Source organism: Hemitrygon akajei, chromosome 20 (assembly GCF_048418815.1).
Source record: "Hemitrygon akajei chromosome 20, sHemAka1.3, whole genome shotgun sequence".
NCBI lineage: Eukaryota > Metazoa > Chordata > Chondrichthyes > Myliobatiformes > Dasyatidae > Hemitrygon > Hemitrygon akajei.
The window spans coordinates 16337468-16625825 of NC_133143.1; the positions used below are offsets into that span (position 1 = coordinate 16337468).

General features: G+C 42.0%; 2 protein-coding genes and 1 long non-coding RNA gene across 3 annotated transcripts; 1 reads left to right on the forward strand and 2 right to left on the reverse strand.

The window, feature by feature from the left end:
- The first annotated feature begins 17535 nt into the window (after positions 1–17535).
- Positions 17536–128210, forward strand: nedd9 (neural precursor cell expressed, developmentally down-regulated 9). Its single transcript, XM_073023915.1, has 7 exons — positions 17536–17727; positions 78849–79301; positions 108066–108158; positions 110834–110950; positions 122454–123704; positions 124449–124538; positions 126283–128210. Exons 1-7 carry the CDS (start codon positions 17716–17718, stop codon positions 126790–126792), a joined length of 2526 nt encoding a protein of 841 aa, XP_072880016.1. The 5' UTR covers positions 17536–17715; the 3' UTR covers positions 126793–128210.
- An 18632-nt stretch (positions 128211–146842) lies between these two features.
- Positions 146843–168291, reverse strand: LOC140713953 (uncharacterized). Its single transcript, XR_012095778.1, has 3 exons — positions 168207–168291; positions 151178–151467; positions 146843–146947 (listed from the first exon to the last, which is right to left on the reverse strand). It is a non-coding gene; the product is annotated as an uncharacterized lncRNA (long non-coding RNA).
- Positions 168292–240537: 72246 nt separating this feature from the next.
- smim13 (small integral membrane protein 13) lies at positions 240538–256041 on the reverse strand. The gene is made up of 2 exons (XM_073023916.1): positions 255746–256041; positions 240538–245800 (listed from the first exon to the last, which is right to left on the reverse strand). Exons 1-2 carry the CDS (start codon positions 255819–255821, stop codon positions 245607–245609), a joined length of 270 nt encoding a protein of 89 aa, XP_072880017.1. The 5' UTR covers positions 255822–256041; the 3' UTR covers positions 240538–245606.
- Positions 256042–288358: the final 32317 nt, after the last annotated feature.

The following is a 288358-nucleotide window of genomic DNA, read 5'->3' on the forward strand; positions in this document are numbered from 1 at the left end:
TGTCAAGGTGCAACACCTCACACTTATCTGTGGTAAATTCCAGATGCCATTTCTCAGCCCATATCTGCATTGGTCAATATTCTGCCATATTCTTTGCCAGCCTTCTACACTATTCACAACTCTACCACAAAGTTCAAAGTTCCACATGGAAGGTTAGTTAAGAAGGTTCAGTCGTTAGGTATTAGTGCTGGAGTAATAAAATGGATTCAACAGTGGCTAGATGGGAGATGCCAGAGAGTAGTGGTGGATAATTGTTTATCGGGATGGAGGCCGGTGACTAGCGGGGTGCCTCAGGGATCTGTTTTGGGCCCAATGTTGTTTGTAATATACATAAATGATCTGGATGATGGGGTGGTAAATTGGATTAGTAAGTATGCTGATGATACTAAGGTAGGAGGTGTTGTGGATAATGAGGTGGGTTTTCAAAGCTTGCAGGGAGATTTATGCCGGTTAGAAGAATGGGCTGAACGTTGGCAGATGGAGTTTAATGCTGAGAAGTGTGAGGTTCTACATTTTGGCAGGAATAATCCAAATAGAACATACAGGGTAAATGGTAGGGCATTGAGGAATGCAGTGGAACAGAGAGATCTAGGAATAACAGTGCATAGTTCCCTGAAGGTGGAGTCTCATGTAGATAGGGTGGTGAAGAAGGCTTTTGGAACGCTGGCCTTTATAAATCAGAGCATTGAGTACAGAAGTTGGGATGTAATGTTAAAATTGTACAAGGCATTGGTAAGGCCAAATTTGGAATATTGTGTACAGTTCTGGTCACCGAATTATAGGAAAGATATCAATAAATTAGAGAGAGTGCAGAGACGATTTACTAGGATGTTACCAGGGTTTCAGCACTTAAGTTACAGAGAAAGGTTGAACAAGTTAGGTCTCTATTCATTGGAGCGTAGAAGGTTGAGGGGGGATTTGATCGAGGTATTTAAAATGTTGAGAGGGATAGATAGAGTTGACGTGAATAGGCTGTTTCCATTGAGAGTAGGGGAGATTCAAACGAGAGGACATGATTTGAGAGTTAGGGGGCAAAAGTTTAAGGGAAACACGAGGGGGTATTTCTTTACTCAGAGAGTGATAGCTGTGTGGAATGAGCTTCCTGTAGAAGTAGTAGAGGCCAGATCAGTTGTGTCATTTAAGGTAAAATTGGATAGGTATATGGATAGGAAAGGAGTGGAGGGTTATGGGCTGAGTGCGGGTAGGTGGGACTAGGTGAGATTAAGAGTTCGGCACGGACTAGGAGGGCCGGAATGGCCTGTTTCCGTGCTGTGATTGTTATATGGTTATATGGTTACCAATCTTGGTATCATCTGCAAATTTACTTACCCACTCATCTATATTTTCATCCATGTCATTTATATACATTACAAAACAGTAGAGGTCCCAGCACAGATCCATGCGGAACTCCACTAATTACAGACCTCCAGCTCGAATAAGTCCCTTCAACCTCTACCCTCTGTCTTCTTCTGCGTAAGCCAGTTTTGAATCCAAACAACAATTCACCACAGATCCCATGCATCTTAATCTTCTGGATTAGCCTTCTGGATTAACTTTGTCAAACATCTTACTAAAACCATGCCTACAACATCCACTGCCCTACATTCATCAATCTCTCTCACCACCTTGTCAAAAAACTCAATCAAGTTGGTAAGGCATGACCTGCCACACACAAAGCATTGCAGGCCATGGGTTTCCAAATGTTCATATATCTTATCCCTAAGAATGTTGCCAGGGCATGTCTAGTCCAGTGGTATATAATCCTTCCTGATTAGCTAGTCCTCATCCAATCAGGTTCCTGCTCTCCCATCTTGTTTATAGTTGAAGTCCAGTTTTTACTTAGAGCAAGACCTTAATCTTTGTTTTAATTCTTTTTCTCTAGTTTCTTCTCTTCACCAGGAGATCTGAAAAGCCAGTGGGTGAGGACTAATCAATCAACAGGGACGGATGATGGGAGTAAAAATACCAGCGGGCTAGATGTGCCCAGGCATCATCCCTGATGAAGATGTCAGAGTTTGGCATCAAAACATTGGTTAAAATTGATACCTGTTCTCAGCTGGAAGCCTATTTAGAGTTTATTCATCACATACACCAGGAAAGCAAAAGATCTTTTTTTTTGTCCTAACATATTTATACACTGAACTCCTGGTCCTCCATATCCTTTTCCTTGGTAAATACTGAAGAAAAGTACTCACGAAGTACCTCACTCACATTCCCTGCATCCAAGCAAATGTTCCCCCCTTTATCCTTGTGTGGTCTCACCCTCTCCCTAGTTATCCTCTTGCTCTTGATGTATGTATAGAATGCCTTGGGATTCATCTTATTCCTACTTGTCAAGGACTTTTCATTACCCCTCCTGACTTTCCTAATTCCTTTCTTCATTTCTTTTCTGGCTTCTTTATACTCCTCATGTGCTTCATTTGATCCTGACTTCCGAAGTTTTGCATACTTTTCCTTTTTCTTCTTAAATAAATTCATCACCTCTTTGGACATCCAAGGTTCTTTTATCTTTCCCTTGCTATCCATCCTTTGAACAGGAACATACCTTTCCCGTACTCTGTACAACTGCTCTTTAAACACCCTCCACATGTCTGATGTGGGCTTCTCAGAGAAAAGGTGTTCCCTATTAGCTTCTTAGCTCCTGCCTAATGCCCTTGTAATTTGCCCTACTCCAAATTTAAAATTCTCCCACAAAGATCATACCTATCCTTATCAATAGCTATCCTGAAAGTTAAGGAGTTGTGGTCACTGTTCTCTACTGAAAGGTCAGTCACCTGGCCAGGCTTGTTACCCAACACCAGATCCTCTCATTGGACCGTCCACATATTGATTTAAGAGACCTTTGTGAATACTCTTTACAAATTCTAAACCCCTTGCACTAAGAAGGTTCCAGTTTATATTAGGGAAGTTTAAATCCCTCATGATAGCAACGGTTGTGGTCCTTTTGGTTCTCCATTATGTGGTCAGGTGACACCCAGGTGTTCCTGTGAATTCTTTTAGGGCAGAAGATCCTGCTTCCAATGACTATGTTATTCAATACACACATGTTGGCAAAGCACTTTTTATTCTCACTCATCATGCCCAGTCTGTGTGTTACCATCACGTCTTCATAGCTACTGTTATCTGATCATATTTTTGCATTAAAGTCTCCCTTCAGAAGGTTCAAACCTCTCTAAGGATATACTTCAAGGATGTTTTGGAGTCTGTTGTAGAAAGTGTCCTTGGTTCCTTCGTTGCTGCCATTAGCAAGCACATAACATTAACTACATGTTCACCTTGATCTTTTTCTTCTTTGTTCTAAAGGATACCAAGATGATGCAGGGCACATGGGCTTACTATCCTATCAATGACTTTTATCCTACTTTTTATAGCATGAATACCACTCCTTGGGTGTGTGGAACATTGTCTTCCTCATGTCCTGAATAAAGCAGTAGTTCTCTTGACATCAGCTGCCCCTGCCCAGAGTGTGTCCATCTTGTCTCACTGATGCTAAGCCGGCTCAGATTATTGTTCTTCATTTCAGCTGCCTCATGCACTGTCTTTCCATTTTCACACATGGTCTCTAAGTTATATGTTCCAATGGTGGTGGTCCTGAATGATAGAAGGATAATCGGCCCTGTGGCTTCCACAGACTTGCGACTTTCACCACACTACTTCATAGATCTTCTATGCAAAGATCCTTCCTCCCTAGTGATGAGATCTTTGGCACTTCTGTTTGTGTTTCTGTAGCTCTATGTTTTTATGGGCTGGGATTACTAGCCCCACGACCAACCCTCTTCATTTAGCAGCTGGGCTTGGAAAATCAGAAATATGATTTATGTGTAATTTTTCACTTCCTTATGTTACATGAACTTGTGTATATAACAATAAACTCAACTTTCAACTTTATAGAAATTCCACACACAGTAGGACCCAGCAGCACTCATTCCAATGTAAGCACAACAAAGCCCTGAGTTCCATTAGCATTAAGACTTCTGTTGATAATTGCTAGCATCAGCTGGGTTTGAGAAAGAAACAAAATACTGTCAGCATAAGGATTTATTGCTGCAATCAGTTGTTAATTAGCAAGAGGTTATTAAGGATAAATGAGACCATGATATCTTAGCCCATTTGGTCTTGGCTGAATGAGCCTTTGTCTCCTTTACAGGAAGATACTATGTGTGTGATAGAAAAAGGGAGCTCTCTGAGTAAATAAACACAATATGACATCACTGCTACACTTTTGACAGATTTGTGACAAGTGCCATTTAAATAATTTTCAAATACAAAATTTTGCTGAAAGATATACTTAAGACTTATTTTTGTTTATTAATTAATAAACATATGTCATCCATATGACGGTTTTGACTTCAAGAATTAGCTGCTTTCATATGTTGGAAAGACATCATAAATGTTTAAAGGCTAAGCATTTCACTATTATTAGGGGCCATTTGATCATTTTTCTTTACAACTTAGTTCATTTACCATCCTAATAATTTTTAAAAATTAGAGAAATGTTTTTCCTACGATACAGCCTGTACCAAATTGCCTGTTCTTTCCTGTAATAGTCTTCTTGTCTCCTACTCACTCATTCTGCTGATTTGTCTATCAGTGCCTCAAGATACAATCATAAAGCAGGCTGCTAAAATGGGTTTGGGAGATGAAATCTAACACAGGGATATTCGAGGTTATACAATTTGGAAGAAAGAAACCAGAGAAACAAGAACAGGCTAACTGATACAATTGAAAAGGAGATATGTGGATGAGGGTAGGCTAGGCCTGGCAGGCCAGGAATGTTTGAAAGCAACAGCACAAGGTTAAAGTAAAGCTCACAGGGATCATTGATCAATTATCATATTTCCTTTGTGCCAAGTAAAATTGGGCGTCTCCAGTCTCCAGTGGCACTTTTCTTTCCTTTTAGCCTTGGGGTTATATTGTATTTTTCTTCTGTTTTAAAATACATGTATCAAAGCATCAAGAAAAATTAAAATGTTGCCCTCCTTTTCCACAATGCACTCTTTACAGGGCCCACTGATCTCAAAACCCACCCTCTAGCCAGCAGGTGCCATCTAGAGTGATACCCAGGCATGAACATTACCTCAAATGAGGTGTGGACAGACACCCCAAAATCCTCCTAAACAGCGTAGGAACAGAATAAAGAGGAGCCTCTTGCATCTTATTGTTCAGTTGCATTTCATATCTCTGAAACTGTAGCACTTAGTTCTGCATTCTGTTATTATTTTACTTTACTGCATCGTTCTAATGATTTGATCTGTATGGATGGCATGCAAAGAAAAGTTTTTCACTGAACCATGGCACATACGAGCATAATAAACCAATTTACCAATTTAATTTGCCAGTTTACAGCTACTTCCAATCATATGATAACTTATGTAGTCAACTTCTTATAAACTGTCTCCAAATACATTAATGGTATGCAGTCACAGCATTTACAATCTCTATACATTCTCTGTCATATTCTGACATTGTAATGCTGTAGCATACACAATCATCTCAGTACTGTACTTGCTACTACACATTATTACAATCACAGATCTAAATTCAATGGTGCTTAAGTATGTACACCTGTACACCTGCTTGTTAGTTGAACCAGCTAACCATGCGGCAGCAACTCCATGCATAGAAGCATGCAGACATGATCAAGAGGTTCGGTTGTTCAGACCAAACACCAGAATGGGGAATGAATGTGATCTAAGGGATTTTGTCTGTGGAATGATTGTCCTTGCCAGACGGACCAGTTTAAGAATCAAGAAACTGCTGATTTCCTGGGATTTTCATGCACAACTGTCTCTATTGGTTACAGAGAATGATGTGATAAACAAAAAACATCCAGTGAGTGGCAGTCCTGTGGACGAAAACACCTTGTTAATGCAAAAGGTTAGAGAAGAATGGTCAGACTGGTTCAAGCTGACAGGAAGGGAACAGTAACTCAAATAACCACACATAACAACAGCGGTGTGCAGAAGAGTATCTCTAAACACACACTTTATACCTAATAATCATATCTTATTAGGAATTATTATAGCTAATAATGTACTTAATAATGTGGCCACTGAATGTACATAGATTACAGTACACAAGTTCCCCAACCCATCTGTCCCTCCCCACGTCTAAGTGTACTAACCTGAGCAGGAATATTGTTCTCCTGGAAGCTTTATGGTATAAATTCACTGAACTGACTGTGGCAGTCACAGCAGCTCCCCATAAGGAGCAGAGCACTATAATAGTGAAATTCTGACAGAATTTTCAAGTATTGACCCCAGTAGTCCAGCTAACCCTTGGAAATTCAATGGAATGGAATGTTTTCCTTTCATAGACATGATGCTGATTGTCAAAGATCAGGGCTGAGATCAGTAAAGCGATGACTCCATAGGGAGTCTGAGAGGAACAGTTGTCAGAAACATGATTACAATGGACAAAAGTGAAAGTGAGATGCAGTTTTACTGCTGTAAGGACCCAGAGTAATGCTAGAGAAGGAAATGCCATTCACCAGAACAGGAAAAGGTTCAGGTTCAAGTTCAAGTTTAATTATCATTAGACCATACATGAAAACTCGTGAATACAGCTAGCATTCCTCCAGGTCCAAGATGCAAAGCACTGTACCAACAGCCATACACAGCACAAGGCACATTTAAGACAGCAGCAAACATACAGTCACACACAAAAAAATATATATATATCCCAAGTCTTTGAGTGACATATCCTGTAAATTGATGCTGCATGGGTGATGAGAAAAAGATAACTCTTAGACTGGAAAATAAATGAAATAGAAGCAGACAGGTCTGAAGCACTTCAGAGATGCTGTTTATGCGATCAGTGGGAAATGGAAGGGGCACTGATCCCTAGAAAAGGGGCATACAATTCTCTTTAAGCAATGCATTGCATGGATGAAATTTACATTATACTATCAGTTTCATACATGCACAGAGGTACATTGTATGAATCACAGTTTGTGTGTGAAAGTCTGCATGTGGATTACCATAAATCTGAAGGTTTCTAATTATAAGAAGGTGATTAAGTAGGTCACAGTAAATATGGAGATGATGATGGAGATCTTTACCTAAATCTCATCAGTTCCAACAACTATTTGTTTATGGAGAGATAAGAATCAGAATCAGAAACAGGCTTATTATCACTGGCATGTATAGTGAAATTGTTAACTTAACAGCAGCAGTTCAATGCAAAACACAATATAGAAGAAGAATAAAAATAAATGAATGAATAAATAAATTTACAGTATACGTATATTGAATAGATTAAGACACCTTGGGTGCTTATGATGCAAGTTCCCAATATGCCTCTACAGATCCTGCCTAACCTACTGACTTCCTCCAGCAGTTTGTTTGTTTTTTGCTGTGAATATTTATGGAAATGGGTGTTTATAGATTGCAGCCTATACCCAGATATAGTATAAAGGGACATTTACAGAAGAAAGGACTGTTTGAAGGCAGGGCGGTTGTAACTATGGTAGGTAATGCTACATTCAAAGTTAAAGTCAAAGTCAATTTGTGCGTGGAGCTATATTTGTTCATTTTGTCCCTGCCTATGGATCAAGGCATGATAAATGTTACACTGGTGTGACATTACGAGAAGGCTCACTATCTACAAAAGTAAAATCCAAATTTTTAATCAAAATATTCTATAAAATATGCAACATCTAATGTGTCTTGAACATAGAAACAGGTGAAGAATAAAACACAGCGAAGATACTGGCAAAACTATGGCTTCTTGTCATGTTTGAAAGAAGGTCATCTGATGAAGACAATTTTGAAGGATTTTGTGTATATAACGACAAGCATTTGGGATTTATGGACTAGGTGAGTGCTGAATCTCCAGTGAAAAAAATCTTTTGAGAGCTGAACTAGATAAATGGCTGAAAATTGACAAGTTTGATCTTGTTTCATACTGATGAAGTCATAAGAAATTTGGCCAATAACCAATAACCATGAATAACAAGGAACTGGAGTAAACCTAAAGTTGAAGGAAAGCCAAGATAAAAGTTTCTTAGAAACTTGCTGCTGAAAAATTTAAACATGTCTTGAAACTTGATGAGCAACAAAACTGTTTATCGTCAAACTGTAATGCAGTTACACATTCTTCCTTTATGCATGAGAGAAGGAAAATGTGTAAGCAAATGAACATAAGGGATATATTCAAGAAGACTAGTAAGCCTAAATCTCCTTGGTTTATGACTTGAACTCTCAAAAGTCCTGTTGAAACTGATGAAAAACTATTAGAGTATCCAGCACACAGTGAATGTATTGCACTACAATTTTGATGTCAGGATCATGTGATTTTAGTTTAAGTGGTAGCCTAATCCATGCTAAGTTATGTGTAAATGGCTATGCATAGCCTACATAAGATTGTTTTGTCTAAATGGAAGTAAGCTCAAACAGTGAATTTTATTTCAAGTGTAATAAAAAATGAGTATCAAAAGAAATTTTAGTTTATTTTTGCTCACATAAACAGTAGCAGCATCATCCTCTTAGCAGTCCTCATTGAAGGATCAGTAGTGGAAAGGGTGAGCAGTTTCAAGTCCCTGAGTGTCAACATCTCTAAAGATCTATCTAGGGCTCAACATATTGATGCAATTACAAAGAAGGCAGGACAGCAACTATATTTCATCAGGAGTTTGAGGAAATTTGGTATGTCACCAGAGATTCCAGCAAATTTCTACAGATGTACTATGGAGAGCATTCTAACTGGTTGCATCATCGTCTGGTATGAAGGGGCCACTGCACAAGATTGGAAAGAGCTGCAGAGGGTTGCAAACTCAGCCAGCTCTATCATGGGCACTAACTTCCCCAGTATCAAGAAGGTCTTCAAAAGGCGATGTCTCAGAAAGGTGGCATCCATTATTAAGGATCCCCATCACTCAGGACATGACCTCTTGCCATCAAGAAGAAAGTACAGGATGTACAGGAGTCTGAAGACACACATGCAATGTCTTAGGAACAGTTTCTTCCCCTCCACCATCAGATTCCTGAACAAACAGGAAACTAACTCATGAATACTACCTCAGTATTTTGCTCTCTTTTTTCACCAGTTACTCAATTTATATATTTTTTCTTATTGTAATTTATAGCCTTTTTTCTCTGTTGCAAGATATTGCTGCCTCAAACAACAAATTTCATGACATATGCTATTAAACTTTATTCAGACTGGAAAATTTTCATGTGATGGGATGTACAGTCTGTCGTTTGATTTATTTTGCTGTTTAATACTGTTCAACCTTAAAATGTAGGATTGCAATGTAAAATTTGTTATTCAAAAGGACTAGCAGATGGCATATACAGTAGTTTAGTAATTTTTTTACAGATTTTTGCAAAGAATAATGACATACAGTTGATTTGAGATTCTGTCTGACTGAGTACATTTTATGTAGAAGTTTTCATGGATTTTAAATGGTCCCAAATGGGAGGCTAAGAAATAAAAGGCAAATCAGCAAAATGGATCCAAAATTGGCTTGGAAGTAGGAGACAGAGAGAGAGAGTAGAGGGTTACTTTTGAGATTGGAAATCTGCTTCTGCTATGCATTAATGACTTAGTTGTAAATGCAGGAGGTATCATTAGTAAGTTTTTCAAATGACATGAATATTGGTAGTGTTGATAGAGAGGGGAGATGGTAGTCTTAGGATGCTGAATGATAGTGACCAGCTGGTAAATTGAGTAGGACAGTGGCAGATGGCATTTAATCCTGTTAAGTGCAGGTGATGCACTTGAGGGGTCTAATCAGGGTTGGACATACACTATGAACAGAAGAGTGTAAAGTGATATTGAGGAACCAAGGGACCTTGTTGTATAATTCCATAGATGCCTGAAGATGGCAGCATAGATAAATAGGGTACTGAAAAAAGACAGGCAAAATACATGCCTTCATTAGCCTGGATTTAAAAATCATAATAGCAGAGAGGCCTAGGTACAACTTAAATAGTTTGGTTAAGTCACAGCTAGATTATTATGTGCAGATCTACAGATCCCACTATAGGAAGGACATGATTGCATCGAAGAGGAGATTTATCAGGATGCTAGCTTAGTTTAGTGCCATGCAGCTCAGAAACCAGCCCATCAGTCCACCATATCCATGCTGACAATCATGTACCTACCTATACTAATCCCATTCACCAGCATCTGGTCCACAGCTCACATTGCCTTGGTGACAAGTGCTTGTTCAGAAACTTCTTAAATGGTTTTGGGGTAGTTACTTCAAGCATCTTCACAAGGAATGCATTCTACAATTCAACCATCTTCTGCGTGAAATAATTCTTCCTCAGATCATTGAGTGCATCTACATGGAGCGCTGTAACAAGAAAGCAGCATACATCATCAAGGACTGCCTCACCATTCAGGCCATGCTCTCTTCTCACTGCTGCCATCAGGAAAGAGGTACAGGAGTTTTAGGATGCACACCACCAGGTTCAGGAACAATTATTACCCCTCAACTTTCAGGCTCTTGAACCAGAAAGGATAACTTACCTCAACTTCACTCACCTTAACACTGAACTATCCCCACAACCACTTCCAAGCACTCTCCTCCTCATGTTCTCAATCTTTATTGTGTATTTATTTATAATTATTATCATTTTTCTCTTTTATATTTGTACAGTTTGTTGTCTTTTGTGCATTGTTTGTTTGTCCAACTTGTTGTGTGGTCTAGAAATGGAACCACCAAGATTAATTTGATGAAAATGAGAACATCATCGAGATCTTGCAAGAAAAGCAGAAAGCATTTATTGCACGGCAGAATGACGTGTCCTGTATTTTGAAATGTGATCAGCTTAAGCACCTCCAGAAACAAGCACAGAGATTTATCAATTCTTGTGCATCCCATGACATCTACACTTTTTCCAACCCCGTTCCTATTACTTACTCACTTCTGGCTCTTCTTAATAGCCCCAAACACCCTCTAATGATTACTCAGCCCCCAATCCACCTGGCCCAGCCTTTGCCCTAGTTCCGCTTCCAATTCCTGGAAACTAATTCTCCGCCAGCATCCAAGAGATGCCAAAGATTGCAGATGTTGTAATATAGAGCAGAAAATAATCTGTGAGAGGAACTCAGCAGATCAAGCAGCATCCATTAGAGGCAAGGAATTGTCAATGTTTTATGTAAAAAGACAGCATCAGTACTTATTTGTTTGCTGACTGTTCCCCCAATATCCCCTTCTACCATTCCCAATCAACTAATTCTCATCTTCAATCGAGTATTGACCTTCCAGCCTGACTCTTTTACTGTCCCCTACCTGGTAGTCATTCCTTACTTACTTGCTTATCTCAAGCAACATAATGCATGTCCATCCATGTCCCAAACCACAACACCATTCCCCAGCTCACCTTCCATTCCTACAAACACTCTCCCCTCCCCCCGACCTGGCCCTAGACATTACCTGAATCCCATGGGTCCTACAGTGACTGCACACCAAGAGACGGCCTTTCACTGTGAAAGGTTTATGGTGCATTGCAAACATGTTGGGCCTCAGGAAGGTATTTAAATAAAATCTTCATTGGCCATTATTGTATCATCACAGGAACTATTTAAGTTGTAGGCCAAGCTCCAGTTTCAGAACCACATTCATAATAGAGCCTGACTCCAGCCTACTGGTTATATTTCCACATCAAATTCAGAGATACAGGATCTAAACTCTCCACACAGTTGCAGCACTGAATTCTGTATCAGCAATTGGTGGATTTTATATATTTGATGAGTGTGGGTAAAGGTAAACTTCCTAGCTTCTTAACCTGTGAAACTATCCCACCACAAAACAAGAAACAACCAGATATTGAGGTACTTCATGCCACAGAGGAGTGTTCATACCTGCCAGACCGAAAACCAAGCACTGGATTCTTCCAATAGCTCACAATATTCTCCAAAGGGAGTTTGCAAAGTTATGAAAACAACAGCTCTGGTATGCCTGTGTGGAGAATGTACACAGGTTCAAGATTCAAAACACTGAGTTTCTATCCCTGAAGAGTTACTACCGTTCATGAAAAGCTGTCAGGCATCAGGCTGTTGTGTGCATTCCTGTGCACTTGCTTCAGCATGCCACAGATTCCTGCTGCCATCTGCAATGAACCAGACTGTTGCTCTTAGCCAAGCCTTTTCTTGGCAGACGTATGCATGAGATCTAAGTAAACTTCATTCTGTTCATAATAGTACAGGCAGAGTTTCAAACAGGGGCATTCTTTTTCTTGCCTCCAAGTTTTCTGGATCATGTTGCCTCACATTCATGTGCAGTCCAGAAATCCAGAGGATCTTCTTATCTCTCTTTTTAAGGTCATTTAATATCTTTGCAAATCAGTCTTTCCTTCTATTGGAATTTTTTGAGGTGGGACCAGTCTCCCTAAAATTCCTGTGGTAATTAAAAATTAACAGGAGCACGTCATAGTCATTAAGAAGATGTGGCAATTTATAACATTAAAAAGGTTGACTGAGGCAGAGAGAGACATCAGAGGAAGTGATGAGGGGGAGTAGGAAATATTTAAAAATAACCAGTCTTCTCTGCCTTAATCACCCACCTTCTCCTCACTCTGACCTCTGTCCATCACGTATATAAAGTAATGTAACACCCTGGTATACAGAGAAATCCTTACTACCCTGATCCAAAAGCTTCTGCCTCTATATGCTGTTACATACTGTAAAAACACCTGGAAAATGACAGCAAAAGCCCTGAGGTTTCTTTCTTTCCCTTTAGTTAGACATGCACATTTCCTTTGATCTTGTTGTTGCATTTGTACAGGATAGTCAGTGGGAGTGTGGATCTAATGTCAACATACTATCTACCTTCCAAACTATGTCTTCTATTGTATACTTCTGTGTGCCTTGTACATCATTTGTACTATTTTGTATCAATTTATAAGTTATTCTACTTATTTACTGTTTTCTACAAAGCAAATAAGATTACAGGTTCCCAGCCTGTCTAGTCTTCATATACACCCTTTTCGTACCTCAGGATCCAAGCTATCAGGTCCAAATTATTTGCAAGAGAAAATCTGCAGATGCTGGAAATCCGAGCAACCCGTCCTGCCGAAGGGTCTCGGCCCAAAACGTCGACTGTACTCTTTTCCATAGATGCTGCCTGGTCTGCTGAGTTCCTCCTTCATTCTGTCTGTGTTGCTCCAAATTATTTTATTAGCTTTCAGAAGTCTTAATTTCTCCAACACATTCTCTTTAAGTTTTTAACTCTCATTAAACTTATGCTTAGTGCACTTTGTTTGTTATAGTGAAAATATGTTTAATAGTTCTCTCATATGGCCTCACCTATGTACCTAGAGGATCCACATTTCAGTTAGCTACTTTCTTCCTTTTTGTACAGGCATGGAAGCACTTAAAAATAGTTTAAATATTTCTTACTGGTTGACTCTTGAATTCTTCAGTTTCTTTTTTTGCAGTTCAATCCACTTTTAAAACTCTCCCATCCTCAGGGTATTGATATTGGGTTATTTTGTGAAAAAAATCTATAAGCTGCTTCTTTTAATCTAATTCTATTATTAACCCTTTCAGTTTCCCACATTCGGACCTCTTTTTTCAATAAATTTGCATAGTTTGAGAAGGGCAAAGATTTCCAGATAGATTTTTATAGGTGGACATACAATAGATAAGATATTAGAACATACCAATTGTTACTAGATTAACCATAAGAAAAGGTTTAAGTTTAATTTAATCTCACAAACATTCACAAGTGAATGAATATTGCCTTCTTTGTCATAAGCCATTTTAGCTCATTAATGTTTTAATCCATTAATATTTCAGAACAGAAATATTGGGTGGGACTACAACCAGGTCATAGGTTAAGGTTGAAAAGTGAGAAGTTTAACATGAGGGGAAACTTCTTCACTCAGAGAGTGAGAGTGTGGAACGAGCTGCCAGCACAAGTGGTGGATGTGAGCTCAATTTCAACATTTAAGAGATGTTTGGATAGGAACATGGAAAGTAGGGATATGGGAGTGCTGTGGGCCCAGTGCAAGTCGATGGAGTAGACAGGTTAAATGGTTTCGGCATGGTCTAGATGAGCCAAAGGGCTTGTATCTGTGCTGTACTTCTTTATGACTCTATGACTTTAAATCATGAATTACTCCCCAGTTAGGAGATAAGGTGTTTAGGAATGAGATGAAGACAAATTTCTTCAGAATGTTGTACCCATGGCATTATCCACTACAGGAAACTGTAGAGAGCATCACCCAATACATTTAAGGAGGAGGTACATAGATTTCCAGATCAAATGCATCAAGGTGCATGGGGAGAGAATGGGAATTTGAGCGTTGAGTTAGAGAAATGCTATTGTATTAAATGGCAGAGTGGGCTCAATCGGACAATGGTTACTCCTATTTTCTTGGTTTCTACGTATAACGAGCAATCATTCATCCCACTAGAGTTAATCTTGATAGCAGTGTGGGCCAGACAAAAAAGGCAACAATATTTCACATGCTCCTCCAAGCATGGCTCGAAATTCCAAATGTGGGAGAAATGAGTTTAATGTGTTAAGTTATAATGATAGTGAATATATTTGTGTTCCATCCCCTCACCTGAGGGGTGATCTAATTCAGGCATTTAAAATGATTAAAGCATTTGATTGCGTGGGTACAGAGGAACCATTTTTTTCAGAAGCAGGGACTAAGAATAAGAGAGCAAAACACTTAGATCACTTAGGAGAAAAATCAGAGGCACTTCTTCACACAAAGATTAGTATAAGACTGGAATTCACTCCTTAAAAGGCTGTGGATGTTAGAGTAACAGATATTTTTAAGATCAAATTTGATAATAAGTTAAGGGTATCCATCCACAGCCATTAGCCATGACTTAAAAAAATGACTGAAGAGATTCACGTGAATGAACTGTCTGCTCCTGTTCCCTTGTTGAAATGCTGTTTAAATGTTGTTGATGTAATTACTCATAATCACCAGTTTAATGGTGCAGGCTCTAAATATGTTGGAATGTCTTGATCAGATAATAAATGTACAGATATTCATCCATTCATCTGGCTTTGTGTCTTTAGTAAAACTTCGGTTCTGAATGCTATTTGCTTACTTTTACCGTTCTAGTGTCTGCACAGTTTTTCTCTCTCTGCATATTAGGTATTTGACGGTCTTTCGTTTAATGCATTTTTTTGGAGTTCCTTTGTTTTGTGGCTGCCTGTAAGGAGACAAATCTCAAAATTGTATAATATATACATGCTTTGATAATAAATGTACTTTGTACCATTAGTAGAGCTAATGTTTGTGCATTACAGTGCTATTTTCCAATAGGGGTTTCCTCCACCCCACATACATAAGCACCTCTTTTGGACTGGTCCATTCAGATAATTATAGCACAATAGAATGAATAACATAGTAATAAATGAACAACTCTTGTTGCTAACTCTGCCATCTTTGTTGCACAGTATTGTCACACAGTAATATGCTTTTTGATATTTGTGACAAATTGTTATTGAACTTTGCTTCATAGAAAAAGCATGAGCATTGGGCACTGGAAATCTCACACTGTAGATAAGGGTCTTAAACCCCTTCTACGCCTGAAGAAAATGCTCAGTCTGATTCAAGGAAAATAGGATATATATAGTTGGAATTTTCTTACCTTCCCATTTTGAGATGGTCAAGAAATTACGACTCTCTCCCTGTAAGTGGGTAAAATGGGATCTTATACACTTCACATGACTGAGGGTCAGAGAGTCATACAAGACAGTTGCATGAACTTTATCTGAAAGAAAATCTCCAGCACCCACTTCCACTAATCCTAAACATGAGAAAATCGACAGATGCTGGAAATCCAAAACAACACACACAAAATGATGGAGGAACTCAGCAAGCCAAACACTGTCTATGGAAAAGAGTAAACTGTTGATGTTTCAGGCCAAGACCCTTCTTCAGGACTTTCAGGCTAAGAACCCAATGAAGGGTCTTGGCCTGATACGTTGACTGTTTACTCTTTCCTATAGTTACTGCCTGGCCTGATGAGCTGCTCCAGCATTTTGCGTGTGTTACACTAATCCTACACTATTTCCAATTCATTCTCCCCACATTCCCATCAATTCGCCCCAGATTTGACCACCCTCCTAAATACTGTGAGCAGGGGACAATATACAAATAGTAATTAACCTACCCTTTGGGTTGTGGGAAGAAGCACAGGTGGTCACAGAGAAAATACACAAGTTTTGCTCGGACATCACTGAACCTGGGTCACTGGAGCTGTGAGATAGCAGTTTTCCAGCTGTGCCTCTGTATCACCTCTAGAAGATGCCTTACTCAGTGAGCAGTATCTCTAGTGAGGACCCTGTAGTCCACAATGAACTCAGCTCAGTAGGTCAGCACATGCAATACGGAGAGGGGTTTATACTCCTGATCTTAATACAGTGACCCTCTTCCCCATGCAGACAGAAATTAAGTGAAGCCAGTTACTACCTAATTGCCCTGACCTTGCTCGAAAGAGAGACACTGTAATTCAAATTTGTCATTTCAGAGAATAGCTAGAGAAGCACTGTTTTAAGCACTCATAACTTAGGGTGTGAGTATCTTCTGGATGATAGAGGGCATAGTAATGAAGAGGCCAAGAATAATTAAGGTGCATAAAATTATGAGGAACATTGATACGGTGAATGCACAGTGTTTTTTTTCCAGGGCTGAGGATTCAAGAATTAAAGGGCATAGGCTAAAGGTGAGAGAAGAGATTTTAAAGGAAGTTGAGGGGCAACTTTTTCACCCTGAGTGTGGTCAGTATGTAGAATGAGCTGCCAGAGGAAGTGGCTTAGTCAAGTACATTAACAACATTTAAAATGTACTTGGACAGGTACATTGACAATAAAAGTTTAGAGGGACATGGGCCTGCCACGATCAAATGGGATTGACTTAGAGGGGATTGTGGCCAGCACAGACCAGTTGGGCAAAGGACTGGTTTCCGTGCTTTCTGAATCTATAATCAATCTGAGCTGAAGTGTGACGGTCTGAGCATGTGTTTGCTATCTTAGAAAACTATAATGCAACTATAAATTATGATGATGTCGGTTTGTAGAACCTGGTGTGTGTGTGTATGTAAGGGACAGTTTGAGTTGATGTCTGCAAAAGCCCTGTCTTGTCAGAAAACTGTGCCGCTTATCCCCCTGGTGCCTGGAATCTGACTGTCATATTGCTTTGAATTCACACCGAACAAAAGAAAAACTGAATGAAAGAAGAAGATGTCAGCGGGAGATGTCAATAGAGGGGACTGTAAACAGAAAAGGTTTTGTTTCTTAGCCTATTTCATGTGGGGGGCATGAGGTAAAGGGCTTTGAAATGAATCCATTTTAGAGGAGGGTTTTGATGGTTGCTAGGTCACAGGAATAGGATTTCCAGGACTTGCTTTTGTGATCCTGTATTTTATATTATTATTGATGTCTGTCTAATCTGACAAAGAATTCCTTCACTCCAAGCTTGAAACAGGATGTTTCTTTCACAATGTTCTTGTTAAAAAGATCTTTTTTCAGTTTGAAGCACCACCTTTTTGCCTGTGCAATGAGGTTTACCCATGAGCCAATGAAAAGGCAGTGTGTAAATGGGTTGAGCTTTGTGTCAATGTAACAGGCGATGAGACGGGGTGAGAGGCGAGCGGTGTAGAAACCACGTCCACGGCAGTTTAGTTGTGCATTGAATAGACTGCCCTCTGATTTACCAATGACCCGGTTGTGACCACGAAGCCGAATGTGCCCTGCAATCCAAGTGCTGGTTTGACATCTGGGAAGATCCCAAAATGAAGAGAAAGGTAAGATGGATTTTGTTGTACTTTCTTTGCAGACTTGCTGTTTTTATCGATAGCTGCAGTGCTTGCAAGGAACTGGCTGATTGAAAGTTCCAACTGCAGGCGCTTGATGACAGTTCTCCGAGTTACTCCAGAAGGCTCCGTTCAGACTGCTTAAATGCTAACTTTACACACTTTGAGATGCGTCTGCCGTTGCCTAATCGTGCGAAGGGTCCGTCGGAGCCCGTCGTTGAATTTTATTTCAGACCCAATGCACAGGGATGCGTAATGTCGACTTTGTGTAACTTCCTCCATTGCATATGTATTTAAGGGAAGTCTTGTGTAGAAACTTAGACCAACTAAACCATGCGTGTTCTATTTAGGATAGAGAGTTGTGAGGGTTTAGATTTAGTGGATGCACTTCGGCGTATTTCTTCTCCAGTTGGCTAAATCATTACTTTTTTTGTTCTTGCCTTTCCCCGCAGACTGAGCGGGACCCACGCCGTAACTTCGATTTCACCTCGCCGTTGAGGTGCCCCAGAACAGTCTGGTTCTTACGGAACCTCGGATTCGGGGAACCAACCTCCACCCCTCCTCTGCATTTCTAAAGACCATCTCTTTGGACCTTTTCTGTGCTAAACTCTATCACCGCTTCTTCTTCGCTGGTGGCCCGTCACATATACTTCGCCATCTGAGTTTCCCTGGTCACTTTAACCATCATTTCAAATCCACTGGTGCTTATGTTTGGATATTCAGATGATACGTGCAGTGGCTGCCCCGTCAATATCCCGAACACAGGGCAGTTCTTAATGCCCTCAGAAGTCATCTACTTGTGTAGTTAACTATATTTTGGGAATTAACCTACCCCTTGCAATTCTATCTAAAATAAAATGTCCCCCTCAAAAATAATTTTCATTGCTGTCAAATCCCATTCTATAACAGCTCTCTCAACCAATAGGATGCAGTGGAGCCATAGACCTTTGAAATGGGTTCGAAGTGTTAAGTTAATTTGTGCCTAAATTTAAAATAAAATATGTAGAGAATGGATGTGAATTCCATAGGGATGGTACATTAGCACATTTTCTCTGAGCAACATCCATTTAAAATGTAAATAATTTACGGAAGTGTAGAACTGAGGTAGGGAGTGGAAAGAGTTGGTGGCAATTGATTGCTGTTTTACCATATGCTGAGTAATGATCTATATGGTGCTTATTCCACCTCATTCCACACTCCTCCTCCTTCACCCTACTCTGTATTTTGGCTGGAGGGCGGACCAGACATTACTTACTCAAGGTCAAGAGCAGATTTAAAAAGTTTAAAGGCTTCCCAGAAGTTGCAGTTCTGAGCCATACTGCCCACACAAGTTTGGGTTCTGTGCTAAACTGATGTCAGTCTGCATTGATGCTTGTCATAATATTCTCATGCCAAAGTCCTTACACTAGCTTACAGTGCCTTATGTCTTTCAATGGGGGTAAAACCAAATATTCATTGTCTCTTTAAATAAGTTACTAAGTACTGTTGAAGTTTGAGAAGCTGTATCTGAGCATGAGTTGGAATCAGGCTGGAGAGGGAAGTGATTGCAGTAAGGATGCAGAGATATGAGCAAGGATCAGTGAGTTGAGATAGATCCATTCAGCTGAGTTCCTGCCAATGGATGTGTGCCTATGCTGTAAAAATCTTGTTAATTCAGCACTTTATCCCACTCATCTTTGGCTTTGCCTGAAACCACACACGTGGCAAAAAGTAAAAACATTCTGCCTGTGTGTCTTGCATTAGGAATTTGTTCACAGTATAATGACAGCCATTTAACTCCTCATTTGGGCACTGGCCAGTTACGGAGGCTATCACACTTAATTTATATTACTCTATTTTTTCAGTTGGCATGTGGGCAGAGAATTTTTTTCTGTCGTTAAATTATGCATAGAAAAGCACCAGCAAACAATCGCAGTTTTATCCAAGTTATATTTATTAGAACTAGAAGATGGTCATGTTTAATAAACAACAATTTTATTGATTTTTGAGAGGTTTTTTAAAATAGCATTCCAGTCTGAAATTAAAAGTGACATACGCTCTTTCATTCCTGAAAGGTTTGGAGTAGATGGAATGCTTCTTACTTAAAGTGAGTCTGTCTCTTGCATGTGAGCTCATCCAGACTGAACCAAGTTAGTTGTAGAATTGCAGAAAAGTTTGTGCAGCACAGTTAGTGGATGATCTCAATTTCCATTTGGATGGAAATTTATTCCCCATTGTTTCACTTCTCTATTTTTTAAACATCTTGGGTTTTCCTTGTCCCTTCTGCAATCATTTTCAAAGGGGATGTTCTGACTGCCCTTCATAAACTTCAGATGCTTGTTGTATTCTTACCTAAACACCTGAGCTATCGGGAGAGAGGCTGGGACCTTTTACACCCCTGCACAGGAAGCTGAGAGTTGACCCGATAGAGGCTTATAAAATCATGAGGAGTATTGATGAAGTGAATGGTCAGGATATTTTTTTCCAGGGTAGGGGACTCTAAATCTGGAGGGCATAATATGAGAGGGGAAAGATTTAATGGGGGCCTCAGGGGAAACCTTTTCACAGACAGAGAGGTGGGTATATAGAAAGAATTGCTATAGGAAGCAGTAGAGGGATGGACAATTTCAATGTCTGAAGGACATGGATTGGAAAAGTTATAGGGATAGTGACCAAATGCAGCTGTGGGACTAGCTCAGGTAGACAACTTGGTCGGCATGGATGAGCCATTTGGGCTGAAGGATTTACTTTCATGCCATATGACTCTATGACTTTGTCCTATCCCATGTAAGATCACACCTACCTATACCTGAGCAAACTCAGCTATGCCTTAGTGCTCTGTGATCACACTGCACCTTGCTGCATTGCCCCCTAACAGCCACTTCCACGTGATACTGACTCTGTGCCTGGGTTGTGCTGCACCCCACTAATATAAGCTTGGCATTTTTGCCACTGCAACTGTCCCACCACCCAAATTCTAAGCAACGTTCATCTGTCTTTGGCCATGGCTTAGCAACCACCCCCTAAATTCTCTGCTTTTCTGTGTGTCCCAAATGCTTCTTCCTCTTTAACTCTATTTCAAAACCCTCCTGAGAGGTGGGACATAGAGATGTTGTAATAGAGTTAGACTAATCCATGTGGATCTTATTGCCCCTCAGCACTAATCCTATTTGCCCTATTTGAGTTGCTGTGGAGAGGATGCTTCCATTATGGTGTTCATCCCAAGGAGGTGGTCTTCTAGATGCCAAGATTTAACCCCAAACTCTGTGCATGCAGTAGCAAGTCATAAACAACTTCCAACAGTCTGAATGACCATGAAGTGGAGTTTTGCATTAATTATTAGTTTTGTCAGACCTCCTTGGCCTCAAGGACAAGTTACAACCTGTGCTAAACCAAACACTGCTAGTCCTAGTGCTATATATATTGAACACTATTTTACAGTAGACCCTGGTGAACAAACTCCTACCCCTCGGTCTAAATACACCACTGTGCAACTGGGCGTTAGACTTCCTAACCAATGAATCTCAGATAATCAGGATGTACAACTGCTTCTCCTTCCCCATCATCCCCAACACAAGTGCCCGCCAGGGCCGTGTGCTGAGCCCATTGCTATACACTCTGCTCACACATGACTGCATGGCCAAATATCAGATTAATCATAGAAACATAGAAAACCTACAGCACAATATAGGCCCTTCAGCCCACAAATTTGTGCCAAACATGTCCCTACCTTAGAAATTACTAGGCTTACCCATAGCCCTCTATTTTTCTAAGCTCCGTGGACCTATCCAAAAGTCTCTTAAAAGACCCTATCGTATTCACCACCACCACCATTGCTGGCAGCCCATTCCACACACTCACCACTCTTTGAGTAAAAAACTTACCCCTGACATCTCCTCTGTACCTACTCCCCAGCACCTTAAACCTGTGTCCTTTTGTGGCAACCATTTCAGCCCTGGGGGAAAAAGCCTTTGACTATCCACATGATCCATACCTCTCATCATCTTATATACCTCTATCGGGTGACCTCTCACTGTCCTTTGCTCCAAGGAGAAAAGGCCGAGTTCACTCAACTTCTCATAAGGCATGCTCCCCAATCCAGGCAACATCCTTGTAAATCTCCTCTGCACCCTTTCTATGGCTTCCACATCCTTCCTGTAGTGAGATGACCAGAACTGAGCACAGTACTCCATGTGGAGTCTGACCAGGGTTCTATATAGCGGCAAAATTACCTCTCGGCTCTTAAATTCAAGTCCACAATTGATGAAGGCCAATACACCATACGCCTTCTTAACCACAGAGTCAACCTGTGCAGCCGCTTTGAGCGTCCTATGGACTCGGTCCCCAAGATCCCTCTGATCCTCCACACTCCCAAGAGTCTTACCATTAATACTATATTCTCCCATCATATTTGACCTACCAGATGAACCACCTCACACTTATCTGGGCTGAACTCCATCTGCCACTTCTCAGCCTAGTTTTGCATCCTACCAATGTCCCGCTCTGACAGCCCTCCACACGATCCACAACACTTCCAACCTTTGTGTCATCAGCAAACTTACTAACCCATCCCTGCACTTCCTCATCCAGGTTATTTATAAAAATCAAGAAGAGTAAGGGTCCCAGAACAGATCCCTGACACGTTGTCAAATTTGCCGATGACACAATTGTGGTTTGACTGATCACCAACAATGATTAGACAGCTTACAGAGAGGAGGTGGAAAACTTGAGGCCTGGTGCCAGGTAAATCTCCTCTTTCAAGAGAACTCACACACCCCTTTATGTTGGCAGTGGAAACAGCAGGCAGTTTCAAACTGCTAAGGGTGCACAACTTTTCATGGTCTCAGAACACATCCTGGACAGTCTGGAAAACTCACCAATGTCTATTTTTTGAAGGGGGGCAGGACTATGCACATCCATACTCACATCATTCTACAGATGCACAGTAGAGAGCATCCTAATAACCTGCATCTCTGCAGGGTACAGAAACTGCTGCCCCAGACAGGAAGGCTCTACAACGGGTAGTTAAAACTGCCCAATGCATCACCCGCACCAGCCTACCTACCATCAAGACCACACAGTATATGCAGAAAGGTGCCAGAAAAGGGCCAGCAACATCATGAAAGATCCCACCCACCCTGCTCATGGACTGTTTGTCCCACTCCCATCAGGGAGGGGACTACATAGCCTCCATGGCAGGACCTTTCCCCAAGCAGAAAGGCTGATCAACACCACACCTCCAGCTACTAACCCACCCTTCCACAACCCCACCTGCCACTACTTTATCATTTCCTGTCAGTCACCTTATGCGCAGACTCTGCTGTGTCTATCTTCACTTTATGGATATACAGTCAAGTTATGTATAAAAGCCATCTTATGTGTTTCTATTTATTGTGTATGTTTTATTATCATTATTATATGTTTTTATTTTATTGTGTCTTGTTTGTTCTACATCAGATCCTAAGTAACAATTATTTTGTTCTCCTTTGCACTTGAGTACCAGAAATGACATCTTGAATCTTGGCAGTTTTCATTTGTATCTATTTCTGAGTTGGTCAAACATATTCTAAGGCTCAGCTTTTGATAATGTAGCTCATATCCTCATCAAAGCACAAATGACAAATTTGCAAGTTTTTGCACATTTTCCATACCAAACAGTCAAAGGTCAGCTGTTCCAAGGCCTTTATCTCTGTATTTGATAACTGAGCCTTGAAAATGTTCTGAACATTTCTTTCCTTGAAAATGTTGTTAATATTTCTTTTGCAGTCTGGGCCACTTGTCTGTGCTTGCATGTTCAGTCTTTGTTAGGTTGTCCTGGTTCGGTTTTATGATGCTTTGCTACATTGGCAGATCATCCCAAATCAGAATGTGATGATCTGTTGGTATCAGTAATGTGAGACATCCATAAATCTGCATCAATTCCACTCACCGTTTCATCTCTTCCACTTCCCTTCAATCCGTGCTGTCCACGCAGAGCTCTAGCCACAATATTAAATCAATACAAACAAGACTGAGAAGGCGTAGGGAGCTGCTCACAGGGCGAGTGCTCGTTGAGTGATACCAGCTTTGCTTTCCCTTGACGAAGCACCTGCCTCTGCTTCCAGCTTTCATCAATAAGCTCCTGGACTCCCACTATGGAGAAGCTTTTCATGTTCTTCTCAGTGGCCCCATGTGTCAGCATTCTAGCAGGCTACAAACCAATGCCCAACTGTGCATGAACAGTAACCAACGCTGTTGGCCGAGGAGTACTTTTGGCCTTACTAACATTAGATGTGACTGGCTCTAAAAAGTGTGATCACTGTTTTGTCCAAGTCCATAACAGATCCTGAATTTTATTACAGGAGCCTCTGTATTGTCAAATGCAATTTATAAAAAGCAATAGAGCAGAAAATATTGATGTGCAACTGTTATAATATGCTTAATTTTTGCATTTCCATGAGCTTGTGTTTAACCTTTGCCTTGCAACCTTCCATATTCTGTAATATTTCTAAAGCGATTAATGTGATTAAAGCACTCAGCTCTATCTTTACCACTGCTCACCTTGGTTGCTTCCTGATCCAATCTTCATCTGCATTCCTTCACACAAAATAATAAGGGCCTGAGTAGATGTGCTAAGCAGTCACCAAGCTAGGCCACTTAAACCTCTAATTAATGTTACCTGCCAAAGATGCTCACTGTCCCTGGATCATCCTGGAATGCAGAAATAATCTTTAATTTCTTTAATTTTTGTAAAACGTCTTCATAAATTTTTCTTTCCCCATCTCCTTCACACTTGTTTCCAGTTTGCATTACTACCATCAGGAAGGTGTTACAGGAGCCTGAAGACCTATACTCCACATCTTAAGAATTTCTTCTTCCTCTCCACCATCAGATTTCTGAACAGTCTATGAATGCTATCTCATCATTCATCTTTTGCACTTTTTTGTAAGTTTTATACAATTGAATGAAGATGCCTTTGTTTGAAGTGAAAATATAACCATATAACAATTACAGCACGGAAACAGGCCATCTCAGCCCTCCTAGTCCGTGCCAAGCACTTACTCTCACCTAGTCCCACTGGCCTGCACTCAGCCCATAACTCTCCATTCCTTTCCTGTCCATATACCTAGTCATTTATTGTTTCCTTACTTACTCTCTGTTCTCCCCAAATACATGCCTTGTTAATAAGCTCCATTTAATTTTGGAATAAATTTATTTGCAAGAGTGAGCAATTTTTGAAAAGTAGTCTTCATCCAAATACTGTAACTAAGCATGGTTTGAGATTGAAAGTATTGGTTGGTGTTAGTGATATGTTCGAGTTATTGTGTTAGTTCAGGGTGTTGTACCTCCATCTGAGGTGTGTGCGAGTGACATAAGTGGGTCAGGATACTGCAGTAATTACAAGCAACTATAATTACATTTGCCTCGGAGATTACATTTTTGATCTTGCTTTTATATGAATCCCTCTTAAAGTAACACAAATTTTAATTCAATTGTGCCAGCCTCCTATAAATCAAGGAGGGAGTATGCCAGACTCCCTAGTAGCAATGTCAGCAAATACAAGCAAACTAAAACAATGCAGTCATGCACCAGCAATTGACTTATTTCTACAACTAATATTATTTACTTTTCAGGTGAAAAGTGGTAACTATAGAAAAGCAATTGCTTGTCTGATGCCTTTTGCCATTTGACTTCTTTTTGCCAGCCTCTGAGATAAAATAAGGTAATTGAGGTGTGACCTGATTCCATTGAAGAAAATTAAAATGAAGAAATGAGATTGCACTCTATGGCTGTACCATAGTCAGCGGCTGCTTGCCCTCTGTTCAGTATCCTTGAAGATCTTGTATGAAGGGAATTAGAGCAGATAAACAGTTCCTGCACTATTGAATCAAGGTCACCCCAGCCATAGTTGTTCTGCTTCAGGCATTGCTTGTGTTTCAAGGTTCAAGTATATTTATTATCAATGATTGTATAAACTGTGCAACCTTGAGATTTGCTTGCTCACAGGTAGCCACAAAGCAAGAAACCTGAAAGAACCCAATTTAAAAAAAGAATAAAAATAAAAGTAAAAGACCAACACTAGATGCGCAAAAGAAAGGGAAAAAAATGCAAGCCATGCAAACAATTGAAGTGAACAACAGCATTCCTAACCAAAGTTAAGTCCTCAGATCCAAATGTCTGGAGTAGGCCCAAAGCCTCACTTATCAGTTCATCATATTAGCCTAGACCACTGCCCAGCAACTTGCTTTGGGCCCAGCTCTTAACCTCACTCACTGAAGCATACGGAATGGTGCACCTTGCACTCTGCTTCTGCAAGGCAAGGATCCTCTCCCAAACTGCCCCCACTCTATAATGCTGTCATCCAACAATAAAAGTTCACAGGGATGTCATGGAGAAAGTGAACTCCTTATGTATCTGAAGTGATGTCCCTCATTGAAAATACACACCGATGATGAACTTCACCATCACAGTTCATGGCCTACTGAGGAAAAGTGTTTGAAGATTCTTCATATGTGGTGTGTCGTCTGACATGGGCGTCAATGCTGCTTTCCATGTGGAAGAATAAGTGAACCATTGTTGGTCTTCTCTCCCAGTCCCCGTGCATTTAAAAGATACTTGGATAGGTACAAGGATAGGAAGACTTTAGAGGAATATAGGCCAAAAGCAGTCAAATGGGACTGTATGTATCCATACTGTATGACTCTATAATTCCCGGAAATCAGGTCCTACTTACAATCAGTCAACTACTTTTGGTAGATCATTGACAAACTCATCACCAAACACCTGCATTCCAAACTGTGCCACAGGACGTATTCATCACATCAGCAGAGGGAAAGATCTGAGGATGTTCTCAAAGCATTCCTGGGAGGGTGGGGGGAAGAAAATGTGACAACCCCAGTACCCCAGGAAATCCCAGCCCACAGCTGCTCAAATTAGAGAAGAAGCATTTGGGATGGCATTGAGAATCTCAAGCCCAATGCATTTGGAGCACACTGAAACACTGCTAAAATGGTAGAAGGAGCCCACATCCTGCCAAACTAATCAACCACTTGCCCAATCAATTACTACTTTGGCAGAGTCTGTATTTTCCCACCAGCTACATCAGTAACTTCACAACCATGGATTCAGAATGGGAACCCCTTGATCCCAAGGAGTGAAGAAGGGGCAGAGTAATGCCTGTAACACACATGGTCAAAAGGTGTACATTTTATTTGTCTTCCCTTTGTACTGCTTATGTTTGGAATTTACTTATGTATAAGGCAGCACAGTAGCATAGTGGTTAGCAGAACTTTACAGTACAGGTGTGGGTTTCTTGCAGATGCTCTGGTTTCCTCCCACTGTCCAAAGACAGTTTTGGAGTTGGACAAAGAAAGGTTTGGAGTTTGATTGGTCATTATAAATTGTTCTATGATTAGGCTAGGAATAAATTGGGGGATTGCTGGAGGGTCAGAAGGGCCTAATCCGTGCTGTATCTCAATAAATAAGTAACATAGAAAACAAAGTTTTTCAACTGTGTCTTGGTAGATGTGACAATAATAAGCCAATCAACAATGTAATAATCTCAGACATATGTAAGCATTAGCCAGCATATTCCAGGAAGGGTTCGCTCGACATCACATAATAGGGAACTGCATCTGAGCTTATGTTGATGTTAACTGAAATTTCTGTTTTATGTTTGATTATTCTCTCTTTCATTTTGCACAGGCTTTCAAAATTGATTTAAATTATCTATCAATCTGTATTTGAAGAAAAAAAGAATATTTCCACTGTTAGTCATTAAAACCTTGTGGCATTTAACACCACACAAAAACAAATTAACCACAGCTCACTTGAGCTGAGTTCAGCCAAGAATCTGCCTATCAGTGTGTGCAGAGGTGAGAGGTTGTGGTGGAGAAGCATAACACAACAAAACAAGAGCAAGAGTAGCCCATTCACTCCTCAAACCTGCCCAGTCATTCATTATGATCATGGCTGAAGTAAACTCCTCTTCTGCTTCAGTTTCCTGTAATCCTTGGTTCCTCAATCCTTTAAATACTTATCTACCTCTAACATAAATATATTTATTTATCTGACCTCCCCGTCCTCAGGAGCAGAGAATTTCAGCAATTCATTACCCACAACATCAGAGGTTCCCAACCTTTTTTATGTCATGGATCATTACCATTAAGCAAGGGGTCCATGGATCCCAGGTTGGGAACCCCTGCTGTAAGTGGAGAACACAGTGAATGGGAAGGCCATTCTGCATGGTAGATGCCTGGAACTCGCTGCCAGAGGAACTGGTACAAGGAAGTGCCTTTGAAAGCATGTTTCGAAGGCATTTCAACAGGCATGTGAACAAACAGGGAATGAAGGGGTATAGACCATTTGTGGGCAGGTGTAAATGTGGTTGGCACTGTCAACGTGTCCAAAGTGACTGTTCCTCTGCATACTGTTCTATGTTATGGGGTGTGCTATCAGACAGCTCGACTTTAAAATGCATAATTCCCTAAAAATAGGCAACATAAGTAGACAGGGTGTTGAAAAAGGCGTATTGGTATGCTTTGAGACATCGTGTTGCAATTGCAGAAGTCACTGGTTAAACTGCCCTTTGAGTATTGTGTGCAGTTTTTGTCACTATGAAAAGTGTCATCTTGTCAGCTATGGGAAGGATATGATTAAACTAGAGAAGGTGCAGAAAAGATGCTCCCAGGACTGGAAGACTTGAGCTGCAAGGAGAGATTGGACAGGCTAGGACTGTTTTTCTTGGAGCAATGGAGGCTGTGGGCTGGCCTTGCAGCAGACTATACAATTAATAGGAACATGCTATAGATAGAGTAGATAGTCACAGTCTTTTTTCAGGGAGAGGAAAACCCAAGGGCATAGGTTAAAGGTGAGAGGGGAACAAATTAAAGGAGATCTGAGGGGCATTTTTTTCCACTCAGAGGGTGGTGAATGTATGGATCAAACTGCCAGAAGAAGTAGGTGGGTGCAATTACAGTGTTTAAAAGAGATTTGGATAGGAAAGGTTTACAGTAATGTAGGCCATGTGCAGATAAGTGGATTTAGCATAAATGGACATAGTCAAGTTTGTTAAGGTGGCTGTTTACATACTGTACAACTATGAATCTCTTAAAGAAACTTCAGCACAACCTCAACTTTGAATGGCCATTCCCTTGTGTGCCGTTGCACTGTCTACTTTCATTTTGAAACATTATTTATAGGTAGTTTTTTCTTGCATTACAGAAAATCTTGATTGCTGTTCAGTATTTATTGGAGTGCCTGGGTACTTGTTTAGTAACATAGGCTGTTGACTTTTCATAAAGTAATTCATTCTAAATGACTATTTCAGTATGTTTATTAATTCACAATGAGTGAGGATAGAGTCCATCGAGGCAGTGAGCAGGATCAGGAAGATGCTTGCCACATGACTAGTAGTTTTTTAAATGTGTGCTCTTGTGTTTTATCAGCCGGGGAAAAATAAAACTGTGGTTATAAATATGCTCCTGCACAGATCATTCAACTCTTGGGTCTTTAGTGCTTCCAAAATAGAGCAATGCAGTCAAGTTCTAAACCGTAGTATTTCTTTACATCCCTCTTAGTACACCTCTAGTCTTGGTCATCAGACTCCTGTTCACAGGTTGCTTGAAATTATATTTGACCAAGGTTTGGTCTGTGAAACTAGTGGTGTATTGATAGGGAGGAGATTACTTAACAGGAAAACTATCCTTGTGTATAAACATAAATATAAAATACTGCATCAAGAATTTTTACTAATTAAAAAATAATTAGATGTCTGAATTCAGCAATGACCTATGTCTAATTTTATTCACTAAAGGGCTTTTTGGATTAAAGCTTCAACTGCCTTGTGGAACTAGATATGTTTCTGCAGTTTCCAGTTACAAGCACTATTTTTTCAACTAAAGCTTTTGATATAACTTGAGGGTTGGTAACAGCACAGGAAGTGGGTGCAGCAGCTGCAGATGTGCCTGAGTTGAACACACAATTTCCAACGAGCATAAATGTTTAAAAGGCCTCTCCCATCCTTGGGAGGAACCACTTATAAATGGTTAGTCTAAATCAGCTGATTGCCGAAATAAAAAATAATGCATAGGAAGTTTAAGCCCTTTGTAAATCTTGAAGGAGGAGTTTCATTATAATGTTTCTCAGGTTTCCATCATCTAGATATTTACTTTTTGTCCTCTGTAACCTCATTATCCCTCTAAGAATTTAGCCTTCTCCTCCTCTACCCTCTACTCTGCCTACAATGACTGTCCCTCCAGGGATGTAGGTTGTAATTCTTTCCCCAAGTCCCTCATGTCCCTCTTCCTTTATCTCCCTTCTGAAAATGCCCCTTTGACATTTAACAAAAATGTTAAATTTTGAACAATAACTTCATGTAGTTTCATACTATATGAAAAATGAGCATGAATTCTTGCATCACACACAAAATGCTGGAGGAACTCAGCAGGCCTGGCCCACTGAGTTCCTCCAGCATTTTGTGTGTGTTGCTCAGATTTCCAGCATCTGCAGATAGTCTCTTGTTTATGAATTCTTGCATGTGGTCTGGCAAACTTTTGTCAACACAGGGAGAAAGACAATGGTTTGGACAGTTGGGTGAGTTTTTAGCTTCAGTGGATAGAACTGGGTGCATTATAGAGATAATTGTACCCTACAGTGGCCAGAAGGACTCTATGCTTACAGGTGCACTTATGAATTATAAATCCATGTCCCATCAAGTTATTGATGCTAATAGATTTGATTAGGACTATCTCTCCTTTTTGTATCGGTATGTCCTATCCAATTCCCCAGGGTAAAGAATTGTTCTTGGAGCATGAACTGATTAATAAGAAATTTGAGATGAATTAGAAAGTCAGATAGCCAGAGTAGCGAAGGATTGTTGTGAGGGTACAAATTTTCCCAGGTTTCAAATGCTCAATGTATGTACTGCCCCTATATGCAAACAATCATTTGGGAGATGGATGGGATGGATTTGCCAACTGCTGCAGGGCTGCAGGCATCTTCTGCTGTATGGGAACTCAGTTCGTGGCCACAGGTTGGATTAGTAAACTGTCCTCGTTACGAATGGTTCACAGGATCAGAACCCTGCCATAACCTGGGAGCATCTGCACTTGTGATGATGATATTAGATAAAATTTACGATTGGATTCCCTTCTGAAATCGTACTGAAAGCGTACAGTACATAGAATACGTACTGAGGGCAGACCAACTAACCTGAATGGCAAGAATCAGAATCAGAATTCAGAATCAGGTTTACTGTCACTGGCATGTGACATGAAATGTGTTAACTTAGCAGCAGCAGTTCAATGCAATACATAATCTAGCAGAGAGAGAAAAAAATATATAATAATAAATAAAATTAAACATAACAATAAATAAACAAGTAAATCAATTATATATTGAATAGATTGTTTAAAAATGTACAAAAACAGAAATACTGTATATTAAAAAAAGTGAGGTAGTCCCAAAAATTCAAACTCCATTTAGGAGTCGGATGGCAGAGGGGAAGAAGCTGTTCCTGATTCACCGAGTGTGTACCTTCAGGCTTCTGTACCTCCTACCTGATGTTAACAGTGAGAAAAGGGCATGCCCTGGGTGCTGGAAGTCCTTAATAATGGATGCTGTCTTTCTGAGACACCGCTCCCTGAAGATGTCCTGGGTACTTTGTAGGCTAGTACCCAAGATGGAGCTGACTAGATTTACAACCCTCTGCAGCTTCTTTCTGTCCTGTGCAGTAGCCCCCCCCCCCCACCAGACAGTGAAACAGCCTGTCAGAATGCTCTCCATGCTACTACTATAGAAGTTTTTGAGTGTATTTATTGACATGCCAAATCTCTTCAAACCACTAATAAAGTACAGCCACTTGTTTTGCAGAGAATAGTGAGGCAAATATTTTAGCAGCATATGATGAGGATTGCTGCTCACCAGCTTACATTGACCTTTGTGCCAGGTTTCCAGCTTGATTATTAAACTCTGTGCCCTTTTCTGAGTGGCTACAGTCTGTGCTTCATCAATGTTTCGCTTGAGTATGGGTGGTCCAGATGAAGGCTCTCTGCCTGAAACATCAACAGTCCATTCTCTCCATAGACACTGCCTGACTCACTGAGCTCCTTCAGCTCTTTGTGCTTTTCTGCAGATTCTCGCATCTGCAGTCTCTCGTGTCTCTGCTCTAGAATCAGGAAGAATAAGCGGTGGTCTCGCTGAGATGTTGGGGTCGAAAAGGTATGCTCTCCCAGCTGAGAACTCTGCTATTCTAGAGCCTCAAAATAAGGAGATCACCATTTGGAATTCTCTACCCTGGATATCATTGGATTCTGAATTTCAAAGGATTTGAGGGATATGAGAATGGTCAAAACTAAAGGTGCTTTGACCAAACATGATTTTGTCAGATGGTACAGCATACTCAGCAGACCAAAGGAACACTCATAGTATTACCAACTGAAACAACTGTATAACACACCAAAATGTGTTTTTGTAATACAGATTTCTGAACTTCTAACTTTTAATGATCTGTTAATTAAAGTTCGATGTGGTGTGCTGGTCCATGTCTCTGCCATGGACTAATGCCATTAGTGCCATTTCCCCCTCTTCCTATTGTCCTGAACCGTGAACCCTCACACATGCCTGCTAATTTCCGCTTTGATTATTTTTGCCACTAACCTACAGTTGAATGGTGATTTACTGTAACTAATGAGCCAACCAGCACATTATTGGAATGTGAGAGAACACCGGAGGATCCTGGAGGAAACCCTCCTTGGTCACTGAGAAAGAGAGAACAACTCTGTAGAGATGGTGCCTGAGTTGTGTCCCTGGTAGCTTTCTCTGGTGAGCCGGACATGTGGTTGGCCTTATTTCAATGAGGGATAGGAACAGAAGCATGGAACAATACTGAATGATTTCAGCCAGGGTGCAGTAGAGGCTGAGTGGGAGTCCTAAGTCCTGCTTTGAACTTCCATCTTGGCTTCAGCTCTCAATGATAAAAACATTTGTGCTGATCACAAGTGAGTACAATTTTAAATTTGGCTCTTGTCTTCGTGGTCCATTAAGGTCTCATTAACTAGATGCCAATATTTAAATAAACTATAATACAAAGGAACAAACAAGTTGCTGAAGGAACTCAGCAGGTCAAACAGCATCTATGGAGGAAAATTAACAGTTGACATTTCGGATTAAACTTTCTCACTGCTCTACTCTGTCTACACTCCTGACTGTGGCTAAGCACAGCTTAGATATCACCTATAGACAATTTAGATGACACTGCTGTTGGTAAAATCTCAGACAGCAATGTGGAGGTGGACAGGAGTGAGATAGATTGGCTGATTGAGTGGTATCACAACAACCATCTCACACTCAACATCAGCAAGACCAAAAAAACGAATAGACTTCAGGAAGGGGTAAACAGGTGAACACACACCAGTCCTCATTGAGGGGTCAGTGGTAGAAAGGGTGAGCAGCTTCAGGATTCTGAGCATCAACATTTTGGCGGAACTATCCTGGGCCAACATCTTGATGTAATCACCATGAAAGTATGCCACCAACTCTACTTTGCTGGGAGTGATAATAAACCTGATTCTGATTCAGGTGCCGCCTGACTTGCAGAGTTTTTCCAGAATCTCACTTGTTGCTCCCGATTCCTTCCTCTGCAGTCTCTGAGGCCTCTAAAATAAATGAAACAGTTGCTATTCTATGAGTGCAGAATCTCAGTAACTCACACCTGGCAGTGCTCACTTTTGGGCAGTAAGGTTTTGCGTCAGTTGTGTGCGCTGTAATGTTTGTCTATGTTTTGTACTTAAAGGCAAATTAGTGCCCCAGCATAGACCTTTGTGCAGCCCACAGTCAAGTTCTGTCGATTCCTGACTCCTCTGATGTTCCACGTTAGTGGGAATAACCTGAAAATTCCAAGTGAAATTTGTGGTCCAAGACTCCCACTAATTCCACATTAGAGCTTTTGGATAACCATCTACTCCTGACAGGCAAACGTGAAAGTTACTAGCATCGTCAGAGTTGGCATTCCTACAAAGTAAGCCTTCATTTGCCACAGGCAACTCTTAAGTTGCATTTACTTAAAACTACAAACTTCTGCTACTTGTTGCATAGCTTGGGGTGGGGAGTGGGGGGCTCACAGTGTACTCCCCCCCCCCCCCAGGGAACTGCCTGGTTTGAATTTAATCACTAGACAATGATGTGCACAACTCCATTTCTGAAGTTAGTCAAAATGCTGTCTTTCGTGTCATTTCAAAGACATTACTGAATCAGCCCACGATGAAAATGTCTAAGTAAATATTGTACTAAATGCCAATCGTATTGATGCAATTTAATCCACTGGAAAATTAGTCATACACAATGAGGTATTTCTGGAAAGGGAAGTGATCCAAGGGGTATTCCAGTATTTGAATGGTCACAGATATTGTGTGGGTATAGTTGGCAAAATACACTCAAAGCCAAATGTTAAGCAATGAACCTAGGTTCCTGTATCTCAGCACCAGTAGCAACAAACAAAACAAGGATGTTAGCATGTTTATCTCCCCTCCCCCTACACCTCTTGCTTTTTGCTCTTTCCCTCCCACCCCCTCCGCCCCAGTTTGGGGGAGTGGCAATATCTCAGGTGTGTTTGAGGATGGAGAAAGGTACAGAGATAGATACATTGTTCAACCAAGTCAGGAAGCAGGTGGGTGATAGGGAATGAGCTGTGGTGCAAGTTGCAACAATGTAGTAAAGTCTGGGATGGTCTCAGTTTTACGAACCATAGACCAAAGGTTAAATATCCAAGAGGCACCACTACAAAACCTGTTATTTCACAGCTACAGTAACACAGCTTCAGTCCTGAGCTCCAGGGTGACTGGTGTGGAGTTTTCTGCAGTAGAACATTTGTGAATGCAGTTTTCCTACAGATAGAACCATAGAACATTACAGCACAGAAACAGTCCTTTTGGCCCCTCTTGGCTGTGCCGAACCATTTTTCTGCCTAGTCTCAGTGACCATATCCCTCGATACACCTCTCATACACCTGTTCAAGTTTAAGTGAGCCTGCATTTACCACTTCATCTGGCAGCTCATTCCACACTCCCACCACTCTCTGTGTGAAGAAGCCCCCCCTCAATGTTCCCTTTAAGCTTTTTCCCCCTTCACCCTTAACCCATGTCCTCTGGTTTTATTCTCCCCTAGCCTCAGTGGAAAAAGCCTGCTTGCATTTATCCTATCTATATCCATCATAATTTTATATACCTCTATCAAATCTCCCCTCATTCTTCTACGCTCCAGGGAATAAAGTCCTAACCTATTCAACCTTTCTCTGTAACTCAGTTTCCCAAATCCTGGCAACATCCTTGTAAACCTTCTCTGCACTCTTTCAACCTTATTAATATCCTTTTTGTAATTTGGTGACCAAAACTGCACACAATACTCCAAATTCAGCCTCACCAATGCCTTATACAACCTCACCATAACATTCCAACTCTTATACTCAATACTTTGATTTATAAAGGCCAATGTACTAAAAGCTCTCTTTACTACCCTATCTACCTGTGACGCCACTTTTAGGGAATTTTGTTTCTGTATTCCTAGATCCCTCTGTTCTACTGCACTCCTCAGTGCCCTACCATTTACCTTGTATGTTCTACCTTGGTTTGTCCTTCCAAAGTGCAATACCTCACACTTGTCTGTATTAAACTCCATCTGCCATTTTTCAGCCCATTCTTCTAGCTGGTCCAAATGCCTCTGCAAGCTTTGAAAACCTTCCTCACTGTCCACTACACCTCCAGTCTTTGTATCATCAGCAAATTTGCTGATCCAATTTACCACATTATCATCCAGATCATTGATATAGATGACAAATAACAATGCACCCAGCACTGATCCCTGTGGCACACCACTAGTCACAGGCCTCCACTCAGAGAAGCAATCCTCCACTACCTCTCTTTGGCTTCTCCCATTGAGCCAATGTCTAATCCAATTTACTACCTCACCGTGTATACCTAGCGACTGAATCTTCCTAACTAACCTCCCATGCGGGACCTTGTCAAAAGCCTTACTGAAGTCCATGTAGACAATATCCACTGCCTTCCCTTCATCTATTTTCCTGGTAACCTCCTCAAAAAAACTCTAATAGATCTGTTAAACATGACCTACCACGCACAAAGCCCTGTTGACTCACGTTAATAAGTCCCTGTCTATCCAAATACTTGTAGATCCTGTCTGTTAGTACTCCTTCCAATAATTTACCTACTACCAATGTCAAACTTACTGGCCTATAATTTCCTGGATTACATTTAGAGCCTTTTTTAAACAAACGGAACAACACGAGCTATCCTCCAATCCTCCGGCACCTCACCCGTAGATACTGACATTTTAAGTATATCTGCCAGGGCCCCTGCAATTTCAACACTAGTCTCCTTCGAGGTCCGAGGGAATACCCTGTCAGGTCCTGGGGATTTATCTACTCTGATTTGCCTCAAGATAGCAAGCACCTCCTCCTCTTCAACCTATACAGGTTCCATGACCTCACTACTTGTTTGCCTTATTTCCATTGACTCCATGCCAGTTTCCTTAGTAAATACAGATGCAAAAAAACCATTTAAGATCTCCCCCATTTCTTTTGGTTCCATACATAGCTGACCACTCTGATCTTCAAGAGGACCAATTTAATCCCTCACTATGCTTTTGTTCTTAATATACCTGTAGAAGTTCCTTGGATTATCTTTCAACTTGACTGCTAAAGCAACCTCATGTCTTCTTTTAGCCCTTCTGATTTCTTATTTTTTTGCACTTTTTATACTCCTCAAGCACCTTATTTGCTCCCTGTTTCCTACACATGTCATACATCTCTCTCTTCTTCTTTATCAGAGTTCCAATATCCCTAGAGAACCAAGGTTCCTTATTCTTCAAACATGAGGAAATCTGCAGATGCTGGAAATTCAAACAACACACACAAAATGCTGGTGGAACACAGCAGGCCAGGCAGCATCTATAGGGAGAAGCACTGTCGACATTTCGGGCTGAGACCCTTCGTCAGTCCTGCATCCTCTGTAGTTGGTACCTCTATATATTGATTTAGAAAACATTCCTGAACACATTTTACAAACTCTAACCCGCCTAGACCTTTAACAGTATGGGAGTCCCAATCAATATGTAGAAAATTAAAATCCCCCACTATCACAACTTTATGTTTCCTGCAGTTGTCTGCTATCTCTCTGCAGATTTGCTTCTCCAATTCTCACTGACTATTGGTTGGTCTATAATACAACCCCATTAATGTGGTCATACCTTTCCTGTTTCTCAGCTCCACCCATATGGCCTTGGTAGACAAGCCCTCTAATCTGTCCTGCCTGAGCACTGCTGAAACATTTTCCCTGACTAGCAATGCCACCCCGTCCCCCCCACCCTTCATCCTTCTGCCTCCATCACGTCTAATGTTGCAGTTTACTCCCACATTCCAGGTTGGTAGGCTGATTGGCCGTCCTGTACAGCTGAATGATTGAATCTGGGGCGGGGAGAAGAGATGCTGAGAACTTGGGAGAATTAAATGGGAATAGTTTTGATGGTCAGTACAGAGTCAATGGGCCAAAAGGTCTGTTTCTGTGCTGTATGGCCCTAAAGGTAAGATGTGAGGAGGCTGATTTGTTTCAGCAAAGAGCTGTTGCAAGGATAAAATGGGGCAATGTAACAGAAGAGAGAGCAGATAATTATAATCGTTATCCCTATCTACATGTAGCTAAAGCACCCGTTATTAGAATGACTTGATATTTCATTATCTGTCACCTCAAATATGTTGCTTCCCTCTATGGTAAAAACCAACATGCTGCACATTAATTATTGTGCAACTCGGCCTGAATGTAAACAGCCATGCAGAGAAGCTAAGTGACACACAGTTGTCTAGATCAGTATCTACTAAACTAAACCAATTTGATTTGCAGATTGCCTTTTCTCCTGAAACGTAGGAGTGATTGCAACACTGGCTAAAGAACAAAAAGCCCCTTTCTCTGCTGTAACTAGGGCAAGCTTAAACAGCACAGTTCTGCGTCAGTGTAGATTTGGAGCGCAGGTTGGGAGGGGTGACACTTGTAGTGGCACAGACTGAGAGGCACCAATTTAAAGCAGAAAGTGCCGGAGAAATTTAGCAGGTCAGGCAGCATCTGTGGAAGGAGAAGCAGTTGATGCTTCAGGTCCAGGACCCTTCGCAACTGGGAATGAGCGAGAGAGGGAGAGAAAGTAACCAAGTTAGAGTGAGGATTGGGTAGAATGATAGGGTGAGACCAGACTACCAATTGTGGTCGTAAGGAGTAGCGGAAATCAGCTTAGACTTCTGAATCTATGTAACGTGTCAGACATGGCATGGCTAGCAGAGCAGACCATATGAAAGTAAATCATCTTCTTAGGCCCTTAGCTCCCTGTGGAGCTGAGGTCATCAGTGACCTCCTGTCTCCATCATCCGAAGTTGATGGTATGGTTGGAGTTCATCAATGTTTCTGCATCCACACTGTAGGGGATTGGTCTATACAGCTTCACCAGAGCCTTGTTGGCAGGCTTTCCCTATTACCACCTTCCACCGTGGGGACATGGAGTTGGACTTTGAGAGGCTTATGAAAGTAAAACTGAACCAAAATAATGATGACAGAAGTTGCCATTTCTGGTGTAAATGGTCCAAAATTTCTTCAAACTTGTGTTGGGCTCATTGTAACAGTGTAGGAGGCCTCAGAGAGAAATGCCAGAGTGAGATGGTGAATTAAAGTGGCAGGCAACCAGAGCTCAGGGTCACTACTGTGGACTGTAAGTTAGTGCACTTGGAAATTGAATATGATCTTTGCTGCCATATTATGTCATCTAGTCTCATCCTAGCAGAGATATTCCCTTTGCTGTACCCAACCCACTCCCACACCCGCCTTCTCTGCTTCCTCTTTCCTTCTCATGCTGAAGGGCCCTAGCCCTGAATCAACAACTCTGTTTTACTCTCCGGAGATGCTGCCTGATCTGTTGTATGTTTTCAGCATCTGTATTTTATTTGTCTTAATTATCAATTTAAAGCATTCACTTGTGGGCAGAGAATCCAGAGGCAGATTTTCTGTGAGGAAGGCTTTTGTGTTTAAGTTCCCAGAGTGTTTCAGAGACCCACAGTCCTACAGCACAGAAATGAGTCATTCAGTCCAGTCCTATTTGTCTGTGTTTGGCCTATATACTGTACCTCTGAACCTTTCGTATCCACTTACCTGCTTGGGCATCCTTTAAACAATGTAATTGGGTCTGGTCCCACAGCTTGCTCTGGCAGATATGAGGAAGAAGTTGCCCCTCAAGACTCTTAACTCTTTTTCCCCTCATCTTAAATCTATATCTTGTTGTTTTAGACTCCCCTACCATGGGAAAAGGTATATGACCATCCACTTTATCTCTGTGCATTTTGATGGCTGCCTGGTAGACCATTTTATTTATGGAGATAACTGAGGAATGAATATTGGCCAGGGCAACAAGCCAAGGTTTACTACCAAGTATTGCATGATGTACAAAGGTCTACAAAATGAAAGTGGAAGATGGTAAATTGAAAAAGCCATAGTGGGATTTTAGCACAATAAATTCCTCTGAGAGCAAAGTGGCATGTAATTCATTACAGAATCAGAGTTTATTATCACTGGCAGATGTCATAAAATTTGTTGTTTTGTGGCTACAATAGAATGCATAACAATAAAAAATATGAATTAGTATATATAAAAAAGAAAATTAAATAAATAGTGCAAAAAGAGAGGAAAACATACTGAGGTTATGTACATGGGTTCACTGTGCATTCAGAAATCTGATGGCGGAGGGGAAGAAACTTCCCTTGAAACATTGAGTGTGTGTCTTTAGGCTCCTGTACCTCTCCTTTGATGGTAGCAATGAGAAGAGGGCATGTCTTGGGTGACAGAGGTCCTTAATCAGGGATACCGCCTTTTTAAGGCATCTCCTTTTGGGGAGCTTTGCTCAATATGGAGTTGGTTGAGTTTACAATATTTTGCAGTTTTTTCTGATCCTGTGCAATGCCACTCCATACCAGGCAGTGATGCAACTAGTTAAAATCCTCTCCATGGTACATCTGTAGAAATTTGCAAGTATCTTTGGTGACTAACCAATTCTTCTCAAATTCCTTATGAAAATAGCCGCTGCCATGCCTTCTTTGTAATTGCATCAATATGTTGGGCCCTGGATAAATTCTCAGAGATGTTGATACCAAGGAACATGAAACTACTAACCCTTTCCATTTCTGATCCATCAATGAGAACTCCTGTGTGCCCCTTTGACTTCCATTTCCTGAAGTCCACAATAAATTCCTTCGTCTTACTGATGTTGAGTGGAAGGTTGTTGCTGCAACACCACACAACCAGCTGTGATCTTCTACCTCGCTCCTGTACACCCCCTCATCATCTAAAGCTCTGCCAGCAATAGTTGTGTCATCACAAATCTATAGATGATACTTGAGCTGAGCCTAGCTACACAATCATCAGTGTAGCAAGAGAGGAGCAGTGGGCTAAGCATGCATCCGTGTGGTGTGCCAGTGTTGACTGTCAGCGAAGAGATGTTATTTATGATCCATATAGACTGTTGTCTGCTGGTGAGGAAGTCAAGGTGCAGAGGTCCAGATTTTGGAGCTTATTGATTAGAAATGGGGGTATGATTGTGTTGAACACTGAACTGTAGTCAATATGTAGTCAATAACGCAACCTGATGTAGGTATCGCTATTGTCCATGTGATCCAGTGCCAAATGGAGAGCCAGTGAGGTTGCATCTGCTGTAGACCTATTATGACAATAGGCAAATTGCAGTGGGTCCAGGTCCTTGCTTAGATAGGAGTTGACTCTAGCCATGACCAACCTCTCAAAGCACTTCATCACAGTGGATGTGAGTGCCATTGGGTGATAGTCATTGAGGCAGCTCTCCCTGCTCTTCTCAGACTCCGGTATGATTACTGTCTTTTTGAAGCAGGTGGGAACCTCCGACTACAGCAGTGAGAGATTGAAGATGTCCTTGAACACACCTGCCAGGTACACAAACAGGGCCTGACACCTTGTGAGGGTTCACCCTCATGAAAGATGTTCTGACATCAGCCTCTAAGATAAAGATGACAGGGTCACTAGCTGCTGCAAGGATTCACACAGGTGTAATTTTATTCTCCTTTTCATCGAGCTTATCTGAGAGTGAAGCATCACACCCATTCACGATGTTAAGATTTGCTTTGTAGGAAGTACTGGCCTGCAACCCTGCCAGAGCTGATGTGCATCTGATTCCATTTCTAAACTCAATTGAAGGTTTTCTCACCCTTAAAATTGCTTTCCATAGGTCTCACCTGGATCTCTAGATCACTGGTCTTGAATGCCACAGATCTAGCCCTCAGCAAACTATGAATCTCCTGGTTCATCTATTAGACACCTGACAGTTAATGGTAATATAGTAAAAATCTGTAAATTGAACATTCATGAATTAAGGAATGAAAGTAAATTGTAACTCTAAAATTAGTCCCAGTCATTTAAAGTAGTGTGGTCACAAAGCTTGGACATCAGGATAATTACCCATTCACTCTCCAATCTGAAATGCTGAGGAAGTGATATCATTGGTTTTCAGGTGGTTCTTTAGTAAACTACAGATAAAATAAGCAATTTTCCACCTGTCAGGTCAGAATAAATAAGTATAAGGAATTTTTGTTGAAGTTGTAGGGTTTTACTGAGTCTAAATCTCTGGAGTAGTGTATGCAGTTTTGATCTCTGCATGAAAAGAAAGATGCATTTGTCTTTTGAATCAGTGTGTTGTAGATTCAATCAATCAAGTGCTGGGATGAAGATGTCACTGGATTAGCCCATACTCAAGAGGGGATCCTGGTGTGCCATGCAAGATCTTGAGGGGATTCCACTATCTGAAAAGTCTACAATAGGGTGGAAGACGATAATATTTCAGGAAAAGGGTCAGCTATTTAGGGTCATGAAGAGAGGAGGTTTTTTTTTACAGCTGCATGTCTTTGGAACTCTTTCCTCATAAGGATAGTGGGCATTCACATGTTGAGTAAATTCAGCTGTTTCAGCTGGTATGGTGAAGCTGAGGCAGAAGACAGCGGATTTAAAGGCCATAATGGTTTACTGTTTCTCCTGGTTCTTTAGTTTAATTTTAATTTGCATTGAATTAAAAACTGAATAAACCAGTGAAAAGTTGTGAAAGTTATATGAGTAGATTTGTGAAGCACAGAGCAAATATTCTTACAGATGCTCTGTACTGGCCATCACACACTCAGTAGCTAATTCATTAAGTGCACCTATTAATGCAAATATCTAATCAGGCAATCATGTGGCAGCAATTCAATGCATAGAAGCATGTAGACATGGGAAAAAAGGTTCAGTTGTTGTCCAGACCAAACAGCAGAATATGATCCAAGTGACTTTGACAGTGGAATAATTGTTGGTGCCAGGCAGGGTGGTTGAGTTTCTCAGCAGCTGCTGATCTCCTGGGATTTTCATTCACACCAGTCTCCAGAGTTTACAGAGAATCATGCAAAAACAAAAAAAAATAAAACATCCAGTGAGCAAAAATGTCTTGTTAATGAGAGAGGTCAGAGGAGAATGGCCAGACTGGTTCAAGGTGACAGTAATTCAAATAACCATGCATTACAACGGTGGTGTGCAGAAGAGCATCCCTGAACACACAACATTTTGAACTTTGAAGTGAATGGGCTACAACAGAAGAAGATCACTAACAACACTTAGTGGATGCTTTACAGTAGGTTCTTAATGAAGTATTGAGTCTATAATCTTCACCAGAGTAAAACTGAAAGCTGCATCAGGAATATCACTCCATATTTGGGAATGGGAGCGGCTTTCTTGCAGTAGAAACTAACTGATAAAATAATGAGACTGTAAAGTACACTCTGTAAACACTGAGAATGTGCATTGGGTACGTGTCTTTGGACACAGATTTTGCAGTGCAAAGGTATGTGGTATCTGATTATTGCACTCTCTCCAACCAGCACGATGATCTAATCCACTTGCTTTAAGGATCTCTTGTGTTTGTCTTCAGAGTCTGCAGTAATTTCCAATTTCAATGAGTTGATGGTAAGCATTAGGAGCTTTTTGGTTGCTGGTTCTCCCAGAACATCACAATATGGATTAGGTGAGAGGCACAATCCACTGGTCCAGAAAGTTTTATAGTTGGTCTGGGTCAGTGGTTCCCAAAGTGGGCAATATCACCCCCCCCCCCCGAGGACTGTGGGAGTTTCTAAGGGGGCAGTGGGAAGGGAGGCAGCTGAGGGATTACAGGTTTAATTTAAGAAATTAATTACTTACTATAAACATTTGATCTTCAGTGTCTCATAATTGATTACAATGATCACGTAGTCATTTCATCTCTTGCTAGTCCTCTGTTCTCTTAGACTTTGCTTGAAGCATGTTAGTCATTGAAAAGCAATGTTACACTTCTGTATTCGGCAAATCATGTATCAGAATCAGGTTTATTATCACCGGCATGTGACGTGAAATTTGTTTACGAGAAATCTGGACTGGAGACACTGTTATTTCTGGGCCAGGCCCGTGCACTATGGCCATTCAGTACTGTAGTACAGTGTTAGCTAGTATGATTCACCTACTCTAAACATGCAGTGAGGTAATTCATGTAAATTGGGGTATGGCACTCATTGGGGTAACATTCAGAATTTCCCCTTTTGAATGGTATGTCTGCATTTCTCTAGACCATGGTCCAACCAAGGTATTGCCCCTCTTTATGTGCCTCCATCAGAGAGTACGATTTTACCTAAGCTATGGTGACATCATAAATTTCCCCTTTATTGATTGCAGTGCATGAGGTTGCACTTAAACAAAAGGTGATTGATAGATGTTAAATTATTGAAGATGGCTGAAGTAGACCAGGTGAAAAGGAAGTATAGACAGTTTAGCGTGGCATATCTGAACCAGCACCAAGCAACCAACAGCAGCCAATTTGTCTGTTGTGTGAAAAAGTGAGGCAATAGAACCGTCCAGGTTCCTTGAACATTTGAAGAGTATGCACTCTGATAAAGCAAATATGAACTTTGTTTATTTTCAGTTACTTTGCTAAAACTTTCAGAAATGGGAAAACACTTCAAAACATGTTTGCCAGCACTTCACAACAAACCGTGATGCTTTATGTGCTTCATACAACATTTCATTGCTCATTGCTAAATCTGGAAAGCCTCATACAATTGGAGAAGAACTGATTCTGCCAGCAGTAAGGGAGGTTCTGGTTTTGCATAAGTTGCCAGAGCAAATAGTTAAAGTGATTCCGTTCAGTGACAACTCTGGTCAAAAACGAACAGATGAAATGTCTGAGAATGCCAAAGACACATTGTGCAACATTCTTAGGACAACAGAATTTGCTCTGCAGTTGGAAGAGTTAACTTTGCCAGGAAACAAAATCTTTGCTTTTTTGGTTATTTTCACTTCATAGAAGTTAAAAACATGGTTTAAGAATTGTCGTTTGCAAGGAGACTAGAAACAGATATGAAGGGGGAGTCAATATTTCACCATAGTTTTTCAAAGAGAAGAACATTCTACACACCAACATTCTTCCTTGTGCAACAGACGGGGCACCATCAATGACAGGACACCACCGTAGGGTTATTACTTTCTTGAAAAAAGCCATATCTAACATATTTATCATTCACTGTGTAATTCACAGACAACATCTTGGCACAAAAACCTCAGTGATCAGCTGCACAAATTATTAAATACTGTTATCACAGCAGTAAATAAAATCAAAGTTGTAGGAAGAAATCTCTGAATGCTATCCTGCACTATGAATAAAGGTCAAGATGTTCCTTATTGCCTTTCCAATATAATATTTAGTGAAGTGCAGTTTCAGTAGTCACCCAACTTCTTCCAAAGCAGCAAAACAGGCTGCAAGTTACTGAACACGGGGATCTGAGACCCCTTCTGAGTGACATTCAGCCTGATGTTGAGAAGCTGATATCACTGCACCATCTCACTGAAAGGTGAAAAAGCAATGAAGCAGTGAATAGTTCAACTACTGATATAAGCTCTAAAATCTTGGATGTAAATAAAGAAATAATTTTATTCATAGCTTTGAATTGATTTGAATAATTTTTGCAATTATTTGTCACTGCTTGGAATTTGCAGTTCCTATTTTCTTTCACTGTGCATCATTAATCAAAATTGTTTTTGTTCTGTAATGGCTGGAAAGAGGGGGGTGGGTGCTAGGGATAAGATCTGTGATCTAATGGAGTAGTAACCCAAACAGTTTGGGAACACTGGTCTAGATAAATTTATACATTTTAACAGCTGGCCAGTAAAAGATCTGAATTTGAGAGGATTGGGGTCAGAAGTGGATAAATGGATAAAATATGGGTTGAATCTTGGCTCAGTAGTGTGAAGAGTAAATTTGGGTTCTTTTTTCAGTGTCTTAGCACACAACTAAACATATGATTGCTGGTCCTTGGATGAGATTTTTGTGTGTTCTGCCATATTCTTCTTGACAGGGAACTCAAATGCAATCATTCTAGTGCAACACACAGTATTTGTCTGCAGTGAGAGAATGTGGAGGTAGGATTACTCCTGCTGTGCTGAAAGCTGGCAACTGCAGGAACGATTAACCCTTTGATAGGAACTCTGTACTGACCAACAGCATCAATGTCAGTGCAGTGTTATGCAGGGAAACAAGGCAACATTATTCCTTGAAACTCACAGTTAGGACTTCTTGATCTTTATGCAACTTTCACAAGCAAATTTGCAGTGACTTACTAAATTATTAAAAATTACTTTTTCTAAGCAACATACACAAAATGCCAGGTAACTCTATGGATATGAATAAACAGTTGACGTTTTGGGCCCAGCCCCTTCTTCAGGACTGGAAAGGAAGGGGGAAGATGCCAGAATAAAAAGGTTGAGGGAGAAGAAGGACAGCTAGAAGGTGAGAGGTGAAGCCAGGTGGGTAGGGGGAGAGATAAAGGACTGGAGAGGAAGACATCTGATAGGAGAGGAAAGTGAACCATAGCTGAAAGGGAAGGAGGGGGACGTCCGGGGGAGGTGATAGGCAGGTGAGAAGAGGCCATTGTAGGGAATGAAAGAAGGGTTGGAAAAGGAAAAATATTTTTACTGGAAGGAGAAATCAATATTCATGACAGAATTCATGACAGGTTGAAGACAGAATATAAGATGTTGCTCCTCCACCCTGAGGGTGGCCTCATTTTGGCATCTTGTACCAACATGTTGGAACAGGAATTAGAATTAAAATGCTTGGCCACCAGGAAGTTCTGCTCGACTAAGACCAATTACTTTTTCTGAGTAATCAGACCTAAGGAAGAGCTTTATGACTCTAAAAGAGACCTCCAATCCATATAAATTTTGAGAATGCTTTAGTATCCAACTTGGACTAATGCCATTCTTGGTTTTGCACTGGAGAAAATCAAGGTAGGTGTGAGACAGACAGACAGACATACTTTATTGATCCCGAGGGAAATTGGCAAGAAGATCCCATATTGGGGAGTGTGGGAAGATGAAAGTGAATTAAGTGCCTTTTGTAAGGATTACTTCGTTAACAGGTCATCAAGTAATATTAACTCCTTGACTTTTACCTCATAATCAATCAATATCTGTAACTCCCAGTGCCTTATTGGATATCAGTGCTATGGTAATGTAGTAATAGTATAATTGTGAATATCAATTGGCTTTCCATGAGTCAGAGAGGTGTGAGGCTAGAGATAATTTTAGTGGTTTTGCAGATTTTGTAGTTAATGTCTCAGAGGCTTACAGCACAGAAGTAGTCCCTAGGCACATCAACCAAGATACCCACGCAAGCTAGTACCTTTTGCCTACATTTGGCCGATGTCCTTTGAAATCTTTTCTGTCCAAGTACATACCTGTCCATCTGCCAAAATCTGATTAGCCCAGATAAAGTGGCCAAACTGTCCCATAAAAAGCTCTGCATTTGAGGGAATCAAGGCCAAGAATGGAAGTGATATAGATATAGAGATTAAAAAATTTTTTTACTAAAGTGTTTTTCCCCAGAGCTTTCTGATGTTGTGTAAAATTAGGCTTTGCTTATAATGTGAAAGATACCAGGGACACAGTATGCAAATGAATGTTAAAATAGAAGACAGCAGCAGGTTGTAGAAGAACTTAAAAGCCATTTGTCTATCTCTTTTGCTGCTTATCACTACAACGAAGACACTTCATTGTATCAAACCGTAAACTGAAAGTCTACCAAAATTCATATTTCTTGCACAGTTTGAATTTAGTTTTGCTATGAATATAATGTAAGCTGCCCCTAGTTAGTAACAAAAATCAGCTTGGAATTAGAACAAGATACAAACCAAGTAATTTTTAAGATACTTAAAGCAGAAACAATGGTGATGTTTAAGTGGCTACTAGATGGACGTACAGAATGAATATGCAAGGATTGGAAGGATATAAATCATGTGGAGGTTGAAGAGATTTAATTTACTTAGCAATGTGGTTGGCATAGACGGTGTGGGCCAAAGGGCCTGTTCCTATCCTGTACTGTTCTATATGCTATATTTTGAGTTTCACACAGCTTTGGCTACAGGACCTGGTGGACACAACTCAGTCCAAACAGGCAAAGCCCTCCCCAGCATTGGATACATTTACATGGAGCACTGCAACAAGAAAGCAATATCATCATCAAAGACTCCCACCATTCACCCCTCCATTATAATCCGGCTGGAGGTACAGCAGCCTTAGGTTACACACCACCAGGTTCAGGAACAGTCATTACCTTACAACCATCAGACTCCTGATGAGTAACTTACAGACTTGCTCTCAATGGCTCTACAATTCATATTCTCAGTATTATTTTTATTTGCACAGTTTGTCTTCTTTTGCACATTTGTCGGTCTTTGTCTGTTATGTATGATTTTCCATAAATTATTTATTTTCCTGTTAATGCCTGCAAGAAGATTAATCTCAATGCAATAAATTATGTATACTTCAGTAATAAACTTATTTTCAATATTGATAGTGGTTCAGAGCATGTCACCCCAATGTTCTTGCTTTTGATGATAGTAGCTCCTTACTGACCATCCACATCTGAAATCCCATGTTGAGGTCTTATGCTCCAGTATTCGGGAGGTATTAAACAGCAAAGCTGAGAAAATGATTTAATAAGCAAACACGAGGAAATCTGCAGATGCTGGAAATTCAAGCAACACACACAAAATGCTGGTGGAACGCAGCAGACCAGGCAGCATCTATAGGGAGAAGCACTGTCGATGTTTCGGGCCGAAACGTTGACAGTGCTTCTCCCTATAGATGCTGCCTGGTCTGCTGCGTTCCACCAGCAAAATGATTTAATGTTTCACCAGTGCTGAGCTGTTAAGAAGTAGGAAGGTTTTTCAAGAATGACATCCAAGCAAACTGATAACAGCTTACACGAGGAAATCTGCAGATGCTGGAAATTCAAACAACAACACACACAAAATGCTGGTAGAACACAGCAGGCCAGGCAGCATCTATAGGGAGAAGCGCTGTCGACGTTTCGACCCTTCGTGTCCTGTCTGTCTTCGTCTCCTCTCCTCGCCAACAATCCTGGCCACGGACCCCCGCTCGGGGTCTGTTCCGTCACACAACTTGCAGCATTGTGTCCTCTCTCTCTCACCCCCTCGCGCCGACTCCCCAAATGCCCGCCAACAATAGTTTACAGACTCAGAAGAGAGAGAATAACATTAATCCCAATTGGTTAACAAATGAATACAATTCTCGTTATCAGTAAATTCTAAACCCAAACAAATTGCGAGAAAGCACTTAGCGTAACAAAGAAGCATTTTGATTAGCATATGCAGTAACAAAGAAAAAGAAGAAACCCCCTTACACTTTCCCCCCACCAAATTTAGTCATGTCCTCATGACTGCTAAATAACTCGCCACCCTTCCTGCCAACACACACCCTAACCCAGGCACAAACAGTGACATTGCACCCCACACAGTAAACCTCACGCCCTTACTGCAACTCTGAGCCCCCTGCTGCCCACAGCTAACCCGCCCCACTACACCTGACTCAGTGGTAGAAGGGCCAAAGGTCTCTTCCACAATCAAGGGGAAGTTAGCAAAAGGCAGCATGAGATGGCCGGGAAGCGTGAGTCAGAACCGTGTTCCCCCAGAGACCCCAAGCCGTTCCCCCACTGGGCCTCCTCTAAGTTTCCCGACACCTCTCGAATCAGTTGAACAACTGAAGGAGGAGCTGATCCCCTTGACAGATCCCCCTGGCACAGCAAGCAATTTATCTGCCCCCCTAGCCAAAGAAGATACCTTGAAAACTTACCACCAATCTCCTGCCACAGATATGGTAAGCCCCCCAGCTGCGGCATTTGACTTCCAGTCGAAACAAACACATTTTCCCACACTTTCCCGTAACTGGCAGCTGTCACTTTGGGGTAATTGGACCAGACAGTTGTAATAACGTCACCAGCCTGCCTACTCAAACTTCCAAACAATCCCTGTCGTCTTCCCTCAGCCAAGCACTGCCACTCACCTAACAACTGAGCGGTCCGCTCCGCCCACGCCTCCGCCCCTTTAAGGCTGAACATTATTCCAACAACCGGGCGGAGCCCACCATAGCTGAAACATACCCCCCAGTCCTTCCCCACTCTCTTAACAGTATGGACAACCCATGGTACCACCACCATTTCGTCAGCACTAGTCTGAACTCGAGCAACGACTTCCGAGGTATTCCCAGCAATGTACCAAGGAACTCCCAAAAGGAATAGACCCTATTCCTGAAGGCTTAGAGGGACCACGCACTCGAGTGTCGTTACAGATGGATGGAAGCCATGTTAAAGCCATCCTCGACACCGGGGCGCAGGTCAAGTTGCTGTACAGTTCGTTTTACAACCGGTATTGAAAGCATTTACCCTTAACGACATTGAGGGCACTGGAGATTTGGGGTACCAGTGCCGGTGATTATCTAGACGATGGTTATTGGTCAGTGAAAATGGAGTTCTTGGAGGCCAGAGTGGGGGGTGACTGAGGTTCGTGAATCGTTAATGCTGATGTGTCTGGACACTGTTGAGACGGGCAACGTTTCGGCTCTGGAGGGGACCAACACCCTGCTGGTGCACTTGGGGGCCTGCCAGGAGGAGGCGGGTGAGAGCTGTTTAGAGGCATTGTCAATGCACCCAGAGTTTCGAGCTGCTTGTGCGGACGTGTGTAGCAGCATTGGGCTGGTACCAAATTTAAGCGAGAGCTGGTGGTGGTATGGCCTAGGGAAATATCTGAGGGTGAGACCCTCTTAGTGGACGCTCCGAAATACCACGAGGGAGGGTAATTGACCGCTGAACACACCTCGATGAGAGAGAGGTCTCAGCGACTGGCCCCTACAGCCATGGGAGACACAGGTAGCGTGTGTGTGGATTATAGTGCGCTGAAGAGGCACATTGTCATTGACCAGAATTCGGCCCTGAGGGCCGAAGAGGCGATGGTCTGTCTGAGTGGTGCAAAGCGATTTAAGGTGCTGGATCTGAGCAGTGGATGTTGCCAGATATTGGACGAGCCCCCACAATGTAGCCCCCTGGCTCACCTCAGGCTCGCTCAGCTCGCCTCCGTCTAGGGGGAGCAGCTTTCAGCCCTGCCACACTGGGTAATCAGCTTGTGTCAATGCTGTGTGATGTTCCCACTGTGCCAAATAACAGACAGTACACCATATGCGATTAAATGATTACTGTTTATAGAGATTACTAGAACCAAGTGATTAATAACGATCCAGTATATATGAAGGAAAATAAAGACCCCAAATCTTATCAAAGTCCAAACCACTTCGTGTACAACCATTGGAGCTCAATTAACAAAGTCTTCTGGTCACCATTCGATCCCCTCAGACCTCCTCGACTCGCAGCTCAGGACCACCCGAAGTGATCAACCAAGCACCCCCGGCACGTCTGTCTTCGTCTCCTTTCCTCACCGACAATCCTGGCCACGGACCCCCACTCGGGGTCTATTCCATCACACAGTTTATAGCATCGTGTCCCCTCTCTCTCACCCCCTCGCGCCGTCTCCCCAAAAGACCGCCAACTATAGTTTACAGACTCAGAAGAGAGAGAATAACATTCATCCCAATTGGTTAACAAATGAATACAATTCTCGTTAACAGTAATTCTAAATCCAAACAAACTGCGAGAGAAAGCACTTATCATAATAAAGAAGCATTTTGATTAATATATGCAGTAACAAAGAAAAAGAAGAAACCGCTTTACACCAATAAGAAACTCCTTACATATGTATAATGCACTACATTGAGATTCATTTCTTGCAGGCCTTAACAGGGAAAAGAAACAATTAATTTATGGAAACCATACGTAACAGACAAAGACTGACAATATGCAAAAGAAAACAAACTGCAAATGCTGCATTGAGATTCATTTTGGAAGAGTAACTTCATTAAAAGGAATCATGACTCCATGCATTGACTATGAGTAATTCCCATTGCCTAAATTGGATATCAGTGCAAAGTACTTTAATTATAACATAATCCTGCAAACTGATGCCTTTTTGTTAATGGAAGGAGGGTGGGTGGTTCTCTCACTGTGGAACCTTTTTGAGTGACAAGCTTTAACCTGTATATCAGGTACCCTAAATGCTACCTAGTCACATCCCACCCAACTCCACTATCCCCAACATTTTCCACCCTCTCCTAATCAGCTCGGTCCTTCTAAATTTGTGGAGTTTACTCCACCTCCATGCCCTGTTTACAGCAGCTATGCACACTTGCCAGTCTGAAACATTGCAGCCTGGAATCTCTTTGGTTTTTTTTTGACTGACTGCCTGACTAACTTCAGATGTACTGTTCGTGAGTAAGGCTTCAGCTGAAGTTGTAACTTTCAATAAGAAAAGCCTATGAGAAATCCTTCCCCTCACAATTCCACTTTTCCATCTGCCCTACTGAGTTAGGCAGCTAGATGTTAAACATGAAGTGGGGAAAGCATTTAATGGTCTAAATAAAAGGCCTTACAGCCAGACAACAAGATCAGAATCAGGCTTAATATCACCAGCATCTCTCGTGAAATTTGTTGATATGTGGCAGCAGTACATTGCAATACATAACAATAAAACCTGAAGATTACAATTAGTATATATATACATTTTTTAAATTTAAATTAATACTGCAAAAAGGCAAAGGAAAGAGCCCAAGAGATCCTCAGAGATGTTGACACCAAGGAATTTGAAACTTCTCACCCTTTCCTCTGCTGATCCCTCAATGAGGACTGGTGTGTGCCTCTCGTCTTACCATTTCTGAAGACCTCAATTAATTCTTTGGTCTTACCTGCTCAGTGGTTGAGTGTGAGGTTGGTGCTGCAACACCACTCAGCCAGTTGATCTATCTCACTCCTGTATTCCTTCTCATTTTCTCCTTCTAAGTTTATTTATATTTATCTTCTTACCACCATGATCAGCATTAGTCGTGAATTGGCAATAATGAAAAAACACTGTTCTCCCTCAGAAACTCTTTAAAGATATGTTTTCTTTCCTATACCTCAATTTGTTAGCCCCAGAATCTTCCCTGCAAGCTCCTCCTATTGGCTTGCTGGCAATAGCTGAATCTGCTGTCCCCCATTGTGTGGCTATCCTGCTGTTAATTGAGTTCAATGTTCTTTGCAAAATAGTTGCAGCAAACAAGGACTCCACTTGATCCAATCCAACTAGTCCATTCTCTTTTCTTCCCCACTGTTCTACAAGTTCTTTGTTTACCCACGTTCTCTTCTTGAATGCTATGATCGTCCTTTACTACTACCTCTGGCAGTGCATTCCAGACAAGTTTCCCAATGTTAATTTTGGTCTGATGTATGTTTAGGGTGAAATTGATCAGTATTTTGAACATTTCCCTTCTTGGGAATTGGGATATAAACCCAATTTCTCTCACCTCTGCCCCTCTGACCCTCAACAGAGGTGCCCCTCAGGTCTGTATCCTAAGCCCCCTCCTTTACTCTCTGTATACCCATGACTATGTCACCACCCACAGCTCCAATCTACTAATTAAATTTGCTGATGATGCTACATTGATTGGCCTAATCTCAAATAATAAAGAAGCAGCCTACAGAGAAGGAGTCATCACCTTGACACAGTGGTGTCAAGACACCAACCTCTCCCTCAATGTTTGCAAAAATAAAGGAGCAGGTTGTGGACTACAGAAGGAATGGCTAACCCCTATTGACATCAGTGGATCTGGGGTTGAGAGGGTGAACAGCTTTATGTTCCTCGGTATACACATCACCAAGGGTCACGTAGTCTGTTTTACTAGCTGTGTGGTGAAAAAGGCACATCAGCGCCTCTTTCACCTCAGATGGGTGAAGAAGATTTATGGGCCACCAAATCCTAAGAACTTTCTACAGGGACACAATTGAGAGCATCCTGACTGTCTGCATCACTGCCTGGTATGGGAACTGTACTTCCCTCTGAGGACTCTGCAGAGAGTGGTGCGGACAGCCCAGCACATCTGTAGATGTGAACTTCCCACTATTCGGGACATTTACAAAGATGGATGTGTAAAAAGGGCCTGAAGGATCATTGGGGACCTGAGGTACCCCAACCACAAGCTGTTCCAGTTGCTACCATCTGGGAAACGGTACCACAGCATAAAAGCCAGGACCAAAAGGCTCCAGAACAGCTTCATCCACCAGACCATCAGAATGATAATTCACACTGATACAATTCAATTCAATATACAGGAGATCTCACTGTCCCTGTTCCCTTTTATAAGTATGTCCCCAGTTTATATGACCTTATTATTCTTCCTACCTGAATGTAATGCCTCCCATTTCCTCTGCCACTTTTCAGCCCACTTAACCAATCTGTCTGGATCTCATTGAAACCTGTTTCTATCCCCACACAGTTCACCATATCTCTAAATGTAAGTGTTCCTCATTCAAAGGTTCTCTGATATGACCTTGCAGAATCCAAGAGGACTTGCTAGATTAAGTTTTTAAAATGTAGAAAATTTGAGAAACACTATCTTATCTAAAGCTTACCTGTTATTTGATTATAGACAAGGATTCACAACCTATTTTTTCCAGATTTTAAGTTGACTCAAGCCAAACTGTAGTTCTGCATGACAGCATATCAACAGTATCATAACTCCCTGATGACAGGGTTGTCAGCTGATGGTCTTAGACACTAATCTCTTGCTTCGCTGACGGTGTTGCAAATTAATTTCCTACAATAAGATCCAATTACTTTGACTGATGCAAGGTCCTTTGTATAAACATTGTAAGTCATTGTCATTGTGATCATTTCTTCCAATATCTGTGTAAATGTTGTGGATGAATAGCAAAGTAAAAGGAATACAAAACACCCTGATAATTAGAAAGCCATTAAAGCAAATGCCTGTATATATATTTTGAGGCTCTTGTAACTGAATCTTGCAGAGGTTGGCAATGTCAGTAACTCACTTTTTCAGAGTATTTGAGACACATTTTCATAACAATTCTGACCTGCATCAATTGACCTTCTTAAGTATGAAATGCAGAAAGCAGAAATAAGATTTTATTTTTTATTTAAAAAAACCACAGCTTCCCTAAAGGGTCAAGGAATAGAATTGCTTTATTGCTCCATGATTTAAAAAACAGAATCAGCTCTGTAATTATCATAACAGAATAACTCAGAATGTGTAATTATCTATGTGGCAATTTCTCTCAACTTGTTCAGCCAGTAAGTAGTGTTGGGTCTCAGCGTAGGCTGTGAACACCAGCCATCACCTTGTTGCCCACCAAATTGTTAATGTACAATCCACCTTCAGAGCTTCCCATTTACTTCCTGATTTTACTCTCGAGTTCTCGCTTAAGTGGTTGGAAAATGCCACTCACTATCATAATTACTATCATAATGCTTTGGGCCATTAGTGAACCAATCACAAACATGCAGGGTCCCCTGAATCGTCACCTCCATTATTACATAATGCAGTGGAAAACCTTTCTCTTACATGGTTTTATTCAAGTGACTTTGGTATATTCTGTTTAGGTATCCATTTCTGCTAAGCCCTCTCTAATAGCATGAACTGAATCCAGTTAGCATGTGATTTTGATCTATTTCCCCAGGGAAGATGTGACCTGACCTTGCTTGGATACTGGGACGCAAACTATTGCCTTTAGGGATCTCCTTGGCAAACAAAAATTGTTTAAACATTCAAGTTAAAATGTATTAACATATTTTATTTATTTAATTTCATGTCAGATTAAAATAGCTTTGCCATTATTACCACATATTATTGCATCAGTCCCTTATAACCCTCAATTGCTTAGTTTTTCAAAAATGTATCTACCTTTTTTTTAAAAAAAAATCCTGAATAGTCTTTTCTGAGGATTTGAACTAATTTTGTAATTGCTTATTACTGAATTAATACCACTGGCATAGGCCTTGAAATTTGTTGTTTTGCTGCAGCAGCACAGTACAATACCTAATAAAAAAAGTTTATAAATTACAATAAGAAATATATATATTTATGTAAAGTAAATAAGAAGTGAAAAAAGAGAAGGGAAACTAATGAGGTAGTGTTCATGGGTCCATTCAGAAATCTGATGGCAGAGGGGGAGAAGCTGTTTCTAAAAAGATGAGTGTGTCTCTTCAAACTCCTGTACCTCCTCTTTGATGGTGCTGAGGGTCACTATTTATAATCCAAAATCATAACCACATTATTTCAATTTGACTCATTATCCTAGAACAAAATTCAGTTCCACACTGTCTGTTCTTTTTCCTGCAGTTGCAACATCTTTTCCTACTTTTTCCTCTTCCTCTCCCCTGCACCCTCATCTTCCTTCCTTCCCCTCAGGACAGAGGATGACTTGCTATGTGGTTTTGTGGGTTCTGAGCTGATGAAGATAATGTGAAGCCAGTAGACTCTTCTACAAATGGGGTAGGAGAAGAATGATGAGGTGGGTGAGTGACAAAATGGATCACTTTGTCTGCCACTTATACAGGACTTATATAAATTCACAATACATAGGTATGAGGTTCCCAATGCTAACCCAAGTACCCGAGCACATTCGTTCTGTCTGCTGCCAAAGGCAGAATCTCCTGGTGGCTACCCATTTCATTTGAATTCCCATTGTCATTCTGATAATGTCATTCCATGGTCTTTGCTACTGCCATGATGATGCCAAACTCAGCGTGCAAGAGCAGCACCTCATATCCTGTCTAGGTAGCCTCCAACTTGACATAAATATTGATTTCTCCAAATTCTAGTAGTAATTTCTCCCCCCTTTCCCCTCTTCTCATTTTCCATTCTCCATTCTGGTTACCCTCTCATATCTTCTGCTCCACTGCATTCCCTTTGACTTCCTTCCTCCTTTTTCTTCCATGATCCACTGTCCTCTCCTATTAGATTCTTTCTTTTTCACCTGCCATCTATCCCCACCCAGCTTCTCAGTTCATCACCACCCACCTTCTCCCTCACCTGGTCTCACTGATCATCTGCCAGCTTGTACTCCTTCTGCTCCGCCACCTTCTTATTCTGGTTTCTGCCCCCTTCCTTACCAGTCACGATGAAGGGTCTCAGCCTGAGACGTCGACTGTTTATTTGCCTCCATAGATGTAGCGTGACTTGACAAGCTCCAGCAGTGTTTTGTATCCCAAAATGCTTTCCCCTCAAAATGCAGCATTTTGTAGCCCAACTATGCTTTCTACTCTTCGAGTGGTCAAGGACTAGTGATTCCCTGGAGTCAGTGAAGATGTTGCATTGCATCATGGAGGTATTGAGCACATTCCTGAATCTGAACCTTTTTATCCACTAGCTAACCTCTTTATCTGGCAGAACATGGCATGGAGTGTCTTTTTTTCTGAGCCTTGAGTTTGTGTGTGTGACATGGCTTATCGAATGTAACCAGCTAAATTGCACTCATCCAGCATATAACAATTACAGCACGGAAACAGGCCATCTCGGCCCTTCTAGTCCGTGCCGAACGCTTACTCTCACCTAGTCCCACCGACCTGCACTCAGCCCATAACCTTCCATTCTTTTCCTGTCCATATACCTAGCCAATTTTACTTTAAATGACAATACCGAACCTGCCTCTACCACTTCTACTGGAAGCTCATTCCACACAGCTACCACTCTCTGAGTAAAGAAATTCCCCTTGTGTTACCCCTAAACTTTTGCATGTTCATATAAAACATAGAATGTTAACATCATACTGTAAACACGGGATTCTTCAGAAGCTGGAAATCCAGAGCAACATACACAAAATGCTGGAGGAACTCAGCAGGTCAGGCAGCATTTGTGGAAATTAATACAGTCGACATTTCAGGTCAAGACCCTTCTTCAGGACTGGAATGGAAGGGAGAAGATGCCAAACCAGTTTTCAAATAACAGTGTGGAAGAACTAGATAGAGGGTGATAAGTGAAGCCAGATTGGTGGAAGATGTCAAGGGCTGGAGAAGAATGAATCTGACAGGAGGAGAGTGGACTGTGGGAGAAAGTGAAGAAGAAGGGCCACATGGGGAGGTGATAAGCAGGTGAAGAGAAGAGGTAAGAGGCTCGAGTGGAAAACAGAGGAAGATAGAAGGTGGAGGGCAAAAAAAGTCATTGGAGTGGAAGGAGAAATGGATGTTCGTGCCATCATGTTGGAGGCTACCTAGATGGAATATGAAATGTTGCCCCACCACCTTGAGAGTGGCCTCATCGTGGAAAGTAAGGAGGCCATGAACTGACGTGTCAGAACAGGAATGAGGATAGGAATTAAAATGCTTAGCCACTGGGAAATACAGTCAACCCTCCTTATCTGCGGGTTCCGCATGTGCGGATTCAACCAACTGCGGATCGGGAAAAACCCGGAAGTTCTCTCTCCACCTTGCGTCTTGTGAGCGAGAGGAAGGAGTTTAAAGCTAATAAAGGATGGCTGGCTAGCTATGTAAAGCGCTACAGCCTCAAGAACTTAAAGATCACGGGAGAATCGGGATCGGCTGATGCCAAGGTGGCATCGGCGTCCCCAGAAGAGCTAGGGTTGCGTCTGTACTGAACATGTACAGACTTTTTTTTCTTGTCATTATTCCCTAAACAATATGGTATAACAACTATTTACATAGCATTTACATTGTATTAGGTATTATAAGTAATCTAGAGATGATTTAAAGTATACAGGAGGATGTGCGTAGGTTATATGCAAATACTACACCATTTTATATAAAAGGGACTTGAGAATCTGCGTTCTTTGGTATCCACGGGGGGTCCCGGAACCAATCCCCTGCGGGTAAGGAGGGCCAACTGTACTTCTTTTGGCAAATGGAGCCAAGGTGCTCAACAAAGCACCCCCCCCCCCCCCCCATTTACGTTGGGTCTCACCACTGGGAGCACTGGATACAATCGACAACCTCACAGATTCACAGATGAAGTGTTGCCTCACCTGGAAAGACTGTTTGCGACCCTGAATGGAGATGAGAGAGGAGGTGAATGGGCAGGTGTAGCATTTCTGCCACTTGCAGGGATATGTGCCAGGAGGGAAATTAGGACAAGGGAATTGTGGAGGAAGTGATCTCTGTGGAAAATGGAGAGTGAGGTGGGGGGGAGGTAAAGGCGTGTTTGGTGGTGGAATCCATTGAAGATGGTGGAAGTTGCGGACAATGATGTGTTGAATGCAGAGGCTCATGGGATGGTAAGTGTTGAAGACGGGTGCACTGATGTAACAGTGGGAAAACAATTATTAATAAATCCCAAAAAAAACTGGGAATAAGTCTAGTGGCATCACATGCCTTGTTGCCAGTTCTGGAGGTTTCAGTTCATACTGTTTTGTTAGGCATATCCTTGACAAATGTATATTGGTTCAATATGTTGCAAAATTACAGCTATGCTTGTATAAAGAAAGTGTAATCACGCTTACTATGACTTGAGGAACTTACTTGGTGATTTATCTCACATATTTGCCTCATTCAGTTGAATCAGACAGATAATGGGTTAATTTCACACGTAGACTTTGCCTAGTGTGCAATTATCTGAAGAGGTTTTATTCCCTGCTTCCAAACGATGCCCAGCAATCCAATATAACTGAGGAAAAATATGTTTCAATTCTGAGTTCCAGCTGCTTCTGTTGTTTTCCTGCTAACTCCTCCTCCTGTGCCAGAAATGGGTAGGCACATTTACCCACAGAATTAGCTAAAATTCAAAGGCATGCTGAAACCTCCAGATTAAACAACAAGACGTGATAGCCACTAGCTTTTTGATTCATTAATAACTCTTTTCCCCGCTATTACATCAACAAGCACTAAGGGGAGTCTGAGGGGGAGCTACATCACTCAGAGGATGACACAAATGTGGAATGAGCTGCTGGCAGAAGTGGTAGATGTGGGTTCAGCTGTGACACTTAAGATAAGTTCTATGACTCTATTGATCTGAGTACAGGTCAATGGGACTAGGCAAATTAATGGTTTGGCACAGAATAGATGGACTGAATGGCCTTTTTCTGTGCTGTAGTGTTCTGTGACTCTGACTCTTTTCTAAGTTTGGAGATAGGTGCATGGACGAGAGAGCTATGAGAAGCTAAGGTCTAGGTGGTGGCACTGGGCTGGCATAGCGTAGATATGCCTAAGGGCCTCTTTCTGTGCTGTCATGCTCCATGACTCTTTGACCTCACTTGGCTGGCAGTGAGAGAAGTTCTCTCAGTCAGATCCTTCCTGCATGGTTGGAGTCTCACTCCCAAAGCACAATTCCCTTGAGGCACCCATTTACATTTTCACTTAATTGGATTAGCACTCAGAAGTTTAGGGGCTAGTACGATCTTGGAAATACAAGGGACGAATTGCAGATGAAATGCCTTTGGGATAGTGACAAGATAATCTATTTAGTGATGTTGAATGAGGACTGGAAACTGAGTGAATGCCTCTGTTCTTTGATAGAGTCCAGTGGGTTATCTGTCTATATCCAGGAGAATTATTGTGGTTCTGGTCTTGGTTCAAAAGTTATTTGAAAAATGGCATCATGAGACTGCCAAAAGCTCTCGTCGGTATATTAGAGTGGCCGCCTAAACTCTGTGCTTAAAACTCTGGGTAGTACGTTGTGCCTACAAACTTCTGATTCTTTGATTAGCTACACTAGAGGGCAAATTTTTTTGCAAGTGTTGCTTCCTCAGAGAATTTTTTTTTATTTATGATAGACCACTTGAAGCTGAACACAAATATAATTTCAGACTACTTCTATCATGTAGGAATTTGGAAAGAAACAAGAAATTAATTGAATTGCATTGAATTGACTTTATTTCATACATCCTTCAAATACATGAGTAAAACTCTTTATGTTACGTCTCCATCTAAACGGGCAAGATGCAATTTATACTAATTTGTAATAAATAGTATGTACAACAGGACAGTCAACTTTTATTGAATATAATGCATTTAATGACAGTACTAATGCTTTACAATAATTCAACTAAGCTAAAAATGTTTTGTTGATGATTTTCATTTGTACACGGTGTCTGAGACTGCTTGCTTAAGTGTCCAACAATAATCAGCCAGCACTGATGAATTCCAGTTGTCCTGATACCATTTCTCCAAGGCCACAATGTTCTGGTGAAACCTTTCACCATGTTCGTCACTGACAGCACCAACATTTGCAGGAAAGAAGTCTGAATGGGAATGCAGAAAATTAATTTTTAGTGACATATTGCTGTAGCTATATCTCTACCAGAGCTAGATCTCTGCACCTGGGTTATTTTCTAAAAGGTTGGCAACATGTCTCTTGTCAGAACATCAATGTTCAAATCCCACTTCAGCCACTAAACCAACACCCCATTTCCATTCTGAGATTATTGGAATGTTTGAGTGGTGGATAAGGTGTTTAACTAAGAGTCCATCTAATCATTCAAGTGAAGGTAAGAGGTTGCGTTGTCCTAGAGAAAGCAAAGTGGTCTAAGTGTCTTGTGCCACAGTTCTTCTCCATTTCACTCCACAAGTTGACTGTTAAATATGGTTTAAATGAGCTGTTGCATTTGCACCCACACTGATTACTTTTTATTGAATGGTTTTAAAGTATTTGGGGATACTGAGATTCAGAAAGTAAAGAAATGATTAATTTCTCTATAATTAATGTTGTGGATTTAGTTAAAGTGAATTTACATGAAAGGAAGGAATTTTTTTCTCCTGTTTCATATGGTAAACAAGTCCTTTCTTCAGCCTGAGTAGAAATCTTTGCCCACTATCACTTCTGCTACTTGTATACGTAGTTTATTGTCAGAAATGCTAACGAGGTTTATGTTAACTTGGAAACTAATTAAAACCTCTTTTGTTAGTGCAAGGGCAGTAGATTTTTTGCACCATTTTGAAGTTTTATTTTGTTTGGATATGGAAATGAATTTTAAGCCATGAAGGACTAACTTGGTGGTGAGAAGGATTTGGACTGGGTGCACAATGTTAACTGAGGGCAGCATCTCGTCTTTTTCCACCTGCTTCATGTTGAGGTGGGTCTGTCCCTATGCCTGGAGGTGTGGTTAATTCAGAACACTAACTTAACATTAGTTTTTATGGAGAGAGCTCTCCATGAAATGACCAGCCATGATGTCTTTCAGAATGAAGCAATGGCAGCAAGTTGTAAGTGATCTTCAACAGCCATATGGGATCATATGACAGCAGAGAGAATATGATGTTATTGTGGAATTAAAGTGGAAAATCTCCTGAATGGTTAGAAACCTGCCAAGTCTGTGAAGCCTCACAATAAATACAATACTCTCTCTTCCAAGAAGGAGCATGTTTCTCTGCATTGCCACTCTCCAGTTAGTGAATCTACTAGGTCATCTGTTACTTTCAGTAATGTGGTCTTGTATGCTTTATTCAGCCTAAATTTGAATTGCACCAAAAATGCTTCTTTAAGCAGATGCTTGTAATTTGGCTAATTCAAACAAATAATTGGACTCAGCAGGAGTTGGCTATTAATTACTGCAGATAGAATGATGGTGATTTGCGACCATTGCATTGTAATTGAAGCTCATTACACACAAGTATCTTCAAGAGTGCAAATCTGAAGTTGAGAATCAACAGGACAAGAGAATGAAGAAGATTGACTTTCCTTAGTTTTTGAAAAAAAATGATCATTCATAAAAATATACACAAATACAAAATAGTACAGTTTACATTCATCATGTTGTCTAGTCTGTATGTTCTATATACAAAGCACCAATTCCACTCGTGGCCACATTGCACAATATACTCATGTGTTTGTGGGGCTTTTACACAGGATCCTACTCCTCAGTGTCCAGCTGAGACAGGACCTTAGACTGCTGTCCTTCCCCACAAAACACTTTTGCACTGGTTGCACCAAGCTTCAGTCTGACTCTCATCACACCTCTGCAGCCTGGATTGAGCCAGTTGGCAGCATTCCCTTTCAGTCATCTCATCCAGGAAACCCAACAAGTTTCAGCCAGATCAAAGTGCATCTGTCACCTGGTTGATTATCTTCTAGTGACAGTTAATGTTTATCTTGGTACGCAATCCTTGAAACAACAATCAGAAACTCCTCTCTTAAGCAGCTGCTTGGGATGAATCTTTGCATCCTTTTCCAGAACTTCTTTGCACGATCCACAGAGTGTGTGATCACCTCATCCTCGTGGATATCTTGAGGGAAATATGCATTGGGAATGAGATTCTGACCATGCAGGAAGGATCTGATAGGGAGCGTCCCCACTCACTGGCAGCCAAGCAATATATGAGCAATATATGTAAGTGAGTTTTTGTGATGAGGCATTCTGCCAAATGTTTTTAACCATCTCAGTGAGTTAAATTCGTCTCTGGGGCACGGATAGGCATGTTAGTTCCTCTAAGTTAATGGCTGGTCCAGACTCTCTCATTCACTGTCATCTAAAACCTGTGTGATAAAGGACAGGAAGTTTTTGGAGGGTACCATCTGTCACCTTTCTGTCATACAAATTAGAATAGAAGGACTTAAAGATCATGTGTTGTAAAGTCCCCAGTACCACCTTGTACAACCTAGTCCCTGTTCCAAATGGAGGCTGCAGTTATACTCTGTACTGAAGCTACTTCACAATGTTAACACGTCCTAAGGTTGTTTAATATTTAAGTGGAATAATTTTTTCAAATGCAGCGTTTTAACAACTATTGGTGCAGGGCACGTTCTGTAGGCATGTTGACATTTGATTGCAGTCAATAATGTTTTGAAAGGCTGTGTACAAGTAGATGTTTGCTCTAACTTGTGAGTTTAGTCAAGACTTGCTGTAAAATAGTTTAATGCTTAAATACAGAAAATGAAGTTATACAGTGAAATGAAATCCTGAATTTCAATTATGTTAAATAAAATACAGAAAAGGCACTACTTGTGGTGAAAGAAGCAGTTAACATTGCAGGTCACAGTGCTAGAAATTGTGTAACTTTCTTTTAATGCTGCCAATACAGGAATTGTAGTTCTCCTTGACTCTGTGATTTGTCTATTTAGTTTCAAAGTCATGAAGGCTGCAGAGAGACAGAAAGCACTATAGGAAACATTGTTCCATTTCTTTTAGAGAAAACTTTATTTACTTATTTTTCAAATTGTTATCCCTTGCAAGGATGTTTTAGAGCACTTCTAGAGAACTCATGAACACCAAGCTCTCTCCCTCCCGAAGACCAGGCACATATCCTCACAAGTAGACTGGGCAGCTGGCCCACTGCCTGCAGCTGCAGCCTCTCACATTCTATGTAAATATGAAATACTGAGTCCTTCAGGTGGAACAAATGGCTGGTGGCCTAGGAGTCCGTGAGCCAACTTAAAACCATCTATGTGAACACTCCACCCTATAACCATGTAATAGGAGAATGTCTCCTGCATAGAGAGACCTCCAATGGGGACCCTATTGGTGGAACGTACTGTGGTGGCATGTCCAACTGATGGGCAAGTGTGAAGACGTGGGAGTGTTGACAATGAAGACAATTATACAGAGATCATTGTTCCGTGCACAGGTACATTGAGGTACAAGTACAGTGCAGTGAATAACTTGCAGCAGCATCACAGCATGCAGATTCAGACAACATATGAACAAGAATTATATACAAGAAATACAAAACAATAAGAAAAAAGAATGTGCAAAACAAAACTACCAGTGGGAACACCAATGCCTATGAGCAGAAAATCCTACAAACGGTAGTGGATTTGGCCCAGTACATCATAGGTAAAACCCTCCCAACCATTAAGCACATCTATAACCATGTATATAACCATATAACAATTACAGCACGGAAACAGGCCATCTCGGCCCTTCTAGTCAGTGCCGAATGCTTACTCTCACCTAGTCCCGCCGACCTGCACTCAGCCCCTAACCCTCCATTCCTTTCCTGTCCATATACCTATACAATTTGTTTTTTAATGACAATATCAAACCTGCCTCTACCACTTCTACTGGAAGCTCGTTCCACACAGCTACCACTCTCTGAGTAAAGAAGTTCCCCCTCGTGTTACCCCTAAACGTTTGCACCTTAACACTCAACTCATGTCCTCTTGTTTGAATCTCCCCTACTCTCAATGGAAAAACCCTATCCACGTCAACTCTATCTATCCCCCTCATAATTTTAAATCTACATGAAATGTTGCTGTAGAAAAGCAGCATCCATCATCAGAGATCCTCACCACCCAGGCCATGCTCTCTTCTCACTGCTGCCATCAGGTAGAAGGTACAAGAACCTCAGGTCTCACACCACCAGGTTCAAGAACAGTTTCTACTCCTCAAACATCAAGCCCTTGAACAAAAAGGAATAGGTACATTCATTTAAGGCCTCTGTTATATTGTTGTTTCATACTATTTATTTATATCTGTATTTGCACAGTTTGTTTACAACTTATACAGGTTTCCCCCACAATCCGAAGGTAGAGCATTCCTGTGAAACCGTTTGTAAACGAAAATGTCACAAAGCGAAGAAGCAATTACCATTAATTTATATGGGAAAAATTTTTGAGCGTTCCCAGACCCAAAAAATAACCTACCAAATCATACCAAATAACACATAAAACCTAAAATAACACGAACACATAGTAAAAGCAGGAATGATATGATAAATATACACCCTATATAAAATAGAAATATTGTATGTATGGTGTAGTTTCACTTATCAAAATCGGGAAGACAACAAGCCAAAGTCAATTTGGAGAAAAAAAATCGGCACGTACATGCATACGTACGTACGCATGCACAAACAACTGCCCGCACAAGGTTTCACGGTCATTGTAGTCTTTCTCGGGGTAAACACATGTATAAAGCGGGTGTCTTTTTTTCGTAAAAGCGAAAATCCTCTTTGGTTAGCAAAAACAGGTACTAATGTAGGTCTTTCGTAACAGCGAGTTGTCGTAAAGCGAACATTCGAAAAACGGGGGACACCTGTAGTTCTTGATTTTACAGTTCCTGTTTACAGTTACTGTTCTATAGATTTGCTAAGTTTGCCCACAGAAAAATAATCTCATGTATGTAGTCTAATAAAAAATTTTACAGTATTTTGAAATTTGAAGTCTATCCAAAAAAAAATCCATGATTGTGCAAGAAGTGGTCTATAGTGTCCTGTTGCTGAAAAAGAACTGGCTTGCCCACAAGAGGCAAAGTGTTGTTGTAGACGGGTCATATTCTGTATGGAGGTCGGTCACCAGTGGAGTACCTCAGGGATCTGTTCTGGGACCCTTACTCTTCGTGAATTTTATAAATGACCTGGATGAGGAAGTGGAGGGATGGGTTAGTAAGTTTGCTGATGACACAAAGGTTGGAGGTGTTGTGGATAATGTGGAGGGCTGTCAGAGGTTACAGCGGGACATTGATAGGATGCAAAACTGGGCTGAGAAGTGGCAAATGGAGTTCAACCCAGATAAGTGTGAAGTGGTTCATTTTGTTATGTCAAATATGATGGCAGGATATAGTAGTAATGGTCAGACTCTTGGCAGTGTGGAGGATCAGAGGGATCTTGGGGTCCGAGTCCATAGGACGCTCAAAACAGCTGCACAGGTTGACTCTGTGGTTAACAAGGCGTATGATGTATCGGCCTTCATCAATCATGGAATTAAATTTAGGAACTGAGAGGTAATGTTGCAGCTATATAGGACCCTGGTCAGACCCCACTTGGAGTACTGTGCTCCGTTCTGGTCGCCTCACTACAGGAAGGATGTGGAAGCCATAGAAAAGATACAGAGGAGATTTACAAGGATGTTGCCTGGATTGGGGAGCATGCCTTATGAGAATAGATAAGGTGAACCCGGCCTTTTCTCCTTGGAGCAAAGGAGGATGAGAGGTGACCTGATATAGGTGTACAAGATGATGAGAAGCATTGATTGTGTAAGTAGTCAGAAGCTTTTTCCCATGGTTGAAATGGTTGCCACAAGAGGACACAGGTGTAAGGTGCTAGAGAGTAGGTACAGAGGAGATGTCAGGGGTAAGTTTTTTACTCAGAGAGTGGTGAGTGCGTGGAATGGGCTACCGGCAACGGTGGTGGAGGCAGATATGATAGGGTCATTTAAGAGGCTTTTGATAAGCCATGAAACATAAGAAAACCTGCAGATGTTGGAAACTGAAAGCAGCACCCAATGCTGGGGGAGCTCAGCAGGCCGGGCAGCATCTGTGGAAACAATCAACATTTCAGGCCAAGACCCCTCATCAGGACTGGAAAAGAAGGAGGATGGAGTCAGGCTAGTGAGGATCCTTGATGATAGACGCCACCTGCTTGAGGTAGTGTCTACTGCAATTGCAGTAGAGGGAGAGTGCTCTCTGAAGACGTCAGAGGGACCATGACTGGCTGAAAAGAAAAGTGCTCAAAGGAGGCATGCTCTTTGTGCCGAGTTCACAGAGAGCCCCCAGGGCTACATTCAAGCCCTTTTAACAGGGTAATGTCCATCGTCTTTCAGAAACAGTGTTTTGAGGAAGACTGCAGTGTTAGGAAATCCCCAACCTGTTCACCATAGGCTTTGAAGGTGAAAATGACTTGCTCGTTATGCCATCACATTTCTCCATGGTTCATCAAGCTTAGAGTTCTCTTCGTGGGTCGAACAGAAGCATGGGCTGCTGCCTGTCTGCCTCAATGGGTTTCAGTAGGTACATTTAATGTCAGAGAAATTATACAATATACATCCTGAAATTCTTCTTCTTCGCAAACATCCACAGAAACAGAGGAGTGCCCCAAAGAATGAATGACAGTTAAATGTCAGAACCCCAAAGATCCCCCCCATTTTCCCCTCCCACAAATAAGTAGCAGCAAATCAATGCCCTTTCCTCCCTCACCAGCAATAAAGCATCGGCCATTTACAATAAGGGAAAAAGAGGTGTCCCTGTTTCACAACGAGAGGGGAGACATAACAAAACAACTCGCTGATTTATGGTGTTAAAAGTCTGTTACGTCACTTTTTCCGAGCTCTGGGCACCCAGCCAGCAGCAAGCCTGCTACTTATGATCTTCCGTGTACTCCCACAACACATCAGGCGGTGGCACCGGCCTTGAATCTGCCTACCTCCAGAGCCATGAAAATCTAGCACCCTAAAGGCATGCTCATCTTCCAGCCTGCATCCTTGGCATATCGAAAAGCAGCCAGTCGTGAGGCCCTGGAAGTGCAATTTCCACTAAGAACCGAAGTGAGCATGTAATGCCAGATCAGGGTCTTCAGAAGAACCTTGAAAAGGAAAAAAAAGTAATATCAAAGATAGAAATAGAGCTGTTTCTGAAGATACAAGTAGAGGAGTCGCCGTTGCTAGCTATCATCCTCCTAAGCTCTGCCCAATTCCTGAGCAAACTAGTCCAAATTCTGCCACATTGAACCACTTCAACACCTCCTGTGTCATTGATCTACCCAAACAAAGGCCCTCTGAGGTAACTCTAAATTATGGGATTTTCTCAGATCTGGAACTTTCAGGCTGTAGCAGCAGCCAGTTCAGGCAACAAAAGATGGTGCCTTTCAAAGCCACAGGCCAGAATGCTGAGGTGTCTATCCCTTTCTGGGATGATCTTTCCAATAAATTTCCTTTGGAAACTATTTCAAGGTTGTGCTTTTGCTGGACTGCTCTTGGTTGTGTCTCAGCTACCCAAACCAAATAACCTTTCCCAGTTGGATAACAGACTGCTTATCTGGAAAACAGCCCTGTATAGCCTTGCATTGTAAGGTCACATTACTACCAACTTAGCCGAGTGAGGAATTACTTGCTTGACCAAAGGCACCACTCATTAGCTTGACACTGACACAGTGAAGGCACGTGGACTTGATCATAGAAAACAGGACCTACAAGCTGTGAAGTAATTGTTGATTACATTCTGCTCCCAAAGCTGTTGGCACCCTCTTCCCTCTCTAACCCAAATGTTGAAGCATTTAGACTTTCTAAAGAAGTGATGCAGCCAGTGCATTTGGACAGCCTAACTGCACAGTGGCTCCACTTCCCTCACGACTTTCCACATCCTTCACCATTTACAAAATTATTGTCTTGACCTTGTGCTACTTGTGCTGCCTGACCACAAGTAGTAAATAAGTGTACTTGAGCACATTGCCTGAGCACTCACTGAGGGGAAACCTCACACCTCTCCTTGTCTGTAGAACCTAGAACAGAGCAGCACGGGAACAGGCCCTTTGGCCCATGATGTTGTGCTGAACTAATCAAGCTAATGACACCTAATCCTCTCTGCCTGCACATAGCCCTTATCCCTCTATTCTCAGCATATCTGTTGACTGTGATGGATCACTCTACTTAAGGCAAAGTTGACTGTCTTTGTCATGACAGCCACAGGTTTGTGGGCAAAGTCTTTCTTACTTGGACCCTTAGCTCCCAGTAGAGTATAGGCCACCAATGACCTCCTGTCTCCGTTATCCTTTGAAGTCAATGGTATGTTTGGATTTCATCAATGCTTCTGCAATCCATTGCATTCACTGTACAAGGGATTGGTCTATACAGTTTCACCAGAGCCCTGTTGGCCAGCCTTACCCATTTTCTCCTCTCATAACAAGGATGCAGTGTTGGACATTGAGAGCCGGTCTACCTACTTGCCTGCTCTATGTCCCTGGATTGTACTGATTGTGTCACCTTGCTGACCAGGGTGATTGGCACTGTTACTAAGTTACAGTCATCAAGAGTAAACATCAGCTTGTCCGCTTTTCTTGGAGGTCAGTGGACTTTTTGGTACTAAGGGAATCAACGAAAATGGGGTGAGTGAGGAAGGCAGTCAGATGTAGAAGATTAACTATGCTCTTGGTGAATGGCAGAGAAGGCGAGATGGGCTAATTGGCTTTCTGCTTCTTTTTTTTTGCATTACTGAAAGGCTTACAGTGTTAACACTTCATAAGCAGGAGTAAGACTGACAACCCAGAGGAAGCAGAGCAAGCACTTCAGTGGTGAGGCTGCTGCAAGAGGGATTTCCTTCCACCCATAAGCTGGGGAGAAATCACCTTTACTAAAGAGCACCTCCCTTTGCCGAAGCACCATAGGTCTGGCCAAGGAGTAATCCAATGCTTCATGCTAATAGACACATCACAGCAATCATGCAGCATGTATTACATTCAATGTCAAATTCCAGGTAGTGGCTCTCACTTCCAAGGTCATCCACCTCCCTCAAGCTGTGCATTCCACTGGCCTGCGGTTTGTAAACTATTGACAAATGAGGACACCAGAAATTTATTGCATCATCAATTGAACTAATCTCCGTTTTGTCCTTCCATCCAGTATTACTTCCAGCTCTGATTGCTGCACATGATTCTTTAGGCAGACTAGAACATGCTGAATATGTTCCCTGGGTCAGGCAGCATTTGTGGAAAGAGGAGCAGTTGATGTTTCAGGTCCAGCCCTCTACTTGGGTTTACATATTCCCCTTGTGACTACTGTGGTCCATGTCCCAAATACATAGGTTAATTAGACACTGTAAGTTGCTCTCTAGTGTAGATGAGTGATTGAACAGATTCATAGGGCACTACAGCATAGAAACAGGCCTTTCATCCCATCTAGTCCATGCCGAACCGTTACTCTCCTTGTCCCATTCACCTGCATCCAGACCATAGCCCTCCATACCTCCTATCCATGTACTTACCCAGACTTCTCCTAAGTGTTGTAATCAGATCTGCATTGACCACTTATATTGGCAGCTCATCTCACACTCGCACCACCCTCTGAGTGAAGAACTCTCCCCTCATATTCCTCTTAAATATTTCACCTTTCACCCTCAATCTATGACCTCTAGTAATAGCCCCACCTAACCTCAGTGGAAAAAGCTTGTTTGCATTTACTCTATCTGTGTCACTCTTTGTCTGTGTCGGTGGTGGTGTGACATCCGCACCCAGACTTCAGATCAAGAGGTCCTGGGTTCAAAACTGGCCAGCTCCTTGCATGGGTTCCATCCATGGTGGGTTGAGCATTGAGTGAGTATCTCAGCCTTGGCAAGCGATAAAGTAACAACAAGGTTGCTGGAGGAACTTTATGTCCCTCATAATTTTGTATACAGGGTGGTTTGGGGAGTTGATGTGAAAGAGGGGAGATGAAAAATGGGATCAGTCTAGGATGGTCTGTAAGAACTCAATGGGTCAAGGAGCCTTCATCCAAACTGAATGACTCCATTTGTCCCTGAGGCAGTTCCATATCTGTGCAGTAAAGCTCTGCAAATGCAGGGAATCAAATGATGGGTGCTTTGGATTGCATCATCAGTGGTCTACTGTGGCTCCTGGCATTCTGTGGTATTTATCATAGTCCTGCAATCCCCAAAAGTGTTTTAGAGTCTGATGTATGAAGAGAAGACATGGCAAATATTTGTTTCTGTAACGTGGCTCCTGTTGAGCTATAAGACTGACAGTGGTCAGTTTATATGCAGCAACGTTCTGCAGTTAGCAGCATGGTATTTTATGCTGATAGTTCATACCATAAAACATAGGAGCAGAGTTCAGCCCATTGAGTCTGCTACATCATGGCTGATTTATTATCCCTCTCAACCTCATTCCCCAGCCTTCTCCCCTTAATTTTGGCACCCTGACTAATCAAGAAACTATCAACCTTGGCCATAAATGTACCCAATGATTTGTACTCTACATTACCTTCTTTGGCAATAAATTCCATAGATTCACCACCCTCTGGCTAAAGAAATTATTCCTCATCTCTGGTCTAAAGGGACATCCCTCTATTCTCGAGCTGTGTCCTCTGGTCCTATACTCCCTAAACATCCTCTCCACATTCACTTTATCCAGGCCTTTCAATATTCGATACGTTTCAATGAAACCCCCCCCCCCCCCATTCTTCTAATGTCCACCAAGCACAGGCCCACAGCCACCAAAGCCCAAAGCCCAAAGCCTTCACTTCCAGAATCATGATTATTTATGTCACTTATACAATAATATAATGATGCAAGGAGTTCTCGATGTACATTGGTGTTTTGCAATTCAAGTCAGAGATTACTGATTTCAAAGTTAGACAAGTGATACAAGATCACAAATGCCCTACCTTTTCATTTTCATGCTAATGACAATAATCTATCGATCTTCAAAATCAACCAACTCTGATAGGCAAAGCTGGATCGCAAGTGCAATTCTCCTTTATGAAAAAGGAAGCAGGGAAGATGAGCTGGAATACAGGTATAAATCAAAGCCAGTCACCTTAGACCCTTCCCCACTACTCCCAATTATCCTACTGGAAATTGCACAGTCTCTGGAAAATAAAACTGAAGACCTCAGAGCAAAATAGCAGTACTAGAGGGACATCAGACACTGCTATATATTTTGCTTCACAGAAACATGGTTAATCTCCATTTCAGATGCAGCACTGCAGCCTGTTGGCTTCGCCATTCACTGTAAAGACAGGTAGCTAAGTCTTTTACAGGTGGAGAAGGGAGAGTATGCTTCATGATTAATTCATTATGGTGCACAGACATGATGATTCTGCCTCAGTCCAGAACAACTAGTGGTCAGGTGTTTTATCTGCTGAGGAAGATTTATGCCATCATCCTGATAGCAGTGTACGTTCCACCTTGGGTCATCATCAGGCAGGCACTGGAGGAGCTAAGCACCTGAAACAGTGCACCCTGATGCTTTCCCTCTCATTACAGGGGACTTTCAATGAGGTTAACTTAAAGAAGTTTCTGAACAACTACCACCAAAGTATCACCTGTGAAACCAGAGGAACCAACACCACCATCAAGAATGCTTACCGTGCCATCCCACACCCACTGATCTACTCTCTCTACACCCAAGATTGTGTGGCTAGCATACCTCATATGGCATCTATAAATTTGTTGACAACATTACTATTGTTGGCAGAATTTCAGATGGTGATGAGGAGGCATATAGGAATGAGATAGATCAGAGTGGTGTCTTAGACTCAGTCAACATCAATAAGACCGAGGAATTGACTGTGGACTTCAGGAAGGGGAAATCGAGGGAACACACCAGTCCTCATCAAAGGTTCATAAGTGGAAAGGGGGAGCAGTTTCAAGTTCTTGTGTATCAGCATTTCTGAGGATCTATCCTGGGCCCAATTTATTGATGCAATTACAAAGAAGACATATCAGCAATGATATTTCAATGGGTGTTTGAGGAGAATTGTTACAGTATGTCACTAAAGACATCTGAAAATTTCTACACATGTACCATGGAGAGCATTCTAACTGGCTGCATAACCGTTTGGTATGGAAGTGCCACTGCACAGGAAAGGAGAAAGCTGCAGAAAATTGTAAACTTAGCCAGCTTCATCATGGACAGCAGCCTCCCCAGCACTGAGGACACATTCAAAAGGAAATGCCTCCAAAAGAACGGCATCTATTATTAAGGACCCTCATCACCCGCCATTCGGTGCTCCCAGTGTGGCCTCTTGTATATTGGTGAGACCCAATGTAGATTGGGAGACTGCTTCACTAAGTATCTACGCTTCATCCAACAGAACAAGTGGGATCGCCCAGTGGCCACCCACTCCCATTCCAATATGTGCATCCATGGCCTCCTCCACTGACGTGATGAGGCCACACTTAGGTTGGAGGAACAACACCTCCTATTCCCTTTGGGTAGCCTCCAATCTGATGGCATGAACATCAATTTCAAACTTCCAGTAATGCCCCCCAACCCCCTCCCCCTCCCCTCTTCTCCATTTCCCATCCCCTTTTCCCTCTCTCGCCTTATCTCCTTGTCCGCTCATCACCTCCCTCTGTTGCTTCTTCCCCCTTTTTCTTTCTTCCATGGCCTTCTGTCCCTTTCACCAATCAACTTCCCAGCTCTTTACTTCATCCCTCGCCCTCCAGGTTTCACCTACTGTATCACCTGGTGGTTACCCCCACCTTTTAAATCTACTCCTCAGCTATTTTTCTCCAGTCCTGCCGAAGGGTTTTGGCCCAAAACATCAGCTGTACTCTTTTCATAGATGCTGCCTGGCCTGCTGAGTTCCCACTGCTTTAAGACTGTTGAATGGGCCTCTTATCTGATAAAGATAAACCGTCCTCTCACACGACCTCATCATGACACTTGCACTTTATTTGTTGAGCTGCACTGCATTTGCCCTGTAACTGTAACTCTGAATTCTGTTTTTTATTTCCTTTCTACTACCTTGATGTACTTGTGTATGAAATAAGTTCTTTGTCAATAACCATAAAACAATTACAGCATGGAAACAGGCCATCTCAGCCCTTCTAGTCCGTGCCAACACTTACACTCACCTAGTCCCACTGGCCCGCACTCAGCCCATAACACTCCATTCCTTTCCTGTCCATATACCTATCCAATTTTACTTTAAATGACAATACCGAACCTGCCTCTACCACTTCTACTGGAAGCTCGTTCCACACAGCTACCACTCTCTGAGTAAAGAAGTTCCCCCTCGTGTTACCCTTAAACTTTTGCCCCCTAACTCTCAAAACGTGTCCTCTTTTTTGAATCTCCCCTACTCTCAATGGAAAAAGCCTATCCATGTCAACTCGATTTATCCCCCTCATTATTTTGAAATACCTCTATCAAATCCCCCCTCAACCTTCTACGCTCCAAAGAACATAGAACATAGAATAGTACAGCACATTACAGGCCCTTCGGCCCACAATGTTGTGCCGACCCACAAACCCTGCCTCCCATATAACCCCCCACCTTAAATTCTTCCATATACTTGCCTAGTAGTCTCTTAAACTTCACTAGTGTGTCTACCTCCACCTCTGACTCAGGCAGTGCATTCCACGCACCAACCACTCTCTGAGTGAAAAACCTTCCTCTAGTATCCCCCTTGAACTTCCCTCCCCTTACCTTAAAGCTATGTCCTCTTGTATTGGGGATTGCCCTGGGGAAGAGGTGCTGGCTGTCCACTCTATCTATTCTTCTTAATATCTTGTCTTCTCTCATCATCCTCCTCTCCAGAGAGTAAAGCCCTAGCTCCCTTAATCTCTGATCTTAATGCATACTCTCTACACCAGGCAGCATCCAGGTAAATCTCCTCTGTACCCTTTCCAATGCTTCCACATCCTTCCTATAGTGAGGCGACCAGAACTGGACACAGTACTCCAAGTGTGGCCTAACTAGAGTTTTATAGAGCTGCATCATTACATCGCATCTCTTAAACTCTATCCCTCAACTTATGAAAGCTAACACCCCATAAGCTTTCTTAACTACCCTATCTACCTGTGAGGCAACTTTCAGGGATCCGTGGACATGTACCCCCAGATCCCTCTGCTCCTCCACACTACCAAGTATCCTGCCATTTACTTTGTACTCTGCTTTGGAGTTTGTCCTTCCAAAGTGTACCACCTCACACTTCTCTGGGTTGAACTCCATCTGCCACTGCTCAGCCCACTTCTGCATCCTATCAATGTCTCTCCGCAATCTTTGACAATCCTCTACACTATCTACAAAACCACCAATCTTTGTGTCATCTGCAAACTTGCCAACTCACACTTCTATCCCCACATCCAGGTCATTAATAAAAACCACGAAAAGTAGAGGTCCCAGAACAGATCCTTGTGGGACACCACTAGTCACAACCCTCCAATCTGAATCTACTCCCTCCACCACAACCCTCTGCCTTCTGCAGGCAAGCCAATTCTGAATCCACCTGGCCAAACTTCTCTGGATCCCATGCCTTCTGACTTTCTGAATAAGCCTACCATGTGGAACCTTGTCAAATGCCTTACTAAAATCCATGTAGATCACATCCACTGCACTACCCACATCTATATGCCTGGTCGCCTCCTCAAAGAACTCTATCAGGCTTGTTAGGCATGATCTACCCTTCACAAAGCCATGCTGACTGTCTCTGATCAGACCATGATTCTCTAAATGCCCATAGATCCTATCTCTAAGAATCTTTTCCAACAGCTTTCCCACCACAGACGTAAGGCTTACTGGTCTATAATTACCCAGACTATCCCTACTACCTTTTTTGAACAAGGGGACAACATTCGCCTCCCTCCAATCCTCCGGTACCATTCCTGTGGACAACGAGGACATAAAGATCCTATCCAGAGGCTCAGCAATCTCTTCCCTCGCCTCGTAGAGCAGCCTGGGGAATATTCCGTCAGGCCCCGGGGACCTATCCGTCCTAATGTATTTTAACAACTCCAACACCTCCTCTCCCTTAATATCAACATGCTCCAGAACATCAACCTCACTCATATTGTCCTCACCATCATCAAGTTCCCTCTCATTGGTGAATACTGAAGAGAAGTATTCATTGAGGACCTTGCTCACTTCCACAGCCTCCAGGCACATCTTCCCACTTTTATCTCTAATTGGTCCTACCTTTACTCCTGTCATCCTTTTGTTCTTCACATAATTGAAGAATGCCTTGGGGTTTTCCTTTATCCTACTCGCCAAGGCCTTCTCCTGACCCCTTCTTGCTCTTCTCAGCCCCTTCTTAAGCTCCTTTCTTGCTACCCTATATTCCTCAATAGACCCATCTGATCCTTGCTTCCTAAACCTCAGGTATGCTGCCTTCTTCCACCTGACTAGATTTTCCACTTCACTTTTCACCAATGGTTCCTTCACCCTACCATTCTTTATCTTCCTCACCAGGACAAATTTATCCCTAACATCCTGCAAGATATCCCTAAACATCGACCACATGTCCATAGTGCATTTCCCTGCAAAAACATCATCCCAATTCACACCCGCAAGTTCTAGCCTTATAGCCTCATAATTTGCCCTTTCCCAATTAAAACTTTTCCTGTCCTCTCTGATTCTATCCTTTTCCATGATAATGCTAAAGGTCATGGAGCGGTGATCACTGTCCCCCAGATGCTCACCCACTGACAGATCTGTGACCTGACCCGGTTCATTACCTAATACTAAATAAAAAGAATAAAGAATAAAGACCTAACTTGTTCAACCTTTCCCTGTAACTTAGGTGCTGAAACCCAGGTAACATTCTAGTAAATCTTCTCTGTACTCTCTATTTTGTTGACATCTTTCCTGTAATTCGGTGACCAGAACTGTACACAATACTCCATATTCGGCCTTACCAATGCCTTGTACAATTTTAACATGACATCCCAACTCTTATACTCAGTGCTCTGATTTATAAAGGCCAGCATACCAAAAGCTTTCTTCACCACCCTATCCACATGAGATTCCACCTTCAGGGAACTATGCACCATTATCCCTAGATCACTCTGTTCTACTGCATTCCTCAATGCCCTACCATTTACCATGTATGTCCTATTTTGATTATTCCTACAAAATGTAGCACCTCACACTTATCAGCATTAATCTCCATCTGCCATCATTCAGCCCACTCTTCTAACTGGCCTAAATCTCTCTGCAAGCTTTGAAAACCTACTTCATTATCCACAACGCCACCTACCTTAGTATCATCTGCATACTTACTAATCCAATTTACCACCCCATCATCCAGATCATTAATGTATATGACAAACAACATTGGACCCAGTACAGATCCCTGAGGTACAGCACTAGTCACTGACCTCCAACCTGAGAAACAGTTATCCACCACTACTCTCTGGCATCTCCCATCCAGCCACTGTTGAATCCATTTTACTACTTCAATATTAATACCTAACGATTGAACCTTCTTAACTAACCTTCCGTGCGGAACCTTGTCAAAGGCCTTACTGAAGTCCATATAGACAACATCCACTGCTTTACCCTCGTCAACTTTCCTCGTAACCTCTTCAAAAAATTCAATAAGGTTTGTCAAACATGACCTTCCACGCACAAATCCATGCTGACTATTCCTAATCAGACCCTGTCTATCCAAATAATTATATATACCATCTCTATGAATACTTTCCATTAATTTACCCACCACTGACATCAAACTGACAGGCCTATAATTGCTAGGTATACTCTTAGAACCCTTTTTAAACAATGGAACCACATGAGCAATACGCCAATCCTCCGGCACCATCCCCGTTTCTAATGACATTTGAAATATTTCTGTCAGAGCCCCTGCTATTTCTACACTAACTTTACTCAAGGTCCTAGGGAATATCCTGTCAGGACCCGGAGATTTATCCACTTTTATATTCCTTAAAAGTGCCAGTACTTTCTCCTCTTTAATTGTCATAGTTTCCATAACTTCCCTACCTGTTTCCCTTACCTTACACAATTCAATATCCTTCTCCTTAGTGAATACCGAAGAAAAGAAATTGTTCAAAATCTCCCCCATCTCTTTCGGCTCCACACATAGCTGTCCACTCTGATTCTCTAAGGGACCAATTTTATCCCTCACTATCCTTTTGCTATTAGTATAACTGTAGAAACCCTTCGGATTTATTTTCACCTTACTTGCCAAAGCAACCTCGTATTTTCTTTGAGCTTTTCTAATTTCTTTCTTAAGATTCTTCTTACATTCTTTATATTCCTCGAGCACCTCATTTACTCCATGCTGCCTATATTTATTGTAGATATCTCTCTTTTTCCAAACCAAGTTTCCAATATCCCTTGAAAACCATGGCGCTCTCAAACTTTTAACCTTTCCTTACAATCTAACAGGAACATAAAGATTCTATACCCTCAAGATTTCTCCTTGAAATGACCCCCATTTCTCTATTACATCCTTCCCATAAAACAAATTGTCCCAATCCACTCCTTCTAAGTCCTTTTGCATCTCCTCAAAGTTAGCCTTTCTCCAATCAAAAATCGCAACCCTGGCTCCAGTCCTATCCTTCTCCATAATTATATTGAAACTAATGGTATTGTGATCACTGGACCCGAAGTGCTCCCCAACACATACCTCCGTCACCTGACCTATCCTATTCCCTAACAGGAGATCCAACATTGCCCCTTCTCTAGTCGGTACCTCTATTGCTGCAAAAAACTACCCTGCACACATTTTACAAACTCCAAACCATCCAGTCCTTTTACAGAATAGGTATTGTTCTGCAAATCAAAGCTGAATGCTGGAAAGTGTGAACCAGTCAGGCAACAACTGTCACAGCTAGGGACATCAGTTTTAGGTTACAGAAAATGTGCAGAGAAAATGGATTAAACAAAGGAATGAAGGGTCTCGGACTGAAATGTCGACTGTTTACTCTTTTCCATAGATGCTGCCTGACCTGCTGAGTTCCTGCAGCATTTAGTGTGCATTACTGTGGATTTTCAGCATCTGCAGAATGTCCTGTTTTAAACAGTGGGAATACAGGTGATTGGGTGAGGCCAGGATTGTGGAAAATGGATTAATGACAGCAGTTAGAGAGTAAAATGCTGTGAAGCACAGGCCCAGCAGATTTTGTTTCATAGGCATGTGTTTCACCTGCTGGAATAAGCGTAGGAAGAACTGGGTAGATGAGGTGGAAGGAGAAAAGAAGCAGAAGGCAACATCATTCATAATGCTTGGCAATAGATGTTTAGAAAACAGCTGCCACTCTGCCCTGGACCACTCTGGTCAGATCCCAATGCTGGCCAAGTGACCAGGGCAGGTCCCCTTCAAAATATCTAGCCTCTAGTTGTCCTCCAGATGACCTCTGTCACAGTAAACTTTGCATAGTGTGAACTTCATGTTGATAATGAGATAAGAATTAAAACCAGTATAATAAATGGATAACTGATAGCAGAAATTGTCAGATCTGACTTAGAGAGAGAAAGCAATAACATAGACAATGCTAACATACCATTATTGCTAAAATAACATAACAACATACCTGAACTTGTTCAGAAACTTTTTATGTAAGTCTAGAAGACTGCAGCATTCCCAGACAGAAGATAAATTGCTGTTTCTCAAACTTGCATTAGGTCTTGGAGGTAACAGACAAATGGATTAGAGTGGGATGGAGTATTAAAGTGAGAAATTAAATCATTAACTTTCCAAGGCTACTTTGATCCCATCACTAATGTCCTGCTGTTTTCCTTCTGTCTCTAGAATTATATGGCCAAGGCATTGTATGACAATGCACCTGAATCGCCAGAGGAGCTGTCTTTCCGCAAGGGCGATATATTGACAGTGATTGAACAGAATACTGGCGGGTTAGAAGGATGGTGGCTTTGTTCATTGCATGGACGACAAGGCATCGCGCCTGGCAACCGGCTCAAACTCCTAGTTGGACCTGTTTATGACAGCTCTCAAAATGAGCCATCTGCTGTGGAAACACAAGGTGCCTATCAGGTACCCACCAGCCTGCAAGACTCTTCCGGCTTTGGAAGCCCTTTCAGAGATCCTATTTACCAAGTGCCCCCTTCTCATGCTAGTCAGAGCATATACCAGGTGCCTCCCACTGCTTCGGGCTATGCGGCACAAGGACATGAGACTTATCAGGTGCCACCATCTATACAGAGGAGTGCCTGGGGAGCTGAGGGTGCCCCTCCTATAAGTAAGGTAGGTCTTGCTTTACAGCTTCTGTCTTGGCGTGGGATTTCCAATTCATTTACCTGCTACAAAAAGGCATCAAATCCACTTCGATTTAACCTCTGGCATTGTACATGATGTATGTATATGTATTTAGTATATAGTGTACAGTTTCGGTCACATTACCAAAAGAAGGACATCTTTGCTGAAAAGAGTACAATGAAGATTTAAGAAGATGTTGCCAGGTCTCAAGATCCTGTGTTATAGAGGCTAGGACCATATTTCTTGAAATGTGGGAGAATTGAGGGGTGATCTTAGAGGTATAAAAATCATAAAGGGCCTCGACAGGGTGAATGTACAGTCTTTTTCCCAGAAAGAAAGGAACCAAAAACTAGAGGGAATAGTTGTAAAGTAAGAGGGAGGAAAGATTTGAAAAGGACCTGGGAGGCATTTTTTTCATACACAAGGTGGGATGTGGAATGAACTCCCAGGTGATGTAGTTGAGGCATGTACAATAACAATATTCTTTCAAAAAAAAACAGTTGGATAAATAAATAGGTTGGAAAGTTTTAGAGGGATGTGGGACAAACACAGGCAAATGGAACTAACACTTTTGTCAGCATGGATGAGTTGGGTCAAAGGGCTTGTTTCCAAGTTCTGTTATGCTGTGATTCTATGAACCTCAGCCACTGGGACATGACTGCAAGAGGTTTCAGCCAGGGTCTGTTGCAGTCTCAGTATAGTCGTTCAGAAATTGTTACATGATCATCATGTGCAGCATCACCAGACGAAATCTGGGAAAGTGAGACAAGAATTCTTTCTGGTGTCATGGAATTTTCTAATGCTCACTCAAGCAGACACACCAGGCTGAACATTACAACATTCCTGCCATTCCTTTGGTGCTGTACAACAGATTTTAGCCTCAAAATTGATGTTTGAACATAAACCCTCGAAGGCAAGAATTCTACCATTCTATTTAACAAAACTATAAAATTCTGGGAAATACTCAGGAGATCAGACAGCATCAGTGGGAAGGGAAACTCAGTCAATACTTTAGGTCAAAGAGCCTTTCGTTAAGTACACCATCTTAAGAGTCTGGTTGGCTTCAATGTCGAGATTCCCTGAGCAGACGGTATTCCTGTCAGTTTTAAGCTTGGTGATTCTATTTGTTGTAACGTCTGTGCTTCATATTTTGCACATGGGCTGGTGAATCACTTTCAGAGCTTTTATTTACAGTGAAATGCCTGTGCAATTAAAATGTGGTAAGCAGCTTCACAGCTGTTATTTTTCTTTGGACCGTGCAGGCTCATTTCAGGCAAGTGGAAAAGTCGAGTAACTGATTGCAGTGGTGATTGGGTGTGGGGAATGGTAAGACTGAGTTTTACAGGTGGTAGCACTTAGTGCAGGTCACAGCGTCTGTGCTTCCAAGTACGAGAAATAGCAGAAGGGCGACCAATTTGCCATACAGAAGTGCCAAATTAAAATGGTGGTGTGATTTGTACTGAAACCAAGCAGACAGCGAAAGGTCTGATCAGGAAATGCTTGGCTGGAAAGTATCACTTTCCATTTTCATTGCAGTTTATATTGGCAGGAAGATCAGATATTTTCCTTGCAGGGCCAGCCTTTGCTTCTGAATTTATCCCCTGGAATTGGTGCTGATAATTAGAGCGAGCTCCCACTGAAGCTTTGCCAACACCTTCCTTTCTTTGATCTGGTTAGTATCTTGTCAGAGCTTCACTCTCATTTCTAGCCCATAGCTGCAATAAACTGTTCCTATATGAAATTTTTGTTTTTATTCCTTGTTTTTCTGATTAGAAAGAGAAATCCTGCAATTGGGAGAAACCATTTTAAAGTGAAATACTTTCTAATGGTTCAATTATTCAGCTCTTTACTCCTGGCATAGAACACAGAATGACATGGTGACCTTGCAATCAATGGAAAATTTTGTTTTTTCTTGTGTGGACTCCCACTGGGAGAGGCATCATTCAGTAAGAAGTCTGTGGAATTAGCTTGTAAGGGAAAAGGAAAATCATCTTGGAAAAGTATTAATTCAAAATCACTTAAACACAAGGAAATCCGCAGATGCTGGAAATTCCAGCAACACACACAAAATGCAGGTGGAACGCAGCAGGCCAGGCAGCATCTATAGGAAGAAGTACAGTCGACGTTTGGAAGGGTCTCAGCCCGAAACGTTGACTGTGTTTTGTGTGTGTTAATTCGGAATCACTTTTCTCCCTGGTGTGGTCCTGTATACAGAGTAGCATTCATTTATCTGACCATTACTCCACAGTTTAAGCAGATAATCTGGTTCAATATTAAGGGAAAGCAGAGCAAAGAAACAAGCTGTTGGAGGACCTCAGCAGATTAGGCTAGGAAGGAATGGGAAGGGAGATGGAGTGTCAGTGTTTAGGACCAGACCCAAAATGTCGATTGTTCATTTCCTTCCACAGATGCTGACAGGTCTACTAAGTTCTTTCAACAGTTTGTGTTTTTTTTTTGCTCCAGATTTCATCTTCTCTAGTTCTTAACCACTCATTTAAGGGAGAGTAGGGTGATTTCTTTCAGATGAGAGGGTAAACCTTTCTGCCCTGCTAGCTGGCAGCAAACATCCAAAGGAATAAACTGCTCTGATGTTTCCCACCACTGGTGCCTGCACCAGAATCGGACTGTATATTCATCACATTAGTTGCTGCATACCCAATGTTGTCAGAAGCCACTCTCATTCTGAGTGGATGAAGAGAGGAGCTTTTTTTTTGACTCTGATCAACAGAAAAAGACTTTTTTGTGTCAAAGTGAAAATAGATCTCTACAAAGTGATCTAAATTAATTAAAATATAAAACACTAAACAATTGATTGTATAAACATTCTCCCCTTTAATATGACACGCCAAACTATCACTGGTGCGGCCAATTGGTTTGAGAGGTCACATAATTAGTTAAATGGAGATCACCGTGCACAGTCAAGGTGATTCAATTAATTGCAGTAAAAATACACCTGTACCTGGAAGGTCCAACAGCTGGTGAATCAGTCTCCTGGCAAAAACTACACCATGAAGACAAAAGAACACTCCAAGCAACTCTGCAAAAAGGTTATTGAAAAGCACAAGTCAGGAGATGAATACAAGAAAATTTCCAAGTCACTGAATATCCCTGGAGTACAGTAAAGTTCAGTCATCAAAAAATGGCACAGCTGTTCTTAAAAACTAACTGACCAGGCAAGAAGGGCACTAGTAAGGGAGGCCACCAAGAGATCTATGACAACTACAACTACAACTACATGTACAACTCTGGAAGAGCTACGAGCTTCAGTGACTGCAATAGAAGAGACTGCACATACAACAACTGTTGCCTGGGTGCTTTACCAGTCACAGATTTATGTGAAGGTGGCAAAGAGAAAGCCACTGTTGAAAACATCTCTCATGAAATCTCGGCTAGAGTTTGCTAGAAAGCAGGTGGGAGACACTGAAGTCAGCTGGAAGAAGGTTCTATGATCTGATGAAACCAAAATTGAGCCTTTTGACCATCAGATGAAATGCTATGTTTGGCTTAAGCCAAACCCCACACAACATCAAAGACACACCATCCCTACCATGAAGCATGGTGGTGGCTGCATCATGCTGTGGGGATGCTTCACTGCAGCAGGCCCTGGAAGGCTTGTGAAGGTAGAGGATAAAGTGAATGCGGAAAATACAGGGAAATCCTGGAGGAAAACCAGATGCAGTCTGCAAGAGAACTAGGACTTGGGAGAAGATTTATTTTCCAGCAAGTCAATGACTCCAAGCATAAAGCCAAAGCTTCACAGGAATGGCTTAAAAACAACAAAGTTAATGTCCTGGAGTGCCCAAATCAGAGTCCAGACCTCAATTCAATTGAGAATTTGTGACTGGACTTGAAATCGGCTGTTCACTCACAATCCCCATGCAAACTGACAGAACTTGAGTAGTTTTGTAAAGAAGAATGGGGAAAGCTGATAGAGACCTATCCACACAGACTCAAGGCTGTAATTGCTGTCAAAGGTGCATCTACTAAATACTGACTTAAAGGGGTTGAATACTTATGCAATCAACTATTTTGTGTGTTATATTTGTAATTAATTTAGATCACTTTGTAGAGATCTGCTTTCACTTTGACACAAAAGAGTCTTTTCTGTTGATCAGTGTCAAATAAAGCCAATGTAAATCCCCTGTGGTTCAACTTTGTAAAACAATAAAATATGAAAACTTCTGGGGGGGGGGGGGGAAGGTGACTTTTTATAGACACTGTATGTTTATTACAAGAATTATTAAAGACACAATAGCAACATAATTACAGAACAATATTTGCTGAATGCAATAATCCAAATGGTACTCAGCAAGCATTTAAAAAAACTTCACAAATTTGGTGTTAATATTTTGCAATCTTTGAGGGAATAGAGGCAATAATGGATTCAGGTATCACTCCCATAATGTAGCTACAAGGAGCTGGATTACTGTGAGAATAGGCACAGACTCAGTAACCCAAATATACGTTAATAATTTGTAAGGGGAGACTCGGTGAATGTATCTAAGTTTGCTGATGGCACTAAATAGAGAGGAAAATCAAATTATGCAGAGTCTGCAGAGAGATATAGATACAGTAGGTTAAGTGAGTGGGTAAAAGTTTGGCAGGTGGAATACAGTGTTGGTGAATACAAGGTCATCTATTTTGTTAGGGAAAATAGAAAATCAAATTGTCATTTAAATGGTGAAAGATTGGAGTGTGCTGTTATGTAAAGGGCTTTGGGGGCGTTTGTGCATGAGTCACCAGAGTTTGGTTTGTAGGTACAACAGGCTATCAAGAAGACAAGTGGAGTGTTGAGATTCATTGCTTAAGCGTTTGAATTTAAGAGTAGGGAGGTTATGCTTTAACTGTACAAGGTACTAGTAAGGCCACACCTGAAATACTGTGTCCAGTTCATGCTCTCTTTACTTGAGAAAAGACATCTTAGCTTTGGAGGTGATGCAGAGGAGATTCACAAAGTTGATTCTGGAGATGAAGGAGTCACCTGGGACTAATTGGAATTCAGAAAAATGAGAGGGTGTCTTATAGAAACATGAAAAAAATTATGAACAGGATAGATAAGATAGAGGCAGGGTAATTGTTTCCACTGGTAAGTGAGACAAGGACTAGGGTACATAGCCTTAAGGTTCAGGGGAATGGATTCAGGATGGAGGATAGGAAAAACTACTTTTCTTAGAGAGTAGGAATTCTCTGTCCAGGGAAGAAATGGAGGCTACTGCATTAAATATGCTTAAGTCCCAGTTCAATAGATCTCTGCTCAGCAGGGGAATTGAGAGCAATGGGGAAAAGACAGGCAGGTGGAGCTGAGTCCACAGCCAGATTAGTGATGATCCTATTGAATGGTGGAGCAGACTCGATGGGCCAGATGACCTACTCTTGCTCCTATTTCTTATGTAATACCTGCTATACTCTCACAATAAATATAAGAAATGTAGGAACTGAACAGAGAATTAGCCGTGGTTGTGACATATCAAAGACCAATCAACTAATCTCTTGACCATTCTATTCTGTGTTGCACTATTGGCTGGTAGCACCCACTAAGTTGAATGCAAATAGGTCATCAATTAAAAATGGGATCCATTAGTAATAGTCGGCAGGAGAGGCAGAATCAATGGAATGAGAATGGGAGTTTACTTTTCAGACTAGTGATTAACAAGAAGTTACCTGTCTAAAATGTATTTCTGTTTATTTCCAGAGATGGTAGCTACATTTTCCAGCATTCTTGCCTTCTTTTATCTCAGATTTACAGTATGTACATTTTTGACCTTTTCAGTTTGAATCAAATAGCTGAGCAGTGACAGCAACTGGTGAAGGTGTTTAGATACTTTCCATGTATTTGATGTCTGGGAAGCTTATGGAAATGTATAATCCATTTGATTTCTGAATGGTTTAAAGGTAAGATCAATATTCCTAGTAAGAGACTGGTTCAGGAAGGAAAGTGTTCAGTACTAAAGAACGATTCTCTTCCCATGTACCATTGATATAAGGCTCTTTCTTGAAAGTGATGCAAGTTATGAGTATTAACTCCCCTATAGGAATTAGATGGTCTTCGAAAATTTTGAAAAATTAAGCTACATTTACACACTGTGCCTGGCTATTGAATGGGTTTTGGTTTTGCAGACGTCCTAAGTCAATCTCAGTCGTTAGTCAGAAATTATACAAAACTCACTTTGATATGGTAACCTGGTCTCTAGTAGATGTTCCCAATCTGGGGTCCGCAGACCCTTCAGTTAATGGTATGGATTCATGGCATAAAAAATGTTGGGAATCCCTACTCCAGCGTATTGCAATGAACAACATCAAAAGCAATTAAGACATTAGAAAGAATAATTACTAAAAGTAGGGGAGAGGAGAGAGAGACACACACAGAGAAGAAACTTGTTCTGCTGTTCTTAAGAATAAACATGTCCATTGGACTTTTGAATTTAATAACATAATGGGAGTGTTTTCATGGGCATGGATATCCATAAGTCAGGCATTCATAACCCAGGGGTGGCCTGGATTCTGTATTTCAGTACTAACTAATATTTCATGTTGCCTGATTAGTCATAGAAAAGTACAGCAGAGAAACAGGCCCTTTGGCTCAGCTAGCCTGTGCCAAGCCCCTTTGACCTGTGTCTGGACCATAGCCTCCATACCCTTCCCATCTATGTACCTACCCAAATTTCTCTTAAACATTGAAATTGAGCTCGTATGCATCACTTGCACTGGCAGCTTGTTCGACACGCTCATGACCCTCTGAATGAAGACATTTCCCCTCATGTTCACCTTAAATATTTCAGCTTTTACCTTTAACCCATGACCCATGAGAAGGATTTTTTTCAAGACAAGCTTTTAAAAAGTCAATTATATGTTTACAACACTACTAAAATTCTGTCAGAGGTAAATACGTGGCAAAGATTGTGTGTAGATTAAAAGCCCATTTCTATGTCAGTAAACCTGGTGATTTCTCAGTGAAAATTTCTGCCCACCCAAGTTTGTGTCAGGTTCCTAATCTCTCCATTTACTTGGGCCAGTCTCTGAATAAAAACTGATGGAAGGTTTCAAAAGCAGAACATACAGTATTTAAATCAGGACCCCAAGCTGGGGTCCATGGGCTCCTTGCTTAATGGTATTGGTCTTTGGCATAAAAAAGGTTGAGAACCTCTCTGATGTAGAGGATTTTGAATAGTGTAATTACCATATCAAATGAATGGCTACAGACACTATAATGACAAGGCACCAGACTCCATACAATGTCTGGGGGCAGGAAACAATGGACAGACTCCTGGAAAATTATGAAGGGTATATAATTATTCCAGTCATCAGTCAGTTACTAAACTACGTACTTTGCAACAAGTTAGAGAAAAGTGAATTTAATAGTATGGTGCACTAATCCAATTACTTTTGTTCTTCATTCTTATTAGCACACATTAAGAATTGACATTATACAGTAGAATTGTTGTTAAATAGCACCCAACATTTATAAACAATCACTTGCATTTTAAAAGTAATAAGATTTCATTCTGTGTCGATTTGAAAAGCACTGTTTCACATTTACAACATGAATGTAAGCATTGAAGGCTCGGGGTGGATTATTTATCCTGTTGTATAATTTAGGAATATGTTAAGATACACTGAAACCATTTAAGAAAAAGAAAATATTCTTGTCAGGCTGTTCAAACTCTGAAAATCCTGAGAATGCTTTTGGTTTTAACTTCCTGATTATAAGTTACTATAATTGAGGATGGTGCCAAAATGAGGCACAATTTACAGTTCTGGGCAGTGACTTTGCAAGTGTTGCCAGGCATCACAGTTTGTGTGTACAAAGTTCAAAAATAAGTCACACATAAATGCCTTAACATAAGCTTTCCAATAACAGACTGTTTTTGGTCTTTGTTTAATTATCACATCTCCACATAGTTGTGATGTGACTGCTTCACAATTTTAGACTTTTGTCAGATCATGCAAATATGTATTCAGCAGTCACAGTGAACATTTAATTCCTGAGCTCCCTGCATGACCTTGCCTGAATAGAGCCCTTCCCCTTTGCCCTTTGCCCTTTGTCAGAGTAAAGATCATTGGACCGGTTTGCTGCCAGATGAGGGATTTAGTGCGAGAGTGTAGTCCATGATGGTGAATGAGGGTTAGCAGTTTGGCAGGGCAAGGAATAGTTATTGAGACTCTGATGAGGAGTGGAGTTTACAGTGGAATTTGTCACTAAATATTAGTGGACTATGAGTCAAGGCAGTAAATATGGTTGCAGGGAGAGGCAGGTTGACTTAGAGACTGTTGTGAGAGGTGGGATCTGCAGATTGTTTCTGTGGTCAGGAGCTTTCACAAGAGCCAGGTTAATAATTTAATATATCCAACATGTTTACAGTGCTCACTTCTAATCTTTTTGAGAAGGAGTCAAAGTCAAGATTATTGCCATAAGCGCAAGTAAATAAATGCACAGGTGCAAAGAAAAGCTTACTTACAGCAGCATCACAGATACATAACATCAGATAGAAAACATTCACAAAAAATGTAAATCCAATATTAGTTATTCATCATTTTTACAAGAAAGAACACAAGTAAAACAAAATGAGCAAAGTCCATTGTCATCATGTTACTTTACTAGGGTTGTGAAGGTTGATTCAAGCTCAGAATAGTTGAAGGGAAATAGCAGTTCTTGAACTTGATGGTGTGGAACGTCAGGCTTCTGTACGCCTATCTGATGGTAACTGTGAGGAGATGACATGACCCAAATGGTCGGGATCTTTGACAGATATTACTTTCTTGAGGCAGCTCATCGTGTAGATAATATGATAGTAGGGAGGGATGCGCCCATAATGTATTGGGCTGAGCCCACTATTCTCTGCAAATGCTATGTCCAAATTTCCATACCATATCATGATGTGACCTGTTAAGGTACTTCTAACAGTTTGCCTTTAAATTGCACTAAGTCATTTAAGTTATGCTGTGGCAGGCTTCATGAACCTGCAGATATTTCACAGAAGTGCACCTTCTGGCATTCTTCTCATCTCTGGGTCTTCTATTGCCCAGAGAGAAGGCTGAAACCCATTCACTCATGTGTAAGGATTCAGTCAGGATCAAACACGAGTTTCTGGAGCTTTGAGGCAGCATTTATGCCAGCTGTGCCACTCCCAAATTGTGAAAAGAGTGCCAGGAGGCTTTTGCATTTTTGGCCATTCTTTACCTGCGTCTATACCAGTCTAGTGAGCACAAGTTACGTGTAATATACCAGCCAAACTCAGTCTTGTCCATTTGCAATCAGTCCTTGAACCTTTGCGGGTTCCCTGAATGTCAGTTAATCAGGGAAGTTGTTGGATTCTAGCAAATAGCCCTTTCTTTCCACCAATACCCACTGAATGTAGATATCTCATTTGGCAGATTTATTGAGGAATCTATCTGATAAATATGAAGTGGGTGGGTTCCACTAATATACTGAAATACCAGGGCAATGGGCTTTGCAAACATTTGCTATTTGTACTTGAATAACACCTTTTAATTTCTTTAAGCAGTTTCTGGTCATGAGATGAAGCTGAACTTGATAAATTATCATTAAACCACACAGAATAAGGATGCACAAAGAGTAAGCAATCAGCTGACTGAGTGGTGCTTTATGTTTGAGGGAAAAGTCCTCTAGAAGCTTTGCTCTGCTTTGTGCCCAGATATTTGTCATTTTCCATGCTAAAGCCATTGGCTCTGGTCCATGGTTCCAAGCAACTTATTCCAGAATTTCATTTTAATTTTAAAGTTAAAGATGAAAATGGAGAAAGAAATAAAATTAATGTTTCATATTAAAGGCTATTTGGTGGGATACAGAACTGAAACCAGTTTTATGTTGGAGAGAAAACAGAAGGAAAGAGCCAAGAAAGGGTGGAGGGCAGGAGAGATGACTAACCAAAGGGTGTTGGTGTTTGCTGAGAAAGTGCTGAGAAGGCGGGTGAATAACAGAAGGGAGTGGTATAAATGAGAGGAGGCGAATTAAATTCTGAAAAGGGAGACAAGGTGAATATTGAAGGATAAGCTACAAGGTTGTCTGAAATTGTTGAATAAGAAGTTCAGTACTGAACTTCAGAAAGTTCATCATAAGCCAGTGACAGGCCAGAGTGGAGGCAGGAGAGGGAAGTTACCCACATGAAGCATGTCTCTTAAAGCATCAGTAAGTCTGGTCAACAGCTCCTTGTGTAATTGATTCCCACTTTATGAGTGAAAAAAGCACCCTGAATTTCTCATTGCTGTATTTGTATCTTTGTACCCTTACCAGGAGAAGTTAAAGCAACTTCCCTGCATGTCCCCAATAACCCTCACTAAATTTTACATTTGAGAATCACAACTTGATGCTTTTCCCAAGACTGGAGAAAGTTGTGACCACAGCCCAGTCCCCTCCATTGATCCTGTCTACACCTCCTGCTGTCCCAGGTAAGTAGCCAATGTAGTTAAGGACCCATCCCATCCTGGTTACTCTCTCTTTACCCTCATCTCATTGGGCAGTAGATGGAAAAGCTTGAGAACGTATACCGCCAGTCTCAAGAACGGCATCTGTCTCACAATGATCAGACTCTTGAACGGATTTCTCATAGGCTAAATGGTAAGATATTGATTTCCCAGTCTACCCTGTCACAACCCATGCACTTCATTAGTCTACTTGCACTGAGCTATCTGTGCAGCTGCAACATGGCTTTTTCTTCTTTTTTACAACTTATGAATGGAATGATCTTTCTGTGTGACATCCAGACAAAACTACATTGTATTTCGGCAATGTTAAACTAAAACCAATACCGATACTTTTTGCCAATCTCAATACAAATGTTGGTAGGCCTTGAACAGTTGTGTCCAGAGGAATGGAGTTAATATTACGGGCAGTGGCTGCACCATTAGAACTAATGGGCAAATTACTATTTTGGTGATCCATGTTGGATTCGGTTCTTGTGCCTATAATTTTGAGGCAGCAGAATTAACAAAGATTTAAAATGGGTGTGAACATCCCCAATAGCTTGTACTGTTCCAACAATGTTGATGTCATGGCTAAGAAATCTCACCAAGTCCTCTACTTTCTAAAGAAGAAGCTAAAGCGATTTGGCGTGTTTCTGGAGACTGTTGCCTGTTTTTATCGATGCATCATGGAAAGCATTCTGTCTGGATGGATATCAGCTTGGTATGGCAACTGTTCTGCACATAACCACAAGAAACTACAGAATGTGGAGGACACAACTCAGTATATTACAGGAACCAGCCACCCCTCTATGGACTCTGTCAATACTTCTTGCTGCCCAAGTAAAGTAGCCAGCATATTCTAAGACCCATTCACCCTAGGCATTTTCTCTTCTACTCCTCCCATCAGGCAGAAGATACAAAAACCTGAAAGTGCATACCATCCAGCTCGAGGACAGCTTCTATCCCCCTGTCATCAGACTCTTGAATGGACTTCTTATGCAGTAAGATAGACTCTTGGCCTCACAATCTACCTCATTATTATCTTAAACTTTATAGTTTACCGGCACTGCACTTTTTCAGCAGCTTTTACACTTTATTCTACACAAACACGAGGAAATCTGCAGATGCTGGAAATTCAAGCAACATACACAAAATGCTGGTGAAGTGCAGCAGGCCAGGCAGGATCTATAGGAAGAAGTACAGTTGACGTTTCGGGCTGAGACCCTTCGTCAGTCCTGACTTATTCTTTATTCTACATTTTAATTCTACATTGTTTTTGTTTGACCTTATTTCAGCTCAATGCACTGTGTAATGATTATATCTGTATAAACAGTATGCAAGACAAGCTTTTCAGTGCATGTGACAAACATAAAATGACAGCAAATGGTGTTTTCCAAACCTGAAGGAATTCCATCTGTTTCCATTAAAGTTGTAGCAGATTAAACTCGACTGGCAGAAAATGGAGAATGTAGTTGTGAGGGATTTCCTGTGCTTGGAACAGGTGAATTGGGAATACCCTACTTCCATTTCCTTTTCCTGAAGAATTCACTTCAACCAGTCAGCCTCTCAACCCGATCTTGTGACATTAACTCTTTCCAGCTCACAATCACTCATTTATCCACCATCTTGAATAATGACCAAGTTGTCCACCATGATTGATTGGTTGTGTTCAGGGTAGAATTCCCAAACTTTCTCTCTGACAGCACTGCAGTAGTACCTGTACTGCACATACTACAGTGAACTAAGAAGGTCGTTGCCAGCACCTTCCTGAGGGCGACAGAGGAAAGACAGTAATTACTGGCTTCCCTGCTGACGATGCACACACCCCGTGTGTGAATAACAAAAATAACAAAAGCTGTGGTCCTACTGCATATGATTTGTGTGTTAGTGAGGGTCCCAATTAGGTCCTGTAGTTTCTTGCAGTTAAATAGCACTGCTTCATGAATGTATGGGGAAAAATTATTGGTATATTAAAATGCATGTTTACATTTTAATGACTTTCACTTGATAGCTGTGAAAATATTGGAATGAGGGCAACAGTTGATTGATTGAATACAGGAAGTAAGAGGTTATTAGTAGATTGGTTTATTATTGTAACATGCACTGAAATACAGTGCAAAGCTTGTCATGCATGCCATTCATACAGATCAATTCATTCCAACAGTGCATTCAAGTAGTGCAAGGTAAAACAATGACAAAATGTAGAAGGAAGTGTTATGGTTATAGAGAAGATGCAGTGCAGGTAAACAATAAAGTGCAAGGTCATAATGAGGTAGATTGTGGCGTCAAGAGACCACCTCATCATACAAGGGACTAAGTCTTGTAACAGAGGGATAGAAGATATCCTTAACCCTAGTGATACAAACTTTCAGGCTTTTGTATCTTCTGCCAGGTGGGGGAGGGAAGAGAAAATATATGGGGTTCTTCGATTATGCTTATTGCTTTACTGAGGAAGTAAGAAATGTAGACAGAATACATAAATGGGTTGGTGGTGGGGGTGGTTTCCATGATGTGCTGAGCTATGTCCAAACCCTTCTGTAGTTTCTTGCAGTCATAGTCAGAGCAGTTGTCATACCAAGCCATGTTGTAGTGGTGAGGGTCAAAGGTCAAAGAGGGCATGCAGGTAACTGTAGAATCTGTCCACCCAGTCAGGAGTGTATAGGGAGTAGAGTAGGGACCTGAGGTTGCAGCCGTGTGGGACAGCAGTGTTCAGAATAATCATGGCAGAGGCCTGTCCTTGCTGATTGTAGTCTGTTGGTGAGGATGTCAAAGATCCAATTACAAAGGAGATGTTGGATCTCAGGTCTAGGAGTTTGGAGGTGAATTTGGTTGGAAATTTACTACTGAAGATGCAGCTGTAGTCAATAAACAACAGTGTTAAAATAGGGGGCTTTAGAGTCCAGATGAGTGTAGGGCTGGGGAAATGGCATCTGTTGTACACCTGTTCCAGTGGTGGGTGAACTTCAGTGAGTTGAGGTTGTCTGGAAGGCTGGAGTTAATGTGTGTCTTGACCAGCCTCTTGAAGTACTTCATGATGGTGGATGTGAAAGCCTCCAGCCTCTGATATGTGATGCAGACTTGATGCAGGTTTATTGTTGATTGGCTGCAGCATCATTTACCCAGTTGCAGTTTTAATTTGAACATAGAACAATTTTGTTTCTGGGTGTCGATATCTCTGAGGATCTAACCTGGATCTAACAGCGAATCAATGCAAATACTAAGAAGACAATGCAGCAGCTTTATTTCATTAGGAGTTTGAGGAGATTTGGCATGTCACCAAAGACATTCACAAATTTTTACCTATGTACCATGGAGAATATTCTAACTGAGTGCATCACCATCTGATATGGGGGGTGGGGAGCGAGGGAGCAGGGAGGCTACTGCACAGGATCAAGATAAGTTGCAGTGAGTTGTAAACTTGGTCAGCTCCATCATGAACACTAGCCTCCATTGTATCCAGGTCATGTAGCATTGTCTCAAAAAGGCAGCGTCCATCGTTAAGGATCCCCATCATCCAAGTCCTGCCATGTTCTCATTGCTACTATCAGGATCCTGAAGGCACACACTCAATGATTTAGGAATGCCTTCTTACCCTTTCCCTCTACTATTCAGTTTCTGAATAGACATTAAACCCATGAACACAACCTCACTACTTTTTTAATTTCTATTACAGTACTTATTTAATTGAACTATTTAATATATAAAAATTTAAGGCAATTCAGTATTTTTTCTATTATTTTGTATTCCATTGAACTGCTGCAAAGACAACAAATTTCACAACATATGCTGGTGATGTTAAACCTGATTCTCATTCTGAACAGTGCAACACAGGAACAAACCCTTATTGTGCCACACTGATTAAACTAGTAGATGGCTAACTAAACTAATCCCTTCTGCCTATAAAGTCCTCCATTCTCTGTACATTAATTTGCTATCTAAGAGCCTCTTAAACATGCCTTGTAGTATGAGATGTTTTGACCTTGGGATAAAGACACCAGCTCTCTACTCTGTCCATGTCTCTCATCATTTGATAAACATCTCTCAGCTCTCCCCCTCAGCCTCTGCCACTCCTATGAAAACCTCCCACGTATGTTCAACCTTTCCTTATGGCACAAGCATTCTGGTCAGTCCCTAGTGTGTGAATGAGTAGTAGGCTCTGGGAAGAGAAAGACTTAATGGGAAAGTGGGAAGAATAAAATGGAGCTGGGCTTGGGTTTAGTGTAAATGGCTCAGTGTGCACTCAGCTTTAGCTCTGTGTCTCAGACTCTATGACTCTGTTGGTGTACAGAATGAATGACAGAAGAAGTAAAGGTTTCTTTTATAGCCATGTTAACTAACAATTTCTCTAAGGGTATCATAATCTTTGGCATTCCATTACTGCTTTTTTCTTTGTACAACCTTGATGTACTTGTGCCTTGAAATTCCCTGTATAGATAGCATGCAAAGCCAAGCTTCTCAATGTATAACAGTAGATGAGACCGTAATAAACGTATAAGGATGAGCAACACACGCAAAATGCTGGAGGAACTGTGCAAGTCAGGCAGCATTTATGGAGAGGAATAAACAGGTGATGTTTCAGGCCGATACCATTCGTCAGGATTGGAAAGGAAAGGGACAGAGCCAGAATAAGAAGGTATGGAAAGGGGAAGAAGTACAAGCTTCTGGTAATTTCTCCTTCTCTAATTTTCCATTTCTCATTTTGGTTATCCTCTCATTCATTATCTTATCACCTGGCCATCACCTTCATTGGCTCCCTTCTTCCTTCCCTTTTTTTCTATAGTCCACTCTCCTCTCCTATTAGATTCCTTCTTCTTCAGTCCTTTACTACTATCTATTCTCTCCCAGCTTCTTACTTCATTCCTTCTTCCCCACAAACCCACCTTTCCCTTCATCTAGTCTCATCTATTATCTGCCAACTTGTACTGTTTCCGTTCCCCCCCCCCCCATCTTCTTATTTTGACTTTGCCCCTGCCCATACACACATGCACACTTTCCAGGCCTTTTGAAGGATCTCAGCCCAAAACATCAACTGTTTATTCCCCTCCTTAGATGCTGCCTGGCTGCGGAATTCTTCCAGCATTGTGTGTGTGTTGCTCAAGATTTCCAGCATCTGCAGAATCTCTTATGTCTATGAATAAGGTTGACTATTCATCTAAACCAGTGGCTTACTAGAGTTGAGAGACTGACCCTTATTACTGGTCTTTCTTTGATGCCCTAGCTGAATTTGGTGGGAATGTCTTGGCATCCTGTCCCAACAGCCAGAAAACCTATAGGTTCTCAAGGCAGTGTGCTGGGTGCAGAAGCCTGAAATGTATGGTTCTACTTCATTACTGCCTCAGAGTGCCTGTTCCCTGCACGCAGAAAAGTAGAACATTTTCTATCACTTAAAAATATACAGCCTAGAGTAAGACTGTGACTGAAGAGGAATTAGCAAAAAATTCATTCCATCCCATAGCAGCTGCTTTTGAAATCATTGCCCCTGGTTGAGTTACAGTGAACAAGTCAAATCTTGTGAGACAAACACCGCAGACTCTATGTGGCTCTTCCTGTTTATCCTCTGCCACACTTCTGACACGAGTTTCAACAGTGCTTGTCTCAGCCAGTCTTGACATGTGTTTGTTTCTAAGATTTCTGTACCTTGGCTGTGATCTCATATCTTACCACTGTAGTGTGGCTGGATTAAGACAGTGCTAACTTTCGGCATGTGCCTTGCAGGTGATTAGTCAAATAAGATTCGTGCCTGCACGAGTTGTGGCTGAATCAGCGATGTTCCCACTTCCAATCTCAACCTTTCCTCCCAGCTGCACAATTTTGCCCTAAACATTATTAAAAGCAAATATTTATGATCAAGATACTATTTTATCAACACAATCCTTCCATTAACCACCGTATTTAGCCCTCTGGCTTTAACAAGAATCAATCTCAAACATGCTTGGAATTTAATCATACAGATTTCATTGCCTAAGGATAATAGGGAACGTATTTTGCCATAAGGTGCAGCCTCTTCCTGTTTATGCTTGAGATGGGCTCTGTACAGTGGTAATCACAAAGCTTCTGGATATTTTCAAAGTTCAAAGTACATTTATTATCAAAGTATGCATACATTTTACAACCATGAGATTTGTCTCCTTACAAGCAGCACAAAACAAAGAAACCCAAAAGAACCCATAAAAAGACTGTTAAACACCCAATGTGCATAGAAACAAAACAAATCATGTAAACAATAAAAGTGAACAAAATATGATTCAGAACGAGTGTGAGTCTACAGACACGAAGCCCGGAGAAGCCAGAGCTGGCCATAGCCCGCTTCAGTTTGGTGCAGAGTTAAGTAAATGTCATGGAACAGCAAGCAGAACTGGCCCGATAATCCTTATTTCCCTAATGACTTGGGAGCCCATTCAGCCCATTGAGTCCATGCCAGCACACAAAGCAATCATTTTCCCTCACTATTTTCCTATGTCCTATTCTCCCCACATTCCTATCATCTTCCCACAGATTCTACCCTCTCACCTACACGCCAGGGGCAATTTACTGTGACCAACTGGCATGTCATTGGGATGTGGGAAGAAACCGGAGCACCAGAAAGAAGCCCTCGGAGCCACAGGGAAAACGTGTAAACTCTATACAGACAGGACCAGATTGAACCCATGTCTCGGGAATTGTGAGGCAGTGGCTGCACCATTGTGTCACCCATTTGAGTACATGCAGAACTTGGTACAATGAAGTTAACTCCTCTGAGTTAATGGTAGAGTTGCTTGTTTTCTGTCACCCCAAGACAGTTCAGGCTGCATTGTACTGATCTCTGCACCAAGTTAGAGCAATGGTCTTGTCACTGATCTTTGTGGAGCATCATGTTCTACATTGTTAAATTCCAAATAGCAACAACCATTTGCACATTTCCCCATTTCTGACTTTTTATCCAATTTGGTTCCATCTAACTATTTGACATTTGACTCCATGTGCGCTAACATACAGTGCTTTAACAAAGTCATTCTAAAAACAGCTTTGTTCTGTTGAATCCTTTCTATCCACACCTCGTGGTACTCAGTTGGTAAACAATGGCTGGAAATGCCAGATAGTTTCTACATGATGTGAAAAAACAGTTTACCAACTCAGCAAAGGTGTCTTATTGCAGTACGGATATGTATCCGTTGTTCATTTAGTTATCAAGATAGCTGAATGAATCCTGAACCAATTCAGCAGAGGTTAAAATGCTAATGGAAAATCCCTGCTTCCTATCTGCTCAAAGGCTTATAGTTTTAGACCCACAAAATAGGCACTTTACTGTTAAATTTATACCCCTTGATACCTAGAGTCAGAATCTGGTTTAATATGTCATGAAATACGTTGTTTTGTGGCAGCAGTAGATTGCAATTCATAATAAAAGAAGCTATAACTTACAATAAGTATATGTAAAATAAATATGTAATGCAGAATAGTGAGATGGTGTTCATAGATTCATTGCCCATTCAGAAATCTGATGACAGAGGGGAAGAAGCTGTTACTGAAACATTGTTTGTGTGAATTCAGGCTCCTGTAACCAAGACTTTGGAGAAGCAAAGAAGAGAGGGTGTGACCTGGGTGATGAGGGTCCTTAATAATAGATTGCTAATTTTTGAGGCATCGCCTTTTGAAGGTGACCTAGATGCTAGGTAGTCGAGTGCCTATGATGGAGTTTGCAATTTTCTGCAGCTTTTACCATACCAGACAGTAATGCAACCAGTTAAATGTGTAGAAATTTGAGAGCGTCTTTGGTGACATACAAATACTTCTTAAACTCTGAGTGAAATATAGCTGCTGTCTTCCCTTCTTTGTAATTGCATCAATATGTTGGACTCAGGATAGATCCTCAGAGATGTTGGCATCCAGGAACTTGAAACTGCTCACCCTTTCCACTTCTGATCCCTCAATGAGGACTGGTGTGTGTTTCCTCAACATACCCTTCCTTAAGTCCACAATCAATTCCTTGGTCTTACTGACATTGAGTACAAGGTTGTTGCTGCAATGCCACTCAACTAGCTGATCTTTCTCGCTCCTGTACGCCTTCTCATCACCATCTAAAATTCTGCAAACAATAGTTTTGTCATCTGCAAATTTATAGATCGTGTTTGAGCTATGCCTAGCCACCAATCGTGTGTGTAGAGAGAAATTGAGGTGCACCAACGCCAATTGTCAGCAAGGAAGAAGTGTTATTTCTGATCCACAGAACTGTCGTTGTCCGGTGAAGGAAGTCCAAGGATCCAGTTGCAGAGTGAGGTACAGAAACCAGGATTTGGACCTTATTGATTAGACTGAGGGTGTGATTGGGTTGAGCACTGAGCTGTAATCAATAAACAGCAGCCTGATGTAGGTATTACTATTGTCCAGGCAATCCAAGGCCGAGTGGAGAGCCAGTGAGATTGCATCTGCTGTAGACCTATTGTGGTGATCAGCAAATTGCAGCAAGTCCAGGTCCTTCCTTAGGCAGGAGCTGATTCTTGCCATGACCAACCTCTCAAAGCAGTTCATCACAGTGGATGTGAGTGCCAATGGGTGATGGTCATTGAGGCAACTCACCCTGCTCTTGGGCGCTGGTATGAATATCACCCTTTTGAAGCAGGTGAGAACGTCCGACTACAGCAGCGAAAAAATTAACACTCCCTCTAGTTGGTTGACACAGCTGTTCAGAACCATCAGGGCCTGACGCCTTGCAGGGGTTCACCCTCCTGAAAGGTGTTTTGACATCGGCCTCCAAGACAGAGATCACAGTGTCACCAGATGCTGCAGGCATTTACACAGGGTTAGTTTTATTCTCCCTTTCCTATTCTGCATAAAAGGCACTGAGCTTGGCTGGGAGTGAAGTTTCACTCCCATTCATGGTGTTAGGTTTTGCTTTGTAGGAAGCAATGACCCACAAACCCTGCTAGAGCTGACGTACATCTGATTCCATCTCTAACCTGTATCAGAATTATTCTTTCGCTCTTAAGAAAGGCTTCTGTAGGTTGTACCTGGACTTCTTGTATAGTTCTGGTTCACTGGTCTTGAATGCCACAGATCTCATTGGAGAGAGTTCAGAGGAGGTTCACAAGGATGATTTTGGGAATGAAGGGATTATCATATGAGGAGCGTTTAGCAGCTTAGGGCCTGTACTCACTGGAATTTAGAATCCGTGGAGATATTGAAACCTACTGAATGTTGAAAGGACTAGATAGGGTGGATCTGGAGAGGATGTTTCCGATGGTGGGGGTATCCAGAGCTAGAGGGCACAGACTCAAAATTGTGGGCAGCCTTTTAAAACAGAGGTAAGGAGGAATTTTTTTAGCCAAGGAGTAGTAAATCTGTGGAATGCTCTGCCACAGACCACGGTGGAGGCCAAGTCTGTGCGTATATTTAAGGTGGAGGTTGATAATTTCCTGATCAGTCATGGTATCAAAGGATATGATGAGAAGGCAGATGTATGGGATTGAGTGGGATCTGGAATCAGCTCTGGTGGAATGGCAGAGCAGATTCAATGGGCTGAATAGCCTAATTCTGCTCCTATAACGTTGCATCCGCGAAGGAAACAGCATTATGAACCCCTTATGCACCCCTCATACAATCTCTTCTCCCTCCTGCCATCTGGGAAAAGGCTCCGAAGCATTCAGGCTCTCATGGCCAAACTATGTAACAGTTTCTTCCCCCAAGCTATCAGACTCCTCAATACCCGAAGCCTGGACTGACACCTTGCCGTATTGTCCTGTTTATTATTTATTGTAATGCCTGCACTGTTTTTGTGCACTTTATGTAGTCCTGTGTAGGTCTGTAGTCTAGTGTAGCTTTCTCTGTTGTTTTTTTTTTACGTAGTTCAGTCTAGTTTTTGTACTGTGTCATGTAACACCATGGTCCTGAAAAACGTTCTCATTTTTACTATGTACTGTACCAGTAGTTATGGTCGAAATGACAATAAAAGTGACTTGACTTGACTTCATATCTTATGGTCTCATCTAGTCCTCAGCAGACTATGAATCTGAGTTGTGATTATGAACATTATGAAGTGGTGCAATTTAAACCTACCTGCAGCAATATCACATGCACATAGCGTGAGAGACACAATATTCACAAACATAAGTTAAGCGGGAAAGAGCAAAAGAAAAGTAAATTTTAGTGAAAGCTGTGTGGGTTCAATGAATGAGACTTGAACCTACAACCTTCTGGTTCAGAGGCAGTTAACAAGCAAATAAAGCAACATGAATGTACTGTGCCATCTCTCTCTTTACACTTCTTAAGTGACTTTCTGATTTACAATCAAGTTAGTGATCAGTGACAGGCAGGGGTTTTATGCAAAGGGGACCCCAGGTTGCGAACCACTGCTAAGAGCTCAAAGTAAATTTTATTATCAAAGTACATACTGTAAAATAAAAATACAAGACCAACACTTGATGCACAAAAGAAAGAAAAAAAATACAAATCATGCAAACAATTGAAGCGAACATGATCTGTATTTATTTTCTTGTGCATCAAATGTTGGCCTTTTATTTGTTTTATTCTTTGGGGTTTTTTGCTTTATGGATATCTTTGGCAAGTAAATCACAAGGTTGTATAATTTACACATTCTTTGATAATAAATGTAGTTGAATCTTGAATCTATATATGTCACCATATACATCCCTGAGACTCATTTTTCTACGGGTATACTCAGTAAAGATATTGTATAGTAACTATAACAGGATCAATGTAAGATCAACTAGAGTGCAGAAGACAACAATCTGTGCAAATGCAAATGTAAATAAACAGCAATAAATACCAAACTGGAGAACTGGATGGATAAAATCCAAGTTTGAGTCTTTCTTGATCAGTCGAGTTGGTGACCTACAAAGGGAAGCTTTTTTTCAAATTGTGTTTAAATGTGGAATGTACTCTATGCCAAGACAACCAATACTTCTATTAACTGCTGAACTTCAGCTTGGCTCTGGGGTCTGGGATTCCTATTTTAATTTTTTTTGTGGGGGGGAGTATCACCTGCTTCTGTCTGTAATCGGTATAGCCACTGCTGGACTGAAAGGTCAGTGAAAATCTGACTATTGCTAATGACCCTTGTCCCCATGTCCTTTAGAAGTGTACAAAACAGTGAAGAGCGTAGAAAACTGATTGGTTTCAACAACCCATTGGATTTTATTCTCTCTTTTTTCCCTCGCCCCATTCCCACGTTTTGTGACTATGAAATGCCGTGTGCTTACCACACCAATTCCTGTGAAGTTTCTTTTGCTTGTTTTCATGGATTTGACCTTGTTGCCATACAAACACATATGGATCAAGGAGTACTTATTATTTTTCCTTAGTTGTACATCACATGCAAATTAAAATAAAAATTGCAAACATTCCAATGCATTAAATCAGCCAGCTGTTATTTAGTAAGTCAAAAACACACATTGTAGACACAATATTGTTTTCTAGACTTGTTGAAAATATTTTTTAATCAATCTATAAGTTAGTTGAGTGGATCAGTGAAAATTATCAGGCAGTTTTTTTTTCTTTGAAGATTATTTTCTTACTCATGGAAGAATTGGCCACAACTCCCTTGCTGGAAATAGACTGAAATTTAGTCAAAGTGTTGTAAAAGCAGCCTGAAGGAAGCTGCCCATCTGTTAAATCAATATTGACTTTTCTGAGAAGGAGATGGCTGCTGCCAGTTCCACCCCATCACCTCAGTTCTCACGTGCAGATGGGCAGCTTTACTGAGATGACATCTTTCTCCATGCTGCACCTTCTCATTCTGTCTACAGATCATTTTGGTCCTATTGATCTTTTGTGGGAGCTCATGTCCTTTATTGATGTTTCGACCTTTTTTAACCTTACCTGGTTATGTTGTCTTAAAAAAATATTTTGTGGAATTTGTTGTTATAAACACAGGTGTTTGTGGATGCTGTGAGGCACTTTCCACTTTTCCTGCTCTTCAAAACTATTTAGATTTTCTGTTTGTTTCTTTTTACATTAGGCAGTGGGGGTGGGTCACTGGATACAGGCTAACCTGCGGCAACGTGGCCACTAGGATCTGTGGGTCTACCATCTGTTTCATGCAGATGGCACCAATGAATGGAGAAATAATTTAGTATAGAGAGGGATGTTTCCCTAACCAGATGGCCGGGGCTGTATGTCAGTCCTAAAAGGATTCATCACCATTTCAGTCATTTGCTCGGAAATCGAACATCACCACATCCATTTCACCATGTTTATGTTGTCTGCTTGAACTGTGACCAACAGATGGATTCTGATACATAACAGAGTGTGAGCTGTTGATAGGGGGTTGTGACTCTAACTTGGCTCTGTGAATACATGATCCTCCCCTCCACTGAATCCACCTACTCCTCTCACTGCCTCAGGAGAGCACCCAACTTAATCATAGACCACTCCCACCCTAGTCATTCCCTCTTCTTCCCTCTCCTGTCGGACAGAAGATACAAAAGCTTGAAAGATCAGACTACCAGGCTGTTGAACAGCTTCTATCTAGCAGCTATCAAACACTTGAACGGACATTTATACAATAAAGATGAACTCTTGATCTCTCAATCTACCTCATCATGACCCTTGCACTTTACTTATCAACCTCCAGTGTGCTGCCCTCTCTCTTTTTCTCTTTGGATTATCATCCTCTCCATTACAACCTCCTTCACACATACCTCTGTGGCCTTTTACGCCGACTTCTTGTTCATGTTCTTGTGAACTGTTGCGAAGGCTCAGAGTTGGCAATGAGCTGGGTACTGCACATGGACTGAGCAATGGGTTGTGGTAAAGGGAACGGTCTGAAATATAGATTAGGGTTTGGGGTACCATGACCAAAATAATTCTGTTGTTTTTATAGAGGGTCTATGAAAATATTATTTGTTCAATATTTATCAGTTTGAAGGAATTTCCTTTTTTTGATAGCTTGTCAATTAATAACACTTAAGCTAAAAGGAGTTGTTCTACATTTCAACGATCAAATGCAGCTGGTGATGAACAACGACTGTGTTTCATTGGTTAAGTCTGAATTCAGAGGCCGACATTCTACACTGCACTATCACCAACTCTCTTTAGCAGCCACTTTAAAATTATTTTTTTCTAAATGTAGTTACAATGAATGAAGCTCGTTTAATGACATAGGAGGGAAATCATACTACCTGATTATCAGAGTCGTCATCATAGTGTCATACAGTATGCAGACAGTCCCTTCACCCCAGCTCATCCATGTTGCCCACGTTGGGCCCATTGCCCTCGAAACCTTTCCTATCCATATACTATCTTGATACATCTTAAATGTTACTAAGCTGCCTGCCTCAACCACTATTTCTGGCAGCTTATTTCAAATAGTACTACTCATGCATAAAGATGATATTCTTTTTGAATCTCTCGCTTCCAGTCGTAACCTTATGTTGGTTGTCTGATGTTTCTGACAATGATATAACCTGTGTGGGAGGATTTTATAGTGAAAAAGTTGTTGCACTGTCTCAGCCTCAAAAACTCCTGGCCCAATGGTATGAGAAATTGGGTTGCAGTGGATAGCCATGACACCTTTGTGCCTTGTCATGCCCTTCGCTCTCCACAAAGCGTTGCAACACTGCCCTCTTGGCCATTGGATCTTGGAGTTGATCTCATCTGCCCAGTCCACCAGAACTGGCTTCGCATGCTGGGGTAGACTCACTGGGGTTGGAGGATCCTGGCTACCCTCATCTGGTATAGCCCACCTGTTGAAGTGCTGTATCAGGTTCAAAGATCCAGCAGCACAACCTACAGCACAATACAGGCCCTTCAGCCCACAAAGCTGTACCAAACATGTCCTTACTTAGAAATTACCTTGGGTTATCCATAGCCCTCTATTTTTCTAAGCTTCATGTACCTGTCCAGGAGTCTTTTAAAAGACTCTATTGTATCTGCCTCTACCACTAACACCGGCAGCCCATTCCATGCACTCACCGGTCTCTGTGTTTTAAAAAAAAAGTTAACCCTGACATCTCCTCTGTATTTACTTCCAAGTACCTTAAAACTGTGCCCTCTCATGGTAGCCAGTTCAGCCCTGGGAAAAAGCCTCTGACTATCCACATGATCAATGCCTCTCATCATCTTATACACCTCTTTCAGTTCTGTACTGAGCTGTACTCTGGAGAGGCTGTACTTGATCTGGTATTGGGAAATGAACCTGGTCAGGTGTCAGATCTCTCAGTGGGAGAGCATTTTGGAGATAGTGATCACAATTCTATCTCCTTTACCATAGCATTGGAGAGGGATAGGAACAGACAAGTTAGGAAAGCGTTTAATTGGAGTAAGGGGAAATATGAGGCTATCAGGCAAGAACTTGGAATCATAAATTAGGAACAGAAGTTCTCAGGAAAATGTACGGAAGAAATGTGGCAGATGTTCAGGGGATATTTGCGTGGAGTCCTGCATAGGAATGGTACAATGAGACAGGAAAAGGATGGTAGGGTACAGGAACCGTGGTGTACGAAGGCTGTTGTAAATCTAGTCAAGAAGAAAAGAAGAGCTTACAAAAGGTTCAAAAAACTAGATAATGATAGAGATCTAGAAGATTATAAGGCTAGCAGGAAGAAAGGAAACAGGAAAAAATCACGCTGAAGAAAGAAATTAGGAGAGCCAGAAGGGGCCATGAGAGTAAGACTCACTGGTCTATAATTTCCTGGGCTTTCTCTACTCCTTGAATAAAGGAGCAACAATCGCAACTCTCCCATCCCCATTGATGATGCAAAGATCATCACCAGGTGCTCAGCAATCTCCTCCCTCGCCTCCCACAGTAGCCTGGGGTACATCTCATCCGGTCCCGGTGACTTATCCAACTTGATGTTTTCCATTTAATATCAGAGAAATGTATACAATATACATCCTGAAATGTTTTTTCTTTGCAAACATCCACGAAAACAGAGAAGTGCCCCAAAGAATGAACGACAGATAAATGTAAGAACCCCAAAGACCCCCCCAGCTCCCCACCTCCCGTGCGGAAGCGGCAGCGAGCAACAATCCCCCCCTCCCCTTGCAAAAAAGAAGCAAGCATCAGCACCATCACCGAGCATGCAAGTGTCAGCAAAGAAATAGCAAAGACACAGACTTGAAGTTACCCCAAAGACTTCGCATTACATCCAGCATTCAACATATCACAGATTCTCTCGCTCCCTAATAAGGGAGAAAAAGGTATCTCCATTTTCCCAGCGAGCGGGGAGACATAACAAACAACTTGCTGGTTTATGAGGTTAAAAAGTCCGTTACACTACTTTTTTTGAGCTCTGTGCCCGAAGATTGCAAAGATCCCAGGTCTTCAGGCCCACAGCAGATATCCTGACTCCCCCAACAGCACACAGGTCTCCTGCCCTGAGACCGACCCTCAATCCGCCCATCTCCAGAGTTCCGAGATCTTAAGCTTCCAAATTCGAGCCAAACTCTCAGGCCAAACCATTGGAGTGCTGAACAACAGCCTGTCCTGAAACCATGAGAACGGGTCCCATTCCTGCAAAGAACTGAAATCAGCGTGTGGCCACTGTCGCATGCGAACAGTTACTTGGAGCCAAAGGTGAGAGTTTGGTGGCAGGTGGAGACCAAATGTGGATGAGTTACCCCAGGGTGGAGCACAACAAGCCTGCCAGCTAGATGCGGCCCCTTCCTGGACACCCCATACACCCCAATTTAATCGTATAGCCTCTTCTTGTTTTTGGCTTACCCTACCTGGGAAAAAGACTGCTTTGACTCTGCCTATGCTACTCATAATATTAAATACCTCTTTCAGGTCACCCCTCAGTCTCCTAGGTTACACGGAATAAATCCATACGTACACAACGCTGGAAGAACTCAGCAGGTCAGGCAGCATCCGTGAGAAAAGAGTAGCCGGAATAAATCCTTTGTCTACACAATCTCTCCTTGTAACAGAACCCACCCCCAACCCAGGCAACATCCTGGTAATCTTTTTTGCACTCTTTCTAGATTAATAACACCTTTCCTATAACTGAGTGACCAAAACTATACACAATACTCCATGTGGCCTCCCCAATGTCTTATATATCTGCTGCAATAACTTGTCAATGCCAATACTCGGTGCCCTGACTAATAAAGACCAGATTGCCAAACACCGCTTTCACCACACCATCCATCCATGACACCTTCACTGAACTGTGTACTTGCATGCCTGGGTCCCCTGACTCCCTAATGCTCCCCAGGGCTTTACCACTCACTGTGTAACTCCAACTCTGGTTTGATTTCCCAAAGTATAATACCTCACATTTATCGGGATTGAATCCTCAGCCCACATACCTTGCTGATTTTTCATAATTTTTCTTAACACTCCCCACAACACCATCTATTTTAGTATCATGTACAAACTGACTAACCATGCCTTGTATATTCACATCCAAATCATTTATACTGTATAAATTACAAACAACAAAGGTTCCAGCACCAGCCTATGTGTTACATCACTAGATTGAGCCTTTCAGTCTGAGAAACAATCCTAACAGAGAAACACTCTCTGCTTCCTAACACTGAGGCAGTCCTGAATCCAATCCACCATCTCCCTGGGATCCAATGCAATCTAACCGTCCAGCCATGAGGGCCCTTGTCAAAGGCCTCGCTAAAGCCCATATAGACAATACCCACTGCCCTACACTCATCTGTCCCCTGGTCCCCTCTTTGAAGAACTCCCAAGGGATTTGGCAGACACAAGTTCCCATGCACAGAAGCCATGCTGACTGTTCCAAATCAGACCCGACTCTCCAAATGTTGCTAGATTGTGTCCCTCAGAATCCCTTCCATTAATTTTCCCACCACCAATATCAGACTCACCTGTAGTTTCGTGACTTGCTTTTGCTACCATTTTTTTAAACAACAATACCACATTGACCACTCTCTAGGTCTCCAAAACCTCATATTACCTGTTTATTGGAAGGGTAGTGTGTTGCTTCCCAATGCACCAAAACTGAACAATGTATTTTCAGGTGTTGCTTCTATAGCTATTTATTTAAGGGTAACTTGGCCATGTTGTGACAGGATTGAAGGACTATAGTTATGAGGAGAGATTGAATAAATCAGCTTTTCCTTGTAGCAAAGGAGATTGGGGAGTGATTTAACAGGAGTATATAAAATTAATGAGTGTGTAGGGAGTAGGGCTATTAGAAACATGAGGGCATAGGTTTAAGATGAGTGGAAAGAGCTTTATAATTTTTTTTTTGTACATGGATTGTTTGATTACCAGAACTTGCAACCAGAGGAGGTGGGTGAATCAGATATAATCACAACATCTAATAGGCATGTGGACAGACACATATAAACAAGGCATAGAAGAATTTGGTCCTAATGCAAGCAAATCGGATTCGTGTAGATAAGCAAAAAAGTCAGCATGGATGTATGCGCTGAAGGGCCTGTTTCTATAATATACAGCTCTATGTTGTGATCATTCATAAAGTCAAAGCCATACTGGCCTTTTGACCCACCAAGTCCACTCCAATTATAACCATTCAACCACATTAATTTTTATTCTCCCCCAACTCTGTCAGAGATAAACCTGTGAGAGGAAATTGGAGCATCCAGGAGAAAACCACGTGGTCACTAGGGGAACGTGCAAACTCCTCACAGACAGCCTGACCTCCAGTGTTTGAATCCTGGTCACTGGAGCTCTGTAGCAGCTTTTTGTTTCATAAACTGTGCAGCTTCCCCACTTGCTCCAAGATGTGCCGGAACGTCATTAACAGGTTTAACCATCTGCCAGTGCCAGATCTGTGAGTTAAGAGTGGATGAAAGGCTGCAGAGTTGCCCCAGACCCAGCTAGTTTTTGTTTAAATGATTACCTTTGAAAAAGACTGTTCCATTGTTCTGAAAAGCTTTGTTCAGGTTTGTTTCATCCCCAAGGGGAGAACTACTTTTCTTGCAACTTTTCTTTGTAGCTATCTCTTAATGGCTAGCAATTTTCATCCTGCTTTGTCCATCCCAGGCTTTCAATAAAGTTTCACACACTGTACTATGAATCTGTACACACCCTTGTCCAGAAAATTGTACTTTTCATTGCACCATTCTTGTTGCTATGCAGTTTAAATCCAAGAGCTCTTTTGGGGTCAATTACCACTGGAAACATAATTGACAAAACAAATGTCAGACTCAACACACACTCTGTAGTGTTAACAGTCCACCAAAGGTGCCTGAATGTGTAGATGACCCAGTAATTCTAGCGACAAACAAATAGATGCCTCCATTTGGAGAAAGATTACTTAAAATTTTTAGACCTAATTTCTAACCAGTAGCATAGGAAAGTTTGAATAGAGGTTGATTTTTCTCACAAGTACTGTAAAACTGTTTGCAGAAATATTTTTTCTACTTGTATGATTTAAATTTCCTTTATTTTTACAGGTTATGACTCCAGTCAGATGTGGACAAGGTTACGTTTATGATTCTCCATTGAGGCATCAAAAGGTTTATGATATCCCAGCGGTCCGTCAAGGGGTATGTATGTAATGTATAAAATGGGGTAGAAGGGACAACACAAATGGGCCCTTCAGCCAACTAGTCTCTGCCACTGAGGTCTTAGATGTCACCTGTGCCTGGATTTCATTGTGCCCAGTGCTTCTTGTGTTCTCACACAGTTTCCTTTGACCACAGCCATTGGCATTTTTAATTTGTTTACTGATATTCAACCCTGCTTTCAATTATTTGTTCAAGATGATCTCTTGTAAATTCATGAGCCAGTCCTCATTGGGGATCAGAGGTGGAGAGGATGAGCAGCTTTAAATTTATTGGTAATATCATTTCAGAGGATCTGTCCTGGATCCAGTATGTAAATGCCATTACAAAGTAGGCACGTCAGCACTTCTACTTTCTTAGAAATTTGTGAAGATTCTGTATGTCATCTAAAACTTTGACAAGCTTTTATAGGTGCACGTTAGAGAGTGTACCTGCTGGTTGCCTTCTAATGGAAACATCAATGCCCCTGAACAGTAAATTCACAAAAAGTAGTGGATACATCCCAGGCCATCACAAGTAAAGCCCTCCTCACCACTGATATATCTGCAAAGAGTGTTATTGCAAGATAGCAGCATCCATCATCAAGGACTTCTGCCATCTGGTCATTCTCTCTTCTGATGCTGCCATCAGCAAGAAAGTAGAGGAGCCTCAGGTCCTGCACCACCAGGTTCAGGAATAGTTGTTATCTCTCAACATTAGGTTTCTGGGCCAGAGGGGATACATTCAATTTCACTCTTCCCAGAATGGAACTGTGCCCACAACCTATGGACTGGTTTTCAAGGACTTTTCTTTGCATGTTCTCAATATTTATTGCTTATTTATTATTATTATTAGTTTAGTTTTATTTTCATTTTGTATTTGCAGAGTTTGTTTTCGTTTGCACATTGGTTGTTTGTCAGTCTTGTTATGTGCAGTCTTTCACTGATTCTGTTGTGTTTCTTTGTACTTACTGGGAATGCCCACAGGAAAATAAATCTCATGGTTGTGGATAGTGACATGCATGTACTTTGATAATAAATTTACTTTGAACTTTGAAGTTCAAGAGAATATTGAATTGATTGATTGAATTTTGGTTTATTGTCATTTAGAAACCACAACTGCAATGCAGTTAAAAAATGAAACAATGTTCCTCCAGAATGATATCACAAAAGCACACAACAAAACAGACTACACCAGAAAATCCACATAACGTTTGGCAATCCCCAAATCCAGAGTCTGGAGAGGCTGCTGCGTATTAATATCGCGCTATCATCTTAGCGCATTCCCCGGAAAGGAGCTCCAAACCCACCAGACAAAACAAGACTACCCAGACATACCAAGTCAGGAGACCAATTCTACCACCCAACAAACCAAAAACTAAAGCTACAAGACCTACACAAAACCACATAGTTACAACAGTGCAAACAATACCATAATTGATAAAAAAAAACTGACCATGGGCACAGTAAAAATAGTCCAAAGATGTTGAAAGACTATAAGTTCGAAAGAAACCACCACACAGTTTCCACATGTCCTCAGGGTCCCGATAGACTCCTCATCCCACGTATAGGCGACAGAAGGAAATACCCCCGCTATGGACTTCCACGGTGCCACCGGACTCAGCCTCGCATACGCAGCACACAGTGAAAGCGCCCCAGCCACTGTGGACTCCAAGTCCGTCGAACCTCCGAGCCTCCAACCATCCCTTCTGGTACAGCCTCTCTGAGCACCATCCTCTGCCGAGCACACTACGACACCCCTGCCATCGGCCACCGGCAACAGGACCCCAAGAACTGGGGGCCTGTTCTTCTGAGCAAAGACCCGGACCTCACAACAGCAGCAGCAATGAAGAAGGCCTTCCTGGAGATTTCCAGATGTTCCTCCGTGCTCCCACGTCCGTTTTTCATCAGATTAGGATTGTGCACAGCACCCCGCTTGACAAATAACAGATATCAACTCTGAAGAGGCCGCTGCAAACTGTGTCACACTGCCATTTATGTCTTACTAAACTGGTCCTATCAAAAGTTAATTTAGTTCATTAAAGTTTAATGCAAACTGGGCAATTAAGAGGTAAATATTAGGATATCTCATGCTATGTTGCATTCTTGGTGTTAACTTCTCATCACCCCCTCTAAATCCCTTCCTCCCAGTTAAGTATAATCTGCAGATTTTGATTCCCATTGACTTACTTAAACCATATCCTAGATATGTCTGATGACAATGGACTTGTGACTGATCCATGTCTTTCCACATTGCTCCAATCAAAATAGTGGTCATCTTTCACCCCATTCCTCCTTTTATCAAATTTGCTTTACATAGAGTTATTTGACAGCACTTGCCCTCACTTTTGTCATGAGTCCATTATCCAGAGCCTTAACAAAAACATTCTGAAACATTCTTTAAAAATTGAAAAAATATACATATCCCTCTGCACATTCACTATAAAGACCTAATAGCATTCAACTGGTTGGCTGTGGGTCTAGAAATTAAAGTATGAAAGACCATTTTTCTAACTACTATAGTGCAATCTAATCTGTGTAAATACTGTGATCTTGCAGCCACATCTGTATAAGACCTTGATAAAAAGGATTCTAAAATCCAGGCAATTTCAAGTTGAATAATAGCAATTAGCCTGAGATTGGCTTGAGTTCTAACAAAACTTTACTTTCTGTTTACAGCTGTATGACATCCCTCCTTCAGTGCTAAAAGGGCCCATGCCTCAGATGCAGTCTGAAGACTTCAGAGCCAGAGGGTTGTATGCTATACCGCCTAGTTTGGGGAAGGAAAATCAAAGTGTGAGTAGTCACTACGTTGTCACAAATCTCAAGTTCCATCATTTTCTTCTGGATCAAATTTCTCTTTTAAGGTTTCAGCAGTTCAAAAGTTGGTGGCAGGATTTCAGTGATAAGCTGCACAAGGGTCCCAACTATATAAAAAAAATCAATAATGCTTTTGAGTCTTTAAGAATAGATTTACAGTAATCACATCCATGCCATCAGTTAGATGATTGTTTCCATCTCTAATTTTTTTCTCTGTCCCATGATCATCAGTAGCTCATCAGTAACCCCTGGCTTGGCCCCTGACTGGCTCTCCTAAAACTTGGGCCATCCACAGCTCTGCTGCCAGTAACCTAACTTATACCATTCACCCTAAACCATCCTTTAATTCTGACCCTTGGCTCACACAAGAGTTTAATGGCTGCTCCATCAGTAACCGTGCCTTCACCTAATGCCCCAAACTGCAATTCCCTCTCTAAATATGAAAGGAATTCATGAAGTGGTAGGCCACTCAGCCCATCTCGTCATCTATGCTTTTTAACAAGATCGTGATTGATCTAACTTTAACCTTTACTCTGTATTTCCACCCCTTTCCTGTAACTAATCACCCCTTTCCTTATCCTGGGTCTACCTACTGACCAAGAAAATTCAAGTTCACTGTTTGCACTGCCCTTTCAAGAAGAGGTTTCTAAAGATAAAAGATGCGCTGAGAGGGGAAATACTGTTACTTCATCACTGCTTTAAGTAGATGACCCTTGTATGTTTAAACAGTAGCCTCTTGCTCTAGATTACCCCACGAATGTTGAAATCCCCTCTGCTTCCACCTGTCAAGACATTTCTTAGATAGTTTAGTCATAATCGCAGCAAGAGGCGGAGAGGGAAGAGGTAAAAGAAGCTTGGAGAGAAGCTGTTTTTTTTAACTGATCGGGGCAAAGAGGCTAGACTGCGCAGGCGCGAGACGTAGCGTGCCAAAGGTTTAAAAAGAAAGACCGCCATATACAGCAGCCATCATCAGAGTGGACTGAGGCAGAGTGGGTCAGCTTTGGCTCAATCAGGCTTTGGTGAGAACAGGCAGAAGTGAGGTTGAACGGGGCACGACTGCGCAAGCGCGTGAAAGTCAGCCTCTGAGATCAGCGGGGGAATTTAAAAAGTGAGCAGAGGCTGAGTACGAGCTTCACTCCAGGTGAGATAAGGCCGAGTAAGCTCCTTTAAATTAATCTAATTAGATTATGAGTAGGTAATGGAGGCAGCAGTTAGGGCAGTTGAGTGCTTTGTTTGCAGTATATGGGAAGTCACGGCGAGCACAGCTGTCCCTGATGACTACACCTGCAAAAGGTGCATCCAGCTGCAGCTCCTGACAAACCGTGTTAGGGAACTGGAGCAGGACCTGGATGAACTTTGGATCATTTGGGAGCCAGAGGCAAAAATAGACAGGAGTTTCAGGGAGTTAGTCACCCCTAGGAGTCAGGAGACAGGTAGTTGGGTGACTGTCAGGAGAGGGAAGGGGAGTAGACAGGAAGAGCAGAGCACCCCTGTGGCCATTCCCATCAACAATAAGTATACTGTTTTGGATACTGTTGGTAGGGACGACCTACCAGGGACAAGTTGCAGTGGTTGCATCTCTGGCACTGGGACTGGACCCTCAGCTCAGAAGGGAAGGATGAAAAAGAGGAGAGCAGTAGTGATAGGGGATTCGATAGTTAGGGGGACAGATAGGAGTTTCTGTGGAAGAGACCGAGAATCCCGGATGGTCTGTTGCCTCCCTGGTGCCAGGGTCCACGATATCTCGGATCGAGTTCTCAGTATTCTCAAGAGGGAGGGTGAGCAGCCGGATGTCGTGGTCCATGTAAGGACCAATGACATGGGTAGGAAGAGTGAGGAGGTCCTGAAAGGTGAGCTTAGGGAGCTGGGTACCAAGTTAAAGGACAGGACCTCCAGGATAGCAGTCTCAGGATTGCTACCAGTGCCACGTGCAGGTGGGTTTAGAAATAGTAAATAGTGCAGATCAACACGTGGCTGAAGACATGGTGCAGGAGGGAGGGCTTCAGTTTTATAGATAATTGGACAGTTTACCAGGGAAGGTGGGACCTGTTCTGGTGGGATGGTTTACATCTGAACTGGAGGGTGACAAATATTCTTGCAGGTAGGTTTGCTAGAGAGGCTCCAGTGGATTTAAACTAGATACAGGGGGTAGGGGAACCAGAGTGTAGGAACAGATGAATGGGAGAAGGAAGAAAAAGAAGACAGTAAAGTTCTTTGTACTGTTAGAGATAAACAGAGAGGAAGAGGTAGAGAATGTCTTAAATGCATTTATTTTAATGCTAGGAGCATTGTAAGAAAGGTGGATGAGCTTAGAGCATGGATTGATACCTGGAAATATGATGTTGTAGCTATTAGTGAAACATGGTTGCAGGAGGGGTGTGATTGGCAACTAAATATTCCTGGATTTCGTTGCTTCAGGTGTGATAGAATCGGAGGGGCAAGAGAGGGGAGCTGTTGCGTTGCTTGTCAGAGAAAATATTACAGCAGTGCTCTGGCAGGATAAACTAGAGGGCTCGTCTAGGGAGACTATTTGGGTGGAATTGAGGAATGGGAAAGGTGTAGTAACACTTATAGGGGTGTATTATAGACCACCTAATGGGGAGTGAGAATTGGAGGAGCAAATTTGCAAGGAGATAGCAGATATTTGTAGTAAGCACAGGGTTGTGATTGTGGGAGATTTTAATTTTCCACACATAGACTGGGAAGCCCATACTGTAAAAGGGATGAATGGTTTGCAGTTTGTAAAATGTGTGCAGGATAGTTTTTTGCAGCAATACATAGAGGTACCGAGGCAGTGTTGGATCTTCTGTTAGGGAATGAAATAGGTCAGGTGATGGAGGTATGTGTTGGGGAGCACTTCGGGTCCAGTGATCATAATGCCATTAGTTTCAATATAATTATGGAGAAGGATAGGACTGGACCCAAGGTTTTGATTGGAGAAAGGCTAACTTTGAGGAGATGTAAAAGGATTTAGAAGGAGTGGATTGGGACAATTTATTTTATGGGAAGGATGTAATAGAGAAATGGAGGTCACTTAAAGGTGAAATGTTGAGGGTACAGAATCTTTATGTTCCTGTTAGGTTGAAAGGAAAGGTTAAAAGTTTGAGAGAGCCATGGTTTTCAAGGGATATTGGAAACTTGGTTTGGAAAAAGAGAGATATCTACAATAAATATAGGCAGCATGGAGTAAATGAGGTGTTCGAGGAATATAAAGAATGTAAGAAGAATCTTAAGAAAGAAATTAGAAAAGCTAGAAGAAGATACGAGGTTGCTTTGGCAAGTAAGGTAAAAATAAATCCGAAGGGTTTCTACAGTTATACTAATAGCAAAAGGATAGTGAGGGATAAAATTGGTCCCTTAGAGAATCAGAGTGGACAGCTATGTGTGGAACCAAAAGAGATGCGGGAGATTTTGAACAATTTCTTTTCTTCAGTATTCACTAAGGAGAAGGATATTGAATTGTGTAAGGTAAAGGAAACAAGTAGGCAAGTTATGGAAACTATGACAATTAAAGAGGAGGAACTACTGGCGCTTTTAAGGAATATAAAAGTGGATAAATCTCTGGGTCCTGCCAGGATATTCCCTAGGACCTTGAGGGAAGTTAGTGTGGAAATAGCAGGGGCTCTGACAGAAATATTTCAAATGTCATTAGAAACGGGGATGGTGCCAGAGGATTGGCATATTGCTCATGTGGTTCCATTGTTTTAAAAGGGTTCTAAGAGTAAACCTAGCAATTATAGGCCTGTCAGTTTGATGTCAGTGGTGGGTAAATTAATGGAAAGTATTCTTAGAGATCGTGTATATAATTATCTGGAAAGACAGGGTCTGATTAGGAACAGTCAATGTGGATTTGTGCATGGAAGGTAATGTTTGACAAATCTTATTGAATTTTTTGAAGAGGTTACTGGGAAAGTTTGACGACGGTAAAGCAGTGGATGTTGTCTATATGGACTTCAGTTAAGGCCTTTGACAAGGTTCCACATGGAAGGTTAATTAGGAAGGTTCAATCGTTAGGTATTAATATTGAAGTAGTAAAATTTATTCAACAGTGGCTGGATGGGAGATGCCAGAGAGTAGTGGTGGATAACTGTTTGTCAAGTTGGAGGCCGGTGACTGGTGGTGTGCCTCAGGGATCTGTACTGGGTCCGATGTTGTTTGTCATATACATTAATGATCTGGATGATGGGGTGGTAAATTGGATTAGTAAGTATGCAGATGATACTAAGGTAGAGAGATTTAGGCCAGTTAGAAGAGTGGGCTGAATGATGGCAGATGGAGTTTAATGCTGATAAGTGTGAGGTGCTACATTTTGGTAGGAATAATCCAAATAGGACATACATGGTAAATGGTAGGGCATTGAAGAATGTAGTAGAACAGAGTGATCTAGGAATAATGGTGTATAGTTCCCTGAAGGTGGAATCTCATGTGGATAGGGTGGTGAAGAAAGCTTTTGGTATGCTGGCCTTTATAAATCAGAGCATTGAGTATAGGAGTTGGGATGTAATGTTAAAATTGTACAAGGCATTGTTAAGGCCGAATTTGGAGTATTGTATACAGTTCTGGTCACTGAATTATGGGAAAGATGTCAACAAAATAGAGAGAGTACAGAGAAGATTTACTAGAATGTTACCTGGGTTTCAGCACCTAAGTTACAGGGAAAGGTTGAACAAGTTAGGTCTTTATTCTTTGGAGCGTAGAAGGTTGAAGGGGGACTTGATAGAGGTATTTAAAATTATGAGGGGGATAGATAGAGTTGACGTGGATAGGCTTTTTTCCATTGAGATTAGGGGAGATTCAAACAAGAGGACATGAGTTGAGAGTTAGGGGGCAAAAGTTTAAGGGTAACATGAGGGGGAACTTCTTTACTCAGAGAGTGGTAGCTGTGTGGAACGAACTTCCAGTAGAAGTGGTAGAGGCAGGTTCAGTATTGTCATTTAAAGTAAAATTGGATAGGTATATGGACAGGAAAGGAATGGAGGGTTATGGGCTGAGTGCGGATCAGTGGGATTAGGTGAGAGTAAGTGTTTGGCACGGACTAGAAGGGCCGAGATGGCCTGTTTCCGTGCTGTAATTGTTATATGGTTATATATATGTCCTCATCAGGCTATGGACTCCAGCAGAGATATCTCTAATTTGCTCAAAGTTTCATCCTGAGCCATTCCAGCTGTCTATCTAGTAAACTTCTTATGAACTGTTTAACACATCAGCAGCCTTCTTTACACTGTATACAGTTCTTCAGATGTGGTTTTACCAATGTTCCATACAACTGAAGAATAATTTCCTGACTTCTGTGTACAGACTCACTGGCTATAAATGATCAAATGGCTGTTTGCTTGTCTAATTACCTCCCGTATCTGCTACTAGACCTTTTGGAAGTCATGATTGGGCATTCAGTTCCCTCTGAATCTCAGAGTTCTGCAGTATTTCACCACCTAGATAATACACTTTTTTCAGTATTTCTCCTTTTCAAGTTTTATTTATTGACCCTGTAATAACAATTTAATATTAGTTTCAAATATTCTCCCTATGACAGATGTTAAGTGAACTCACCTGGTAGTTTCCTGTTTTCTGTTCATCCTCCTGTTTTGAATAAAGGGGATTTCATGTACTGTTTCAGAATCTAAAGGAACCTTTCTAACTCTAGTGAATTTTAGAAGATTAAAATCAATGCAACAACCATCTCACTCACCACTTCTCTTAAGACCTCACAAGGATGTCCATCAAGACCCAGAGACTCATCAACCAACAGTTCAAAAAATTTGCTCAGTCCCAATGCCCAGGTGACTGTAATTTTCCTGAGTTCCTGCTTTCCTCGCAATTCCCAACTTACAGCTGTTTCTGGGATGTTTCGTGTTTCCATTGTCATGAAAACTAATACAAAACATCTGGTTAATTCATTCCCCTTGCCTGTGTTTCCATTATTAATTTTCCAGCATTTGTTATTTGCTTTTGTTTTTATGGATAACGTTGGTACATGGAGCTTAGAAAAATAGAGGGCTATGGGTAACCCTAGGTAATTTCTAAAATAAGTACATGTTCGGCACAGCATTGTGGGCTGAAGGGCCTGTATTGTGCTGTAGGTTTTCTGTGTTTCTATGTTGTCTCATACACCATTATTTGCCTTTTTTCATCCTTGTCTCTTAATGGTCCTGTCCTCAAATCCATTGTTCATCTGTCTCAAGATGTAGCTCAGCATTAAGTTTTGTTGATAAGACTTTTACAAAGTTCAACTAAGACACTATTGTTAGTTTCTCCAAGAATATCACAACCTTGTCATAGGGTTTGGAGGCTTGTGTGCCTCAATGGGCTGGAGGGGTATGCTGGCTGGAGTCAGGGCTTTGTGCTTTGGCTCTTGGTAAGGTCCCCCATACCAAGCAAGTCAAAGGGTAGAGGTCAGATGAAGAGTGGTACACCAGTCCTTCAGGTTCGAGGGTTCAGCTCAGGGCTAACAACTGTGACTGTATTTTTTAAAAACAGTTTTAGAAACGGTAGTGAAGAATCCTACATCTATGCACAACAGTATTCATGAGTCTCCACCCGGGACTAGCATGACTGACAGTAGTGAAAAAAGAGCTACTGACATGATGAAAGAAGCCCAGAACACCACCAGAGATGGAGGAGCTTCATTGCTGCCCTAAACACCAGTTAGTCAATAGACAATAGACAATAGGTGCAGAAGTAGACCATTCAGCCCTTCAAGCCTGCATAGCTGATCATAGCTGATCATCTACTATCAATACCCGGTTCCTGCCTTGTCCCCATATCCCTTGATTCCCCTATCCATAAGATACCTATCTAGCTCCTTCTTGAAAGCATCCAGAGAATTGGCCTCCACTACCTTCCGAGGCAGTGCATTCCAGACCCCCACAACTCTCTGGGAGAAGAAGTTTTTCCTTAACTCTGTCCTAAATGACCTACCCCTTATTCTCAAACCATGCCCTCTGGTACTGGACTCTCCCAGCATCTGGAACATATTTCCTGCCTCTATCTTGTCCAATCCCTTAATAATCTTATATGTTTCAATCAGAACCCCTCTCAATCTCCTTAATTCCAGCGTGTACAAGCCCAGTCTCTCTAACCTCTCTGCGTAAGACAGTCCAGACATCCCAGGAATTAACCTTGTGAATCTACGCTGCACTTCCTCTACAGCCAGGATGTCCTTCCTTAACCCTGGAGACCAAAACTGTACACAGTACTCCAGGTGTGGTCTCACCAGGGCTCTGTACAAATGCAAGAGGTTTTCCTTGCTCTTGTACTCAATTCCCTTTGTAAGAAAGTCCAACATTCCATTAGCCTTCTTCACTGCCTGCTGCACTTGCTCATTCACCTTCAGTGACTGATGAACAAGGACTCCTAGATCTCTTTGTATTTCTCCCTTACCTAACTCTACACCGTTCAGATAATAATCTGCCTTCCTGTTCTTACTCCCAAAGTGGATAACCTCACACTTATTCACATTAAACGTCATCTGCCAAGTATCTGCCCACTCACCCAGCCTATCCAAGTCACCCTGAATTGTCCTAACATCCTCATCACATGTCACACTGCCACCCAGCTTAGTATCATCAGCAAATTTGCTGATGTTATTCTCAATGCCTTCATCTAAATCGTTGACGTAAATTGTAAACAGCTGTGGTCCCAATACCGAGCCCTGTGGCACCCCACTAGTCACCACCTGCCATTCCGAGAAACACCCATTCACCACTACCCTTTGCTTTCTATCTGCCAACCAGTTTTCTATCCATGTCAATGTCTTTCCCCCGATGCCCTGAGCTTTGATTTTACCCACCAATCTCCTATGTGGGACCTTATCAAATGCCTTCTGAAAATCAAGGTACACTACATCCACTGGATCTCCCCCATCTAACTTCCTGGTTACATCCTCGAAAAACTCTAACAGATTAGTCAAGCATGATTTACCCTTGGTAAATCCATGCTGGCTCGGCCCAATCCTATCACTGCTATCTAGATATGCCACTATTTCATCCTTAATGGACTCTAGCATCTTCCCCACCACCGATGTCAGGCTGACAGGTCGATAGTTCTCTGTTTTCTCCCTCCCTCCTTTCTTAAAAAGTGGGATAACATTAGCCATTCTCCAATCCTCAGGAACTGATCCTGAATCTAAGGAACATTGGAAAATGATTACCAATGCATCTGCAATTTCCAGGGCCACCTCCTTTAGTCAGCCTTCAGTCCCATCAGTCTACTCGTCACCGTTTCCTTCCTAATGTCAATCTGTTTCATTTCCTCTGTTACCCTATGTCCTTGGCCCATCCATACATCTGGGAGATTGTTTGTGTCTTCCTTAGTGAAGACAGATCTAAAGTACTCATTAAATTTTTCTGCCATTTCTCTGTTTCCCATAACAATTTCACCCAATTCATTAAGGGCCCAACATTGTTCTTAACTATCTTCTTTCTCTTCACATACCTAAAAAAGCTTTTGCTATCTTCCTTTATATTCCTGGCTAGCTTGCGTTCGTACCTCACTTTTTCTCCCCATATTGCCTTTTTAGTTAAGTTCTGTTGTTCCTTAAAAACTTCCCAATCATCTGTCCTCCCACTCACCTTAGCTCTGTCATACTTCCTTTTTTTTAATGCTATGCAATCTCTGACTTCCTTTGTCAACCACTGTGGCCCCTTTCCCCCCTTTGAATCCTTCCGTCTCTGGGGGATGAACTGATTTTGCACCTTGTGCATTATTCCCAAGAATACCTGCCATTGCTGTTCCACTGTCTTTTCTGCTAGGCTATCCATCCAGTCAACTTTGGCCAGCTCCTCCGTCATGGCTCCATAGTTTCCCCTGTTCAACTGCAACACTGACACCTCCGAGCTGCCCTTATCCTTCTCAAATTGCAGATAAAAACTTATCATATTATGATCACTACCTCCTAATGGCTCCTTTACTGCAAGATCGCTTATCAAATCCTGTTCATTACATAACACTAAATCCAGAATAGTCTTGTCCCTGGTCGGCTCTTGTACAAGCTGTTCCAAGAATGCATCCCGTAGGCACTCTACAAACTCCCTATCCTGTGGTCCAGCACCAACCTGATTCTCCCAGTTCACCTGCATGTTGAAATCCCCCATAACTACTGCGACATTACCTTTGCCACATGCCAGTGTTAACTCCCTATTCAACTTGCACCCAATATCCATGCTACTGTTTGGTGGCCTGTAGACAACACCCATTTGGGTCCTTTTGCCCTTACTGTTCCTCAGTTCTATCCACACAGACTCTACTTCTCCTGACCCTATGTTCCCCTTTGCAAAGGACTGAATCTCATTCCTCACCAACAGGGCCACCCTCTGCCTACATTTCTGTCCCTACGATAGCACGTATACCTTTGTACATTCATTTCCCAGGTCTGATCTCCCTGCAGCCATGTCTCCGTTATCCCAACAACATCATAGTTACCCATTCGCACCTGAGCTTCAAGCTCATCCGCCTTATTTCTGACACTTAGTGCATTCAGATATAGAATTTTTAGCCCATTTCTCCTCTCTCTGTTTGAATCACTGCCTATTGTGCTTAACCCAGCTCCCCGAACTCCCATCAGGCTATACGCCCCTAGAATCTTGTTGTCCTTCCTAAATTTACTTATTCTTTCAACACATTTAACCTCATGTTCTGTCAGACCATCCCTCTGTACATGTGTCCTCCTTATCACTTGTTCCGCCTCACCTTTCTCTAGTATACACTTAATATTCCGGAACCGTGTAGTCCCCACCTGTCCTTTATTCTTCCTCTCGCTATCCTCTCTCACATTCTGGATCCCCGCACCCTGCAAATTTAGTTTAAACCCCCCCAAGAAGCACTAGCAAACTTCCCTGCAAGAATGTTAGTACCGCTCCAGTTCAGGTGTAAACCATCCCTTCGGAACAGATCCCACCTTCCCTGGAACAAGCCCAATCATCTACAAACCTGAAGTCCTCCCTCCTGCACCATCCTCTCAGCCACGTATTAATCTTTATAATCTTTCTGTTCCTTGCCTCACTCACACGTGGCACAGGTAGCAATCCTGAGATTGTTACCCTGGAGGTCCAGCTCTTCAGCTTCGCACCTAACTCCCTAAACTCCCTACGCAGGACCCCCTCACTCATCCTACCCACATCGTTGGTACCTACATGGATCACAACATCTGGATTCTTGCTCTCCCTCTCGAGAATAACCTGCACCCGATCTGAGATGTCTCGGACCCCGGCACCAGGGAAGCAACATACCATCCGAGACTCCCAATCTTCCCCACAAAATCTCCTATCCGCCCCCCTGACTATAGAATCCCCTATCAATACCGCTCTCTTCTCTTCCCTCCTCCCCATCCTAGTCAAGGGTCCAACCTCAGTGCCAGAGACAGGACCACTGCAGCTTGTTCCTGATAGGTCATCCCCACCAACAGTATCCAAAACGGTATACATTTTTGATGGGAAAAGCCACAGGGGTGCTCTTCTCTCTCTGTCTGCTCCCCCTGCCTCTCTTGACTGTCACCCATTTGTCTACCTCCTGTCTTTTCGGTGTGACTACCTCCCGATAACTCTTATCTATCTCTGCCTCTGCCTCCCGAATGATCCGTAGTTCATCCAGCTCCTGCTCCAATTCCCTAACTCGGTCTGATAGGAGCTGCAGCTGGATGCACCTATTGCGGGTATGGTCATCAGGGACAGCTGTGTTGACCCTGACCTCCCACATACGGAGCACACCACTGCTCTAACTGTCTCCCCCATTACCTGATCCCAGATTAGTCAGAATAAATGAAAAGCACGTACTCAGGCTCACTGAATTCTTCTTGCCGAAGTCCTCTTGCGCCGAAGCCCGCTGAGCCAAAGCCCAGCACTCCTTACTCCCGCTCCGCTGCCCGCTCCTGAAAGTGGGCCGCTTTTTAAAGCCCACACTTGCCGCTGACGTCACCCGCGCTTGCGCAGCTTTACCTTCCTCCTCAGGTACTCTCCAGGTAGGTCTGAGGGTCTCGGCCTACCTACAACGGCTGATCCTCCAATCCTCCGATCTCCAGTCATCTGTCGATCACGAGCACTCCTTACTCCCGCTCCGCTGCCTGCACCGACGCTGCCCGCTCCTGAAAGTGGGCCGCTTTTTAAACCACGCGCTCGCCGCTGACGTCACCCGCGCTTGCGCAGCTTTACCTTCCTCCTCAGGTACTCTTCAGGTAGGTCTGAGGGTCTCGGCCTACCTACAACAGCTGATCCTCCGATCCTCCGATCTCCAGTCATCTGTCGATCACGAGCACTCCTTACTCCCGCTCCGCTGCCCGCATCGACTCTGTCCTCTAGTTACTGTTCATATCTGGCTCACAACAAAATTTGAGAGATGCTATAATTGGAAAGAAAAATTGAAAATTTAATGAGAATTTTCATTTCAGTTCTGTTGAAGGTCAAATAAGAAATGTGTTTTATTATAATTATTAAAGGGTTTTGATTCTGAAAAATATGCTGAAATATTTTTTTCAATTTTTCAATAGGTGTATGATATTCCACCATCTTCCTGCAAGGACACATTTGGCAGTCATGACAGAGAAGCTACATATGATTTCCCACCACCAATGAGGCACTGTGTAGATCCTCTTCTTGGTCACAAGTCTGAGGGATTATATGATATCCCTCCTGTTACTGTAAAGCCATCTTTAAAACTGCAAGCAGTCCTCCCAGGAACTGGGATCAGTTCTCTAAAACAGTCTATTTATGATGTCCCACCGACGGTGGTTAATTCAGAGTTGGTTTCAAAAAGATTATGCGTTTATGATATTCCACCAACAAATCAACAGAGCTCACAGGACACTTACGATATCCCCCGAGGTATGCAAGACTTTGATCGATCTGCCCCAGTGACTGAGAGCATAGTCTATGACATTCCCCCGCAGGTGTCACAAGATGTTAAGGTGGTACAGGATGTGACTGATGGAATAAACCGTTTGTCATTCTCTAGCACGGGGAGTACACGCAGTAACATGTCTACATCTTCAACCACGTCCAAGGAGTCCTCCATCTCAGCTTCGCCACTTCCAGAGAAGAAGGTACTTCTGGACCCAGACTCTGCCTTTGAGAGACTGACCCAGCTGCAACATAGTGTTGACACGTCAATAAAGGGACTACTGACTTTTGTTGTTTCAGACTGGCGATCTTATGAACTAATGGGAAAAAACCTCAACGAAATTCATGCCAGCGTTGACAAGGTCAAACATTCACTTTTGGGCTTTCTTGGGTTTGCGCAAGGAGCCATTGCAAATGCATCACGTTTACCAGATAATAGTCTTCATAACAAGTTAAGAAAGCAATTGCAGCGCCTGGATGATTCCTATCAGATTCTCGTCCAGACCAGCCAGGCACTGGATAACAACAATTGGTCCTTGAACATCTTGGTGGTAAACAGGTCCCACAACAAATGTGATGACCTGGATCGTTTCATCATGGTAACAAAGATGGTTCCTGATGATGTTAAGCAGCTAGCATCCTCAATAAGCACAAATACAGAACTCTTATTCAAACAAGGGGTTGGCATTACTAACCTAGAGACTGTTCATGAAATAAACCAGGTGACTGTTGATGAAAAAGGTACAACAAGCTGCAATCAGCCCCTTTCACAAGCAGAGAAGACGTTGATTCAGATACAACCATTGCACAGCCCACCACAGTTGGATCACCAGGACCACATTAAAAATAAGGAGTTATTAGATAAGAGTTGGATGGAAGACTATGATTATGTCCACTTACAGGTTTGCAATATTTTGTGCCTTTTGAATTGAACTTCCATTTTCCCTTTTCTGGAAATGTATTAAGGATTTAGAATATCATGATTTGTTTGTAACTTATAATAGCATGTTCTACACTGGAAGTGGCAAACATATCTTGCCAATTAATTGTTACTGTATGTTAGTTTTAATGCTTTGTGTATCTTGAAGACATTCACAGAAATGTGATAGAGTCCTAGAGCGCTATCAAGTCCATTCCATGAGTTTAATATACAATTGCACTAATCCCACATTTAATTCCATTTTATTCAGCTTCCACTAACTCCCTACAGATTCTGCCACTTTCACACCTGGGGCAAGTTAAAGTGACCAAGTAATCTACCAACCTGCATATTTTTGGAATGTGGGAGAAAACCCACAGAGGATGTGGGGAGAGGGTCACAGGGTGAACATGCAAAATCTACCCCAGCAAGTTAGGATTGAACCAGGATGTGAGGCAGTGGCTGTACTGTCTGTGCCCTGTGGTGAACACCTACCCTTGGGGTGCAATACAAGAAAACATTGTGGGGAGTGGGGAGACTGTACATCATGAATTTCCACCTAAAACAAACAAAAAATTGCAGATTGTTAGATTCCTCAGCACAATTTTTTGTGGCACCTCTTTCAGCAGTTCCAAGAAATAACATTTTTGAGGGAGTATTGTAACTTTGTAAAAGCACATGTGGTTTAGTCATGTTGAAAAATGTCATCTTCTTCTTAATATTAAAGGGAAAAGATGAATTTGAGCGGCAGCAAAGAGAGCTTCTGGAAAAAGAAAATATAATCAAACAGAATAAAGTGCATCTGGAACAACATCAGGTAGGTTTAATATGGGCAGGTTTTCTTCAGTCAATAATATGAAAAGTATCATTGGGGTCAACATGAATTTGAACTCTTCCACACTATTGTAAGGATGATCATGTTTGTAGCAATTACTCTGTCTTATTAACATGTATGTTCTAAAGTCTTAGTTAAATACCAAATATGTTAAATTCTGGTAACCAAACTTTGGTCTCCATCATTTTTCTGTTATACATTTATTGACCTATTCAAACAGATTGAGGAAATGATTCCTTCCCCAAGTTAAAATATACCCTCCTCCTTACACCACCCGTCAACCCAAATAAAGCATTGTGCAAATGTTGGTTGAAAATGGGATTTGAGTTTGAAGCTTCAATTCAATTCAATCCTTTAATTGTCATTCAACCATACATGAATACAGCCAGATGAGATAGCGTTACTCCCGGGCTAAGGTGCAAAACATGATACCAACAGTGACACAAAGCACATGTAAAATAACAGTAAAATGCAGCCAAGCAAAAAAATAGGCCAGACCCTGAGTCCATGAATGCTGCAGAGATCTGCAGTCAACCACAATACAGCTTGTCTTTTGCCGAGCGAACAGTGGGGAGCATGCTGCAGCTTGATGCCACGCCACTCAGCCCCTGGTGGAGCACACCAGCTTCAGTGCCTCTCTTCTGGTGGCTATAAACAGGTGACACCATGGCTTGAGGCCTAGTCTTCGCTACGACTGAGGCCACGCACCTCCTCCGTTGTCTGCCCTGATGTCCACCAATAAATCAGTAAATCAGACTTGCAGCATTCCACATTAACCATGTCCTAAAGGGTCCTGCAGTCACAAGAATAGTGACTAAGATGGTCACTCGCTGTTGGACTGCACACTTCCTTCACATACAGACTCCTCCGAAGCCTCCCTGATGCAAGCAGCAGCACAATCTGAAACCAGCTCCAGCTCCTACAGTTTCTCCACCAACAAGCAACTCGCTGATGGAGTAGGCCTGCAGTATGTTAAGTTCTTCAACACATACAAAAGCTGGATGTACTCAGCAGGTCGGGCAGCATCCATTGAAATGAACAGTCAATGTTTCGGGCCGAGACCCTTCGTCAGGACTGATGAAGGATCTCGGCCCAAAAAGTTGACTCCTCATTTCAACGGATGCTGCCCAACCTGCTGAGTTCATCCAGCTTTTGTACGTGTTGATTTGACCACAGCATCTGCAGTGTACTTTGTGTTTACGTTAAGTTCTTGATGTCTAGCAGGATCTTGCAATCATAAAACAGAAGCACCTTTTGTTGACTCCATAGACGCTGCTACAATGAAACATGCCACCATCTTATGAGAAGCAATCTTCTAGCTCTCAGCAAATCTTACAATTTAAATTCATTAAAATGGGAACTATTTTATCAAAAATAAGATGTTGGAGGATCTCAGCCAGTCTGGAGGGAGTGGACTGTCAATGTTTCAGGTCCAGTTCCTTCATCTGGGCTGGGTATCTATTTCCCTCTCCCGACCTGCTGCGTTCCTTCAATAGATTGCTTGTTGCTCTAGATTCCAGTATCTGCAGTCTCAATCTCAGTGATATATTGCTATGAGAGGTAGCAACACTAATTTATTTTTGAGACATTGGCTCTAGGTGAACAAGTGAAAAATGCACCAATAAAATTTAAACATTACAAGATTCAGGAACATGACACAAGTGCACATTAGTTGTACCTGATTATACATTTATTCAAATTTAATTGTTTTGCTCCTCTGTTTCAGTTAAATCAGTTCCAGGAATTGGAAAAAGAAGTCACAAAACCTGTGGAAAATGATCTTTCGAAATGGAAAGCACCACAGCACATTCCCCAGAAGAACAGCACTCTCTGCTCTCAGGACAAACAGCTGCTTTTCTTCTACTCTGAACAATGTGAGACTCATTTTGTAACACTCCTGAATGCTATCGATGCCTTCTTCAGCTCCATCAGTGGTGGGCAGCCACCGAGAATCTTTGTGGCCCACAGCAAATTCATTATACTTAGTGCCCACAAACTCGTCTTTATAGGGGACACATTATCACGGCAGGCGATGGCACAAGATATTCGGAATAAAGTATTAAACTATAGTAACCTGCTTTGTGAACTTCTTAAGAGGATTGTCATGGCAACCAAGACAGCTGCCTTGCAATATCCCAGCACAGCAGCAGTGCAGGAAATGGTGGACAAGGTCACAGAACTATCTTATCACTCTCACCAGTTTAAAGTCCTGCTACAGCATTTGGCATCTTTATGAAGGGACATTGTTTTTCTGCAGTCAAATTCTGAATAATAAAAGCTATTCCTTAATTAAAAAAATGTATTTTAAGAATGTGGTCACAGTGCACTCGGTCTTTGTGCAGAATGTTTTTATATGACGGTATTTTTATCATATTTTCATGCGTAAAGTTTCACTGAAAGGAATTTTCATTTTTTAAATGCTAGTCACATACATACAATACTAAATTATCTAGATTTTAATGTTATCTAAATTGCTCTGAATTGTCTCTGCGTCTAGTATAATCACATTTTAAGACAAACTTGTTTTGTACTGATTTACAGGTTACCACCACAATACTGTTATGTGTCACCATTTTAGCAGCTTTATATTTCAACATTCCATTGTACTCATACGGTGGTTTGTCCTCCTTTAATTTGTGGCCAATGGTTGACTAATTCCTAAAGTATAACATCTACATTTGTTAGGTTCAAAAACTTAGTGATGTTTGTGAGTGAAAAGGGGCATAATGAAATATTGATGTGCTTCCATCAGCAATGTAAAGAGCTAGACTCAGAATCCTGTTTCAATAGACTGAGATAACATTACCATTATAGAATTCAACAATCGCATAATATTTATACATATCTTAACCTAAAGATAATTGACTGACGAATAAACTCTTCTTGGGCTTCCAGCGGGTACAAGTATTGATTATAACCCATGTTTCCTCATGCATCATCCCTGATGAAGATGGTAGTTTGTCATAAAAATGTTGTTTACAATTGAAACCCGTCCCCGGCTGGAAGCCTGAGAAGAATTTATTCATCAAATATGCCAGGAAAGCACTAGATCCTCTTTCATAATAGAAACATAAAAAAACATAGAAAACCTACAGGACAATACAGGCCCTTCGGCCCACAAGTAACTAATTGACTTACTCTGCCCAAACAACTGTCTTCCATGTCCCTGATCATTTCTTGTCATTATCCTCTGAAGGTGGATGCAACCTGTCGTTCATAATTGCCCCAAATTCCTTAAACCAGCACCATCCAGGTGGTGAAGTTATAATGCTATTGAAAGCAAATGCCAGGATTTTGAGCCTGTGGAAAGAAAAGAATGGCCATGTACCTAATAACAACAGTAATCTATTTGTCAATAAATTGTCTCACATTCTTGCATCAAGTTGCATTATGTATTGTGCAGGATATATGTGTTTAGCTGACTAGATATTGAAGAAGTTATGTCAAAATCTACATATGTGCCATTTAAAGCATTTATTAAAGATTTGTAGAATCGTGATTTATTGGTAACAGGTTGCATTGCTAGCTGATTTATATTTTTATGTGCCTTACATTTGAGTGGTTGCAGAAGAATATAAAATTCAGAGTTTTTGTAATCTGTGCCTAACATTACAGAACTGGAAATTTACTTCAATTAAATTGTTCTGACTGATATGAAGAGTATTGTGTTACATTATTCTATTATATTTAATCTTGATTAAATATATTTAAACAAATTGAAAACTGAGAACTGTTTTAAGAAATTAATTTATCAAATGTGATACACTACCAGACCAAAAATATTTTCTTGGATAAAAATAAATTGCCATCAGTAAATTACAAATTTCTTATGTTAAATGTGGTGAGTAATTCTCAAGAAACTTTTTTCTGCTTTTGGTAATGATTTCCAATAGGTTTCATTTGGAGAAGCAGTTAACTCCCCCATGGCTTGGTAATCTTATGTAAATAAAAATTGGAAATGTTGGCAACACTCAGCAAGTCAGACAGAATCTGTGGATAGAGCAATAGAGTTAATGTTTCTGACACAGAAGAACCATTTCCTATCCACCATTTCCAATCCATTCCATGCTAACTCTAACGAACTGAGCCAGATCTTAGATGAGTTTCCTACCCCCCGTCCATTTCTACCTCCATCTGACCTCATTCATGCTCTTCCTTACCCCATCAGCTGCTGAAATTCCTCATGAGTGCCTTTATAAATTCCAAATTTGACTATTCTGAAACACACCTGGCAATCTTCTATTTTCCAACCACACTGAAGCTTTACCTAATCAAAATTTCACCCACATAATTGTCACTTCTTCTTCCCTTTGTTTTCCAACATAATATGGCTCACAATCCAACAAAGCTGAATACTTACATCCTCATCCTGGTTTTCAAATACCACCATGACAGTTTTTTTCCCTTTCAATGTACAATGGAGCACAACTAAAAGCTTTTGAACATTTTTTTCCAGTTCTGAGATCTCACACATTCCCAATTTTAACTGCTCCATCTTTGGAAGCTGTGCCTTCAGTTGTCTGTGTCCCAAGCTCTGGAATTGTCTCCCTTAGTTTGCCTGACTCTTAAATTCTCAAAATGAGGCTGCCTAAAATGTATCATTTTGACCTAGTGATGCACCACAATATCTACTTCTGTGGCTCTTGCATTCATGACAAACATTTTTCAATGTCCTAGGTCATTTTATCACATTAAGGGCACTTTTCCAAATGTACATTCTGTTATTACAGTGACCTGATGATGAAGTAATATTTTTCCTAAAAGCTGTTGACCTTTCATGTATAATGAAGAGATTTTTATTATTTATTTCAAGATGTGATTGAATGCAGGAATATGTCTCATCTCTTGTGTCTTCTGGAAGACCAGTGGGGTTCTGCTTATCCATTAGCACTGAGGAAACTATTGTGGTGCAGCTAATGTACAGTATATCCATTGTGAATAGACACACATGAGTCCTTTATGGCTAAAGACATGTTTCCAATCATAAAACTCTTTAGACTTTAGAGTATTACAACAAAATGAACTATACATATTGGTTGTAATATTTTAATGTATTCTATAATGTACTTCAGTCCTGATGAAGGCTCTTGGCACTAAACATCAACTGTACTCTTTTCCATAGATGCTGCCCGTCCTGCTGAGTTCCTCCAGCATTTTGTGTATCTTGCTTGGATTTCCAGCACCTGCAGATTTTCTCATGTTTATAGCTGTTGGATTTTTACAATTATTTATATTGTAATATTTTTTGTGTATTATACCCTACACTAGATGTTATGATATATATTTTAACTTATACTATTCTGCATTATGAAGAACTCCCAAAGCCTATTTATACTTAACTGCATTCCATTCAAAGACACAAGCTACACCCATGTCAGTTTCTAACAATTACGGCTGCTTCACATGTAAAATACTTTAACTTGTGCATTTGATGGCTCTAGTCCTGTACTCAATGGGGGGGAGGAGTCCTCATTGAAACCTATCAAATGATGTAAGGCCTCAATAGAATAGACTTAGAGAGGATGTTTCTGATGGTGGGGGGAGTCTAAGCCCCGAGGCGACAGTCTCAGAATAGACAGACATCAATTTAGAACAGAGATGAGAAGAAATTTCCTTGGCCAGAGAGTCATGAATCTGGAATTTGTCACCACAGGGAGCTATGGAGACCAAGTCATTGGGTATATTTACGGCAAAGGTTGATAAATTCCTAATTAGTCAGGGCATGAAGAGATAAAGGGAGAAGGCAGGAGACTGGGGCTGAGAGGGAAGTGGACCAGCCATGATGAAATAGCAGAGCAGACTTGATGGGCCAAATGGCCTTTTTCTGATTCTATATCTTAGAGTATTAAATCATGTAGTAAAATAATGTTCCATATTACATAGCAGAACCTATATTAATACAAGCTATAACTTACAAACACACCCAGTTTGGCATCCTCAGTTATCATATTGCCATGCCCTATAGGATATATAATGACCCATTCCTTAAATATTCATCATAGTGTCAGAAGATCATGAATTGCAGCACAATTTGAATCCAAGGAATAGATTGCAGATTTGAAAGCTATGTGGATAATCCTGAATATATAACCTGTATTATGATGTACACTATTCCACAGTTTCACATGGGCAGTTTAAAACATAGCCCTTTGCAAATCATAATCTATCATAAATACAATAATCTACCTTGTCGGTTATGTGATTTATAAGCCTTGCCAAGAAAAAAAACACAGATGTGAAAAATAGCTTCCTGCAACTCTGTCAATTCTCAAAAGAAAAATGAAAAAAATTATGATGAGATATTTTATCTGACTTATGCAAGATTCTTCAATGAAATGGGAGGGGGCTTTCACTGTATTTCGTTCTACAGAGTCAAATTGTACATCAAATTCATCAACTGGTCAATTATACGTTGTCTGCTATGAAATGACATATTTCAAATTGATATTTCTTCATAAAGATAATGGATGCAAAGAACATGAATCTGCTGTTTGGGCCACAAGGAGATATTGTTTGTACTCTCAGCTACAAAATGTGCAGGGAAGCCAGGCTGGATGCAGCAATGTGAGCACATGAAAAAAACTTGTAGGGATGCCTCATGCCAAGGAACAATTCACAACTAGCTTGATATTTTAGCATCAACACACGGGATTCTGCAGACGCTGGAAACCTTGAGCAACACATTATACACAAAGTGCTGGAGGAAGTCAGGCAGCATCAATGGAAGGGAATAAATTGCCTATGGTTCAGGCCAAGACCCTTCATCAGGGCTGGAAAGGAAGGGGCAGATGCCAGAATAAGAAGGTGAGGGAGGGGAAGAAGTACAAGCTGGCAGGTGATAGGAGAGTGGATGGGTGGAGGATTGTGGGGGATGAAGTAAGAAGCTGGGAGGTGATAGGTGAAAGAGGTAAAGGGCTGAAAAAGAAGGAATCTAATAAGAGAGGACAGTGGATCATAGAAGAAAGGGAAGGAAGAGGGGCACCAGTGGGGGTTGATGAGCAGGTGAAGAGAAGAGATGGGACCCACAAAAAGGAATGGGAAAATAGAAAGGGGTAGGGGAATTAATTACCAGAAGTTTGAGAAATTAACGTTTATGCCATCAGTTTGGAGTCTATCCAGATGGAATATGAGGCATTGCTTCTCCAACTTGAATGTGGCCCAGTCATGGCAATAGAGGAGCCATGGACCAACAGGTCAGAATGGGAGAAGTACACACAAAATGCTGGAGGAACACAGCAGGCCAAAGTCCTGATGAAGGGTCTCAGCCTGAATCATTGACTGATCATGTTTTTCCATAGATGCTGCCTGACCTGTTGTGTTCATGTTTCTGGATAATTGGCCTTGTTCCAGGGAAGGTGGGACCTGTTCCGACTGGACAGGTTGCATCTGAACTGGAGGGGGACTAACATCCTTGCGGGAAGGTTTGCAAGTGCTGCTCCGGGGGGGTTTAAACTAGATTTGCAGGGGGAGGGGAACCAGAGTGTTGGAGCAGATAGTAAGGTGGAGAATAAAGGTCATGCGAGAGTTGCAAGTATAGTGCATGGAGATCTAACATATAAAGAGGCTTTGATGAAAGAGAAACAGAATAAAGGGTGTAAAGGTAGTAAGGTAGAAGGGCTAAAGTGTGTGTACTTCAATGCAAGAAGCATCAGGAACAAAGGCGATGAACTGAGAGCTTGGACACATACATGGAATTATGATGTAGTGGCCATTACAGAGACTTGGCTGGCACCAGGGCAGGAATAGATTCTCAATATTCCTGGATTTCAGTGCTTTCAAAGGGATGGGGGGGAGGGGAGGAGGGGTGGCATTACTGGTCAGGTATACTATTACAGCTACAGAAAGGGTGGGTAATGTAGCAGGATCCTCTTTTGAGTCAGTATAGGTAGAAGTCAGGAACAGGAAGGGAGCAGTTATTCTGTTGGGGGTATTCTATATGACCCCTGGTAGCAGCAGAGATACCGAGGAGCAGATTGGGAGGCAGATTTTGGAAATGTGCAAAAGGAACAGGGTTGTTATCGTGACTTTAACTTCCCTAATATTGATTGGCACCTGATTAGTTCCAATGGTTTAGACAGGGCAGAGTTTGTTAAATGCGTCCAGGACGGATTCCTGTCACAGTATGTTGACAGGCCGACTAGAGGGAATACCATACTAGATCTAGTATTAGGTATTGAACCGGGCCAGGTTACAGATCTCTCAGTGGGTGAGCATCTGGGGGACAGTGACCACCACTCCCTAGCCTTTAACATTATCATGGAAAAGGATAGAACCAGAGAGAACAGGAAAATTTTTAATTGGGGAAGGGCAAATTACGAGGATATAAGGCTAGAACTTGCGGGTGTAAATTGGGATGATGTTTTTGCAGGGAAATGTACTATGGACATGTGGTCGATGTTTAGGGATCTCTTGCAGGATGTTAGGGATAAATTTGTCCCAGTGAGGAAGATAAAGAATGGTAGGGTGAAGGAACCATGGGTGACAAGTGAGGTGGAGAATCTAGTCAAATGGAAAAAGGCAGCATATGTGAGGTTTTAGGAAGCAAGGATCAGATGAGTCTATTGAGGAATATAGGGTAGCAAGAAAAGGAGCTTAAGAAGGGACTGAGGAGAGCAAGAAGGGGGCATGAGAAGGTCTTGGCGAGTACGGTAAAGGAAAACAAGTCAAGTCAAGTCACTTTTATTGTCATTTCAATCATAACTGCTATGTACAGTACATAGCAAAAATGAGATGTTTTTCAGGACCATGGTGTTACATGACACCGTACAAAAACTCGACTGAACTATGTAAAAAACAAAAAAAAAACAGCTACACTAGACTACAGACCTACCCAGGACTGCATAAAGTGCACAAAACAGTGCAGTCAATACAATAAATAATAAACAGGACAATAGGGCAGTAAGGTGTCAGTCCAGGCTCTGGGTATTGAGGAGTCTGATAGCTTGGGAGAAGAAACTGTTACATAGTCTGGTCATGAGAGCCCGAATGCTTTGGTGCCTTTTCCCAGATAGCAGGAGGGAGAAGAGTTTGTATGAGGGGTGCGTGGGGTCCTTCATAATGCTGTTTGCTTTGCAGATGCAGCGTATAGTGTAAATGTCCATGATAGCGGGAAGAAAGACCCTGATGATCTTCTCAGCTGACCTCACTATCTGCTGCAGGGTCTTGCGATCCAAGATGGTGCAATTTCCAAACCAGCCAGTGATGCAGCTGCTCAGGATGCTCTCAATACAACCCCTGTAGAATGTGATGAGGATGGGGGGTGGGAGATGGACTTTCCTCAGCCTTCGCGGAAAGTAGAGACGCTGCTGGGCTTTCTTTGCTATGGAGCTGGTGTTGAGAGACCAGGTGAGATTCTCCGCCAGATGAACACCAAGAAATTTGGTGCTCTTAATGATCTTTACGGAAGAGCTGTCGATGTTCAGCGGGGAGTGGGCTGAAGTCAACAACCATCTCTTTTGTTTTGTTCACATTCAGAGACAGGTTGTTGGCTCTGCACCAGTCCATTAGCCGCTAAACCTCCTCTCTGTAGGCTGACTCATCGTTCTTGCTGATGAGACCCACCACGGTCGTGTCATTGGCGAACTTGTTGATGTGTTTCTAGCTGTGTGTTGCAGCAGTCGTGGGTCAGCAGAGTGAACAGCAGTGGACTGAGCACACAGCCCTGGGAGGCCCCCGTGCTCAGTGTGATGGTGTTGGAGATGCTGCTCCCGATCCAGACTGACTGAGGTCTCCCAGTCAGGAAATCCAGTATCCAGTTGCAGAGGGAGGTGTTCAGGCCCAGTAGACTTAGCTTTCCAATCAGTTTCTGAGTCTATGAACAGCATCTGAACGTACGTGTCTTTTTTGTCCAGGTGGGTTAGGGCCAATACATCACCCCAAGGCACTCTTCAATTATGTGAAGAACAAAAGGTTGACAGGAGTGAAGATAGGAATGATTAGAGATAAAGGTGGAAAGATGTGCCTGGCGGCTGTGGAGGTGAGCAAGGTCCGCAATGAATACTTCTCTTCAGTATTCACCAATGAGAGGGAACTTGATGACGGTGAGGACAATATGAGTGAGGTTGATGTTCTGGAGCATGTTGATATTAAGGGAGAGGAGGTGTTGGAGTTGTTAAAATACATTAGGACGGATAAGTCCCCGGGGCCTGACAGAATATTCCCCAGGCTTCTTCACGAGGCAAGGGAAGAGATTGCTGAGCCTCTGGCTAGGATCTTTATGTCCTTGTTATCCACGGGAATGGTACCGGAGGATTGGAGGGAGGCGAATGTTGTCCCTTTGTTCAAAAAAGGTAGTAGGGATAGTCCAGGTAATTATAGACCAGTGAGCCTTATGTCTGTGGTGGGAAAGCTGCTGGAACAGTTTCTTAGAGATAGAATCTACCGGCATTTAGAGAATCATGGTCTGATCAGGGACAGTCAGCATGGCTTTGTGAAGGGCAGATCGTGTCTAACAAGCCTGATGGAGTTCTTTGAGGAGGTGACCAGGCATACAGATGAGGGTAGTGCAGTGGATGTGATCTACATGGATTTTAGTAAGGCATTTGACAAGGTTCCACATGGTAGGCTTATTCAGAAAGTCAGAAGGCATGGGATCCAGAGAAGTTTGGCCAGGTGGATTCAGAATTGGCTTGCCTGCAGAAGGCAGAGGGTCGTGGTGGAGGGAGTAGATTCAGATTGGAGGGTTGTGACTAGTGGTGTCCCACAAGGATCAGTTCTGGGATCTCTACTTTTCGTGATTTTTATTAATGAGCTGGATGTGGGGGTAGAATTGAATTGAATTGAATTTTGGTTTGTTGTAATTTAGAAACCACAACTACAATGCAGTTAAAAAATGAAACAATGTTCCTCCAGAACGATATCACAAAAGCACACAACAAAACAGACTACACCAGAAAATCCACATAATGTTTGACAATCCCCAAATCCAGAGTCCGGAGAGGCTGCTGCGTATTAATATCACGCTATCATCGTAGTGCATTCCCCGGAAAGGAGCTCCAAACTCACCAGACAAAACAAGACTACCCAGACATACAAAGTCAGGAGACCAACTCTGCCACCCAACAAACCAAAAACTAAAGCTACAAGACCTACACAAAACCACATAGTTACAACATAGTTACAACAGTGCAAACAATACCATAATTGATTTTAAAAAAAACAGACCACGGGCACAGTAAAAATAGTAAAAAAAGTAGAAGGGTGGGTTGGCAAGTTTGCAAATGACACAAAGGTTGGTGGTGTTGTAGATAGTGTTGAGGATTGTCGAAGATTGCAGAGAAACATTGATAGGATGCAGAAGTGGGCTGAGAAGTGGCAGATGGAGTTCAACCCGGAGAAGTGTGAGGTGGTACACTTTGGAAGGACAAGCTCCAAGGCAGAATACAAAGTAAATGGCAGGATACTTGGAAGTGTGGAGGAGCAGAGGGATCTGGGGGTACATGACCACAGATCCCTGAAAGTTGCCTCACAGGTAGATAGGATAGTTAAGAAATCTTATGGAGTGTTAGCTTTCATAAGTCAAGGGATAGAATTTAAGAGTCACGGGGTAATGATGCAGCTCTATAAAATTGTGGTTAGGCCACACTTGGAGTACTGTGTCCAGTTTTGGTCGCCTCACTATAGGAAGGATGTGGAAGCATTGGAAAGGGTACAGAGGATCTACCAGGATGTTGCCTGGTTTAGATGCATTAAGATCAAAAATATTAAGAGGAATAGATAGAGTGGACAGCCAGCGCCTCTTCCCCAGGGCACCACTGCTCAATACAAGAGGACATGGCTTTAAGATAAGGGGTGGGAAGTTCAAGGGGGATATTAGAGGAAGGTTTTTTACTCAGAGAGTGTTGGTGTGTGGAATGCACTGCTTGGAGGTAGATACACTAGTGAAATTTAAGAGACTACTAGACAGGTATATGGAGGAATTTAAGGTGGGGGGTTATATGGGAGGCAGGATTGAAGGGTCGGCACAACAATGTGGGCCGAAGGGCCTGTACTGTGCTGTATTGTTCTATGTTGTATGTCCGTCCAGCATTTTGTGTGCGTTGCTTTAATTTCCACCATCTGCAGATTTTCTCTTGTTTGAGGTGAGAATGCAAAGTTGAATTGAAATGGGTGGCCACTTCGTGGCAGATGGAGAGAAGGTACTCAACAAAGCAGTTCCACAATCTACATTGGGTCTCACCACTGTAGAGGAGGCTGCACCAGGAGTACTGGATACAGTCGCTGACCATGACAGACTCATAGGTGAAGTAACACGTACAACACACTGGAGTAACTCAGCAGGTCGGACAGCATCCGTGAAAACAAAAAGTCAACTTTTCGGGCCGAGACTCTTTGTCAGGACTGAAGATGGAGGGAGCAGGGGCCCTGTAATTGCTACACATGTCCCTACACCTCCTCTCTTACCACCATTCAGGGCCCCAACCAGTCCTTCCAGGTGAGGCAACACTTCACTTTTGAGTCTGTTGGGGTCATCTATTGCATCTGGTGCTCCCAGTGCGGCCTCCTCTACATCAGCGAAACCCAACGCAGATTGGGGGACCGCTTCACCTACGCTCTGTCCGCCACAACAGACAGGATCTCCCGGTTGCCACCCACCTCAACTCTGTTTCACATTCCTATTCGGATATGTCCTTTCATGGCCTCCTCTACTGCCACGATGAGGCCAAACTCAGGTTGGAGAAGCAACACTTCATATACCATCTGGGTAGTCCTCAGCCCCTTGGCATGAACATTGAATTCTCCAACTTCTGGTAATTCCCTCCTTCTCCCTTCCCCCATCCCACTTACACTCTGCTTCCTCCTCCAGCTGCCTATCACCTCTCTCATGATTCTGCCTTCTTCTACTAAACAGTACTTTCCCCTTACATTCCTTCTTCACCTTTCCTGACTATCCCCTCCCTGCTTCCCCTCGCCCACCCCTTGATCTTTCCTCTGACTGGTTTTTCACCTGGCACCTACCAGCCTTCTCCTTCCCACCATGCCCCCACCTTCTTTATAGGGCCCCTGCCCCCTCCCTCTTCAGTCCTGACGAAGGGTCTTGGCCCGAAACATTGACTATTTGTTTCCACAGATGCTGCCCGACCTGCTGAGTTCCTCCAGCGTGCTGTACTTGTTACTTTGACCACAGCATCTGCAGTGCACTTTGTGTTTATCTTAGGTGAAGTGACGCCTCATCTGGGAGGAATGTTTGGGGCACTGAGTGGGGGTTATTCCACTCCATAGATGCTGCCTGCCTTGCTGAGTTCCTCCAGAACTTTCTGTGTATGTGACTTTTTAGCAGATTTTCTTGACAATATGGAAAAATCAGAAAACTAGTAGAGCTTGTAACATCATTCAATTTGATCATGGCTGATCCTTAGTGACAATCCCACATTCCCATACTCAATCCTACTACCTTTGATGGTATTTACATGTGGAAATCTATTTCTTGATTTCCTGTTCATAAACTCCACAACATTTGGAATTGAGTTCCATAGGTTGTCTGTGTGCAGAAATTACACCAGTATTTTCAGTGTTTGTTACATCTTGAGGTAGTTACACTTACAGAATTAGCCAATATCCAGATCTTCCATTAGAACCCCTTAGGTCCAAGTAAAAGTTCTTGACCTGAAACATTGACTGCCTATTTCCCTCCATAGATGCTGCCTGACCCATTGAGTTCCTACAGCTTTTAGCGTGTTGCTCTAGAATCCCTGTTCAGTATATTCCTGCTGCCAGGGCACCCGAGGTGGCAACACAGTGGTGCACAGATGGTGGTGGTAGGCGACATAATAGTGTACAGATGGGAGGGTGTGCTCTGGATTCTGATCACAAGCAAAGGCTCAGTCCTGAAATGTTCATTATCTTGGGCCTCAGACTCCATCAAATGACAATTTTTCCATTCAGTATAGGGACTAACACTGAATTCCTGGGCTCAATGTCCTTGCTCCTGAACCAAATTCCCTCACAAAGAAAGCCAACATACCAATTATCTTTGTAACTGTTGATTCCTATCATTTGAGTCTCTTTATACATTAATATTCCTGTGGCTCAATTAACAAGGTGGTTACTCACAAGTCGGCGGCGCTCATTTAAAAGGAGGCATTCGGTGTCATTCTGACAGCCCAGTCAGCAGTGGAAACAACGCAGAGTGGAGTAAATAAAAATACAGAAGGCAAAGCAGAGCGGCCATGGGAGTGGGCCAGTGATGAGAGTGGGAGTGCCAGGCTTTGGCTCAAAAGAAGCTTCAGCTTGGAAGAGGCGTTGCCTGTGGATAAGTTGTCTGTGTAAATTTCTGTAAAGTTTCCCTTTTCTCAAGGGTACTTAGTGTAGTTAAAATGGCCGTTGTGTGTCCCAGAGTCTCCCAAAGAACTACATCTGCATGAAGTGCATCCAGCTGCAGCCCCTTGAAGACTGTGTAAGGGATATGGAGCAGCAGCTAGATGACCTTCGGCTTGTACGGGAGAGTGAGGAGATCATTGATCAAAGTTACAAGGAAGTAGTTACTCCTAAGTTGCAGGAGGTGGGTAGCTGAGTGACTGTCAGGAGAAGGAATGGGAAGGTGAATAGGCAGTTGGGACAGAGCACCCCTATGGTCATTCCCCTTGATAATAAGTATACCATTTTGGATACTGTCCCAGGGGAATGCCACAGAGACCAGGTTACTGGCACAGAGCATAGTGCAAAAGGGAAAGAGGGAGAAGAGGGGAGTGGTAGTGATAGGGGACTCATTATTCAGAGGAACAGAGAGGAGATTCTGTAGATGTGAACAGAACACCCAGATGATATCTTGCCTCCCAATTGCCAGGGTCAGGGACATCTCGAATCACTTCTACATCATTTTGGAAGGGGAAGGACAGCAACCAGATGTTTTGGTACATATTGGTTCCAATGACATAAGAAAGAAAAGTAAAAGTAAAAAAGTCCTGAAGAGAGAATTTAGAGTAGTTGCGGAAAGCTAAGAAGCAGGATCTCCCGGATAGTAATTTATGGATTGCTATCTGTGCCATGTGCTAGAAACAGGAAGGTTTGGCAGATAAATGTGTGGCTGAGAAGCTGGTGCAGGAGGCAGGGCTTCTGGTACTTCCATCATTGGGACCTATTTTGGGGCAGATATGACCTGTACAAAATATTGCACCTGAACCCAAAGAGGAGCAATATTCTTGTGGGCAGGTTTGTTAGAGCTGTTGGGAAGGGCTTAAACTAATTTGGCAAAGCGTGGGAACCAGAGTGAAAGGACTCAGGATAGAATAGGTGGTTAAAAAGCATAGATAGCATGCAGTCAAACTGTCAGGAAGGGCCAGCAGATGATAGGACAAAATTGTAGCCAACAAGGTGAGTATCAGTGCATTAGGATTGCAGAATCAAAAAGGGTAGTAAATACAACGCTCTCAAAGTGTTATATCTCAGTGTACGGAGTATGAAATAAGGTGGATGATCTTGTTGCACTTTTACAGATTATCGGGTATGATGTTGTGGTCATCACTGAATCGTGGCTGAAGGACGGTTGTAGTTGGAAGCTGAATGTCCAAGGTTACACGTTGTATCAGAGGGATAAGAAGGTAGGCAGAGGGGGTGGCATGGCTCTGCTGAAAAGGTTGGCATCAAATCATTAGAAAAATATGACATAGGATTGAAAGATGTTGAATTCTTGTGGGTTGAATTAAGAAACTGCAAGGGTAAAGGAACCCTGATGGCAGTTATATACAGGCCTTCCAACAGTAGCTGGGATGTGGACTACAGATTACAATGGGAAACAGAAAAGGCATGTCAAAAGGGGAATGTTATGCTAGTCATGGAAGATTTTAACATACAGTTCAATTGGGAAAAATCAGGTTGGTAATGGATCTCAAGAGTGAATGAGATGGCTTTTTAGAGCAGTTTGCCATTTAACCTATTAGGGGATCAGCTATACTGAATTGGGTGTTAAATAATGTAACGGAGGTGATTAGTGAGCTTAAGGTAAAAGAACACTGAGGAGGCAATGATCACAATATAATTGAGTTCAGCTTGAAATCTGATAGGGAGAAAGAAAAGTCTGATGTAGCAGTTATTCAGTGGAGTAAAGGATGCTAGCAGGGATGACAGCAGAGCAGCAATGGCTTGAGTTTCTAGGATAAATGAGGTAGGTACAGCATAGATGTATTCCAAAAATAAAGAATTACTCAAATGGCAAAATAGTAGAACCATGGCTGGCAAGAGAAGTTAAAGCTAATGTATGAGGGGTGATTGATAAGTTTGTGGCCTAAGGTAGAAGGAGTCAATTTTAGAAAACCTAGCACATTTATTTTTCAACATAGTACCCTCCTACATGTACACACTTAGCCTAGCGGTTATGGAGCATACGAATCCCTTCTTTGTAGAAGTGATCCACAGCAGGAATGATTGATAAGTTCGTGGTCTAAGGTAAAAGGAGATGAGTTATTAACTTCAAACTTTCTGCATTATCACTCAAAGAGTTGAACTGCATGTGCATGTAATGAGAGCTTCTTGGACCTCCAGGTGGTCCACGGCAGGGGTGATTGATAAGTTTGTGGCCTAAGGTAGAAGGAGATGAGTTATACAGCTCTCGTTACATGCACGTGCATTTAAGGTGGGGGGATATATGGGAGGCAGGGTTTAAGGGTCGCAACAACATTGTGGGCTGAAGGGCCTGTACTGTGCTGTACTATTCTATGTTTCTATGTTCTATGTTCTATATGTAGATGACCTGTTATTATATATCTCTAACTCAGAGAAATCCATCCCTGCAATAAAATCACTACTTGCTCAGTTTAGTACTTTTTTCTGGTTATAAATTGAATCTTAATAAGAGTGAACTTTTCCCATTAAATGTGCAAGCTCCAATCTATAGACAATCACCATTCAGACTGGTTACTGATTACTTTACTTATTTGGGCATTAAAATTACTAAGAAGCATAAAGATCTATTTAAAGTTAACTTTTTACCCTTAATTGATCATGTTAAACAACTGCTTACTAAATGGTTCCCATTGTTCTTATCGTTGATTGGTAGAATTAATACCATTAAGGTGATTATTTTGCCTAAATTTCTGTATCTATTTCAGGCAGTACCAATTTTCATTTCTAAATCCGTTTTTGATATTATTGACTCTAAAATTTCTTCTGCCATATAAGAAGTATATAAGAAATTGGTTTCAATTTCGTAAATTTTTTGGATTGAATAAATTTATCCTATCAAGTCCTATTATATCTAATTTTTTCTTCCAACCTTCCAGAATTGATCAAGTTTTTCTTTTATGGAGAACACGTTTTCGTGACTTATATGGCAGAATAAAAATCCTAGAATAAGTTAGAAATATTTACAGAAATCAAAAAAGGAGGGTGGTTTGGCAATGCCGAATTTTCGATTCTATTACTGGGCAATTAATATTCGATATTTAACATTTTGGACTCATGATCTTCATTGTCCACGATGGGTGAACCTTGAGCGCAAGTCTGTACACAGGTTTTCATTGGCTTCTATCTTAGGGGCCTCACTTCCCTTTGCACTTACTAAACTGAATAAACAAATGACTAATCCAATAACTAAACATACAATACGAATATGGTTTCAATTTCGTAAATTTTTTGGATTGAATAAATTTATCCTATCAAGTCCTATTATATCTAATTTTTTCTTCCAACCTTCCAGAATTGATCAAGTTTTTCTTTTATGGAGAACATGTTTTCGTGACTTATTCATGGATAACTGTCTCATGTCTTTTGAACAGTTGTCTAATAAATATAGTTTGCCTAGATCACATTTTTTCAGATATTTAGATTAGAAACTTTTTGAATATTATGTTACCTGTTTTTGTGGTATCACATCAAACTGAAATTACAGAAACATTTTAGGTTTAAACCCTTATCAGAAGAGTTTAATAGCAATTATTTATGATCTGATTACGAAAATACATCTAGGTACATCTGATAAAATTAAGAATGAATGGGAAAGAGAACTTCAGGTATCTTTACCTATAGAGAAATGGGAGAAAGTTCTCCAACTAGTTAACACTTCTTCAATGTGTGCTAGACATGCCTTGATACAATTTAAGGTGGTTCATAGGGCCCATATGTCTAAGGATAAGTTAGCTCGTTTTTATTGCCATATAAATCCTGTCTGTGACAGATGTCAGTCTGAGGTAGCTTCCTCGACAAATATGTTCTGGTCGTGCCCTCTTTTGGAAAAATACTGGAAAGATATTTTTGATACTATTTCAGCAGTTCTGCATTTTGATTTACAACCTCATCCTATTACTGCAATTTTTGGATTACCATTGATGGACTGTAGTCAATTATGCCCTTCAGCTTGCTGTTTGATTGCATTTGTTACATTAATAGCCAGAAGATCCATTTTATTTAAATGGAAAGATTCTAATCCCTCTTCTACATTTCAATGGTTTTCCCAAACTATAACATGCTTAAACTTGGAAAAAATTAGGAGTGGCACTAACAAACCTTCAGTTAAATTTGAAGAAACTAGGAGACCTTTTCATTTTCATTCAACATTTTCACATGACGTAAGCTGACCTTTTCCGAATCCTACTCAATAACTTTTCAGTCGTGTATAGAGGAGCAGAATTAATGACAAATAACGATTTTAACCAATAAAACAAGGCAGCCCAGCTTTTATTTTGTTTTGTTTTTATTTTTTTTGTTAGTTTAGGGGGATTTTTTTCTTGTAAGTATCTTTTTTCTTTGAATCTTTTAGTTACTAAGAGATTGGGAGGCTTAGATTACACATGTTACTTGGCGTCTGTTTCTGTATACGTTAGCCGTTATTAATGTAATCCCGATCTCTTTGTGTCACTGTCATTGTTATGTTTATTTATTTTAAACTTAATAAAAAAGATTGATAAAGAAAGAAAAAGTATATAAAAAAATAGAGAGATGAAAGTAGATATATGAACACTAGCATAAGGCCAGAGAAATAGTAGCAGGGGACAAGGAGATGGCAGATGAACAAAATATTTTGCATTAGTCTTCACTGTGGAAGACGCTAACAGTGTGCCAGGTGTTGAAGGGTGTGAGGAAAGAGAAGTGAGTGCAGTTACTATTACAAGGGTGCTCAAAAAGCTGAAAAACCTGAAGGTACATAAATCACCCAGACCAGATGAACCACCCCCAAGCGTTCTGAAAGACATAGCATTAGAGATTGTGGAGGCATTAGTAATGATCTTTCAAGCATCATTGGATTCTAACATGGTTCCAGAGGACTGGAAAGTTGCAAATTTCACTCCATTCTTTAAGAAAGGTGGGAGGCAGCAGAAAGGTTGGGAAGATGTTAGAGTCAATTTTTAAGGATGAGGTTATGGAGAACTTGGTGACACAGGACAAGAAAGCAGAAAGTCAGCATGGTTTCCGTAAGGGAAAGTCTTGCATGATGAACCTAGTGGAATTCTTTGAGGAGATTACAAGTAGGATAAAGGGGATGCAGTAGATGTTGTATATTTGGATCTTCAGAAGGCCTTTGACAAGGTGCTGCACATGAGGCTGCTTAACAAGGTAAGAGCCCACGGTATTACAGGAAAGATATTAGCATGGATAGAGCATTGGCTGATTGGTAGGTGGCAGCGAGTGGGAATAAAAGGATCATTATCTGGTTTGCTGCTACTGACTAGTGGTTTTCCACTGGGGTCTGTGTTGGGACCACTTCTTTTTATGCTGTATATCAATGATTTAGATGATGGACTAGATAGATTTGCTGTCAAGTTTTCAGATGATATGAAAATTGGTCAAGGGGCAGGTATGGTTGAGGAAACAGGAAGGCTGCAGAAGGACTTAGAAAGATTAGGAGAATGGGCAAGAAAATGGAAAATGAAATACAGTGTTGGAAAACACATGGTCATACACTTTGGATGAAAAAATAAATATGCATGCTATTTTCTAAACTGGAAGAAAATCCAAGAATTTGAGATGCAAAGGGACTAGAAGTTAACTTGCAGGTAGAGTTGGTAGTGAGGAAGGCAAATGCAATGTTAGCATTCATTTGAAGAGGTCTAGAATACAAGAGCAGGGATGTGATACTGAGGCTTTATAAGGCACAGGTGAGGCCTTACCTTGAGTATTGTGAACAGTTACAGGCTCCATATCTAAGAAAAGATATGCTGACATTGGAGAGGGTTCAGGAGGTTCACAAGGATGATTCCAGGAATGAAAGGGTTATCATGTGATGAACGTTTGATGACTTTGGACATGTACTCAGTGGAATTTAGAAAGATGACAGAGGATCTCATTGAAACTTTTCAAATGTTGAAAGGCCTAGACAGAGCAGATGTGGAAAGGATGTTTCCCATGGTGGGAGCATCTAGGACAAGGGGGCACAGCCTCAGAATAGAGGGGTGTCCATTTAAAACAGAGGTGTGGAGAAATTTCTTTAGCCAGAAGGTGGTGAATTTGTAAAATTTCTTACCACAGGCAGCTGTGGAGGCCAGGTCATTGGGTGTATTTAGGGCAGAGATTGATTGAGCACAGCATCAAAGGTTACAGGGAGAAGGCTGGGGAGTGGGACTGAGGAGGGGATAAAAGGAATAGCCATGATTGAATAGCAGAGCAGACTCAATGGGACAAAAGGCCTAATTCTGCATCTATAGTTATGGTCTTATGATCTAGTATTTCAAACTAGCATCTTTAAATTAATAATCAGTCATTTTGTTTTCCAAAGTGATAGAGATTCCACAGTTATCCAAGTTATACTATATCTGCACATGGACTCAGTTTGTTTAAATCACCCTGAATCCACTTTGCATCAGCCACACTAATCACATTTTCATACCACAGACAAACTTAGCAACATTTCATTTGATACCCTCATCAGAATCATTGATATAAGTTGTGAATAGCTGTGGCTCAACCAGTGACACCCTACTACCCTTAAAATAGTCTGTTTATTCCAACTCTCCATTGCAGATGTTCCATGAAGAGCATTCTAAATGGTATGGAGGGGCCACTGCACACGATCGGTAAAAGCTGCAGAAAGTTGTAAACCCAGCCAGCTCCATCATGGACACCAGCCCCCCAGCATCCAGGAAACATTCAAAAGGTGGTGCCTCAAAAAGGTGGCATCCATTACTTAGGATACCCATCACCCAGGACATGCTCTCTTCTCATTGCTGCCATCAAAGAGAAGGTACAGGAGCCTGAAAATACAGTCTCAATGTTTCAGGAACAGCTTCTTGCTAAGCTGTATCAGCCCTTGCCCTTCCCTTGGACAACATCGGTGGTATGGAGAGGGAAGACTTGCAGCATAGGCAACTGCTGGTCTCCCATACAACCCTGCCCAGGCCTGCGCCCTGGAAACTTTCCAAGGTGCAAATCCATGGTCTCTCGAGACTAACAGATGCATATATATATACTTATTGTAATTAGTTGTTTATTATTAAGTATTGCATTGTACAGCTGCCTTAAAACAAGAAATTTCATGATATATGTCGTGATATTAAATCTGATTCTAATTCTGAATCTGATCGGCAGTAACAATGCGAGAATGGGATACAAGGTTGGATATACCAGAGCTGCTGATGTAAGGTGGCCCTGCTGAGGGTAAGGTTGAGGCATATACAAAACAAAGTCAGAGTGGGCAGAGTGGAGAAAAGGAGGAAAGGCTGATATAGGGGCCATCCACCTAAACCAAGTGCGAGGTTTGATCAATCTAAGCACTGGGCTGATTTGGAAAGACTAAGTAAGGGCCAAAACATGGTGGCGGAGTCCAAGCCCAGAGCGTATCGATGCAACAGGACCCGGGTCTTAGAGAAACAACCTGATGTTTGGACAACTTCAATGCTGACGGATTGAAAAGACTGGATGGCAGGACCAGTGACAAGGGTCAGGCCAGTTCTGTTTTCTGTTCTGCAATATTTATTCTGTTCTTTACAACACTGAGGCTGAGGCTGTGGCCTGCTCTGGGCTTCGTGTCTGCGGGCTCTGTGATCTTTACTCTGCTTTATGCTGAGCTGAGGCTGTGGCCTGCTCTGCGCTTCGTGTCTGCGGGCTCTGTGATCTTTACCCTGCTATGTGCTGAGCTGAGGCTGTTACATTACTTCTATTTAAACATTCCGTGAGTTAACAATAAAGAATCATATTCTGAAAGAATTAAAGAACATTTATTAACAGAAGTAAACAAACACATCTTAACCCTGCCACATGCTGATACATTCTGCAATCAGGAACTGGCACGTCATTGCACATGATATCACCACATCTTCCCTTCCTTAAAAAGAAAAACAATTAGCAATGTTAATCAAAACAAATATATAATTCAACAAGTCTCTATCAGTTTCTCTGTGGGTTTACGAACATGAATAGTCCTTCTAAGTGGTACACACAGATCTTGTGTTTCCTTGTTATTATTTACATGTTTTGTCTCGTCTGCATCCTTTAACTAAATCTCTGAAGAATCACATCTTCTTTTCCTTAAAAAGAAAACAAATAACAACATTAACCAATAAACAAATCTATATTAGCTAACTGAAACTCTGAAGTTGGCTCATCGCTATCTGTGCCATGACTCTTCTTCTCCTTCTTCTTTTATGCTTTAAGCTTTTCTTTATGTATCTCAACTAAACTTTTTGGTAAACTTTCACATGTCTCCTGGTTAGAACCTGGAATTTCAGGTAAACAGTTCACTCTATCCTCCTCAGCAATCTGCTTCCATGTTTCGACTGTATCTTTCCTAACTCCTTCCATAGAACCATAGAACATTACAACACAGAAACAGCCCTTTTGGCCCTTCTTGGCTATGCCGAACCATTTTTCTGCCTAGTCCCACTGACCTGCACCTGGACCATATCCCTCCATACACCTCTCATCCATGTACTTGTCCAAGTTTTTCATAAATGTTAAAAGTGAGCCCACATTTACAACTTCATCTGGCAGCTCATTCCACACTCCCACCACTTTCTGTGTGAAGAAGCCCCCCCCATGTTCCCTTTAAACTTTTTCCCCTTCACCCTTAACCCATGTCCTCTGTTTTTTTTTCTCCCCTAGCCTCAGTGGAAAAAGCCTGCTTGCATTCACTCTATCTATACCTATCATAATTTTATATACCTCTATCAAATCTCCCCTCATTCTTCTACGCTCCAGGGAATAAAGTCTTAACCTATTCAATCTTTCTCTGTAACTCAGTTTCTCAAATCCCGGCAACATCCTTGTAAACGTTCTCTGCACTCTTTCAAACTTATTAATATCCTTCCTGTAATTTGGTGACCAAAGCTGCACACAATACTTCAAATTCAGCCTCACCAATGCCTTATACAACCTCACCATAACATTCCAACTCTTATACTCAGTACTTTGATATATAAAGGCCAATGTACCAAAAGCTCTCTTTATGACCCTATCTACCTGTGACGCCACTTTTAGTGAAGTTTGTATCTGTATTCCCAGATCCCTCTGTTCTACTGCACTCCTCAGTGCCCTACCATTTACCTTACATGTTCTACCTTGGTTTGTCCTTAGCAAGTGCAATACCTCACACATGTCTGTATCAAACTCCATCTGCCATTTTTCCAGCTGGTCCAAATCCCTCTGCAAGCTTTGAAAACCTTCCTCACTGTCCACTACACCTCCAATCTTTGTATCATCAGCAAATTTGCCGATCCAATTTACCACATTATCATCCAAATCATTGATATAGATGACAAATAACAATGCACCCAGCACTGATCCCTGTGGCACACCACTAGTCACAGGCCTCCACTCAGAGAAGCAATCCTCCACTACCACTCTCTGACTTCTCCCATTGAGCCAATGTCTAATCCAATTTACTACCTCACCATGTATACCTAGTGACTGAATCTTCTTAACTAACCTCCCATGTGGGACCTTGTCAAAAGCCTTACTGAAGTCCATGTAGACAACATCCTCTGCCTTCCCTTCATCCACTTTCCTGGTAACCTCCTCAAAAAGCTCTAATAGATTTGTTAAACATGACCTACCTCATACAAAGCCATGTTGACTCTCCCTAATAAGTCCCTGTCTATCCAAATACTTGTAGATCCTATCTGTTAGTACTCCTTCCAATAATTTACCTACTACCGACGTCAAACTTACCGGCCTATAATTTCCCAGATTACTTTTAGAGCCTTTTTTAAACAATGGAACAACATGAGCTATCCTCCAGTCCTCCGGCACCTCACCCATAGATACCGACATTTTAAATATATCTGCCAGGGCCCCTGCAATTTCAACACCAGTCTCCTTCAAGGTCCGACTCTGTCAGGTCCTGGGGATTTATCTACTCTGATTTGCCTCAAGATAGCAAGCACCTCCTCCTCTTCTATCTGTATAGGTTCCATGACCTCACTACTTGTTTGCCTTATTTCCATTGACTCCATGCCAGTTTCCTTAGTAAATACAGACACAACAAAACCATTTAAGATCGCCCCATTTCTTTTGGTTCCATACATAGCCGACCATTCTGATCTTCAAGAGGACCAATTTTATCCCTTACTATCTTTTGCTCTTAATATACCTGTAGAAGTTCCTTGGATTATCTTTCACCTTGACTGCTAAAGCAACCTCATGTCTTCTTTTAGCCCTTCTGATTTCTTATTTTTTTGCACTTTTTGTACTCCTCAAGCACCTTATTTGCTCCCTACTTCCTATACATGTCATACATCTCTCTCTTCTTTATCAGAGTTCCAATATCCCTTGAGAAGCAAGGTTCCTTATTCTTATTCACTTTTCTTTTAATCCTGACAGGAACATACAAACTCTGCACTCTCAAAATTTATCCTTTGAAGGCCTCCCAGTTACCAACGATATCCTTGCCAGAAAACAACCTGTCCCAATCTACGCTTTTTAGATCCTTTCTCATTTCTGCACATTTGGCCTTTTTCCAGTTTACAACCTTAACCCGAGGACCAAATCTATCTTTATCCATGATCAAGCTGAAACTAATGGCGTTATGATTACTGGAACCAAAGTGTTCCCCTACACACACTTCCATGACCTGTCCTAACTCGTTTCCTAATAGGAAATCTAATATTGCATCCTCTCTAGTTGGTACCTCTATATATTGATTTAGAAAACTTTCCTGAACACATTTTACAAACTCTAACCCGTCTAGACCTTTAACAGTATGGGAGTTCCAATCAATATGTGGAAAATTAAAATCCCCTACTATCACAACTTTGTTTCCTGCAGTTGTCTGCTATCTCCCTGCAGATTTGCTCCTCCAATTCTAGCTGACTATTGGGTGGTCTATAATACAACCCCATTAATGTGGTCATACCTTTCCTTTTCCTCAGCTCCACACATATGACATCAGTAGACAAGCCCTCTAATCTGTCCTGCCTGAGCACTGCTGTAACATTTTCTCTGACTAGCAATGCCACCACCCCCCACCCTTCATGCCTCTATCAAGTCTGAAACATCGGAACTCTGGAACATTAAGCTGCCAGTCCTGCCCCTCCTGTAGCCAAGTTTCACTAATAGCTATGTCGTAATTCCATGTGTCAATCCACACCCTCAGCTCGTCAGCCTTCCCCACAATACTCCTTGCATTGAAATAGACACACTTCAGAAGATTATTACCACCACACACAACCCTTCTAATTGTGACTTTGCATGAACTTTTAACATCATTTATTTTCATCCCCGCTCCACTATCTGCTCTGGCACTCTGGTTCCGATCCCTCTGCAGATCTAGTCCACTTCCATTTGAAATGAAATACAAATCTTCTTTTCTTCATCTAATTCATTCATTAACTGTGTAATCTCTTTTTTATGCAGAGACTTCATCATTTCAATAAAACTTATCAACTCCATTACTTGAGCTTTCACTTCTTGCTTATACTGTGCCCACTGTGTGTGTCCTTGCTCTAGACCGTGATGAAAATGAATCTCATATTCTCTCAGTGTCTCTTTCATTATTGCTTGTATTGAAGCAACCTCTTTCTGCCATTGCTTTTTCACATCACCAATTGCCTCCTGTTTGGTTGTCTCAGAAACTGTAGCTATTGCTTTTATATTCTCCATGTCATATTTTCATAAAGTGCATCTATTTAAAAATCCTGAAGTTCATCTTCAATCACAGCATTTATTTGTTTAATTTGATTTTCCTTCTTTCTACTTCCACAACAGCATGAAAAATGACTAATCACACCACAGTTATAACAGATTTTGCCATATGCAAAACACTGATCTGGACTCTGTTCCCACGCACAGCAATCACATGACTTTTTTTCCAAATGCCATCTTGCTCTCCGTCAATTTTGTTGATGTATTATTATATTTCTTGATATATTCACACTTTTTACAGCATTTAGATTGTAATTTTCAACAAAAAAGCTCTTCAGCCTGCGTCATTACAGTCTCAGAAACTTTGCAGAATGCAAAAGCTTGTTCAAAATTTAAATCTTGCTCACACAAAAGCTTTTCTCTCAAAGCATTATCTCAAATGCCACATGCCAGTCTATCTTTAATAAGAGAGTCTGTGAGCAAACCAAACTTGCACGTTCTACTACACTTTCTTAACTCACATACTGATCAATTGTTTCAGTGGCTTGCTGCACACACGTGAAGAATTTGTATTGCTCATACGTTAAATTACACTTAGGTATACAAAATACTTCAAATCTGTCCATTATCGACTTTAAATTGAAATTATCTCCATCTTTAAAGACAAAATTATTATATACCTCTACCGCCTCACTTCCACACATGGAGCAAAAGTGCCATTTTGACTCTCCGATTTTTTCTTCACAATTGATTGCCGATAAGTACAGTTCAAACTGTTGCTTGAATATCCTCCAATTCTCAGCTACATTCCCATGCAGTTGCAGTTTTTGTGGGGGTTGTAAACCTTCCAAATCACCGATTACCATTCAAACTTTTTTCTTTTTTTAATTATCTTCGATTCTCGATTCTCCTGTATTATTCTTCCAAAAGCACTTCTGACACCATGTTATGTTACTTCTATTTAAACATTCTGTGGGTTAACAATAAAGAATCATATTCTAGAAGAATTAAAGAACTTTTATTAATAGAAATAAACAAACCCATCTTAACCCCACCACATGCTGATACATTCTGCAATCAGGAACTGGCACGTCAGTGCACATGATATCACCACAGAGGCTGAGGCTAATGGCCTGCTCCGAGCTTCATGTCTGTTGACTCACTTTCATCCTGAATGCTATTTGCTTACTTTTATTGTTTGCACAATCTGTTTTTTTTTCGCTCTCTGCATATTGGGTGTTTAATGGTCTTTTTTTAATGGGTTCTTTTGGGTTTCTTGTCTTGTGGCTGTGAGGAGACGAATCTCAAGGTAATATAATGTGTACATACTTTGATCTTTGAACTTAATGCACCAGCTCTCTTTTATTGCCAGGTTTTGAGTTACTAGATCTGTTCCGGGTCTGTCTCCTTGAGTATGTTGGTAGTGCCATGTGACAGAGTGGACCACGTTTCTATAAAAAGATTAGATTAGATTAGATTCGATTCAATTTTATTGTCATTGTGCCGAGTACAGACTCAGAGGTTAATTCCTGGGATGTCCGGACTGTCTTACGCAGAGAGGTTAGAGAGACTGGGCTTGTACACACTGGAATTAAGGAGATTGAGAGGGGATCTGATTGCAACATATAAGATTATTAAGGGATTGGACAAGATAGAGGCAGGAAATATGTTCCAGATGCTGGGAGAGTCCAGTACCAGAGGGCATGGTTTGAGAATAAGGGTTAGGTCATTTAGGACAGAGTTAAGGAAAAACTTCTTCTCCCAGAGAGTTGTGGGGGTCTGGAATGCACTGCCTCGGAAGGTAGTGGAGGCCAATTCTCTGGATGCTTTCAAGAAGGAGCTAGATAGGTATCTTATGGATAGGGGAATCAAGGGATATGGGGACAAGGCAGGAACTGGGTATTGATAGTAGATGATCAGCCATGATCTCAGAATGGCTGTGCAGGCTCAAAGGGCCGAATGGTCTACTTCTGCACCTATTGTCTGTTGTCTATTGTCTACAGACACAAAGCCAAATGAAATGCAGTTAGCATCTAATGAGAAATGCAAAGAATAGTGTTATTTACAAAATAACTGTGAATAAAAAGTAAGTGCTACAGCACACAAATATAAAAGTACTGAAACAGTACAGTATGGGTGCAATACTGCTTAGTGCTGTGATGTGAGGTTCAGCAGGGTCACAGCCTCAGGGAATAAGCTCTTCCTGTGCCTGCTGGTGTGGGAGTGGAGGCTCCTGTAGCGCCTGCTGGATGGGAGGAGAGTAAAAAGTCCATGGTCAGGGTGAGATGCATCCTTGATAATGCTTTTCGCCCTGCCCAGGCAGCGTTTATGGTAGATGTTCTCAATGGTGGGCAATTGGGTGCCGATAATCCGCTGTACAGTTTTCACCACATGCTGGAGTGCTTTATAGTCCGATATGGGACAATTGCCATACCACACTGAGATGCAATTGGTGAGTATGCTCTCAATGGTACAGCGGTAAAAATCCGTCAATATCCTGAGAAAGAGGTGAGCTTTCTTGATGCTCCGCAAGAAATAAAGGTGCTGTTGTGCTTTTTTGATCAGGCTGGAAGAGTTCAGGGACCAGGTGAAATCCTCAGAAATATGGACAACAAGGAATTTGAACCTTGATACACGCTCCACTACAGCTCCTTTGATGTAGATGGGGATGTGAGTGTGGCTCCTAGCATGCCTGAAGTCCACAATAATCTCCTTGGTCTTCTGGATGTTAAGGGCCAGGTTGTTGTCGGCACACCACGTGGCCAGATGCTGGACCTCATCCCTGTAGGCCATCTCGTCATCCCCTCTGATCAGGCCAATCACCATGGTGTCATCTGCAAACTTGATTATGGATTATGGAATTCCATGTACAGGAACGCAGTCACAGGTGAAAAGGGAGTACAGAAGAGGGTTCAGCACACAGCCTTGAGGCACGCTGGTGTTCAGGGTGAGAGTGGAGGAGGAGAGGTTGTCTAACTTAACAGATTGGGGTCTGTTAGTCAGAAAGTCCAAGGCCCAATTGCAGAGGGATGAGCTGATACCAAGCTGGCGAAGTTTGCCAGTCAGCTTGGAGGGGGTCACAGTATTGAATGCCGAACTAAAGTCAATGAACAGCATTCTGACGTAAGAGTTGTGGCTGTCCAGGTGGGTCAGGGTAGAGTGAAGTGCTGTGGAGATGTCATCCTCTGTTGACCTGTTGGTGCGATAGGCAAATTGATGGGGGTCCAGGGTAGTGGGCAGACAGGATTTCAGATATGATAGAACCAGTCTCTCAAAGCACTTCGCAATAATGGGGGTCAGTGCAACTGGGCGAAAGTCATTCAGGCCCATGGCAGTGGAATGCTTCGGCATTGGCACGATGGTGGTGATCTTGAAGCTTGTGGGGACAACTGCCTGGGCCACGGCCAGAATGTGCAGTAGTTAGTCATACCAATACTAATAGCAATGCTACAAAGCTAGTTGTGCTACTGTTTCACAGCACAAGAACCAAGGTTCAATGCTGCCCTTAGGTACATAGAACATAGAACAGTACAGCACAGGAACAGGCCATTCAGCCCACAGTGTTGTGCTGAACCAGTTATAAAATAAATCAAAAATCCTGAAAAACTGATCCCTCCTACCTACTCAATGTCTGTATCCCTCCATCTTCCTCACATTCATCTGCCAATCTAAATATCTCTTAAAAGCCTCTAATGAATTCACCTCTACCATCATACCAGGCAGCACACTCCAGACATCCACGACTCTGAATAAAAACTTACCCCTCACATCCCCTTTGAAACACCCCCTCCCCCAACCCCCACGCAAGCTAGTTTGCATCTGAATCTTCTGCATCAGTCTCCCATGAGGGACTTTGTCAAATGCCTTACTAAAATCCATGTAGACAACATCCACTGCCCTCTCTCGTCACCTTGTCAAAAAACTCAGTCAAGTTGGTATAACACATCCTGGCTCACACAAAGCCATGCGGGCTATCCCTAATTAGACCATGGGTTTCCAAATGCTCATATATCCTATCTTTAAAAATTTTCTCCAGCAATTTCCCTGCAACTGACGTGAACCTCACCAGTCTAGAGTTCCCAGGATATTTTCTTGTTCCCTTCTTAAAAAGAGCTACAACATTAGCCATTCACTCCTCCAGTACCTCACCTGTGGCTAGAGAGGACATGAAAATACTGGTCAAGGCCCAAGCAATCTTGTCTTTTGCCTTCTTTATACTCCTCATGTGCTCCATTTGATCCTAACTTCCAAAGCTTTACATACTTTTCCTTTTTTCCTTGACTAAATTCATCACCTCTCTGGATATCCATGGTTCTCTAATCTTTAGATCCTTGAACTTCCTTCTAACAGGAACATACCTTTACTTTATTCTGTGCACTTGATCTTTAAGCACCCTCCACATTGTGGGCTTGCAAGATAAAAAGGTGTTCTGAATTAACTCTTAGTTAATGGGTACTTGTTGATATGGACTTTGCATGTTCTTCCTGTGGTCATGTGGTTTTCCTCTGAGTTTCTTCCTAAAGTTATGATGGCTGGTAGGTTAATTGGCCACAGCAAATTGCCCCTTATGTGTAAGTGAATTGGGTGGGGGGGAGGTCTGGTGATGAAAATGATGAGAGGCGCAACAGAACTAAAAGCAAAACCTGACCAAAGGGCTTGCTTCTGTAGTGCATTGTTCAATGGCTATAATATCTGTGGATTGGATTATTGAGTATGTTCTGTCTCCACTTGCCACAAGCCCAGCCTGCATTTTGTGAGACTGGGGTAGTGATGGTGCTACCAAGTAAGTCCGTGCTTGTCTATGAAGTCTACCACCTGAAATAGGTACGTTGCTTCAGAATAGCGTTCAATGTAGGGAAATGTAGGGGAGATCAGAAGGAGGTTTCCTAGTTTGTTTGTGAACAGAATTCAGTAGCACTCATCATCTGCACACTACCATGTTACCTACCATTGCCATTTGTATATTGTGTAGGCCTCCTTTAGTCTCGATTAGTTTCCAGGGCGCAAGACTAGGCAAGGTTTTTTTTAATGGAAGACCGGCAGTTGCCCAAGCTGCAAGTCTCCCCTCTCCACGCCACCAATGTTGTCCAAAGGAAGGGCATTAGGACCCATACAGCTTGGCACCAGTGTCGACGCAGAGCAATGTGTGGTTAAGTGCCTTGCTCAAGGACACACATGCAGCCTCAGCCAAGGCTCGAACTAGTGACCTTCAGATAACTAGAAGAATGCCTTAAACACTTGGTGACACACCAACACATCATCTGTACATTACTGTGTGGCCAACTTGGGTGCATCTGCCCTGGAATTCTAATGCAACACATAAAATGCTGGAAGAATTCAGTGGGTCAGGCAGCATCTATGGAGGGAAATGGGCAGTCAGTGTTTTGGGTCAAGATCCTAAAGGATTCTAATGGAAGATCTGGATGTTGGCTGACTCTGTAAGTGTGACTGTAACAAACACAAAATATGCCAGAGATATCCAGCAGGTCACTCTGCATCTGCAAAGGGTGAAACAGGGTTAATGCTCTAATAACTATTATTAGAATTGACTAAGAATACCAGCATTTTTATTGCTATTGATCGACTTGTCTGTGGGATAGTCCTGCCAATTCAACTTTCTCCCCAGATGTCTGTGAAGACTTTGCAAGGTTAATTCAATTGAGTGAGCTTTTGATGTGCCTGAATCCAATGATTGTTTAAAGTCAAGTGGCAGTCTGACTTTTTACTTCTCGGTAGTGGTGGTACAAATTCAATAACATAACCACTATTCTAATGTACTCAATGTGTTCAGTGTAGTTAAGAATGTTTCACTGCCAAAAATTTACTTTATAGATTTGGAATTTGCTTTATGTGGTCTGCCACAAATTTACGAGTTGCTTCACGTAATGTCCTTTGTGTATTTCAACTCACAGTTTCTCATTTTACATTCGCTGCAAGCTATGATTTTAAAACTCAGCTTTACAATTTGAGCAGAACCTATCAGAAATCAATGAGTTTCAGAATATAAATATTTTCTTGTTCTGATTAGTTGTTCTCCATATCATCTATAGTAAGTATACTGACTTCTAGGGGATATGTCTGAGGGAAGCACAGTATCATAGTAAGTTTTACAAGTTGTTAGGTTAGACCATAAGACCATAAGATATCAGAGCAGAATTTGGCCCATTGTGTCTGCTCCACCAATTCATTATGGCTGATCCAATTTTCCTCTCAGCCCCATTCTCCTGCTTTCTTCTCATATCTCTTCAGGCCCTGACCAATCAAGAATCTATAAACCTCTGTCTTAAATAGACATAAAGACTTGGCCTCCACAGCTGCCCGTGGCAAAGAATTCCACAGATTATATACTCTCTGGCTAAAGAAATTCCTCCTCATCTCTGTTCTAAAGGGACACCCCTCTATTCTGAGGCTGCACCCTCTAGTTTTAGACTCTCCCACCATAAGGCACATTCTCTTCATATCCACTCTATTAAGGCCGTTCACCATTCAATAGGTTACAATGAAGTCACCCCTCATTCTTCTGATTTCCAGTGAATACAGGCCCAAAGCCATCAAACACTTCTCATGTGACAAGCCACACAATCCTGGAATTATTTCTAAGATAAGGGGCTCAAACCTGTTCACAATGCTCCAAGTGAGGCCTCACCAGTGCTTTATAAAATTTCAACATTACATCCTTGCTTTTATATTCTAGTCTTCTTGAAATGAGTACTAACATCGCATTTGCCTTCCTCACCATAGACTCAACCTACAAATTAACCTTTACGGAATCCTGCACAAGGACTCCCAAGTCCCTTTGTGCCTCAGATTTTTGTTTTACTTTTCATTTAGAAAATAGTCTACCCTTTCATTCCTTCTACCAAAGTGCATGATCATACACTTCCTGACACTGTATTCCACCTACCACTTCTTTGCCCTTTCCCCTAATCTGTCTAACTCTCTACTTCCTTAAAACTACCTACCCCTCCACCTATCTTCATATCATCTGTAAACTTTGCAACAAAGCCATCAATTCCATCATCCAAATCTTTAACATATAACGTAAAAAGAATTGGTCCCAACACAGCTCCCTGTGGAAGGCCATTAGTAACCGGCAACCAGCCAGAAAAGGCTCCCTTTATTCCCACACTTTGCCTCCTGCCAATCAGCCAATGCTTTATTCATGCTACAATTTTTCTTGTAATACTGAGGACTCGTGTCTTGTTAAGCACCTTCATGTGTGTCACCTTGATAAAGGCCTTCTGAAAATCCAACTACACAACATCAACCGATTCTCCTTAGTCTGTCCTGCTTGTTATTTCCTCAAAGAATTTCAGCAGATTTTCCCTTGAGGAAACCATGCTGACTACAGCCTATTTTATCATGTGCCTCCAAGTACCCTGAGACTTCATCCTTAATAATCGGCACCAACATCTTCCCAATCACTGAGGTCAGACGAACTGACTTACAGTGTCCTTTCTTCTGCCTCTTGACCTTCTTGAAGAGTGGAGAGACATTTGCAATTTTCCAGTCTTCTGGAGCCATTCCAGAATCTAGTGATTCTTGAAAGATCATTACTAATGCCTTCACAATCTCTTCAGCCACCTCTTTCAGAACCCTGGAGTGTACACCATCTGGTCCATGTGATTTATCTACCTTTGGACCTTTCAGATTCCCAGGAACCTTCTCCCTAGTAATGGTAATTTCACACACTTCATGATCCCTGACACCTAGAACTACCACTATGACTTCCATTACTGGTGACTTCCACTATGGAGACTAATGAAAAATACTTATTTCATTCAACTGCTATTTCATTGTCCCCCATTACTACCTCTACAGAATAATTTTCCAGCAGTCTCCACTCTTGTCTCTCTTTTATACCTCATATATCTGAAGAAACTTTTGGTATCCTTGGGTACCAAGGTTAATTGGGTGTGATTAGGTAGCATGGGCTTATTGGGCTGCAAAGTGCCTGTTACCATGCTGTATCCTGAAATAAAAATCAAATTTAAAACTAAAAGCTAAAAACTAAAATTACCAATACTGTGGCCAACTCACAGGAAGCATTGACATTACCTCCAGTGGAGGATCGTTGAACCTCCATTCAGTACCTTATCTAACCTGTGGAAAGAATTTATATAGACTTTCATCACTCTGTAATCTTCTCTAACAACTGGTTTTCCATTAGCAAGTTCATTTCCACTAATGCCTTAACTTGACACTGAAAATTAGAAAATAGTCATACAAAGTTAAGACTATCTATCCATCTGCACCATAAAAGTATTCACCTGACTGACACAAAGCAAGAAATCCATCCTTTAGTTATTCTTGGTTGTGGGTGGCAAAACTCTTTCACTTATGTAGATTTACAATGTTTTTATAAATATTGTATTTATTAGTGATTGGATTTAATATGTATGTATTTTACTGCATCCAACTATTAGAAACAAACTACAGCCTCACCAATGTTCCCATGGTGTAATTAACAAATATTGTATAATATGTGCAAAATAACAGCTCTGGATTCCACTGCTTGTATTGTGAATGTATCTTTGCGTGTGATTATCAGGGTGTAATTAAAAACTTGAGGTGGTACACAAAGATTAGTTGATCAATTGTCGCTTCATGTTTCCCTGACTTTGCAATATTTTACTGTAAAAAGACATCATGTTAAGTTGTAAAATCCGGACGTAATCGGAGTTATGAATGCAAAGGCAAGGCCTCAGCTAACTGTAACTCTTGTATAAGGCACAAACAGAATAGGTTTGGAACCGTCCACGACTCTATTGCATTTAGGTCAAAATACAACTGTATTTTTTCCATGCAGTATCAGTGCATGATCATCAGTCTTCGATTGCCTTGAGAACCATGTAATTCAAAGGTTAATTTAGGTGACTTGTACTTGCAGCTTGGTTGTTATCAAATGCAAGGTTCTTTGTCATTGCCTCTCACTTTGTCTCATTCAGTGAAATCTGGCAGCGGTGGTGAGAACATCACCAGAGAGCTGCACCAGTGAGGTGCTGATTTCATGTGACTATCTCATGCAATAATAGATCAGGTAAAACGGACCACACAAACTAACACCCTGAAACAGTTCACAAGTTCACATTAAAATCAGTAGTTTGCTTTGTGAGAGATTAGGATTTGTGCTACTGCTGAGGTTTTTGCTCCTTGTGCCTTTATCCATCTGTAGCATTGCAGTTAGCATAAACCTATTGAAGTTCAGGGCGTTCTGCAGTTTGGAATTCAATTTCGGTGCAATCTGTAAGGAGTTTGTACAGTATGTTCTCCCCCTTATCTTCATGGGTTTCCTCTGGTGTTCCTGTATCTTCCCACACACCAAATACATACTGTACTAGTTCAGAGATTAGCTGGTCATTGTAAATTGTCCTGTCATTAGGCTAGTGTTAAGATCATAAGACCATAAGACATAGGAGCAGAACTAGGCCATTTGGCCCATTGAGTCTGCTCCACCATTCAATCATGATTGATCCTCTTTTCTCCCTCCTCAGCCCCACTCTCCGGCCTTCTCCTCCTAACCTTTGATACCGTATCCAATCAAGAACATATTAAGCTCTGCCTTAAGTACACCCAATGACCTGGCTTCCACAGTTGCCTGTGGTAATAATTTCCACAAATTCACCTCTCTCTGGCTAAAGAAATTTCTCTGCGTCACTGTATTAAATGGACACTCCTCTATCCTGAGGCTTTGCCCTCTGACCTAGACTCCCCCACCATGGGAAACATCCTTTCCACATCTACTCTGTCTAGGCCTTCCAACATTTGGAAGGTTTCAATGAGATCCCCCCCCCCCCCCCCATCCTTCTAAATTCCAGCAAGTACAGACCCAGAAACATCAAACGTTTCTCGTATGATAACGCTTTCATTTCCAGAATCATCCTGTGAAGCTTCTCTGAACCCTCTCCAAATCCAGTACATTTTTTCTTAGATAAGCTTCACAATATTCAAGGCGAGAGGCCCCACCAGTGCCTTATAAAGCCTCAGCATCACATCTCTACTCTTGTATTCTAGACCTCTTGAAATGAATGCTAACATTGCATTTGCCTTCCTCACCACCGACTCAACCTGCAAGTTGATTTTCAGCGTGCTCTGCACAAGGACTCCCAGGTCCCTTTGCATCTCAGATTTTTGGCTTTTTTCCCCATATCAAAAATAGTCTGCACATTTATTTCTACCACCAAAGCGCATGACTATGCATTTTCCAACATTGTATTTCATTTGCCATTTTCTTACCCATTCTCCAAATCTGTTAAGTCCTTCTGCAGCCTACCTGTTTCCTCAACACTACCTGCCCCTCCACTAATCTTCATATAATTTGCAAACTTGGCAGCAAAGCCATCTTTCCATCATCTAATTCATTAATATACAGCATAAAAAGAAGCGGTCTCAACACCGAACCCTGCAGACCACCACTTGTCACAGGCAGCCAACCTGAAAAGGATCCTTTTATTCCCACTCACTGCCTCCTACCAATCAGCCAACGCTCTAACCAGGCCAGTAACTTTACTCTAATACCATGGGCAAATAACTTGGTAAGCAGCCTCATGTGTGGCATGCTGTCAAAGGCCTTCTGAAAGTCCAAATATACAACATCCACTGCATCCCTTTTATCCATCCTACTTGTAATCTCCTCAAAGAATTCCAATGGGTTCATCAGGCAAGATTTTCTTTTAAGAAAACCACGCTAACTTCATCCTATATTGTCCTCTATCACCAAGTACTCCAGAACCTCATCCTTAAAAACTGACTCCAACATCTTCCCAACCACTGAGGTCAGGCTAACTGGTCTATAATTTTCTTTCTGCTGCCTTCTTCCTTTCTTAAAGAGTGGAATGACATTTGCAATTTTCCAGTCCAATAATTTTTGAAAGATCAATACTAATGCCTCCACAATCTCTATTGTTACCTCTTTCAGAACCTTAATGTACAGCTTATCTGGCCCAGGTGACTTATGTACCTTTAGGTCTTTCAACTTTTTGAGCACCTTCTGTCTTGTAATAGTAATTTCATTAACTTCACTTCCCTCACACCCTTCAACATCAGGCACACTGCTAGTATCTTCCACAGTGAAGACTAATGCCAAATACTCATTTAGTTCATCTGCCATCTCTTTGTCCCTCGTTACTATTTCTCAGTCTCATTTTCTAGTGGCTCTATATCCATTCTTACCTTTCTTTCATTTTTTACATACCTGTACTTTGAAAAGCTTTTACTATCTACTTTGTTATTGTTTGCTAGCTTGTTTTCATATTTCATCTTTTCCCTTCTAATGATTCTTTTAGTTGCTCTCTGTAGGTTTTTAAAAGCTTCCCAGTCCTCTGTGCTCCCACTATGTTTTGTTGTATGCCCTCTCTTTTGCTTTTAAATTAGCATTAACTTCCCTTGTCGGCCACGGTTGTACTATTTTGCCATTTGAGTATTTCCTTTTTTTTGGAATACATCTATCCTGCACCTTCCTCATTTATCTCAGAAAATCAAGCCATTGCAGCTCTGCTGTCATCTCTGTTAGCATCTCCTTCCAATTTATTTTGGCTAATTCCTGTAGCATACCATTGTAATTTCCTTTACTCCACTAAAATACTGCTACATCAGACTTTACTTTCTCTCTATCAGATTTCAAGTTGAACTCAGTCATATTGTGATCATTGCCTCCTCAGTGTTCTTTTTCCTTAAGCTCATTAATCACCTCTCATTCATTAACTAACACCCAATCCAGTATAGCTGATCCCCAGTTCAATGGCAAACTGCTCTAAAAAGCCAGCTCATAGACATTCAACAAAGTCACTCCTGAGATCCATTACCAACCTGATTTTCCCAATTGACCTGCATGTTGAAATCTCCCATGACCAGCATAACATTGCACTTTTGACACGCCTTTTCTATTTCCCATTGTAATCTGTAGTCCACATCCCAGCTACTGTTTGAAGGCCTGTATATAACTGCCATCAGGGTCCCTTTGCCCTTGCAGTTTCTTAACTCAGTCCACAAGGATTCAACGCCTTCTGATCCTACATCACAGCTTTCTAATGAATTGATGCCATTCTTTACCAGCAGAGTCACGTCACCTTACCGATCCCTACCTTCCAATCCCTCTGATACAACATGCAACCTTGGACATTCATCTCCCAACTACAACCATCCTTCAGCCATGATTAAGTGATGGCCACTACGTCATACCCAACAGTCTGTAATAGTGCAACAGGATCATCCACCTTATTTCATACTCCATGCATTGAGATATAACACTTTGAGAGCACTGTATTAGCTACCCTTTTTGATTCCGCATCCCTAATGCACTAATACTCACCCTGCTGGCTGCAGTTTTGTTCTATCATCTGCCTGCCCTTACTGACAGTCTGACTGCACGCTATCTTTGTTTTTTTACCATCTGTCCTATCCTGAATCCCTTCACTCTGGTTCCCACCCCCCTGGTTAAATAGGTGGGTTGTTGTGGCTCGTTGAGCCTATTCCAAGCTGTATCTCTAAATAAAGTAAATAGAGATACATTTTCCTAGTCCCAATAACAGCCACAACACATGAGAACTCTTAACAATGAAGGAAATAAATTGCATTCTAATCAATCAATTTGCTGGACTTTGACCAGCACTTATGAGGAGAAAGGAATTGTCGACGTTTCAGGTTGGAAACTTACTTCAGGACTCAACCTGAAATGTCAGTAATTCCTTTCACCTCACAGATTGTGGAGTCTGCAATCTCTTGTGTCTGCATTGTAATTGAAGTCAGGTTTATTGAAATATGCTTAAATGCAGAAGCACAATGAAAACCTTACTTGCAGCACCATCACAGACAACATTTACAAGAAAAAAAATCATAAATTAAAGTTCAAAGTTCAAAATTAATCATAGATTGCAATTTTTGTCAAGAAAGCTCAATTGAAACAAAAAAAGCAAAGTCTATTTAAGTGCAAGGTGGTCCAAGTGGTCATAAAGTAGCAAACGGTAGTGATGAGGATTTTGCCAGTTGGTTCAAGAACCAAATAGCTGAAATAAAGTAGCTGTTCTTGAAACTGGTGATATGTGGCTTCAAGTTTCCCTATCTCCTGCCAGATGGTAGCTGCAAAAAGATGGTAAGCCAAACCTCCTTAACATCCTCAGAAACTTGTATCTCTGGCACATTTTCCTTACGATTGCACTAATGTGCTCATCCTAGAATATGCCAACTGCTATGCTACACCAGGAATTTAAAGCTGCTGACTCTCTCTCCCCCAGTGTTGACTAGTGCATGTTCACCGTCTTTCCCTTTCTGAAGTCAACATCAGATCTTTAGTTCTGCTGACAGTGAGCGGGAGATTGTTGTTACGACACCACACAACCAACAACCTATCTGAGTCCAGTAAGCTGATCCAGTAGTATTGTCAGTATATTTGAAGATGACATTGCAGCTTTGCTTAGCCATAGAGTCATGTGTATAGCAGGTAGAGAAGTGGGCTAAGCCCACAGTCTTGAGATGCATCTGCATAGATGGTCAATGGGGCATTGATGTTGTTACTAATCCTCACTGACTGAGGTCTGCCAACTAGGAAGTCAAGTGTCCGGTTGCAGATGGATGTACAATGGTTCAACCTATCTATCTTAATCGATGTTTTTTATGACGATTACACTTAAAATTATGCAAAATCTATTTTGCATGAACAATCCCACCCTCTGATCATAATATCATAACAACCCACTGTCAACACCCAGAGCAATAGCACTTTTCATTCCCACTCTCCAAACTCTCTTCTGTATCCTCAACTTCGTTCCCACTTAGTGATCCTCAGTCTTCATTCTCAGCTTCCAAGACTCCATTTCCACACCCCAGTCCTCTCCCTCCATTGCCAGCCCCACAATCTTACATTCCTTCTCCAGTCACGTGCTCTCACTCCACGTTGACCTCAGTTGCAAAGCTTCCAGTTCTGGAAGCGTGTTTGTGCTTCCTGGCCATGACACACTTAAAGGCAAATTTGGCAATTTTCCTGTGTGCTTGCAGTATCAATGTGATTATTATTGTCTCCATGTGGCATTGGCATTAATGCAGATCCAAAGTCTATTTGCATACATTGCACAATTTACAATCATGGAGAAGAAAAATGTTCTAAAGATAATTGATCAAAGGTTGATTGATTTAATGTTTTGTTATTTTATTGAGATACAGTATGGAATAGGCCTTTCCAGTCTTTCAAGCTGTACTGCCTGTTTAACCCTAGCCTAATCATGGGATAATTTACAATGACCAATTAATCTACCAGTCAGTACGTCTTTGGTCTGTGGGAGGAAACCGAAGCACCCAGAGGAAACCCTCGCAGTGACCGGAAAAATGTGAAAATTCCTTACAGTCAGCAAGCGGAATTGAACCTGGATCGCCTGTATCATAAAGCATTGTGCTAACTACTACACTACCACTAGTGGTACCGATTGGTACCACTACCAATCTTTAATGGTAGAGTTGGAAGAATTTTTCAGAAAACTGACAATGAATAAGACTCACAAAATAATTAATTTTATAAGCAGAGAGATGACTTTCCTTATTTTATACAGCCACAGCTTTAAATATAAAGATGCAAAATTTTAGGCAATGGGCTCTTAATACTTTAATATTTAGGAAATTACCTCTTAGTTAGCTCAACAAACTAATGACAGCATATAAACCACAATTCAAAGTTCAAGGTTCAAAGTAAATTTTACTATCAAACTACATGTCTGTTTCCATATAAAGTACAACCCTGAAATTCATTTTCTTATGCGCGTACTCAACAAATCGAATAGTGACTACAACAGGATCAATGAAAGATCAACCAGAGTGCAGAGGAAACAAGCTATGCAAATACAAATATAATTAAATAGCAAGAAGTAAAGAGAAGAGAAGATGAAGAGTCCTTGAAAGTGAGTTCATTGGTCGTGGAAATATTTCAATGATGGGGCAACTGAATGTAGCTATCCCCTCTTGTTCATCAGCCTGATGGTTGAGGGTAGTAACTTTTCTTGAACCTGGTGGTGTGAGTCCTGAGGCTCTTTTACCTTCTATGTAATGGCACCGATGAGAAGAGAGCATGACCTAGGTGGTGGGAATTCCTTTCTTACAACTGCGATTCATGTAGATGTTCTCAGTGGCTGGGAGGACTTTGCCCATGATGTACTGGGCCAAATCCACCTCTTTTTGTAGGATTTTCCATTCAAATGCATTGGAGCTTACACACAGCACCAGGCTGTAATGCAGCCAGTCAATGTACTCTACACCACACATCTAAAGAAGTTTGTCTGTTTTAGATGTCATACCAAATCTCTACACACTCCTACGGAAGTAGAGATGCCGCTGGTCTTTCTACATATTTGCACTTACATGCTGGGCCTAGGTTAGGACCTCTGAAATATTAACACCTAGGAATTTAAAGTTGCTATCTCTCTCTATCTCTGATCCTTCGATGAGAACTGGCTCATGAACCTCTGATTTGCCTCTCCTGAAAACTATAAACAGTCCCTTGGTCTTGCTGATATTGAGTGAGAGGTTGTTGTTATGACACCACTCAGCCAGATTTTCAATCTCCCTCCTATGTGCGGATTCATCACCACCCTTTGACTCAGCCTATGACAGCGGTGTCATCAGCAAACCTGAATGTGATACCATACAGTCATAAATGTAAAGCAAGTAGAAGTGGGGCTAAGATCACAGCCTTGTGGTGCAACTGTGCTGATGGTGATTGTGGAAGAGATGTTGTCAATCCAAACTGGCTGGGTCTGCAAGTGAAGAAATCCAGGATCCAATTGCACAAGGAGCTATTGAGGCCAAGGTCTTGAAGCTTATTGATTAGTTTTCAGGGAATGATGGTATTGAATGCAGAGTTGTAGTCGATACAGTATCTGTGATAACTGAGCTCTCGTTATAACCATATAACAATTACATCACGGAAACAGGCCACCTCGGCCCTTCTAGTCCGTGCCAAACACTTACTCTCACCTAGTCCCACCGACCTGCACTCAGCCCATAACCCTCCATTCCTTTCCTATCCATATACCTGTTCAATTTTTTTTTAAATGACAATATCGAACCACTTCTATTGGAAGCTCGTTCCACACAGCTACCACACTCTGAATTAAGAAGTTCCCCCTTGTGTTACCCCTAAACTTTTGCCCCCTAACTCTCAACTCATGTCCTCTTGTTTGAATCTCCCCCACTCTCAATAGAAAAAGCCTATCCATAGTCATTCGTAAATAACTCATTTGAATTTCAATGAGTTCATGATATGAAACAATTTCAAAGATAATGACATTTTTAATTCTATTAGCTGGCAAATGACAAAACACCTCTGTTTTATTTGTGTACTAAGGAAATACCATACAGAGATTATTTTATCAGAGACGAAAGTCTGTATATTGACTTAGAACTTGCTGATGGCCTCTCACCTGCTGCTGAGATGCATGTAGCCATCCCTCTCCAACCCCCACACCAACCCTCACTCTCCACCCTTCACCCCAACCCTCTCCCTCCCCCCACACTCCAACCATTATAGCATAGAACTTGTTAAAAATACTAGTGTAAACACAATTAGTTTAAATAAGTATAACTTGACTTATTTTTATCATACTCCTTTAATTGTTTGACAGCTTCATTAATCCCAATATGTTTCTAACTTACAAACATTGCCATGGCTTTTTTGGGAAGGGTCAGAATCACACAACCCTCTGCCTACTATGTCCATCTTGACCACCCTTGACCCATCCTCACTAATTCTATTCCCCTACCACCAAATGCAGTGGATAATTAACCTATCAACCAAAGTGTGTTTGGAACATAGCGGGAAAGGAGAGCACCGAAGGGAAACCCACAAGTCAATGGGAGAATGTGCAGTTCCCTCAATCAGGATCAAACCCAGATCTCTAAAGGTGTGAAGCAGCAGCACTAACCATTATGCTACCATTCTGTCTCAAGTATTGTGGTATCAATCGGAATGGTGAAACACTCACCCTTGCAAACCACTCACAACCATAGAACCATAGAACACTACAGCACAGTACAGGCCCTTCAGCCCTCCATGTTGTGCCGACCCATATAATCCTTAAAAAAAAGTACTACACCCACACCACCCCATAACCCTCCATTTTTCTTTCATCCATGTGCCTGTCCAAGAGGCTCTTAAATACCCCTAATGTTTTAGCCTCCCTGGCAAGTCATTCCAGGCACTCACAACCCTCTGTGTAAAAAACTTACCCCTGATGTTTCCCCTAAACTTCCCTCCCTTAATTTTGTACATATGCCCTCTGGTGTTTGCTATTGGTGCCCTGGGAAACAGGTACTGACTATCCACCCTATCTATGACTCTCATAATCTTGTAGACCTCTATCAAGTCCCCTCTCATTCTTCTACACTCCAAAGAGAAAAGTCCCAGCTCTGCTAACCTTGCTTCATATGACTTGTTCTCCAAACCAGGCAACATCCTGGTAAATCTCCTCTGCACCCTTTCCATAGCTTCCACATCCTTCCTATAATGAGGTGACCAGAATTGAACACAATACTCTAAGTGCGGTCTTACCAGAGATTTGTAGAGTTGCAACATGACCGCTCTACCCTTGAACTCAATCCCCCTGTTAATGAAGCCTAGCATCCCATAGGCCTTCTTAACTACCCTAATAACCTGCGCAGCGACCTTGAGAGATGTATGGATTTGAACCCCAAGGTCCCTTTGTTCATCCACACTCTTAAGTAACTGACCATTAATCCTGTACTCAGTCTTCTGGTTTGTCCTTCCAAAATGCATCACTTCACACTCGTCTGGATTGAACTCCATCTGCCATTTTTCTGCCCAACTCTGCAGCCCGTCTATATCCTCTTGTAACCTGCAGCTTCATCCACAACTCCTCCAATCTTCGTGTCCACAAACTTACTCACTCATCCTTCCACCTCTACATCCACGTCATTTATAAAAATCACAAATAGCAGGGGTCCCAGGACAGATCCCTGTGGCACTCCACTAGTCACAACATGAGCCTTTCATCTAAAATGCTGACTTCATTCATTTATAACCCTGGCAGAATGAGGCTTCTGTTATAGCAATCCCTGAACGTCAGAGCCACTGTGTGGGCTGACTCTGAATTCTTGTGGATATGGACATCAAGCTCAATAAAATCAGCTAGTCTGATATAAAGACACCCTATTCACACAAGTCTGACTAATTATCTTGGCAGTTGATTTACTTGATAAAAATTGCCTACAGATACCAACAGATCAAATGGCATGTGGGCTGTCGGATTTCACCAAGTCTTCAATCTCTGTCAATAGCAGACAGCTCAAAAGCAAACATAATATTTTTAATGAATGATATAATAAGCACTTTTGACAATGGTAAGAAAGAGGATAATGTTGGCAAAAGTGAGCCTTCCAACATAGACTTACACATACACATTTAAAGAATTTGCTTTATTGATTAATGTCATACAAGTCATAGACTCAGATGTTTGACGTTCATTTCAGAGATCTTTCAGTCCACCATGTCTGTACTGAGGTCATGCATGAGGTCATTCTTCCTCGGTCATTTGGCTCTGTTAGGGTTAGGGTTAGGGTTAGAATCAACCTGTAGCCGGGGAAATTATGACTGTTAGACTGTTTGAGGTAACTTTTTTTTTATCCTTTCTATAATTTGTATCTCTGTACACTTCTAATGTTACTGTGACACAGTAATTTCTTTTGGGATCTATAAAGTATTGATCTATCTATCTAGTCAAATTAATTGGATCTGCCCATATCCTCCAGTCCCTGACTGTAATTTGTCTGACTAAATGCCTCTTAAACACTCCTATCATACTTGCTTTTGACCACATACCCTGACAGTGTACTTCAGGCACTAGTCACTTTATGCATAAGAAAGGCTTGTAAATCTTCTTTAAACTTTCACCCTCACTTTAAACCATCCTATGTCATATTCCATATTTGTCATTTACACCCTTATCATAACTCCCATAATTGTGAAGTTCAGGTCACACCTCAGCCTCTAATGTTCCAGAGAAAACAATCTTAGTTTGTCAATCTCTCCTGACTCTTTAATCCAGTCAACATCTTGTGACAATCAGAAGTGCATACAATACTTATGGAAGGGAATAAACAGTCAATATTTCAGTCCAAGACCCTTCATCAGGGCAGGTCCATATGAAGGGTTTTGGCCCAAAACATCAATTGTTTATTCCCCTACATAGATGCTGCCTGACTTGCTGAGTTCTTCCAGCATTTTTGAGTGTGTTGCTCAACATGAACAGCATCTGTAAAATTTCTTGTGTTTTTGTACACAATACTCCGTATGTGTTCTAACCAAAGTTTTATACAATTGCAGCATATCCTCTCAACTGAAATGCTTAATGGCCTGATTGATGAAGTCAAGCATGCCACATGCTTTCTTTACCACTCTTTGTAGTTGTGTTGCCATTTTCAGAGAGGAATGCACCCCAAGAGCACTGTGTATATCAAAGCTCCTAAGGGTTGTATCATTTACTGCATACTCTTGCATTTGTCCTTCCGAAGTACAATATCTTATCTTTATCCAGATGAAAATCCATTTGCCAGTTCTCTGCCCAAATTTCCAACTGATCTATGTCCTGTTGTATCTTTGACAACTATACACACACACACACACACACACACACACACACACACACACACACACACACACACACACACACACACACACACACACACACACACACACACACACACACACACACACACACACACACACACACACACACACACACACACACACACACACACACAGTTACCATGTTCTTCTTGGACACCAGTATTATTAAAGCAGGCCTCCAAAGCAAGAAGTTAAAGATATCGGTGAACACTGCAGTCAGATGATTAGCACAGGTCTTCAGGACTCAGCCAGATGCTTTCTGTAGGTTTACCCTCCTGAAAGATGCTTTTACGTTGGCCACTGTGACTGAAATCAGAGGGTTATTGGGAACTGTGAGATTTTGTGAAGGTGCCTCCATGTTTTGTTGATCAAAACAAGCATAAAAGGCAGCAAGTTCATCTGGGAATGAAACCCTGTTGTCACCTATGTTGCTTGGTTTTACTTTGTAGGAAGTGATAGTATTCAAGCCTGACCACAGGTTTCAAGCTTTCTGTGATTGAAGTTTGATCCAGAATTGCCACATCACATGCATGAGTACAATTTAGCATGAATATAAATTTAATTATTCACAAAACCATGCTGATTATCATTGCTTTTCCAAATGTGAATGAATCCTATCCCTAGGAATTCTCTTCAATGATTTCCCAAACACTAATCTGAGGCTCACCACCTTATAATGTCCGGGTTTATCTCTGTAACACTTTTCAAACTTAGGACCAACATTGGCTATTATACATTCCCCTCTCCTGCTTCATATCCCCAGAAATTTTTAGGAGGGAAGCCAGAGGAGAAGATGATGATTTAAAACATATCCTGGGTTAAAATGGCTACCACTGCACTGTCTTATAAGAAATAAAGTACCAGTGCACTTTCACATTCTAAGTAAATTCTGTTTTTCACATCTCTTGTACTGATTCCTGGTGCTGGCTAATCAACATGAGAGTATGATTGAGAAGGAAGGACGTTGTTAATCTCTAACAAAATTAGACTTCTACTGGATGGAATCAATATTAAACAGCACACACTCTCAGGATTTACTTTTCCCATTCCAATTTTCCATTTCTGCCACCAGGCTGTGAGATTGCAGGGATCAGAGAGATCCCAGAGTCTAGCGGGCCATAGATTGTGGCCTTGGTGAAGTTCCACAATGTTAATTTAGAGAGGGGAGCTGAGAAGCATATTGTTAAGTATTTAATGTTGTGCATTTAATATTTCCATAATATTGCAAATATATTCTTGATTAAGCACTTTTGTTTTTTATATAATACATTACAAGTTATATGTAAAACTACGTGAACTGCATATGTCATTACACCACCATGTTATAAGTGGACCTCTCACTAAAGTAAAGTTAAATGTACATGGGTTATCCCCAGTTTCCATGTTTTTCTTTCAATTAATTTTAAGTTTTAGTGTTACAAAACATAACAGTGGCAACAAGTAACTTTTAAAATTAACCTAAGATGACTGCCTACCTGTTGAAGTGCAGCACATTATTTTCCTTGGAAGTGGAGAAAAACATTAGAGTTTTTTTTAAAGCAGAGCACACATTTCTTTGGAAGATGCCAAAAACGGTCGAGTTAAAAAAGTCAGAAAACTGATGAAATTCATGAACAGCGAGTTCCAGGTGATAATTATAATAACAACTTTAAAAACAAAGCACAAAACTGGCTACATTGGAAAAATAGATGCATTCAATTGCACAACAGATAACTGGATCATTTATACTGAATGAATTGAACAGTATTTTAAAGCTGATGAGAAACAAATGCCAGTTTTGCTGAGCATGTTTGGTGGAAGAGCATGCAGTTTATTTAGAAGCTTGATGGCTCCAACCAAACCAACTGAAATGAGCTTTGCGAAGGTAATGCAAAAACATTAAGAACCAAAACGTGCTGATTACAGAACGCTTTAGGTTTCATAAGTGGAATCAAAAGGAAGGGGAGTCTATTTCAGCTAATGTGACTGAATTAAAGAGATTGTCTGAGCATTGTCAGTTCAGTGACAAACTTAATGATGCACTGAGAGCATGTTTAGTTTGTGGAATCTTACAAGGAAGTATTCAAAAACTGCTCCTAACTAAAGCACAACTCACATTTAACAGAGCAGATCATTGTATCAAATGGAACTAGAGACAGAGACACAATTAAGTTAATGAAAGTGAGCAACAACAAAATTGCAATGTCTAAACAGAAACTTGTCTGGCCAAACAAATTGTTTTACCGTTGTGGCAGGGGCTCACATACACAAGACCAATGCAGGATTAAAAGCAAAACTTGCAGAAAATGTATCAAAGTAGGACACATACAAAGAGCATGTTGGGCAGACAAAAATAAAGTCAAGTCAAGTTAATTGTCCATTAACTATATACATGCATATAATGTATATAATCATATAATGATTATAGAAGCAAAACAATGTTTCTCTGAACCAGGGTGTAAAGCACAATGGTAAACATGACAATGATAACTAATGAAGGTAGGATAAAATCTACAAATGAATCAAGCATAAATAATGAAATAAAATGCATAAATTAAATACTGTAAGGTACGGAACAGATTAACCAGTGACACTCTGAATACGTTGCGACAGGGAGTTCAGAAGCTCAATGGCCTGAGAGAAGAAACTGTGTCCCATCCTGACCATTCTTGAATTTATGCATCAGAGTCTCCTGCCTGATGGTAGAAAGTCAAAGAGGATTCTGGATCGATAGGTGGATCTTTAATATATCTAAGGGCTCTGTGTATGCAGCACTCCTGATAAATGATCCCAAAGTGCAGTAAAGAGACCCCTAAGATCCTCTCAGCTGTTCTCAAAGTCCTTTGTAAGGACTTCCAATCCGATGCTTGACCTGCTCCCAAACCAGATGGAGATGTGGCTGGTCGGGATACTCTCAATGGTGCTCCTGTAAAACATAGTTAAGATGGGGATGCAGAGACTTGCTTGGCTCAGTCTTCTTAGGAAGTGGAGGTGCTGCTTGCCTTCTTGTTCAGGAAAATGATCTGCACAGGGGAGAGAAAAAGATAAAAAGTCAAGTTGCAGTTTCCAAAGGAGCACTAATCTGCCTATCTACAGATAGAAATGGAAGAAGAGTCCAAACCCACACAAAGGGCTTTATTGCTATAATGGGCTTATTTCATATGTGCACTCTGACAGAAAGCGATAGACCAGGTGCTGCAAGGCTGCCCAGGCACTCAGTGACTATTGTGACCAGTAACGATGACAAGAAGCATCTCCAAAATCTAAAGACAGTATTCAATAGATTAAAAAATTATGGACCCAAGCACAGCATAGCAAGTGTGAATTCTTTAAATAAAGCATCACTTACTGCAGTTAGACCATTGATACACAAGATTTTCACAAGTGTGCTGAGAAAATTTATGCAGTGGTGAATGCCCCAAGGCCAAGAGATGTGTCACCGTTGCAGATCTCTTCAGGATTTGTTAAAAACAAAAACAGGTTCCTACCAAACCTGGCTACTGTGCTCCACCACTTGAACACATTACTACAAGTGGAGAAGAAATGGCAATGGACAAAGTAGTGTAAGGTGGCTTTCAAAAAGATAAAGGAAATAGTGATGTCAGACACTGTACTTACACATTGTGTGTGTGTGTGTGCACATTGCATACTTGAGTTGAGATGCATTCTATATTTCGCTGGAATTTATAGCTTAGCAGGGAGGAGCATTGTGTATTTAATATTTTAGTTAGATTTAAGTAATATTGTAAATATATTGTTTGATTAAACATTCTTTGTTGTTCAAACAATTCATCACATGTTATATGCAAAAGTACGTTAATAGCATATTGTGGTGGCTCCCCCACGCGGTAAGCGAACCGGCTACAGCAGTCGCGGGCGAGTCCACAGCCAGCAGCAACGGAGAGGACTCTGAGTGCAGGGCAGACCTCAGCCCGGAAGCCGACGTCTTTCCACCCCGCAAAGAGCGGGGGATGCTGGGAGCGGGCACTTAAGCACGCGCAGATTGAAACAGTAAACAGTTCAACCAGCCCTGCTCGACTCAGTGTGTTGCTTTCACTCGTTGCGTATCAGCGCGACCACATTGGTGACCTTGATGGTCCAACGGCATTTGGACCCAGCATGAATGACTTGGCTCTGCAGAATGCAGTTTACCTTAAACTGCCAACCTTCTGGACCACTCAACCCCTGGTCTGGTTCAAGCAAGCAGAGGCCCAGTTCCAGGTCAAGCAAATTGTCTCAAACGCCACCAGGTATTACTACGTGGTGGGCGCTCTCGACCAGGAGACAGCGGGCCACGTTATCGACTTTCTGCATCAGCCCCCGGCAACAGACAGATATGAGGCACTCAAGGCCCTGTTAATCTGCACATTTTGCCTCTCCCGCCGCGAACCAGCCACGCAGTTACTGCATATGGATGGCCTGGGTGACCGCATGCCATCAGCCCTGATGAGCAACATGCTAGCACTGGCAGATGGCCATAAGCCTTGCCTGCTTTTTGAACAGATCTTCTTGGAGCAAATGCCAGAAGACATCTGCCTCCTGTTAGCAGACGAAGACTTCAGAGACCCGCGTAGGGTGGCTGCTCACGCGGACGTGCTTTGGCGCGCCAAACAAAATGGCGGAACTACCATTGAAATTAGTGCTGTGGCACGGCCGAGAGCCCAGCCCTCCCACACCCCAGCAGCGGAGCACGTAACACCCACACCAAGGGACAGCACCACTTCTGAGTCCTGGTGTTTTTATCATCAAAGGTGGGGTTCTGGGGCCGGCCGCTGCCGACTGCCATGCTCGTTCCAGGGAAAACGCCAGGATCAGCCGTCGCTGATGGCTACGGTGGCTGGTCACCATGATAACCTCCTCTACGTTTGGGACAAGCGCTCTGGGCGTAGATTCCTGGTGGACAACGGGGCAGAAATCAGTGTCCTACCCCTTCCGAGCCATGATACCCGAGCTAGAAGAACAAGACCGGAACTTACAGCAGCCAACAGCAGCACCATCCGCACCTACGGCACAAGAACCATCCCCTTGCCGTTCAGTTCCAGCCGCTTTACATGGACGTTTACGCTGGCTGCAGTATCACCGCCATTGCTGGGTGCGGACTTCCTCTGCGCGCACTGCCTGCTCATGGATTTGAAGGGACGATGATTGGTCAATGTGAAGATGTTCCAGACTTTCTCCCTTGGTGAGGCCAGGTTACCAGCCCCTCACCTGGACTCCGTCACACATTCCGACGAGTTCACCAGAGTGTTATCAGAGTTCCCATCTATCATCACACTGCAGTTTTCCTCAACAAACCCCAAGCACGGCGTGATGCACCACATCCCCACACAGGGACCTCCCCTCCATGCCCACAGGCTACTGCCCGACAAGAATCACCTTGCGAAAGAGGAATTCAAGATAATCAAGGAGATGGGGATTGTGTGGTATGTGTCATGGTTCTGGTTGGCCGTTCCCCTTTAACACTTCTTTCTCCCTGATTATGCCCCAATTTCAGTCACTTGCTGCTAGTTTACCCAATTACCGTACACCTGGCTTTCATCAGAGACTGGGAAATAAATACAATGGCGACTCTATCCCAGGTTGCCAGTTTGCTGGTCGATTCTCGTGTGATACTTCATTCCCTAGTCTGATTAGAACCGTTAGTTCTAAGTTCCACTCTAGTTTCTAGATAGTCCCCGTAAATCCTGTCTCCTTGTCAAGACTCCTCCGGTTTCCTGTTCTACTTTCAGGTCTACGCCAGCCTCCCCAACTCAGTCGACGTGCTGGTGTCTTGCACGTGGGTTCTCCTCAGTCGCCCCCCTAGCAACAGAACAAACTGGCCAGCATGAATCCAGCGGACATGAACAAGCCCTCACCAGCCAGAGATCCCTACTGGGCTGGCATGATCAGCTGTTTCGGGATGTCATGGAGAACCTCCGTTCCCTGTCAGTAGACATAAAGAAGGTCAGGGAACAGGTCGACCGAGTATCCGTCCATCTTACCCCGTCGACCCCGGGAGCTCTGTCTGACCAACCCAGACAGCCTATAGTGGCGACGCCCGATGCATTCACTTCACGTCCATCAAGAGGGCCGCACGTACCCGAACCAGAACCCTACGCCGGAGATCTGGGGAAGTGCCGGGCTTTTCTTCTGCAATGTTCCTTGGTATTCGAGCAGCAGCTATCCACATATGCCACTGACCGAGCAAAAATAGCTTACATTATGGGGTTGTTGCGAGGAAATGCCTTAGCTTGGACCACCGCGATCTGAGACAATCAGCCAGAGACCTGCTCTTCCTTCCCCACCTTCATTTCAGAGATAAGGAAGATTTTTGACTATCCGGTAGGGTAGGGTAGGGTAGCCAAGCCTCTGCTTACCTTCTATCAAGGCTCACGCAGTGTTGCCAAATATTCCGTGGAGTTCCGGACGCTAGCGGCCGACTCAGGTTGGAATGATGAGGCACTCCAGGAGGTATTCCAGCGAGGCCTCTGTGACAAAGTAAAGGATGAATTAGCGGCTAGGGATGACACTAACAGCCTGGATTCAGTGATCTCCCTAGCCACCAGGCTGGACAACCGAATCCGAGGACGGCAGAGGGAGAGAACCGGACGCCCTGCTCCATTGGCCATCCTACTCCCTTTACGTCTTACTTTACGTAAAAAGAAAAAGCCCGGCACTTCCCCAGATCTCCGGTGTAGGGTTCTGGTTCGGGTATGTGCGGCTCTCTTGATGGACGTGAAGTGGATGCATCGGGTGTCGCCACTATAGGCTGTCTGGGTTGGTCAGACAGAGTTCCCGGGGTCGACGGGGTAAGATGGACGGATACTCGGTCAACCTATTCCCTGACCTTCTTTATGTCTGTCTTTACGTCTCTCTACAGGCTTTACCATCTACTCCCAGCCCGAACCTCTCTCCTCCTCCCGTTCCTAGAATAGCACCCGGCCTGGCCGTTTCCACCACCCCGGGAGAGGACCCAATGCAGCTGGGACGGAGCCGTCTTTCTCTCACAGAGCGACTCCGGAGATTCAGAGCCGGGGATTGTTTCTATTGCGGTCACTCTGGCCATTTTCGTGCTACCTGTTCCCTTCGGCCAAAAGGGAGGGTTCACCAGTAGGAAGGGGGACCCTGGTGAGTCAGACTACATTCCTTTCTGTTCCCCAATCCCAGATGCAGATCCAAGCTACTGTAACCTACAACCAACTGTACAACTGTCCTTATCTGCCTTGATAGACCGGATCCGGTGCTGAGGGGAATCTGTTGGATGAGAACATAGCTGCCCAGGCCGCAATTCCTCGAGAGCTGTTGTCTACCCCTCTGGAAGCCCGGGCACTGGACGGAAGACTTCTGGCTCGAGTCACTCACCGTACTCCACCACTGCCTTTGATCCTCTCTGGGAATCATCGGGAGCAGGTACAATTTAACCTAATCTCCTCTCCTCAAGCCCTGATATTACTTGGGTACCCCTGGTTACGCCGCCATAATCCTTGCATTGATTAGTCCACCGGGAAGATAGCCAGCTGGAGTCCGTTTTGTCATGCCACCTGTCTGCAGTCGGCCCTTTCCCCTGTAAGAACCACCACGACCTCGTCTGCCGTTGAACCCCCAAACTTGTCCAGGGTTCCGGCGGAGTACCATGACCTGGGACAAGTGTTTAGTAAACAACGCACCCTTTCCCTGCCTCCACACCGACCATACGATTGTACCATCGACCTTCTCCCCAGAGCTCCTCTACCCACCAGTCGGCTACATAACTTGTCCCGGCCAGAGAGGGAAGCAATGGAGGGTTACATCAGTGGATCTCTGGCAGCGAGCATTATTTGACTCTTTTTCTCCCCGGTGGGCGCAGGGTTCTTCTTTGTGGGGAAGAAGGATGGTTTTCTCCATCCCTGCATCGACTACCGAGGCCTAAATCATATAACCATTAGGAACAAGTACCCACTGCCTCTTATAAGTTCTGCATTCGAACCACTTCACAGTGACTTTACAGAACCACCATCTTCTCGAAGTTGGACCTCCGAAGCGCCTACCATTTGGTCCGGATAAGGGAGGGGGACGAGTGGAAGACGGCTTTCAATACCCCTTTAGGCCACTTCGAGTACTTAGTCATGCCTTTCGGCCTCACCAATGCCCCTGTGGTTTTTCAAGCCTTAATTAACGCTGTACTAAGAGACTTCATTAACCGTTTTGTGTTTGTCTACTTGGATAACATCCTGATCTTTTCCAGCAGTCCCCAGCAACACATGCACCATGTCCGTCAAGTCCTGCAGAGGCTGGGGGAGAATAAATTATTCGTAAAGGTGGAGAAATGCAAATTCCACGTCCCCTCGGTCAGCTTCCTAGGTTATATCATCGAGAGGGGACAGGTGAGAGCTGATCCCGAGAAGATCCGGGCTGTGGCGGAGTGGCCCAAACCCACAGACTGCAAGCAACTCCAACGGTTCCTGGGGTTTGCGACCTTCTATCGCCGGTTCATCAGAAACTACAGTCAGTGGCGGCTCCCCTTACCCGACTTACCTCACCTGCCACACCTTTCCTTTGGAATTCCGAGGCGGACTCAGCATTCGCCGAACTGAAGAGGCGTTTCACGTCTGCTCCCGTTCTGATTCAACCGGACCCCTCCTGTCAGTTCATTGTGGAGGTTGATGCCTCTGACTCCGGGGTGGGAGCGGTACTGTCCCAACGTTCGGGCCCGGATCAGAAACTACATCCCTGTGCCTTCTTCTCTCGCCAATTGTCTCCCGCTGAACGAAACTACAACGTGGGGAACCAGGAGCTACTAGCAGTCAAACTGGCATTGGAAGAGTGGAGGCATTGGTTGGAGGGGCCGGAACACCCGTTCATCATCTGGACAGACCACAAGAACCTTGAATATATCCAGACCGCCAAATGCCTGAATTCCCCCCAGGCCCATTGGGCATTATTTTTTGGCCAGATCAGGTGTTCCCTCACCTATCATCCGGGGTCCAAGAACGGGAAGCCTGATACCCTCTCCCGTCAATACGTTTCAGAGGAGGATCTTCCCAATCCCGAGACCATTCTTCCACCATCCTGTGTAATGTCTGCCCTCACCTGGGAGATCGAGTCCAAAGTCAGAGGCCCAAAGGACACAACCCGACCCAGGCACCGAACCTCCCAATCTCCTCTTTGTACCCGACGCTGTTCGATCACAGGTTCTACGGTGGGGGCACACTTCTCGTTTTGCCTGCCATCCCAGAATCGATCGGACCCTGACCCTCCTGAAGAGGCATTTCTGGTGGCCCTCCATGGACACTGACACCCGTTCCTATGTTTCTGCATGCTCCATCTGCGCCCATGGAAAAGCCTCCCATCGGCCACCTGCGTGATTACTCTGTCCCCTACCTGTCCCTGCGCATCCCTGGTCCCACATCGCTTTAGATTTCGTCACCGGTCTTCCCTCTTCACATGGAAACACTACCGTACTCACTGTATTGGATCGTTTCTCCAAGTCGCTGCATTTTGTAGCCCTCCCTAAAATACCATCCGCGCAGGAGACCGCAGACCTTCTCATCACCAACATTTTCCGACTTCACGGAATCCCTTTGGATATTGTCTCCGACTGGGGACCTCAATTCATTTTGCAAGTTTGGAGATCCTTTTGTCGAGCCCTTGGTGCCTCAGTTAGCCTGTCCTCCAGGTTTCACCCACAGATGAATGGGCAAACGGAGCAGGTCAACCAGGAATTGGAGGCAGTGTTACGTTGTATAACAGCAACAACCCGTCTACCTGGAGCAACCATCTCACATGGGTAGAATACACCCACAACTCTCTGGTCTGCACCACTACTGGAAAATCTGCGTTTGAATGCTCTCTTGGGTATCAACCCCCACCCAGGAAGAGGAGATTGCTGTGCCGTCAGTCCAGACCCATATACACAGGTACCGAAAAATCTGGGAAGACACACGCATGGCCTTGTTTCGCTCAGCCAACCGTAACCGAAAATTGCCGACCACCATTGTACCCCTGCTCCTGAATATCAACCTGGGCAGATGGTGTGGCTCTCGTCCAGAGACATTCCTGTCAAGAATGAGCCCAAGAAGCTCACCCCCCGCTTCCTGGGACCCTTCGAGGTTGAGAGCATTATCAATCCCACGGCAGTTCGGCTCAAACTACCTACGTCAATGCAGATCCATCCTACATTTCACGTCTCCCAGTTAAAACCGGTTTCTGTCAGCCCCTTGTGCCCTCCGACCGAACCCCTCCACCCCCCGGGTCATCAACGACTATCCGGCGTACACCGTCCGGTGGTTATTTGATGCCCACCGTCGGGGCAGGGGTCTGCAGTACCTGGTCGACTCGGAGGGGTATGGTCCGGAAGAACATTCCTGGATCCCCCCAACTCCTTCATCCTGGACCCCTTTCTCATCCGGGATTAGCATCAGGACCATCAAGACAAGCCTGGGGGGTTACCTGGAGGCTCCCGCTGAGGGAGGAATAATGTCCAAGGGGTCAGTGTGGACATGGTGGAGGATTACAAATACCTGGGGATACGAATTGACAGTAAACTGGACTGGTCAAAGAACACTGAGGCTGTCTACAAGAAGGGTCAGAGCCGTCTCTACTTCCTGAGGAGACTGAGGTCCTTTAACATCTGCCGGGCGAAGCTGGGGATTTTCTAGGAGTCTGTGGTGGCCAGTGCTATCATGTTTGCTGTTGTGTGCTGGGGCAGCAGGCTGCGGGTAGCGGACACCAACAGAATCAACAAACTCATTTGTAAGGCCAGTGATGTTGTTGGGGTGGAACTGGACTCTCTGACGGTGGTGTCTGAAAGGAGGATGCTGTCCAAGTTGCATGCCATCTTGGACAATGTCTCCCATCCACTCCATAATGTACTGGTTAGGCACAGGAGTACATTCAGCCAGAGACTCATTCCACCGAGATGTAACACTGAGCATCATAGGAAGTCATTCCTGCCTGTGGCCATCAAACTTTACAACTCCTCCCTCGGAGTGTCAGACACCCTGAGCCAATAGGCTGGTCCTGGACTTATTTCCACTTTGCATAATTTACTTATTATTTAATTATTTATGGTTTTATATTGCTATATTTCTACACTATTCTTGGTTGGTGCGACTGTAACTAAACCCAATTTCCCTCGGGATTAATAAAGTATGTCTGTCTGTCTGTCTGTCATGGTTCTGGTTGGCCGTTCCCCTTGAACACTTCTTTCTCCCTGATTATGCCCCAATTTCAGTCATTTGCTGCTAGTTTACCCAATTACCATACACCTGGTTTTCATCAGAGACTGGGAAATAAATACGATGGCGACTCTATCCCAGGTTGCCAGTTTGTTGGGCGATTCTCGTGTGATACTTCGTTCCCTAGTCTGATTAGAACTGTTAGTTCTAAGTTCCGCTCTAGTTTCTAGATAGTCCCCGTAAATCCCGTCTCCTTGTCAAGATTCCTCCAGTTACCTGTTCTACGTTCAGGTCTACGCCAGCCTCCCCAACTCAGTCGACGTGCCGGTGTTCTGCACATGGGTTCTCCTCAGTCGGCCCCCTTGCAACACAGTGAGCCTTCCCACTCCATATGGTGTCCAAGTCCGCGGGAGGGTGGAGACCATGCGGCGACTATAGGAGGCTAAACGACGCCACCATGTCCGATCGCTATCCAGTACCACACATCCAGGACTTTACAGCCAACCTGCACGGGGCGAGCATCTTTTCGAAGATTGACCTGGTCTGAGGGTATCATCAGATCCCAGTCCACCCGGACAATGTACCCAAGACACCCCTTTGGCCTGTTCAAGTTCCTCAGGATGCTGTTCGAGCTCAAAAATGCGGCACAGATGTTCCAGCGCCTGATGGACACAGTAGGGCGAGATCTGGACTTTCTGACATACTTATCGCCAGCCGCTCATGCCAGGAACATCTAGCACATTTACACCTGCTAAGCGATTATGGGCTGGCTATCAATCCCGCCAAGTGCCAGTTCAGCCTACCCACCATCGACTTCTTGGGACACCGGATCGACCGCCATGGAGCTGTGCCCCTGCTGGCAAAAGTTGAAGCCATCCGCCAATTCGCCAGACCCAGCACTGTTAAAGGCCTGCAGGAATTTGTTGGGATGGTTAACTTTTACCACTATTTCCTGCCCTCAGCGGCCCGGATCATGTGGCCCCTTTTCGGCTTGATGTCCGGCAAGGTCAAAGAGGTCACCTGGACAGAGGAGGCGATGGCAGCTTTCGAACAAGCTAAGAACGCACTAGCAAACGCCACGCTCCTGGTCCGCCCCCGGGTCGATGTCCCCACTGCCCTCACTGTGGATGCCTCCGACGCAACAGTTGGCGGCGAGCTCGAGCAGCTCATCGAAGGCCAGTGGAAGCCGTTCGCTACTTTCAGCCGGCACCTACGACCCCCGGAACTTAAGTACACACTTTCGACAGGGAGCTTGTCATCTGGCACTTCAGGTATTTCCTGGAAGGGAGGGAGTTCACGGTCTTCACAGTCCACAAGCCCCTCACCTTCGCATTTGCCTAAGTGTCGGACCCGTGGTCGGGCTGCCAGCAACGCCACCTGTCATACATCTCAGAGGACCACCACGATCAAGCACATCTCCGGGAAGAACAATGTGGTAGCCGACGCCCTGTCACACCCCTCTGTCCAATCAGTGCACTCTCTGTCTCCGGGAGTGGATTATACGGCGTTAGCTAAGGTGCAACGACTGGATAGCGAGATGCCGGCGTACTGAACCGCGGTCTCAGGACTCCACCTCGAAGACATACCCATTGGGCCCGAAGGTCATGAACTCCTTTGCGATGTGTCAATAGACAATAGGTGCAGAAGTAGACCATTCGGCCTTTCGAGCCTGCACCGCCATTTTAAGATCATGGCTGATCAATTACTATCAATACCCGGTTCCTGCCTTGTCCCCATATCCCTTGATTCCCCTATCCATAAGATACCTATCTAGCTCCTTCTTGAAAGCATCCAGAGAATTGGTCTCCACTACCTTCCGAGGCAGTGCATTCCAGATCCCCACAACTCTCTGGGAGAAGAAGTTTTTCCTTAACTCTGTCCTAAATGACCTACCCCTTATTCTCAAACCATGCCCTCTGGTACTGGACTCTCCCAGCATCTGGAACATATTTCCTGCCTCTATCTTGTCCAATCCCTTAATAATCTTATATGTTTCAATCAGATCCCCTCTCCATCTCCTTAATTCCAGCATGTACAAGCCCAGTCTCTCTAACCTCTCTGCGTAAGACAGTCCAGACATCCCAGGAATTAACCTCGTGAATCTACGCTGCACTTCCTCTACAGCCAGGATGTCCTTCCTTAACCCTGGAGACCAAAACTGTACACAATACTCCAGGTCTCACCAGGGCTCTGTACAAATGCAAGAGGATTTCCTTGCTCTTGTACTCAATTCCCTTTGTAATAAAGTCCAACATTCCATTAGCCTTCTTCACTGCCTGCTGCACTTGCTCATTCACCTTCAGTGACTGATGAACAAGGACTCCGAGATCTCTTTGTATTTCTCCCTTACCCAACTCTACACCGTTCAGATAATAATCTGCCTTCCTGTTCTTACTCCCAAAGTGGATAACCTCACACATATTCACATTAAAAGCCATCTGCCAAGTATCTGCCCACTCACCCAGCCTATCCAAGTCACCCTGAATTCTCCTAACATCCTCATCACATGTCACACTGCCACCCAGCTTAGTATCATCAGCAAATCATTAACGTAAATGGTAAACAGCTGTGGTCCCAATACCGAGCCCTGTGGCACCCCACTAGTCACCACCTGTCATTCCAAGAAACACCCATTCACCGCTACCCTTTGCTTTCTATCTGCCAACCAGTTTTCTATCCATGTCAATGCCTTCCCCCCGATGCCCAGAGCTTTGATTTTACCCACCAATCTCCTATGTGGGACCTTATCAAATGCCTTCTGAAAATCGAGGTACACTACATCCACTGGATCTCCCCCGTCTAACTTCCTGGTTACATCCTCGAAAAACTCCAACAGATTAGTCAAGCATGATTTACCCTTGGTAAATCCATGCTGGCTCGGCCCAATCCTATCACTGCTATCTAGATATGCCACTATTTCATCCTTAATAATGGACTCTAGCATCTTTCCCACCACCGATGTCAGGCTGACAAGTTGATAGTTCTCTGTTTTCTCCCTCCCTCCTTTCTTAAAAAGTGGGATAACATTAGCCATTCTCCAATCCTCAGGGACTGATCCTGAATCTAAGGAACATTGGAAAATGATTACCAATGCATCCGCAATTTCCAGGGCCACCTCCTTTAGTACCCTAGGGTGCAGACCATCTGGACCTGGGGATTTGTCAGCCTTCAGTCCCATCAGTCTTCTCATCACCGTTTCCTTCCGAAAGTCAATCTGTTTCATTTCCTCTGTTACCCTATGTCCTTGGCCCATCCATACATCTGGGAGATTGCTTGTGTCCTCCTTAGTGAAAACAGGCCTAAAGTACTCATTAAATTCTTCTGCCATTTCTCTGTTTCCCATAACAATTTCACCCAATTCATTCTTCATGAACAACCCAATGTTGTTCTTAACTATCTTCTTTCTCTTCACATACCTAAAAAAGCTTTTGCTATCTTCCTTTATATTCCTGGCTAGCTTGCATTCATACCTCATTTTTTCTCCCTGTATTGTCTTTTTAGTTAAGTTCTGTTGTTCCTTAAACACTTCCCAATCATCTGTCCTCCCACTCACCTTAGCTCTGTCATATTTCCTTTTTTTTAATGCTACGCAATCTCTGACTTCCTTTGTCAACCACTGTGGCCCCTTTCCCCCCTTTGAATCCTTCCTTCTCTGGGGGATGAACTGATTTTGCAGCTTGTGCATTATTCCCAAGAATACCTGCCATTGCTGTTCCACTGTCTTTTCTGCTAGGCTATCCGTCCAGTCAACTTTGGCCAGCTCCTCCCTCATGGCTCCATAGTTTCCCCTGTTCAACTGCAACACTGACACCTCCGAGCTGCCCTTATCCTTCTCAAATTGAAGATAAAAGCTTATCATATTGTGATCATTACCTCCTAATGGCTCCTCTACTGCGAGATCGCTTATCAAATCCTATTCATTACATAACACTAAATCCAGAATAGTCTTGTCCCTGGTCGGCTCTCATACAAGCTGTTCCAAGAATGCATCCCGTAGGCACTCTACAAACTCCCTATCCTGTGGTCCAGCACCAACCTGATTCTCCCAGTTCACCTGCATGTTGAAATCCCCCATAACTACTGCGACATTACCTTTGCCACATGCCAATGTTAACTCCCTATTCAACTTGCACCCAATATCCATGCCACTGTTTGGTGGCCTGTAGACAACACCCATTTGGGTCCTTTTGCCCTTACTGTTCCTCAGTTCTATCCACACAGACTCTACTTCTCCTGACCCTATGTCCCCCCTTGCAAAGGACTGAATCTCATTCCTCACCAACAGGGCCACCCCACCCCCTCTGCCCACATTTCTGTCCCTACGATAGCACGTATACCCTTGTACATTCATTTCCCAGGTCTGATCTCCCTGCAGCCACGTCTCTGTTATCCCAACAACATCATAGTTACCCATTCGCACCTGGGCTTCAAGCTCATCCGCCTTATTTCTGACACTTCGTGCATTCAGATATAGAATTTTTAGCCCATTTCTCCTCTCTCTGTTTGAATCACTGCCTATTGTGCTTAACCCAGCTCCCCGAACTCCCATCGGGCTATATGCCCCTAGAATTTTGTTGTCCTTCCTAAATTTACTTATTCTTTCAACACATTTAACTCCATGTTCCGTCAGACCATCCCTCTGTACATGAGTCCTCCTTATCACTTGTTCTGCCCCACCTTCCTCTACTACACACTGGGCAACCGCGGCCCGTTGTCCTGACCGCTTGGAGGCGTTGCGTTTTCGATGCCTTGCACGGTTTAGCCCATCTGGCTGATCGCAGACAGGTTTGTGTGGCACGGCCTATGCAAGCAGGTCGGGCACTGAGCCAGGACACGCACGCACTGTCACACCTCCAAAATCCAGAGGCACGTGAGGGCCCCACTGCGACCCTTCCAGCCGGCACATAGGAGGTTTGAACATGTCCACGTGGACATCGTCGGCCCACTGCCGGTTTCGAGAGGAGCGAGATACCTGTTCACCATGGTGGACAGGTTCACGAGGTGGCCGGAAGCTGTCCCACTCGCTTACACGGCCATGGAGACATGCGCCAGAGCCCTGATTACCACCAGGGTGGCACGGTTTGGACTCCCAGCCCACATCACTTCAGACAGGGGTGTGCAGTTCACATCGGCTTTGTGGTCCGCACTGGCACAACTCCTCGGAACCCAGCTCCACCGAACGACTGCTTACCACCTGCAGTCCAACGGCCTGGTGGAACATTTCCACAGGCACTTGAAGTCAGCCCTGATGGCACACCTCCGAGGGCCAGACTGGGTTGACGAACTCCCCTGGGTGCTGCTTGGCATCCACACAGAACCCGAGGAGGACCTGGCCACATCATCCACCAAACTTGTTTACGGTGCCCCGCTCACAGTTCCCGGTGAGTTTGTGCCAGCACCCCGTGACCAGGAGGACACACCTATGGCGGTCCTAACTAAACTCCGGGAGCGGCTTGGAACACTTGCCCCAGTCCCGACGTCCCATCATGGAACAACACCCTCTTTCGTGCCCAAGGACCTACAACAGAGCAAGTATGTTTTCGTTCGCCGAGGCGTGCACAGACCACCCCTGCAGCGACCATACGAAGGACCCTACAAGGTAGTGCACCATAATGGAACGACCTGTGTTCTTGCCATCGGCAGTCGTGAAGAGACTTTTACCATTGATCATCTCAAACTGGTGCATCTAGACCTTGAACGCCCGGTTGCGTTGTCACCCCCACGACGACGAGGCCGGCCACCTGAAAGAACTGACAGTGTGCAGGCTGTGGACTCTGCACCTCCTAGCGCCGGTTCTGGGGGGGGGGGGGGGGGTCATATGGCGGCTTGCCCACACGGCAAGTGAACCGGCCACAGCAGTCGCGGGCGAGTCCACAGCCAGCGGCAACCGAGAGGGCTCTGAGTGCGGGGCAGACCTCGGCCCAGAAGCCGACGCAAAGAGTGGGGGATGCTGGGAGCGGGCACTTAAGCGCACGCGGATTGAAACAGTAAACAGTTCAACCAGACGCTGCTCGACTCAGTGTGTTGCTTTCACTTGTTGCGTATCAGCGTGACGACAATATATCATTATGGCACCATGTCTTAAGTGTAAGCCTTACTAAAGTAAAACTAAATGTACACAAGCAATCCCTGGCTCACGTGTTTTTCTTTCCATTAGTTTTGTGTTTTGGAGTTGCAAAACATAGCATTTTGTTTACTCGATATCTTTGTTAAGCATTTCATTAAGTCTTTAGCTTACCCCACAGTTCTTCCTGGTTGGCACTGTAAGTATTTAGCTCACCCCACAGCATGTCCCAGGGTAATGGCATGAGTGTCCAGCAAAATTTGGTTCAAGGTTCCAATTGTCAGGAGGATCATTGCATATGCTTAAAGAACTGTTGACCTTCTTATCTGTCAGCTGATGTATCAGACAGCCCACACTCCAGAAAGAGTCGTCTTCTTCTGGCAAAGTTTAATGGAGGTTGGTAGATCATCATAATATACATTACCACAATCTACTGGAGGAAAAAGACAGTAAGTACACCTACTAAATGTACCCCCCAAAAACTCAATGTCAAACAGTCTAACGCTTTTCAGAAGTCAAATACACACTTATCTACATTATGTTGGCAGTGATATCCTAATAAACTTTCCATGTTAAACTGTGTCTGCTAATTTGCACCTCATGGTAGCTGCACTCAAATGATATATGCTGCACTGTTTCTTGACAAGTGCAGTCCCTACAATTGCCTGTATCATGCATATTAATTCTGAACGGGGAATTATTCAACCTAGTATGTCTAATACATAAACCTGTAAGTATGACTTCTTCCTTCCTGTACTCACCTCCCAGTTGAGTTCCCACCATCCTCTGAATTTTATTTAAATGCAGCCCTTTCCATTCCTTATCCCAGCTTTGTTGCCTGATTGATGGAATGGGCTTTTTAATTATGGCTTTCACCTCCCCCCTTATGCAAAGTCACCACTACATTTATATCCTTAATTTTAAGTGATTACTTGCCAACAATGTCTGTCACCTCATTTCCTTCAACCCCAGCCCAGCATGGGAAGGGATCCATAAGAAATGAATACACAGGCCTAGACCCTGCAGCCTCAACAGATTTCTCTACTCTCAAGAAGAATGTTTGGCCTACAATTTGAAGTATCTGTTTTAATAGATGTCAGCACCAAGAATGAAATAGAACACAGAAGTACATAATCAGGTTGCAAGGTGTACTTATACAACCATATAACAATTACAGCATGGAAACAGGCCATCTCGGCCCTTCTAGTCCATGTCGAATGCTTACTCTCACATAGTCCCATCTACCTGCACTCAGCCCATAACCCTCCGTTCCTTTCCTGTCCATATACCTATCCAAAACTGTTCACAATACTCAAGGTGAGGCCTCACCAGTGCCTTAAAAAGCCTCAGCATCACATCCCTGCACTTGTATTCTAGACCTATTGAAATGAATGCTAACATGGCATTTGCCTTCCTCATTACTGTCTCAAACTGCAAGCTTATCTTTAGGGTGCTCTGCACAAGGACTCCCAAGTCCCTCTGCATCTCAGATTCCTAGATTTTCTCCCCGTTTAGAAAATAGTCTGCACATTTATTTCTACTACCAAAGTGCATGACCATGCATTTTCCAATGTTGTATTTCATTTGCCACTTTCTCCTAATCTGTCTAAGTCCTGCATCTTACCTGTTTCCTCAACACTACCAGCCCCTCCACTAATCTTTGTAACATTTGCAAACTTGGCAACAAAGCCATTTATTCCATCTTCCAAATCATTTATATACAGCATAAAAAGAAGTGGTCCCAACACCAACTCCTGTGGAACACCACTAGTCACTGGCAGCCACCCAGAAAAGGATCCTTTTTTTCCCCACTTGCTGCCTCCTACCAATCAGCCAATGCTCTAACCATGTTAGTAACTTTCCTGTCATACGATTGACTCTTAACTTGGTAAGCAGCCTCATGTGTGGCGCCTGTCAAAGACCTTCTGAAAGTCCAAATATATAACATCCACTGCATCCCCTTTATTGATTCTACTTGTAATCCCCTCAAAGAATTCCAACAGGTTCATCAGGCAGGATTCTCCCTGAAGGAAACCATGCTGACTTTGTACTATCTTGCCCTGTGTCACCAAGTACTCCATCACCTTATCCTTAACAATTGAGTCTAACATCTTCCCAACCACTGAGGTCAGGCTAACTAGTCTATAATTTCCTTTCTGCTGCCTTCCTCCTTTATTAAAGAGTGGAGTAATATTTGCAATTTTCCAGTCTTCTGGCACCATGCCAGAGTCCAATGATTTTTGAAAGATTGTTTCTAATGCCACCATAATCTCTAATGCTACCTCTTTCAGAACCCTAGGGAGCAGTTCCTCTGGTCCGGTTAACTTAGGTTCCTTTAGGTCTTTCAGCTTTTTGAGCACCTTCATAACTGCACCCACTTCTCTTCCTTCATACACCAGAACATCAGACATACTGCTAGAGTCTTCCACAGTGAAGACTGATGCAAAATACTCATTCTGTTCATCAGCCATCTCCTTGTCCCCTGTTAGTATTTCTCCTGCCTCATTTTCTAGCAGTCCTATATTCTCTCTCATTTCTCTTTTATTTTTAATGTACTTGAAAAAACTTTTACTATCCACTTGATATTATTTGCTAGCTTGCTTTCATATTTCATCTTTTCCCTTCTTTTTTTTAGTTGCTGTCTGTAGTTTTTAAAAACTTCCCAATCCTCTACCTTCCCACTAGTTTTTGCTTTGTTGTATGCTATTTCTTTTGCTTTTACAATAGCTTTGACTTCCCTTGTCAGCCACAGTTGTACTAATTTACCATTTGAGTATTTCTTCATTTTTGGAATTCACGTCCTGCGCCTTCCTTATTTTTCCCAGAAATGCAGCCATTGCTGCTCTGCTGACTTCCCTGCCAGCAGCTCCTTCCAATTTACTTTGGCCGACTCCTCTCTCATACCACTGTAATTTCCCTTATTCGAATGAAATACTGATACGTCAGACTTTACTTTCTCCCTGTCAAATTTCAAGTTGAAGACAATCATATTGTGTTCACTGGTTCCTACGGGTTCTTTTACTTTAAGCTCTCTAATCGCCTTGGTTCATTACATAACACCCAATCCAGTATAGCTGATCCCCTAGTAGGCTCAATGACTAACTGCTCTAAAAAGCTATCTCTTAGGTATTCAACAAACTCAATCTCTTGAGATCCATTACCAGCCTAATTTTCCCAATCAACCTGCATGTTAAAATCTCCCATGACTACCATAACATTGCCCTTTTTACTCGCCTTTTGAACCTGTGGTCCACCTCCCAGCCACTGTTGGGTGGCCTGTATATAACTGCCATCAACGTCCTTTTACCTTTGCAGTTTCTTAACTCAAATCACAAGGATTCAACATTTTCCAAACCTATGTCACATCTTTCTACTGATCTGATGCCATTCCTTACCAGTCAAGCCACACCACCCACTCTGCCTACCTTCCTATTCCTCCGACATAACGTGTAACCTTGGACATTCTGTTCTCAACTACACCCATCCTTCAGCCACGATTCAGTGATGGTCACAATATCATACCTATAATATTGCAACAAAATGATCCACCTTATTTCTTATACTATGTGTATTTAGATACAACATCTTGAGTACCATATTTGCTGTCCTTTCTGACTCTGCATCCGTAATGATCTGATACTCAGCCTGTTGGCTCCCATCATCTGCCTGCCCTTCCTGACAATCTGACTGCACGCTATTTGTACCTTTTTACCATCTGTCCTTTCCTGAGTCCCTTCACTCTGGTTCCCACCCCACTGCCAAGTTAGTTTAAACCCTCCCCAACAGCTCTAACAAACCTGCCCATGAGATTATTCAGGTGCACTTTTGAACAGATCATACCTCCCCAAGAAGAGATCCCAATTATCCAAGAACCTGAAGCCCTGCCCCCTGTACCAGCTTCTCAGCCACGCATTTATCTGCCAGATCATCCTGTTTCTATCCTCACTTGCGTGTGGCACAGGCAGCAATCCAGAAATTACTACCCAGGAGGTCTTGCTTCTCAGCTTTCTGCCTAGCTCTCTAAATTCTCTTTTCAGAACCTAAGTGCTTGTCCTTCCTATGTCATTGGTACCAGTATGGGAGGTCACTCTGCTTGGCAGGTGAGAATTGTGGCTATGCAACAATCTCAGGTTCTGGTACTGGGGTCTCCTCTGTGATGGTTGTAGGAGTTGAGTCTGGGACAACAGGACGTGGTTCAGTCAGCGGTCAACTGATCAATGTGCCATCTCCAAATGATATCAGATACAGTCTCCACTGTGTAGGAGAGTGGTCCTGTTCTGTCATTAATCTTTCCAAGCACCCAGTTTTGATCACCTCTGTAGTCCTCACCAAGAGTGCTTGACTGAGACATCAAACCTCTTTATTTGAGGAGCCTTCAATTTGTCTCAGCTGTTTGTCCTTCTGAGGTTGGGTTTGAGGAGATCCAAGCATGAACACAGGGATGACCCACGAACTGCATATCTGGTGAGTTGTTGGTTGTGGAGTGTGCTGCATTGAGATATGCAAGGAGGAAATTGGCGAGCTTCTGATTCAGTGTTAGTGTAGTGTGTTCTCCTGTTCATGTCCACAGAATCTCTTGCCTATTCCCCTCAATATCGAATCCCCCTATCATACATACATACATACATTGGTACATACTGGTATCAATGACATAGGAAGGACAAGCAATGAGGTTCTGAAAAGAGGATTTGGTGACTTCTCTAGAGTCTTGGACAAACCCTTCTGCCAAGCCATTTGTAACTGGGTGATACAGTGAAGGTGTAATATGTCAGATGGCAGAATATAACATTAGTGGCAAGACTTTTGGCAGTGTGGCGGATCAGAGGGATCTTGGGGTCTGAGTCCATAGGACACTCAAAACAGCTGCGCAGGTTGACTCTGTGGTTAAGAAGGCATATGGAGCATTGGCCTTCATCGATCGTGGGACTGAGTTTAAGAGCCGAGAGGTAACGTTGCAGCTATATAGGACCCTAGTCAGACCCTACCTGGAGTACAGTGCTCAATTCTGGTCGCTTCACTACAGGATGGATGTGGAGACCATAGAAACGGTGCGGAGGAGATTTACAAGGATGTTGCCTGGATTGGGGAGCATGCCTTATGAGAATAGGTTGAGTGAGCTCGGCTTTTTGTCCTTGGAGCGACAGAGGATTAAAGGTGACCTGATAGAGGTGTACAAGATAATGAGATCATGTGGATAGTCAGAGGCTTTTTCCCAGGTCTGAAGTGGCTAACACGAGAGGGTGCTTGAATGTAGGTACAGAGGAGATGTCGAGTTAAGTTTTTTTTACACAGAGAGTGGTGAGTGCGTGGAATGGGCTGCCGGCAACAGTGGTGGAGGCGGATATGACAGGGTCTTTTAAGAGACTCCTGGATGGATATATGGACCTTAGAAAAATAGCGGGCTATGGCTAAGCCTAGGCAGTTCCAAGGTAAGGACATGTTTGGCACATCTTTGTGGGCCAAAGGGCCTGTATTGTGCTGTAGGTTTTCTATGTTTCTATGTCTCATTCCATTCCTTTTTTGAAGCACTGAGCTGTTCCCCAACAAACTGTCACAGACTAAATGTTCTAGAACACCAATCATTGCAAAGAGGCTTCTCAACACATCAGCAGTGTGCCAGACCTTATTGGAGGTTATTAGGAACACATCTGGAGCTTTGTAGCTACATCCACTCCTCACATGAAAAATGCAAGAAATCCACATTACCAAGGCAATGCTGGCCTTTCCCAGGGATAGAAACACTGCTCTTGGCATCTTCTGAACATGTTGACATCTTGAACAGTGCATGGCAAGCTGTTTGATCTGCTGATCTATCCCAGGCCACCAAACATAGCTTTGTGCCAGTGATTTCATTTTAACTATGCCTGGATGACTGGCATGTAGCTCCTCCAACATCTTAGCTCTCAGCTTGAATGGTACAACAACTCTCGATCCCCTCACAAGGCAACCTCCGTCAAGGGCAAGTTCATCTCAGTGCTCATCAAAATGGGGGAACTGGAGTTTTTGCTGCACATTCCAGCCATTTTTGGTGGCCATTTAGACCTGAAACAGTGTGGGCTCTTTTCTGGTTTCCCTTTGGATCATCGCTGCCATAATAGGAACACTTTTGATTTGCATTAGGGAGAATACGTCATGAGGAGTGTCTAGTTTTTGTAAATTTTTCAGGAACTTCCTTTTCCAAGGGTAAAAAGGATTAGTCATCCTCTTGAAGTCAATCTTGTAATGGTATCCTCCATGAAACAGTGCCCATTTCTGCATTTATGTATTTATGTTGCTGCTGTTAGTGGAAAACCCTTCTGGCAATTGAAAATGGACACTAATGATAGATGATCAGTAATGAGGGTTAACTCTCTCCCATACAAGGACTGGTTGAAATGTTTTACACCAAAAGCCAGATCCAAATCCTTTCTGTCAATCTGTGCATAATTTTTCTCTGCAGCGATAAGGGAACATGATGCAAAGGCTATGGGGAATTCACTTCCAGCACTCATAACCTGTGACATGACTGCACTAATACCATAAGGTAAGATGTCACAGGCAAGCTTCACTGGACAATGCAGATCATTCTGTGCAAGAACAGTGCCTGACATCATCAGTTCCTTTACGTTTTTGAAAGACCCCTCACACTGCTTTCTCCATTGCCATTTCTTCCCGATTTGTAGTAATGTGTTCAAGGAGTGGAGTACATGGCTGGTTTTGGCAGGAACCTGTTACAGTTGATGACAAATCCTAAAAAGGACAAAAACTGTGACACATCCTTTGACCTTGGGGAATCCACCACAGCCTGAATATTTTCAGCACACTTGTGTAAATCTTGTGCATTAATAGTGCGACCACAGTAAATAATACTTGGTTTAAAGAATTCACACTGGTCACATCGTGCTCTGAGCCCATAATCTAATCTTTTTAACATTGTCTTGAGATTTTGGAAATGGTGCTCGTTATCCTTGCCGGTTACAGTGATGTCATCCAGATAACACTGAGTGCCTGGGCAGCCTTGCAGCACCTTGTCTATAGCTTTCTGCCAGATGCAGGTGCAGATGCTGCTCCAAAAATAAGCCTATTATAGCAATATAGCCATTTGTGACTGTTTACGGTGAGAAACACTTTGGACTCTTCTTCCATCTCCATTTTTGGGTAGGACTCGGCTAAGTCCACTTTGCTGAAGTGTTTCCCTCCAGAAAGATTTGCAAAAAAATATCCTCTATCCTGGACAGAGGGAAACCCTGACATTCAGTGTTGGGTTGATGGTGACATTAAAATCACCACAGATACTGACTGACTCATTTTTCTTGGCTACTGGGACCACTGGAGTTACTTTGGAAGGAATTCCTTCAGCCTCCATGCAATCTAGCTCACTGGCTACTTTATCACAGATAGTATAAGGAACTGGACGAGCTTTGTAGAACTTGGGTACGGAGTTTTCATTTCGCCCTTGATATGTTTGAGTTGTCCAATGCCATCCTTGAGCCCTGCTGTGGCATCATCTAGAAACTTTCTTAATTCACTTTCTGATGGTTTCTCTGCATGAGGATGTGACATGAAAATGGTGGATGGATCTCCTATTTTCTCAACCAATCTCGTCCCCATGACACTGGCCCTCCTGTTTTTACCACATATAAGCCATATGCAGCTTGTTGGTTGTTGTATTTCACTGTTACAAATGTCATTCCCACAGGAGTTATCTTTTCTCCAGTATAAGTTCTTAGGTGGATATTTGCTGGCTTTAGTTAAGTACCTTTGAAATGCTGATCTAACTCATTTTGTAGAATGACAAAAACAGCTGAGCCAGTGTCTAATTCCATTTTAATTAATTTTCCATTCCTTGCTGCACGTTTATTTTAGTTTGAACGTCTCACTGCACCTCAGCAGGTCGGTGGCCATCTCGGGTCCAATTTAAAAATACTTCGTTGCCAATGTTATGTTTTCTAACTTCAAAACATTAAACTAATTCAAAGGAATTCACAAGAGTCCAAATGCAGGTCTAACTTCATGTTTACTTTAAATGAGGCACTCACATATCACATGGTAGCATGATGATGTATACAATTTACATATTTATACTGTATCTCAATGAAATATTTGAACAAACAAGAACGTTTAATCAATATATATTTTTTCTCACCCCTTATGGGTGGAGTGTATGTGTATTTTTCCCTCAATCTTGGGTTCTCTACCAGAAGCCTGGGAGCTTGAGGGTTGTGCGCTGTATCCTTACTGTTCCTAGTACTGTGCTCTTCTGGACCGAGATCTCAGGTGTTGTTCCCGGGATTTGTTGGAGCCACTCTCCCAGTCCAGATGTCACAGCTCCAAGTGCTCCTATCACCATTGGGATTACTCTGGCTTTAACCTTCCACATCTTTTCTATCTGCTCTTTCAAGCCCTGGTATTTCTCCAGCTTCTCATATTCTTTCTTCCTGGTGTTACTGTCATTTGGGATTGCCACCTCTATTACTATTGCTTTCTTCTGTTCCTTGTCCAGTATTACAGTGTCTGGTTGGTTGGCCAGTACCTGTTTATAGGTCTGTATTTGGAAGTCCCACAAGATCTTAGCTCTGTTATTCTTCACTACCTTCTTGGGTATTTCCCACTTGGATTTAGGAGTGTCCAATCCATACTCAGTGCAGATGTTCCTGTACAAAATTCCTGCAATTTGGTGGTGCCTGTTCAGTGTATGCTGTCCCTGCCTGCATCTTGCACCCTGCTACTATATGCTGGATGGTTTCAGCGGATTCCTTGCACAGTCTTCATCTTGGGTCTTGTCTGGTGTGACAGACCCCTGCTTCTATTGCTCTTGTGCTCAGTGCCTGTTCTTGTGCAACCATGAGCGTCATCTCTGTGCTGTCCCTCAGCCCTGCCATTTCCAGCCATTGGTAGGGCTTTCTTATGTCAGCCACCTCTGATATCTGGTGATGGTACATCCCGTGCAATGGCCTGTCCTGCCATGGCCTCTGGTCCTCCAGCTCTGCTTCACCCACTTCCATTTCCATATCCCCTGCCTGCTGTCTGAAGTATTCTCCTAGCAGGTCGTCCTTAGAGGCCATCTTCCCGAGATACTCATGTATGTTTCTAATTTTTTCCAAGACTGTGGCCTTGACATTTCCAAGTCCCTGTCCTTTTTTTTCCAGAAGGCGTACAGTCGCTCTATGCTGGTCTTTGGATGGAATCCTCCTCCCACTCCCTTCAAACAAAGGGTATAGCCGTGGGCACTTGCAAGGGTCTCAACTATGCCTGGCTGTTTGTTGGCTACGTGGAACAGTTTATGTTCCAAGCCTACACTCGTGTCTGTCCCTCACTTTTCCTACGCTACATCAATGACTGCATTGGTGCTGCTTCCTGCACCCATGCCGAACTCATTGACCTCACCAACATTGCCTCTAACTTCTACCCTTAAATTTACCTGGTCCATTTCCGACATCTCCTTCCCCTTTCTTGATCTCTCGTCTCTATCTCTGGAGACTACTTATCCACTGATATCTACTCTAAACCCACTGACTCTCACAGTTACCTGGACTATACCTCTTCCCACCCTGTTAATTTTAAAATTCCCCTTCTCTCAATTCCTCTGTCTCCACTTCATCTGCTCTCAGGATGAGGCTTTTCATTCCAGAATGAAGGAGACGTTCTCCTCCTTCAAAGAAAGGGGCTTCTCTTCCTCCACCATCAATGCTGCTTCAACCTCATCTCATTTTACGCATGTCTGCCCTCACCCCACTAGGGATAGGGTTCCTCTTGTCATCACCTACCACCCCACCAGTCTCAGCATCCAGCACATAATTCTCCAGAACTTCCGCCATCCCCAACAAAATCCCACCATCAAGTACATTCCCTCCCCCCACTTTCTGATTTCTGCATGGATCGGTTCCTATGCAACACCCTTGTTCATTCATCGGTCCCCACTGATCTCCCTCCTGGCACTTATCCTTGTAAGTGGAACAAGTGCTACACCTGCCCACTACACCTCCTCCCTCACTACCATTCAGGGCCCCAAACATTTCTTCCAGATGAGGTGGCACTTCACCCGTGAGTATGTTGGGGGTCATCTATTGTATCCAGTGCTCCCGATGTGGCCTCTTGTATATCAGTGAGACCCGCTGTTGATTGGGAGATCACTTCACCGAGCACCTATACTCCGTCTGACAGAGGAAATGGGATCTGGCAGTGGCCACCCATTTTAATTCCACTTTCCATTTGCATTCCCATTCCAAAATATCAATCCATGGCCTCCTCTACTGTCACAACAAGACCACGCTGAAGTTGAAGGAGCAGCACTTATTTTTCCACTGGGTAGCCTCCAACTTGATGGCATGACATCAACTTCTCAAACTTCCACTAATGCCCCACCTTCTCTATTCCCCATTTCCATTCTCTCTCTCACCTCATCTGCATACCTGCCCATTGCTTCCTTCTGGTGCTTCTCCCCCCTTTTCCTTCTTCCTCGGCCTTCTGTCTTCTCCTGATAGATTCCACCTTCTCCAGCCCTGTATCTCTTACACCAGTCAACTTCCTAACTCTTTACTTCACCCCTCTCCCGCCTCCTGGTTTCGCCTATCACCTTGAGTTTCTCCCTACCCTCCTCCCACCCTCTTACTTGACTCCTCATCTTTCTCCAGTCTTGCTAAGGGTCTCGGCCTGTAACATCGACTATACCCTTTTCCATAGATGCTTCCTGGCCTGCTGAGTTTCTCCAACATTTTGTGTGTGTTACTTGGATTTCCAGGATTTGAAAATCTTCTCTTGTTTCTCTATATATTCTTAGTAGTTTCCAGGTCTTGATGTCAGTGGCTTCCAGTTCATTCCTTGGCCAGCACACTATTGCAGTTGGGTATCTGACAAATGGCAAGGCGAATGTGTTGATGGCTCTGATTGAACACACACACACACACACACACACACACACACACACACACACACACACACACACACACACACACACACACACACACACACACACACACACACACACACACACACTCTCTCTCTCTCTCTCTCTCTCTCTCTCTCTCTCTCTCTCTTTTGAACCATCTGTGTAGATGTGTAAGAATCCATAATATCTGCCTTGTACATATATCTGAACTTCCTGAGCAGGTGATATACAATCACTCCTCATCTTGATCTTTTCCTGAAGGCCCAAATCAACCACAGGCAAAGAGAAAAGAACTATGAAGTAGTGATAGAAAGGGGTATACTGGGACTATAATCCACATTAAACAACCCAAGGTTTTGTGCCCATTCATTTCCCATCACCCAAATCTCAAGACCTTACAAATTCAGTGCTCCAGACTCTCTACATACAATGTATATCCTCTTACGTTAACCCAAGAAACCATTGCTGACCGTAACTGTGTAAATATAAAAGTGCTTCACCAATTTCTATGAGTATGCTGAAATTGGGGATGATTTAATAGCACCACAACATAATCTCATTACTAGAGCTTGAACTTTACTTAGGAGCTTTAAGGCCACTGGTGAGGCTGACCCATAAACAACACATCCATAATCAAAGACAGATCTGATTAAAGCAATAAACATTTGCTTAAATGACCTGTTACTCACACCCCAATCATGCCCAACTAGGCACCTGAGCACATTGAGGGCTTTTGTTCACACTTTTCAAAAACTTGATTCACATGGACCTTGGGTCCATCCACAAACTTTATCATTGATTTGTAGCTTGTTTAAGAGATTTACCATATAACTTGAGATCAATTGTGGGGTTAATGTGCTTTTTAGAAAAATAAATAATTTGTGTCTTTGCAACAGAGAAATTAAACCCCCCATCAATGTTCCTATTCCTGTACTTCATTAATAGCTGTCTGCATTTTCCTATCTAATTATATCCCTGCCTCTATTCTACACTGCACAATCATCAGTATATAATGATTTGGAAATGTCTGAGCCAACATTAAAGAAAATATCATTAATCATAATATTAAAACATGACTTTTAATATTTAACATGGCATTAAAATAGTCAACATGGCTTTGTGAAGGGAAGATGGTGCCTCATGAGCCTGATTGAGATTTCTGAAGAGGTAGCAAAAGAAATTGATGAGGGTAGGGCAGTGGATGTGGTCTACATCAACTTAGCAAGGCATTTGACAAGGTCCCTCACGAGAGTCTCATCCAGAAAGTCATGAGGCATGGGATAAGTGGAGCCTTGGCTGTTTGGATAAAAAATTGGCTTAAAGGAAGAAAACAGAGGGTAGTTGTGGAAGGAAAGTATTCTGCCTGGAGGTCGGTCTGAAGTGATGCATTTTGGAAGGACAAACTAGAAGCCTGAGTACAGGATTAATGGTCAGTTACTTAAGAGTGTGGATGAACAAAGGGACCTTGGGGTTCAAATCCATACATCCCTCAAGGTCGCTGCGCAGGTTGACAGGGTAGTTAAGATGCTATGGGATGCTAGGCTTCATTAACAGGGATTGAGTTCAAGAGTAGAGAGGTCATGTTGCAATTCTACAAATCTCTAGTGAGACAGCACTTAGAATATTGTGTTCAATTCTGGTCACCTCATTATAGGAAGGATGTGGAAGCTATGGAGAGGGTGCAGAGGAGATTTACCAGGATGTTGCCTGGTTTGGAGAACAAGTCATATGAAGCAAGGTTAGCAGAGCTGGGACTTTTCTCTTTGGAGCGTAGAAGAATGAGAGGGGACTTGATAGAGGTCTATAAGATTATGAGAGGCATAGACAGGGTGGATAGTCAGTACCTGTTTCCCAGGGCACCAATAGCAAACACCAGAGGGCATATGTATAAAATTAAGGGAGGGAAATTTAGGGGAGACATCAGGGGTAAGTTTCTTTACACAGAGGGTTGTGAGTGCCTGGAATGACTTGCCAGAGATGGTGGTGGAGGCTAAAACATTAGGGGTATTTTAAGAGCCTCTTGGACAGGCACATGGATGAAAGAAAAATAGAGGGTTATGGGGTAGTGTGGGTTTAGTATTTTTTTTAAGGAATATATGGATCGGCACAACATGGAGGGCTGAAGGGCCTGTACTGTGCTATAATGTTCTATGGTTAAAAAGGAGTGGGATGAACACAGTCCCCTGTGGAGTCCCATTCTCTATCTCTTATTCCTTAGAGAATGCTGTTCCTACCCTAACTTGTATCTTCCTATCATATAAAAGATCTTGAATCCAATTGAACATTCTACCACCTATTCCCATCTTTTCCGGTTTAAACAGCAATCCTTGTGTCCATAACATATCATAAGCTCTCTCCACATCAAATAAAATTGCTACCACTGATTCATTATTTACTTGGGCCTTACGATTATCAGATTCCAAACTTAATACTAAATCCATGGTCATTTTGTCTTTACAAAATCTAGATTAGTGTACAACTAATTTTCCACAAAATAAGAAATCTATGCTGTAACCATTCATTCCATTATCATACATCCATCTGAAGTTAGCGATATATGCCAATAATTGGAAGGATCTGATTAATCCCAAACAGGTTTCAATATAGGGATAATAATCGCTAATTTCCTGGAAGCAGGAAGACGCCCTTCAACTCATATTGTATTTGTTACGAATGAGCAGCAAATCTGATGGGCAGAAGGGTACAGAATCACCAACGCCCGCCCCTCCCCCCTTTTTGAGAATCGCAAGATCGCTATTCTTTCGGGTCTGATACCCAGGAAATGAGAGAGAGATGCAGGATAACAGAAAAGGCAGTTGTTATTGACAACGCAGGAATACACAAAAAGTGGAATGTCTCCTTCTAACAAAAGCGGAACGGAACCACTGATTACTGCTATTGTCTCTTGGAGAAGGAATTGTGTATTGAGTACTGTACTATTCATTCAAACCCTTCAGGGGGAAGCCAGAGTGGTCTGGTTGAGGGATTGCATCATCCCAACCTACACCTGAGACCCCGTGAGTGAGGATAAAAGTAGGGTCTGGGGAACACCCCTCAGATGCACCAGGAGAAACACTACGAGACCGATGGGGGCTTGTGTGTGTGTCCACCCTTGCCTGGGTGATGAGTCCACCACGGAATGGTCTAGCTAAAGGATGTGGAGGGGTCATACATGAATGGCCAAAACAACAACAAATCGAAGGATCCAGATCGTAAAAGGAAAGTCGACAAGTTAATAGCTGTTACTGCTTTTTCTCTCTCTCTCTCCAACAATTGCAACACAGTGATCAACAACAACTACAGCCTGTATGAACTGAACTGAACTTTAGATTTCCATCAGATAATTCATTATCCCCTAGACAACGATAGAGCTTATTTCTTATTGATTATTATTATACCCGCACTTTTAGGTTTAGTATTGATGACGTATATTATCTGTATATTTGCATTGATATTATTTTTGTGTATTTTTACTAATAAATACTGTTAAAAATAGTATAATCAGACTTCAATGGATACTCCTATCTTTGCTGGTAAGACACCCAGTTACGGGGTTCGTAACATATTAAAGAATTTCAAAACCAACATAAGTTTCGAATCCCTGTAAACGTATTATGACAAATTTCATCTTTGCCAGGTAATGTCTGACCAGCACTATTAATAGCTTTGAAGTTCAGACAATTTAAAATTCAATATCCAAGCAGGAACTGAATATTCTTTTTCTCAGCAATCTGAGGACTGCTTGCCAAAAATGTTTCTCTATAAGACCTCTATTCTTTGCTTAAATTGGTCTAACTATGTTTACTGACATATGATTTTTTTCTAATAATACTGCTTTTTCAAAATCAGTAGCTGTAATCTTCTCCCCACCATTTATGTTTTCTAACTCCCCCCATTTTCTGTATCATACAGAAAGCTTCCCCTACCTAGATCTGTTTTCCAATGCTATCACAGTATGTTCTGCACTACTTTTCTAACTACAGCTTGAACCCTTTTATATTGCATGAAAGATAAATCAGACTAACTGTCTAACTTTCCTAAAATCTTTATTCCACACTTTCACATTTTTTTTACATTCATCCATCCACCAGGGAACAGCTTTCCTTTTATTATCTCCCAACGATCTGGGAATTGATTCCTTGGCTATTGAGTTGAGCACAGAGCACAAAGTAGTATTACTCAACTCGATATCCTCCAAAAGCAAATGATCAGCAAATCTACTTTCACATAAATCATCAAGGACATCCTAATTCCCACTTTTAAAATTACATCAGCAGATATGAGAACCTTTCCTCTGAAACAAACCAATTTCCATTATACAATAATGATGAAACATTCTCTCCTCACTGTTGTATCATTAAACACCCACAAGCTATATCCTCAGATACCAACGTGAGGTCTATAGCAGAAATAGTGTTGTTAAATAGATTTATCCTTGTACCCCTTCCATCACTGAAGCACATCAAATACTTTTCTTCCAAAAAGTCTTCCACCACAGTCCCATTCACAATTCAGTACAACCCAACCTGAGCATTAAAATCCCCACACCGTATAACCTTATTTTTCCCATTTCCATCCACACTTTTCAATATTTCAGGTAAGAAACTTTCACAAGGGTTCTAAAAATTTATTTTATTTTATGTACTTTATTATTCTTTCCCCAAATTTCATCCACAAATGACTCACAAACTGCCCCAATTCCTAAAGCTCTATGAACTATCCCATTTTTGAGCAGGGTGCTACTTCTCCTCCACTGCTAATTTTCTGAATGCATCTTACATCAACATAACTTTGTATCTTAAAACTTAAGACAAGATTTTAACCAGTGTCACAATGACACTGTACTTTCTGCAGAATCTCTGCATATGTTATGCCCATTCTACACAACCACACTGCTCTTCCACATCTTTCTTATATACAGGATGCCCTGCATAAGTAGAGTTACGTTCTTCTCCACAGTTGCTGTAATTTCCACAATTGCAATAATCATGCAGGATAATCACCACATCCTCTACATCACTTTTTGCCCTTAAACACAGCTGCTACATGATCAAACTGCTATTGAAAACATCTCAGAGGGGGCAACACATAGACTATATAACTCATACAACCTAAATTAATCATATCCAGCAACTTTTTTTCCATCAAATTTAATCAACACCAATAAGCTATCTGTTCTCACCCCACCACAAAACCATTTTAAATGTTTAGCATTCACAACATTTCCCCCAACTAAATTATTTTTTACTTGGTCCATAGATGCATCTAGAGGCTTTCCAGAGCCACTATCATTCAATATTATTTATTGGTGTTAGTTTCCTTCTTTTTTAACACCAAAGCGTACTATCTTTACAAAATGCTAAGAATGCCCCATCACTTAAGAGTTTTGCACTCACAATATCTCCTAATTTTTTTTTCAAATCTTTAATTAGACTATCAGAAACAGGTTCACATTCAAAAATCAACAGAAAAACAGTTCCTTCCTTTGTTTATTTAAATCCTATCTACTGCCATTATCACTGTATGATAAGCCAAAATCCTCAATTGGCCACTTACTTTTCCATTTCCCAGAAACCTGCCATTTGCCTTCCTCCATACAAATCCCATCACCCAATATAATCTCCCGTCCGCTACCTCCATCTCCTCCGTCACTTCCTGCCATCTGTACCCCACCTCCTACCTGAGAGAAAACTCCCAACAGGGCCTTATGAATGAGGTTGTTGATTCTGTTGGTGTCTGCTACCCCAATCAGCTTCCCAACTAGTGTCTAATACAACTCAGTCTTTAGTAACATTTCAATCACTTGAAACAAACCAATATTCAATTAATCCTTAATAGCTTCACATTTAATTGTCTGTTCTAGCTTATGACTTATCTTAATAGATCACAAGACTCATTATGAGTCTTGTATATGACAGACAGACATATTTTATTGATCCCGAGGGAAATTGGGTTTCATTAAAGCCACACCAACCAAGAATAGTGAAGAAATATAGCAATATAAAACCATAAATAATTAAATAATAATAAGTTAATCATGCCAAGTGGAAATAAGTCCAGGACCAGCCTATTGGCTCAGGGTGTCTGACACTCCGAGGGAGGAGTTGTAAAGTTTGATGGCCACAGGTAGGAATGACTTCCTATGAGGCTCAGTGTTACATTTCGGTGGAATGAGTCTCTGGCTGAATGTACTCCTGTGCCTAACCAGTACATTATGGAGTGGATGGGAGTCATTGTCCAAGATGGCATGCAACTTGGACAGCATCCTCTTTTCAGACACCACCGTCAGAGAGTCCAGTTCCACCCCCACAACATCACTGGCCTTACGAATGAGGTTGTTGATTCTGTTGGTGTCTGCTACCCTCAGCCTGCTGCCCCAGCACACAACAGCAAACATGATAGCACTGGCCACCACAGACTCGTAGAACATCCTCAGCATCGTCCGGCAGATGTTAAAGGACCTCAGTCTCCTCAGGAAACAGAGACGGCTCTGACCCTTCTTGTAGACAGCCTCAGTGTTCTTTGACCAGTCCAGTTTATTGTCCATTCATATCCCCAGGTATCTGTAATCCTCCACTATGTCCACACTGACCCCTTGGATGGAAACAGGGGTCACTGGTGCCTTAGCCCTCCTCAGGTCCACCACCAGCTCCTTAGTCTTTTTCACATTAAGCTGCAGATGATTCTGCTCGCACCATGTGACAACGTTTCCCACCGTAGCCCTGTACTCCGCCTCATCTCCCTTGCTGATGCATCCAACTATGGCAGAGTCATCAGAAAACTTCTGAAGATGGCAAGACTCTGTGTTGTAGTTGAAGTCCAAGGTGTAGATGGTGAAGAGAAAGGGAGTCAGGACAGTCCCCTGTGGAGCCCCAGTGCTGCTGACCACTCTGTCTGACACACAGTGTTACAAGCGCACGTACTGTGGTCTGCCAGTCAGGTCATTAATAATCCATGACACCAGGGAAGCATCCACCTGCATCACTGTCAGCTTCTCACCCAGCAGAGCAGGGCGGATGGTGTTGAATGCACTGGAGCAGTCAAAAAACATGAGAGTGTATGAGTATGAGAAGAACTAGCCAGATGCACTCTGATATTTTTATCTGAATCTCAAACTCAGGGTTCAACTTTTATGATGCTTCGTCCTGGATTGTCACTACTATTGTCTTAGCTAGTTCTTCTTTTACAAGCAACACACACAAAATGCTAGAGAAACTCAGCAGGCCAGGCAGCATCTGTGGAAAAGATTGCAGTCAACATTTCAGGGCAAGACCCTCCACCAGCTTGTACCATGTTTTTCTATGAGTCCTGCCAAAGGGTCTCAGCTCAAAATGTTAACTTATTTGCATAGATGCTACCTGGCGTGATGAGTTCCTTCAGCATTTTGTGTGTGTTGATTAGATTTCCAGCATCTACAGATTTTCTCTTGTTTGTGTTTTCTTCTTTTACATTTTTTTTTCTAATGTTGGCTGATGCAACACACAAAGGTGCAGGAGGAACTCAATGGGTTACCAGCATCTATGGAGAGAAATGGTCTGTTGACGTTTCAGGTCAAGACCCTTCATTAGGATCTTCTATCTGTCTCAATGAAGGTTTTTGACCCAAAAGAATAACTGTCCATTTCCCTTCATAGATCCTGCCTGCTTGTGTATCACTCCAGATTTCCAGCAACTAGTCACTTCTCTTTCCAGAATATTTTGCTGAAGTACCTTTGGCCAGGGCCCCTACAATGCTGAGCTCATTCATTCATAATTCTGGTAAACAGGAACATCAGTTCTATTATCCTTTTACTTGTCCTTAATTTATCAACTGTTGCTTTCTCTGGGGTCAAGTAAGATTGACACTGCTGATGTGGCTGTCTCCTTTTCACTTCCTTCTCCAAAATTAACCATTGTACATATAAGGTTGATTACTTTTCCCATTTGGAGAAACTAGTTCCAACTGTTAGCCCTATGGACTGCAGAATAATATTTACAAACCATGATAGTTTGGCTCTTGTATCTATGATTGACTATACAGCCCAGCTGCTAAATATGATGTAAACAATGGCAGATTTTGTTATTGCTACAACACACTGGGAATACTCAGAAAAAAACACAGAGGAAATGCACAAAAAAAATTGCATGAATATAGCATAGCTTTACATTCATACATTCCATAGCATACATTCCTCCCAATATTACTTATAAGAAACTTACAACTTTTCTTGGTATAACTTTATTACTAAGTATTTCAGATATGAGGAAAGTTTCCATTTGCACTATTTAGTGATTTCTGGATTTAAAAGCTGTAATTTTTGTCAACTGAAATTGTTCACTTTCCTCTCTGATCTTAAGTTATGCCTTTTGAATTCAGAAATAGCAGATGGTGTTTTGAGCACTGAAGAGTGATAACTTTAATGTAATACTTTGCAGGCTGTGATACAAGACATACAATTTGTAATACAAGACATTGTTAATGTCACATTTGGATTACTATTAACAGTTCTGGTCATTTTGCTATAGGTAAGAAGTCATAAAACTAGAAATCGTGCTAAACTGATTTACAAGGATGTTACTCGACCCGGGGGGGCTTGAGTTACAAGAAGAGGTTGGATAGGGCAGGATATTTTTCCATGGAGCATAGGAGGCTGAGGGGTCATTTTATAAAAGTTTATATATTTGTGAATAGTGTAGATAAGGTGAATAGCCACAATTTTTACCCCAAGTGAGTAGAAGCTAGGTTTCTTCTAGGTTTCTAGAAGCTAGGAGAAAGATTTTAAAAGGACTAAATGAGCAACCTTTACACACAGCAGATGGTGGGCCTATGGAACGAGCTGCATGAGAAACTGGTAGAGGTGGGTGCAGTTATGACAGGTACGTGGATACAATGGCTATTGGCTAAACACAGGCCAATGGAACTAGCTTAGATAAGCATCATAGTTGGCGTGGAAGAGTTGGACTAATGTGGCCTGTTTTCAATGCTGAATAGCTCTCTGGCTCTATAACCATGATCACAGATATCTGCATGGCAGTCACATTAACTGGCTATATCTTAAACAAAATCCACTTGCTTGTCTTAAAGATTACCTTAGTTCACAAGAAAGCTGTAATGTCAAGTCAAATTTATTGTCATTTAAATATATACATGTATTACGCCAAATGAGATGCCATTTCTCCGGACCAGGGTGTAAAGCACAGTAGTGCATATAACACAGAATAACTTGGGAAAGTAAGAATTACATCTACAAGTGAATTACACATAGGTAAACAAAGTAAAGTGCATAAATTAAATATTGTTGGGTACTGTACTAATTATCCAGTGACACTTCGAATGCGATGCGGCAGTGAGTTCAGAAGCCTAGTGGCCCGAGGGAAGAAATTGTTTCCCATTCTGACCTTCCTTGTTTTTATGCATCAGAGTCTCCTACCTGATGGTAGAAAGTCAAAGAGGATGTTGGATGGGTGGGTGGGATCCTTGATAATACTAAGGGCCCCGCATATACAATGTTCCTGATAAATGTCCCCGATGGATGGTAGTGAGACCCCTATGACCTTCTCGGCCATTCTCACAGTCCTTTGAAGGGACTTCCGGTCCAATGTTTGGCTGCTCCCATACCAGAGACATGAACCTCATGAGTTTCTCTGCATTTGTTTTTATGCTACTTTTCTTAGCTTTGTCACGCTGAAGCAGATACCATACAGAAGTTGATTATCTATCTCGCAATGCATCTCTGGAAGATGCAAACACATAGATATTGCAAAAATAAGTGAAGCTGGTGGTATTCCTGTCAGTGAATGTGGCTATGCTATGCAGTGCTGCAAAATGCGAAATGCATGGCGTCTTTTTGTCATGGACAGCACAGATGACTTTCTTCAACAGGATGGAAAACACAAAATCACTGAAGACAAACTAGCAGAAGCAGCAGAAAAATGATGTGTTCAAGTTCAAGTTTATTATCAGGGGCATCAATTATACATAACTTGCATGACAAAGTTAACAAAAAACATAACTACATTAGTGCAAGTTGAGAGAGAGAGAGAGAGCGAGAGAGAGAGAGAAAAGAAATGCAGTCCGAGTTAGTGTTATGTTTTATCAAGGCCCTCAAACACAAGGGGGTTAGAGCAGAGCAAGGATGTCCTACTCTAATTATACATGGCCTCGGTAAAAACCAAACCTGGAGCTCTATGTACAGCTGTAGTCTCCTTTTCGATGACAGAAGATTTATGCCACAGAGGAAGGGGGTCAGAGGTCAACCTCACTGATTCTGGAACATGGGAATACAACATAAGGAGAGACTGGATCAACCTGGTTTACATGTAATAGAGTTTCGAAAAATGGGAGGGAATCGCACTGAAACATTCAACTTCCTGACAGGTCTAGACAAACTGGATGTGAGGAAGTTTTGCCCTTTGGCTGGGAGTCTAGAACCAGGGACAACAGTCTCACAGATGACAGATTTGGGTTAAGATATTTAAGATGACAGGGGGAGAGAATTCCAAAGATCCTCCACCCTCTGAGTCAAGAAATTTCACTGCAGTTCATTTCTAAATAGTCTGCCATTTATTTAGAGATGAGTGCTGAATAATCCAGCCAGCTCTCTTTTTTCTCTATTCCTGTGTTTCCTTCATGGTCATGTTAATCTTTTGGCTTCTCTGTTGTTATGTAACCCTCCTGGAGGGATTATGTGATGTGCAGAGTCTATATGTAGCTCGTTAACTTCTTGAAGCCATCACTGAACAGTGTTCTATTGTCCATCTTCAGTGAGTAATGACACAGATGGATCCTGTAAAAGCAAACTGATTTGAGATTACTCCAAACCAGACATTTTCTGATGACAGTGACATGTGACTGAATTCTGAATATTGCCACATCCTGTAAGTTTGATAACTGGAAAATTCTACAAACCGTTCCTCTTTTTCATTGCTACCATTGACACCCACGAAGTTTCAACACGTTTCAAAATTACTTCTATTCTTTTTAAGACATCATAAATCTTTTTAATTTCTTTCACATATGGAGAGTGAACTGGGTAAGCTGCCACATATTTGTCACATAACTCTAGTACATTTGTTACCTTGTATTTTTAATGTAGATGAGTGATAAACTGTTTAGCTATGAAACAACTGTGCAAGTTCCCTTTTTCTACAGAGATGGAAAGGCTTTCCACATCCCCATCAATAACTGAAGATAAGAAATAAGAGATAAAAAGCCACTCACCCCAGAATCTTCCAGATGCTAACATCACCCTTTTGGGCAGCAATCTCTCTAAAGGTAAAGACTTCCAAAGGCAGTGATGACAAAGATCAGCCAGATTCTCCAGCATGCATCCACAACTACATGGCTCTCCCTGTGGAGTGCCATTCTTGTCCTGAACTCATCACAGGCAGTGGAAGGTGGTGAACAGCAGATCTCAGAGTTTGTAGCCATTTGCCGAAATGGTGTTGTGACAGAGCCCCACTACTCAGAGAGAGCAGGATTCTGCACTTTCTTCTTCGCAAGTGCTTGAATCTCCCAGATTAGTAGGACATGCTTCTAATGCAGGGAGATGGAATTAGTGTAAATGAGCAAAAATGTCAGCATGGGCATGGTTCACGTCTAGTCATCATGGGGACAGACACAAACTGAGAGATATTCCAAGACTCAATAAACAGCTTATGGGAAGAATTCACATTGGTAGCTTCAGGCATGGTGGAGTAGATGGCCACTGACTAACCATTCACCCTGCAATTTGTGAGGGAGAAGCTGAAGTCAGACCTATCAGTATTACAGTGGAGTAATGGAATTATACAAGAGCTTCTGAAGAATATTGAGGATTCCTTACCAAACCCCAGCCCATGAACAGTACAGTATACTCCTTGGAGCAGCTGGAAAGTCAAAATGAAGTTTATTGGTATATGCACATGTATGTATGGGTGCAATGAAAAGCTTACTTGTATCAACATCACAAGCACATTAGAGACACAGCATTCAGAAGAAAAACATAATCAAACATCAATTATGCAAAACTATAGAAGAAAATACAAACAAAACCAAAACAAATAAAGTTCATTGTATTGGAAAGTGGTCATGGGTTGATATACAGAGGTAGAGATTAGGATTTTTCTGGTTGGTTCAAGAACTAAAGGGTTGAAGAGAAGGAGTTGTTTTTGAATCTGGTGATGTGGGATTTCAGGCTTCTGTACCTTCTGCCTGATGATTGTGCAAGAAGGTGGCATGGCCCAGATGATTGGGATCTTTGATGATAGATATTGCCTTCTTGAGCCAGTGCCTCCTGTAGAAACTACCAACAGTGAGTTGGATGTATTGGACTAAGTTAACTACTCTCACAAAACACTGGAGGATCTCAGCAGGTCAGGAAGCATCAATGGAAAGGAATAAACAGTCATTTCAGGCCGAGACCCATCTTCATGACTGGAAAGGAAGGGGTAAGAAACCAGAATAAGAAGGTAGGGGGTGGGGAAGGATACAAGTTAGAAGGTTGATGGTGAAGCTAGGTGGATGGGGGAGGGTGGGCTGAAGTGAGAAAGGATAAAGTGAAGGTGGAAAGGGTAAAGGGCTGGAGAAGAAAGAATCTGATCAGAGAGGAGAGTGAACCATGGCAGAAAGGGAAGGAAGAGGAGGCGGAGAGAGGTAAGAAGGAAGCCAGAGTGGGGATTGGAAGAAGAGGGAAGGAGGAGGGGGAAAATTACTGGAAGCTACAGAAATCAATATTCATGCCATCTGTTTGGAGGTTACCTCCTCCAACCTGAGAATGGCCTCATCATGGCAGTGGAGGAGGCCATGAACTGACATGTCAGAATGGGAGTAGGGAATGGGATTAAAACGTTTGGCCGCTGATAATCCTGTCTCAGATTTTGTGTGTGTTTCTCTGTATTTCCAGCATCTGCAGAATCTCTTATAACCATATAACCATATAACAATTACAGCACGGAAACAGGCCATCTCAGCCCTTCTAGTCCGTGGCGAATGCTTACTCTCACCTAGTCCCATCTACCTGCACTCAGCCCATAACCCTCTATTCCTTTCCTGTCCATATACCTATCCATTTTTTTAAAATGACAAAATCGAACCTGCCTCTACCACTTCTACTGGAAGTTCATTCCACACAGCTACCACTCTCTGAGTAAAGAAGTTCCCCCTCGTGTTACCCCTAAACTTTTGCCCCTTAACTCTCAACTCATGTCCTCTTGTTTGAATCTCCCCTGCTCTCAATGGAAAAAGCCTATCCACGTCAACTCTATCTATCCCCCTCATAATTTTAAATACCTCTATCTAGTCCCCCCTCAACCTTCTACACTCCAAAGAATAAAGACCTAACTTGTTCAACCTTTCCCTGTAACTTAGGTGCTGAAACCCAGGTAACATTCTAGTAAATCTCTTCTGCACTCTCTCTAATTTGTTGACATCTTTCCTATAATTCAGTGACCAGAACTGTACTCTTGTGTCCACTGCTTTCTGCAGCTTCTTATGTTCCTGTGCTTTTGAATTACTGTACCAGAACATGATGCATACTTCCAACTGCATATCTGTTGGAGTTTGTTCGAGTATTTGGTGACATGCCAAACCTCCTTAATATTCTGAAAAAAGTAGAGTTGCTCATGCACCTTCCTTGTGGTTTCAAATATGAGCATAAATGTCTCTTAATCTGGGATGTTTCACTTCCTGTCCCATAACAAATTTTAGCAGGCACTGTTGTAAAATGTTGTGGTGATCAGCAGTAGACTGCCAGGTAAATGCAGTGTTGAATGCAGTGGCTTTTAGTCATCTCTGTTTTGACTGTGAACATATCACCAGAGAGACATTGAAGCTGTGATATGGAAGTCTTTATTCATCATAAAAAGCAGGCTTCATACCGGCAGGACAATTCTATAGTTATACTGTATCCACAACGCTTCCTTTGAATTACATTTAGTTTTCAAAGACCTGGATCTTCACATGAACACTCACTCCAGACAGCCAAAAATGAATGTTAATCTCCGCTGAGTCGAAGCTACATTCATATATGTGCAGACACCTCAGGTTAATGGGTGTTTCCTGGTCTGTACTCAACCCCAGTCTGCAGTTCCATGAAGACAATTGCTCTTAGCAGCATTTTAAATTTAATCTACAATCAACATTCAGATCTGAAGACTAGTTGCTGTTAAAATTAATTTTGGCTCCATTCCATAACTCTAGAAAATGCCCCAACAATCTCCAAGGGCTCAGTCCATGGTCTTGTGGGTGCTTTCAGGCTCTCCTGACCTATATCCTACTACTCCTCTTCCCTCAACAACTCCACCTTCGTAAAGAACAAGTATCGCTCCTATTAAATAATTAGGGCGAAGAAAGCAAAATTAAAGAAAAACACAGAACCAAGCTTAGAAATCAATTGGTATTCCACACGGGAACATTCATAGTAAGTTCCTGAAGCCCTGTCATCAGAGGCTGATGTCATGACCATAACACAGCAGACCAATTCCCAGAGATTCATGAGAGTTGAAATGACTCCTCATTCAGCAAGCTGAAGACAGCACTTAAAATGGCAGGCAATACAATCATAAGGAATGCAGGGTGGCAAATTGCAAATGCTAGGGAGTACTGACACCCTTCATCGAGATCTCAGCCTGAAACATGCATGGTTTATTCCTCTCCATAGGTACTGCCTAACCTGCTGATTTCTCCAGCACTTTGAGTGTGTTCCCCTAGACTTCCAGCATTTGCAAAAGTTCTTGTGTTTATAATAAAGACAGACAAATAGGGAAGACTTTCCTCATAATATTTCAACACTTCCATGGATTTTCTTCTCACCTCCTCACTCCTCCAGCTGCCCAACCCAGTCAAGTGGACTTCCCTGAAAACCTCTGACATATAAAGAACTGAGTTTAACAAAAATTTAAAAAGTGCAACTTTATTAAACAATGGACATTTTTGTTTAACTCAAATTACTTGCAACTGAGCCCAAGAATATTAATTCCTAAAGACAGCAGATATAGAATGGAAAATCTTATATTTATCTGAAGCAGGTGGCTTATTTGATACTGCATATAGCCTGAAATCTGAACTGACTCTTTTTAATGAAAAAAGACAGTTTTTCAATTGTACTGCCAATATGAGCCAATTCTTTTTTCCCTCTTCTTAAGTTTTTACTTTGTACTTTTACCTTTTACTTTGTTTTAGAGTGGTTGCCTTTCCCTAACTAGTTTGACAGTGAGAAATTATAGACAATAAAGATTACTCCAGTTTGTTTTTTTGAACATATAAGCATTCTCAAAAATATGCTTGTGTTCCTTCTTATATTATTGACATCTGAAACTATTAGATGCTCTTTGCCACTACTATAGTCAGCTAGACTTAAAAGTTGTTAACAGATGTTGCTTAAAACAACACATTTTCATTTTACCTTTCACTGTCAAGTTTACATCATTTTAAAATAGCGCGTGAAACTGAAGTGTTCCTCTGGCTCATTGTATGAGGAAAACCTCTTCTGCTTGACCCCCTTTACTTCTACGTTTGCCTTTCTGGTGATGATGATAGAGTTAACACTTGTGCTTCAAGCATTGTGATAGTGTTTAGTATAATATGAAGTGGGTCAAATTGAACCATCCTGGAGAAAACAACCTCACTAAGCAAAATTTAGTGGGATATAAGTTTGAGATGTGATTCAGGACACAACTGGAGCAAAACTGGAAAACAATGCAAAGACACATTTGTGTGAGGAATGATAAAGCTCAGCACTATGTAACTCCCCATCTTCAAAATGAAGAAGTCCAGGATAGATTAATGCAAACATTAAAGGACTGGGATAGAGAAAACATTTTTATTCTTCTCCTTCATTGACACTCCTATATCAAAGATGATTTTCTTCTGCTCCTGATTTGGCAGGGTGGGCAGGAGAGTGGTTTGTCAGGGTGGACAGGTGCGTGGTTTGGCAGGGTGAGCAGGTGCGTGGTTTGTCAGGGTGGACAGGTGCATGGTTTGGCAGGGTGGACAGGTGTGTGGTTTGGTAGCGTGGGCAGGTGTATGGTTTATGAAGTGATTTGCTTATTTTGCTGCACTCTGGCCCTGTTTGCTTCTTACCCTTGATTTCTCTGTCTTCTGTTGTTTTTTTTCCTTTTTCTCTTTCTATCCTCTGTTTCAAGTCAAGTTGAGTTTATTGTTGTGTGCAGTGAAGTACAGGTGCAATGAAAGGCTTGCTTGGAGCAGCATCACAGGTACTGGGGTTCAGACAAGACCCAGATCATAAATTATGCAAAAATTGTACTGAACTATGAAAGGCAAATCAAAAACAAAATCAGAGACAAGTCTATGATAGCGCAAGAGGTGATCCAACATGTTCCATTGCTGAGGTGGGGTTACAGTTGCTCAGGTTGGTTGGGTTGTAGGAAATTAACTGTTCCTAAACCTGATGTGGGTCTTCAGACCTTTGCACCTCCTGCCCAATAGTAGCAGTGAGAACAAGACATGACCTAGATGTTGGAGATCCTTAATGGTGGGTACCATCTTTTTGAGGAAGCATTTCCTGCAGATGCAGTCAATGGTGGGGAGGGCATGACAGTGACCACCACTCTCTGCAGCGTCTTGCAGTATCAAGTCATGATGCAACCAGACACAATACTTTCAACAGTACATCTGTAAAAGCTTTTTAGAGTGTTTGGTTACATGTCCAATCCCTCCCACTCCATCACCTTCATGCATAGGTTCCCATCCCCCACCTCACTTTGAGGAGAGAAGTTTCATATTGGATGTAGTCATCACCTCACCATCTTATTTTGGATTCTTCCAGAAGTGAGAATATATTGACGTGGATTTCACCAACATGGGTAAACTATCTGCATTGATTATTCATGCTCCACATGGTCACAGGGAGCATGCAAGATCAGGACTAAACCCAGGTGTGAGGTATTTGTACCATGTATTACACTGAAGTAAAGAATTTAAGTAATTAAAGGCTATTGAAGGTTGTTAAAGCCAGGGGTGGTGGTGGGGATAAGCTTCCATTACCTATTAAATATTTTCAATGGCATGTGGCTCAAATAGCCTCTGACAGCCAAGTCCAGATCCTGGCCTTCACGTGAGGCTTAGCTACTAAGCCCAGCAGAACCATTTCTACTGACAGAAGAAGGGGCAAAAGCAGGTTACTGGTGCCTTAATATCATTCACTTTGGGCAGATGGGAGTCATCACAATGGTTGGCAGCTCATCTAGGAGAAGGAAAACCCTGATCTCAAACCATGGCTGCCTTGTAGCTATACCCATTCACAGCTCTCCTTGAGGAAACCACAAGGGAAAATCGGATACTGGAGGCCCTAAGGCAGTCCTACATTAAGTTCAACTCTGACCAGCAATTCCTGCAACAACACTGGTGTCAAACTATATTGGTCTCTGCCATTCCTTTGGAGTCATCAGCTGTGTGGAGAGGGGGAGGTTGCTGTATGGGTAGCAGCTTGTTTTCGATACCTTACTGCCCTGGCTTCCATACTGGCTTGAGTATCACGTAGAAAGCAAGGACACAACACACATTGACCAATGGGAGGCCTCAAAGAATTAAAAATCTAAGTTTTGATATTAAAAGATAGGTTTTCAAAGTATTCCCATGGTTCTAAGAAGGCTAATTTCCCTGCCATTTATTTTCATTAGCCTAGAAATAAACCACATTTCTTTGCTTCTATTTTTGCCACTTAGACTCTCACTTTTCCATAATATTATTTTTTGTCTTGTTTTAACTGTCCTCAGTTTTACTTATGGTGTTGTGTGGTGTATGGCATTTTGCTTGATGGTTTCTGAAGCACCAAGTTTCCTTTATTCTGTCATTGATTGCTTCTTATCCTTAAGAGTCCATTCACAATTTCTCAATATTTCCATTGAATGGATTGTCCATCCACAGGCAGGTTACCCCTTACCTCTCTCTGTTCTCAGTGGGTCAGTGGTGTGAAACCAATGACAGAGATTAGAGAAGGAAACAATAAAGTTAAATACATTTTCCCTAGAGTGGTAGAGCCTGCAGGGAGACCTTATCAATTTTATAAGATTATAAAAGGCATAGATAGAGTAGACAGCTGGTATATTCTTCCCAGGGTCAAAATGTCAAATACTGAGGGCATACATTTCAGGTGAGAGGAGGTAAATTCAAAGGAGATTTACAAAGCAAGTTGTTTGCACAGAGAGCAGTAAGTGCCTGGGTTGTGCTGCCATATGTTTGTGTTTGGTAGAGACATTAAAAAGCTCTCAGATAGGGATATCCTGTAAATGTGCAGAGAATGGAGCCACATGGACATTGTGTCAGCAGAAGGGATTAGTTCAGTTAGGCATTTAATTACTTATCCAATGCAATATCATGGGCTAAAAAACACTGTTTCGGTGCTGCAGTGTTCTCTGGTCTATGTTCTATGTTCTTAACACAGAACACTTGCAGAACATACAAGCTACCCAGCAAAACATATAGAGGTACACAGAGATTCTGTAGATGCTGGAAATATAGAGCAACACACACAAATTGCTGGAAGAACTCAACAAGTCACGGAGGATCTATTGAGGGCCTTCAGATAAGCCTGGACTCTTCTAATTTTCTGTTTATATTCTATGTTTTTTTTCACCGCTTGTGTGTTTTTTTTGTTTCGTGGGTGTCTGTGGGAAAAGGAATCTCAGGGTTGTATACTGCATCCATACTTTGATAATAAATATACTTTGAATTTTTGAAACTATGGAGTGGAATAAACAGTGGCTGCTTCAGAGCGAGGTATCACTTTTCCAACATCTAGAACAGTCCGAATGAAGGGTCTCAGCCTAAAACATCAACTATTTATTCCTCTCTACAGAAACTGCCTGACCTGCTGAGTTCCTCCAGAATGGTGTATGAACAGCAAAACGTGTATCTACTTTCAAAGCCACACACACAAACTGCTGAAAGAATTAGCAGGTCAGGCAGCATCTTTGGAAATAAATAAACAGTTGTCATTTTGAGCCGAGAACCTTCTTCAGGACTTGCAAGGAAGGGGAAGACTACAGAATAAAAAGGTGAGAGGGAGGGGAAAGAGGATAGCTAGAAGGTGATAGGTGAAGCTAGGTGGGTAGAAAAGGTAGAGGGCTGGAAAAGAACGAATTCGATAGGAGAGGAAAGTGGACCATAGGAGAAAGGGAAAGAGGAGGGGACCCAGGAAGAGGTGATAGGCAGGTGAGAAGTTGAAACCAGTTGTGATCAATGAATGTCAGAATGAAGAAGGGAAGCGTTGTAATGTTTCTTTTATTTCAGATTGTCAATATTAAAGAAGCAAAGAATTAATAGTAACAGTTGTACATTTGTTTAATATTTGTATTCCAAAACAATTGATATTTACTTTAAGTTCTAATAAATATTAGAACTAGCTATTTACACTATAAGTTCACTTTGTAGTTTTATTCAATGCTTTCAACATCCTTCAACGTCCCCCTTTCCCGTTTCCCTTTCTTTCCTCTTCCCTCTGGTGTTCCTCCTCCTTCCCTTTCTTCCAAGGTCTTCTACCCTTTCCTATCAGATTCCGGCATCTCCAGCAATTTATTGCTTTCACCTATCAGCTTCCCAGATCTTTACTTCACCCCTCCCCCTCTCCCGCTTTCACCTACCACCTACCACCTTGTACTTCTTCCTCCCCACCCTCCACATTCTTGTTCTAACTTCTCATCTCAAAATGCTTTTTGGTCTGCTGAGTTCCTCCGGCATTTTCTGTGTGTTGTTTGATTTCCAGCATCTGGAGATATTCTTGTCTTTGCATTTCTCATCTTATTTCACTCCAAAGTGAAAAGCCCTAGCTCACTCAACCTATCTCCATAAGACATGCCCTCTTATCCAGACAGCATTCTGGTAAATCTTAAACACAAGAGATTCTGCAGTTGCTGGAAATCCAGAGCAACATACACAAAATGCTGGTGGTACTCAGCAGATCAGACAGCATCTATAGAAATGACATTTGACAGTTGACATTTCAGGCCTAGACCCTTCTGAGTTTGTCAATTTCATCAACTCTGCCACCAACTTACACTCTGCCCTTAAATTCACTTGGTCCATTTCTGATACTTCTCTCTCCTCTTTCTTGATCTCTCTGTCTCCATCTTTTACAAACCTACCAACTCCCACGGCTATTTTGACAATATCTCTTTCCACCCTGTCTCTTATAAAAATGCCATTCCCTTTTCTCAGTTCCTTTATCCAGGATATTCTTCCAAGAATAGCGTTTCCTTTCCTCCACCATTGACGCTGTCCTCACCAGCAACTGACCTGCTGAGTTCCTCCAGTATTTTGTGTGCTTTATCCTGGTGGATCTCCTTTGCAAATTACTTAGCACTGTTGTATCTTCTCCACCATTAAACATCTTTCCTAAAGTATGCTGACCAAAGCTGCACCAAGTACTCTAGTGGATGTCTGGCCAATGTTTTATAGAGTTGGAGTATAATTTCCCTTCCTATGTATTCAACTGCCCAACCAATGAAAGCCAGTGTCTCGTGTGTCTTTTTAACCTGCACTGTCATCTTTAGGGATCTTTGGACTTGTAGATTAAGGTCTCTCTGTTCCTCAGTATTCCCCAGGACCCTACTATTAGAATATGGCAACTCCAGCCAGTATGCAATCTAAGTTTGATGACAATGCAATTTCATCGTATGGGCAGATTCACTTTTCTTGGCCTACAATACATTGAAGATGAATGTCTTCCTGCATTAAAGATTCTGTCCATACATGAGTCAGTCTGGAAGAGAGTTGCAGTGAAACAAGAAATGGAATCCTCCTGGGTTTGAGATCAAAGGCAACTCCATCTATAGAATGAAGCCTTCATCTTATTGATCCTTTGCCTGGTGTCCATTATCCATCAACAATGTCAAATGTCCCATCTTCTAGCCAATCCTAAATGGCAAAGCTGCCATAAAATAAAAATTGGATAGGTATATGGACAGGAAAGGAATGGAGGGTTATGGGCTGAGTGCGGGTCAGTGGGATTAGATGAGAGTAAGTGTTCGGCATGGACTAGAAGGGCAGAGATGGCCTGATTCCATGCTGTAATTGTTATATGATTATATGGTTATAATAACCCAGTGTTAGAAGCAGTGATTCTTATTACGAGTATCTATCACAGTAGGCGAACATGCCTCAAAATTTATTCTTCTTTGGCTACATTCCAAACAATCTATTGTTGAGATCCCCAATCTAGGATTTGCCTTGATCCACTAACTGGCACAGTGTTCGGTGATGGCCCAAGTGTGGGAGAAGAGCACAGAAGCGAATGAACAGTTCGCTGAGTTAACAGGGCCACTAACTAAAACTTTCAAACTAAACTTTAATGCCATCTCTGTGGCTTGGAAGCAGTAACTTAATACTAAATAAATACTGCTTCTTTGCAATGGCAATCTAATTGTAATCTTCTATCCTGGAATGTGACCTAAGGTAAGCAGGAAGTGTTGCCATCACTGTGCTTCAGTCAAGACTGAACAAAAGGAAGGGAGTTAAATACAACCACAAATAAGCCCTAATTTGCTGTTATGTACATTCTCATGAGCATGATTGCCAATCCTGTAGGAGTTTCTTGAAAATAAACCAAAACCGCTAAGAGACTAAGTCAGTGTAATTGACACTGTATGACGCACTTCCAAATTACGAATTTCCAAATCGTGAAAGGTACATTCAATCCTTTATTATGAAACGAGGAAAGATGATCGATCTTGAACCGATAAAATACCAACAAAATCAAACTGGTGACATAATAGTCTAGTTAGCGATCTAATAGCAATATTATAACCATATAACCATTTAACAATTACAGCACGGAAACAAGCCATCTCGGCCCTTCTAGTCCGTGCCGAATGCTTACTCTCACCTAGTCCCACCAACCTGCACTCAGCCCATAACCCTCCATTCCTTTCCTGTCCATATACCTATCCAATTTTTTAAAATGACAAAATATATATATATATATAATATGGTATATTAAGTGGTATAATAGCATAATTAGTGATATAACTAGATGACATTGGTGATCTAGTGGGCAAATAGTGGTCAACGAGAAAATATCATTCCTGTTGCTCACACTTTCTAAACTAGACTAAACTAAACTAATCACAAACAAGAGAAAATCTACAGATGCTGGAAATCCAAGCAGCACACTCAAAATGTTGGAGGAACTCAGCGAGCCAAGCAGCATCTATGAAAAGAGTCAATGTTTTGGGTTGAAACATCAACTGTACTCTTTTCCCAGATGCTGCCTGACCTGCTGAGTTCCTCTAGCATTTTGTGTGTGTTAAACTAAACTAAGTCAAAGAATAAATATGTAACTATACTCATTTGCTTCTACAGAGGTCCATAATAAATGTGTCACAAAGTACAATACAGACAGAAAATAGATACACGGCTCTTACATCCCAGCCCTAATTTTTATACTATCATAATTACAACTACAAACTACTAAATATACAGGGGGATGGGAACCGGAATGATGGAGCAGAGGAGAGGGAAAACAGAAATAGATCTAAGGTAGTGAGCAGTAAGGATGTCAGGAAGGACAGGCAGGTGATGGAGCAAATTTGCAGCCATTGGGATGAGTTGCAGTGCAATCAATGCAAAAAGTAACAAATACTGGACTTAAGGTGTTATACTTAAATGCACGCAGCATAAGGAATAAGGTGGATGATCTTCTTGTACAATTACAGATTGGCAGGTATGATATTGTGGCCATCACTGAGACATGGCTAAAAGATGCATGTCTCTGGGAGCTGAACGTCCAAGGATACACGGTGTATTGGAAGGATAAGCAGGTAGGTAGGGGGGATGGTGTGGCTTTAATGGTAAGGAATGATATTAAATCATTAGAAAGAGTGGATATAGAATCAGAAGGTACAGAATCTGTACAGAAGGTACAGAAGGTACAGAGTTGAGCTAAGAAGTCGCAGGGGTAAAAGGACCCTGATGGCAGTTATCTACAGGCCTCCAAACAGCTGCAATGATGTGGACTACAAATTACAACAGGAAATACAAAAGGCTTGCCAGAAGGGCAGTGTTATAATTGTAGGGGATTTTAACATACGAGTGGATTGGGAAAATCAGGTTGGCACTGGATCTCAAGAGAGAGAATTTGTAGAATGTCTATGAGATAGCTTTTTAGAACAGCTTGTTGTCGAGCCCACTAGGGGATTGGCTGTACTGGATTGGGTATTGTGTAATGAACCAGAGGTGATTAGAGAGATGGAAGTGAAGGAACCCTTAGGAGGCAGTGATCATAACATGATTGAGTTCACTGTGAAATTTGAGAAAGAGAAGTCGAAATCCGATGTGTCGGTATTTCAGTGGAATAAAGGAAATTACAGTGGCATGAGAGAGGAACTGGCCAAAGTTGACTGGAAAGGGACACTAGCGGGAAGGACGGCAGAGCAGCAGTGGCTGGAGTTTATGTGAGAAGTGAGGAAGGTGCAAGACAGATATATTCCAAAGAAGAAGAAATTTTTGAATGGAAAAAGGGTGCAACCATGGCTGACAAGAGAAGTCAAAGCCAAAGTAAAAGCAAAGCAGAGGGCATATAATGACGCAAAAATTAATGGGAAGACAGAGGATTGGGAAGTTTTTAAAAGCTTACAAAAGGAAACTAAGAAGGTCATTAAGAGGGAAAAGATGAACTATGAAAGGAAACTAGCAAATAATATCAAAGAGGATACTAAAAGCTTTTCCAAGTATATAAAAAGTAAAAGACAGGTGAGAGTAGATATAGGACCGATAGAAAATGATGCTGGAGAAATTGTAATGGGAGATAAGGAGATGGTGGAGAAACTGAACGAGTATTTTGCATCAGTCTTCACTGAGGAAGACATCAGCAATATACCAGACATTCAAAAGTGTCAGGGAAGAGAAATATGCGCAGTCACAATTACAACAGAGAAAGTACTCAGGAAGCTGAATAGTCTAAGGGTAGATAAATCTCCTGGTCCAGATGGAATGCACCCTCGTGTTCTGAAGGAAGTAGCGGTGGAGACTGCGGAGGCATTAGCAATGATCTTTCAAAAGTCAATAGATTCTGGCCTGGTTCCGGAGGACTGGAAGATTGCAAATGTCACATCGGTGGTTGGGAAGTTGTTGGAGTCAATTGTCAAGGATGAGGTTACTGAGTGCCTGGAGGCATATGACAAGATAGGCAGAACTCAGCATGGTTTCCTTAAAGGAAAATCCTGCCTGACAAGCCTAGTGCAATTTTTTGAGGAAATTACAAGTAGGCTAGACAAGGGAGATGCAGTGGATGTTGTGTATTTGGATTTTCAGAAGGCCTTTGACAAGGTGCTGCACATGAGGCTGCTAAACAAGATAAGAGCCCATGGAATTATGGGAAAGTTACATAAGTGGATAGAGCGTTGGTTGATTGTCAGGAAACAGAGAGTGGGAATAAAGGGATCCCATTCTGGTTGGCTGCCAGTTACAAGTGGTGTTCCACAGGGGTCCGTGTTGGGGCCGTTTCTTTTTACGTTGTATATCAACAATTTAGATTATGGAGTAGATAGCTTTGTGGCTAAGTTTGCTGATGATACAAAGATAGGTGGAGGGGCTTTAGTGCTGAGAAAACAGAGAGTCTGCAGAGAGACTTGGATAGATTGGGGGAATGGGCACAGAAGTGGCAAATGAATTACAATGTCAGAAAGTGTATAGTCATGCACTTTGGTTGGAGAAATAAACGGGCAGATTATTATTTAAATGGGGAGAGAATTCAAAGTTCTGAGATGCAACGGGACTTGGGAGTCCTCGTGCAGGATACCCTTAAGGTTAACCTCCAGGTTGAGTCGGTGGTGAAGAAGGCAAATGCAATGTTGGCATTCATTTCTAGAGGAATAGAGTATAGGAGCATGGATGTGATTTTGAGGCTCTATAAGGCACTGGTAAGACCTCACTTGGAATACTGTATGCAGTTTTGGACTCTTTATTTAAGAAAGGATGTGCTGACATTGAAGAAGATTCAGAGAAGATTCACTAGAATGATTCCAGGAATGAGAGGGTTAACAGGTGGCAGTGGAGGCCAAGTCATTGGGTGTATTTAAGGCAGAGATTGATAGGTATCTGAGTAGTCAGGGCATCAAAGGTTATGGTGAGAAGGCGGGGAATGGGACTAAAGGGGAGATTGGATCAACTCATGATGAAATGGCGGAGCAGACTCGATGGGCCGAATGGCTGACTTCTGCTCCTTTGTCTTATGGTCTTATGGTCTATGGTCTAAATATAAGACATGAAGTCTTCAAGGACAAACATCTTAACACTTATACAAATAACCTCTTTCTTCTAGTCAAGTCATGTCAGTCATCTAGGCCAGAGGTTACCAGCACTTAACCCAGTACAGAGTGATCTTTATCACCACTCTCTGACAAGTCAGTATGTCAAGTCAAAATCATGAGGATTCCAGAGCAGTAGCTCCTCAAACCACTGCCTCCTGTAGAAGACAGGTTATGGTTATAGGCCTCTCTAGACAGCTGGTCTTGGTCTTCTATCTCAAAAGACTTGAATGACTCTTCCCATGATCCATGAGTTTCGAAGAGCTGTGTTGTCAGCCATAAGCATAATGTCTCCTGGAAGGAAGTTGCATTTTATACCTGACTATTTCTGATGTTCCTGTTACTATGGAGTAAATACTCCTTTACCCACCATTTCCAAAGCAAGTCTAACATGTATAGGACCTCCTTCTGCCAACAATGAGTATAAATGTCCTCCTTTTGGAACTCTCCTGGTGGTAAGGATGGTGAGGTCTTCAGAAGCAACAGATAGTTGGGCGTTAATGCTTTTAATTCATTGGGATCAGAGGATGCCTTAGTAATTGGACAGCCATTAATAATAGCCTTTACTTCACAAAGCACTGTGTGGAAACCCTCTTCACCAAGATTCTGTACCTTCATAGTGGAATTGAGGACCTTTTGCACAGACCCTGATCAATCTCTCTCATGTTCCTCCATGATGTAAACCAGCCAGGGGCTAAAAGTCCACTTCAGTCCTTTTTGAAGAAGGATGTCACAAATCCGTGAATGATTCCACTTTTCAATGGCTTCTCACAGTTCACCCTCAGCTCCAACAAAGTTTGTCGCGTTATCAGAGCACAGTTTACGAACCTGTCCTTGTCTTGCCATTAAGTGTTGAATTGCATTTACAAAGGAATCTGTGACTAAAGAGGATGCTATTTTAATGTGAACAGTTTTTATAGTTGGTCAAGTAAATATGAACCCATACCTCTTCACTATACTCCTTCTGCTCATCACCTCAAAAGGTCCAAAGTAATTCACTCCTACACATGTAAATGGAGGTTCATCTGAAAAGACCTTGTCCAGAGGTAGACATCCTGGCATCCTGGAGCTGTGTGCAGCCATCCACAAGCAAAACATTTGGACAGGATTCTGTAGTTGTACCAGCACTGAGTATCTAATAATTTTGGTGGAACCTGGATAACATGTGGTTATAGCCATCCATGTCCCACCTCTTGAAGTACATGCCTCAGGATGATGTCTGAGATATGAAGATCCTTTGCCAGTATAGCAGGATGTTTAGACTCTTCAGGCATGGCTGCCCTCCTAAACCATCTACCAACTCTCAAGACATCATCTTCAAGTACTGGATTGAGCTTGAAAATACGGCTTTCCACATTTTCTCCCTTTGCAAATTTGAGAACTCACATGGAAATATTTTTCTTTGGTAAAACCCAATGATCTCTATTTCAGCTTTTCTGAGCTCCTCCCCGAGAGACAATCTTGGTGCTGCAGGCAAACAGAGTTAATTGTGAGCTGTGCACTAAAGAAAGTAACATAAGTGTATTGTAGCATGGAACTGGTGCCATTAACTCTGGAGTTGGGGCCTGCAAAAGAGAAATTAAAGCCAAAGTTATGGCTAATCTAATTGAAAGCCTTTGAAAGGAGTATGAAATAAATGTGAATAAAATTAAAGATTTAATATCATCGATTAAAGATCTTATGAAAAAAAATGTCTTACAAGTGCAATCTTGCCATGAGGATTTGGCTAGTGAAGCTGTTGCTAAGGAATATCATAAGCTAATCTCTGGCTGAACAAGAAAAACAGAACTAACATTTTTTTAAACATTGATTACTGTTACAGTACATTCATAGACGATATGAAACAATAGTTGAACCAAACATGTTACATTGAAGGTCATGTTGCTGTAACAAGTGAATATGTGTCTCATCTTCCTTCAGACAGTGTTTCTCAAATTCCAAAGCATATTTTGAATATGCATGTAGCAGAGGACCCATAAGATGATGTGGAAGTGAACAGTGTGTCAAATATCACTGCTCAAACTTCTGTTGCAGGAAGTAAATACTTGGTATCTACTACCTCCTTTGCAGGTATTAAATCAGAGACTGATTTAACTACATTAGTAGCACATCAACAGTTATTAAAGGACAAACACATGATAGAGGAACAAGAGGAATGATTAATTGGTGCAGAGAAGGAAAGAAAAGTTTAAGTTGGAGGAAGAAATTGCTGTGACCAAAGTTAATGTGCTAAGGGATTCAAATGTGGTGAGTACTCAAAGTGCTCCAGCAAGACAGTCCTCGGGTGTGAGTTCCTATATTGAAAAGACACAGAAGAAAACAAAAACACTCAATTTCAATGCTGATTCATTTGTTCCTCAAGTGTCAGTGAAACATGAGCTAAACCCCCATGAGGTACCTCATGGTGTTTACGCCCAGCCTGCACTAATAAGGTACTCAGAACCTCTGTCATATCCGCAACTCAAAGTGCTCCTGGGGATATTCACTAACAGCATGGGAACACTCTTGTTTCAGATTATAGATGTCAAAATATTATTATTGAGGTTTTGAGAAAACAAAATGAGATATCATCCTTATTGGTAAGGATTCATCTTTGCCTAAAAGAGAGATTCAAATCTTTAATGGTGATCCACTGCAGGATCATGCATTCATGAGAGCTTTTGAAATAGTGTTGAAGGCAAGACTGACAGCTATAGCGATTACCTTTATTTCCTTCAACAGTACACTAGGGGTTGCCCTGGAGAGCTTGTCAAGAGTTGCTAGCATGCTGACCCAAAAAAAGGATATGTAAATGCTAAGGCTTTACTACAGGAACATTTTGGAAATGAACAGAAATCTGCATTTGCCTACATACAAATGGCTCTTTCTTGGGTACCTATCAAATCTGAAGATATGAAGGGTCTTCAAAAACTCAGTCTTTTTCTTAGAGCCTGTCGCAATGCCATGGAAGAAGTGCAGTATATGCATGAGCTGGATATGCCTGCCAATATGTCAATAGTCATAAAGAAATTCCCCTCTATATATGCTTAGGGATAAATGGGAATGATGGTCTTTTAACTGCAAGGAAGGCACAAGCATAAGATTATTTTCAGTGATATTGTGGATTTTATTGAGAAGCAAGAAAAGGTTGCTAGAAAATGAGATAACAGCCTTATTGGTAGAACAGCAACACATTTAATCTTTGCCTGAAAGAGAGGATTTGGGAATTTGTCATTTCACATTGACTAAACAACTTTCATGAAGGACATTTTCAACCTCTCACTGCTATGGGCAGAAGTTTCCACTTGCTTCAAAAAGGCAACAATTATACCTGTGCCTAAGAAGAATAATGTGAGCTGCCTTAATGACTATTGTCTGGTAGCACTCACATCTACAGTGATGAAAAGTTTTGAGAGGTTGGTCATGACTAAGACTGACCTCCTGCCTCATCAAGGACCTGGACCCATTGCAATTTGCTTGTCACCACAATAGGTCAATGGCAGATGCAATCTCAATGGCTTTTCATACGGCCTTAGACTATCTGGACAATACAAACACCTATGTCAGGATGTTGTTCATTGACTATAGTTCAGCATTCAACACTATCATTCCCACAATCCTGATTGAGAGGTTACAGAACCTAGGCCTCTGTACCTCCCTCTGCAGTTGGATCCTCAACTTCCTAACCAGAAGACCACAATCTTTTAAGTTTCAATCTACAATTTGAGAGGAAGAAGGGAAAATCAGAAGTGTCAGTATTAGAGTTGAACAAAGGGGACTATGAAGCCATGAGGGAGGAGCTGGTCAAAGTTGACTGGAAAGATACCCCAGCAGGGATGACAGTGGAACAACAATGGCAGGTATTTCTGGGAGTAATACAGAAGGTGCAGGATCAGTTCATTCCAAAGAGGAAGAAAAATTCTAAGGGGAGTAAGGGGTGACCGTGGCTGACAAGGGAAGTCTAGAACAGTATAAAAATAAAAGAGAAGAAATATAACATAGCAAAGATGAGTGGGAAGCCAGAGGGCTGGGAAACTTTTAAAGAGCAACAGAAGATAACTAAAAAGTCAATACGGGAAGAAAAGATGAGGTATGAAGGTAAGCTAGCCAAGAATATAAAGGAGGATAGTAAAAGCTTTAGGTGTGTGAAGAGGAAAAAATTAGTTAAGACTAAAGTTGGGCCCTTGAAGACAGAAACAGGTGAATTTATTATGGGGAACAAGGCAACGGCAGATGAATTGAACAGGTACTTTGAATCTGTCTTCACTGGGGAAGACACAAACAATCTCCCAGATGTAATAGTGGCCAGAGGACCTAAAGTAATGGAGGAACTGAAGGATATTCACATTAGGTAGAAAATGGTGTTGGATAGACTGATGGGACTGAAGGTTGATAAGTCTCCAGGGCCTGATGGTCTGCATCCCAGGGTACTTAGGAGGTGGCTCTAGGAATCGTGGATGCATTGGTAATCATTTTCCAATGTTCTATAGATTCAGGATCAGTTCCTGACAATTGGAGGGTAGCTAATGTTATCCCACTTTTTAAGAAAGGAAGGAGAGGAAACAAGGAATTATAGACCAGTTAGCCTGACATCAGTGGTGAGGAAGAAGCTGGAGTCAAATATAAAAGATGAAACAGCAGCAAATTTGGACAGCAGTAACAGGATCGGTCCAAGTCCGCATGGATTTATGAAGGGAAAATCATGCTTGACTAATCTTCTGGAATTTTTTGAGGATGCAGCTATGAAAATGGACAAGGGAGAGCCAGTGGATGTAGTGTACCTGGACTTTCAGAAAGCCTTTGATAAGGCCCCACATAGGAGATTAGTTGGCAAAATTAGACCACATGGTATTGAGGGTAGGGTACTGATATGGATAGAAAATTGGTTGGCAGACAGGAAACAAAGAGTAAGGATTAACAGGTCCCTTTCAGAATAGCAGGCAGTGACTAGTGGGGTACCGCAAGGCTCGGTGCTGGGACTGCAGCTATTTACAATATACATTAATGATTTAGATGAAGGGATTAAAAGTAACATTAGCAAATTTGCAGATGACACAAAGCTGGGTGGCAGTGTGAAATGTGAGGAGGATGTTATGAGAATGCAGGGTGACTTGGACAGGTTGAGTGAGTGGGCAGATGCATGGCAGATGCAGTTTAATGTGGATAAATGTGAGGTTATCCACTTTGGTGGCAAGAACAGGAAAGCAGATTACTACCTGAATGGCGTCAAGTTAGGAAAAGGAGATGTACAACGAGATCTAGGTGTCCTTGTTCATCTGTCACTGAAAGTAAGCATGCAGGTACAGCAGGCAGTGAAGAAAGCTAATGGCATGTTGGCTTTCATAACAAAGGCAGATGAGTATAGGAACAAAGAGGTCCTCCTGCAGTTGTACAGGGCCCTGGCTTGAAGGGCCGAATGGCCTACTCCTGCACCTATTGTCTATTGTCTAATCTGTGCAGATTGGTGATAACATCTCCTTCTCACTGACAATCAACACTGGTGCACCTCAGGGGTGTGTGCTTAGCCCACTGCTCTACTCTCTATATAACCATGACTGTGTGGCTAAGCAAAGCTCAAATACCACCTATAAATTTTCTGATGATACAACCATTGTTGGTGGAGTCTGATGGAGACGAGAGGGCGTACAAGAGAAAGATATGCCAATATATTTCACGATAGATGCTGGTGATAATAAACCTGACTCTGATTCATCTCCAAAGATTATGCTGAAAGTGGGCCAGCAGAGATATAGAACACAGTGATAGGAAAGTCTGGTATATTCCACATCATGGTGTTTATCACCCCAGAAAAGGGAAACTGTGTTGTGTTTGACTGCAGAGCAACTTTTCAGGGAATATCATTTAATGCTCAGCTTTTACAGGGGCAAGATCTTACTAGCTCACTGATTGCAGTCAACCAGATTCAGAAAAGAACCAGTGGTGATCATGGCAGATAGTGAATCAGTGTTTCATCTGGTTAAAGTACCAGCAGAAGATGCAGATCCGCTGAGGTTTCTCTGGTGGCCTGATGGTGACCTCAGCCAAGATATGGTATACTTTAGAATGGTGGTACATCCCTTTGGAGCAATGTCATCACAAAGTTGTGCCAATTTCACTCTTAGAAAATGCACAGAAGACAATGAAGAACAGTTCAGCCATGAGACAGTGGATAAGGTTTTGAATTGCATCTATGTTGATGAATGCCTTATGTCAGTACTGGGTGCGCGATGATGCATTCAGTCTGGTACTTTCAAGTTTAAGATCACAATCCAAGACAGAACACTCACCAGAAGGGAGATCCTCTCCACAATTAGTTCCATGATCCTTTAGGAATCTTGAGTCCAGTGGTACAATTAGCTAAGAAGATCCTACAGGATCAATGTAAGAAAGGGCTCGGCTGGGTTGACACTATACCAATATCAATTGCTCATGAGTGGTTGGTTGAAAGAACTCTGCCAGCTGGAAGACTTTAAGGTTGTTAGATGTTTGAAACCCCTGGATTTTGAAGAAGTTCTTACTACGCAGTTACACCACTTTACAGTGTTTAGGACTGATGGTACTTCTGTGATTAAGTATATCAAGAATGAAACATCCAGATTCCAAGCCTTCATTGTAAACAGAGTTTCAGAAATTCTTAGGATCTCACAAGTTTCTCAATGGAGGTATGCAAACACTTCAAGCAACCCAGCAGATGTGGCTTCTAGAGGCTTGAAAGTGAACAAGACATGGGTGTCAGGACCTCAGTATTTTCTTCAACCTGAAAGAAAATGGCCTGTGAATCCTGATTTTTCTGGAGATTTCTGCTAGATGATCCAGAAGTCAAGAGGAATGTTATAATGAATACCATGCAGATTGAAGAGGAGGTGGATGCAGTAACATATATAATCCGTCACTTCTCACTTTGAACCAGTTTAAGGAAGCCAGTGACCTAGATTCTTAGATTTAAGAACCTGCTCTTATTTCTTAGTTGGAAGAGGAAGCAATTGAACATCATTCTTGCATAGTCTGACTTGGATGAAGAACAACAAGGGTATTCTTTGGAGAGAGAGATTGAGAAGGTAGGCAACAAACTAACTGTCCATGCATCCATAGCACTTAAACCAGACTGAACAAATAGCCTTCAATTCAAACATCAGCAACTGGAATGTTTCAGCACTTCAATAAATCAAAGCAACAAACCCTCAGGCAAACACCACATGATCTAATGGGCAGGCAGCACTGACCATTCAAAACTGTGTTCAAACCACAAATACACAGCATGAATCAGCAAGAGGCCACTTACAAGCTGCTCCAGATTCAACAAGAGGTCTGAGGCAATCTTTCGCCATAGACTGCTGCTTATTTGATATAACTTTTTTTATTGACAAAATGTAGCTGTTACTTGAAAACAAACCAAAACCACTGAGAGACTAAGCCAGGGTAATCGACACTGCATGACATACTTCCAGATATTGAATTTCCAAATTGAAAAAGGTATGTTTGGTCCTTAATTACAAAACAAGCAAAGATGAACAATCTTGTAGCAATAAAAAACTACCAAAACCAAATTAGAAATATAATGGATTAATTAGAGGTTTAATAGCGGTATTAGTGATATTAAGTGGTATAATAGCATAATTAGTGATCTAACTAAGCAATATGAATGCTCTAGTTAGTGGTCAATAATAAAATATCATTCCCCTTGGCTCACCCCCTTTTCAACTCGACTAAACTCAACTAACTGAATATCTAATTATACTCATTTGCTTCTCCCATGTCCCAACCAACTTTGAAAGATTACCATAATGTGTAGTGTAGGCCTCCATTAGTCTCGATAGACCATGGATTTGCACCTTGGAAAGTTTCCAGGGCTCAAGCCTGGGCAGGTTTTTTTTTAAATGGAAGACCGGCAGTTGCCCAAGCTGCAAGTCTCCCCTCTCCACGCCACCAATGTTGTCCAAGGGAAGGGCATTAGGACCCATACAGCTTGGCACCGGTGTCGTCGCAGAGCAATGTGTGGTTAAGTGCCTTGCTCAAGGACACACACGCAGCCTCAGCCAAGGCTCGAACTAGCGACCTTCAGATCACTAGACGAACACCTTAACCACTTGGCTACACGCCAACACATTACCATAATAAACATGACACAAAATGAAATATAGACAGAAAATGGATATGTGGCTCCTTTTAGATTGCCTGCCTGCGAGAGCACCCAGACTCCATGGCAGAGTCGGTGGTTATGACACTAACTATGTAGATTTGATTTACATAGTTAATCTAGTCTGACCGGTAAGCAGATTGTATGGAGAACCCACAGGATATTCTGTTCCTCTTGGTCTCTGCAATGCTTTTTCCAAGTGGTATTCTACAAAAAATACCAATTAAATAAATGAGTAAGCTCAATAGGTAGTAATCAGCAGCGGCTTTCTCACCTATGTTGGCTTTTATGACCCCAGTGGGTCTGAATTTAATGTCAAGGGCTACCAGTGCTATTCATTCAATATTCCAAACTGCTACAATGAAAAATATCCCTCCATTTCTCAAAATAGCAGATATTGTTTATAGTTGCTGATTTGTTTGTAAAGCTGCTGGTAAGCAGCTTCTGGTTACTATAAATACATCAAATGTGTATTTTCTCCCTCTCATGTAGGTGAACAGAATCCTGTTTCTGAAATATTGTAACATTCATATGGCTGAAATTGCTTATTTTGAAAGACAGGTATAATAAGTGGTAAAAACTGTTGTAAGGGCATACAGAGGAACAGAAGTGAGTTAAGACATTTTAGTTCAAGTTGTGAAGAGTCTGTGAGTTTATGGACATGAGAAGGTGCTTTAAAATGTGATTAGGAGTTGTGGTGGGGGGTAGTCAGACTGGTATGTGGGTATCTGTTTCATGCAAGATCAAACATATCTAGGGAGCTAAGTAGAAGGAAATATATTGATTATGCAAACTGTTGGCTGAAAGTTGCATCTAACACATACTCTATAGTTCCATTTCAAGAACAACATTCCAAAGGGAATCTTTCACATGAAAAAGCACTGTTGAAGAACAGTGATTGTGTGAGTAGTAAGCAGAAGAAACACACAAGTTTCTCACAATCACTTTTCAAGATGGTGTCAGAGTGTGCTGACTCTGATGACACTGGACAATAAAGATTTTGCTTCCTGAATCCTTTTGGGTGTATCTTACTATTATATTTTCCCATCATGCACCATTTTTGAAATCTTCTATATTTATTTCAATTCATAATTCAAGTCAGAATAGCTGATACCAAGATTAAGGAAAGGATCTTTTGTTGGTCCACAAATAAAACAAATCGTCCATGACAGGCAATTCAAAGGAGTTTTAGTGGGACTGGAGAAAATTGCATTGAAGGCATTCAAAGATGTTGTTGAAATTTTTCTTGGCAACTACAGAGCACCAATCTACATTGACAAAATGTTTCAACCATGCAAAACCATGAAGGTCAACATGCCACTAAAGATTCATTTTCTGCATTCCCATTTAGAATTCTTCCCTGCAAATCTTGGCGCTGTCAGTGACGAGCATGGTGAAAGGTTTCACAAGGACGTTGTGGTCATGGAGAAACAGTTTCAAGGCAACTGGAATCTATCAATGCTAACTGATAATTGTTGGACAGTTAAGCAAGAAGCCTCAGACACTGAGTGCAAATAAAAATCTTCAGCAAAACATTTTTTAGCTTAGTTGAACTATTGCAAAGGTCAGCACAGTTATGCAATTATGTTCAAGAAAAGTTAATTTCTTGTTTCTCCGAATTCCTACGTAATACAAGTAGTCTGAAATTATATTTGTGTTCAGCTTCAAGCAGTCTATCACAAACAAAAACAATTCTGAGGAAGCAACACTTATGAAAAAAATTTGTTGTCCGGTGTAGCAGATTTATTCATTGTATCTATTAAAATCATTCCATTCTTCGCAATATAAATTCTACAACTTTCTCTGTAACTGCAACACTATATTCTACAATCAGTTATTTATTTTGCCTCCCAACCAGAGGTTCCTAATCTTTTTTATATCATGGACCTTTACCATGAACTGAGGGGTCCTTGGACCCCTCGGGGTTGAGAAACCCTGCGTTTGTACCACCTTGATGTACCTATGTTTGGAATGATCTGTATGGATGGCATGCAAAACATTTATCACAAATTCTCAGTACATCTACCAGGTAGCACCTTGTCACATATCCAGAGCAGCCATAAATAAACTTGTGAAATTACACCCCAGTTATCATTTTGTGACAGACTGCTGCACTTACAAAAGCAGCCTGACAGGATCCAATATCTAGGCCAGAATCTTCTCCAGTGTCCCAAATAAATTATAATTGAAACTGAAATTGAGCAGGATAGTAGCAACATCTTAAATGTGCATTGTGACTACATTTCTGGGAAATGTTCTATCCATATGTATAAGTGGGAATTCCAGAGTTTAGGGCCATCCAGGGCTTCAAAAGCGATTCTAGAATGTTTCAAACCAACAAAATAAGTCTCCACTAATGAAGTTCCAGAGGGCCATGATAGTGGCTGGTAATTGTGGAGATCAGTAGCTTTTCCAATGAAATCTAAGACAATAGATCGAAGTTTATGCCATTAAAGATCCACTGATCCAATGTCAGAACAACAATAAACGTTTGTGTTGGTGCCTCACTACATCAAACCTTGATAGTGCAAAATAATCCATTCGAATACAACAAAATTCTGCAATGTAGAAGGGCTGATACTGTACTTTGATAACAAAACAAAAATCACTTTCTAGAACTAAAGCAACACGCTAAATGCTGGAGGAAATCTTCAGGACAGGCAGCATCTATGGAAAAAAGTGAACAGTTGACATTTCGGGCCAAGACCCTTCTTCAGTACTGAGCGGGAAGGGGGAAGAAGCCTGAATGAAAAGGTGGGAAAAGGGGAAGTGGCTGGCTGGAAGGTGATAGGTGAAGCCAGGTGGGTAGGAAAGGTCAAAGGCTGGAGAAGAAAGAATCTGATAGGAGAGGAGAGTGGAGCATAGGAGAAAGGGAAAGAGGAGAGGACACAAGGGGAAGTAATAGGCAGGTGAGAAGAACTAAAAAGTCAGAGTGGGAATTAGAGGTGAAGAAGTTTTGTTGAAAGGTGAAATTGATATTCATACCATCAGGTTGGAGATGACCCAGACAAAATATAAAGAGTTGCTCCTCCACCCTAAGGGTGGCCTTATCTTGGCACAAGCCATGGATCAACATGATGGAACTGGAATGGAAACCGGAATAAAATGTTTGACCACCTTTTGCAGATAGTGCAGAGGTGCTCGATGAAGCGGTCCCCCAATTTATGACTGGTCTCACTAGTGTAGAGAAGGCCACATCAGAAGCACCGGACACAATAGACGACCCCATCAGATTCACAGGTGAAGTGTTTTCTCATCCGGAAGAGTGGGGCCCTGAATGGAGGTGAGAGAGGAGGTGTATGGTCAGGCATAGCTCTTAGGCCACTTTCAGGGTTAAGTGCCTGGTGGAAGATTAGTAGGGAGGGACAAAAGGACAAGAGAATCACAGAGGGAGTGATCCTTGCAGAAAGTGGAGGTGGGGGGAAGTAAAGGTATGTTTACTGATAGGGTCTCTTTAGAGATGGTGGAGTAGTGGAGGATATTGTATTGGATGTGGAGGCTGATGAGGTGGTAGGTAAGAACAAGATAGACTCTATCACTATTATGATGGCAGGAAGATGGGGTGAGCACAGATGTTCGGTGTTACGTTCCCCAGTAACCGGGTGGTTTTCCAGCAAAGATAGATGGATGTACCGAAACCTGATGCTACTATTTTCAAACGTTTTATTCAAAAAGGGGCACAAACGTATGGTTAATACAAAACATTCAGATCATATACATCGTCAAAACTCAATCTAAAACACCGGTGTAATAATAATCATTCAAAACACAAGCTCGATCGTCATCTAGGGGTAATGTAGATTTTATATCGTTCGCTGGATATCTAAAAGTCTTTTAGATCACGGCAGTTTCACTTAGTTGCCGGCGGAAGTGTCGCGTTGGTGCACTTTTGTTAGAAAGACAGAGAGAGCATGAAGCATTTACCCGACAGGTTTTCCAACCTGTAGGAGGTAGTCGGAAGTCTCGTTGGGGGAATGGACTCTCATCTGTGGCTTCCCCTGTAGCTAAGCCGTCTTCCGTGGTGAAGTCGCCAATCCCAGGCAAGGGAAGGACGCACACGAACCCCACCACCGGCTGTAGCTATTAAAACGCTGTCGCAGGATTTCTAGCGTTCCTCCTTCGTGTGTTTCCTTGGTGCGTCTGAGGGGCCGTCTCTACAGTCCCTCTTTTATCTGGACTCACGGGGTCTCAAATGTCAATCAGGTTGAGATGATGCAATCTCTCCCCGTCACCCAGCCCACATTGCCCTGAGGGCTTGCACGTAGCCCCAGTCCCCAATCCACAAAGGTGTCTCCAAGAGACAATGGCCGTTATCCGTGGCTTTGTCTTGCTGAGGGGCCAGGACACATTCCAGACCGTAAGGCTCTCTCTCTCTGGCGATTCTCCCAAAGGAGGGGGCTGAGGTCATAACATCGGGAAATAGAGGAGATGAGGGTGGGGCAGCACCAATACTGAAGGGAGGGAAACCACGTTCTTTAAAGAAGGAGAACGTCTCTGATGTCCTGGAATGGAAAGCTGCATCCTGACAACAGATGCGGTAGAAGTGAAGAAACTGAGAAAAGGGAAAAGCATTTTTACAGGACTTAGGATGGGAAGAGGCATAGCCAAGGTAACTATGGTAAGTAGGTTTATAAAAGATGTCAGTTGACAGTTCGTCTCCAAGAATGGAGACATAGATATTAAGAAGGGGGAGAGAGAGGTGTCAGAGAAAGCCAAGTGAATTTAAGTAGCAGAGGAAGAGTTGGGGAGTATTACCGGCAGAGCTTTGAACATGAACTAAGTAGGGGTAGGCATAACCTGGGCCCATGTGAGTGGCCATGGCCACCCCTGGGGTTTAGAGAAAATGGAGGAGTCAAAGGAAAAATTGTTCAGATTGAGGACCAGTTCTGCCAGACGGAGGAAGGTGATGGTGGAAGGGGATTGGTTGGCTCTTTCGTCAAGAAAAAAAACAGAGGGATTTGAGGCCTTTCTGATGGAGGACTGAGGTGTAGAGGGACTGAACATCCATGCTGAAGACGAAACAGTCATGGCCAGTTACTGAGAAGACTGCGGGCATGAGAAGAGTCACAGATGTAGGTGGGTTTCTAGAACTATTGTCCAGGATTTCATCAGAAAGATATTGCTTTCCACAATCACCAATGAAATCCATTCCACAGTGGAGAAAGGTTAAAACTGTACTTTAATAACTAAAACAAATTCACTTTCTACAATATTTGCAGGGCTGTTGGTCATATTTTTATTGCTATCATCAATCCTGCATTATTAAAATACCTTTCTGACTATGTAATGCAAGTCACAAATGTAAATAAGATGTTATCAATCCATGGTTCCAGCAATAATGTAGACATGCTCTGAAATTGATCTTTCTTCAGCTAAGTTTAGAGAATAACTGAATGATAAGGATCCTGACTACCTTTGCTTACTTTAGCAACAAATTGCTGAAGCAATTCATTTCCCTGCCATGAATTGGAATCATTTCTGGATTATTTTTTGAAGCAAAAAAGGGTTTTGAAAGGGTTCTGGCGTGCTGTAGAATTTGTAATGTTTTGATAAAAAGCTCAGTTGCTTCATGTCATGTGACTTTAATGGCAAAATTATCAAAATTTGCCATTTTATCATTTGCCATCTTTGTGGACTCAAGAAGAGAAGCTTTATAAGTTCCTAGGCCCAATATATTAATGCAATCACGAGGAAGGTGTGCCTGCAACTCTGCTTCATTTGGAGTTTGAGAAGATTTGGAATGTCACCAAGGACTCGTGCAAATTTCTACAGATGTACAGTGGAGAGCATACTGACTTGTTGCTTCACAGCCTGGAATGGAGGCTCCAAAAACACAAAATCGCAAGAGGCTTCAGAGTATTGTAGTCTCAGTCATTTTCTTCACAAGCACATCCTCCCTACCAGCAAGGACATCTTCAAGAGGAGGTATCCATCATTAAGGACCCTCACCATTCAGAACTTGGCCTCGTCTTGTTACTACCAGCAGGGAGGAGGTACAGGAGACTGAAGACCCAAACTCAATTACCAGATTTCCGATCAGTTCATAAACTGATGAATAGTACCTCATTATTCTATTTTTTGCTTGATTTATTTATTTTGCAATTTATAATAACTTTGTCTTTGCACTTTTCTACTGCTGCAAGACAACTAATCTCACATCAGTGACAATTAACCTTTTTCTGATTCTGAGAAATTGGCAATGTTGACTGTCATAGATACAGCAGCTTTAGCTTGCACTACCTCATTTTAAAGTTATTGTCTCAGAATTCATATTACTTATGCTGAACAGACAGCACCACCTGGTGGACAAATGGGATCAGGTTTTCCAAAAATGTACAGCAAAAAATAAATAACAGAATGTTGTTCAATAATCCAAAGCCCAGCCACAACTTGCAGTTCATGAGTGAATAAAGTACAGCCCCAAAAATACAGTCCTATAAGAATAGCTGAATTGCTCATGTGTGAAGCCACAGGAACTCAAAAACAAAATGATCTCCATTCTACTTTCTGTAATTTTATGACTAAATCTCTGCTTTGTTTTCTAATTCAATTTCTAGTTGTCTGCTTTGTTAAGTCAGCAAGATTTTCACAGAGATGGAATGAGTTTCCAGAGGAAATGATGGAAGTAGGGACAATTACAACATAAAAAAATTTGAATACTCAGTGACCACATTATTATGTACACCTGTTCGTTAATGCAAGTATTTAATCAGCCAATCATGTGTCAGCAATTCAATGCATAAAAGCATGCCTACTTAATTAAGACATACTGTTGTTGTTCAGGCCAAACATCAGAATGGGGAAGAAATGTGATCTAAGTGTGTTGCACACAATCATCCAACAAGTAGTAGCACATTAAGTATTTACAATAATTAACCTTTGAAGATATATATTCAATTTGCATCCACAATGATGTGCTTTACTGTTGAAGTTTTTATTTATAGCATGAGATTTATGCTGTCATGAAGGCTGGCATGGCAGGTAAGGGAGTTTGGAGTAATATACAGGAAGCATAGGGAGAGGAGAGAATGAAGTTGGGCCAGAATTTGTTGAATCAATGCCATGATTTAACCGGCCAGTGGTGTAGTGGACTTCAAGGCCAATGGTCACAGGTTCAAATCCCACCAGCGCCTTGCACCCTTTCCATCCACAAACAAAAGAAAATCTGCAGATGCTGGAAATCTGAGCAACACATACAAAATGCTGGAGGAACTCAGCAGACCAGACAGCCAAAACATCGACTGTACTTTTTTCTATAGGTGCTGCCTAGCCTGCTGAGTTCCTCCAGCATTTTGTGTGTTGCACACTGTCCATCCATGCTGCGTTGAGTGTCAAAGCTAGTAACTCAACCTCATAAAAGACAGATAAATCCCACCCGAAGCACCACAAGATGCAAAAAGGAACAAGGGCATGACAAAAAATTTAGGGGAAGTTGCCCAATTAGAATAGGTAGATGCTGATGACTGCTAGAGGCAACTCGTCACTCTTTAAAAAAAACACAAAATATTAAGTGCATTTAACAGGTCAAATTACACAATTGGCTTTGTTCATAGATTGCTTCACTTTTCTCCAAGTTATTTCAACAACACCAGAAGGAACTAAGTTAAATTGTGTGCAAGACTCTAACTACAGATGTTCATAAAACTTATTTTGTGTTTTGATATTTGCTCATCAGGGCTAGATCAGTAATAGCTGGAACAAAAATATGTAAATTGCTTGTTTTATTCTTCTGATGATTTTGTGGATCTCTTTAAATCCATTTAACAGATCATGGCATGTATGATCGTTACCTCAACTTTACAAACCCATTTATCCACAGCAATCTTTTGCCTTTTTTAATCAAATAACTGTCCTTGTCTCAAAAATATTAAAATACTTTGCTTCCAGAGCTTTGGAGGAAAAGAATTCCAAGGACCTACAACCCACAGAGAAAAAAATAACTTTTGTTTTAATAGGCGTCCTCTTCTTTGTAAACTGTATTTTAGAGTCTCACACAAGAGATGACCTCAGTAAATTAACCTTGTTAAGACTGCACAGGATTGTATGTGTTTCGATCAAGTTCCCTCTCACTTTTCCAGCCTTTTCCTGGCAGTAGTCTAGGAAACCTCTAAATTGCTTACAATGTAGTAATGTCTTTCCTTTAGGAAGCCAATATAGTGATCCACATGTAATCTCACCATTGGAACATAACTTCTCACTACTGTATTCAATTGACAAAGCAATAAACAACAAGGTTCTGTTAGCTTTTCTCATCATTTGTTCTACCTTCAGACTACCCTTCTGTGAATCATTTTCTGGGTCACTGGCACCTCTACATTCTCTCATTTAGATGATATGCCTTTTTTTCATTTTCTTGCCAAAATACAGTGAGAGGAATTAAGAGCAGGATGAAGACCTGTTATAAGTAGATACAAAACTACAATCAGCACAAGAGGGTATTGTAATCTGGAAGGTCAGGCAGCATGTGTGAGAAGAAAACCAGTCAATAGTAAACATTATAGTAAATGCTCCCATCGAAGAGATTTCTTTTGTTCTACACATTTCTTCTCCAGCTCCTCTCTTATTTAAGACCAATGTGGAATTCTCCGTTTTCCCTTTTCTTATAAAGAGTTCACAATTTCTTTCCACAGATGCTGCCTGACCTGCTGAAGATTTCTAGCATTTTCTGTTCTTATTTCAGATTCCCAGTATCGATGGTATTTTTTAAATTTTCAGGCACTGCAATTTTCTTTGGATTAGGAACTGGTGATTCACTTTGGTGTTTAATGGCAGGAAAGTTGTGAAAGTATTGTTCATACTTACAACAATTTCAATCACTAAATGCAAATAATGTGTTGGAGACACCAGGTGTGATGTAAATGAGAAATGAAACTTGTAATTGTATAGATTAATAATAAAAATTATTATGCTTCAAAACGGTTTAAAATTGACAACTACAAAAAGAAACATTGTACTGCTACAAAGAAAGTAGGGGATTCTTCTGAGGGCATGGGAGGATAGTTGGAGATAAATAGAAAAAGGCGGAATCAGAAAAACACATTTTTTCATTTTATTTCATTGTTTCTATTACAGCAGTCAGTTTAAGAAACAGAAAACATACCAAGGACATTATTAACACTCATCAGTTTTGTTAAGTGACTTTTTGTCTATAATACTATATGAACATGACCATACAACTATGAAAGCATTCCTTCAGTCAAGTAAACAGTCCAACTTGCATTCTAATAACTTAAATGTAACATGGATTCAAACTAAGATTCAAATATAACCAGAACAAATTTAAAACATCTAATTTTGCATTGAAACCATTATATTTGTCACTTAATACAAAGTTGCATTTCACTCTGTATTTATAAATGTTTTTAATTTAAAGTTACTTCCACGAAAGCACAAGCACCTACCATTTATAGGGTTTGAGGTAGCCTCTTTGATAATACAAATAAAGGTTGGGGATAATCAGATCTTCACCCTCTAAATATTTAACCTTGATAATATACCCTCATGACAGACAAGAGAACGGCATTAGGAATTTGAAAGTAGTGACCAAATTCTTAAATAATTGTAGATATTCTATTAACATATTTAAATTAGAAGAGCCAGATTTAAATTTAATAGGTGCCATATGTTGTTTCTTGGGCTTCTCGGCCAGCTATGAAGGGCATGTAGTAGCTTCTGGCCTCAAAAAATGTAAAGGATTTGCTACAGAATTGCAGAAATAGCAAGCTTCCCCAACTCCACAGCACAATTGTGGTCTCCTCCTTCACCAACATCATCACAGGCCCTCCCCCAATCTGGCCCAGGTCTCTCTCACCAGCATCTCCCCTCACAATTCCTAATTTAGTGCTCCATCCACAGCCTCTCCTGCTCAGTTTCCTAGTACAGCATTTTCCTAAAGTGGAAAGACAGAATGTCAATCAACAAGACTATAGGAGCAGTAAATAGGATTGGAATAATGGGGTTCTGGTGTTAAATTCAGCAGAAACTTTGCATCCCTCGACTTGTATTTTTTTCTGGCCACTAACACTGCTCCCATAAATATTGGCTCAAGTATCTCCTGAAACAAAAAGTAGTATGCCTATTTGAATGCATCGATCAATTTTGTAGAGCCTTTCCAGTAATGAAAGGCACCTCAGTGAGAACAAATAAACAAAATACAGGGAGATGCTTGAAAGGAAAATCAGGGAGGTTTGTTCTGAATGTGGGAAGTGACACAGTAACACAGAAGATGTTAGGCACAAGTTGCGGAGAACAGAGGCAGATGGCTGTGGTAGAGCAGTAAGGAAGGGTGAAATTGGGTCATACACATGGAGTCAGAAGAGTATGGATTGTAAATATTCTCAAGACTATCCAGGTATGGATGAGTAGAGCTAATTTTAAAGTCAATGAATCATGGGTGGAGGATGAAAGTATTATAAATTCAAGAACTGAAAAATTTTGTAAAAGATGGAAATTACACAGGGTACCATTTTAGAACAAGTTACTGGGATCAAGCTGAATGATGACAAAATCTTCAAAATGGATTCTGGTAATGCTACTCAAACCAAAAGGTAATAAAATTAGCCAACTGATCTGGTAGATGAAGACAATTTGTGAATAAAATAAGCAATTTTTGTTAAAATTCCGAACACAAAATGAAATCATCCAAGCTCTTTGCTGGCTATGTATCACAGCAATACAAAAAGTACTCCTTCTGCCATGATCTGTTTATTATATTATTTCAGCTACTCATTTGATTTCTCCATCTCAACAATTCTATGCTAAAACAGTACTGCAGAGCCCTTCCACAACAATAAGTTTCTCTACAGCCTCTCTTCTGTTGGTTATTACTTCAAATAGGCAACCATTGTTGTTGACTCACTAAAGGAAAAAAAATCAGACTTATGAAATATTTTGTTTAAAGGCTCCATGATACACTGTTGAAATGGAGAAAATTAGGTTTTCCTTCAAACAGAATGGTAGCATCTACAGGGATAAGGAGGGTAGACAGGAGAAGGACAAAGATGGGTGACCTACATTTCTGGGAATTGCTCTTGTGCTAACAAACAATCTGCTGGAAGAACTCAGAGAATCAAGCAGCATATATGGGAGGAAATAAATCATTGACAGGTTGGGGCGAAACACTGCATCATACACAAGTTTCAACCCAAAACATCAATAATTCCTTTCCTCCCACAGGCAATGCTTGACCTGTTGAGTTCTTCCAGCAGACTTCCTCCAGATTCCAGCATCTGCAGTCTCCTGTGTCTCCTCTGATCCTGTGCTAATGTTACCAAGGAGCACCATCCACATTAAAAGGGAGAGAACCGAGCTTTAGCTAAACCATGGAAAATGCAGAAATTGGGGCAGAGGGGCAAAGAATCACAGGCAAGAAAATTTGAATGGAACTTCTACAGTATATGGCTGTGCAATCTGTACCCTAGAGCAGAGGTTCCAAAACTGGGGTCCAGGACCCCTTGGTTAATGGTAGGGGACCATGGCATAAAAAAAAAAGTTGGGAATGCCAGCCCTAGAGGATAGCTGATGGAGTGAGATCCACAAGTATTAAAGTACTAGCTTTGCAAGAAAAATAGCAAAGGCACCATGATACAACAGTGGCATAGTAAAGAGCCAGAAGTATGGAGTGATTTATTGTGTCAAAGCCGAAGAGGTTTAAGACAGGTGAGGCAAGTAACATTAGGGTAACTTTTTTTGTATAATGTTCATGTGATCATTAATATACATTTTTAAATCCTGCTTTTTATCATAAAGTCTCTATACATGTTTTGTCTACATCTGAGATATCCAATATCAATACACTTCATGTAAAAGTTAAAATTTCAAATAAAACAAGCCTATTTCTCTATAGTTCGTTTAGAAAATAAAAAAAGTTTCCTGCCGTGATCCTTCAGAGGTATATGCAAAACAAAAACCAGCACCATCCAATATATAACTCCACCAAGGATGGTCCCAAGCCTAGCCCTGAAAAGGAGGATTGGGGATGGGGTAAGCAACCTCATCCCGTAAAAACCCAGTGCTACAGAAATACCAACAGAAGTTCCAAAGACATATCCCTGGGAGAGGAAAGATACACTAAGAAGATGGGGACAAGTTGAAAGACTGGCTCAGGACAGCTGACTTTGGCAAACTGCTGTTGATGGCCTATGCCCCAGTTGGGGTGATGGGCTATGAATGAATTCTCTATACAGTCTTGCCACAAAAAGCCTTGACAAGCTTGAATGAATACTGCAAAATTGATGGGGAAATCAACTATTAGCAAGACCTATCTTATCTTCAGTCTGAAATTAATTGCCTCTATCTCTCCCTCACTTCCCACCTTGACCTAGTTTACATCATTTTGTTTGTTTGGTTTTTTTTTTCGAAACACAGACAAGACAGGAATTATTATTTTAATTAAAGAGATGGGGGAAAGGAGCAGAGAGGGAGGAATACAAGTTCCTCCATTCATAACTAAAGGAAAAATCAATCCTGTGGAATGAATTTATTGACAGCTTGAAGTAACATTAAACATTTCAAAATCAGTTATTGCAGAGAACTGCTTCTCTACTTCAATGATACACCTTTAACTCAATGTAAAAGTCATTTTACAATACAATTTTTTTTCATTTTCCACATCTTTAACTCCAGCTGTTTGACAAAATTTGACAAAACGTGACTGTCACTCTAGACACCTGTCTGTAAACTGGGCCTAGATCCAAACAGATGCTAAAGGACAATCCCCCTCACCTACTACAATGTTCAATCAAAGCAATTACTAAATAGGTATGCCTCAAACTGTACACTGAATTATTATGAAATTCTATATAATTTATACATTTTCAAGGCATTTACAAACTGAGAAAATGCAAGGCAGATTTTGTCAAAATGGATGAACAAATCAAAGTTTTTGGAATCCACAAAGTAATCATAGTCAATTAAACCAAAAAGGATACTAACAATAAACTACGGCCTAGAAATTCTGCAGTTCGAAGTGGATGAAAATAATTTCATTTCAGAATGGAGCGTGACTGTAGCCAATTCTGTGTCAAATAATGCAATTCTGGAAATTTGATCTGGGAATTCCAGTGATGCTACAGCCTTGTATGCTTGATACAATTTCCTGGTCAGTCGTGCAGAGGATTACATCACTCCCTCTAAATTAATCCTTTGGAGTCTTGCCCAGGAAATTAAATCATGTATTTCAGAGGTTATGTTTCATCAGGCACATTTGGAAGAGCCTATTTTCCACCTCACAGGGGCTCTGATCTTTTGTTGTCATCATTTTTCTTCACTGTTTTGCACTAGGTGAAAGGAAGTGTCCATTGAACAACAGTAGACTGGAGGCCTTGGGCATCAAGCTAAGTGCTACTGAACCCAGACACTGGTGGCACACAATTGAAATAGTTGTTGGTGTACATCCCTTTAACACTCTTTTAGCAGGCCAGGCCCATTTCTAGCTTTCGGTCAACTGTTAGGAAAACTAAAATTCCATCTCTCTCTCCTGATTGCTAATAGTAACCTTGTTTTGTTTATAAAGAAAATACTAGCTTAGGTAGGTCTTATGTTCTTACTAATTCCAATGAAAGCAAGTTAGGTTGTTTCAACTGACATTAAAATAAACAAGATGCAGCAGCAAATGGAATAACCATTATGTAAACATGCTCAATGTGTTCTTCATAATTACATGAAGTTTTTTTAAAAAATAGAACCTAAAGCAAAGTTCAAATGATATTAACATTTTTAAAAATGCTATTTCACAACAAACCTTTTTTTTTTAGAATTTAGCTCAGTAATTCAGAAAGTGAAATCATATCCAGTAAAATTAGTGTTAGTTGGTAGCACAATTTGACCCATATAGTCAAATTGACTGAGTGACCTACTAATTAATTGTAAATTGATTCATTCAGCAATGGGAGAGAAATAGATAACCTTATGTTGACAAATTAAAATAAGCATTATTATTTCAATGTGACCCAAACATATGTAAAGTTCTCCATATATGAGAAATTGTATTTTTAGCAAGTCAACCAATCAAATAAAGCACAGCATGTCAATCACAGACTGAAGTCGTGCTTAAATGCCAAGTGAGTAATTCCAAATGAGTGGAACAATGCGGCAGTTTGGTTTTCTATGTGCTGCCTTCAACTGGTGGTCTCCGTAGACGTGCTGATTTAGGTCTATGCCCTGGAGGTGTAGGTGACGATTCTCCTATGCTTACATTCTCTGATGGGTCACTGTCTCCCTGGAGTGAGCTGGTATCACCTACAAGTTCACGAAGGAACTTGAACTTGGACAGGAACAGCTGCCAAACCACATACCAACCTGGAAAGAAATAGAAAGTCGATTGTTACCAAGATAGTGAGAAACTGATGTCTGCGAGGAGATTGGTGGAGCAACAATTGGTCAGATGAGATTTATCCTGTTATTTGTATTCATAGTTGACAATTTTCCATCTAGCCATTGGTACAATGGAATAGTTTGGATTGCAATGTGGTATTCTACACTGGTGAGCTTCAGCATTGTAAGTGGGATGCTGTCAGAGCCAACTGTGTTTCTTTAAACAGTGTATTAATTCACAGTTAAAAACCATGATCATTTATAATGCAAATTGTTTCTCCCAACACAGTGACTGTAATAACCAGACTTTGCAGAAACAAATTCCATCAAACAGGTGAAGTGTTCTTTCTATTGTTGCAAGAATAAAGACTTTCTGAAAATAACGACATTGGCAGTATATGAAGAAAAAGCTTGTTCGGGAGTAATACTGACACTTTTACAAACTATCAAGAGTGATAATGAAACTATAAATAAGAAAATGAAAATATGCTCAACAATAACTTACTCAGTAATCACAATAATAATAAAAGCAATAGAGGATGAAGAGATTCAGAGGGTTCAAAAACATATTTACATCATTAAATTGCACCACAAGGCTGTGTGCTTAACACTTATGACTGTGTGGCTAAGCACAGCTCCAATGCCATCTTCAAACTTACTGGTGATGATGTATCAGCACATAGGAGGGAGACTGAAAATCCGGCTGAGTGGCATCATAACAACCACCTCTCACTCAATGTCAGCAAGACCAAGGAGCTGATTATAGACTACAGGAGAAGGAAACCAGAGGTCTATGAGCCAGATGTGGAGGGGATTAGCAACTTTAAAATCCTCAGTGATATTTTTGTGGAGGATCTGCGCAATTATGAAGAAAGCACAGCAGCACTTCTGCTTTAGGAGTTTGCAGAGATTCTGCATGAAATCTAAAACTCTGACAAACTTCCATAGATCTGTACTGACGAGTACATTGACTGGCTGCCTCAACCCTGAAATGGAAGCATCAATGCCCTTGAACAGCAAATCCTACAAAAAGTAGTGGATTTGGCCCAGTCGATCGCGGGTAAAGCCCTCCCCACTATTGAGCACATCTACATGAAATGCTATCACAGGAAAGCAGAAGCCACTATCAGAAAAGCCCACCACCCAGAATATGTCTCCTTCTTACTACTGCCGTCAGGAAGGTGATACAGGAGCTTCAGACTCACACCACCAGGTTCAGGAACAATTACCAACCCACAACCATCAGGCTCTTGAACCAAAAGGGATAACTTTATTTGCCCCATCACTGCAATATTCCCACAACCAATGGACTCACTTACAACGACTCTATCTTATGTCCTGGATATTTATTGCTTATTATTTATTATTGTTTCTTCTTTTTGCATTTGTGCAGTTTGTTGTCTTCTGTACTCTGGCTGCACACCCTACTTAGGCTGTCTTTTATTGAATTTGTTATAGTTATTATTCTATAGCTTTGTTGAGTTTTGTTAGGGCACATTCTGGAATTAGGATATATAACAAATATTAACCTCAGCAGGCATGAATATGGATTGTAGATTGAATTTAAACTGCAGCCCTGAGCAATACTTCTTCCTGGAGCTGTGCAATGCAGATGATGCTGATTAGCTTTCATTTTGGGTGCCTGGAGTGTGGTTGTGAAGAAGGTGGTATGTGAAGCATTGTAAATACACTGTAACTACCGTAGATTCCGGACTACAGAGCGCACCTGATTAAAAGCCGCTGGCTCTAATTTTAGAAATAAAATCAATTTTTTAATTGTAAAGGCCGCACCGGATTTTAGGCCGCACCGGATTTTCGGCCGCAGGTGTCCCACGTTGTAATATGAGATATTTACACAGAAAGATATTACACGTGAGGATTTTTTTAACTTTTAATTAAATCCATATGGTAACAAAAACAAATACATATTGCAAATGCTTTTTTTCGAACCGTGCCCGTACGCAGCTACTTTTAAATATACGTTGCGTATACTTCTTTACTGAACAACATTCCAATATCTCCTAACGACTGGTAAAAAATATATATATTGCAGCCTACCAGGAAAAGTTATTGATCACCTTTAACTTAAAAGCAGCGTTCGCTCAGATCCAAAGCCGCTCGCGTAATGCGCTCCCTCCCTCCGTCCCGTTTCATCGCAAACCGGCATTTTCCCACAAGACACCGTGAAACCGGGTGTGTCGTCATAGCATCCCGCGATGTAGTACAGAAAACAAATATAGTTAAAACTCTTCTAACTTTAACTAGAAAATGAATTACTAAGCGAAAATATTATAAACTAAGTAACTGCCATAAGGCAGCACAATGCTTCGAGTGTTTTCCATGTTGATGAGGGTGAGTACAAATGACTGATTTACAATAATTTAATTGTGAAAGTGCGCTTGATTTATCGTACAATTTCATTGGACCTCTGTGAACTACTCATCAATTTTATTGGTCTACTGTTATGAGGCAAAATGTTTACGAGGCGGCATGAAAAAAAACCATGTATTAGCCGCTCTGGATTATAGGCCGCAAAGTTCAAAGCTGTTCAAAAAGTGGGAAAAAAGTAGCGGCTTAAAATCCGGAATCTACGGTATACAGTTGTCCAGCTGTTATCTTTGATCTTTAACATAGAAATGTTGTGTAGTATTGGGTTGGGAGACCTTTCTCCAAGAGCGAGTCATTTGCTACTGCTCATTTGTGTTGAATAAAACACTTCTAGATCCACTAGCTTCAGTGTCTGTCCAATGACTCTGTTCATGTTACAACAGTATGCCCACAAAGAAAGGATCTCAAGGTTGTATATGGTGACATATACACACTGATAATAAAATTTACTTTAAACTTTGAAATTGTCAAGGACAAACATTTAAAGGTTCATCGAATGCTAGCATTTAGGCTCTTTTGGTCTGTTTCCCCAGATACAAGTTATTTTACAAAGAAATCAAAATGCAAAATGCAGGAAAGACTCAAGTGAGACAGACTCTAAACAGACAGAAGCAGAGTTAATTTTTTAGATAAACAAACTAAGGTGGTATTCTGATCATTTACAAAGTTACAAGATGACAAGATTGATGCTCTTAAGTGAAACTGGTGGCCCTGACAAAAAGAAACAATTTCTGCTGTATCATAAGATTAGCATTGGGGATAAAGCATTCTACAAGTATGTGAAGAGCAAGAGGATAAGACGTGAAAGAATAGGACCTATCAAGTGTGACAGTGGGAAAGTGCATATGGATCCGGAGGAAATATCAGAGGTACTTACTGAATACTTAAGTAAAGTATTCATTATGAAAAAGGATCTTGGTGATTGTAGTGATGACTTGCAGCAGACTGAAAAGAGGAATGTGCTGGAAAGAGGATGTGCTGGAGATTTTGGAAAGCATCAAGTTGGATAAGTCGCCGGGACCTAATGAGATGTACCCAAGGCTACTATGGGAGGTGAGGGAGGAGATTGCTGAGCCTCTGGCAATGATCTTTGCATCATCAATGGGGACAGGAGAGGTTCCGGAGGATTGGAGGGTTGCAGTTGTTGTTCCCTTATTCATGAAAGGGAGTAGAGATAGCCCAGGAAATTACAGACCAGTGAGTCTTACCTCAGTGTTTGGTAAGTTGATAGAGAACATCCTGATAGGCAGGATTTATGAACATTTGGAGAGGTATAACATGATTAGGAGTAGTCAGCATGGCTTTGTCAAGGGCAGTTCGTGCCGTAACAGCCCGATTGAATTTTTTGAGGCTGTGACTAAACACATTGATGGAAGAAGACCAGCAGATGCAGTGTATATGGATTTCAGCAAGGCATTTGATAAGGTACCCCAGGCAAGGTTTATTGAGAAAGTAAGGAGGCATGGGATCCAAGGGGGCATTGCTTTGTGGATCCAGAACTGGCTTGCCCACAGAAGGCAAAGGGTGGTTGTAGACGGGTCATATTCTGCATGGAGGTCGGTCACCAGTGGGGTGCCTCAGGGATCTGTTCTGGGACCCCTACTCTTCATGATTTTTATAAATGACCTGGATGAGGAAGTGGAGAGATGGGTTAGTAAGTTTGCTGATGACACAAAGGTTGGGGACCACTGGTATATACTGTGGAGGGCTGTCAGAGTTACAGCGGGACATTGATAGGATTCAAAACTGGGCTGAGAAATGGCAGATGGAGTTCAACCCAGTTAAGTGTGAGGTGGTCATTTTGGTAGGTCAAATATGATGGCAGAATATAGTATTAATGGTAAGACTCTTGGCAGTGTGGAGGATCAGAGGGATCTTGGGGTCCGAGTCCACAGGATGCTCCAAGCAGCTGCGTAGGCTGACTCTGTGGTTAAGAAGGCGTATGGTGTATTGGCCTTCATGAATTGTGGAATTGAATTTAGGAGCCGAGAGGTAATGTTGCAGCTATACAGGACCCTGGTCGGACCCCACTTGGAGTACTGTGCTCTGTTCAGGTCACCTCACTACAGGAAAAATGTGGAAACTATAGAAAGGGTGCAGAGATTTATAAGGATGTTGCCTGGATTGGGGAGCATGCCTTATAAAAACAGGTTGAGTGAACTCAGCCTTTTCTCCTTGGAGTGACGGAGGATGAGAGATGACCTGATAGAGGTGTATAAGGTGATGGGAGGCATTGATCATGTGGATAGTCAGAGGCTTTTTCCCAGGGCTGAAATGGCTGCCACAAGAGGGCACAGGTTTAAGGTGCTGGGGATTAGGTACAAAGGAGATGTCAGGGGTAGGTTTTTTTTAAAGAAAAAAAAACACAGAGAGTGGGGAGTACGTGGAATGGGCTGCCCGCAATGGTGCTGAAGACATGGTAACTGCAAGTACTTCATCTTTGTTTTTTGTATTCATAGGAATTTCAGCATTGCTAAAACAGAAAACTTACTCAGATTCCACATCTAGTATCTCCTTGACCATCCATGCACCTCCATTCACAGAAGGAGGTGCAGATCATTGACTTCATCCATTGGCTTTGGAATTGTTTTGTTGTCAATATCTAGTTACTAGTTATATTTCTCAAATTTATTCAAAACATAGGTCATTCAGCTTACTGAGTCCTGCATCTCTCAGAGAAATAGCACTGATGCCTTTTCCCATCAGTTTCCCTGTAACCCATTCTCTCTCGATTGACATATAACACGACTTTGGTAGTTATTTCTAGCAGTGATGAGACAGCCTACAGAGGAGAGGTTGACACCCTGACACAGTGGTGCCAAGATAACAATCGTTCCCTCAATGTCCAAATAAAAAAAAACAAAAAGAGTTGATCGTGGATTGCAGGAGAAACAGAGTCAGGCTCACCCCGATCAACATCAATGAGTCTGCAGTTGAGAGGGTGAATAGTTTTAAGTTCCTCAGTATACACATCACCAAAGATCTCACCTGGACTACACACCGGGTGTATTGCAAAAAAAAAAAGCACAACAGCATCTCTTCTATCTCAGGTGACTAAAGTAGTTCAGCATGAGCCCTGAGATCCTCAAGTCCTTCACTGCCTAGTACGGGAAATGCACCAACCTTAATTGCTGGGCACTGCAGAGAGTGGTACAAACAGTCCAGCACATCTGTGGATGTGAACTTCCCTTCACTGAGGAATTTAGAGCAGCAGGTGCAGAAAGAAGGCCTGGAGAATCATCGGGGACATCAGTCACCCCAACCATAAACTGTTTCAGTGGCTTCTGTCGGTCAAACGATACTGCAGCATTAAACCAGGACCAACAGGCTAAAGGACAGCTTCTTTCTACAAGCTATTAGACTTATAAATTCTCATGTCTGTCCATTGCAACGGAGTCATAACGCAAAGATTTTTACTCCCTCATGTTGTGGGATGGATGCAAGATTTAAATAAATTCAACATGCCCCAATTCTCTTATCACCCAAATGCAGAGCCAATTAACCTACCACCCACCATGTTTTTGCCATCTGGGAGGAAACCAATGATTAAAGGAAAATTCAAGTGGTCATAGAGAGAACCTGCAAACTCTATACAGACAGCATAAAAACCCAGGACATTGAAACTGAGAGACAGTGGCACTTCTGGTTGAAACCTTCCCCCACCCCCCACAAAACATATAACATTTAACAACTACAGCACGGAAACAGGCCATCTCGACCCTTCTAGTCTGTGCCGAACGTTTACTCTCACCTAGTCCCACCTACCTGCACTCAGCCCATGACCCTCCATTCATTTCCTGTCCATATACCTATCCAATTTTAATTTTTTTTTTTTTTTTAATGACAATATCAAACCAGCCCCTACCACTTCTACTGGAAGCTCGATCCACACAGCTACCTCTGAGTAAAGAAGTTCCCCCTCGTGTTACCCCTAAACTTTTACCCCTTAACTCTCAACTCATGTCCAAGCCAAACATCTGCTGCATATTCTAGATTACCAGGGAGGGAAGAATGGACATAGCTTAAACACTGAACATAATTTCTAATCCACATTAAACACGACTGTGGTGCCAGAAGAATAAAGAATTGCAAATGCTATTCACAAAAGGGAACTGGGATTACCATTCTATCTAAACTAATAGTGCAAAAACTATTGAGTCATTTTCAAGAACAAAATTAATTGGCTTGGGAGAAGCTTGGATTTGTTATGTACCAATATGCCAACTAATTGAATCCATTTTCAAACATTTATAAAAAATGTGTAAATCATGCAGAAAATAAAGTTTCTTTGGATCCCCAGAATGATAATTTGCTGCTTAAATTAAGGCATCAGGAAATTGTCCCAGATATATATATTGCAGACTCACCTTACCCAAGCCAATATATGCCCATTAGTCCTGCATCTAATGTTAGCCCATTTCCTTCACTGCTGGTAGAAGCTGGAATTGTTTTCTTGTGAGGATTGGGTGTATCCACCACCTTTGCTGACGACTCACAGAACTGTGAGCACATTCATGCAAGGTCTGGCAATAAGGCAGTAATAAAGGAACTGCAATGTCACACAAACATATCACACAGAGCATTTGCCAGCTTCGTCTTTCAAAGAACAGCATTATAAAATGGTGCACTTCACCAGATGCAATTTGTAAAAATAATCAATTCAAACCAGCGTGTTGCAGTTCCTGGTGCCCTGATCAGTCTTCAGCCAATGACGACTTAGAACTCTCATGGCATGGAAGGAGAATAGGCAAATGCAACATGTGGTATGTGCACAGGCACACGGTGGACAATATAATTTCTATACTCCTTGCTGTTTCTCTTACCCCTATAGCAGCCATATTGGCCACTGTTTTATGGCTGCTATAGAAAGTTCCAGAAGCACTAACTCACTTCCTTAGGAGTTTGTGGAGATTTGGCATGATATCTAAATCTTTAACAAACTTCTACAGATGTGTAGTATGGATTCGGACCAATACATCACAGGTAAAGCCTTCCCAACCATTGAACATATCTACATGAAATGCTATCGTAGGAAAGTAGAATGCATCATCAGGGATCCCCATCACCCAGATCATGCTCTCTTCTTGCTGCTGTCATCAGGTAGAAGGTACAAGAGCTTCAGGACTCACACCACCAGGTTCGAGAACAATCACTACCCCTCAACCATCAGGCTCATGAACAAAGGGGTGAATACACTCTTCACCTGTCCCATCATCAAAAGTTCCCACAACCATTTATCTCAGTTTCAAGGACTCTATTTCATTATCTCATGTTCTCATTATTTATATTTGCATTTACACAGTTTGTTGTCTTCTGCATTTGGTTGATCTTTCATTGATCCTGTTGTAGTTACTATTCTATAGATTTGCTGAGTATGCCCACAAGAAAATGAATCTTAAGGTCACATACTGTACTTTGATAATAAAATTTAATTTGAACATAAAATTTACTTTGAACTTCCCAGTGGTCAACACAACAGTGACACACAAAGCACCTGAGTAGAACTGCATATAGCCGATGCTTTTTCACTGGCGGGGGAGGGGAGGTTGTTGCTTTGCTGCTGCTTATGTGGGGGGGGTGCTTTGGGGTTCTAACTGTCGTTCCTTCTTTGGGGCACTCCTCTGTCTTCATGGATGTTTACGAAGAAGAATTTCAGGATGTATTGTTACGTACCCCGTAACTGGGTTAACAGACCAGCAGAAATGGAATGATACGTTGGAGTCTGGTGGTACTGTAACTAAAGGTGTTTATTAGTAAACTAAGCAATACAGTATCAAAAATGCCAATATACATATAAAACAGGTTAGCAATGATAAATACAGAAGTGTAGGAATAAGAATCAAAACCAAGCTCTATCAAAGTCTAGGGGTAAATGAATTGTCATAAGAAAATATAGAGTTCAGTTCAGTTCAGTTCGTGCTGAGGTAGTTGTTGTTGTGTTGCAATGTTGGAGAGAGAGAGAGCGAGCAAGAGATAAGCAGCTGCAGCCGGCAAACCTTCCATCGTCTTCTTGTTCCATTATACTGTTGGGGTCATCAGTTATGACCCTTCCGTACCAAGCTAGACTTCAGTGATGGACTCGTCACCCAGGCAAGGGCTGACACACACACAAGTCCCCACCGGTCTGCCTTCATCCACCGTGCTCCAGACCGATTTTCCTGAACCGATCCTCCAGGCCCCCACCTTCCTGTGGGTGCACACCACTCTTTCAGTGTCCACTGGTGTGTCTGAGGGTTTCTCCCCAGACCCGTCTTTTATCCCACTGATGGGGTATCAGCCATCCATCAACTCATTGTGTCCATGTCCATCAAACTAGGCCACTCCCTGCTGTCTCAGCAAGAATGTTAATGAGCAAAGAAGTGTCCTTGCAGCAAAAGATTGTTTACCATTCCATCAGTGAAGAAGCCATAATACTAAATCATCCGTCTCTCTCTCTTATCTGTAGCAGATGCCTCTACCTCTGTCCTTCATCTCTCTCTCTCATTAGCAGCATAGTTCCCGGGGGGGGGGGGCAGCCCTGGACCCCATTTCCATCTGGTTTGTTCAGCACACATAACAGTATATTGTATACATTTCTCTGATATTAAATGTACCTATTGAAACATCGCTTTTTTCATGCACGTGTAAAAAATGACAGAGCTACTTTTAATGTTTTTTGTCTACCTTTTTCATTTAAAAAATCTAATTATGCATCAGGTCTATACAAAACAAAGTGAAATAAGCCTCAGCTGCCATATAACGTTCGTATTCTAGAATTATTTCCAGAAAATCCTCACACTTTACACATCTTTCAAGATTCCTCATTAAACCCACCACCCTAACCAAACTTTTGGTTATCTGTCATGGCTTGCAGTCATTTATAAAAATCATATCTCCATGAAAGACATTAATGTTTGCTAGGCTTTGACTGGTTTTAATAATACAAATTAAATGCTTAATTTACACTTGCAGTCTCAATAAAGCATATTTAGGCATACATAAATGGAAATATCCAAAAGTAATTACACCCTGGCATATTACACACAGTATTTGCACTGGGATACCAGATGTCCACCAATGCATTTGCTTAGAGTGAAAGAAGAGTTAAAGTTCAGATAACACCATTCAGCCCATCAAATCTATATCATGATTAATGACTTTAATGCACGGGGTCCTTGTTGTCTGGAACTAGAAATATTTGCAACAACTTGATGTTTTCCATTCACAAGGAGCTCACTTACATTCTCGCTCTTCAAAGGCAACCAATCACTGCAACTACTGTATCTCCAATTCCAGAAAATCAAGAACCTATGCATTAAAGTCGGTAGACATGAAATCATTGATCTATTCGTCTCATTCTCCACAGTTCTGACAATTATTCCCTATCTAAAGCCATGTTGAAATCAGACGTTGATTCTGTAGACGCAAAATTTCAGATCCCATGTAGTGTGACTATTTAAACAAAATTGGATCTCAAATTTTAAATCCGTGTGCAGTTTAATTAGTCTAATCAGTCTCCTCTTTGCAGAGAAGAGGAGCCCTTCTAGGCTGTATGTTACTCACCGAACAACATGAAGAGTAGGACACAGAGGAGAGTGGCGACCAAGACCAGCAGGGTCAGACCGATGCTCTGTAACATACTGTGATTGTTCGTGCCTATCACTGACAATCACTAGGCCCAACATCCGCCTCACGAGAAGGGGGAGTAGGGAAGGAAGGGAAATGCTCCGCGATCCCGCCCTAGGCCGGACAACACAGCAGACGCTGCCAAAAGCCCGAGCAGTACCAGCGCACAGCTAACCGCTTACTTAGTTTACCGGCGACCTGTTCGATTATCCCAACAGGCGCTTCCCCCGGCGTCTTCGCGGGGAATGCTGGTTCCTGTAGTATATGTAGTCGAAGTCAACCTTTCTTACACCTCGTTGGACAGCCTAGGAGGACTACCATTCCCGACGTGCACTGCACATCATCCTTCCATCGCGTCAGTAGAGGGGCTTCAAAAACAGTGTCAGCTATTTAATTACCGGTCTCCGGACTTGCAGTGATTCCTCGGCGCAGAATTGTTCGAACGAATGCATTTCTTAGCGTATAAATAGCGTTCTTTTACTGAGTTAACTACCTCCTTTTAAGGCATGGTTTCTATGTGGTAGCTCCCGAATGGCTGGCCGTTGCTAGGTGACAGTAATTGCTGTAGGTTAGTGGAAGATGTGCGGCCATCACATTCAGGGGTGAGCGCAGCGGGTGAGTTGGTTCCTGCAAAGCCATTCTATAAGCAACCAGTAATTAAAATTCAGCTAACTGAAACGAGGGAAAGCGTGCTGTGATTTTTACTCTAACTCCCTTCCAAATACAAAAACTATGAAAATTAATTAAGGCAATATAAAGCAGAAACAAAGTTCAATAATTCAAAGATTCAAATGTATCTGTAAGCGACAAGTTATGATGTTTGTCACCATAACTATTATAGTTAGGGCACTTCTTTCTTGCAGTGGGTAATATCACGGCAGTTTGTATAATGTTAATTTATGTTTTCTGGAACATAAAGCCAATGATATATTTCCCAGTATGCTTTCTAGGAGCACGAATAAATTTAAGTGGTGACACAGACTACAGGAGCTGGAATGCAGTTTGCGGGGCTTTGACACAAAAGACTGCAGAAATTGGGTGCAGGGTTTTGACCCGAAATGTGGACAATTCCTTTCCTTGCACAAATACTGCTTGACCCGCTGAGATTTTCCAGCTGGCTGTCCGTTACATTTAATTTATGCTTTTCACTGTCCTTACAGGGAAGTATAGAGAAATAAAAAATGTTTAATTTATCACATGAACTTCGAAACATGCGTCAAGTCAAATCAGCGAGGATTGTGCTGGGCAGCCACAACTGTAGCCACGTGTCTGGCGTAGAATGTAAATAGACCTAGAATTTTTGACCCTAGAAACCTTGTATGTCATGTAATTAGTTTGTGGTATCGTACTTAATTTACTTTCCCCAGATCCTTATCATTAATACCTTTCCCTCATTAAATCAAATTTGTAAATTGTTCTTTCATGCAGCAAACTGATTTTTACTGGATGCATGCTTATAGTTCTTGTAAGACATATTTGATTTACTCTGCTTCATAAATTAAAGATATTGTTCTGGCCTCTGGAGGCGCAGTTCGTTTTGCATGAACATAACTTTCTGTAAGTCAACCTTTTTTAGATCATTTGCTGCGCGGATTAGTTTGGATTCAACTTGAAGCGTACAGTGGAAAGATATCTATTTTCATCCACTCTTTCTTTGCCCTTAAAACAGCAATCTCTGTGAATCTTGAGTGTTGTTAATATCAGTAAACATTTGGGAAATATTTTGAAGAAAGTACTAATGTTTATTACTTATTATTAAGATACCTTTGTGTCACAAATTTACTCTTGTTTACAAGGCACATTTATGGAGAGTTGAGTGTGGGTATTACCTAGGTTAACACCAATTGCAAAAATAATAGTATTAGTTTATGCAGGCACACTGCAATTTTATATTGAATCTAATTTGCATTTTGCTTAACTTTCTGCAGTTTCACAAGTAAGATCTTTTTAACAATCCTGAAGGAAGCATCTGCCTGGGGTGCTCTTTACAAGGGTGTTTAACTCACTGCATAGCTTTGTAAATACGCACTGTGACAGCAGTAGAGTGAAAGGGTAACTTGTCTTCCAAGGTATTGGCCAGGGACTGGAGAGGCATCTCAGTACACGATAATGTCAGCTTCTGACCCAAGAAAGTCAGGTCAGAATGTGGTGCATCGATCACGTCCTCACATTACTCGAACAAATCCACAATTCTCAGCACAAACCCACGCCAGGGCTGAAGGCGCAAGAATGAAAGCTACTTATGCCAAATGTGAAGTTGAGATGCAAATGGAGAAAGCTTTTGTAGACATAGAGAAAGCACATATAAACGTGAACAGACCACCTGTAGAGGCTACATTAAGTGCACTCAGGGAAAAGCATGAAGCTGAGGCTGCCTCAGCAGAGGCAAAGGTGTATGAAGCTGCACCTGACAGACAGTTGTGAGTCTGCAATCAGAATCAGCCCTGCTTTGCTGTCACAACAGCCAACACAATTTACTAAAGAATATGTTCTAGTGAATTTTAGCTATAAAAGAGACAGTGCTCCATCTCTATAAGGAGAAGCTGTCCACACCACACAGCCAACATGCCTTTCACATAGTCAAGGTATTGACAGTCAAAGTCTACAGTAACAAAAATCCATAACACCTCCTTCTGAAGTTTCAACACAGCAAAAACCTCCGTCAAGAGTTGCTACCAATACCAGCTCCATTTACACAAATATGGACAGCCTATTCCAGGACACATTTTGGCAAGCAGGTGCCACAATGTCCTCATTCAGAAGCTGCAAGTGCATTAGATTTGGCACAGTGTCTGGCTTGTTGAGACCTAGTCACAGCAGGACCAAAAATGTTCAACAACCAGTCTGCCAGTTATCTGTCCTGGAAGTCAAGCTTTGGCAATGCCATGGAAGGACTAAGCCTCAGATCTAGCTGACAGCTAGATCTTCTCTGCAAGTGACTTGGTGGGGAGTCGCTGGAATATGCAAGTAGAGTTAGGTCAGTTCACATCAATAATCCAGCTGTGCGGTTACGAATGCTGTGGTAGAGGCTGGACAAATGATACAGATTTGCCTCTCCGGAGACAAAAGAAGAATCTCTGTTCAATACATTCTATAGTTTTTCAAAGTTCTCCACACAAAGAACCCCGGTAGCTACTGGAGCTTGTAGATCTGTTGTCAGAACTGCATACCACAGAAAATGAGTTACCTACTAGGACTGAATTTCTTGGATACAGCAAGAGGAATAAACCTTAGACATGGCACAAAGCCATGCTGACTAACCAATCTTAGAGATTTTTTTCAAGGAAGTTACCAGGAAAGTTGATGAAGGCAAGGCAGTGGATATTGTCTACATAGACATTAGTAAGGCATTTGCGAAGGACTCGCGTGAGAAGTTGGTCAAGAAGGTTCAGTTGTCTGGTATTCAAGATAAGATAGTAAAGTGCATTAAACATTGGCTTTGTGGGAGAAGACAGAGAGTGGTAGTCAAGGGGTGCTTCTCTGACTGGAGGCCTGTGACTAGTGGAGTGCCTCAGGGATCAGTGTTGGGTCCATTGTTGTTTGTCATCTATGTCAATGATTTGCATTATAATGTGGTTAACTTGAACAGCAAACTTGCAGATGACACCAAGATTGGGGATATAGTGGACAGCAAGGAAGACTATCAGAACTTGCTGTGGAATGTGGACCATCTGGAAAAATAGGCTGAAAAATGGCAGATGGAATTTAATACACACAAGTGCAAAGTATTGCACTATGGTACAACCAACCAGGGTAGGTCTTACACAGTAGGGTACTAAGAGTGCAGTAGAACAAAGGGATCTGGGAATACAACTCCATAATTCATTGGAAGTGGCGGCATAGGTAGGGTCATAAAGAAAGCTTTTGACACTTTGGTCTTCATAAATCAAAGTAGTCACCGGGACCAGACGGGATGTACTCCAGGCTACTGTGGGAAGCGAGGGAGGAGATTGCTGAGCCTTGGACAATGATCTTTGCATCATCAATGAGGACAGGAGTGGTTCCGGAGGATTGGAGGGTTGCAGATGTTGTTCCCTTATTCAAGAAAGGGAATAGAGATAGCCCAGGAAATTATAGACCAGTGAGCCTTACTTCAGTGGTTGGTAAATTGATGGAGAAGATCCTGAGAGGTAGGATTTATGAACATTTGGAGTGGTATAATCTGATTAGGAATAGTCTGCTTGGCTTTTGTCAAGGGCAGGTCGTACCTTACGAGCCTAATTGAATTTTTTGAGGATGTGACTAAACACATTGATGAAGGTAGAGCCATAGATGGATTTCAGCAAGGCATTTGATAAGGTACCCCATGTGAGGCTTATTGAGAAAGTAAGAAGGCATGGGATTCAAGGGGACATTATTTTGTGGATCCAGAACTGACTTGCCCACAGAAGGCAAAGAGTGGTTGTAGATGGGTCATATTCTACATGGAGGCCGATGACCGGTGGTGTGCCTCGGATCTCTTCTGGGACCCCTACTCTTCATGATTTTTATAAATGACCTGGATGAGGAAGTGGAGGGATGGGTTAGTAAATTTGCTGATGACACAAAGGTTGGGGGTGTTGTGGATAGTGTGGAGGGCTGTCAGAGATTACAGCAGGACATTCAGACGTTTGGAGCAAGAAGGCTGTGAGTGAACTGCTGAGTTTTCGGAGCGCAGGGAGTATTTTACTACTCGGGTTAAAGAGAGGCGAGACTGTGCAGGCGCGTGACGTCAGCCAGCAGAGCGCGAAAGGTTTAAAAAGAAGACCTCCATATCCAGCTGGCAGCGGAGTGGTTAGGGCTTTGGCTTAACGGGCTTAGGTGGTAACAGGACAAGGCAAGGTAGGAAGTATTCATAGCAAAAGGATTTGAGTACAAGAGCAGGGAGGTTCTACTGCAGTTGTATAAGGCCTTGATGAGACCGCACCTAGAATATTGTGTGCAGTTTTGGTCCCCTAATCTGAGGAAAGACATTCTTGCCATAGAGGGAGTACAGAGAAGGTTTACCATATTGATTCCTGGGATGGCAGGACTTTCATATGAAGAAAGACTGGATCGACTAGTCTTATACTCACTGGAATTTAGAAGATTGAGGGGGGATCTTATTGAAATGTATAAAATTCTAAAGGGATTGGACAGGCTAGATGCAGGAAGATTGTTTCTGATGTTGGGGAAGTCCAGAACGAGGGGTCACAGTTTAAGGAATAAGGGAAAGCCTTTTAGGACCGAGATGAGGAAAAACTTCTTCACACAGAGAGTGGTGAATCTGTGGAATTCTCTGCCACAGGAAACAGTTGAGGCCGGTTCATTGGCTATATTTAAGAGGAAGTTAGATATGGCCCCTGTGGCTAAAGGGATCGGGGGTATGGAGAGAAAGCAGTTACAGGGTTCTGAGTTGGACGATCAGCCATGATCATACTGAATGGCGGTGCAGGCTTGAAGGGCTGAACGGCCTACTCCTGCATCTATTTTCTATGTTTCTATATTTGACCTAACAAAATGAACCACTTCACACTTATCTGGGTTGAACTCCATCTGCCACTTGTCAGCCCTGTTTTGCATCCTATCACTGTCCCGCTGTAACCTCTGACAGCCCTCCAGATTATCCACAACACCTCCAACCTTTGTGTCATCAGAAAACTTACTAACCTATCCTTCCATTTCCTCATCCAGGTCATTTATAAAAATCACAAAGAGTAAGGGTCCCAGATCAGATCACTGAGGCACTCCACTGTTGACCAATCTCCATGCAGAATATGACCCGTCTACAACCATTCTTTGCCTTCTGTGGGCAAGCCAGTTCTGGATCCACAAAGCAATGTCCCTTTCGTTCCCATGCCTCCTTACTTTCTCAATAAGCCTTGCATGGGGTACCTTATCAAATGCCTTGCTGAAATCCATATACATCTACTGCTCTTCCTTCATCAATGTGTTTAATCACATCCTCAAATAATTCAGACCTGCCCTTGACAAAGCCATGCTGACTATTCCTAATCAGATTATACCTCTCCAAATGTTCATAAATCCTGCCTCTCAGGATGTTCTCCATCAACTTACCAACCACTGAGGAAGCAAAAGAGGTGGGGGCATGGCACTGTTGATCAGAGATAGTGTCACGGCTGCACAAAAGGTGGACACCATGGAGGGATTGTCTGCGGAGTCTCTGTGGGTGGAGGTTTGGAACAGGAAGGGATCAATAACTTTACTGGGTGTTTTTTATAAGCCGCCCAATAGTAACAGGGATATCGAGGAGCAGATAGGGAAATAGATCCTGGAAAGGTGAAATAATGACAGAGTGGTCGTGATGGGCAATTTTAATTTCCCAAATATCAATTGGCAGCTCCCTAGAGCAAGGGGTTTAGATGGGGTGGAGTTTGTTAGGTGTGCTCAGGAAGGTTTCTTGACCCAGTATGTAGATAAGCCCGCAAGAGGAGAGGCTGTACTTGATTTGGTATTGGGAAATGAACCTGGTCAGGTGTCAGATCTCTCAGTGGGAGAGCATTTTGGAGATAGTGATCATAATTCTATCTCCTTTACAATAGCATTGGAGAGATAGGAACAGACAAATTCAAAAGCGTTTAATTGGAGTAAGGGAAATTATGAGGCTATAAGGCAGGAAATTGGAGGCTTAAATTGGAAACAGATGTTCTCAGTGTAAAGTAGGGAAAAAATGTGGCAAATATTCAGGGGATACCTGTGTAGAGTTCTGTATAGGTACGTTCCAATGAGACAGGGAAGTTTTGGTAGGGTACAGGAACCGTGGTGTACAAAGGCTGTAACAAATCTAGTCAAGAAGAAAAGCAAAGGTTACAAAAGGTTCAGAGATCTAGGTAATGTTAGAGAGCTAGAAGATTATAAGACTACTAGGAACGAGCTTAAGAAGGAAATTAGGAGAGCCAGAAATGGCCATGAGAAGGCCTTGGTGGGCAGAATTAAGGATAACTCCAAGGCATTCTACAAGTGTGTGAAAAGCAAGAGGATAAGACATGAAAGAATAGGACCTATCAAGTGTGACAGTGGGAAAGTGTGTATGGAACAGGAGGATATATCAGAGATACGTAATGAATACTTAACTTAAGTATTCACTATGGAAAAGGTTCTTAATGATTGTGGTGATAACTTACAGCAGACTGAAAAGCTTGAGCATGTAGATATTAAGAAAGAGGATGTGTTGGATCTTTTGGAAAGCATCAAGTTAGATACGTCACCGGGACCGAATGAAATGTACCCCAGTCTACTGTGGGAGGCGAGGGAGGAGATTGCTGAGCCTCTGGTGATGATCTTTGCATCATCAATGGGGACAGGAGAGGTTCCGGAGGATTGGAGGGTTGTGAATGTTGTTCCTTTATTCAAGAAAGGGAGTAGAGATAGCCCAGGAAATTATAGACCAATGGGTCTTACCTCAGTGGTTGGTAAGTTTATGGAGAAGATCCTGAGAGGCAGGATTTATGAACATTTGGAGAGGTATAATATGATTAGGAGTAGTAAGCATGGCTTTGTCAAGGGCCGATTGTGCCTTACAGGCCTGATTGAATTTTTTGAAGATGTGACTAAACACATTGATGAAGGAAGAGCAGTAGATGTAGTGTATATGGATTTCAGCAAGACATTTGATAAGGTACCCCATGCAAGGCTTACTGAGAAAGTAAGGAAGCATGGGATCCAAGGGGACATTGCTTTGGGGATCCAGAACTGGCTTGCACATAGAAGGCAAAGAGTGGTTGTAGATGGGTCATATTCTGCATGGAAGTTGGTCACCAGTGGAGTGCCTCAGGGATCTGTTCTGGGACCCTTACTCTTCGTAATTATTATAAATGACCTGGATGAGGAAGTGGAGGGATGGGTTAGTAAGTTTGCTGATGACACAAAGGTTGGAGGTGTTGTGGATAGTATGGAGGGCTGTCAGAGGTTACAGCGGGACATTAATAGGATCCAAAACTAGGCTGAGAAGTGGCAGATGGAGTTCAATGCAGTAAGTGTGAAATGGTTCATTTTGGTAGGTCAAATATGGCAGAATATAGTATTAACGGTAAGACTCTTGACAGTGTGGAGAATCAGAGGGATCTTGGGGTCCAAGTCCATAGGACGCTCAAAACAGCTGCGCAGGTTGACTCTGTGGTTAAGAAGGCATATGGTATATTGGCCTTCATCAATCATGAAGTTGAATTTAGGAGCCGAGAGGTAATGTTGCAGCTATATAGGACCCTGGTCAGACCCCACTTGGAGTACTGTGCTCAGTTCTGGTTGCCTCACTATAAGAAGAATGTGGAAGCTATAGAAAGGGTGCAGAGGAGATTTACAAGGATGTTACCTGGATTGGGGAGCATGCCTTATGAGAATAGGTTGAGTGAACTCGGCCTTTTCTCCTTGGAGAGGAGTATGAGAGGTGACCTGATATAGGTGTGCAAGATGATGAGAGACATTGATCGTGTGGGTAGTCAGAGGCTTTTTCCCAGGGCTGGAATGGTTGCCACAAGAGGACACATGTTTAAGGTGTTGGGGAGTAGGTACAGAGGAGATGTCAGGGGTTAAGTTTTTTACTCAGAGTGCTGAGGCAGTGGAATGGGCTGCCGGCAACCGTGGTGGAGACGGATATGATAGGGTCTTTTAAGAGGCTTTTAGATAGGTACATGGAGCTTAGTAAAATGGAGTGCTATAGGTAAGCCTAGTAATTTCTAAGGTAGGGACATGTTCAGCACAACTTTCTGGGCCGAAGGGCCTGTATTCTGCTGTAGGTTTTCTATAAGGCCTGTAGAGATATGGTGTAGAATTAAGATGTCATGACCTGCGTGATATACTGCTGGTAGTTATGCTAAAAGGACATTAAGGGAATCTATTTTGATTCAGGTGTAGGGCAATATTGGCATGCAACACCTCCAAAATGATAAGTGCTCATCAAAGGCAGCCTGCACAGGTGAAAGCCAGCAATCTTGGCAAAGCAAGTACAGAAAAAGGCAAGTTGTTGCAAGTATCTCCATTTCCAGAAGAAAAATAACCGATGCATTAGGTCAGTAGTCGTGGTCTCAATAGCTAAATGGTGGCCATGCCCTGCTGGAGGTAGCTGCAGAAGATAGTAGATTTCAGCTAAGGTAATTACATGTGGCTGATGTCAGATCCTTCATGCTTAGATGGAATCTTATTTTGCTGCGCACAGCCCTTGAGGTGGTAACAGTTGAAATCAAACTCTCATCTGTTTCCTGGGATGCGAGTTTGTCAGGAAAAGACTGGAACAAGGTGTATTGATCTTTAAGGTTAATCTTGAACATCTGCTTAACACAGCATTCTGAAATCTCCAGGGTGCAGCCAGATATGCACACTGAAACAAACTCCAACAATGTTCGTTGCAAATAGTTGAGATGCTCTTGGACTGTAATTTAAAATTGACACCAGAATTTCGAGAATTGACAACTTTCCCATTGCATATGACCTGAGGAATGTTGAGATTTGATTCAAAGCTGGAGTTCATGGAAGGTGGGATCCAGCTGCCTCCAATTCATCTACCCACTTGCCATTGCCTTTACCACATGCACCATCAATGGCAATCTCAAGCAAGTATGCAATTACTTGATTGTGTGTTACAGGTAACTGCTCGCTTTTGACCTTTGCAATTGTCTGACTACTGGGGAGATAGTCATACAGCATCAATAGACCTTTTGCTGACTGTGTTGCCCAGCAAGCGAATCCCATCTGAATGCATTTGACCCATAGTCCTCTAAATTCTTCCGATTGTGTACTTAACTAAACGGCTTTTAACTGTTGTTTATGTGTCCAACTCAAGCACTATCACTGACAGCTCATAACAAATAAGCACCATCCTCTTTGCAATGAAGCTGCCCCTAATATCCCTTTTGAATCTTTTGCCTCCGACCTTAAATCTATGCCCTCCTGGGGAAAAAAATTACAGGTGTGTGTGTGTTTTCACCCTGTCTACGCCCCTTCCATGATCCAATATACTTCTATCATGTCACCTCTCAATCTCTTATGTTCCAAGTGTTACGTACCCCGTAACTGGGTGTCTAACCAGCAGAGAAAGAATAATCCGTTGGAGTCTGGTGGTACTATATTCAAAAGTGTTTATTAGTAAAATAAGCAAATCAATACCAATAATACAAATATATAGATAACACAAGTTAGCAATAATAGTGTAGGAATAATAATAAGCAATAATAAACAAGCTCTATCGATGTCTAGGGGTAAATAAATTGTCATAAAAAAGTATAAAGTTCAGTTCAGTTCATGCGTGCTGAGGTAGATATGGTTGTTGTGTTGTAATCGTTGGAGAGAGAGCGAGCAAGATGTAACAGCTACTGCAGCCAAACCTTCCTTTGCTTTCTTAATCCGTCATATCTTTGTGGCCATTCAATTATGACCGCTCTGTCATTCAGCTAGACCATTCTTCTGTGGTGGACTCGTCAATCTGGCATGAGTGGACACACACACAAGTCCCCACCAGCCCTGCTGTAACACTATGAATTTAACTGACCGATCTCCTTGTTCGGTCTCCGATGCCCCCACCTTTCCTGTGGGTTCCAACACTCAATCAGTGTTCACTGGTGTGTCTGAAGGGTGTCTCTCCAGACCTGACTTTTATCCCTACTCACGGGGTCTCAGCTATCAATCAATTTTGAATGACTGTGTCCATCAAACCAGCCCACTTCGGTAGTCCACTGAGGAATGTTAATGAGCAAAATGATAGAAGATAAATAACCCTCACAGAAGACATAATATAGTAAATCAACAAGTCTCTCTCCCCTCTCTTATCTGTAGCAGATGTCCGTGCATGTTTTCTTTTCATCTCTCTCTCTCATGAGCAGCATAGCAACAGTAATGGTTCATGATTCTCAAGGGGCGGGGAATGTGGGCAACTCTGCACCCCATTGTCCATCAGAACTGTTCATCCTTCATAACACAAGGAATAAACTCCTAGTCAAAGCAACCTCTCCTTATAACTTAGGCCCCTGGATCTTGGACTTCTTGACTGAAAGGCCACAGTCAGTTTGTCTTAGCAGAAATATCTCTAGCTCCATCGCACTGAGTACTGGTGCCCTCAAGAACAGTGTGCTCAGTCCACTGCTGTTCATGCTGCTGATGCATAACTGCACTGCTAGGTCCAATTCAAACTGAATCATCAAGTTCAGTGATGACAACAGTGGTTGGCCTCACCAACAATGACAATGAGACAGCGTACATAGAGGAGGTGGAGCAGCTGATAGAATGGTGCGAGCACACATGAGTCTCAGTGTGAACAAGACCAAAGAGATGATGGTGGACTTTAGGAAGCTGCAGTCTGACCACTGTGCAATGCACACAAAACAGCTCCTCTGTGGAGAGAGTTAGGAGCACCGCTTCTGGGAGCACACATAACGGACGACCTCTCACGGTCCCTCAACACCACATCTTTGGTCAAGAGAACACAGTAGCATCTCCACTTCCTGAAGAAATTTCCCTCCCCCCCACCACATTCTAATCAGTTTTTATAGGAACACCATCAAGAGTGTCCTAACCAACTATGTCACCGAATTGCAAGGCATCTGACTGTAAGTCCCCACAAAGGATCACAAGGACTGTTCAGAGGATCATTACGGTCTTTCCGCCACCCATCAGAGATATTTATCAGGAGCACTGCATACGCAGGGCCCTTAGCGGTGTGTCAATGATTCCTCCAATCCATCCAGCAGTTTCTTTGACCCCGTACCATCAGACAGGAGGCACTGTAGGATTAGACAAGATCTGTTAGAATGGGAAACAGCTTCTCCCCCCCCCCCCCCCCCCAGGCCGTAAGTCTACTGAAATCCCTGCCAGCACCCAGGTCTCATCACTAACGAAGCACCAGTAATGTTATACTGTTTACTTTTTAACTTGAATCGTAAAAGTACTTTATTTTGTTACTTTAATAGTACGTTATTTGTAGTAATATTACTTCTGTGTTGTGTGTGAGTTATATAGACTGTGTTGTGTACCTTGGTCTGGAGGAACATTGTTTTGTTTGGCAGTATACGTGTGTACAATAAACTGAACGAACTTCTAAGGAATTGTCAATGTTTCTTAAAGTGGTAAGCCTGTTTCTCTGGCCTATGACAGAAGCTGAAATATTGTGTATTCATATCTCTTTTCTCCTTGGACATCAAAGCCAACATGCATGTTTCCAACAAGCTGTCTGTGACATATCCCCTGAATCCAATATCTTATTGGGCATCAGACTAAATTAATACTGATACTCAGTAGTCTTTCTTTAACTCCACCAGAAGAATCAAGCCACCATCTATTCTTTGTCATCCATGTGGATTGTGGAAGGGAAACAAACAGTTAAATTTTTGCCAAAGTGCAGGGTAAAAAAAATTAAATGCCTTGGAGATGTGCAATGAGTCACTAATTGAAATGTCACACCCCAGTACAAGATCTGTACAAACAATTAGTGAAGCCTGTTGCCAATGGCAACTGAACTTTCCAACCACTTGATGTTATTTTTGAACCATGTACTCCCATCCCATGAACAAACAAGGCTTTTGTTCATTGTATCAATAACATAAATAAAATATATTATTTTAATAGGTTAAAATACATTTTCCTTTGACTTAATATGGTGCAGTATAGATTACACTCAACTACAAGCAGTTCCATCTACACATACATGCTAATTTTTCAAGGAGTCCTGTTTTTCTAAAGCAATGATCAAGGTTCTGGAACAACTCAAGCAGGTCAGTGCTGCTAGACCATCTGAGTTCTTTCAGCAGATTAGTTGTTACTTCAGATTCCAACATCTGAAGTCCTTTGTGTCTCCCTACTTATTCTCGTTGCCCCAAAGCTATATTCAATTCACTTTTCTGAAGAAAAGGTTCTGCCTTTCATCACTAAAGTTATGACAACAAATCATATTTTTTGATAAGTACACGTGTTTTAAGAACACTTCTCAAGCCTTTTTAGAGCATGGAAATATGCAAACCTGAAACAGCCCTTCAAGCATCAAGTCTGCAGTAACCTTCAATGACCCAATTACAATAATCCCACAGAAATCTCATGTTTTCTTCCTTCCACATTCTCAATAACTGCCTCCAAATTCTACCAGTCACCTAAATACTAGAAGCAATTTATAATAGCCTACCAACAGGTACAGCTTTGGGATGGGGGAAGGAACTGGAGCTCCTGGAGAAAACCCACAGGATCACAGGAAAAATGTGCAAACTTCACACCTACAGTACCCAAGGCCAGGACTGGACCTGGGTCTCTGAAACTGTAAGGCAGTGGCCCTACAAGCTGCTGTCACTACACCATCTACAAACGTATTTAAGAGTTCAAATTCAATTCACCAGAGTTGCATCACTCTTTATGTGACTAACACAGTTTGTGAAAGTCACATACAAAGTGAATGCAATTTTTAAAATATGTTTCAGGATCTGGGCTTTACTGGCAAAGTATTCATCCATGAGTGCTGTGGATTCCTGAACTGCGATTTGTGGTGCACAGACATGCTGACTTTCTCTCAGTCTTGCACCCAAACACTAACATCTAGTGGTCAGATGTTGTCCTTTTTATCTGCTGAAGGAGTTTTCCCCTATCATCCTGTTAGCAGTGTACATTTTTCCTCGGGCCAACATCAGGCAGACACTGGAGGAGCTAAGCTCAGTAGTCATCAGGCATGATGCAGCGTACCCTGATGTCTTCCCTATCATTGCAGGGGATTTCAACCATGCCAGTTTGAAGAAATCTTTGAACAACTAGCATCAACCTATCATCTATGGAACCAAAGGAGCCTACATACTTGACCATTGTTATATCACCATCAAGAATGTTTACCATGCCATCCCATACCTACCGTTTGGAATATCTGATCATCTGGCTGTTCTTCTGTTCTCGATATATAGACAGAGACTAAAGACTGGAGCACCAGTGGTGAGGGTCAAGAAGGTGGAAGAACATTTACAGGACTGCTTTGAGTCAGTGCACTGGACAATATTCAGGGATTCATCCTACAAGCGGTAGTGGATTTGGACCAGTACATCACAGCTAAAACCCTCCCAACCATTGAGCACATCTACTTGAAACATTGACATAGAAAAGCAGCATCCAACATCAAAGATCTTCACCACCCAGGCCATGCTCTTTTCTCACTGCTGCCATCAGGTAGAAAGTGCCTCAGGACTTGCACCACCAGGTTCAAGAACAATTACTACCCCTTAACCATCAGGTTCTTGAACAAAAGGGGATAACTACACTTATTTTAAGGACTCTGTTATATTGTTAATTCATAGTCATTATTTATTATCTGCATTTGCACAGTTTGTTTACAATTTATAGTTCCTGATATTTACAGATCCTGTTTACAGTTACTGTTCTATAGATTTGCTAAGTATGCCCGCAGAGAAAGAATCTTAGGGTTATGTGTGGTGACATGTATGTACTCTGATAATAAATTTTACTTTGAACTTTAAACTTTGAATCTGAACGAATATGTCACAGTGTCAATGACTTAATCAAGACCTATGTGGATGAGTGTGTGCCTTCAAGAACATACCAGAATACCCAAACCAAAAGCCATGGGTGAACTAGGAGATTCATAGTCTGTTGAAAACTAAAGCTGAAGCTTTCAAGACCAGTAATCCAGAACTATACAACAAGTCCAAGTACAACCTACAGAAGGCTACTTTAAGAATAAGAAACATTTCTGATTGAGGTTAGAGTCGGAATCGACTACATGTCAGCTCTGGCAGGGTTTGCAGACCATTACTTCTTATGAAGTGAAACCTAACATCATGAATGGTTCTGGTGCTTCTCTCCCAGATGAACTCAATACCGTTTACGCATGCTTTGAAAGGGAGAATAAAACTATAACTGTGCAAATCGCTGCAACATCTGGTGACCCTATGACCTCTGTCTCAGTGGCTGATGTCAGAACATCTTTCTAAAAGATGAATCCTTGCAATGCATCAGGCCATGATGGTGTACCTGGTACAGTAGTTTTCTGAAAATCTGTGCCAACCAATTGGTGGGAGTGTTCAAAAACATCTTCAATCTCTCACTGCTGTAGTCGGAGTTTTCCAACTGCTCCAAAAGGGTGACAATCATACCAGTACCCAAGAAGAGCAGGGTGAGCTGCCTCAATGACTATTGCCCAGTGGCACTCATATCTACTGTGATTAAGTGCTTTGAGAGGTTGGTCATGTCCAGAAGCAACCCTTGCCTAAGCAAAGACCTGGACCTGCTGCAATTTGTCTATCACCACCATAGGTGGCAAATGCAATCTTACTGGCTCTCCAGTCAGCCTTCGAGCACCTGGACAATAGTAATACTTAGTAAGGCTGCTGTTTATTCATTAAATCTCAGTATTCAATGCAATCACACTTTCAGTTTTAATCAACATGCTCCAATACCTGGGCCTCAGTACACCCATCTGCAACAGGATCCTTAATTTGCTCACTGGAAATCCAAAGTCATTGCTGATCAGTGATGCTAATACCATCTCTTCCTCACTGACAATCAACATTGGTGCACCTCAAGGATGTGCGCTTAACTCACAGCTCTAGTCTCTACATTCATGACTGTGAGGCTAGACACATCTCAAATGCCATCTATAAATTTGCCAACAACACAACAATTATTGACAGAATTTTAGATGGTGATGAGGAGGTATATAGGAGTGAGGTAGATCAGCTGGTTGAGTGGTGTTGCAACAACAACTTTGCACTCGATATCAGATCAAGGAATTGATTGTGGACTTCAGGAAAGGGAAGTCGAGGAAACACACACCAGTCCTCATCAGGGGATCATCAGTGGAAAGGGTGAGCTGTTTCAAGTTCCTAGATGTCAGCATCTCTGAAGATCTATCCTGGACCCAACATACTGATGCAATTACAAGGAAGGCACAAAAGTGGTTGTATTTCATTAGGAATTTGATGAGTCCTTGTATGTCACTAATGACACTCACAAATTTCTACAGATGCGCCATGGAAAGCATTTTAACTGTTTGCATCACTGTCTGGTATGCAGGGGCCACTGCTCAGAAAAATCTGCAGAAAGTTGTAAACTCAGCCATCTCCATCATAGGCTCTTCCCGGCATGGAGGACACCTTCAAAAGGTGATGCCTTAGAAGGTGGCATCCTTCATTAAAGACCCCCATCACCCAAGATATCCCCTCATTTCATTGCTACCATCAATGGTGAGGTTACAGGAGCCTGAAGACACATAATCAACATTTCAGGAACAGCTTCTTCCACTCTGCCATCAGAGGTCTGAATGGACAGTGAACCAATGAATATTATCTTATAAACATCTAACAATTACAGCACGGAAACAGGCCATCTCAGCCCTTCTAGTCCGTGCCGAACGCTTACTCTCACCTAGTCCCACTGAACCGCACTTAGCCCATAACACTCCATTCCTTTCCTGTCCATATACCTATCCAATTTTACTTTAAATGACAATACCAAACCTGCCTCTACCACTTCTACTGGAAGCTCGTTCCACAAAAACCTCTGGTTTTTTTTTTGTTTTCCTCACTTTTTGCACTACTTATTTACATTATATATACTTATTGTAATTATAGTTTTTTAAATTATGTATTACAATGTACTGCTACTGCAAAACAACAAATTTCATGACATATGCCGGTGATATTAAACCTGATCCTGTACTGTTAGTGCTGTTCTGATGAAGGTGCTCCTACGAAGCAGGTATTACTGGATTTGGACTGGCAACAATGAAAGTACATGCCATGATACATGGCTAGAGTGAGGGCCTAGAGACTCCACCATATTGCAACCAGAACCAGGGATCTACAAACATGGGTTGTGTGGCAAGAGATAGGAGGCAGTGGGATGTTGGTCAGGTCATGTTGTTTACATTTCTGACATCAGATTCCAGAAAAAAGCACTCTCTTCCAAGAGAGTGAGATTATCAGGAGGACAGAAGAAAAAGTGATGTGCTCAAAGCCTCCTTGAAAAAATACAACCTCTGGTCCATGATCACTTAAAATCAAGAAGAATTTGGGATAGTATTTGAGTAGCAGGAACACATGGAAGCCACACATAGACAGTGGAAACAGCGCATCACCATACTCCATTGAGCACCTTTAACACCATCTGTGAGTCTCACCTTGACCTCATTAGTCACCTCAGAAATCACATTACTGGAATAATTAGTTATCCTTGATACTGAGGGAGAAGGTGGTACCTTTCTGTCATTGTCTATCTTAATAATGGTGCTTGTGGCTTTGAGAAGTATCATTGCAGTAGCCTGTGAGAAAAATAATGAACTTTGTAGATGATACATACTGAAGGTGAAAGGAAGGAAGGCTTAGCATGGTGGCTGGGGTTCTAACTAAGGAGATTACTTAGGCTTAAGTGTTGTTGGAGCAGCATTCACCCAGGCAAGTGTAGCTCATGCAACAGCAACATCAGGTGTAAAGCCATACTGAACTGGCAGCATAGCGTTCTCTGTTGATAAATTCCGAATTCATGCAGTTGTTACATCAGAGCACTGAGGCCCTTTACAGTCAAAGGACATTGTGCTTTCCATCTACAGAGAATTGTTACCAATGAGTAAGTGGAAGTAGTAATGATGTGGAGCAGGAGATGGTGGTACAGAGCCATTGTCTGACCCGTGGTCATGTATTTAGTACAGAAAAGTGCCAGGAAGGTGTCTGAAAGAATATGAGTGACTGCTCTTTGAGGAAGCCTGCAACCTATGCCCATTTTTGCTTGCTTCTCTGTGTACTGGTGGAGAAGTAAATGAAATCTCTTTCAGTCTTTGTTACAACAGTAAACTGAAAACTGAAAAACCACAGAGATCAGCAGCATTGGCCTAGCAGGGTCCAGAAGGTCAGGGGCTGAGGATACCCATATTCTTAACTATCACAGGCAAAATAATTGAAATACACACATGGGGTTATATTTTAAACTCTGGATGGTCAGATTTATCAGTTAGGACAATGAATTCAGTTTAAACATTGTATCTTTCAGGAGAAACATTTAACAAAACTTGATAGTTCTGTGTGCTAATATGAATTGTTAATTTTCAGACCAGTGAAGTTGATATCCTACTACAGAAATGTTTTTTTAAGTTGCAATAATGTTGACACCATTTGGGAGAGTTCGTGCTGGAAAATATCCTAGGGAAGATACAAATTCCATTAAAAAGTTAACATATTTCCATATGGGCATAAAGATATCCAGAACTGTGTACAGAATTGCTCTACTGCAGTCAATCCAACTTTCTTTTTTATAATCTTAATTTCTTTTAGATTTTAGAGGCATTTAGAAGTTTTGCAATACTGCAGAGATTTAATAAAAACTCTTGTCTGCCTCTATCAACACATTTTTAAACTTTGAGGAAGAGTCTTGGTCCTCTACCAAGACACCCAAAGTGATGTCTCAGATGCATCATTGGACATTCTCTTGGCTGGGGCTTCAACAATAGTAATTTTGGACGCTTTTGTTCAGCAAGATCATGGCCGAATTGCACAAAGCCCTCATGATACCTGCATCAGCTGACAGCAAGTTTGGGCCCATTGTCATTTTATCTTAGGAGTTACACATTTAGGCCTAGAATTACAGCAATGGCATTTATATGAATGAATGCTATTTCTGGTGGTGTCAAATGGTTGTTGTGACGCATCTGGTGTGGTAGTGTAGTGGGTAGTGCTCATCGCTCTCATTTTTAGCTTCCACCACTGGCTAGGATCTCCATACCTTCTGCCCAGGCTTGTGGTGTTGATGATGACCATCCACTGCCCTTAGAGATAGACAGATGCCAACTACTTCTAAGGTAATGGTTCCCAATCTCTTTTATGCCATAGACTCCTACCATTAACTGAGGGGTCTCTTGGACAGGCACATGGATGAAAGAAAAATGGAGGGTTATGGGGTAGTGTGGATTTAGTACTTTTTTTTAGGATTATATGGGTTAGCACAACATGGAGGGCTGAAGGGCCTGTACTGTGCCGTAGTGTTCTATGGTTCTATGTGTGGTGGTTCAGTCCGAAGTCCGTGGTCAAGTCCAGACTCCGGGTTTTCTGGCGATCCCTTGCTGCGGTTGGACTTAACTAGAAACACCTGAGGCTCATATTGGAACTGGGAATATAAGTGGCCCTGGTATTGAGTGTGGGTGGCTGGCTGTCATAGTACAGATGGCTGGTGGAAGGCTAGAATGGACTTATGCCATCCTTGGGGCTGTGTTGGAGAACCATGGCTTCTGGGAGCCTTGCTGGTAGTAGTTGGAGTGGTCATTGTGGTATGGATTCAGCTGTTTCCCGGGCCAGCTGGGTGGCTGTCAGCCACTCTGAGCTAGGTAGGGATCTGGTTGCTTCCGTAGCCAGCCAAGGCTGCTGGCTGTAACAGCTACTCGGAGCTACCCCGATGCAGAGGTGGAACTGTCTGTCATTCCTTGGTGTTTGTCTCTTCTTGTCCTTGCCCCCGTGGGGTAAGTCCGGCCGTTCTGCCGTTGCCCTGCGGGGGGATCTGTCTTGCCTTGTCTTTGCCTCCATCGGGTAGGTCAGGCCATTCTGCTGTTACTTGATGGATGGTCCTGCCCCACCTTGGTGTGAAGTTATAGATAAGTCCCGGCTCTATGTTTGTGTACTGTCCCGTCTCATGTCAATGTCCTGTTAAAGATGAGTCCCGGCTTGTCAGAGGATAAGTCCTGGCTCCATGTTGATGTACAGTTCCTAGTGCGGTTGGGAGACTGTAGGTCTGACACGGTGGTCAGCAGCACAGGAGCGCCGCAGGGAACCGTACTCTCTCCGGTCCTGTTCACCCTGTACACATCAGACTTCCAATATAACTCGGAGTCCTGCCATGTACAGAAGTTCGCTGATGACACGGCCATAGTGGGGTGTGTCAGGAATGGACAGGAGGAGGAGTATAGGAAACTGATACAGGACTTTGTGATATGGTGCAACTCAAACTACCTGCGTCTCAATATCACCAAGACCAAGGAGATGGTGGTGGACTTTAGGAGATCTAGGCCTCATATGGAGCCAGTGATCATTAATGGAGAATGTGTGGAGCAGGTTAAGACCTACAAGTATCTGGGAGTACAGTTAGACGAGAAGCTAGACTGGACTGCCAACACAGATGCCTTGTGCAGGAAGGCACAGAGTCGACTGTACTTCCTAAGAAGGTTGGCGTCATTCAATGTCTGTAGTGAGATGCTGAAGATGTTCTATAGGTCAGTTGTGGAGAGCGCCCTCTTCTTTGTGGTGGCGTGTTGGGGAGGAAGCATTAAGAAGAGGGACACCTCACGTCTTAATAAGCTGGTAAGGAAGGCGGGCTCTGTCGTGGGCAAAGTACTGGAGAGTTTAACATCGGTAGCTGAGCGAAGGGCGCTGAGTAGGCTACGGTCAATTATGGATAACTCTGAACATCCTCTACATAGCACCATCCAGAGACAGAGAAGCAGTTTCAGCGACAGGTTACTATCGATGCAATGCTCCTCAGACAGGATGAAGAGGTCAATACTCCCCAATGCCATTAGGCTTTACAATTCTACCGCCAGGACTTAAGAACTTTTTAAAAGCTATTATTAATGCTTTTTGAGATAGTGATTTAGATGCATATCATATTTTTTACTGAGTTAAGTATTGTATGTAATTAGTTTTGCTACAACAAGTGTATGGGACATTGGAAAAAAAGTTGAATTTCCCCATGGGGATGAATAAAGTATCTATCTATCTATCTATCTATCTATCTAGTCTGCCCCTAGCTCCAGCCTCCGAGTTCCCCAAGCTCCAAGCCTGCAGCCTGCAGCCTCCAGCCTCGAGACAAGCCTGCAGCCTCCAGCCTCGAGACAAGCCTGCAGCCTCCAGCCTCGAGACAAGCCTGCAGCCTCCAGCCTTGAGACAAGTCCCTAGCCAAGCCTCAAGATCCCAAGTCCCTAGCCAAGCCTCGTCACATCCTCACCTGGGTTTGGGGGTCCAAGCCCGAGACAAGACCCAGGTTCTGGGTCCTTGTCCAGTCTGGGGCTCGGAGTCCACCCCAGGCTCCTTGTTCCCAGTCCCTCATCCTGGTCCTGCTTCCCCTACCTAGACTGCATCCCGTCCCATCCTTGGGTTCCATCTCGTCCTGTTTCTGGGACTCCAGTGTCTGTATCCTGCAGTTGGATCCTGATTCAAACACCCGACTTTTGACACTGTGGGTCTGTGGACCCCAGGTTGGGAACCCTGTTCTAAGGTGATTTCTGCTGAGTCAGAATCGGGCTTATTATCATTGCATATGTCATGAAATTTATTGTTTTGCAGCAGCTGAAAGTAAGGGATTAAAAAGAATAAGGTTAATCTAAAGAGGAGTTATGAAAATATTCAAGAAAAGGTCCCCACACCTTTTGAAATTTTATGTCTGAATTGAGAAGTGAGTAATGAATTTTTTCAAGATCCAAACAGGACATAATATCATTAAGCCATTGAGCATGAGTGGGTGGGGCAACATCTCTCCACCTAAGGAGAACTAAGCGTCTAGCCAAAAGAGAGGCAAAAGATAATGTTCGATGTTTAATCGAACTCAAATACATGTCTGCCTCACCCAAGGTACCAAAAAGGGTAGGATTAGGTTCTAAATGGCAATTAAGAATATAGGATAAAGATTAAAAAAACTTCTCTCCAAAATTTCTCTAAACTAGGACAAGCCCAGTACATATGGATAAGAGAAGCCTCGCCACCTTTACACTTGTCACAAACAGGACTAATGTCAGGATAAAACTGTGACAATTTAGTTTTAGACATGTGAGCACTATGTAGAACATTAAACTGTAAAAGACAGTGGCGAGCACATAGAGGTTGAATTAACTGACTTAAGAATTAAATCCCAAACCGCATCAGATATAGAAATAGATTCAATTCTTAAGTATTTATTTTTAAATAAAAATAAAGCAAAAGAAAGTCATCTTTTACTTTTCTATGAATCATCCTTGTATCAGGGTAGACATGTATCCTGAATCAGAGCCTCCATTTCACCAGGCATGAAGGAGAAAATATTGCTAGAAGCACAAATCATTTAGACCATAAGACATAGGGGCAGAATTAGGCCATTTGCGTCTACACCACTCCATCATGGCTGATTTATTATCCCTCTCAACCCCATTTTGCTGCCTTCTCATTGTAACATTTGACATCCTAACTAATCAAGAAACTATCAAACTCTATTTTAAATATTCCCAATGGCTTGACCTCCACAGCTGGCTGTGGCAACGAATTCCACAGATTCACTATCCTCTGGCTAAAGAAATTCCTCCTCCTCTCTGTCTTAAAGGCCATCTTTGTATTCTGAGGCTGTGGCTCTTGTTCTATACCTCCCTAAATCTGTTCCTAGACTCCTCCATACATAGGAAACATGCTATTCACATTAACTTAACTAGGCTTTTCGGTATTTGATAGATTTCAATGAGATCTCCAAAACCCACCTCCTCAATTTTCTAAGCTACAGTGAGCACAGCCTGAGAGCCATCAAGTGCTCCTCATACCCTGAATACCTTTAGTCACTGAAGGATTTAATATCTAAAACATTTTGAAGAAATGGGGCCTACTTATGTTTCATGGCCTGGATAATGAGTGACCTGGAGAATGTTTGTAGTAGGAGCTACAGATTTGGAACCATAGAACATTACAGCACGGAAACAGGCCTTTTTTGGCCCTTCTTGGCTGTGCCGAACCATTTTTCTGCCTAGTCCCACTGACCTGCACCTGGCCTATATCCCTCCATACACCTCTCATCCATGTACTTGTCCAAGTGTTTTCTTAAATGTTAAAAGTGAGCCTGCATTTGCCACTTCATCTGGCAGCTCATTCCACACTCCCACCACCCTCTGTGTGAAGAAGCCCCCACCCCCAATGTTCTCTTTAAACCTTTCCCCCTTCACCCTTAACCCATGTCCTCTGGGGTTTTTCTCCCCTAGCCTCAGTGAAAAAAGCCTGCTTGCATTCACTCTATGTATACCCATCATAATTTTATATACCTTTATCAAGTCTCCCCTCATTCTTCTACACTCCAGGGAATAAAGTCCTAACCTGTTCAACCTTTCTCGGTAACTCAGTTTCTCAAGTCCCGGCAACATCCTTATAAAACCTTCTCTGCACTCTTTCAAACTTATTAATATCCTTCCTGTAATTCGGTGACCAAAACTGCACACAATATTCCAAATTCGGCCTCACCAATGCCTTATACAACCTCACCATAACATTCCAACTCTTATACTCAATACTTTGATTTATAAAGGCCAATGTACCAAAAGCTCTCTTTACTACCCTATCTACCTGTGACGCCACTTTTAGGGAATATTGTATCTGTATTCCTAGATCCCTCTGTTCTACTGCACTCCTCAGTGCCCTACCATTTACCTTGTATGTTCTACCTTGGTTTTTCCTTCCAAAGTGCAATATCTCACACTTGTCTGTATTAGACTCCATCTGCTATTTTTCAGCCCATTTTTCCAGCTGGTCCAGATCCCTCTGCAAGTTTTGAAAACCTTCCTCACTGTCCACTACACCTCCAATCTTTGTATCATCAGCAAATTTGCTGATCCAATTTACCACATTATCATCCAGATCATTGATAGAGATGACAAATAACAATGGACCCAGCACTGATCCCTGTGGCACACCGCTAGTCACAGGCCTCCACTCAGAGAAGCAATCCTCCACTACCACTCTCTGACTTCTCCCATTGAGCCAATGTCTAATCCAATTAACTACCTTACCATGTATACCTAGTGATGGAATCTTCCTAACTAACCTCTCATGTGGGACCTTGTCAAAGGCCTTAATGAAGTCCATGTAGACAACATCCACTGCCTTCCCTTCATTCACTTTCCTTGTAACCTTGAAAAACTCTAATAAATGTGTTAAACATGATCTACCACGCACAAAGCTGTGTTGACTCTCCCTAATAAGTCCCTGTCTATCTAAGTCATATATGTCAAACTCAAGCCCCGCCGGCCAAATCCGGCCCGCGGTGGAATTATCTTTGGCCCGCGAGATAATATCTAATTACTATTAAAGCTGGCCCCAGTAATCGAAGCGCCTATGGCGTATGATATGGCTAATGCTGAGTTTATTCAGGTACCAGGTTTTCAGGGTTTTTAGTGTTTATTCGGCTGTCTTGCTCAGCAGTCTTCTTCATAAGAAACGGAATTTGTAAAGTGAAACACCTTGTAGTTATAGCAGAGACTGAGACACATGACAGCAGGCTGAAAAAACGGAGGCAACGAAAGCTGCGTTCGCACGCGTCCGACTGATCCGGCCCACATGAAGCTGCATTTTGCTCAATCTGGCCCGTGACCTAAAATGAGTTTGACACCCCTGATCTACTTGTAGATCCTATCTCTTAGTACTCCTTCCAATAATTTACCTACTACTGACGTCAAACTTCCTGGCCTATAATTTCCCGGGTTACTTTTAGAGCCTTTTTTAAACAACAGAACAACATGAGCTATCCTCCAATTCTCCGGCACCTCACCTGTAGATACCGACATTTTAAATATATCTGCCAGGGCCCCTGCAATTTCAAAACTAGTCTCCTTCAAGGTCCAAGGGAATACCCTGTCAGGTCCTGGGGATCTGATTTTCCTCAAGATAGCAAGCACCTCCTCCACTTCAATCTTTATAGGTTCCATGACTTCACTACTTGTTTGCCTTATTTCCATTGACTCAATGCCAGTTTCCTTAGTAAATACAGATGCAAAAAACCCATTTAAGATCTCCTCCATTTCTTTTGATTCCATACATAGCCAACCACTCTGATCTTCAAGAGGACCAATTTTATTTTAAGACCCTTTTGCTCTTAATACACCCGTAGAAACTCTTTGGATTATCCTTCACCTTGACTGCCAAAGCAACCTCATGTCTTCATTTAGCCCTCCTGATTTCTTTCTTAAGTATTTTTTTGCACTTTTTATACTCCCCAAGTACCTTATTTGCTCCCTGTTTCCTATACATGTCATACATCTCTCTCTTCTTCTTTATCAGAGTCCCAATATCCCTCGAGAACCAAGGTTCCTTATCCTTATTCACTTTGCCTTTAATCCTGACAGGAACATACAAACACTGCACTCTCAAAGTTTCTCCTTTGAAGGCCTCCCAGTTACCAACAATATCCTTGCCAGAGAACAACCTGTCCCAATCCACGCTTTTTAGATCCTTTCTCTTTCTTTTTAAATCTTTTTATTAATTTTAAGAAAAACATTAGTGAAATATGAATACAAAATGTTTGAGAGTACATAATTAATAGTTTAAATAAACAATCAGATATGTAATAATCAATATATAAGGCCTCCCAAACTCATAGTATTAATGTAAAAGAATCGAAAAAGAGAAAAAAAAAACCCCAACAAAAACTAAAAGAAAACTTAAAAAAAAACTAACCAACATGGGCAATTGCATAATGTTAAATATATACAGTAGTGCCAATAACTCCGAACCTCCATCCAAATAGTTAAGGATAATAACAGTAAGGTTTAGGATCAGACCATTTAACTCATATGAAAATGTTGAATAAATGGTCTCCAAGTTTCCTCAAATTTAACTGAAGAATCAAAAACCACACTTCTAATTTTTTCTAAACTCAGACAAGAAATAGTTTGAGAAAACCACTGAAATACAGTTGGAGGGTTAATTTCTTTCCAATTCAGTAAATTAGATCTTCTAGCCATTAATGTAACAAATTTGTTGAGATGAAGCGGATAGACGATTATTATCTATCATTGGTAAACCAAAAATTGCAGTAAAAGGATGCGGTTGGAGATTGATATTTAAAACTCGAGATAATATTAAAAATATCTTTCCAATAATTTTGTAAACAAGGACAAGACCAAAACATATGAGTCAGTGAAGCAACATCAGAATGACATCTGTCACAGGTTGAATTAACATAAGAATAAAATCGAGCAAGTTTATCTTTAGACATGTGAGCTCTATGTACAACCTTAAATTGTATTAGGGCATGTTTAGCACAAATAGAGGACGAATTTACCAATGATAAATTTTTTTCCCATTCCTCAGTAGATATAGGACAATGCAATTCTTCTTGCCATTCCTTCTTAATTTTTCCTGATACATCTGGCTGTACACTCATAATCATATTATAAATGATAGCTACTAAACCCTTTTGACAAGGATTGAGGGCTAAAATTCTTTCTGTAATGTCCAATGGACATTCTTTCGAAAAAGACTTTAATTCATTATACAGAAAATTTCTGACTTGCAAATATCTAAAAAAATGGGTTTTAGGTAAATTATATTTATTAGATAGCTGTTCAAAGGACATAATGTTATCATCCAAAAACAGATCACGAAAACATGTTATAGATCCTTTCTCATTTCTTCACATTTGGCCTTTGTCCAGTTTAGAACCTCAACCCAAGGACCAGATCTATTTTTATCCATGATCAAGTTGAAACTAATGGTGTTGTGATCACTGGAACCAAAATGTTCCCCTACACACACTTCCGTCACTTGTCCTAACTTGTTTCCTAAAAGGAGATCTAATATTGCATCCTCTCTATTTGATACCTCTATATATTGATTTAGAAAACTTTACTGGACACATTTTACAAACTCTAACCCGTCTAGACCTTTAACAGTATGGGAGTCCCAATCAATATCTGGTAAATTAAAATCCCCTACTATCACAACTTTATGTTTCCTGCAGTTGTCTGCTATCTCTCTGCAGGTTTGCTCCTCCAATTCTCGCTGACTATTGGGTGGTCTATAATACAACCCCATTAATGTGGTCATACCTTTCCTGTTTCTCAGCTCCATCCATATGGCCTTGGTAGACAAGCCCTCTAATCTGTCCTGCCTGAGCACTGCTGTAACATTTTCTCTGACTAGCAATGCCACCCCCCCACCCCCCACCCCCCACCCCACACCCTTCATCCCTCTGCCTCTATCACGTCTGAAACATCGGAATCCTGGAACATTGAGCTGCCACTCAGGAAGGTATCCTGACAAGCCCTGCTTATGCTGGTTGTACTACGCTGAGCTGGGTCATAGTTCACTATTATATATTGCCAACAGCGAATAAAAAGACTGCTGCACAAAAGTGGCTGTATGTTCCATAAGCCCAGCATCCTCTTTGAGTCCATATGACCTAATTTTCCAAATTAGCCTGCCATATGGAATCTTGTCAAAGTCCTTACTAAAGTCTATATAGACAACATCCACTGTTCTACCTTCATCTCTTCCCTTAGTTAATTATTCAAAAAATACCAAAAGATTCATCAAATATCATCACCATGCTGACTATTCCTGATCAAGCCTTGACTATCGAAGTGATAATTGATCTCAGAATTCACTTCGGTAGCTTCAATCCATTCCAGTAAACCAGCATTCAGTCTTCACCAGTGCTAATGACAAAGCAAGTATCTCTTCAGATACTTCCTTGGCCTTCCAAAAGGTCCAGGGGTACAATAGTCAAGCCCTGCAAATTTGCCCAACTTATTCCAAGACCACGTTCCATTATTCTTCTCATTTCTTTGGCATCCATGATAGTCTCCTTAATAAACACCAAGAAATGAATTAAAAATCTCAGACATCTCCTGTCGTTCCACATAGCCTACTCTTCAACTTTTTATATTTGTTGAGAAATACATTTGTACTCAGTTGCCTAAGTTATTGACCAGAACCTTGATATTTCTTCTCAGCCAGGTTTCCCTGAACATGGAATGTCTAACCTTCACCCTAACTAGAGCATGCTGCCCTGCACTCTTCATTTTCGTAAAACATTTGACAAGGTACCACATGGTAGGCTTATTCAGAAAGTCAGAAGGCATGGGATCCAGGGAAGTTTGGCCAGGTGGATTCAGAATTGGCTTGCCTGTAGAAGGCAGAGGGTTGTGGTGGAGGGAGTACATTCAGATTGGAGGGTTGTGACTAGTGGTGTCCCATAAGGATCTGTTCTGGGACCTCTACTTTTCGTGATTTTTATTAACGACCTGGATGTGGGGGTAGAAGGGTGGTTTGGCAAGTTTGCAGACAACACAAAGATTGGTGGTGTTGTAGATAGTGTAGAGGATTGTCAAAGATTGCAGAGAGACATTGATAGGATGCAGAAGTGGGCTGAGTAGTGGCAGATGGAGTTCAACCCGGAGAAGTGTGAGGTGGTACACTTTGGAAGGACAAACTCCAAGGCAGAGTACAAAGTAAATGGCAGGATACTTGGTAGTGTGGAGGAGCAGAGGGATCTGGGGGTACATGTCCATGGATCCCTGAAAGTTGCCTCACAGGTAGATAGGGTAGTTAAGAAAGCTTATGGGGTGTTAGCTTTCATAAGTCGAGGGATAGAGTTTAAGAGACGCGATGTAATGATGCAGCTCTATAAAACTCTAGTTAGGCCACACTTGGAGTACTGTGTCCAGTTCTGCTCGCCTGACTATAGGAAGGATGTGGAAGCATTGGAAAGGGTACAGAGGAGATTTACCAGGATGCTGCCTGGTTTAGAGAGTATGGATTATGATCAGAGATTAAGGGAACTAGGGCTTTACTCTTTGGAGAGAAGGAGGATGAGAGGAGACATGATAGAGGTGTACAAGATATTAAGAAGAATAGACAGAGTGGACAGCCAGTGCCTCTTCCCCAGGGCATCACTGCTCAGTACAAGAGGACATGGCTTTAAGGTAAGGGGAGGGAAGTTCAAGGGGGATATTAGAGGAAGGTTTTTCACTCAGAGAGTGGTTGGTGTGTGGAATGCACTGCCTGAGTCAGTGGTGGAGGCAGACACACTAGTAAAGTTTAAGAGACTACTAGACAAGTATATGGAGGAATTTAAGGTGGGGGCTTATATGGGAGGCAGGGTTTGAGGGTCAGTACAACATTGTGGGCCAAAGGGCCTGTAATGTGCTGTACTATTCTATGTTCTATGATCCTTTAAAAGGACTCCCATTTACCCAATTGTTCCTTTGTCTTTAAATAGAGTGACCCAGCCAACCCTAATTAGATCCTCCCACTGACACTGTTTCACAGATAACTTGTCCTTTCTATTCTGCAGTTTGGACTGCTTATTGAAAGCCAACCCCATGGTCATTGTTTAGAATTCAGTGACATATGTTGATTGATTCAGCAACATGACCCTTTGGGCATTCAACTTTTGTTTTCTCTAGCTCTAAGGCAGTATTCCACCCTTACATTACCTATTTCAGATATACTTTGTTAGTATATGCATTAATATACAGTACTAGCTAGGGTGCCTAAGACTTTACACAGTACTGTATTTGTCACTATGGAGCCAAGAGTGAGTTTGTAAATCTGGCAGGAGCAAAGGATGTTGGGAATGGTGAGGGTGGGGAGGTGTGGGACAGATGGCAGAGAAGCAATACCAAGAGCAAGGGAGTGATGCAGGTGCAGACACACCTATGCCTGAGAGCCCAGGCAAGGTCATCTGATTCCAAACAATTGGTTTATTGATTTATCTGGTGCTTCTTGCTCCCTCCCCCTTTTCCCAACCATGATTCCCCTCTCCCTGCTCCCTTGCCCTCTTCCCACTCTCAGTCCACAATAGGAACACATATCAGAATCAGGTTTATCATCACGCACATATGTCATGAAATTTGTTTTTTTTTGCCCAGCAGCAGCAGCAGGACAGTCAGTGTAATACATAAAATTACTAGAGTACTGTGCAAAAGTCTTAGACACCTTATCTATGTGCCTAAGAGTTTAGTACAGTACTATAGTTATTGCGTCTGAGGCTGCTTGTACTACAAATAACATCATCAATGTCTTAAAGTTTAAACTAGTGTTTTGGCTTTCACATCTCATAAATTCTTCAGCTTAGTCTTTGTAGTTAGTGCTTTTGACTATATGTGGTGAACTACATATACCCGTCTGGACACGCCCCTCTGCTGACTGCTCCTGTGGCTCCTCCCACAGACCCCTGTATAAAGGCGATTGGAGGCACTGCTCCCCCCTCAGTCTCCAGCATGTTGTGTGGTGGGCTCTTGCTGCTGACGGTGCTTTCTTCCAGCTAATAAAAGCCTATCTCGACTCAGTCTCCGAGAGAGTTATTGATGGTGCATCACTATAACCATATAACAATTACAGCATGGAAACAGGCCATCTCGGCCCTTCTAGTCCGTGCCGAATGCTTACTCTCACCTAGTCCCACTGACCTGCACTCAGCCCATAACCCTCCATTCCTTTCCTGTCCATATACCTATCCAATTTTACTTTAAATGACAATACCGAACCTGCCTCTACCACTTCTACTGGAAGCTCATTCCACACAGCTACCACTCTCTGAGTAAAGAAATTCCTCCTCATGTTACCCTTAAACTTTTGCCCCCTAAGTCTCAACTCATATCCTCTTGTTTGAATCTCCCCTACTCTCAATGGAAAAAGCCTATCCACATCAAATCTATCTATCCCCCTCATAATTTTAAATACCTCTATCAAGTCCCCCCTCAACCTTCTACGCTCCAAAGAATAAAGACCTAACTTGTTCAATCTTTCCCTGTAACTTAGGTGCTGAAACCCAGGTAACATTCTAGTAAATCTTCTCTGTACTCTCGCTATTTTGTTGATATCTTTCCTATAATTCGGTGACCAGAACTGTACACAATACTCCAAATTCGGCATTACCAATGCCTTGTACAATTTTAACATCACATCCCAACTCCTATACTCAATGCTCAGATTCATAAAGGCCAACATACCAAAAGCTTTCTTCACCACCCTATTCACATGAGATTCCACCTTCAGGGAAGTATGCACCATTATTCCTAGATCACTCTGTTCTACTGCATTCTTCAATGCCCTACCATTTACCATGTATGTTCTATTTGGATTATTCCTACCAAAATGTAGCACCTCACACTTATCAGCATTAAATTCCATCTGCCATCGCTCAGCTCTCTCTTCTAACTGGCCTAAATCTCTCTGCAAACTTTGAAAACATACTTCATTATCCACAACGCCACCTACCTTAGTATCATCTGCATACTTACTAATCCAATTTACCACCCCATCATCCAGATCATTAATGTATATGACAAACAACATTGGACCCAGTACAGATCCCTGAGGCACACCACTAGTCACTGGCCTCCAACCTGACAAACAGTTATCCACCACTACTCTCTGGCATCTCCCATCTAGCCACTGTTGAATCCATTTTACTACTTCAATATTAATACCTAATGATTGAATCTTCCTAACTAACCTTCCGTGCGGAACCTTGTCAAATGCCTTACTGAATTCCATATAGACAACATCCACTGCTTTACCCTCATCAACTTTCCTCGTAACCTCTTCAAAAAATTCAATAAGATTTGTCAAACGTGACCTTCCACGCACAAATCCATGTTGACTGTTCCTAATCAGACCCTGTCTATCCAGATAATTATATATACCATCTCTAAGAATACTTTCCATTAATTTACCCAGCACTGACGTCAAACTGACAGGCCTTTAATTGCTAGGTTTACTCTTAGAACCCTTTTTAAACAATGGAACCACATGACCAATATGCCAATCCTCTGGCACCAACCCCGTTTCTAATGACATTTGATATATTTCTGTCAGAGCCCCTACTATTTCTACACTAACCTCCCTCAGGGTCCTAGAGAATATCCTGTCAGGACCCGGAGATTTATCCACTTTTATATTCCTTAAAAGCGCCAGTACTTCCTCCTCTTTAATCGTCATAGTTTCCATAACTTCCCTACTTGTTTCCCTTACCTTACACAATTCAATATCCTTCTCCTTAGTGAATACCAAAGAAAATAATTTTTTCAAAATCTCCATCTCTTTCGGCTCCACACATAGTTGTCCACTCTGATTCTCTAAGGGACCAATTTTATCCCTCACTATCCTTTTGCTATTAATGTAACTGTAGAAACCCTTCGGATTTATTTTCACCTTACTTGCCAAAGCAACCTCGTATCTTCTTTTAGCTTTTCTAATTTCTTTCTTAAGATTCTTCTTACATTCTTTATATTCCTCAAGCACCTCATTTACTCCATTCTGCCTATATTTATTGTAGATATCTCTCTTTTTCCTAACCAAGTTTCCAATATCCCTTGAAAACCATGGCTCTCTCAAACTTTTAACCTTTCCTTTCAACCTAACAGGAACATAAAGATTCTGTACCCTCAAAATTTCATCTTTAAATGACCACCATTTCTCTATTACATCCTTCCCATAAAACAAATTGTCCCAATCCACTCCTTCTAAATCCTTTCACATCACCTCAAAGTTAGCCTTTATCCAATCAAAAATATCAACCCTGGGTCCAATCCTATCCTTCTCCATAATTATATTGAAATTAATGGCATTGTGATCACTCTACCAGAAGTGCTCCCCAACACATACTTCCATCACCTGACCTATTTCATTCCCTAGTTGGTACCTCTATGTATTGCTGCAAAAAACTATCCTGCACACATTTTACAAACTCCAAACCATCCATCCCTTTTACAGTATGAGCTTCCCAGTCTATGTGTGGAAAACTAAAATCTCCCACAATCACAACCCTGTGCTAACTACAATTATCTGCTATCTCCTTGCAAATTTGCTCCTCCAATTCTTGCTCCCTATCAGGTGGTCTATAATACACCCCTATAAGTGTTACTACACCTTTCCCATTCCCCAATTCCACCCA

Coding starts and splice junctions, on each gene's coding strand:
- nedd9 (XM_073023915.1), top strand. Junction 110,951..122,453: donor TGGGGAAGGAAAATCAAAGT/GTGAGTAGTCAC, acceptor ATTTTTCAATAG/GTGTATGATATTCCACCATC. Junction 123,705..124,448: donor ATGATTATGTCCACTTACAG/GTTTGCAATATT, acceptor TTAATATTAAAG/GGAAAAGATGAATTTGAGCG.
- smim13 (XM_073023916.1), bottom strand. CDS start 255,821: ATGTTACAGAGCATCGGTCTGACCCTGCTGGTCTTGGTCGCCACTCTC. Junction 245,801..255,745: donor CCTACTCTTCATGTTGTTCG/GTGAGTAACATA, acceptor ATTTCTTTCCAG/GTTGGTATGTGGTTTGGCAG.